The sequence below is a fragment of the Amblyomma maculatum genome, chromosome 4 (assembly GCF_055883805.1).
Source record: "Amblyomma maculatum isolate TAMU_Amacu chromosome 4, ASM5588380v1, whole genome shotgun sequence".
Classification (NCBI taxonomy): domain Eukaryota; kingdom Metazoa; phylum Arthropoda; class Arachnida; order Ixodida; family Ixodidae; genus Amblyomma; species Amblyomma maculatum.
In genome coordinates, this window is record NC_139347.1 from 69,076,564 (window position 1) to 69,364,921 (window position 288,358).

A 288,358-nucleotide genomic window follows, 5' to 3' on the forward strand; every position below is an offset into this window, starting at 1 on the left:
CACTCACACAAGAAAGAAGGCTTTTAGTTTCTTGCCCTTGTCTATGCATGCTTCAGCGTGTTCTGTGCACTGTGCTATTCATACACCAACGGCTGGACTCAAGTGGCAGCGGCGCGCACTTTCATACAGCCTGCGCATTCGCCGCAGATATAATGGCAGCTCTTCTAGGCAAGCAGTGCTCTCTTCCCCATGAAGTTAGTGCAGGATTTACCCAACCCTGGCCACTCGCTTCTGTGGCGGCGCCCGGTGTGCAACTGCGTTCGCGCCTTCAAGCGTTCAAGTGTTCAGTTTATGGACTGAGCGAAATACTTAGAGAAATTATGTAGTCTCAATTTTGTGTGCGCAAAAGCGGTGCAGTGTAGGCTCAGGCAACAGTATTATTTAGCACATTTTGATCGTAGTAATACTTACTTTGTCTTATTTCTTACAGTGCGCAACATGTGCTAATTACCATCTGAATACAACAGTGATTTGGGTTATCAGTCTGCAGTAAGGCAAGTAGCAGCATACTATTGTAAGGTCAGTCCCATTATGCTGCACGAAAGCTGATTTTTTTCTTCCTACTGTAACTTTGTTTCCTTCATGATATGAGGGGAACTGTCAAAAATGCATTGACATGGCTACAGAAGCACAGAATTTATCACATGAACATTTTTGGCCTCTCGGGCCTGTTCTGCCAGGCCTGTTAAAATTAGTGGCCGAGCAAGGAGGAGTACCTGTTTTGCCTACATGCATTGTTTCAAATGATATGCCAGTGTGACGGCATCTTTTCGCTTTTGGGCACATTTCTGTCTGCTTCTGCACATGTACCAAAAGTTCGGGCGCCTTCACGTGTCTGCAAGTCAGGCTGGTCGTTGACCTGTTTTAAGTTGTTAGTGCAAATTAAAAAAAAAAGGTAACCTGCTCTTATTGCACTTTTTGTGCACTTTGAACAGCGCATTCACTGTAACTGCTTTTCCTGTTCCGAGGCGTGCGCAACATCACCTCGAAATAACAGGAGACATTCATCACCATCCTCATATAAGGATAGTAGGAAAGCCTTCCGACCCTTGTCTTTGCCTGCCACCTATGTTGCTAAGCTCTGCAGCTAGTTTGTAACGAAGCTAACTTCATGACAATAGTTGAGCTTCTCGGCCGCAGTGTGCTTTTTGTATTTCCTTCGGTCCGGACCCATACGTATGCTTTCTGCCACGCATTTGAACTTTATTTCCTCTGAACGACGTGCCCACGCCTGCAAGTTTGAAAAACTTGCGGTGTTTCCTTTCATCAATTTCCGAGTGATGGAGAACTCTGTTCCAAGAATTTAGCTATATTTTATGCGAGTTTTTCCCTGGTTTTGGCTCTTCGGCAAGATGCTGATACACAGCCAGAGCCTGTAAGGATGGCTCACGGCCGGCACACCTATCATCTATAACTCTCAGTACAGCGGCAAAAATCACTGCAGGTCGCTCTGAACGCTCAAGTTCATGACATCTCGTTGGCAAGAATCACAACCGGGTGAAAGTGCAGGCTTGCAGCCGCAGGCTCGGCCAGCCTCCGCTTTTTTTTTTTTTTTTTCCAGCTTGTTGCACACCAAATGACGGCATCACTGAGTAGACGCGTCAATGCCACACAGTGCCACGATTTCGCAGCTGTAGCAGACAGGAAGCACCCTCCATGCATAGGTCGTAAAGAGCGCACCGTCGCCACTCGAATCCAGCCATGGTACACCATGCATAACCATGAATACAGAAAACACAGAACATCCATACATGCACGGGCTTGGTTTCCTAAAAAAGGCCAGACGCCTCGCACCTATGCTTCGGCCACCCATTGAGCTCAGCCTCTCCCAGTCCTCCTTATTGGCATTGTAGCTGGATGAGCCGAAGGTCATTGGTGGTGCTTGGGTAGCAGAAAGCAAGAAAAAAAAATCTGCGGCGGTAGCTTTTTGATGGAAGGCAAAAAGCAAGGCACCCGTGTTTGTGCAATGTCAGTGCACCTTAAAGAAAGAACTCCAGGTGGTCGGAATTGTTGGGGACCTTCACTATGGCGTCTTTCATACCTGAGTCGTTTTTGGACGTTAAACCCCACAAACCAACCAGCAAGAAAAAAAAAATAATGCCTGTAAAAGTCGGGGCCATAATGACTGCATTTGATGCGTTCTCGTAGCTGTTTTTACCCAGCACAGGGCAGCCAGTGTTTTCATTTTGTTGACCAAACCAACATGGCGGGCATAGTTTCTCAAAGCACTAAGAGATGGCGCTCCACATTTCGCGTATTTAGGGAGCCTACATGTACCAGCCCTACGCGTATTCTCTTGTGGAGGCTAGTCAACCAGGGAGGAGGGAGAGACTCTTTGGTGATGGAAGGGAAGGAGAGAAACATACCGGTTTTGATGGTTGTAGCTCTGTTATTAACGAGTCTGCTGCAAAAGTATTTTTGGCCATCGCGCATTCTGAAGGCGCTGCCTCATAGACAGCAGGTTTGAACACATTTTCGAATCTAGGGTGGTTCATAAACAAGTTCAGTTTATGGAATCGCACCTGAAAACGAAAGGAATGATTGAAGCAGGAGAAATGATAGCACCTTAAAATAGAAACAAAAGGTGGATGGGTTTTAAGATGCTTTGCAGCTGTTTTCCACTTGCCCAAAGGCAGTGCAGAGTTTTGGCCGGTGTGCAATGAGCAGTTGGGCGCATGGTTTCGCTGATGGCATGGCAGCTGCGTGCTGGTTGGTGACATTTTATACACAAGGTCTTGTAGACTTTGTGTCTAGTTTGAAAAAAAGAGGATTGTAGCAAATGAGCATTTATGCTGAAATAATTTTGTGAGTATCTTCAAAGAGCAGCCTTTTTTAAAAAATGGCTGCTTTCCATGAAAACATGGCATTAGATTTTTGCTTTTCTAGATGGGGTTTTAAATTTTGTTTTGATGGTTTCTTGCAATCTTTTGCTTGTTCTTCACGACAAATGTATTTACTTCATAGCTTGCAATAAATTGCTTCCATTGCAAATAAGCATTCCTTGTGTGTCGTGCTCTTTGGTTTCATTATTTTGAACTGTAGTAGCCATGACAATCGGAAAACATTTGGGAGAACAGCATTGCATCATGTCTACATTATATTCCTGTAGAAAAAGAGAACGGGCATTGCAGTTGATGTTGATGAGACTGAAATCGACATTTGTTTCAGCTAAACTGTTTCCTCGATTTCGAATCTGGTTTGGGCTATTGCATGTCTAAGGCCCCAGCCAAATATTGCCCACTGCCTCAATAACAGCACATGCTCAAGGACCTAAAGAAACTACAAGATGAAGGTTTATTTTTCAAACCTTTGTGATGAGAGCAACTTTACAACAGGTAGAGGTACTGACATGGCACACAGGGATCGGGAATGCCAAAACCTAATGCGGTCTATGAAAGACGGCAAGCATGGGAAAGAGCTAATTAATTTTGACTGCTTGGTGTCCTTTTTATATGCACTGACATTGTATAGCCCACAGGTGTCTTTACATCTTGCCTCTGCCAAAATGTAGCCATGTATTTAATCTTAAAACCTTAGGATTAGCAGTTGAATGCATAGCCACAAAGTCACTGCTGCACATAGGTAGGAAGGTTTCGGACGTAGGAAGGGAGTAATGTTTTTAAGCCAGGTAGTCACTCTGAATCTGAACCATGAGAAACATTTCCCCAAGAGCAACAAGAGGTGAATGTAAATTTGGAAGGTGCTGTACATATAATGTAATAAAAGGCAGCTTGCTATCATGTGATCATTTGAAAGGCTGAAAAGTGGACAATTAAGCATTAGTTTAAAATACCTAAGCAAAGGACAGTGCAGCAGGTTATAGAAAGTAAAATAATTTGGAAAACCTTCACAAACACAGATGTGGATTAAAGTACAGTTTCAAGGTAGTCATAACAAGGAAGTAGTAATCGGCTATTATTGAAATGAGCAGGCCCTATTTGCCCCGGGCAGGTGGCGTCCTTGGTCCAAAAAGGTGAGGGCATAAGGAGGTCCTCATCTGATGGTTTGTGTGGGTGGTACTTCTATGCTGCCGCAACACCATACCATATGACAGAGTGCTGGGCATCTTGCAGTAGAGTACCTGCAGTTGAGATTGCAGCACATGGTGCACATCTTTGAGTATGAAGATGCAGAAAACTGAAAAGAAGCATTAGAGTGGGACATGTAATCCAGGAAATAAGGCTTTTCAGCTAATCGATTAGGTTTCGAGGGAGTGAAACAAGCAAGGGATACCAGACACTGGGATGAAGAGATAATGTCGGCAAATGAGCCAAGGTTGGCGGCTGCAGCTAACGCATGAAGCAGCGATGATTGCAGACCATTAATTCCCTTCAGCATACCTAATGCAGGCAGTGATGATGAATCAAAACTCTGTTGCCAATTTATGAAATAACTATAGATATGTAACTGCACTGTGGGAAGCCACTTGATTTTTCTTCCAAGTTTTTTGTTATGAATGGACAGAGTGAAAATGCGCAAAGGAAATAAATGCCAGACTAGGAATAAGTGTAGTCCTTCATTGAATGGCTCTAGTGTCGCATTGCTGAACTGTGGTTTAAAAGTTACTTGTGGCGAGATAAATGAGTCATACAGCCTCTGGGAGGCTTGCAGAGAGAGCTGAACTGAGAAGAGAGAACTCGAGAGAACAGCAGAGACTTGTGCGAGCACCGTACAACCAGCCGGTTCAAATGGCGCGCCGTTGCAACGGTTGAGTGACAGCGCTGCAGGTGGCGAAAACGTCCAATACCAACAAAAATTAATTCAGTAAAAGGAAACCTTTAGATAATTAAAATTCGCACTTGTAGTTTATGGGTCACCACCTCCTTTGTTTAACTGAAACTGTATAGTTTCATTTGCAACAATTTCAGATACGATGGTGCGTGCGCCATTATCATCATCATCGCCCCTCCGCTAAATTATTTGAGTTGCGGCGCGTTACATGAAACGTTTTAAAAAAATGTTTGACGCGTTATTGACTCTGGTTATTCTCCTTCCAGTGCTTTACGGAGCCTGTGTTGCGCTTTATCTATTTGTTGCTAATGCTAACGAACCATAAAATGGCTGTGTTCTGTGTTTATACAGCACAGGCGACGCACTTCGCACGGTGAGCATCACTTTGGTAAGTCGAATAGAAAGCCAGCTGATTGCTCTTTGGAAGGAAATGAGTTAATATATTGATTTGTGGAACATTAACGTACTCGAGTGCCATGTTGGTAAGCATGGTGCCTGCGCTAGAACCGCGATTCTTCCGCGAATCGCTGTGTGAAATTAGCTGGGAACGATTTGTTTCGGGACGTTTAACTGTGAACATTGCAGCAAGGTTACTTTCTTGCTGCACTTGAGGTTGTCTGAGAGAAGTTCTGCTTGCCTGCGCAGAACTAAATAAAGCGCTCCGTTGAAAGTGTTTAGGCATAGTGACTACAGAGACATCGAAGGCTTACGTTTGTGTCAGAAGTGCTTTGAATTAATTTTTAGTGTGAATGTGAGGCATGTAGCTTTCCCCTAGCAGTCGTAAGATCACCGAGGCCAACGTCAGTTTTGCACTTGCATCGGACGCGCCTTTTCAGCACATGCTGCATGTATGCGCCTGTTATTGCTTTTATGTATGATGACTGTGGTAATAGTTTGCAGACTAGCTGAATATAGAACTGTGTTTCAAGTGAGTTGACCGCTTCTTAATAGTGTGTAATGTTGATTTACTAGAAATTAAGCTTCGCTTTTTTTTGGCAAATGATAAGGGCCCGACACGCTGTCCGTCAGTCCCGAGACGAGTGGTACGCTGTACAGCAAAGTAAATGTACTGCATTACCGAACGGGGTCACGTACTCGTTAGCTATGATTTTTATTTTTATAACTGTAGTGCACAACGTAGATGTAATGTGCGATCGCTTGGTTCTTTCCTAGTGTATTCTTGTAAAACAAATAAACTGGTCAGAACAGCATAGAGATGTGGCTTTAGGGAATGCATCGAAACAGGCTTGCCAAATGGCTTGCCTCTGTTCTCATTCTTGCTCAGATCCAAAGGCAGTACATTTCATTTATCAACTTAATTTTTTTGTAAGTTCAGTGTTTGACTTTACAGTAGTTGTCTGCATGCTAGGTAATCTGCCCAAGTATAGATGACTTGCAGCACTGTCACATTCTTGGTGGACCAGAGCCATGAACGAACCCTGTTTGCCTGCCTAGCCTGCTACTAGCTACCTGCCCCATGGAAGATACCTATACCTGATTTACTATCATGGAGTATGTGCGACAGCCACCTGATAGCTCGCAGCTGCAGCCATGTTTTTATGTTCTACACCTGTGCACTGCAGTGTAACGCTCTATCACGCATTTTAAAAAGGACAGTATTTAATGGCTACATTTTCATCTACAATAATCTGTCACGGTTCCATCCACCAAGGCTGCACAACATTCATAGGTGCCCTAGTGAGGCTCAGAGGAGTTTTGAAAATTCTTGTGCAGTATTGTTGAATTATTACTTACAAAATATTGTCCAGTGAACCAGTTTTAACTGTGAACGTATTTATTTTTTCTAAATTACTACCCACGCAATGTTGTTATTAAGGCATTGTGAATGCACAAGATTGTTAGTCTGCTAGAGTTTCCAGTTTGTACAACCCATAGCCATTTAAACAAGAATTGCAATGGTGGCGCTGAATGGCAGCACTTATCTGCGAGATGGCTGATGCATTGTGAGGGCACCAGACATTCCCCTCATCATCTGCGGCGACTGTCATCGATACTACGAAATCACAGTGGTTGCCAGTGTTCAGGTGCGAACTGCTCGGGGTCACAGTCGTCAACAATTTCAAGCCACTACAAAAAGTGTTAATTGCATTGGTTACATCTTTGCATGACAGCCGATGTAACCAGCATGAACTATGTCTTACTACAGGTACCATATGTTGTTACTTGCTGTACTGTACGACAGCACAGAGCACATGTGTGATTAGTGGGGTAAATAAAATAAATAAATACTGTCTCCACTGGGAATCAAACCTTCATCCCTTGTATTCCTCACATACTGTACTTTGTTTATGGCAATAGAACATGAGTCAGCACAGATGCATTCTTGCAGTGGAATTATCTAGGCATAGCACTGCTAATTTTTGTTCTAATGTGGCACCTTTTATGGAGTTCAGATTTTTTATTTTTTGCATCGTTCATATAATAAACACATAAAAACCCTGCAGCACTATGAAAATTTACCCGGAGCATTCAACTCGTGCTACAGTATGTGCAGTAAAGCTACCTTTGTCTTTGTGTGCAAAATGAAATTTTTTACAAAAGATTTACATTTTACATGTTGATTTGATCAGAATATATTGGTTTTGAACAAGATTGGAAGAAGCTTTTCAATACCCGAGCTGTTTCATGTGCATGGTTGTTAACTACCATGCTGAACTTTGTAGTCAAGTACAATATGTGCATAGTGCCTATATTCATACAATATATGCATAGAGGCAGGTAGAGTGATTGTTTAGGTGTACTGTAATTATCAGGCTGTGCTAGTATCGTTACAGCTATGATATAAAAATTTGCATCAGGTTTGTAGAACTTTTATTGTGAAAAGTGGTTATATGGTGTCTGTGTATTTTATTTTAGCATAGCAGTGATATTGGTGCAAGTTCTGTCAAGTTTTGTTTTGTTTTGATTTCAACTTTGCTTATTGCCACTTGTGGACAGCCTTATCACACAGCGCTATTCAGGTTCTACTAGTGTCGAAGATCATTGATTTCACTTTTCTTAATAGACACTGAGGGTTCATTGACACATACGCTACCAAATTTTTTTGTTTCAACTGCTTCAATTGTTTTCCTTCCCAGTGGTGTTGTACATTTTCACAAAAATTTGCTTTCAAAGTGAAGTTGTCGACTTTCTTCCAAGTTGTGTGATATGCTGTGAAAAATGGCATGCGTGTCATGAAACTTGTTCCAGATTTTTTTGATCGCATTCTGCATGTACGAGTTTTTTTCAACCTTCTATGAATGCTTTGTCTCAAAAATATTAAGTATTCAGGCTAACGTAGGATTAGGTTGCATTCTGGGTTCTGTTGTGCCGGGTAGCAGGTCAGCAGTCAGATTCTTTTACTGGACTTGCCTGAGAGTACGAGTTGTGTGAAGCCTGCACACAGGCCCATATCATGCCATTTGACGCAATTTTTACGCTTGACCGCCATCAGTTCAGAAAAGGACTGTATTGGGCTACTACGACAAACATTACCCCAGCTTGTTTTAGGCGGAAAAAAAAAGTTTGTGCCATGGTCGCCATCTTGCATGTTCTCATACACTTAAATTTCAAATTTGTAAAATTTGCTGTTCTCATCGTAGTTGTTCCAACAATATCCCAAGTTTTCCAGAAGTAAAGGAACCCAAGAAAATTGTTTTGGAGATTAGAGAATATAAGCCATGCCAGAATAAAATTCTTAAATTTAGAAAATTTGCTTTTTGCAGCATTTACAGCTGTAAAGTACAGAGTAAGGTGGCTCTAGTGAACGTATGACCTGTATTAAGAAAAAAGTACCACTCCGTGGCATTTATTTTGGGAAGTTAAATCACAGCACTCAGTTCCTTGCTCGCATACAGCCGCCCAAACCTTCAACTAGACTGCTCAACGGCCACTTTCAACAGTGATGCTGTTTAAGCTGGAGGTTGTTTCATCTATTCTGCGCAGCTTAATGTGTTCGCAGTAATGTCACCATGACCGGATGTGACATCATCATGACGTCACATCCAGTCATGTCTAATAACCAGAACTGAGGTCACCACATGACATCATGTCCGGTCATGACCGATGACTTCACCGTGCGATTCACGCATATATGAAGCTAACCTTGCCAGGCATCCAATCTCCCCAGTACTATTCACAGCTTGCTTAGAGGAAGTATTCAGAGACTTGGAATGGGAGCAGTGAGGGATAAGGGTAGATGGAGAATACCTCAGTAATCTGCGATTTGCTGATGACATTGCCTTGCTAAGCAACTCGGGGGATGAACTGCAAATAATGATTGATGACCTAGACAGGAAAAGTAGAAAGGTAGGCTTGAAAATCAATATGGAGAAGACTAAGGTAATGTTCAACAGCCTCAGAAAGGAACAGCAGTTTACATTAGGTAGCGAAGTACTGGAAGTAGTAGGCGAATATGTCTACTTAGGACAGGTAGTACCCGCAGATCCGGACCATGAAAAGGAAATAACAAGAACAGGATTGGGATAGAGCGCATTTGGCAAGCACTCGCAGATTATGACTAGCAGCTTACCGGTATCGCTCAAGAGGAAAGTATACAACAGTTGCTTCTTACCATTACTCGCCTATGGGGCTGAAACGTGGAGGCTAACCAAGAGAGTTCTACTTAAGTTGAGGACAACCCAGAGGGCTATGGAATGAAAAATGGTAGAGGTAACATTAAGAGACGGGAAGCGTGCACAGTGGGTCAGAGAAATAACTCAAGTTACCGACATTCTAGTGGAAATTAAGAAGAAGAGATGGACATGGGCAGGACATGTAGTGCGAAGAGAGGATAACCGATGGTCACTGAGGGTAACAAACTGGATTCCAAGGGAAGGAAAGCGTAGCAGGGGGCGGCAGAAAGTTAGATGGGCGGATTAAGAAGTTCGCAGGGGTGAAGCGGATGCAACTAGCACAGAACCGGGTTAAGTGGAGAAATATGGGAGAGGCCTTCGCCCTGCAATGGGTATAGTCAGGCTGATATGATGAATCCCACAGACTTTTGGTAGAAGCAAGGTTGGGTAACCCAAGGGCCGCCTTATACGCCAGCCTAATCATAGCGTCCACCTTGTTTTCCTCTGTCACGTCCATATTCATACAAGGCGTCGCATAAACTGTTCTACTGATCACTAATGCCTGTACCAAATGACTTGACTCCTTTTCCTGCAATCCTCTCTTTAGATTGGAGATTCTTTCAGTGAGCCTCATGGCAGCGTTTACCGTATTCTTTAGCTTTCCTAAGGCCTCCTTATTTTTCCTGTTAGTCTGCAAATACATGTCCTGTTGTAGCGTATCCTCCTCCTCCAATTGTCTGTCTCTACCCCTGGTGACACAGAGTAACATCGCACCAAGTGGTGACACACAAGCGATCTGTATCTGAAGAATGGTGGCACCTTAGATAGAGAAATGTTCGTGTCAGGCAGCACAACAAAAAACACTGAAATTGTGTGATTCAGCAACTTCAGCTACAGATTTTTTTTTATCGCACTAGCAGCAAAGAAGCCAGAAGAGTCTGTCAGAAGAAGCTCTGATTTCAGCTTTTAGCGATTCAGGCACTACAACCACCTGTAATGCCAACTAGTGGCCAAAGGTGCACATAGTTTTCGTACCCACTTGCTTTTGAGTATGTACACATGATCGCTGCATGTTCTCGTTTAGGAGGGTTTCCACAATCGTTAGCAACGATCTGCTGACACTGGCACACAAGCGTGTAGTTTTCACGTAGATAGGAACCTAGTGTATACTTGAGTGAAGGCTCTCCAGCTTATGATACAAACTATTTGTAAAAATAAAAATAAATATGATTGTACAGGGATTTTGGGGAAACCAACAGGTTGCTTGTTTTGACTGATGTTTGGAAGAAATGACTAAGTGAAATGCTTAAGTTCATAGGCCTCTTGTTTGTCCAACACGGGCATTGTGAAACTTCACTGGCTGAAGCTGCAATGGAATGAGGACATCTACAGTGGTTTGCTTCCACCAGGAACAATGCTGTGAATCTGCTTCATAGCAGTGCTGGTGCTTCTCAAAGTGGCAGTCCTGTACAATGTAGACCAGCTGCCACAAGTAATGCACCGGTACATCAATCAAGTGCGAAGCCCTCACAGCCACATTAGGCAGTATTTGCATGTAGCTTCCCGAGAAGAGTTCAATAAACAGATATTTAACCTTCGTGGCACACCAGCTCAAATTTTGTCACCCTCTGCAAAATGTGCCAACCATAAACCCCAAAAAGTTGACAAATGCACGAAATGAGTTGTGCTATGAGCAAAAGAAGACCGGGCTTAAAAATAATGTTTCTAGCAATTTGGCAAAGTTATGAGAATGGCAAGCCTTCACAATGAACCACGTAACACATTGGTTCCTGGTATTTGGCTTCACTACATTTTATTGGCGTAGTCGGGAGAATGGGAATTTCCAACTCGCAACAACCACCCCATCTTGATACATCAAGGCAACTGCTGCAGACATACAACAGATCCGAAGGCATGTCGCCTAGCACACATTACAATAGATGCTGTCAAGAGAGTGCAAGAAGTGGCCGATTCCATGCCAAGTTACTTAAGACAATGCCATGTTTCGGACACCATCACATACAGAGAACTTTTGCTCAGATAACCACAGCTGTGTTACCCCCGCAAGGGTCAAGTGTTGTTGTACATGACAAACTCTTTAATCCATGCCAGGCCTGTTCACATATCAATCTGTTGCTTTAATTCTAAAGGCTGAAAACTAGAGAGGCAAAAAATTGCAGTCACACATTTGTGCTTCTCCACCTCCCGCCAATGCAAATCATGCGTCCAAAATCACTCTGAATGCTTTCCAAATAATAACATATCAGCAAATGCAAGGGTGACAATACTCCACAACAACATTAAATACATTGCAAGCAAGATATTTTAAACTTAAATAGGAGCACGTTCTAAACCAGTAGGAGTGAGAGTGTCCATTTGGTCACACCAGTTACAGCTCACTGCACTACTGAGGTAGCGGCGGAATCCAACTGGTGGAGGAAACTCGTACGTCGGCCCAGAGTATTCCTTGCCTCTGTAAATGTAAATAAATGAGAGTAATACAGCAATTACATTTAGTTTGCATAAATTCAGCAAACTCACTCACAGTAGAATTTGATTTGAGTAAAGCAAGTGAGAGTGCCTGCCGCAGAAGGAAAAAGGCAGTAACGAGACTAGCAGTCAATGCTAGCACAAATACAAATATTTAGCACACTTGCAAAACACTGAAATAGCAAACAAAGAGACTAAGTTAAATCACGTGTGCAGTAAGTGCGGAATATGCTGCGGCTTGCATGGAATTGTAATCAAGAGTGCTTATAGCAGCAACTGCCAAGCTCTTTGACAGGATTACGAAGTACAGTCTTTGTCAAAAGTGTAGAGCCTAGGGGGTCTGCTTCTGGGCCAGTTCCTGCGGCTTGTAATGAATTTCCAGTATTCCAACTTTGTTGATGGCAAGAGGATTTTTTGTCCTACCCCCTTCAGTGGGAAAGGCCTCAACTAATTCTACATCAGTGCCACTATTCGGCTCAGAAGCGGACCCCCCGGGCTCTACACTTTTGACAAAGGCTGTACATGCAACGGTGCCTCCCTCCCCTCAACAAAACGTACCACCTCAGGTTAATTATTGCTTTGTTTTCAAATAAGCTGTCAATGGCCTTGATAGCAGCTTGAAGCCAAGCACTACCCACTATTTATGGAGGCATTGTTTCTGCTATCATTCCCAGTTTTCTCAAAGTGATGACGCTGTTGGAGCAAGCAAAAGTATTAGGGAACTCTGCGGTATCGACATGCATCTGAAGTGTTAAATCTATATAAATAAGCTCAGCGAGTTCTACCAATGCAGTTATTTTCGTAGTAAAAGGGCAGATACTCTCATGGGCAAGAACCTATGATAGCCGAAAAGTCACCCTCATTGCTGCATGCACCGATGTGAGTACTCGACAGTGGAACGTGTGAACATACAAGCACAATAAATTCGTGCGGGTATACGCCCGTATCATGTAGCAATTTTATGCTGAGCAGTAGGCTCGTTTCACTCCGGGGCTCATTTTGCACTGGGCCAGTTTACATTTATACTATCTCTCAGCTAGCCAGCAACTCCCCTTCTTTAGCACTTCGTCGACACTGTAAAGAAGCTGACCTCTTGCACTGCAGCACCACGTATGGGCCGCATAGATAAATACCTTACGACAGTTTTTTGACAGAAGCACGACCGTTTCTATGGGCCCAGCCACTATCTGCTGAAGCTGCGAGGAAGGCAATAAAACCTCCTGATCATAAACCAGCGCGTTCACGCTGACGCACCACACCAAAATGCCTGCTACTGTCCAAACAAACTAGGCCACAAACGAAGAATTTCAAAAAAAAAAAAAAAAAAAAAAGCAAATCACAAACTTCCGTGACTCTCGGCTCACAAATAGTTTCACATCATCTGTAAGTCGCCGCGTACGTCCCAATACCCCAGTGCACCCCGAAGACAACAGCAACCGGCGACCGATCGGTGCACAGCAGCAGGTATGCAACGGTTGTTTCAAGCGCGAAGAAACGGGATCGACGCCATTATGCAGTCTCCACATGCCTTCGCCCGGAGACTGTCGCGTGATTACGCCGCGTCAGTAATTGTGACTACCGCATAGCTGCACTGCCGTGTAAAAACTCGTTATAAAAAACTGCAAGACTGTAGCAGAACTCCGACAAATGCTTTACCTAGAGCTCGCGGGCATGTACGAAACACCATCATTCGCGTACGACTCACCGTAGTCGGAGGCTGCAGACAGGCCAGCGACAGGAACGAAGGCTACGCTGTTGAATTTAGGGCAACAATCCACAAACTGAATCAGATTTTCACCGAATTTGCATCTATCGGGATGATGCCCCGCAAACTACAACAAGCCGACGCATGAAAAGCGACCTAGGGCTCGCAAGGCGCGAGCACCCGTTGCCCGAAAAGCGCGCGCCAGCTTTTGCTCGGGTGCGGTGGCTAGAAACAGGGTAATTGGCATCTGGGTTTGAGGCTTATTTCCAGAAAAAAAGCAAATACTAAAAGTTGTTTGACGTCACATCCGTCGAGAGAATCAACGCATCCTCCTTTCCACTTTGGTTCTGGGCGCGCATGCGCAGTTCACGGAGCCGGCTCTCTGCAAGTTCAGGTCTGATGAAGCGAGCCTGTTAGTTAAGCCGCCATGTTTTTATCCATAGTGGCCAACAGAGTGGTAACATTCGGCTAGATGCCGATTACAAACACAACACTACCCTCCTTGGGGAAAGTTAAATGGATGTGCACACACTGTCACAACCACTGTAGAAAGGTCTCTCACTGGTAAACAGTCACAAAGTCAGGTCTCAAAGTCAGACAGATGACGTGGAGGTTTTCTGTTTCTCTGTGGATAGCGCCGCGTTGGAGAACTTTCGTAATCGACCCGGGTGCTACAGTGTCAAATGTTGGCGAAAATGACTTCAATAGCTGTCGCCTAAATGTGAATCCCACTTCTGACACCATCTTAGTGTTCCCGAAGACTGTGATGGAGTCCGATTTATTAGATTGGGCGAGACACTGATGAAGCGAGCAACGTTTATAGATATATCTATAAACGCTGGAAGCGAGCCTGTTAGTTAAGCCGCCATGTTTTTATCCATAGTGGCCAACAGAGTGGTAACATTCGGCTAGATGCCGATTACAAACACTACAGTATGAGTGCAAATAAGGCTTATGATATCGCTCACACGCGAGACCTATACCCCATTAAGTTCTTTTACGCTCTCAACAACCATGCGCGGCCATTACGAGGGTGCCTGTTGTTTGCTACTTAAGCGTCCACTGAGATACCAAGTTGCGTTTTTCGCCTCACATTCCGGAAGTCAAGAAAAGAAGTCTGCGCAAGCTCGGCGTGGTGACCCTCAATCTCTGTAGAGGATATATCCTGCGCAGCACTTTGCGCCATGCCGACTCTAATTGGGTGGCTCGATGCAGCCCGGCGGCGTGACAAATGTCAAGCCGGAGTACGTGGCGCCTCTTCCGCGCCCTAACTGACCACAGCCAAACCCGAGCAGAAAAGCAAAACCATCTACAACGAGCCATTCACAGCTTCGATGGAGACACCTCAAAATTGTCATGCAAACTTCTAGATCAACATCTCTGTACATAACAGGGCCTCCCGAGGGTACGCGTACTCGTATGCAGGTTCCGAGAACGCGGAGCTGAGCCAACTGTTTCAGATACATGATCTGAAGGCGGCCCTAGCAAAGATGAAGCGAGGAACGGCACCGGGACGGGATCAAATCACAGTCAAAGTACTTGCCATTCTGCCTGATTCAGCATACTCCACACTTCCTGTGTGGGAAAATTAATGGAGACGATGGTGCACGACAGGCTGTCTAAGTTTTTAGAGAGCAAAAATGTTTTTTCAGGCTTCATGTTTGGGTTCCGCCCCCATCGGTCTGCACAGGATGTCTTGCTTCAACTATACCGGTAAATGCTCAACCCGATCGAATATCCCATCAATGATAACGTAGTACTCGCTTTGGATTTGAAGGGCGCCTTCGACAACGTCGCCCACGAAATTATTCTGACACAGCTTTCCTAAATAGATTGCGGCCATTACCTACATTAGGCAATTTCTCACTGACCAACAATCATACATCCGGATTTAGGACACCGAACATGGCCCATACGAACTAGGCACGCGAGGAACCCCGCAAGGAGCAGTCCTTTCGCCCCTCCTATATTCAATCTAGCTGTGATAAGACTTCCCACTCAGCTGGCGAGGGTCGACGGTATCCAGCACGCGCTGTATGCTGACGACATTACCATCTGGGCTAAACACGACTCGGTAGGAGAAATGGAGGCCAACCTGCAGCAAGCGGCGGACATTGTAGACAACTAAGCCCGTCGTTCCCCTTCCAAATCAGAAAGTACTTCCCTTACAAATCGGAATTTGTGCACATACGCCCCTCATCACAGGGCACCACCAATATCGACCTCACCCTTAACAGTGGATCCATACCCGAACATGATGAGATCCGAGTACTGGGCCTCTTTATTCGCAAACATCGTAGAGCTGATACAACACTGGCCAAATTGCGTAAGGTGGGGGACCAGGTGGGCCGTATATATGGTCCGCCGGGTTTGGAACAAGCGCGGAAGGTTACGATGCAAAGACGCCTTGCGGCTGGCGCATGCATTTGTAACCAGTCGAGTCCTATGCTCGACTCCATACCTCCACCTGCGCAAATTTGACGAGAATTCTCCGTAAAATATATAAGCGTGCCTTCGACCCCCTGGTCAACACCTCAAACCAGCGCCTACTTGGCCTGATGATGGTGAACATTTTTAATGAACTGCGAGAGGCACACTTGATGAACCAATACACAAGACTGTCTAAAACGCTGTCGGGTAGCCGTTTCCTTGCCCGATTACACATCCACCACTATCCCAACAGAGTGGAGATACGCCTTGCACGTACGCCCTCTTCCAGCCAATATGATCCACGAGAGTACCATACAGTGGTAGACGTCTCGTGCGGGCAGACGTCTCGTGCGGGCCTTGGCTGGTCACTACGGACACAAGCATGGAGTCTTCTACGTGGACGCCTCCGGCCCGCACCATGGGGGTTGGTACACGGCCGCAGTCGTTCATCAAAACACTGTATTAAACGGACTCACTATCCGTGCACACAACATAACACACGCGGAAGAGGTTGCAATCGGCTAGCCGCCGCAGATCAGGACTCACGGGTCATCATGACCGACTCGAGGGTGGCCTGCCGCAATATCGAGCAGGGGTACACATCGTACTTTGCCAGCAAAGCTCTACAAAACGGCGAATATCTCGGGCACAAACCTAGTCTCCCACGGGTCCGGACTCCGAATCCAACCCCGCCTAAACTTTCAAAGAAATAATTTAATTCTATCAATCCAGCATTGCAATCTATCGCCCTGCAACACAAAGGCAGAGGAGCGCATTCTCCTTCGCCTTTACACCAAAATTTTACTGTGCCCGAATGTATTAAAATACTTTGACCCCGCTTGCACGGGGAAATTACCGCACTGTGAGGAAAAGTCCTCGGACATTTTCCACATGGTGTGGGCATGTAAAAAAAAAAAAAAACACAATTTATCCCCCCCCCCCCCCCCTCCCACACTTCCCGGGAGGACTGGGAGGCGGCCCTGCTCGACTGCCCTGACCTGACGGCGCAACGAGCCTTGGTCGAGCGGGCTCGGGCCGCGGCCGACGCCAATGAGCTCCCGTGAGGGAGCCCACCTAGTAAGTGTAAGGGGCGGCCCCTTAAGAACCGCCCCCGTACCCTCCCTGTATAAAAAAAAAATAAATGTTTTTATCATCATCACATAGAAAAAGGCCAAAATATATTAATTTCCATGGTGGTTCTTCAACAATCTGAAAGTTTGCAATTTAGACGCAGTTTTCCTTATAATGGCCACGGGCGGGGATACTATTCGTATACACCCAAATTTTTACCAATCAAAACCGCCGTTTTTTATACATGTGCCTTAAGGGAAGTTTCACAACCGGTAGTATTGAAGAGCTCTGCTGTAGCTCTGCCTTCTCCTGCCGTTGTCAGATGGGAAGGGGGATTGACACCCGGAAGTGCCGTGCCCCAGAGTCACGCATAATCATCAGCCCATCATCATCCATTCAGCACCTCCGGCAGCCCCCCCCCCCCCCCTCCCATGGCCAAGTGGGGACTGGGAGAGCTTTTTATTTCGAGGTGAGGGCCCTACCAGGACAAGGGGGTCGCCGCGCGATGCCCCCACAAGAGTGAGTAGCATCTTACGCGAAGACGACCTGCAGCGCCATCGTGGCATTGAGCCAACGAGGCGGCCCTTCATGACTACACAACGGGTGCCATTAAGGACGACCATTCCCTGCAATGAATTCATAGCGACACAGAGAATGTTTCCCCCTTAATTGAGAAAATCACAGACGGACCGCACCAAATCTTCGAGAACCTCTACTCGCCAAGAATGCGACGTTCCCGCAGAAGGTAGAACGAGACCCCCTTCCGTACCTTTGCAGTTACTTCATGGAGGCCCGGAACCCTGCTGTTGTATGCGGCCGCGCAGCGTGCCACCCATCCCAGAAAAAAAAAAATCAATGGGTCCAATTGGAAAGACCAGTCACATTGAATTGGTTCTGCCAATCCCAAATGGTTTGTCCAATGGGTACTGTCCAAACCAGCTGGTTTCTTCACTTTCAGTTGGGAAGCCCAGTTGGTTTCTTCACTCCCAATTGGGAGTCACGAAACCAACTGGGCATCCCAATTGGGAGTGAAGAAACCAACTGGGCTTCCCAACTGAGAGTGAATAAACCCATTGGGCTAATGGGAAGCCCAATGGGTTACTTCAATCCCAATTGGGATTCCTTCGCTCCCAATTGGGACGCCCATTTGAAACGAATTGGGCTTCCAACTGGGCTTCCCATTGGTTCTAATTGGTCCTAAGCAAACATTCCCGATTGGGAAAGTCGTCAGTGATATCCTTGACTGAGATGTGCACAGATATACATACCTCTATAAAGAGACAACAGTGAAAAATGTAAGTTCTTATAAAAAGTGTATGCCGCTTAATCTTATTAATTGATTATATCATGTTTACTCTAAGTGCAGGCATAATTAAATAAGTTAACTCTGAATAACAAAGATGTGTCACTGGTCCAGCACTGTTCAAAGAATGGAGTATATAAGTCTGCAACCTGGGGATATGTACATTGAATCTGTGTTAATTCCGTGCGTGTAATGCTTGCTTGTCTCTCATGATTTCTGTAAAGAAATTGTAATTTCATTCCACTTCTATAAAAATCAGCTCCCCTATAACTTCTGGAAGAAAACATTGAAATTGCATCTCCATTCTTTTTTTTTTTAGCTTTGTGAATTCAAACCATTTGGGCTCGATGGGTATGCCATTTGCGTTCAATAGGTGAACCATTTGGTCTTCGTGGGTGACCAATTATTTCCAATTGGGAGCACCCATTCGTATCAAATGGTCAGGCCCAATGGATGGCGAACACAATTGGTTTTTGAGCAACTCATTTCAATTAATTCCCAATTGGACCCATTGAATTTTTTTGACTGGGATACTTGGTACGCACACTCCACGATCAGGAGGACGAACTGGTTAACGGCTACGCCTGGCAACGGATTCAGGTATCGCTCAGTCTGGTACGGTATGACCGGAAGCTGGAAGAGATTAGCTACACGACGGAAAAGCGCTTCAGGAAGAAGATACTGCGAGAATATGTGCACAGTGTCCTCTTTACCACCACAAATCGGACAAGTTGGTCGCAAGCTGCCCGTGTAAACGCTGGAGCCTTAATGGGGAGGACTCCCCTGGAAAAGCGGTTCATAAAGGACGCTCTGCTTGCTTCCAAAAAGTCCGCTGTGATGTACTGCTAGCTTGGCCTAACATTGACAAGATATCATACTGGCGGAGGTGAGGAGGACTTAGAGTCAGAAGTCTGACCAATTTCTTAAGGGGAACCGAAACCACATCAATGTCCGCCTCCGCCTTACGGAGACACTCAAGGCTAGTAGCTGCCTGAGCATAAAAAGAGGATGGAGAGCCCGACCGTGGCACGCAATGAGAATACATGCTCTGGGCGAAAAGGCGGAGTCGAGTACTCAGAAAAAACAAAGTCAGGCTTCGAGTTAGAGGCATGTCCGAGTCCAGTGCCACTTGGGTCCACCTGACGTGCAAGGCTGCAGAGGCTACGATGCCCAGGTCGGAAATGCCGAGGCCTCCCCTGTCCTTAGGCTGCTTAGGCAGCTTTAACACAAGTATTTTGACCTTGTCCGGAGCTCCACTTGCAGCGATTGCAGCCAGTGGCACGTGGCGGAACACGCGTCGCACACCCACGGTGGTCACACCTGTGGCGAAAACCGGTCTTGGCGCACCCGCACTGCCGCTCTTTTCAGGCACCGCGAAATGCGGGCAGATGGCGGGAAGGGTATCGTAGTGTTAATTCGGCTGTATAATCTAGTTCACTATAACCTCCTTGGTTGTTGTAAATGATCGGGATTTTACTGTTATATTTTAATCTAATCAGTAAGCACACCACTCGAGCATAGCTCAAAAGAAGAATTACTGACGAATGCCAACTCGATCTATGCGAAATTCGAGCCCGAACAAGCGAACAGTTTAGACGCGGTAATTATTTCCAGCGTGCTCCAAGCAACGCAACAGTCAGAATTACTAATTATGTACGCTGAATTTTGCTTCTATTTATTTTAAGATCATTTAAAGATTTAAAGGAGCTACGAACAGCCAACCTCCGCTAACGTCTGTACTTTGTACAATCGAAACCAAAACCATTCTAATGTGCAGTTGTCGTGGCTTGCGTTGGCTTGTTGATATGACAACCACAATAACAACCACAGTTTCGCTTTCATTCTCGCCATGCTTTAGTCCAAGGTGTCCAAGGTCCATTGAGCGGCTGCGCGGCACGCGTCTCCGCGACTTGCTATTGCGCGTTGGTGATAGATATGACGGAGGCTCTGTCTTTACAGGCCGAAACCCGTTCTGTTATGCTTCGTTATATATGCACCATCGTGCGGTAATGCCTAACGCAAGGCAAGAGGAAAACTGGTGGCGACGGTGTGTCTTGTAACGGTGTTCAACAGACGTGCAGCGGGCACGGTCTACCACTGCGTTGGTTGTTCGTGTGGCCTTCACAGGTTCTGTGCGAGAGCACAAAGCGGCCCTGCGGCGAGCGGAACGGTTCCGCTTGAATCTACTATATGGAGACCGGACGTTTAGACGAAAAAGCATTGTGTCGACGACCGCACGCTTCCCATGCTTTGTATTCGTGTGTCTTCCAGGGCATATGGCGCATGTGGGCCCGCCGCTTATCTGCCGAATAACAGTATTGCCTTTTAGATTGGGTGGAAGTAACTGCTAATCAACCCGTCATGATTGCTGTGATGTTTGCAAAGCGGGCCGGCAGCTCGCTCAATTGTTTGCTGCGGGCCCATGCCTGCGGCTCTCAACTGAAGTCAGCGACGTCAGTGTTGTGTGTGGTTCCAAGTCAGTCGGGATTGACATCAACGGACCGTTTTGGTGCAAGGTGCAAGTCTTCCAGTAGAAGAGATGCGCCCCAGTATTTACGTTCGCACCAAGCTGTTGCTGTTCACCGCACGTTGCCTGAGCGACTAGTCCAGTCGGCACCGGAAAAGTTGCGACCCTACTTGCGACTCATGCGCTTGGACAAACCGATCGGTAAGCTTCCAACTTCCCAACGTACGCGACAGTACTGTAGGTTTCATACCTGTTGGCGTTACAAGGAAATGATCACACTACAGTGCAACTTGTAATCTTTATGCGCGTTTCCTTTTGCTTTTTCCTGTCTCAGGAACCTGGCTAGTAATGTTACCTGGAGCGTGGAGCATCGCCTTAGCAGCAGATTCGGGATGTTTGCCTGATCTCAAGCTTCTTGCAATGTATGCCGCTGGAGCACTTTTGATGAGAGGCGCTGGCTGCACCATAAATGACATGTGGGACCGGGATATAGACAGAAAGGTGTAGTTCGCTTTCACTGCATGGATTGCGGGAGAAATGCCTGATGATGTTGCTTAATTTTCTCACAGAGCCCATTCTTGTTTTTAGGTGGAACGAACGAAAAATCGTCCCCTTGCGTGTGGTGAACTGACAATGTTTGACGCTCTTGTTTTCACTGGTGGCCAACTTGCTCTGTCAACGCTCATACTGCTGCAACTAAACTGGTATACGTATGTAGAATTCCAGTCTGCGTTTGATTTCGTGGTGCGAGCATTGTCACTCAAATTGTTTGAGTTCGTTTTGATATGTGAACATTTTGTCATGTGAGCAAATGTGTAACATTCGTACGATGGCGGAGCTGCGCAGTTTGCTTTACGTGATAATTGTAAGAAATGGTTAATCTGTGGCATTGTCTGCCTGGTGTAAGACTAGATGGGTGCAAATGTACTAATGAATTTTCCCGTGTAAGTAGCTAAGGTACTACTGCCTCCTATTAAAGCTGTATCCAGGGTGCTCAGGCATTAAATGAACATGTTGCCACTCTTCATGCCTTGATAAAGATTTAGATAATGTTTTTCCGCAGAGCATTCAACCGCAGTTTTAGTCTTCGGTGTAGCCTGATACGTCTTTTTAAACATATAGCTGTGCCAATCTGCCTTCAATATATTGCATCATAGTTCATGTACAGATGAATGCATTGTCGCCCGTTTGTGATCATGCTTTTGGAATGCCCTTGCAGAATAGTCCTTGGAGCAAGTTCCATCACTCTGGTCACACTGTATCCGGTGATGAAGAGGTTTACGTACTGGCCGCAAGTGATGTTGGGTAAGGGCAAACAAATTTCACCAGCTGGTCCCATTGCTTTTTCTTTTTCATTTCCACAGAAAAAGCTGTGTTAACAAAATGATACTGTACCTGCAATGTTTCTTTCTTTAAGTGATTGAGTGTGCACTTCTGGCACACTCAAAAGTCACGTGCAGTTTATCTTGGATTTTTTAATTAACAGCAGTTGCTCTGCCATTAAATAACACTCTAATAGTCGGGTTTGTAGCAGTGGCTTCAATGTGGATCATTATCGTCCTAAGAAAAGTAACAACACAGAAGTTAAATAGGTCATAAGATGAAGCATAAATTATTTGTAACTATGAGTTGTACAGAAATGAAAGAAATGACAGCCGAAGGCTAACCACACATATAAGTCTTTTATACACGAACTCAGCAGAGTCAGGTTGAGTTAGCCTGTCAAGTAAAAAACCATTTGTCAGATTTATTTATACAGAATTGGGTCGCTTAAAGTAGATGCCGGAGTGAGTTTAGTTAACTCGCTTGACCCGTTTGTCTAAAAGCATGTAGCTGTCGAGTCAGGGAGTCGGGTCATGGACATCTCTCGGACCAAAATACTACTGGCACAGCTAGGAGCGTTGGCAAAATCAAATGCTTTCTAGTTCTCATCAATGATAGAAAGTAAAAAAGTGTGCGGCACATTGTACCACTAAAGTGCGATGAGGTAAAAGCATTTCTTTGAAACGCAGCTGTTTTCTGCTTTACTGCGTGTGTTTCTGTATGCTGTGTGATATGGCATTCGAGGAAGCGCCAAATGAAAGGCGCAGCATGGACGCCTGAATTGGACGCCCGACGGGGTCAGCTTCATACATGCATTAATCGCCTGATGATGTAATCGATCATGATTGGACGTGACGACATGATGACATCAGTTCTGGTTATTATACATGACTGGTTGTGACATCATGATAACGTTACATCTGGTCATGGCCGATTACGTCAGTCATGCGACTTATGTTTATTTATTTTGTTTGTTTGTACAGGAATCTCTTAGACTCTGGTGACACATATTCGGATGTGTAGTCTGTAGAGCCTTTAACCTTTAAGAGGCAGCATTTATTCAACTGACTACTTTCTTAAAATGGAAGTAATGAAATAGGCCTTAAGAGTACATGATGAGTATTAATCATAGTATATTACTTTTCGTTTGGGTGAAAGCAACTGCTTTCCAGCCTGTCATGATTGTTATAATGTTTGGAAAGCAGACCAACAGGTTTCTGAAGCTTATGTTTATAGCCCGAATGCTCTTTCTTAAGCATAAATTAAATTTTTTGGAAATGCTAATCTCTCACTTGTCTGGCATTCTAGCACAGTTCCCAAATGCACATGGAGAATAATGAAAGCTTATGTTAAGCATTGTGTGAAAGACATTTGAATAGCAGTCAGTCTAAATATAGGCTGCTGTTCAAAGTTTAGTCCACTTTAGTGATGGTGTTCTGCTTGTTCTCCAACAGGTCTGACGATAAACTGGGGTGCACTAATGGGCTGGGCTGCAGTGAAAGGCTCGTGCGATTGGTCTGCAGTCCTTCCCCTCTATGTCGCAGCTATGTCTTGGACACTCATCTACGACACAATCTACGCACATCAGGTGACCTTTGATGTCATATTTTTGCTGTCTAGTGTGCAGTGCCTTCTGACAAAAGCATTGCCTCATCTACTGTTCAGTCTCAGTGTGTGCGTCTCATCCCATGTTGGGATCCAACATTTAAGCCAGCTGTCACATTTGTCCCACAGATGACATTGCAGCTCCATGATACCTGTAAAACTTCACCTATTCCTCACTTATACATTTTCAATCAGTTCCCCATGCAATGCAATCCAAATGAATTAAGCAAGACTGTTCTTTCCTTTCCTCCCACTAATATTTAGGTCACTGACTAATATTCGAGGGCTGTCAAAAATTAAATGTAAGGTTTTAAGGGGGGACTTTACCCTGAAATTAACTTTTGAGCTGCTTGCTTGAATGAATCGAAACTTGCTAGCAGTACTAGTGATGTTTGCTTGCAATGCCGACAGTGTAGGAATTTCTGCAGCACGGGGCCGGATCTGCAACGCTATTGCGTTAAAAATGGTGAGAGAAAAAAAAAGAATGTAGTGTCCATTCTTAAAAGCTGTCCTGCAAAGTGCAGTACATGAAGCAGGTAAAAAAAGCTGAGGTTTTAATTACAGTGTAAGGATTGTGCTGTTTCACATCTCATTTCTCATCAGAGACTTTTTTTTTTTTTGCAAAGTAGGCATAATGGATCTGCAACAACATAGTATGCATCATTTCTGCAATAGAAAATATGCCCGAGTGGTTCGGCTTCGTGGTATTCTTTTTTCCACACGAGGCTTGAAGAGTACACACGAATCGAGCCATCTTCATGTTTGTAAGTTGATAATGTGTGATGCTAACAGCGCACTACCATGAGAGACAGGATTCACTGTGGGCTAGCTTCCGACATCACTTTTGAATTTCGTGCTGCGACAGTTCTTTAATTCAGGTCCATAACTTACAAGAGGGGTATCAGTGACGCAGGGTACACTTCATTAGAGGAAATCGTGTAGCATTAAAAAAAAAGAGCCCGCTATTGTTATAACTTTCCTATCCTCAAAATTAGGCCACCACTTTTTTTTTTCGTAATATTAGACATTGTTATCAAAGTTGCTGCATCATTTTGATGATGCGGTTTGAGGCAATTTTGTTGCAGCAGACTTGGCAGGCAGGAGAGGCACATTTTCACTAAGGTCTCTTGTCATGCGCCCACTCTTAAAGGGCGTCGAGTGAAAAACAGGACTATAGACACCAAATTTTGCTGGCATTTTTCTTTTTGTTAATGATGTGCAAGACATTCCTGTATATGGATTGCCACTTCCTGTTGCCTATGAGCGCTAAACAATTTTTAATTGAATTTTATTTTCTTGCTAGTTTAGGTTTTGGTTTCAGCAGCAGAGAGATGGCTGTGACATCACAATCAAGGCTAAGTCACGCGCGGCATGTAAAAGCAGAGATATTGTCGCTGACTCTTCATCTTTTGTATTTCCTGTCCTTGAGACAGGCTGGCTTTAGTGTTCTGGTGAATTAAAATGACACAGGAAAGAATATATCGCTATTTGATTCACTCCTTACGTGACCTAGACTTGACTTCGACGTCACAGCCATCGCTCGACTGTTGAAACCGAAACTGGTGAGAAAAGAAATTCGATTATAAATTATTCAGTGGCCGCAGGCGAATATCAGAGGCGATTCACGTACAGTAATGTTTTACGCATCATTACAGAAGATAAACCACGAACTGAAAAAATGAAGTGTCTATGCTCCTTTAATATGTTATTTAATCATTGTGCTTTCTTACTCGCAATTCTGCTTCTGCTCATTTTGCGGCAGGACAAAGTGGACGATGCTGTTATAGGGATGAAATCGACTGCCCTAAAGTTTGGCAACAAAACGAAGAGGTACCTGTGGGCGTTCTCCACGAGCATGGTTGGTAACCTGGTCCTTGCCGGCTCGGCTTCTGGGCAGTGCTGGCCTTTTTATTTGGCTGTGGCGGCAACAGGGGCACACCTTGCTCATCAGGTGTGTTGCTTTCAAGCTTTAGTCCTGTTTCATACGAAATTTCCGTGCAGACTTAACATATAAACTACTACAGAGCTTAGATGCACACCCTTTACACAATGCCTCTATGGCTGCGAGCCTGAAATGAAAATCTAGCACTTGCGTGTTGAAATTCTAGTTATTGCTCATTTGGCCACTCTGTTTTGCATTGATTTCATTTGGAAACTTCTCTATTGCAGCATATGAGAGATGCTTCCAAAAGCAGCAGTGCTTTTTTTTTCTATTTCTTGCAATCACAACTAATGGAAACAGTGCCACCGGCCTTTGGCATTGGCAACCAGTGTAATCGCACAGGGCACTGATCTAGCCTATGGCTGTTGTGCTACATTCCCTCCATGCTACTGCCGCTCCATTTTTCTACGTCTTTAACGCCCTTAAAAAGAGACCTTTGCACTGCTCTTCTAAGTGAAGGTGGCAATACATATGCCGTAAGCATGCCAAAATGGGTGGATTGCTATTCCTAGCAACCGCCTGGGGAAACCTCAGCCCCGTCACCCACGCATGCTTGAGGCGAGGTTGACGAAACATGATAAAAGCATCAGAGGTATCATATGCTGGCACCTCCTTTATAGCAGTCAGAAACTGGAAAAGGGTTAAGTGCCATCTGAACGTTCGTTATATGAGAAAATATAGAGGAAAATGTAAGCAGAGGTTCACACGTTGCTCAATTAGGGTAAAGAACTAATACTATGCAGTGTTGGCATTGCTTGCCTGGGTAGCATTTTTGTGCAGTAATGAAAAATTTACAATACGGTTAATGTAGCAAAGATGTGCTAAATCTGCCTGTTATTACACAGCATTGCACTTGGTGCTATGCGTGTAGTATGCTTTTCTCTATTTATTCTTTGCATGGAGTCACGGTATTCCTAGTTTTAACTTCTGGGTATTATTTCCCCCATTTTTTCTTCCGCAGATACGCACACTCAACTTGGATGACCCACGTGACTGTGCCAAAAAATTTGTCTCCAATCGACACATAGGCTTTTTGGTCTTCCTCGGTATTGTTTGCAGCAGCCTGGTCAAGTGAACTCGGTATTGTTTTAGTAATAATATATGCTAACGTTGTGTTGAGTAAAAAGAAACAAAAGCCTCGTCTCACTAGTCTTCAAATGACTGTTTCTTTAATGAATGTGCTACTGCGCTCAGTATGACTTGCAACGCGAATCTCGCTACGCAGTAAATCACTGTGGCCTTCACATTGAGCATCGAACTTGCTGCATCATTCATTGAAAGTTCTCTGTGGCACCTCTTGAAGGCAAATTTGCAGCACCGCTCAGCTCACACTTTTCACTCAGCTTGAACCAGATCTCATGCACTGCAGCTCATATTGAATGCAATAGTACAAAGCTGCTCTGTGAACAAGTTTTGAGACTGCACTGAGGACATCGTCACTTAGTATTGTCCTGAATGAAAACTGCTGCATTTTTTGGCTTGACACATTTGCACGCGAGTTTAGAAATCAGCTTTTTCTTCTGTTGCCACTCAGCTCGTACCTATGACAATGCTAATAAAGACTCCATGGTTGCCGTTTCGAATTGGCAGTATAGCCTAATAATAGCCTAATAGAAGTTTTACTGACATTGCAATTCGTTTACAAGATTGGCTGATGGTGGTGATGCTTGTATTATAATTTTTTACATTTATAAAAGCTCCACTTTCAGCAAAGATAGCCTAGATGCCAGCTTAAATTTGTTTATTCAGTGTTAATTTTACTTCGATGCTTGCAAAACTGGGAAATATCAGCCTTGTCAGTTTTCCTGTGTTAAAACCTGCTACACAGCTCAGAGATCCTTTAACGGGGCCTCATTCTAGTCGAGTATCAGATAAGTAATCACAACTGCACAACATCCTTAAAGCGACATCGATTACAAGGGATGCTGTGCTGGAATCCTCCAAAAATTTTAACCATGTGTTTTTTTTTTAACATGCACTGATATTGCACAATTTCCTCTCTCATTTAAAACCATATTCACATCTAGGTGTCTAATGCTTTTTAATAACAACTTCCTTTGATAACGAGAATGAACACCAGCCTGTGGTACGGCATTCCTCCAGTAAATGGAGCGTGTTTGTCTCCCCCTATACGTATACTTTGAATCAACTTCCCTTCCATGACTTATGTAGGAAGCTCGAGTTCTTAAAACCCACATCCCTTAATCCTAATCTTTTGTCCACGACTGTACTGCTGTTCTTACGCTCAATATAAGATAGAACGCACGCAGAGCAAACCAAATGAGGCTTCCAGAGTTTACACAAAGCACCCAACTTACACACACATCACAGAGTGCAACTCTTATCTTTATTTGGTTCAGACCGATAAGTCCACCTTCCAATTAAAAGCATCCTTGGTGGTAGCATATGACAGATTGCATGCAACCTTCTAGTTGATGCTGCAATCAATACAAAACTGCAATAAGCAAAGGTTGTTCACATTCTCATACCTTTATTAGCCATGTGTCAAATCGGCGAGTTGCGTATGCAGCCAGCAGAGTGGAGCAACAAACTAACCCTGATTCATGAATTGTGGCGCATGGTATTTTGTGCTATCCAACGCAGAAATGATCGCACTGCCGGCGTCAACATGTCTGTGCAGCAAACAGCAATAACCAGCAGGTGTGCAGGCCACGAGCTGAAGGAGGTAAAAACGACTGAAATGTCAGATGTGTACAATATTTTGCCACTGCAAAATGGGGGGGAAAAAAAAAAGGAAATAAAAAGTTGCACTGAGCTACTTCATGCAACAAGTCCTTGCGGGTGCCTAGCAGTCCGAAGCGCTTAAAACAGTGAGGAACATAAGGCAGCATGTGGGCAACAGAACCTAAACCATCAACAAGTTGTAAAAAAAAATAAAGTTTGTAACGGCCGGAATCTTGCCAGTTTAATAAATAGTTCGCAGCACTTGCTATGTTGCCAGAAAACTGCTTTATAATATTAACAATAAGCGCTCAGAACAGTTTCTTTCTTTTTCAAAACTCAACTTTGAATATATCACAATGCTAAAAATGTTTAGGAATGTAAATGGAAAGCTGAAGCGCGTAACTCGTCTATGTACACTACACCTACGTACACTGCACATCTTATACTGCCATCAATAGAAACCTGTTGTGGTCTGACGAGTATAAGCACACAGATTAGGCTGCTTATGTTCAGAGATGCTCTCGCAGAAACGGGCATGGTTACGTTCACTGCCTGACCATCACAGCTGAATGAGTAAAGTGTTGCTTGTTTGAATTCGAGCGCAAACAGCAGCACAATACGTTTTTGACTACATTGATTTTCTGTACAAAAGGAGCATAGGATAAGATGAACCACTCAGTGGGAACATACAAGTGCATCTTTCACAATTGGCACTCGGTCTGCGCCTGCATGGAATGCACGTGCAAGTTCCTCCTAAGTGCAGCCCATCCCGTACATAAATTCTTTAAAATTACTATACAGCATAGAACAAAAAATAAGTCGCCAAAAGGAAAACCCACTGTTTGCCACATCTGTCATCCACAGCCTTTGATTAAAATCTGCACATAAGATCTCAAAAATGTTAAAAGCATGTTTTATATCTTTTTCACTGCACGCATGGTGAAATGAGGGATGTAAACTCTCTGAGGAGGAGGCGAAAGGACAAGTTGTACTTATTCACTGCACACAGCCATCAATATGTCCAAATTCCCTGGCAAGGACTAATGCATTTGTGGTAGCTCTTTGGCTAAGGAGCATTCACAGTAAGGTTACAATTTGTGGTATGCTTACACAAAATGGTGATAAAAGAAACCAGGTGGCCTTTCAAATTAAACGAGACACATGCCGACGCAAGCAACGACTCACTCGTGTCACACGCACAAACACTTATATATATATTATGCTTGAAGAAAACATTTCAAAGAACGTTCTGTCATAATGTGCATACAAAGCCCCAAAGCCACGCTAAAGTTGAATGACGCAGCAGAGAGCAAAGAACTCTCTAGACCTGAAGCATCCCAAAGCATGAACTTTACTGAGATCTTGACTTTAACCGTGATTGCATCAGTCAGTACAAGAACAACCCAAAAAAAATTTAGGGGGGGAGGGGGGGAAAGAACCCTAAGAGCAGGAATATATACACAACACTAGACTCATTAATTTAGATGCACACACGCAAGTGACACCAGAAAGGTCGCTTGCCACACAACTGCTCCAATTTTGTATAAAAATAAGCTGCATTTCAGGCATTTGGATAAAGCACACCTAAACTCCAACCTATGACATTGGTGGAAAAAAAAATAGAACCAAAGCTGCTCAACGACAAATCTGAGTGCACACATGCTGTATCTAAGTGATGATGATGGTGGTGATGACATGCCATAAAAAGAAAATGCTAACTAAACACTCAAAAATGGCAAAACTCACATGCGCACGAGTTTTCGATGTTGCATCCAACGGGTACTATACTAGCTGCTTGTCCACGAGGGAGGTTTATATCAAAACATTGCACTTTCTATTCTCACACCACAGTGCGATTCATGTTAACTCCGTTGGGCACAACTAAAGTAGAGTTTGCAGCAGTATGTATAATGTTTTCTACTTCCAGTTTGCCTTTCAAGAACATATGGTTTGGTTGGTTTACGTTAATGGGGTTTAACGTCCCGAAGCTAGTCTGGCTATGAGGGATGTCATAGTGTAGGGCTCCGGAAATTTCTAACACTGTGTGCACTGACATCACACAGCACACGGACACCTTGCTTTCTAGTCGTCGTCGAACAGAGGCCACCGCGGCCGGGATTCGGTCCCACATCCTTGGGTACAGCAGTCGGGTGCCCTAACTACTGAGCCACCGCGGCGGGGCACCAATGATCACTAAATGAGCAAAGCATGCAAATGCCTCAAACATGCCAGCAACAACAATTAACACCGCCATTCCTCGTTGAACCCAGCTCTACCGAAGCGTCTTGAAACCACGATGCACTTCAAACAGCATTAAAAGAACAAACTCAAAGCTAAACTAACAGACGGCTCCTGCCTAAAAATAGTCACTCTATACAAACCTAGCAGCAGTACTGTACATAACGCAGACACACGCACATAAAGACTCCACACAAGTGCTGTACATATAATATATATGAATCTCGGCATTGGCTCATTGTGACGAAACCCCTCCCAAGCCCCGTCTGTCTGTCGCAGGATGTCATGAAGCAAGCTGATGGATGGCATGCTCTTGGCTGATGGCTGCGAGCTCTTTTAGAAATTCCTCCAGCACCACAGCCGCCAACACCGCGTTCTGAGTCTTGATGGACTCCAGCCGGGTGCCCTCCTCCGTGAACTCGCTCGGAAATGGCCTTGCTATAAACCTGGAAGCACACAAACAATTCCCTGTGAGTGAACGCTTGCACTACTGAGCAAAATGGCAACTTGTATGACTATGGTGGCATGGGATGAAAGAGCACCGAACAAGGGTAGAGTTCGCAAGCCGAGCCAACGTTTTGACAAGTGGACTTGAAAGTGAAAAATCGTCATACCTGTAACTCTTGTCAGCACCACCCGTTTCCACAAGAACAGGGTTTGTCTTTGGCGGGCCTGTTCTCCTGAAAAAGCTTCCGAGGCTCCTCCTTTTTGACTCCCCTGTAAAGCAATGCAAAATATGCAGCTTCACGCATTTGATGACAAAACCTGCATTACTGACTCTGCATCACAGAGTTCTCACCTCTCGAAAACTCTGCAGCAAAGCTTTGGCTTCGGCGCATGGCAGTCTGGTCTCCATATAACCTGTGAGGTGTGTCGGCTAGCAGCCGTTCCTCCCTCACGGCAAAGAATACCCTAGCCCTTGCAAGCAGCTCATCGAAGTTCGGCAAGGTGTAGGAAAAGCTGTCCACTTTGTGCTTCAGAGAGCCAAGAACCTATTAACAAAAAGCAGCAGATCTACAATACCATCCGGAAATGTATATACAACAACTATTGAATCCTATTAGTGCATGTCTACACGCTTTTGTTTTTCTTTAATGACTACAATTGCACCAAAATCCGTGCAATGTTACTAACCAGTTATTGTAATGAACAAGAGCAGGGAATTTAAAATACCATGTGGGAACATGTATCAGAATTATTACATTCTGTCAATGCATGCCCAAGTTTTTCTTTTTCTTTTCTTAGTGACTACAACCTGTGTCAGCCACCATTCAACCTCTTTCCTATAAATGGTGGAGGGAAGAAGCCTTTTAACTACTTGCCAGCTGTGCGGGTCGTTCTTCTGCGTACCAACTGTAGCTCACAACAGGACATACACCAACACTGGCTTTCTTGCTTGGACTATTTGTAATGCAAATATATTATTATTTAGACCACTGAGAATAGCGCCCTTTGAAGAAAGTAAACAATGCACTATAAAATTCAAAACAAACATAATTTATAACAAGTACTAATATGTTATGTACAACCCTGATCTAAAGCCTAAACTCGTGCCATAATTAAACCTGGGCATACTACCCCTGTACTTTGCTTAAGTTTCAAGGACTGCTGGCTTACTAGCATTGTGCACACAGAAGCACAGCAGGCTCACCTGAAAGAGTGAGCGGACGCTTGGCTGAAACACAAGCGAATGGCTGAGGAGGAACGATCGCAGCAAGGGCTGAGGGTACAGGGCTAGCCGCGCAATCAGAGCAGTCAGCTGCAGGTTGATGTAGACACTGTTCTGTGGCATCATCTCCAGCCGGGCCAGTAAGATGCTCAGGAATGGGCCAATGTTGGGACTGCCAAATGCCTCAAAGCCACCCTTCGCAGCAGCAGCAGCCTCCCGCGTCACGAAAACCCCCGAGTCCCCAGCAGACACTGAGCTTTCCTCGGCCAAGACCTCTTCAGCCTTGGTGTCAGAAGTGGCTGCGCCGTTGAGGTCCAACGACGCCGCCTCGTCGTATAAAGAAGACCAGTTTGAGCATGCCCGCCTGGTAAGCCGCACTCCATGCCGCGCATCCGCAAGGTACAGGTGGTAATCGGCGAGTGCCATTGATATGGGAGGTTGTGTGCCGTTGAGCACTCCAGTGTAGGACCGTGGCATGTCTCCCGATTCGTAGCTGCCCAAAACCCCAGAGAAAGAGCGACGGGGGCGGCGGCTGCGGATCTGGAGGCTTCCACCGTGCATCACTTTCTCAACGGGAAAGCCATCGCGCAGGAAAGGAAGCTGAGCTTCCTCGGCACCGACTCCAGAGCAGCAGGCGGGAATGAGGGAGAGGAACTTTTCGGCACCACAGCTGTACAGGTCTATATCACACACACGGCTTCTCTGGCTCACCATCACATGGGAACAAGGAACAAGGTACCTGGAAAGAAAAAATGAAATGGTAATGGTAAATATAGTTTTGTGTGGTTGATAGGGCTCAACAATGTCCCGCATCAATTCAGCTTCTTTAAAGTGCACGGACATCGAGAAGCGGCCACCGCAGCTGGGACTGAACTCAAGTCCTTGCGATCAGCAGTCGAGCACCCTAATCACTGAGCCACCACGGTGAGCAATGGAAAATATGGTCTGTCACCAATGACAAAGGCGCTAAGAAATGCAAACAATGTTATCTTATCTTACTTGGGCTAGCCACGTCTCAACAAAACAAAGGACTCACTTGAGCACAAGTTCCAACATAACATCTTCACAGTTGAAGTCGAGCAGAGTCCGAAAAAGTGCCATTGTAACCAGGCACAGCTGAAAAGTACAGAAAGTTGCTGCATGAGTACACAACAGCTTCCCTGAGTTGCTGAACAGCATTTACTGAAAAATGAATGCATAAATACGGCGGCAGCAGTTTAGAATGAAAGTATGGCACAAAACTATGAACATAAGGTCTACTCGATTTGGCTGCACTTTCTGCACCAGTTCTGGCAGGATCCAAGGGGGTGCCGACAGCATGCAGCCAGCTAGTTCTGGTTTAGTTCAGGTGCAGCCAGGTGCAGCGCGACACTAGCGTCCGCTGGTGCTGCACCTTTTCTGCACTCGCTGCACTTGCCAACCGGCCAGTTCAAAGATTCGGTGAACTCGCTCTGAACTAGGCCTGCACCTTTGCAAAAGAAATAGCAAGGTGCAGGGGTCAAGTGCTGCACTGGAAAAACGATTACGAAGGTGCTGCACTCAATGAACTAGCGCAGCTAGTTCAGCCAAATAGAGCAAACCTATAATATGCACAGAAAAACCACAATTTTTGCGTGCCAGGTACAACAATATGACTACTAGCCGAGTAGCATAGCTGGCTTTGAACCTAATAGATTTTCAGCATTTCAGTACAAGCCTAGTACAGTACAAGGCATACTTTTGCTGCATCTGAGCTAGCAGAAAAACTGACATCAGCACAAATGTTTGTTTGTTTGTTTGTTTGTTTTGTGGGGTTTAACGTCCCAAAGCACCTCAGGCTAGGAGAGACACCGTAGTGGAGGGCTCCGGAAATTTCGACCACCTCGGGTTCTTTAATGTAGTACACTGACATCGCACGACACATAGGCGCCTTGCTTTCTGCCGTCATTGAAAAGCAGCACCCGCGGCCAGGATTTGATCCCGCATCCTTGGGCACACCAGTTGAGCTCCCTAACAACTGCACCACCACAGCGGGGCCGTCAGCACATATGAGTAGCCGTGAAAGCCCAATTCATAGTGTTAACGGGGATCAGTAAGGTCAATGATGGCACGTGAAATGAATAATATATATGAAAAAAGAAAATGTGATTCTGAATGGAAAATAAGAACTCTGATCGCGCAATCTTCTGAAGACTACAAAAACACATGTACCCGAGAATGTCCTCCAATTCGGTTGATGAGTGTGTTGAGGATCCTGTGGGCTTCGTAGCTCTCAGTAATCAGAAACTTGAAGAATACCAATAGTAGCTGGGGCTCCGAGACTGTCCTCAAGAAGAGATCCAGGTATGCTGTTGCTGTGACAATTTCATCCAGAGTGTTCTGCGACCCGAGTGGCACAAAGAAAACAAATCAAAGTCTGTTTAGTAACAGCTGCACTTGTGTACCCACACTGATTACATTCAGATATGACGACACCATACGCTTTTGCTTGCTCATGTTCCCGACAGAGCCTCACGACATGTAAACATGGTGCGGTTGTGCATACCACTGACAACCAGATTTAAAAATTAACAGGCCTTTAACTCTTTCAGTGTTGGGTTTTCTCCAGGGTTGATACATGAGCAAGGTGGGATGCATTTAGTGTCCCAAAAAAAGTAAGAACAGCAACTTGCAAACTAAAGATGAACAAGGGAGATAGAAGAGTGATGCCACAACCTTGGCTTGCTGCTGTTACTGGTGGCGAGCCCATGGAGATGTAGCAGCACGCGCCTTATAAACTTGACGCCCCATAGCAAGGACATTTATGATACTCCTCTGACTGCAGATCTTTAGGCGTTTTTGTGATATACTGAAGTAAAGCGCAAACAATCTATAGCATGCAGCGTATTTCACAGCAGCAGCCGCCAATGGAGTGGGTAGCCCGGCGCGACAGCAGTGCACTGAAAAATGGTGCGCACAGTACGCAACACTCTGGCGCCATCTAGGAGTGGCTGGCAGTGCTCTCTTTTGCTCGGTTACACTGGCGACAGTGATGTGACTCAAAGAACGGCACGAAAGGGTGCTTAAGACTGCACTCTGAAGAACTTCTACACAGTTACTAAAGATGGCCGAATCACTTTCGCGAATGTTTGAGAAAAGAATCGCAAGCGTTGGAGCACTCGCACATAGAGAAGCCTCCACTCTTTTGGCAAGTTGAGCGTGCAGCACTAAATGTAACAGAAATGATATTACAAGCTTCTGCAAATATTCTATCAGTGGCAGTACTACCTCGAGCACTAACTTTGCATTCCTGCACAGCACAATTTAAGATTCCTGAATGCGGAGAAGAGTATGTTCGCGTATGTCAATGACACTGAAAGGGTTAAACTGCTCTTGGTATTGGCTGCTGCTGCATGTGAGGCACGGCTCAACACACATCTTACCATAAACTGAAGGGCCAGCATAACCGCTCTAGGGTCCCTATAGACCTTCATTTTGGCTACGTCGTGAAGATGCGGTGGCGCTGTTATCGGCAGTGACTTTCGCGCGGTAGGCAAAACAACATTTCAGTCGCTTTTATCTACTGTGATTGCGGGGTGGTTTGCTGCTGCGCGTCGCCGTGGAAGGGAATTTTAGTAAGCCTGCACAGATTTCTTGCCGACGAAGTTCACCAAAGCAGCGGGCCGCCGTGGTGAAGCGCGAAGGCTGGATATCGATACCAGCTCATCGAATATGCAGCAAACACTTTGTCAAAGATAAGCTGGAGCTTATTCACCTTTGCGCCAGAGCGGTCTACCTGCTCAAAGGTGTCGAATAACTCGAGTTTAGTTTTCTTTATGACACGTAATGTAATATTGGTACAGCTTTGGCGCGGGTACAGCTGCATGACGTGACATATGCATGCGAGGCAGCCAGTATATTGTTTCTTTGTAGGAGCATGTGCGTAGATGTGTTTACCTATGTCAACAATTCCTCACACACATTTTTTTCACTTCAGTAATGGCACGTATCCTTAGTGAGCTGCTGCTCGAGCGATCTGTATATAACTCCCGTGGTTACTTGGATAAACTTCGCTGTATTAATATCAAATTATTTTAATCTATTTTGTGATTAAGATTGCCACTGCACGTTGACAACCTCTGATTTGCTCGATTGAAGCCGAAATTTTTTCAATTCCGAGCGGTTTTAGTTGTATTCATAGCAGCTAAATGTGAATTCGAGTTGTGGAGCTGATTATTGCCAAGCGGCATATGTGCTCGTGATTCAGACTCTCTGACAATCCTTAAAGCAACTACGTACTGTATGGCGCTCCATTTCATTCCGAGTTTATCCTACACTGAAATGCGGCTACGGTGATGGGCCAGGACTGAAATGGGTTGCCCTAGCTACGGAACCACCGCGGCTTCTGCAGCTTGTAATTGTAGTGCAAACTAAATGCATGAATGCCCGCGCTAAAATTGCAAACGTTAACCCTAACAACTGCCCATGAACAGAGCAGATACAACAGGCGTACAGAATGGCGATTTCAGCAAATAACGCGTGGATAAGGAAATCCGTGTGGTACCAAAGCACAATGCCCTTGCTACCGTTGCCGTGCTTACCTAAAATCCTTTAAACCATGCAGCCTCTCCATGCTAGCGAGGGGCTCCGTGCTTACCAACAACGCTTATTTGCCGCTTGGTGTGAAGAATCATCCGAAGATGTTTCAAGCGAAATACTTCGTATGTGGTTTGCGCACGCTGTTTACGAGAGACTGCCTACTTACTCGACTGAAAGTAGTTGTAAGCATACAAAGCTTTGTAGTTTTCGATGCATTCCACGGTTAATTTTCTTTGCGAAAACAGCAAATAAATAATACCATTGCTCATTTCCTCTGGCGGGCAGCAACACTTAGCTTGTGTGCCTTCAACCCACTCTTCATCTGGTACACGTGCGGGATGACTCTGCACACCGTGCACGTGAGGTGTTTCCATGTATTGCTTTTGTCCGCTGAGGCTCACGAAATACTCACATAGTACATGAACTCGACAAAATGCAGGTCGAGCCGATTATTCGAGAGAAATAGCCAGTTTTGTATGGAAAACGCGTGACTGGTGTTTTGCCCTGTTCTCCCGCATTTTGCACTTTCCCTTTAAAAAAAAAACCTGACTCAACTTTTGTCGGGTTCATGTAAACCCCCTGAGCTCATTGTTATTTTGTCCGCCAAAAAGGCACTGCACATCACAGTAATACGCTCTTGGCAACCATGGCCATAGTGCCGCTCCAGTGCTTTTTGCTTACTGTGGGATTGCAGACGACTGCAGCGCCACCTCAGTTGCCTTGTTTGTTTGTAAACATGAAGGAGGTCTATATCTGGTCCTTCACTGAATTCTGTACCTTTCTCTGTTGGCACATTCATGCACAAAAACGTCTATTTTGGGCACAATTTCACAAACTGGCCATAAACTTTGTGAGCCAGGTTATACACAAGGTGCAGTGAATAAAAAAAGAAGTGTCAAAGGTGAATCGAAGTGCCAGCAAGCAAAAGCAGAAACCATGGTCAGTCATTTTTCCACACGGTTACAAAAGATGAGGCAGACTTTCACACACGCAAGACGTAAACACTGCGCCCTAAGCTACGAACTGGCTACCTCTGAATGGCATATGAACAATAACTGTTCCTGAAATCAAGTAGTACAGATAACACATCTAGGTACCACACTGAGCAGGCAGACAGCAGCAGTAAGTGTACTAAACTAAAGGCTCATTCAGCACGGCAATAAAATGAAGTACAAATTTTCTGCTCACAAATCAATCTGCACTGTTACCAGCGAGAAGCAAGGCAGATAGATAATGCTAGGCAACTGACCAGACATGCAAAAATGAAAACGACAGGACACGCATTTGAAATAAACTGAGGCAGGCAAGCACCACAGAAGCAAAAGAGCAAAATGCTTAGCAAGTAAATATTTGGTGGGTGAATGAATGACTAGCCCTTGTAACGTACTAATGGCCAGCAGCAAGGCAAGCCTAATCAGTTGTAGGGTGATGAAAATAATTTAGGGATACAGCGCAACACTCTAAGATTACAAAATGCATGCAGAGATGTGGACAATGCCAGAATAAAGATATAACACTTTGGAAACATGACTACCTGTAAATAGCCACACACCTAATCTTATAACCTGCTACAGTAAAATCTCGGTGATACAAGTCCGGCTGACACGAATTTCGGGATGATAGAAGTTAACGAAATTCCCCTACCAGAGTGCATTGTGTACAATGTGTGAAATTTCAGATGTTCCGAACACTTTACGCCACTATGGATGATACGAACCCATGAACTTTGACTGCAACCTTGAGCACTACGCACTGCCCGCACATCGTTGACTCCGCGATCGCCAGCCGCACTGTATGTACGCATCACGAGCAGTTTGCGGTGACGCGTGGTCCGCACCTCGCCAACATCGTGATAGTCTGCTGGGCTTATATGGCGAAAGCTTTCAGCGGCACGTGGCCCACAAACCGCAGACGTCACAAACGCAGCAGCAGCTGGCGGTGGCAGGCACACACGGATCGCGCATCGCTGGCTCCACAATCGTGATCCGCAAGCAGTTTTCGGCGCCGTGCAGCTCGCATGTCGCCATCTCCTGTCGTGCTGTTCGCGCCGCGAGAAGTATGTGGAGGCGGGTGGACTGCACATCGCCAGCATCGCGATCATTTTCTACGCTACAAAAAGCTTGCAGTGGCGCGCGGTTCTGAGTAGCAGTCTGTGGCGCACGGGGCACACATCGCAAACTTCGTGACCGCTAGCCGCCCTGTACGCATCGCAAGCAGTCTGCGGTACTGCGCGGACAGCAAGTCGCCATCTCTTGTCATTCTGTACACAGTGCGAGAAGTCCTGCAGAGGCGTGCAGCCCCACGCCGCCGACGTCGCGATCACCTGTCGCCCTGCGTGCACCGCGATCGCGATCTGTGACTGCGCGACCTTAATAAACCTTCTCCGACATAAACAGATCTGCGCGACTGCCTTTTCCATGCTTCTGCACACTTATTTTCTTTCTTTTTGATGATGCGAACATTCCGATGATAGGAATTTTTTTCGCGACCCTGTGAGATTCGTATAACCGAGGTTCTACTGTAGTTCGAACTATTACCATCAAAAGCTTCCGGCTTCAGATTTCATTTTATCAAGAGAATCTAAGCTTGTATATAACCAGTGACACCTCAGTCATTGAACAGAGGAGAAGAAAAAAGAAAAGACACTTTGCTTCGAACTGAACATGGAATGCAATTAGACCTCTTCTGCGATAGCCAAGACCTCCGCTCACTGAAACCTACCGCTGAACAGTTTCCAAGCTTCACAGCAACTGGACAACAATCACAAGACTAATGGATAGAAGTCGCAATGTTCTGATATGCGCACCCCGCTACTTCAATATGAATTCCCTGTCAATACACAATTAGAGCCCATGCTGCATTTAAGCCCACATTGAGGACAGCGACCTCTCCACTGCCATGGTTATGAGTGCTTTTCCTGACTATACTATCACCTAGTCTGAGCCTAGAAGCCCACAGAGACACGGCATCTCACGAGGACAGAAAAGTGCCTACCAAAAGAGAATGAGCTGCTACGGTCATGGTCCCTAGATGACAAAAGTGTCCCACTATTCAAAATTCTACTCCCTGGTTTCGCACTGCCACAAATGGCACCACATTTAAATCTGCTTCCAAGAGAACAGGCAAATTCCACAACCAAACATCACATTAAACAAACCAAACCATGCAATGCCACCTCTGCGCAAAGCCTTAGCAGAGTCCAGCAAGCTATTTAGGCGAAAACTGCATCTACACCTGCCTTCTAGCAACGACGCATCATCTGGCACAAAAGTTGGCAACAATGTTTTGATCAACACGGCAATGGATTGACGACAAATAAAAGAGCTAATGGAGAGCACAACAAGAATGTGGCGATCCTGGGGTAAATTTACATTCATTTTGCATCCTTCATTCACTTTGGCATGCAGCTTCCTGATTTGAAAAGATGATACGACAAATAAAAGAGCTAATGGAGAGCACAACAAGAATGTGGCGATTCTGGGGTAAATTTACATTCATTTTGCATCCTTCATTCACTTTGGCATGCAGCTTCCTGATTTGAAAAGATGATTATAAAAATTCAACGCTCAAGTGTTAACTACATCGAAACTTACACTTGAAATACACAGAAAGGTAAAGAAAAAAAAAGCCACTCTACTGCGCTGAAGACAGTAATTAATGTGCACCAGACCTATGAATTTCAAGTATAACCAAATGTTCCCAGTAAGCTCATTCTAAAGCAAAGCTATGGCATCATCTGCACCTGAAGTGTGCTTTCGCGACCCAAATAGGGGACGACCGAAGAGGTAGTAATGTAGTTAGTAATGTAGTACTAGTCTACCACTTCAATGAATTAAGTTGTTCGCCTCTAAATGTCATCTGCTGGCTTAGCAAAATTGATTGACAAACAGTACTTTCAGGAATTTGCGTTGCTTTGCGAGGCTCTCTCCTACCACTGCTAGCTCAGCTAGTCAAAAGTCATGCCAGAACAAAACATAAACTAAGTCAGAAAGCGCGAGAGGTCATGCAAACTTCACTTTTAAACTGTTATGCACAGTCTCCTCCAGCATGCCTGCATTGCTCTGAGGGGAGACAAATGTGCACAGAGACATACATCATGCCCAGTGGTGGGGGGTACTGACCGCAAAAATGGCGCAGCCCTCAAGAGTGTCAACATCTATATCCGCAGTATCCTGAGCATCCATGCCAATTTTTGTGCGTTGGAGGCGGGGGCAACAGACAAGGAGAAAAAAAAAGAACAAAAGTGAAGAAGAGAAGGAAGAAATGGGCAACAGACCACCAATCAGATTAGGAGAACAGTGTATGGTTAAATACTCAACAGTTTACCACCACCATGGTCAATGACCACTAATGACACCTTCAACTACTGCACACCTGTCTGCATTTGTCACCGTTTAAATAACCAAACAACAGCCTGTCCTACATCTAGCTCTTCCATCCATTACTGCACGACTTCGTTAGCTAATGAATACACACAACAAAGGTTTCTTTCAGTTAAAGCCATGACGAGGCAGAACATGTACTGGCCAAACAAAAAGGCTTCGAGCCTCTTAAAATAAGACTGTACTTGTGTGCCCTGTACTAAATAAATTATGCATTCTTTATCGCAGTTCTTTTTTGTGCACTTTCAGGCAAAGTGGTAATCTGGATCTGACTTCCTGACTGCAAGGAATGGGTTCGGGAGCTGCAATCTCTCGGCAATGCATAGCTGCAGCTAGTGTAGAATCTTGCAGAGATTGCAGGTAAATGCTTAAAACAATTTTCACCAGGCAAACTCTTCCACACAAAGCCAACACCAACCAAAGAAACGGGCAGCACAAAAACACGCAAAGAAATGCAGGTGAAGTGAGACAAACTTCGAGCAAAAATGCCACAAGCTGTGCGTCTTCAAAGTACGATGAAAATTGTTTCGTTGCGCTGTACACAAGCCATTATATGCAACCAAAAAAACAGAACCACAAACAGAAAGCACCAAACAACAACAGTTCGCTAGCACAGGCTATGTTTCACTCCCAACTGACTCCGAAATGGCATTTCACTACAAATCTTTTAAAGCAATGTTACCTTGGCTCACTTGAAATGCTTCAAAGTGCGTTTATGAGCCCATGCATGATCTAGTTAAGCAGGTACATAGTGGCACTTTGTTAATGTGAGCTTGTGAGAGTGCCATCAGCACTTCACACTGTGCCGTCCTCATGCACTTGCAAAAATGGAGCCTCTGTATCATGCAGGCACGATGAGTGTGGAGAGCGATGCTTCTGTTGCACTGCATAGGGTTGAAAGTGTTTAACTAGCTGTAAAGGAAAACCACGTGTTGTCTCTTCGATGGCCACTCGACTGACTTGCACTCTCCCTAACCAGGCAATAACCACAGAAATATACGAGTGAATTCACTCAGTAGCAAATGTACTGATCCTTAGTTCCAAGGCTGACGACAGAGTTAAAACCATATCTATTACATTTTTCATTTATGCAAGTGCCTGAAGGTGGAAGCACGGCACGAGCGCTGGCCGCAGGCTGGCGTGTACATTCAATCCCAGACTGCCTTGAGCATTTTTGCACGGTTTACAACAAAAGTACGAGCTGCTGCTGCTGCAAGAAAGAGACCTTTCTAGAAAAAAAGAAAGGAGGGCTTGCAGACTGGAATGGCGGGTGTTTCACCTTCTTAACACCATGTGGTACTTTGCACTCCGAGCCGCAAGAATCTGCATTTTGGTCAGGCAGGCATCGGTGCAAGGTCTCGGTAAAACAAGCCAAGGGTTGGGAAACAATGCACACATGCGTAATCTCGATAACAAGTTCAAGCTGCAAACAGGAAAGAGCATGCATCGACGGCAGTGCCCAAAGCCTGAACAGAGGCTAGCACGCCAAGTGAGGCCCTCCCCTTTTCTATTGTAAAAGTGTTTTCAGTGTTTGTGCAGTATTTGCCATGCGTGATGTTGCTGGGCAGCGCATTCCCAATCAGAATTGAGAGCTGCACAATAAACAAAAATTATGCAATCGCAAACTAGTTAGATTTTGTACCTCAAGCTGCTTTTCAGGTTCTTCCTCTTCACTAAGCCATTAACCTCAATCAGTACTTTGCAGGCCACACACTAATGATTACCTTGATCATGAAAGTAATATGCCTACAAATAAAAACTTCCAAGATCACTGCATAATCTGCACTGGAGAAATGCACAAGCCTGAGTGTTGCTGTGTTGTCAGCGAGATGTGTGAGCAGGATTCCGTCACAGATACTGCACCCTTTCTTTCCTGTAAACCAATTATTGAACGCTGGTGAACTCTGATGCGTTCAAAGAAACAACAAGGGGCGTTCCACTGAGACATGTGGAATCCACGTGGAAGACAAGTGACCGAAAGCTGAAAACCAAAACCAGAAGTTGGCTGGTGGCCATCTGGGTCCCCAATTACACACTTAATTGGCTCTAATTATTTAACTAATCAACCCACATCAATCATTTCGTCATTTGCACACCTTTCCCTGGCGCTCCATCCTATGGTACCATTCTTTTTCCGATATACCAGCTAGTTCCTCTTACAGGTACGACAAGGTCATGTCCAAAAAAAACCCGCCTGCATAACCATACAATGCTTACGCATTAAAAAGAAATCCTCCTTTGGACTGTAACCCATTAGCGGTTGTTTTTATTTTTGCCTGATTCCACGGACTCTGCACTAAACTTTCGCCAATCAATAATCAGTTTTATAAATGGCATCTATTTTGACCTTTTGGCCCTATTACTCGCTTGACTTTAGCCAAAAGATCTCACGAACCATGCGACGGCAGCTGAAACCAGGAAGACATGCCAAAGAAGCAAAACTAAACAGATTGAAGACTAACAGAAAGGCATGCAGACTGTACCAGGAAAGCACTTAACCAGCCTCCGTGCCTGCATGCACTTAGCTTGAATTTCCTCGCAAAATTCCATTCATGAGACAAAATACGAACCTGATGCAGTGCAGGTCCCATGACTGGTATCAGGAATCCTTGATAGATGTAGTCCAGAAGCTGTTCTTGAACCATTGCATGAGATACCTACAAAATTTGACGCAAGTAGAAATCAGCAACTGTGTTCAAGAAAATAGACACATCTGCCAAATAGACTGTGTGTTCGTTTGAGGCTGCACCCCATTAAAACAAGCCAAGTGGGTTTAGAGAAGCAGCATGGGGAAAGGGCTCACCTGAATCACTGCGTTGCAGAACTCCAACGAGTTGAGAAACATGGCCAGCTCTGGAATCTCCTGAATATCTTCGTGCGTAAGACGGTACCAGTCGTCGGCAACTATGGTCAGCTTTCGGGGCAACACTGAGTACAGGCCACTCAACCCCGTGGCCAGAACCTGCACAAAAGTGACATCGGCGACAAGGAAGGTGTAACAGCAGAAACATGAATGCACGCCAAAAAGCCACCCGTGCATAAAAAAAAACAAAAAACAAAAAACAAATGTGCGCTTACCCACAGGCACATGAAACAGATCCCTAAAAGTCATCATCACCATGAAGCACTGATGTTGTGGTTGCCACCACAACGCCAAGCGCACGCATTAACGAATTCCTCAAATCACCGCTCATCGCATTTGATAAAGAGAGGCTTTTTGTTTTTCTCTCAAGACTCGCTTAGAACAGTTCTTGCAGCCACGCAATTTTTTAAACATACTGCCCATCCTTTGCTGCTTACCCAAAGAGAGTCTTTTCTGAAGCGTGTAATTTAAGTACTGACCTACAAAACACTTTACTTAGACACATAGAGATCATATCTAGTGCTTGAGAGGTAAGCCACTGTTGTCTTCATGTGTCTGTACAATATCATCAAACAACAACACTATAATGCGCCCTCTAGCATAATAGGATATTAAAGGGTGATACTGCTGCCCTTGACAACTTTGCATAGTTTCTTTCACACCCATGGAGCTTATTTTTACCATAAGAGCAAGCTGCACATGATGCATCAGAACACATATGCCTTTCAACGAGAGGGGGGAGGGGGGGATGAGATATGGCAACATAGCTCTGACAACCTGCAACCGCAGTTAGCTACCATAACAGCCTACTCGACTGTCAGTGGACTAGAAAATGGCTCCTCTGTCAGGTTGGAGTTCCATTGCAAGTGTCATAGAAATGATGTCATCGCAGTGCATTTTCACGGGTGCTAAAGGGGAACAGGACCTTCATTTGCAATTTCCTGAGCAACACGGCCATTTTTTTTGCACGGAAAAACAGTGGTGCTAGTGTACCTGGGGAGGATGTATTCACTTCAATTAGTTTGATATCCTTTCAAGTCCCTTTAACATCTCGCAGGCTTAGGAGTACGACAAACTGTTTAAACACATATCTGAAGGGACAAAGAAATCTGCTGTTGCTTAAGAAAAGCTGCCTTTGGAGGGCTTGTAAAAAAAGATGCAAGTACAAGGAACTGTGTCAAAATAGAATGAATTGCTCCGAATAGAGAGGGTTATTGCAAAGAGGGAACACGTTACACTATGCACGAACAAAAGCAATCTCTCTCGCTCTTCCACAATGCTTTTTTTTTTTTTTCTTTTTTTCAATTCTCCTTCCACTCTGGGCCCTCCGAGATTCCTCGATAACTAGGTGCATGATACAGGCTACTCAATCACGATTTGTCCGCAACTGTCCGCCCATGTGGGCAGACAGTCGTGGGGAGGTCATGGAGTCTCGTGACGTCACACAAATGGCCAACCTGGATCATAAAAAATTCAATGATGCTGTTTATACATACGTGCTGCAACCCCTTGTTTTCCTTTTGTGTTTTTTTTTATCTACTGTTTAGTATTTTTTCTCACTCCTCTCTGTAACGGCTGACTGGCCGTGAGAGTAATAAAATGAAATGAAATAAAACTACTCAGTCCCAGAACATTTTACCTGTTATTTACCATCTGCCAGAGGCATGTTAATGATTTTTTGGTCACATTCAATGTCAGTGTTGGATTTTCTGCACAATGGGGTGGTTAAGGTAACTGCATTAAAAATACAAAAACACTGCCCTTGTCCTGCCCAGCTCCTCTCAAGGAAGCAGAAAAACTTGGAAAGCAATGCACAGATAAGTCAAAGAAAACCAAACTAGGACTGAGGGAGGGGAAGGGTGTGAGGGTGAAAAGGGAAAAAGGGGGGGTGGGGGCTTTGTCTAAAGATGGGTTGAGTACCCATATTCTACACCTCGTTCTACCCTGAATAAAGTCTGTAGAAAGCAAACAATAAAAAGTACTCCAAATGTATTCAGTCTGAAAAAGAAAAGCAGCCACAAAGAGACAACTTAAAACACTTACTGGGCAGAAGTTAGAATGCTCAGCAATGTAAAGACCGATGCTCTCATTTTTCCGTGACAAAGCCATGCACAACAGCAGCGCATCTCGGGCCTGCTGGCCGATTGCCCCTTCTCGATGGACAAAAGGAATCAGTAGAGAGAAGATGAGGAACCTGCAATGATTCCAAAAGAGCTCCGTGGAACCCTCAAAAGTACCTTTGCAAAAACAGTGAGGCACACATACACACTGGACAACAAGCCCTACTAATTCAATTCAAGTAGCAAGAATGCACTGTGCCCAATTCGTCACGTGAGGAGAGAACATAAGTGTAAAACCGCACAATTGTAAAAGAACGCACTAATGCCTTTGGTGCTGTCAGAGCAACTATGATATTCTACAACTGCATTATGTAGTTTTCTTTATATGTTATGTTAGTTATTATATAGCTATTCTATATATTATGTAGTTAATTGTTCTGTTGTGCTGCTCTAAAGTGTGCAATGGATGAACAAGGTCCGCTATAGTGCAACTGTGGCCACGGCGGAGCAACAGAACATTATGCTTGCTGCATATATTTTGAGACTCCAGCTCATGTCGCATTACAGAGCAAATGCATGCTGCTGGCTGAGAATTGCTGAAATTATACAACGAGCAAGGCGGTGAAAGAAAATAGCAAAACACCTTTTTTGGTTCTGCTTCTGAGAAGGAGCAGCTGCTTAGGTGGACGCTGCTGCTGGGGACGAGGCTATACGTGTCACATCTGTCAAAAAAGCTGCTTACTGTTTTGTAGTATCGTTATGCGTTTAGGTTCTCAACGGTGAGCATGTATTACAGAAAAATGCAAGCGAAAAAACTGTCACTGCCACGCAGTTTTCACTCAAATGCAAATAGCCCTTGGTTACTTCTTTTCATCGATTAAATTTGCTGCGATGAGATGCTTTTCTCAAGTATTGTTTAGCCATTCAGTGAATCAACCTTTGGATGATTGCGATGTTTTTTCCAGTTTTTTTAGACTCTTGACTGATGTCATCAAAACCAGTGTAATGGTAACTTTTTTCATCCACAGAACCAGTTGCAGACTGCTTGTTTAGTAAATATATCACTGCTTTCAATTCACATTTTATGTTGTACTAATGCTTTTAGCTACGTTTGCGAGAAAAATAATTCCAAAATGCTATTTGTTTGCACAGATGTCCACAAAAAAAATCATATTTAGTCTTAGATTATAATAAGGTGCACTTACGATAAATCAAACATAAACTCATGGTCACTTGAAATCTGAATTAATGAGAGTCAAATGTATTTTGGTATTCAGCCATACCCACATGTGGCGATTTTAGATGACCTCGTCAACTGGCTCTGGTGAACACTCTATCAATGCTGGCTGCGTAAACAATGCATCCGAACACACCAGCGAAATAATTTTTCTGCAGTCATCTCCTGCCATTCCACAGCAGAGACTTGCTCTACTTGGCTGGTAAAGTGGTAACCAGTCGGACAGCATGTGGTTTTTTTCTCTCTTCACCTCAACAAAATCAGCTGTTTTGGAAGAAAAGCAGCTTTCTTATTCCAGCCACAATATCAGAATAAGCAAAAGCAATACCAAGTATGCAACACACTTTATCAGTGCCAAAGGCTTCGGTTTTATGTGAACTGCTAGCAACATTGAAACACTTTTTTTTTTTTTTCCGAGAAAGACTGGTGTGTTCTGATCTCGATATTGAGATATAACTGGTAAAATCCACACAAGCAGTTATTTCTTGTAACCCATGCTCAAGAAACATTTTCCGTTCCTGCTTAGTGTGGCGAGTGAGGGCCTGAGCAATGAGTGACTTAGAGAAATGTCCACATTAACTGGGAAAGTATGTGACATTAGTGCAAAAACATGCACATTAACAAGCTTTTCTTTCCTATAACCTTGTTTTTACTGCATAAACCTGGAGCGTCTCTGTCCTGCATTGAGTGGGAATCTGGCTGATGGTAAGTAGATAGCATTCTTCAAAAGCACTCCGGTGCCCAGATACCGGGCCTATCATGGCGGCGGAATTAAGTGTGACGATGTAAGGACACTAGCTCTCATTGGTGCTTCCCGTTTTGCTGCAACGCTATAGCTCATGTGCTTGCTAGTTTTTTTCCAAATTGCAGTGCAGAGAATGGGTACACATTGCATGAATATGGATAAATCAGGTTTTAGACATGCTTGCTACCCAGCATCCATGAGAAACTGCACGAAATAAGCTTGGCTCCCCCCTTAGTTGCGTCGCTGTTCACCTTAATGTAGACAGCACGTACCCACACAAGGGGACCAACCAAGAATAGGGAGGCAGAGGTATTCAGCTGTATGTTTATGTTGATGCAAGATGGGATCGGCTGATGCAACGTGACGCTGGCGGCACCTGCTAACTCTTCCCTTCATGTCACCGCACTCAGACATCAGTGCATAACAACGACTTGGCTACTACAATTCTTTCGTAAGTATGCGCTACAAAATTTGCGACAAACAACAGAGAATACATGTAGCAGGCTTGGGAAGGCGGAGTCAAGTCAACAGCACACTGCAAAGGTTCCTCATTGTGCCATCTTTTTCTTTTTTTTTTCTCTACGACTACTGCAACATCACTTCATGCTGTTGATAAAATTGTCAAATGGGTGCATATTTATGGAAATGGACCTTCTGCTATGTTCTCAAGTTGTAACCGACCACAGAGTGTTTACTGATACAGCCTCCATTAAAAAGGGGCTAATCTTGTCCAAGAAAAGAACTTGCAACACCATTGCATGTCCACCAACCAAAACCTTATGACGTCCACTCTAATACCGCGCTACAAGAAAAGGTGCAACAACTATTAACACAAGGCAATGTCTGAAGAAAAATTTAAAAAGAGCTAATAAGTGTCACGTAAAATATAATTCAGGATGCAAACAACAGGATGTATCGAAAGCTTAGGCTAGTACAGACAATATCGAAGTAATTAAAATGTGTTACAACTTACTAATTTTACGTCCACAGATAACAAACTGAATAAAACTCCTTCGCAAACACAACACACAACCCTCTAACAAAACAGTGCCAAAGAAAAAAAAAAAAATATCAAAGAAATAAAGTGAGACAAATACAACACATTGCATGAAAGCATACAGGTACAATGGATCATGGAGCAACATCAAGAGGACATCTGGCATCCACAAACACACACGAACTGAGTACCCAACAGAATGTTGATGAGCACAGAAAACCTTAGGACTCGGCAACAATGACAGTCAATGGAGCACCTGCAGAAGTACACTGGCTCACGTCCACATGGAGCATGGCACTGCAGTAACCAATGCAGCTGGGCAACCTTACCCCCCTGAAGGAGTCCCCGTGAGCATGGGAGCAGGCAAGTTGTCAAAACATTCGCTGGCCGTGCAAAAGTGGAATCGCAGGGTTGAACTACGGTGGTGGAAACCATGAAAGAAAAGAAACCCATACAGGCAAAAAAAAAAGAAAGAAAACCTTACAGAACGGCCCAAAATTGTCTAGACAGAGATACCGGCATTGTAACATGCCATACAAAGTAGCCCAAAACAAAGCTGCATAAACGAAGTGAAAATTCCCTAGGACTTTTCTTTAAAAGCTTTAGTATAAAAAATGGTTATTACGTCTAAAAGCACACAAAGAAGAGCAGTTTGACGACACAGTTAAAAATTTTACCTTACTGTCCCTCACAGCATGTACTGCACTATTACAAAAGTGGAAGGGGAGTACAAATTAAAACAGAAAAGCAATCGAGGAATGAATACTATACACACTCACAAAAGTCATTTTTATTACATAATATAAAGCCTCCCCTCCTATAACACAGGTACCAATATTGGTACAACTTCACTGGAAATACCATTTCTTGATACGCTAACTTAAAGGGTGACTTGCAAGAAGATGCTTTTGCGATGCAACATAAATTTTAATGAGTATAATTACACACTTCTGTTATTACTATACATTTCCTTGTATAGTAGTACAAAGGCAAGATTTACAATTACAGGTTTTGCTGCCGTTACATGCACCATGCCTTGCAGCTTCAAAGCATTATCGTTGGCTTGAAGTGATCACTCTCATCATAGCCCACAGTGCATTGCTCCACATTTAAAGGACTCGGCAGCAGTACATATGCCAGCATAACAGCTCCATCACACCAACAGGCTCAAGGCTCTAACCTCTCCTAGCCATTTCAACAACCCTTTCTTCGCATCACTGCCATGCCAGCCATAGCTTGGGCACATTGGCTTCCACTTCCAGCCAGAAACTGCACCTTTTTTCCTCAAGAATACCATGCTGCAGAATTTTCAAAGCTAAAGCATTGCTACCCATATCCTTGGATTTCGCTAAATTGTGGCTGTGAAGGCTCCAAATAACTGCTAAAAAAAAAAAAAAAGGCCTTGCCAGGTGGGTTTTTAAACCAGGCCAAAAAGATAAGCTCCAGTAGCGACTGTGTTAAACCTCCATGCCATATCAGTAGCCGGTTTCGTCCTTAATTCTGCGCATCGAATGTTGTTCCCTTCATCGTCATCTTCTTTGAAAAAGTTGCACCAAGGACCTTAATTATGGGCCTCCTTCATCCCAATAAAAGTCTAAACCACTCCTTAAACACTCGGTTAAACGTGGTAAGGTGTGGCAAAGTAAAGTTTAATAAGTGCTAACTAGTATTTCCTCTACATGTATAATATCCATGCTTAGCCAAGCTAAAGCACTGCACATTCCTTTTCTTTTGATCCCAGAGCATTAGCACAACAAGGAGCATTACAATAGTGTAGGCGCACCATTACCACTGCCATCATCACATCTTGGCCAAAGATGCGCCAAAAATGGATGCAGTGGCTCAGAAAGGAATGGCTAGTCGAACTGGAACCTCGACCACCTTGTATTGAAAGTGGCTGACCGTGTACAAACAGATAACCAAATTTCTTTCTCACTTATACCAAAGCCAACAACCTTAAGGCAACCCTGCTTGATCTGCCTCCATAGGGCATGCGCTGGCCTGGCTATGCTAACCGTACACCTTCTAGACGCCATGATATACATTCTAGCAATAAAAACATTTTCGTGTCATAAGGCTGCCAAGCTTGCGATACGACATTCAGAGTGCTTTGAAAACAATGAAACAACTAAAAAAAAAACAAGAAAGACGTTAAGCAAATATAGAGATTCATCCATCTCACCCTTAACAGGATTCAATGAATCAAGTTTACCATATTTACTTGCATACCAAACCTGCTTTTTTTTTTTTTTTTTTTTTTTCAAGGAAAGTTGACATCAACTTGGGGACAGTTCACTAGATTAGTAGAAAAAGAAAATGTTCGACCAGAGGGTTTAGTTTTGGTTTGATATAAGGGTTTAACGTCCCAAAGTGACTCAGGCTATAAGAGGTAGCGGAGGACTCTGGAAATTTTGACCATCTGGGGTTCTTTAATGTGCATTGACATTGCATAGCACACGGGCGGCTAGCTTTTCGCCTCCATCGAAAAGTGACCGCCGAGGCCTGGATTCGTTCCTGCGTCCTTGGGCAAAGTAGTCGAGCGCCCTAACCACTGCGCCACCCCGGCAGGGCAGAGCGTTTAGTGGCAGTCGAAGTTTCACATCATCCATTTGTATGTACGTGCACCCATCATTAACAAAAGCATGCTGTCAGCCACAATCTTGTCACTGGTTTTCAGAATTGCACACATCAAAAGGTGTTTACTGTTATCGCCTTGCAATCCGACAGTCTTGCGGTAGAGGATGGCGCCAGCCAATTACATTGAGATACCAAAGTGCATGTGCTGAATGCCATTCTTTTTAATCCTAGTGCAACCAGGCATGCAAGCCACTGCAGCTAGTGCTCTTGTGCACAGGGTGCATAACATATCGACTCTCGGCAGAGTTTCTACTGTCAAGATCTTCATCCCACGGCATGTTAGTAGTGCAGTTGACGCCTACACCTCACTTCTTGCTCTGCTCTATGTTATGTTATGTTCTGCTTTATGTTCTTCCTTCCTTCCTTTATGTTCTGCCAAGGTTTGCACTGCGGACTGCGAAACTGGGGCAATCCCTAAGGAAGGTGATCACTTAAATAAAAAAAACTAATTCTCAATAAAAAGAGGAAGGGATGGTCATTAACAAATGGGCGCATTACTCAAGTAAACATGATAATGGTAGGCCGTCGAAAAAACGAAATTATAATATCCAACGTGGCGTGAACCCGAGTTCGTTAGTGCTCTCAATTCAGCTCATGTGAAAGGGCCATAAACTCGCTTTGCAACCGCTGCTTGTTTCTGAAAGACCGCCACCATCCTTCAAAACCCATGGACAGTGTTTCCAAGTCTGCAAATCGAATGCTACCAGAGGCCAGCTTCATGGTGCCATTTAGCGAGAACATATTCATGAGCTAGCCTTCGTACATGAGTCTCGCAATGCTACTCAACGCTAAGCATATGCACAGGCCAGAACTTCAACATACCTGAACCTTCTTCCTTCCAGCATACTAGAAATGCTGAGAGATAGAATCCCTCAAAGATAGTCAGAAGATGCAATGACAGGTGGCTCGGCCTCCCTAAGGAAATGAATACTCAGACAGTTCCTGACTAAGCTACAGCAGAACCTCGCAACAGTTTTCTCAGATACTGTATAGTGCAGTCCCACTTTATCTTTCATCGATGACAGTTTGTTATTCTTTTTCTTCTTTTAGTAAAGAAATCTTCAAAAAAAAAAAAAAAAGAAAGAAAACATTATGGTAAAGGGCATCTGGTCGTGGCAACATGCTTCCCGCCGAATGATGACATCACCGCACCCATAGTCTAAAACAGCGAGAACTACATTCAGAAACAAATTAATACCGAAGACAAAATGGCACTCCCTGAGATGACTTAACCACTGAGCTCGCGAGCTGTGGGGAGAGCACACTTTTCAAAAGAATTGGGGCAGTGTGCGAAGCGCCAGACAGTGGCAGCCAAAGTGGAGGCATGGCAACACTGCACGGGCAGTTCTGCTGTGCTCAATTTTGCAGCACTTTTCTCAGCTGCTGCCTCGTAAAACGACACTAAAGCCACGGAAACCGATGACGCATTCACGCAGAGTTTTGGTTTCCACACCGAATCAAGCTTTCATTGTATTCGTAGCACCACTGTATTCACGAGTCATAAATGGCAAACATGTGATAAAATGTGATCTTTGAAAGTAAATAATTACCACAAAAAGAAATGGTAAGGTGAGGTTGGAAGGGTACTTCTGAGTGCTTCTTTTATAAGCACTGTATGTGCTTAGTAAATCACTATGTTATCAGACTGCATCCTCACAGCCATTCCACAGCCAAACACTGATATAGCAAATACACTGATATACTAGTGAAGATTTTTGTTGGCACGGGTGACTAGTACAATGCCATGCAGCAAGTTTTTCTTTTCAGGAGCTACAAGTTTAAGACCTTGCAGTGAATAAGACATATGCACACATATATACACACACCTGGCAGGCCCCTGGTTGGAGCTGGCACTGAAGAAGACCTCCAGGAGATCTGGATGCTGGGACAGGCTGACACACAGCGTGTTGAGAAGCACGACCAGGCGTTTCTCCACTTCGAGTGGAGCACAGTCGGCACATGATGCCAGAAGGTGCAGCAGCGGCCGCAAAAAGGGCTGCTGAAGCAGCAGCTCATGGTGCGAATGGCTGACAAGAACCTGCGCATGCACGTCGCGGGTGAGCAAAGCTTTGCCCAATGATGCAGCAGAGAATATGGCACACAAACCCTTGCCCACACAAAAAACTTCAAGACTAACTAACGCTGGTCTGTATCACTAAATTACAATGCCATAATTGCAAAGGGGTTACTTTAACTAAATGTACAGCTTTTATGAGCAAGAAGAGAGAAACATTTGTAAGGCTGCCACCTTCTGTTCCACAAGAAAGCTATGATGGCGTCAAAAAAGCTTCGTTATGCATACCACAGAGTCCTTTTCATTACTATCATAATGAGTTTTGAATATACTTGTAGAAATTTCTTCACATTTGGCCACGAAATGAAAATGTTTAAAATTCACTTGTGCATAAAGAGAACATTACTCAGCCATGAAATCTGGTTTAAGGAAGCAGAAGGCTGAGGAGAACTTCCTGGGAAACTTTCAGCAAAGTGCATGGACATCAAAAAAAGATTCAGAGTTGTCCTAAGTGCCAAATCAAGAAGAGCTTGTACCTCGTATATTCGCAACTGCTCCAGCTTGAGGTTGGAAAGGAACTCGCCCGTATACAGGGACCACTGAAATAGCCGGTCTAGGACACCTTCCATGAGCATGTAGTCCAATATGGGCCCCACTGATGACGGGGACATTCCTCCATTGGGTATGGATGCTTCTGCACTTGTGGCCTCATCGATGAGGAAGTTGACCATTTGGTCTAAATGATTGAGCACACCAGTTATGTCATCGGCAGTTGGCTTTACAGTGCCACCACTGCAGGAAAAGAAACAGAAGCAAACACAAAATCAATGCATACATCCCATACTGAAGATTCTGATGCAAATCAAACACCAATGTATGTTCTATTCTAAACTTAGTTCTTGGGTAATAAACCACACTGCCATTTTGTTCAAAACGTGTGCACATTTAATGAAGAGCTGTAGCCCCGCACTTTCTGTTGCATGTTTTTAAAGATGTGATAAAACAACATCTCCATGAGAGATGGTGGGTCCCTTCAAGGCCAAATAGTTAAAAACTCCCTAGTCTGGAGTTCCTCCATTAAAGGTGCTGATTGTTATGCACCAAAATGGGCACTGAAATGTGCAGTATCTGTCACACTTCTCTGTGGACACCTGAACCTCATCATGAGAGAAGGGAGGAAGATGGGAGTGAGAGAGGTGCTGTAGTGGAGGACTACAGAATAACTTCGACCACTTCAAGGATCTTTAATGTGCGCTGGCGTTGTACAGCTCAAGGACGCCTTTTGCGTTTCGCCTCATCAAAACGCAGCTGCCATGGTCGGGTTTGAACCTTTCATTTTGCTTCACAGCATTCTGTTAGTCTAAAAGAATGGGTAAGTCGGACTCTCAACAAACACCGCGGGAACTTAGTGGTAACCCCAGTTTCTCAAAAAAAGAAATCCGAGATAGACCCGTGGAATTTTTACACCTCGGAAAAGAGCAGAATTATGCTCACTGTAGAAAAATTTGAGCAGTGAATTATTTTTAGAGCAGGGTTTTATTTTTTTTTTTTCAGAAGTTCATAGAGTGATATAGTTTCTTCTTGTCAAGCAAAAGTTTAAACTAACAAAAAAAAAAGTGTTTTTGACCAACCATATAAATAGCACAGGTATTTAGCAGAATCATGAGAATATTATTTCATTTCAGGCAATATTTTGCTTCACCCTTCACAGTCACCTGTTCTATTCTATAACCCTGAAAGAGTTAATACCATATTCTAAAATTTTCTTATTAGACTTTCTTATTTTAAATCTATGCTTTCTAATCTTTTTGTATTTTTTGCCCAAGCGTTTCCAATAAAATATTTTTTTTGTTCTTTATAGTGCTTAAGGCAAACACTATTCATATGTATGAAAGAGCGTTTAAATAGTTATAGTTTGGTTTATGTTGCACCAGGGTTGTGTGTCTCATATATATATATATATATTTATATATACACACTTTGCCTTTCTGCTTTTATCTGCTTTTGACTGTTACAGCTGACGATAGCCTGGTATACCATTCGCCAAACCATAGTGAGCAGCATCGCATAAGCAGCCTACCTGCTGGCCAGCTTAGACCCCAATCAACACATCGCCTCCACTCGTGGATACCCCCCATAGATGCTTTAGAGCAAAACCGCAAGAGTGCCGTCATACTCGGTCAAGCGACTATTCCACAAATGCCGGTCTTTGAGCCTTATGGTTTAACGACTGTCAGCATGCTCTCGGCAAGCCACAAGGCGTAATTTCCACTCTTGCTCCGGGCAACGATCTTGCAGACGGCACAGAAGTGTTGTGTGAACACACACAGTATGTGTTGATGCTACAGAATGTTTTATTTAACCCCCTAGCTTATTTACTTGTGTCTTTCTGTCTGCCCCCATCGGCTCAAACGTGTCGACGAACTAGCCAGCTTCTTGTGCATTGCATTATTTCCTAAATTAATTCTGTATTTAATGCTGTTCCTTAACCATATAATTCGTTGCTAAAATGCATAAATAGTAATGGAGTATTGTCGGAAGTCTTGCTTTTAGGCGCTCAGTATTTTTGCTGAAAGAATTCATGCGTGTTTAGAATGTGGCAGTTGTGGCAGTTCAGACACAGCAAGGATGTTCACCACATAGCACTGAACACAATATTTATAACCGAACATAGACACGTGTGTGACCCCTAACCATTGGCCTAAATAATACTTCATTTTCTGTTAAAGGGCCCCTGAAAAGCTATTTACTAAAATTATAAAAAGTGCACGATTAATATATATGCCGTCAATCCTATCTGCAGCACAAAATTTTTTTAAGCTAGCCTTATTAGCACCGAACCTATGGGCGATCGAAAATGATGCTCCAACTCTCCCCCCTCAACTCAACCCATGCCATCACGAAAGAAAACAAGTTCGCGACAAAGTCCCACCACGTCCCGCCCCGCCTGCATAACTTGGTAGCGTCCAATGAGCTGGCGCGCCCAGCAGCTCCACTGACATCAATGGGGAGGTTTGCACACGAAGATGTGTCACCCAAGTAAAACTTATTTCCCAAAGGCTGAAACACATGCTCAGTGGCATTCGGCTGTGCTCTGGCAAAAGTGAAACAGGAGGCTGCATTGGAGTTCAGCATTTGAAAATGTAGCCAGGTGGAGCATGCTACAAAAGCCTATCAAAATCCTATAATGCTAAAATTTCATCATTGTCCCTTGCATTGAGTCTAGAAAGCATATCAATTATTTAATGTATTGGATTAGTGTATGTCTAAAGTGAGCAGGGTTACAGCATGCACATATTCACTTTCACACTCTACACAATAAATTCACTATGAAAGCATCGACATTAATAGCCATGCCATGACAATTATTAATACTCCATGAAAATAAGGCTTTCGCAGAACAATGGTGCAATGTGTAACTGCGGTGGTAACTTCAAAGTTGTTCTCACATTCCCAAACCTACTGCTGACGTCGAAATAAGTTTGTGAATGAGGTATATGATACCCATTTTCGTTTTAAGGAGTTGCAAATGACTTGTCCTTTCAGAAAGGAGCATAAGCTCGCAATAAATCTCCGAGGAAGCTGCGGTTAAGCATTGTTTATTTTTCTACTAGGGCACAGACCACAAGAACTTATCCATACTTCCCAGCACATTGGTTAACCAATGAAAGTGATATCCGTACCTAAGCATTGATGTTTATGTAATTAAATAGTTGTAAACAAGCTACACAGTAATGTTCGCTCTTCACACTAATGGTGTTGCGAAGACCAGAGCGGTTTGTCTCTAAGGCTAAAATTGATAGTTGATCTAGTGACGCCACCTGTCATGAAGGATGGGAACAGTCCCCCCCTGGAATCAGTCTATATGCGTACAAATACGTAAGGTCACAGCTAATTTTGCAAATATCAACTCTTTTACATCTATTTAACCCAACGTTACTGAAACATAGATGATCTGGCAGACTCAGAGTTAAATTAGCATCGCTTGCAAGATATCTGAAATTTTGAAAATCAAATTATGCATATAATTCTCATATAACTCTCACTTTTAACTGCCGAGACACTTGTCTTTTAATTCAGTTCAATTTAGTGCATGTTTTTATTTATATAATTAAAGCAAAGATGTTACTTGCTATCAGCTGCTCCAGTTCATGATGAATGACAACCACATGACAGCAGCTTGCATTGTCATCATACATACATCGTACATCAGCCACAATACCGCATTACTTCCCATTTTTTGTAGCGCTTTGTGGATCCATTGTTGTTCTACTGGGAACAAACTGGGATAAATTGGAAATTTGTTCCTTAAGCCACATGGACAAGTTAGGATTTTCGCCTGAGTGTCAACACAAAGAAAGGAGTCAAAGTGTGGCCAGCAGCAAAAACAGAGGTCGACAACAGTGAAAATGGCACAGGGCGTGAAATCAAAGCTATTACCCGCGACGCTCTGTCGTTGGCACCGCGACACCTCAAGGGGAGCCCTATGAGGCGGAGGTAGGAGAGAGGGGGTCACTGCGACCTACCTCGACTTCTCGATGACTTCCAAGGCCCGGAGCCAATGCATCCTGAAGGCCTCGATGACAGTCTCGGGCTCCACATTGCGAAGTATCGGCGCCCTGCTTCGACGCAGGCTCGCTCTCAACCAGCTCATCACGGCGCTTCACGCAGCTGCACAACCGCAAACAAAAACGTGCATCCCGAGCCTTCAGTTTCGTGTCACCTCTGCCATCAGCAGTTCAGTCAGCGCACTCAGGAGTTTCGCACGGCAAGAATCCTGTCGGCTAATCGTCCACTATAGCAGTTCCCTTCGACCTTACGTTAGCCCAGCTGTAAAAGAACAACACATGACCATATCTTTGCAAGCAAGCAGAGAAATTGTACGCGCAAGTGCGCAGGTGTGAGAGCATTTAAAGACCGAGGTGAAAGCTACAACATTCCAAGTAATGCATGACTTGCACTACTGTTGCGTGCTCTTTCAGCACAGCAACCAGTCTAACGAGATGGACAGACAACGATTTCACGACCCATCTTCGCAAACGAAACCGAACAAACACCCGAGACTGGGACACCGATAGACTGGACCATATTTGAGAAAAATAATGGGCCAAGCTTACAAGCAGGCAGCACGGTTGAAGTGCAGTATCAGCTGAGTATCTTTACATGGTTTGTCCGTTTCTAGTGACATCCGATGAAGTATACAGGAAAAAAATAATGGCAAAAGTTGAATGAATTCAGTAACGGACACCCATCACAACTGGTACGCCATGACTGGAGCCGGAAATAATCTACCCTCGCCACCCCGCGCCCCGCGCTTCACAGACATCACATCCGCTTGTGCGTTTGTCATTCAGTTGTCTAAAAATTGCGGTATTACGGGAATCTGGCACCATTTGCTGCGCCGAGTGATTTCCTCCCGCCTTCTTTTTTCGCTGCCTGCTGGGGCTACTGCCGCTGCCGTTAGCATCCGCCTTGTTGTGGTGTGCGGGGTCGTGTGGTTGAGTCTCGATTCGGCAAGTCCATAATGTGGGCAGAGGCCTCCGGATGGTTGGGCTAGTTCCTGCCTCTGCTGCGTTATATTTTCACGTCTAGAGTACTGCAAGCTGCCGTGATATTCATTCTCCGTGCTCCATGCGACGTATTCGCGAGTGATGCCGTCTTTACATATCGTCGAAGGTGTGCTGCTGCATTGATCGCAGTATGTGAGAGGAAAAAAAAAAAAAAAATGAAGGATGGAGATAGCACCAGTGCTGCGGTCAAAGAGCACGATCATGTTTAAAGGTGAGTGGGCGCGCGCTTTACGATCCCCTTACTGCCATCAGTGCCTTGCTGTCAGAATTTTAAATGATTTCATTCCCACGTAGCAGTGCAGTGATCGGTAGAGAAATGAACTGCTGCATTCTTTTTGTTGCGTTTATTGATCGCACCTGCGGCTCCCGATAGGCCTACCTGTAGTTTGTGGCTGAAAGTTTGTGCGCGCTTCAAGCCACTAGTTGTGATCTCTGTTTATTTAACAGGGCACATGTTGTGAAATGCCATACTCCCCTTCTTTTCTCATTCATGTCACTAGCACGAATGGCTGTTGTCTGGCCGCATGCTGCTGCTAGCAAAGAATGCGACCAATTATGCAAATACGGGGCGGTACAACTTTGCTTGCTCGCTTGTGATCCGGAAGCTGTCACTTCCGACGTGACAGTGAGCAATTCGTCCTTTTGAAACATGATAGCGGGCGCATGGGATTTTTTTTACAGACACGCATGTCGGGTAGCTTATGTCGAGCTGCGCTCGCGATTTGTAATCTCGTCTATATAAAACGGTACAACAGGCCTGACTAAATAGGAGCGTCTGGTGCCTTCTTGCAAGAATGCCTTACTGGTTGTCGCGATGACTGCTGACAGGTTCTATTCGCAGGCCAGGTGTGGTGAAACGCCGGGATGGATGAAGCCTTCTTGACGGATCTTCTCGAGTGCTCTGTGTGTCTTGAGCAGCTGGACAGCACAAGCAAGGTTCTTCCTTGTCAACATACTTTCTGCAGGCGTTGCCTTGACGAAATTGTCCACTCTCATAAGGAGCTGCGCTGTCCAGAATGCCGGATACTGGTGAGAGATGCTTGGGGACCTGTTGTTATAATTTTGCATGTGCTTTTCCTGTGTCTGGTGTTTAGTGTGTGTATGCAGCACTTTTTGACATGTGCTTTCAACCTAAGCCCCAGTAATTTTTGGATTTATCTCATGTTTGTGAAAGAAAGTTAAAAAGAAATCATGACTGAGATTTCCAAAAACCTTCGCACTGGCCGAAACAGCTGACTTCTGGTTCTTTTAAATTACTGTATGGGAATAATAACATTAGCATTTGGACAATGCCTCTTGAATAGACAAGAATGACTGAAATTGCATATAGCGTCTTAATAATGCAAAGCATAACCTTATATGTGTTATTTCAATGCTTGGCTTGGGTTAAGTGCACTTCGGTCAAGAAAGACTGATAGACCACCTCTAATCTCTTACCCATTCACTCTAGCGTCTCTCCTAGCCTGAGTCGCTTTGGGACGTTAAACCCTACAAACTAAACATGTATGCATGGTCACCTGTGCCGTCATGCTCTTTTTAAATTTGTGACAGGCTTCACATTCCTATTGAAAGTACTCAAGTCAACATAAATGTAAGGGCACTGTTGATTAGGAATTATAATAATGATAATTGGTTCACACGAAGGGAAAGGCGCAGTATCTGTCACACTTGTTTCTGTAGACACCTGAACCGCACTGTAAGGGAAGGGAGGAAGGTGAGTGTGAAAGTGGAAAGAGAGAAGGAGGAGCCCTAATGGAGGGCTAGGGAGTAATTTCCACCTGGGGATCTTCAACGTGCGCTGACATCTCACAGCACACGGATGCCTCTTCGTTTCACCTCCATCGAAATGCAGCCGCCACAGTCGGGATCGAACCCGGGTACTCCGGCACGGTAGTCGGGTGTCTTACCACTGCACCACCCCGGCGGGGCATTTGATTACGAATGCAAGTGAAAATTTTCTCGTCATAAGGTGCAGCCTGAATTGGTTGTATTTGCAGCAAGACACTCTTATACCGGCAGAAAGCCTTGTGCAGTCATGTTTTTATTTACATATTTTTTATTCGTTTTCAGAAGGCTGGTGGTTTTGTTTAATGGCTTGCTGCTTTTGGTACATGTACTGCATTTGGTGACATCTTGGAGCAATAGGATATCTTTGAAGGGGGCACGCGTGCAGCCTAGGTAAAACAAATATTGAGGTTGTGGTACTACAGGGAATGCCAAGGACAAACTGAAGGTGGCCTGTTTCGATAGATTTCCACATTCTGATTACAAATGCGCTACTTTCCCTGGAAATGGAGCTTTTATGAGCCAAGAAAGTTTAAAAAATGAAATGCCATCACCGGCTATTGTAAACAAGCAAACTGCAGTGCATCAAGACAGTTTTTTTGCATGCGTATTGAGGATAGGCTAAAACATGATACACTTACAGCATACGCTCACAGAATTCTTTTCTTCAGGTGATGAGCTTGAATCGAGTGATGGGAAAATTTCTGAACCCAGTTTTTTTGGTGATAAATGCACCTTTTGGTCCCAGAAAAAAAGAGAGAGAACATCAGCATAGCTAGAAAGAGCCATGAAATCGATCTTTGCTGAGAACAAAAGTTTGATGGAGTTGTCCTCAATGGCCCTTTGTGGAAATAAGTATTAAGCATGAGCTTAGCACTTACTAACAACTTAGTACTTGATGACGGTTGCAGGTGGAGTGCTCGGTGGACGAGCTCCCGCTCAACATCCTGCTGGTGCGCCTGCTGGAGGGCATCAAAAACAACCCTCGACTCGGTGGCAGCGGTAGCGGAGGTAGCCGGTCCCCATCGGGTGCTCCTCTCCTGGGTGGCTCCTCTCTCATTGGCCATGCCAGGCCCCTGCTGGCCAGCCACACCTCATCGGTGGGGCCACGCGGGGATGCGCCCTCAGGTCGTGGGGAGGGGGTGCGCACCCTCGTTAAACAGCTGGTGCCCCAAATGCCGTGTGCCAAAGCCCTCTACTCCTACGATGCCAAGGACCCTGGGTGAGTAACATCTGAATGGAAGGCTAGAGGGAGAGGGTTATAAATTACGCATGCCTATCAGTAAAATTCATTGCTGTTGATTGCTGGAACTACTGTTGCTAAGGCACTGTTCGAGAGACACACACAGCAGGTATCAAAACATTTGCTTTTTGAACTGCCACAAACTGGTGCAGATGGCTCGTGCTTGTACCTGGTGTGTAGTTAGTACTTTATTTAATCAGCAGAGTTACAGCGCTCATTTAGTTCCTGTAGGAAAGTCACATCTGATGTCGCCTCACAAAGTGCATCGGTAGTTACTTGTCAGAGTCACCCATGAAAAGGGGTGAACGTAGAGGAGCTTCCTCAGAAAGTCCGACTATTACCCATTGCATAGTTCGTAGAAGCAACACATTCAGCAAAGTTAAGTCTGTGTATGGCCAACGAGGAGGGGCGTGCTTGCCTAGAACACGAAATCACATTAATACTCTAGGTATGCTATAGGTACCTGAGGGGGGGGGGGGGGTGCTTTGAGGGTAGAGGTGCACTTCCTTTCTCGTGTTCTCTTAAAGAACTATAGGTACCCAATTCTAGCTGTGATTTTTCTTCTTTCCTTTGATGCGATGGCTATAGAATACTTTCACAAAACCTCAATAACTCAAACTCGGTAAAGTCAATCTCAAATGATTTGAAAGATTTCTGCACTTCCATTTGTACTTTAAATTTGACCAGATAATTTGAAGGGATGGCCAGCAGTAGCTGGGTTAGTTCGAAGATTTCATGCTTTGCAAGAATTCCTGATACTGTTTTCGGCGCAGTGGGATGACATGGGGCTCCTCGGAGCCATGTGGTGCCAGCATAAGGCGATGCTGATGCTTTTCTATGCAAAGTACCCAAGCCCTATCCCTTATCACTGCCTCAATACTACAGTGAAAAATCCTTAATTCGAACCTCGATAATTTGAATTTTTGGATAATTCAAACTACACCACTTGGTCCGTCCAAGCTCCATAGAGGTCTGTATATAAAGAAGCCCGTTAATTTGAACGCGAGTAGGTTCCGCTACAAATAATTCGAACTTCACGGCGCCACATCTGGGCGGACAGGCGCCCAGCACATGCAAGGCAAAGAAACGCCTGCGATAGGCGGTATAGTTACGAGGCTGTGGAGAGAAAGATAAAACCAGGTAAAACTGTAGCAGAGTGGGTAAAGCCTAACCCATGACTGGTGTGGCGGCCGGCGGCGCCAGAGGTTAGGGGGGTTGCAGCCGTAGCAGCAGCTGCTTGCTGTCTGTTCTGCATAACCTCCGAGAATTGCAACTAAATGCTCGTTAATTCGATCCCCGTCAATTCGGAAGTATGGATAAGTATATCTGTCCGCGTGGTCCCAGTTGATGCCCATGTAAGGTTGTGGTGCCGGATGGGCGCAATGGGTCACGCACCGGTTAGGCCGCGTCCGGTTACGGTTGCAAAATCGTCAAAAGAGCACTCCTCAAACCTGAACTGCATATACGCGTGACGGCAAGCGTGACGAAACAAACGCCCTCATCCAACACCACCTTGATAATTAAGGCTAAATACGTAGTTTCAGTACTGCTTTTATGAGCTTCGCACTGTCTGCACTAGCCTGCGGCAGTGGCGGTCATTGGCCTCGCATCAGCCAACTACCCAATCGCAGTTGCGCGGCATTTCGGACAGCAGTAGTGTTTTTTTACGCGTTTCCATCATGGTTTTTTCCGCTGCTTCCAAAATGTGCGCTTGTTTAGTTTGGTATCACGTTTTTTTCCGCTGCTTTCAAAATGTGTGCCGGTTTAGTTTGGTTTGGTTTGTAGGGTTTAATATCCCAAGGCGACTCATGCTATGAGGGACGCCGTGGTGGAGGACTCCAGAAATTTTGATCACCTGGGGTTCTTTAAGTTCCGTTAAGCACGTCGAGCGGGGAAGCCTCACATCACACACGACGCAGGCTACTTGTGAAAGAGCACTGCCGCTACATCGGAGTCAACAATGAGCGCTAGCAAGAAGTCAAGACCGCTGGCACTCTGCCAAGCACTCCTTTCCTTTCCACTACCGAGCCTTTCTTCGGGTGGATCATTTTGTGGCAATCATGGCATACTTAATGTACCAAATTTATCCAATGGCTATGAGGCCCAAGAAAGTGCATGCAGAGAGCAACTCTGCAGGGTGCTATATGTAGAGCACTGGAGTAGTATTGGAGTTCAGTTTTAACCCGACGTGTTTCAAGGATCACGTCCAGTTACACTCGCCCCAGAGTATTGTGCCGGAAAAATAAGGCTTCGTGACCTTCATGTCATTTTTTTTTGCCTGCTCTGAAAGCTGCATCAAAATACTACCATGAAAATATCCATAAATCACTGGAAGCTGTTTATACACTCGTTGTGATTGTGCTCCACTAATGTGTCTTACTCGGCGAGGAATAAGTTTGTAAACGAGTGCAGCTGCGTAAAATTGAGCTTGAAGACATTGCCGTGATGGTGTAATGCATCTGCAGGGACCTGGCATTCCGTAAGGGGGACATAATTGTGCTGCGGAAACGAGTGGATCAGAACTGGTTTCATGGAGAACTGGGCAGCAAGCAAGGCTTTGTGCCGGCCAGCTACGTACAGGTGGTGGTTCCCTTGCCGTCGCACATTCCCCAGTGCAAAGCCCTCTACGATTTCCGCATGGGTGACAATGATGAAAAGGACTGCCTCACGTTTCTCAAGGTGAGCTTGTGCTCTTCTCGCAAGCCTTTGCCACGCTGTCTAGTGTATTTTCGCCAACTCTTTTACGATCCTTCTAAATCCTCCTTCTTACCTGCTGCTTTAATTAAGTCAGAATAGCTCTCTGTACTGCTCAAAATGCCTCCAACGGCCGGTTTTCTTGTATAAGTGATTGAAACATTTACAAGCATGAATTTGGAGAGAAACATAATGGATCAAGAAGCATCAAAGGTTGTTATACGGGTAGGGTGCAAAACATGGGGCTAAAAGGAGGCACCGGTTGTGTTGTCCTAGAGTTCTGTCTTTCCCCTTTACTTTGTTCGGAAAGGTGACCTGCAGGATGGGTTAATTTGGTGGTCAAACTAGTAGAGGGCGGCAACAATGTAAAACATATGCTTGCTGGTGAAAGAAATGCATTTGGGCCTTTATGCTTTTCAATCGCATTTCAGGGAGATGTGATCACGGTCATCCGGAGGGTTGATGAAAATTGGGCGGAGGGAAAGCTGGGAGAAAGAATCGGAATCTTCCCAATATCATTTGTTGAGGTGAGTTGTAGCAACGGGCTCGCCATACTGAATACTGTGTCCATGCGCTCGGATAGGTGATTGTGCAAGCTTGTAGCTAACATTTGCTCGGTGTATTGTTTCAGCCTCTTTTACGTAAGCAAACACTGCCGCAAGCAGATGCCTTCTTGTTGGGTCTCTAGATCCTTGAGTGTTGTATTTTTTTTTTTCTCCACATTACAGATTGCTGGTCTATCATGCAAGGGCAGTTTACAAAAATTTTGTACTAACCATCCAAGATTTTGTGTTGTAAAGGCATGACTAATGGTCAGTGTGCGAGCAGGTATTGTTAGAAGACAGCCGTAAATATGTGCCACGGTTCTTGCTCCCAGGAGCTGGTAGAAAAAGTGGAGAAATGAGCGAGAAAAAATTTAGTAAGTGTTTCTTAAGAGTACTGTGTATCTCAAGGCTTTCATGTTACATTTATCGGCGGGTAAAGTGACAATGTTATTCAGCTAATCTGATGAGGTATTTGACGAGGCTGACAGCAGCATTAAGATGACTGGTGGCCATGTAGGGTGCTTTACCATGTTCAGGCTACAATTTATTATTAGTCACCATTGGGTGCACTTGTTCTTGTCCGAAATTTGACACCTCTCATTGTGTGTGTGTGTGATTTTATTTGCACAGATGAATGCTGCTGGAAAGGCACTAATGAAGCTTTCTAACAAGTAAGTTGTCATTGTGCTACTGTGAATCTCTAGCAGAAAAAAAAGAAGTGAGCTCATTATTGTTCCTGACCTTGGCTTGGTTCCCACATAGTGTTCAAGTGGGACCGTCGAGAGTTGCACCCCCAACGCCAAATTCTGAAGCACCGAGCCAAACAGTCATTCCAGCCGGCAGCACTCCATCAGGCAAGTCTTTTGCTGGTCATGTTTAAGTGAAGTGATTGCAGTGTTTTGCTCTACTTTGAGAAGAAGCCGTTCAGTAGCTTAACCTGCCTCTTAACCTGCAGAAGAGAACTGGGGGTCCCTTCTGCTGGCTGGCATCTTGCGATTCAATTTGATCTTCAGCAGAAGAGGTGCAGTGCACCACTCTTGAAAAAAATTGTGCTTGAAAAAAAGAGCAATGGATGATAGAGTGTAACCTGTGCATGTAGTCATGTGGGTGCTCTTCTTTATGATGGGACTGCACTCTGTGGCAATTTTTCATGGAATTAGATGAGAAGAAAGGCACAGCGACAGAGTATTTTTCGCTCTCTCACTCGCCCAATAGTTTTGCAACAGGAAAGCCGTGGCGCACCGGGCTCTCTGCGCAGTTATTTTGTGAAGTCGCTGGCACCATCATGTGGAAGCTTTTTGTAATTGGGCTGGCATATGTAGCTACTCATGAGAAAGAAATTGTTCTTCCTCTGACTCTCAGTCATGTTATTTAGCATGCCCTGAGAGTAACAAATTTTTTAGCTGTTTAGCTTTGGCTGTATTGCATATAGTGTTGTGCATGTTGAGGAAAAAATGCAATCATGAAAGTTGAAGTGGCACCTCCTGTTCGAGTTGTTGGAGTTTGTGTATGATGGACAACTTTTTTTTTTTAGATGGGTTAGCGCATTGAACTGCATGTTACCCATGCTCTGTCGGTAACTAACAGGATGGCATTAGTTTCCATCTTGGGTTCCACAAAGCACACTGCTTTTTCGTTTGATTCTCCTACTCTGCTCGATTGCAGAAAACATTCAAAGTAGGCCCTTATAAAAGCCGAGTCATGTAGGCTACCTTTCACTACCTGACTTCCATTCTTGTGACACCATGCAGCTGGTGAGTCTCAGTCAAGTACAACGTCACCAGCATCGTCATCCCCAAGCCCTAGCACTCCACCATCTACGTCGCCTCCACTGCCAACGTGCCAGCCCCGGGAAAAGCGCCACTCACTCTCCACTCTCAATCCTCCTGCTCCAGGCAGCGGAAGCAATGTTAGTTACGCAAGCTGTTCCTTTTAAAAAGTTTTGGATTGGGTATGGGCAGATTTCCATAAGTTGTCTTACTCTGCTCAAATGTTCCTTTCTTTTTTTTTTTTTTACCTTCACCTCCAGGCTCTTTTCAAGCAGGGATTTTGCATTCTTTGAGGATGAGTCCCTCTTATTCTATAAATTTGCACGCGTTACAGCTGCTTCGCATGGACTTTAGGAATGCTTGTGTGGCAGCATTGCTTCGATGGTATGGCTGGTACGGTGCGATGGCTTAGCGCCATGTAACCACAGAGACTGGTGAAAATTTATTCTTTTTTTTTTTCTTTCTTTTTTTTTTTTTTTTAATTGTCCTATGCTAGGTCATATAAGTAAGTGTGAGGCTTTTGTTGTGGCCAGTTGATTTGCAAATTTACTGAGTCGGTCTCACTTCCAGCCTCAAGCACCTCATCGGCACTCCATGGAAGTGCTGAGCACTGGCTCTGAGGCCACGTCATCCCAGCCAAGCTCGCCACCTCATGGGCAGGCTCCTTCTCCCAGCAGGATTCCGACAGCATCATCGAAGGTGAGCCTCATCTGTATGATTAGAGCATTTTCATGCATACACTCTTGTGTGGAGAAATGAGTCGTGTAAACACTTGCCTGGGTACTTCTGGTGCCCTTTTCTTAAATATAAGCTATCGGTGCATTAGATAATGTTTCTTGGATGGGTTTGATCATCATCATTATAATCCTTTTGTAGTAAAGTGAAAATGGGGACGCATTTCGCCTTCCATATATGACAGCATATATATATATATATATATATATTTTTCTGTGGTTGCCAAAAGACGATAAACAGCAAAAAGGATGCACACATCGTCTTTTGGCTGGTTTCTATTATGAACCGATACCAACTCGCCCAGTCGACAGCCTTGCTGGACCAGTAAAGGGTGTCTAGCAGAGGCGATGTGTGTACATCCTGTGGAGTGATACTCCGCAGCATGTGCGCAGTCTGGGATCGTGGGGTCGACGGAACCCAGCAAAGCTGAACGTGATAGTAGAACTGCATATTTTAAGATGACTTAACCGCCACGCTCTTGAGCTTTGATGATAAGTCAACCTCTTGAAGGCCTTGGAGCCTGTGGGGTGACGAAAAAAATGCTACAAAGAAATTGCCACAGGCCGCTCGGAAAGTCATCATCATCATCATCAGCCTGATTATACCCACTGCAGGGCGAAGGCCTCTCCCATATTTCTCCACTTAACCCGGTTCTGTGCTAGCTGCATCCACTTGACACCTGCGAACTTCTTAATCTCATCCGCCCACCTAACTTTCTGCCGCCCCCTGCTACGCTTTCCTTCCCTTGGAATCCAGTTTGTTACCCTCAGCGACCATCGGTTATCCTCTCTTCGCACTACATGTCCTGCCCATGTCCATTTCTTCTTCTTAATTTCCACTAGAATTTCGGTAACTTGAGTTATTTCTCTGACCCACTCTGCACGCTTTCTATCTCTTAATGTTACCCCTACCATTTTTTGTTCCATAGCCCTCTGGGTTGTCCTCAACTTAAGTAGAACTCTCTTGGTTAGCCTCCAAGTTTCAGCCCCATAGGTGAGCACAGGCAAGACGCAACTGTTGTATACTTTCCTCTTGGGCTCGCTCGGAAAGTAAAGACCGTAAAAGTTTAGTAAATACAGTTGCCGACTGTTCTTTCGGACTCGTTGGGGCCCGAGAAGAGTCTGAATAATCAAACAGTCTAAAAAATGCTTGAACTTGAAAAAAAATCGCTGTTCTGCAAAAAAAAATCACCTTTACAAATCGTGAACTTGCTGTTTCCCATTTTTTATTTATATGTCAATAATTGGGAGTTATAACATAGCGCGATCTGCTACTGTGATCTGCTTCTGTGCGCCACCCATACAGATGCTCTAGCGTGATTCAATACGGTGGGCACGGCCGCCAGTACGCTTGCACTGATTGGTGCCGGCGCGGCAGGCATGTGTGCCACCGGGAAGCATGCAACTCACTCAAGACGGTCACTGCATGAGCAGTGGTGCCCCACAGAAGCAGATCGTGTTAAGGGGGGACGAGGGTCTTAAAACTAACTTTTTTAGTTATGGCTAGAATCTCACGAAACTTTGCACACAGATGTGGTTTTCTCTCCTGATTTCAAAAATGTAATTATAATTGAGCTGGTGGTATTAGATCAAAAGTTATCTAACAAAGTCCAGAGCATAATTAGTGAATTTCTTACGCAGCTTTAATGAACTTTCTCATTGCATTTTGTTGCTTTTAATTACATAGATTGATAGCCAAAGTCTTCCCATACCCGATGACATCCTTCGTTTTCCTCAAAAAGGCATGTCATTCTCACATATTATGGTGAGAGTAAAAGGCTGCATTATTTGAAACGAACTCATTAAGCTAATCTCAAATTGACATTTATCCATTGCCTAAACTAAAAAACTAAAAATGTCATCGGGTACTTCATTTCTCTCTGAAGAAAATGGTACCAAAGTTATTTGTGTGAACTAAAAAGAAGTTATCAAAACCCTGCGTAAGACTGTAGAGATTGACCAAAAATATGAAACTGAGAAAACGGCATTTGAAGTTTGACCACATATTATAACTGGAACAATCAGTAGCCTCACTGTGATATTTCTCACCAAAAATGTCATGCTCTTCCCATTTCCAAAACTGTCTTCGGATTTTAAATATGTCAACTAAAACTGAAACTATCACCATTACCCATGGCCAAGGTAGTGTATGCCATTAGGAAATCAGCAAAATTTTTTGACATGCAATATTATTTTAATCGCAATTTTGAAAAAATCTCAATAGAGTGATGTAAGTGTTGGATCACCCCCTGATCTTTTCAATATGACTGCAGTGGTGCTAAATTTGTCATTGTCACTCGGCGACAATGTATAGAAAAAGCACAGTAAGGCTGAGTGCAGTGTCCAGAAACGGCACTGAGAAAAACGTATTTGCATTTTGAGACAACCTTTAACTTTTGCTACACTGCAGCTATGGTAATATAAATGGAATCGTTGTGAGGCTTTGTTCTTTATGAGGAAGGCTATATACTAAACATATAACAGTACCCTCCCCAAATACTGGTAAAAGCTTGCCACAAAGTCTAAATATACCGCCACTAGAACCAGCGGGAGAAGCTTTATTTACAACTTCATATGCCTGTGGCAGTGCCCTTCAAGGCAAACAGATACTCAAGATTACGATAAAACGGTCTTGCAATATTAATAAACCTGCACAAAGTTTAAGGCGGAAGCACAGCGGCATACTGGAATGACCTATTAAATTGGCTAATGTTGCAGAATGAAACTTTGCTACTTTGCTGTACAGCGCATGCAGGGCCGCACGCGGAGTCCCTTGCTGGAGCTAAAGCTCGAACTTTCACACTTCTTGAGCGCAGCGACGCAATTACTTAGACAATGTGAAAGAAAAAAAAAAAAACCGAAACCGTCCGCGGAAAATGAACGCGGGCAACGGCGCGATGTCAGGCTCGCCTGTCGTCTGAAGCGACGCGATAAAAAAGCAACGAAGTGGTAGCGTCGGTGAGGACCATGAGTATCAGCTGAACAGTTAAATCTATCGATGCTATCTTTGATGCCTCTGAACCGCTCGCAAACGATTGTATGCCGCCGGACGTGCTGCAGCTAGGTCGAGAACACGCCACGCGACCCTGGCAGCGCGCCGCCGCACTCGTTCTTCGACGCGCACTCGCAAGGCGCTTCCGTTTTCAATACACTCCTGATACGGCTAAGTCTACCGAGCTACGTCTAAAGACCAGCACCGGCTGCGGGAACGACTGATAACGATCGCGAAAGCGCATCATAAACGAGCGAAGGAGCAGCCGCGACGAAGAACGTTAAAAACAAACAAACAAAAAAAATGGCGTCAGTCGCGCTGGCCAATGGGAAGCACGAGACGAGGGGCTCGCTTCGCGAGCGCGCGCTCCAGCCAATCAGCGGACCGGAAACGGCTTTCGGAAAACCCGCGACGGTGGTCGTTCTGTTTGAGCGACGTCATTTGGAGATGTCGCAAAATGCGCACAAAGAAACAAGCTTCAAAACAAGTCCAAGATGGCGGCGGCCAGCCAACTGCTTCACCCGCGGCGCGCGCGGGAAGTTCGAACAATTTTCACCCCTTTTTTGGCCATTTCGAGGCTCCCGTGGCGTTTTAAAAGTCGATTTTACCGCATTTCCCGATCGAATTCAGTGTTGATATTTTGAAGGCTAGTGCTCAAAGGTACAGACATTCCGAAAATGCATTTTTCTCAAAATCAATTTTTCGCCCATTTTTGACCAGTTTAAGACCCGCGTCCCCCCTTAAGCTGTAACCACTATAACCCTCTACTCAGAATGCTTTCGTCGTGCCACTTCATGGCGTACTATGATGCAGCTGAAGGTCATGCTCATGCCACGAATGAATGCACGCGCCATGCGAAGCAATAACCTTCATTTTCCACTGTTATGACACAGCCCCCCCTTTGTGGGACTTCCACAAGACATTAATTATATCAAAAACAGGAAGATGTCATGATGGGAGAAAATAAGTAATTATCATATAAAGGACCATAAGCATTGAGAGGAGGCATTTCTGTCTGTTTCTAAGCCAGCACTACTATTGTGTCTAGTAATAAGTGGCTATAATTACCAGATAGCATCCTCAGAGCCATTCCATCCCCCCACAACTGATACAGTGAAACCTCGTTATAACGAACAGTTAAAAAATCAGAAAATAGTTCGCTCTATCCATAATTCGTAATATAAAATTTCGTAGAAAATACATGCAAGAGCAGCAAAATTCAATCAGAGAAGGCACAGCAACTCGGAGGGTGCCTACTTGGGTCACATCCATTTATTTACGTGCAAAGAACTGCGTTATCGCGGCCTGCTTTTTTGTGTTGATCGCATTCCGTATCACGCCCTGTTCCATAGTTTGCAAACACTCAACAAGAGCAAACCCACTGCTCTCAATAGCACTGCAGTGGCGGCGCAGTAAACCCAATGCAGCAAACGCTTCTTGTGAAGTCGGAATGTTCTCGTCGTCTGCAGGGTCAGCCTGAGCTTCGTCTGGGGGATGTTCAGAAACTTTCACAGCGATTTCGGCGTCTGTCAGTACAGCCGTGGTCGCCGCGATGTCGTCGCCGCCTACAAAGTCCTCTACAGTCATTGTTGCGGGCATGTCACCAACAAAACGCGAATAATTGTTCCAGGCTCATCGAGCTCGCGGAGCTCTGCTTCTGCTTCGTCGGAATCGTCCCCATCGTCATTTGATGCTCGGGCCTCTGCTGGAACAAAACCTGCGTGCCGAAAGCAGTTGGCACTCGTTTCGCCTTTCAAGCTGTCCCATGCCGCTTTAATGCTCCCAGCAAGTCGATCAAGTCCTGCTTCACGAGAAGAGTGTCAATCAGTCTCCTCTTGTAAACTGCCTTGAAGGCCCTGATTTTATCTTGAGCTTGGTCTTTAACATCAGTGCTGCTCTTTTTTTCACGTTCACCGCCATCACAGCACTACAAACACCCGCGCACCACACTTAACACGATGGCCACGCCGCTGCTAACACTAAAACCAAAAAGGCAAAAGCAACATTTGATCGCGCCGCTGCCGCCGCTGCTGAAGCGGCGCTATAAACGATTGTGAGATGCAAACGATTTCTCATGGCCATGAGCATCTATGGCCTCCGAGATCACCTGATCTCGGAGGCCATAGATTTCTTTGGTTGTCAACTCCCAATGCCGTTGTGGCATCTGTGGCGCTGTCAGCGCCTGCGAGGTAGTCCTGGACGTTTGCTGCGCCGCACAACACACATGTAGTGCAACGAAGCCTGCCTCCTGCGTCGCGAAGTTCGTAATATCCATTTTATGCCAAACCGCGTTCGCTATGGGAAGTTAAAAATACATGTGTTTGACAAAAATATTTAGGAAGATTTCGATATATTCAATAATTCATTATATGCGTGTTCTTTATATCGAGGTTTGACTAGCAAAGACGTCGGTATAAATAGTCAAGATTTTTTCTGGTCCGAGTGATTTTACTATGAAGGGCTTCTACTGTATGTGGTCACTTTTCATGATTGGATGTCTCGTGTATCAATGTCTCTGTCTGTAATGGTTTTCTGTTGACTCTCTGTTGTCTCCACACCACTATGTAAAAATACTTGTCAGATTCTTTCGACCTTTGTGAACTCTTTTCAAAGAACATTGTTTAATTTCTCATATCTATCTCACTAGAATGCCATGTGGAATTGTAACCAAGATAGATATGCCAGGCCATGTGTTTGAGTTAACCCGCTTTATTCGCTTTGTCCAGCCTGCATCGGTGACCTCTCAGGGGCCATCTGGTGAGAGCTCATCAGCACGGGTGGTGCGCCGGCATAGTGGGCGCAAGGAGCGAGACGCATCTTCTCTCAATCCACCAGGGATTCCCCTGCCGCCGCCAGAGCAGCCAGCGACCCTATTGGCACCTTTGACTCAGCAGCAGCATCAGCAGCAGCATCAGCAGCAGCAACATCAGCAGCAGCAGCATCAGCAACATCAACAACAGCACCAGCAACAGCAGCCATTGCAGCCAGCGCCACACGCTGCCATCGCATCTTTGTAAGCCTCCTATGCTTTCTTACTGGCATGGCCTCGGTACCTATCACACAGTCTTCTTATAGTAGCAGACCAATTTTTCTGAATCCAATAATTGGGACTTCCACAGTATTTTGGATGTTTCTAAAGAACCATAAGGTGTCCCGTAAAAACATTAATAAATATTCACAATAGTATTTCAGGCCTAGTGCTTTCTGAAAGTTCATTTTTCTTTAACCCAAATAATGGCTGTGTTTTTACAGCGCTTTGTCCATACATTATGTCCACTGTCCACCTATCTAGGGCTGCCCTCTAGGATCTGCGTAAGTGCACTAGGTGTCTCAGTACAGACACGAAATTTTGGTGGCATTTTTCTTGTTAATGATGCGTAGGCCATTCCTGTATGCCTATCCGCACGCAGTTTTCGCCTACGACCACTAAATAATTTACAATTGAATTTTGTTTTCTCGCAAGTTTCGGTTTCAGCAACCGAGAGATGGCTGTGACATCATAATCAAGTCTTGACGCGCTGCATGAAAAGCAGCGATATAAACACTGATTAACTTGTAGTGATGCCTATACTTTGCTGCCTTTATCATTGTAGCATAACCAAACTGGCACAGGAATGATTACATCGCTGTTTTTTCATTCCTCACATGAATAAGACTTGACTTTGACGTCACAGCCATCGCTCGGCTGTTGAAACCGAAACAGATGAGAAAATAAATTCAATTATAAATTATTCAGCAACCGTAGGCAAACATGATGTGGTGATCCGTGTACATGTAATGTACAGACATCATTACAAAGGATAAAATGCGAACCCAAAGATTAGATGTCTATAGTCCTTTAAATGACATTCGAAAGTCCTCGTTTCTTGTTTTACATAAATGTTAGCTCGCAGTATCGTCGATTTGGCCTGTGCCCAATTGTGGAGGGTGTGAAGCTATCGCCTGTATTAACAGCGTTGCAAAGGTGTATACACACGTCATTACGGTTGGGATTAGTGTACTGAAAACAGTGGGCAGCAGCAGCCTGCCTTCCAAATCCAGTGCCCCACCATGGTGGTGCAGTGGTTAGGGCACTCTACTACAGTTCCCAAGGGTGCGGGATCGAATCCCGGCCTCGGCAGCCGCTTTGCGATGGTGGCGAGAAGCAAGGTACCCGTGTGCCGTGCGATGTCAGTGCACGCTAAAGAACACCAGGTGGTCGAAATTTCCGGAGCCCTCCACTACAGCATCTTTCATAATCTGAGTCGCTTTGGGACGTTCAACCCCACAAACCAAACCAAATCCAGCGTCGGGGATATCACAGGCTAGCAAGTAGGTCACGTGCCTGCCACACCGAGGCCAATCAGTGCATGTACACTGGAGACATGAAAGTTTGTCATTTGGCCCGTAAGATGGAAGGACCATTCTGACTCAGATCTGAAAACTTCACGTGTTAACTGTGCTGCTCTGGCCTGAGACAAATGCGTTGACATGAGTGAAACCTTTATAGACTGCGTTTGCCTTCGGAAGTGACTGGGGAGATGGTGGTTTAACTGTCAGAGGACAGACAGCATAATTGATAGTATCAGGCGAGACGGCAAAAAACACATTTTCTTAAAAAACATTGTTTCTTTATTCAACAAAGGGGGAGTAAACATGGATGTATTCCTATTCTTGCAGCGGAGTAATCATGACTTGAGGTGGCGGTAGCATGGTGGAAGCTTGAATCTGGCTTGAATACAATCTGGTATTATCGCTTGCAAGCCGAAGAATCTGGGAAACGGGGCAAAGGGGAAACGGGGCAAAGTTTGAGATTTTTGTGTCCAGCTTTTCGTAACCAAATTATTTTACGAAGTGTAGATTTTTCTGACTGCTAAGTTATTCAAGCTATTTTTTGGGTGCTGCGGAGTACAGAAAAATTGATTAGCAACTTTACAACATCCCCAATGCCAGTAGTTCTGCGGGAAAGGAAGGTGGGTTAACTGCTGTTGTTACTGAAGCTGCTACGAACTGTTTTGATGTAAGGAAACACTGGTTAAAAATAAGAAAGTTACTAACAACTGTACTATCAGAGACATGCTGGCTACTTTAATTTATTAGCATCATATACTGTCGCTATAAGTCTGCCGAATAAGGCTGAAATTTCGACTGATCTAGGCACACTGTTAAGTCACCTTTTCATTTTCTTTTTGCAGTTACGTGGCCCTCTACAGCTACAAACCTCAAAAGGAAGACGAGCTGGAGTTACGCAAAAACGAGTTGTACTCTGTGACGGAAAAATGCCAGGACGGCTGGTTCAAGGGCACCTCACTGCGGACGGGCCTCTCCGGAGTTTTTCCTGGCAACTATGTACAACCGGCCAAGTGAGCACACTGCAACTGTTCTCGGTCTGCACAACTTGTGGCTGACGCCACGTTGGACTACACATGCACTATCTAAGGGCAAAACCACAGAACCAAGAAATGGGCTCACAATTAGTGCATGTTCAGCTCTCCTATTTCGTGTCTTGCATACCTGTCTGTCACATTGCAAGTTGCTGAGCCCACAAGTGTGTTCACACCTTTGCCAGTTTGCCGCTAATTGGAACTTTACTGCGCGGAGACCACTTACAACATAACTACTTATTGTGCGGGACCGGACATAACGCAGTTTTTGCTGGCTACTGGTGCACTTCTCATAGGAAGCAAAATACTGGCTATAATATTGTTTTACTTGATGACAGCGTGGAACAACCAGTGCATTTCGCTGCACGGCATAGCACACCAAACCATGTGTTTAGGGTGCGACGCAAGTGCGCGATCCGTGCCTGCACACGCCACTCGTTTCCTCCTTTGGTACCCACGAATTGCTCCTGCCTTACACAAGATTATGCAACAGCTAGGCTTTTCCTCTGTCGTTTCGCTTTTCTCCTTTCCATGCATCTGGGTCGCACCCTGTAATCTTTCCTTCGCTCGCATTTCACACTTTTCCTAAAAGAGCGAGTGAAAACGCACGTGGTTATGTCTTCGTTCAAGTTTGACCTTGCAATGGCAGCACCCCATTTCTTGAATTTCTTACGTGGAGGTGAACGTTGAGGTTCCACTGAAACAGATGCTCGGGGCATATTGAAGTTGACCTCCATCCACTCTTCCCAAAAACTGAGCTCATATAAGCTTGATGAGACACAAAAGAGGTTAGGCAAGTTCAAGCATAGTTATACCAGTGGTTGAGTAAAAGCGGTATGATGTTTCGGTTGAACAGTGTGCTTAACAGCGTGAGCAACAACCGCGCATGCGCACGTAAATGCACGCTCGAATTCAGTGCAGAGCAGACAACGCGGTCGCCTGCACGGAAATTTTGCCAAGGCTTCCATGGAGAGAGCTAGCGCACAGAGCAGCGCAGTGCACCCTGGCTGAGGTTGTCTCCCCTATATGGCATTGCATGTCCTCTCCTCAACGACCACTGGCCTACCGTGTTGTGCTGTCAGGTGTACCATCCCAGCAAAACGGCAAAAGGCCCTGCGGCGCCAGAGGCGTTTCGAATTTCAAAGCATGCTGAAAACGGACACTTCCTTGGCGCTTGGGCCGGTCGCAGAGCACATGCTTCCTACGGATCGCACATGGGCTGTACAACGGCCACCGCCTTCCCCTGTCCTCGTTTCCCGGTAGACAGCTCCAACAAGGCGGCAGAAAACGTTGAGAATCTTTTGTGCTTCTGATTTCCAATGGGAGCGAAGCAAGTCACAAATGAACTCTTCCCCCCCTGCGCTTCACCTTGATGGAAGCATCCATTTTTGCCGCTAGGGGTGCACGCATGTGATACAGGCGACGTGGCTTTGTTCATGCTTTCGTCATACCGTGACGGCGTTCTGTGATACAGCTACAGGTCTTGCTCATGCCAAGAAAGAATACATGCACCGCACGAATAACATTCAGTTCCATGGCTAAGGGCAGGGAATACCGTGAGATGAAGCTCACTGGAAAAAAAGCAAGTGGAACGAGAGCCTGCGTGAATGTTCCCCCCCCCCCCCCCCCCCCCCCCCCGCCTTTCCCGTATTTCCCACGGGCGGCAGCGCAGCATCGGAGCTAGGCGCGGCAGACAGTGCTAATGTTCCATTTTCAGTCAGATTGTGCACTCATTGTAGGCTACCACAACGATTACGACAAGCATTCCCTTATTGCCACCGCCTCAAATGACAACAATGAACAGAGAGCCAAGGTAGTGACTACTTCGCCTAGCTTTCACGGCCGCGCAAAACCGATTGTTTGTGGCAGCGATGGCTGTGTTATGCTGCAAAAACGAGACTTTGGCGGAAAAATGATCTCCACAGTACTGCTGCCACTAAATATGGCCCGATTTGAACTTTTAGACACTATAGAGTCTGAAATATTGGTCGAGAAAATGTGCACGTTCCTATGGGATGTGTGACGGTTCCTGAATGAAGTCCGAAATATCGCACAAAATTGATCGGCTACTGTGTATTCTTGCACCAAAATCACGAAGGCATTTTTTATATCCACAAGCCTACCAGAAAGAGGTATTAAAATGAACTATCAAGTCTGCACAGGAACCGTTCTTATGTAGATCCAGTAAGAATCCAGTAAATTTTGGGGAACTTTGAGGAAATTTTGGGTTTGTGCCTGTTAGTTATCATAGAAGCCTAAACCAGGGATTGTTGCTGGCAACATGCTTTTACCAGGAAACAAAATAAATGACACCAACGATTATGATACTCAGTAATGTGGAATTTGAGTGCAGCTCTTTATGTGTTTTGAGTTTGCGCTGTATCGAGGTAAACAATTTTAAGAGTCGTGTAGATATGTTCAGTTACAGGGCATGCTTTATCTTCCGCACGTTAGCATTCTTTAAGTTAATACTCCTTTTCGGGACCTTGATTTGTGGTAAATGAAGCTATTTTGTGGTTGGAGAAATGGCAGGAGTCGCTGGAGAAAGATTTGATGTTGGGAAAAGTTGAGGGTCGCCGGAGAAGGGGGGTAGGCAGCGAACGCGATGGTTAGATGGCATCCTCGAGGCACTGCAGATAAAGTTATGTGATGTTAGGAAGATAGTGAGAGACCGGAAAGCGTGGCGTGACATGGTCCATAGGGTCATGAAGAGTCGGACACGACTGAACGACTGAACTGAACTGAACTGAACATATATGTATTCTACCCGCTGCTCCAATGGCTGGTTCCGGAAGAGGAGGTCTGTATATCTTATTTGCCGGTATACAACATGCACCCCTCATATTTAGAGGCTTCTCCCCACTCAAAATTATACTGCTGTGATGGGCAGTTTGCTTGGGGGTTGTTGTGCTCGGGCACTGCGCGTAGCACATGGAAGAAGGGGAGCACACACGTGCGTTAGCCACCAATCAGTTTCCAGTTGGCAAAGTAAGTCGGCTCGTACTGGCTTACCTTGCCATTGGGAGTGGGCAAGGAGCATGGATGTAGCCATCTTTCTGGCATTTCAAGTTAGTATATTGCTAATGTTTGGGGCTAGTGAAATGACCATAGGTTTCTATATAGCAGAAGTCCTCACCTACGCTGTTTTATGATGAAGTTCATGTAGGAAAGTTGTGCAAAAAGAAAAAGTAACTCGTATAAGATGCACCATTTTATAGGCCACACTAGCAAAACTTTTGTAAAAAGAAAATGCATCTTATCCACCAGAAAATATGGTAAGCGTTTTGTAAGGTCATCATTGCAGTGGGAGGAGTTAGATGGAGAGGAACGAGATATTTTTTCGCGTGCAAATGGTATGAGGTTTTGTTCGTCTTTATACCTAGATTGAAGTCTCCCATTGCTGACATTGATGTGGATCTATGTGCGATTAATGTTATGGCACAGGAAGGTTACAATGTCTTTGGTAAGCACAGCGGGTGAGAAGTAGAGAGCAGCCACCAGCAACCCTACAGCTGCACACTGATTATGCCGACGGCAGTGTTGCTCAAGAAAAACAAATTGGGCTCTTGCTGCATGCCGAGGCAGAACAGTTGTGTTTGCAGAGCCCAATAAATAAAGAGTGCAATGCTGTCACTGCAGGTCTCCTGGTGGTGGGTTTGCCTCGGGTCTGCTACCCCTGCAGCAGCAGCAGCAGCAACAGCAGCCACCAATGGGCACACGGATTCCTGCTGCCCCCAGCTCACCGCGTCCAAGGCTGTGTGGCCCACCACAGCCAGTCATTCCAACGGGACCGCCTCCCTTTCTCGCGGGCCAAGGCTCCAGCCCCCTGCTTGCAGAGTGGGCCCTGGCTGCTCCCCCACCACAGAGGGCGCCACTCACTACAACCCCGAGTCCCATGGGCCACAAACCACCGGTATCCTCCCTTGGGCATATTTCTTAGTGGTTTTCATTCCAGTAGTTTTATTTAATGTGAAAGCATCTTGTGTCACGAGCATCGGCACTAGAGTATGTTGGCAGAGTGTGTGGTCGGGACATGTCATCAGAGCATGCTTGCGCAGCCAGAAACTGTCCCGAGTTAGGGTACCAAAGAAGGTCATGGGTTCAAGTATGGTCAAGGATTTGAGTTCCAGTGGAGGCCGTGAGTTTGATTTGCAGGCAATGTTGTGGGTTTGAGTCCCTCGCTTTCTTCACAGCAATTGTGGCACTACTGTGCTTGCACAGTTGCCATGGCGACCGTGATGCCAGCTGTTGTAGAGCAATCAAAGTGGCGCTGCACGAGCGAGCTTCCACCATCATACGCATAGGCTGTCCTAAGTGTCTCAGAATTTTTTTGCTATTAGAATGATATTTTAAGGTAAAGTGGCAATGGGGCTGTTTGCTGCTGAGGATTACAGAAGTGCTTTGGCAACTCGTGCTTAGGCATGTTGGCGTTGGAAAGCATTCATGAAGGACTAGATGTGGCATCTGGGACCCTTGATCGAATTTAGTGGTTGTCGCATTGTATTTGTTAGGACCGTCGTGACTTATGGGGAGACTGAAAATGCCTGGACGGGTGTGTGTGCTTGTAGGTGAGCCACAGCACGGTGTCCCTGCAAGTGCAGCAGCTGGGTGTGGCCAAGGCAGTGACCGTCACGGGGGGGAACCCAGCCTCCCAGGCATCATCTGTGGGTACGGGCCACTGGCTGCTTGCGTGGCCACCTGCCGCAGGCCCGTATGGGGGTGGCTCGCCCAACACCTGGGTGCCTGCGTGCGCCACGCCCACCCGCAGCCCTGCTATTACCACCACCTCTGCTGGCACTGCCAGCAGTAGCACTACCCAGGCCGGTGGAGCGCCAAACACCCCTGGCTGCTCCACCTCATCTGCCTCTTCGTCCAATACCCTGGCTCCATCTGCTTCAGCGTTGCGCTTGGAGAAGGTGAGCAGACTCGCATGTTGCCAGGGTAGGGGCATATGTTGCGGTTGGTCCAGCCGCACTGGTCTGCAGACAAAAAGAGTGTCATACGAACTTGTATTTCATTTTTTTTGGGGTCTTTCCTAGCCTCTCTAACATTTGTTGTTTGTTTGTTTGTTCCCCCCCCCCCCCCCCAATAATAAAGTTACATCTCACTTGTGGAAGTGCAATAATAATTGACATAGCCTGACATAGATTTGCCCGGGCGTTCCTTTGATGATGCTGAAGGTGCGCATCGTCTTGTCTTCTTTCAGCAGAAGGAGCGCAAGGAAAAGGAGAAGATAAGCCTGATGAAGCGGCTCACGGCCAAGCGACGGTCGCGCTCACCCCCTCCACCCAATTTTTCCTGTGACAACCCGAGTTTCGTGGACAGCTCAGCAGCGTCAGGCCAGCAGCCTCTGCAGCAGCCCAGTGCGGTGCCTGTCGTGCACATCAGGTGAGAGCTCTTAATACGCACTTCCATTACCACTTCAGCGTTGTGTAATATTTAACCCCACACTTGCACATCTCAGTTTCCTGGCTTTGAGCCAGTAGTTGGTACAATCCGCCTTTTGCGCGAGGATGTGGCGCCTTCATGCGGGAGCGGGCGGGAAGCACATTGAGCGGCAGTGTAGCAGACGACGCGAAAGCACACCATACGAAAAGGCCATGCCAATGCAGGTAGAAAGCGAAAGCTTCCCCCCTTTTATGGCCTCGGAGCGGAAAGTAGTGACAGTGATTGCAGCATATCATGTTCACGCAGTATGGGGGAAGGTAGAGCGTTTTCACAATCCACTCATAACGCACGTATGCATATACTATCTTCGTATTGTAAGAGCGTGTAGCGCGGGCCGTGTTCGACGTGACAGAATGAGACGCTCTCAGCGTGCAGGTTTTCGGCAGACAGGAGAGCGTGGGGGCAGAGAGAGAGAGAGAGGGATCTCAAAGGGCAAAGCAGCCAGGGGTTTGTTGATGCTGCAGAGCTAGGTGGAATCGTCTCCTGTGACTTTGAGCGGCGCATATGCGTGGGGTGTCTTGAGTTACCGAGCACAATGCGGTCACCGTGGCGCCGGCATGGTGCAATGGGCGTCGCTTCCTCCTCACGTCATCTACAACCGTGCAGCTATAGGATTTCATCCACGAAGATCGGCAGAGAGTCACATACAGTGAAATCTCGTTGATACGATTCGGCTAAATACGCTTTTCGGCATAATACGTTTTTTTTTTTCGTTCCCGGCCGATGCCCTATAGAGGTAATGCATTTTTGTACGGCTAATACGATCGTATTTCCACGTCGGTTTGGATAATACGATTGTGGAAACGTCTTCCGTAAATTTCGCGCAGTTTCGATTTTCGCGCCAGGAGGCAGCAAAAGTGTCCTAGCGGGATCTGACAGTAGCTGCAGTGGTCGTAACTCCCCTAGCGCTCGTGGCCGATTTTCGATGTTGGACATGACTTTTGCTAGATGCGTGTAGGAATCACATCTCTCCAACTATGATGATGACATCAGAGCCAGTCCTTTGCAGAGGGTGGGCAGAGCTACTGAAATTATCGCATCGAGCGATATGCAGGCACGGCGGACTGAACACGCGACGACATGCGCTTCGTATGCTCGAGGCTTGGCCTGGCTCGGCTCGGCTCGAGTCCGGCCGTGCCTCAGCACAGCGTCTGCAGCAGTGTGGCGGCCTCTGGGAGCCATTTTCCCAAGCTCGCACAACAAAAGCGCCGAAGCGCACCGAAGGTTTTTAGCGCCATCTATCCTAAGACATAGTAATCACGGTAAAATCACGTGACCAAGAAGCAGTGATTGGCGCATGCATTGACGATGCTGTAGGCTTTGTTGGCTTTGTGTTTGCCATTTCTCGTTGCCATTTTGGTTTTCCGAGCGTTCAGCTTGCACTTCGCACTTATCGTTTTTGTTTTGGTGCCGCGTTTCACCCGTGCGCTTCACCATGTCTAGGAAGCGTAAAGCGTTATCGCTGAAAGAAAAACTTGATATTTTCGTAAAAGTTGACGACAATCCGCAGAAGAAACGTGTCGACCTGGCTTGCGAACTTTGTTTGCCTGTCTCCACGCTGAACACGATCGTCGGCAAGCGAGAAGAAATTCGGAAAAACATTCAAGTCTTCGGCGCCAGCGTGAAGCAAACAAGGGGCGCCCAGCATGGCAAGATGGAAGAGGTTCTACTGGCGTGGTTCAGGGAAGTAAGGGCGGCGGGCGTGAACGTGGACGGGACAGTTGTTCGCGAGAAAGCTGATGAGATTGCACTCTCGTTGGGCATTGAAGATTTTAAAGCTTCGGGCGGGTGGCTCCATCGTTTTAAAACACGACATGGCCTGTCGTATAAAACCGTTTCCGACGAAGGGAAGTCTGCCGACCAAGATCAGGTCTCCAACTGGCTTTCGACTCTGCCGGCGGTGATTGCTCAATACCAGCCAAGGGACGTGTTCAACGCAGATGAAGCTGGGTTGTTCATCAACCTCCAGCCCGAGAAAAGTCTCAGTATGAAAGGTGAGACGTGTCAAGGTGGAAAAAAAAGCAAAGAAAGAGTCACCGTATTGTTGTGCTGCAATGCTGATGGAACCGAGAAGCTCAAGTCTACCGTCATTGGCAAGTTCTGGAAGCCACGCTGCTTCTCGCGTAACCCACGCCTTCCTGTCGTTTACAAAGCGAATAGGAAGGCATGGATGACCGGAGCCCTTTTCACAGAGTTCCTCACCCATCTGGATGCCCGAATGCGTGCCGAGAACCGTAGAATTCTTCTATTTCTCGACAATTGTGCCGCACACCCTGTCGATACTTCGTGGCTGCAAAACGTCAGAGTAATTTTCCTGCCGCCCAACTGCACCAGCCACTTGCAGCCCCTAGATGCAGGAATCATTAGAAACTTGAAATTTCACTTTAGGAGCTTGTTGGTCAGACGCTTTTTGGCCAAGATTGACCGGAAAGATGCCAGCTTGAAGGTGGATCTTCTTGATGCCATTCATTTTCTAGCGATGTCATGGGATCGCGTCAAACCCGACACCATCGCCAACTGCTTCAAGAAGTGTGGCTTTTTTTGTGCATCTGGCGATACGGAGGAACATGGAGCTGACAGCGCAGAGATTGACATCCCGGACTGGGGTGACCTCGATGTCGGCGTGTCTCCGGAAGAGTTTGTATCGGCGGACGACCAACTGGCGACATGCGAATTGCGCACCGTCCAAGACATCATTGCAGATGTTACCGCTGAAGAGGAGAGCGACGACGATGACAACCAAGACGCCGGAGATTGCAGCGGCGATCGTCGGCCATTAAATACTGACGGTGCACTCCAAGCTTTGGACGGGCTTCGTGGCTTTGTCGCGTCTGCGGAGCTGAGTGAGGAAACTGCTACTCGTTTCTACGAGTTCCAAAAAAGCTTTCTTCAGGACCTCGAAAAGCAAAAAGTGCAACGCAAAGTGACGGATTATTTTAACGTGCTTTAATAAAAGCAAGTTCTGTGCCGAGTATGTATTATTCGCGATCTTTTGGAGTCCGTTTTGGATAATACGATTTTCGGATAATACGCTTTTATTGTCGGAGCCCGTGGGAATCGTATCAACGAGATTCTACTGTATACACATCCCGTGAAAAGGGCAATGTCCCGGCCAGAATGCACACCTGCAGGAAACGCGCTGCATTTTTCTGGCAATGGATGATTCAGAGCTGTAGCCGGTTTCTGGCCTCAGGAGTCAGAACGGATGTGGTCGCAGTGGTGAAAAGGTTCTCGGTGCGCAGAGAATGGTCATTCTGTTGTGAAAGGATCTCCAACGTTCATTTCTGCCTCCGCCGCGATTTCTGCGGAATCAACAACTTGATGTCACATGTGAATCTCCTACATATCGGATGCGCATCTCGGTCAGGAACCAACCCTGTTCTACGTCCAGAGCGATCCACTCTGCAAGTGAACGAGCATGAACCCTCCAGGAGAATCATTTATTGTGCCGGGCGGTTTCCTTGCCGTTGCAAACGGTTGGACGAAGACGACTATTATCAAGCTCCCTAACGAAGTGCATCTGATTGCGTACATTAAAGGAACAAAGTCCGGATGCTTTGGCGTGCACGAAGGCGAGCCTTTAATTAGAAAAAAAAATATACTGTGCGTCGCGTGCAAGTGTCAAGTGCGTCATATGCTCCGAGCGGCAAAAACACAGATACTACAGGTATGTATGCATCTAAGCGAAATAGGCATGATGAAAAGTACCTACTGGAGTTTTCACCCAGGCTGTAGTGCACCAGTGATAGCTGCAATGAGGATTTCTTCGGTGCGTGATTGCTTCAGTTGTACCGGGGCCTGAAGGCGATGTATTTTGTCCCTTCTTATCTTTATGTGCGAAAGGGCTAGGTAGCTTAGATATCACAGGCGGCTGTGTGCGCTAGGCCGTAATATTTAGCATGTTTTATCGTGACTGCCACCTCACTAATAAGAAAAAAAATACGGCGTTTTAATGCACTGCCGTTCGCGAGCCTCATGACCAGCTCAACCACTCGGCTCGCTAACGGCGGTGCATCACAACAAACACACTTTTCTTTCTTCTTTTTAGTCAGGCCGCAGTCGGGATAAAACATGCTAAATATTACGGTCTAGCGCACACAGCCACCTGTGATATCTGCGCTACCCGTCCCCTTCGCACATAAATAAAACAGACAAAATACATCGCCATCAGACATCCCGAACAAATGCTCATTGTGGCTATCACTGGTGGGTTACAGGCTTGGTGCAAACTCCGGTAGATACTTTTCATCATGCACATTTCCTTTAGATGCATACATGCCTGTAACGAAGTGTTTTTCGCACAGTCGAGAGCATGCAGTCGGCTGCCAAGGTCGCCCATTCACGTCTTGACGCTTGGTTGCCCTAATCCAAGCTTCACGCCGTTGCAGGTCGCGGCTTGCCGAAGGAAAGCTAACAAAACGCGTCTTGCATCCCGGCACGCCTCGCGTGTGGCAGCCGTAAGCGGCACAGGTGGTTGGCATCGTTTTACCGAGGCTGTGAACTTGACCGCGCCTCCAGCCCCCGTGCGTTGGCTATGAGTGCGGCGACGAGAAGCGCCGTCGACGCCGCTCAGTGTGTTTTCATCAGTCGCCGCTGGGGCTTCGCGCATGCGCAGAAAACTCGCGCAAAAGGCGGATTGTACAGATTTTCTGAAGCAGGCTCATGAGATTGTTCGGCCTGCCAGTGTTTCGTCAGGCTTCAAGGGAATCGGATATTAGCGGAATTGTGAAAATGTTCAAGCATTTTAAGGGCTAAAACAATAATAATAATAATAATAATAATTGGTTCACAGGAAGGGAAGGTCGCAGTATCTGCCACACTTGTTTCTGTGGACACTTGAACCGCACCTTAAGGGAGGGGAGGAAGATGCGAGAGAAAGAGGAGCCGCAGTGGACTGCTATGGAGTAATTTTGACCATCTTGGGGACCTTTAATGTGCACTGACATCGCACAGCACAGGGACGCCTCTTTGTTTCGCCTCCATCGAAATGCAGCAAAGCAGATATTAGTAGGTATTTGGAAACTGCAAATATTCCAACGGTAGTTTGAAGTTAGAAAAAATAAGTGGCTAGAAGATGGTTGGTTTGTGGGGTTTAACGTCCCAAAGCGACTCGGGCTATGAAAGACGCCGTAGTGAAGGACTCCGGAAATTTCGACCACCTGGGGTTCTTTAACGTGCACTGACATCGCACAGCACACGGGCGCCTTGCTTTTCGCCTCCATCGAAAAGTGGCCGCCGCGGCCGGGATTCGATCTCGCGTCCTTGGGAACAGTAGTCGAGCGCCGTAACCACTACGCCACCCCGGCGGGGCTAAGTTGCTAGAAGAAGGAGTCTATAGTCTTATGATGTACGCTGTGACACTTCCAGGCGCTTACGCTGCTTGAGATGTCAGCATGTGTTGTGCACAAAATGCAGCTTCTGCATCTGAAAGAACCCTAGGCAGTCGAAGTTTCCGGAGCCCTCCACTGCGGCGTCTCGCATAGCCTGAGCCACTTTGGGATGTTAAATCCCATAAACCAAACCAAATCAAACCAAAACTCGTTCATTTGAAAACTGGTTCAAAGAGCAGCACCACTTCATTGTGCTCGCAATCTTGGTGTAAGAACGTACATCGATATTGGCCCCATGACTCCCCGTGTGTTTGGACGAAAACTTGCATCAGAAGAGTTCCATTTACATCTGCTTTGTGCCTCTCAGTGTGCACTTGATGCTTTCGCTGGTGTTTTTTGACTTCCGCGTTATGGGCTGCTCGGGCCACTTTCACATGATGCGTGTGGCACGAATTAGCTCAGAGAAATTGCAGCATCAGATGCGACATCCGAGATTTCAGTAACGGCTGTATACACTGAATGAATATTGTCGGATGTGTGACACTATATGTTCTGTGTAAGTCTGAAGTACGAATTTTCCAATATTTCGGTGTCCGTAATATAAGTTTAGTCCTTTTATTCCTAAAGTCAACAGGATGTGAAAAATTGCATAGTAAAGGCACTTTGATTTGCTGTTGTTTGAACATTAGTGAACACAAGTTTGAAGCTTTCATATTTAATTTGTTTCAATTTATAGTGTTCTTAGTGAATTCCCATCTCCTGACATATGCCATTAGGCTCTAATGAAATGCCTTTTTTCATCACTACTACGTTCACATTGGTTAACCACCCTGGCATGCCAGTCATGCCCGAGTGATGCCATGTGCACATGCACTTTCTTTCTTTGCTTATTCACCAATGTGGTTATACATTGCTGACAGGGAAAGCATATGGCCATGGCGACTTTGGCGTTCACATAGTACATCTGCAATCTGATGTACCGTATTCACTGTAACCAGGTTCTGTGTCCAGAGATGCTGATTAAATACAATAGCCTTGTTATGCATTGTGACGGTCACGTCACTCTCTTTTGTACATAGAGTGGGTGTTATCGGTAACTGAAGCAGAGTCGGTGCCGTCGCATCCCCTCGTTGAGAGCATTGCCCGATCTTTGGGGTGCAGGTCGGGCTCGTGCCCAAGCGAGGTGCTAGGCAGCCAGCAAGCACTGCACAAGAAGACCAGCTCTCTGGATGGAAACGACAGCCTCAAGGCGAGGCCCAAGCAGCCTGCTCCTCTTGTCAGGGAAAGGTACGTGCATGCATTGTGAACCTCCCTCTGTGAAGTTTCTTTTTTTAACTCTCCTGGTTCAGGCTGTCAACATGTGCTGCAGCATCTACAGTGCACTCAAAGCTTGGCCAGTCGTACGTTGTTATGCTATAATTTCTTTGCCTTATTCTTTATCTTTAACAGCAATAGTTATAGAGGGACTTTTTCCAAGAGTGCTCATGTTGGTGTAATTAAAAGCTGTGCCCACTGTCATTCAGCTTTACGGAGTGACTTCGAAAAAAAAAAAAAAAAAGAAATTTTAAAAAGAACGAAATTTAGCAGGAGACAGCAGAGTATGATGTGGGGAAATAGTTAAAGAATTTCTGGTGGTGGCTGAGGCTGTTGTACGTAACTGGGCTGACAGTGTGAACATTGCACTTGAATCGGCGTATTTCAGTGTGCAGGAGATCTCACAGACTGCTCTCGATGCAGGTTTCGCTGCATCGTGCCTTACCCTCCAAACAGCGAGTATGAGCTGGAGCTCAAGCAGGGAGATGTAGTGTACGTGCACAAGAAGCGGGAGGATGGCTGGTTCAAAGGCACCTTGCAGAGGACGGGAAAGACTGGACTCTTTCCTGGCAGCTTTGTTGAGAGCTTTTGAGAGACTTGTTTAATTTATTTCCACCCAACTTCATTTACATAACATACGCTACTCAAAAGGTATTGATGTTTAGGGGAAAACAGGAAGGCTGGTGTTGTTGAATGTTGTTGTGGCTGTTTTCGGTCTTGCCTTCCGTTTCCATTTTTGTTGCTTGTTGAAGCGAAATATGGTAGACAAGCTCTCTTTCCGTAAATCGTTTTTTAAAGTCATATCTGTGACATTCTTGGTTTGTTTGTGCTTGAGTTATGTTCCTAGCCTAATGCTGCTAATTGGGTACGTTTACATGCGGCTGGCACTGCTGCTCTGTAAGTTGATTTGCAGATTAGGTAATGCTGGTTTAAATGCTGGAGAGTTTATACTGTTGTGAAGAGAAGTTGGACATGGCTCCACTGATGTGTTTCAAGCAGGTGTTAATTACTTAATTAGTTTTAATTTGTTGTGCACCACACAATGTGTGGCTTGGTTAGTAACCTCTTCAAAGCCTTTCTTTAGAGGATGATTGGAAGTTATCGGATGGAAAAGTGCAGAATTTGGCTCGTTCGTGTTGCCAGTCAGTTCTTCACATTTGTAATCAGAAATGTGACTGCATTTATCAGCATCGTGGTCTTTAAATTGTACCTCCAACCCTCTTGTTTGAGTTAGGCACATGTGCCATAACTATTCTGTGTTACCCAGGCAACACCACGACTACCAGCTTCCCATATCAATTGCTGTCAAGATCTTAATGAATCCCCGTGCATACTAGAACACTGATATTTTCATGGGGCATGCTCATAAGCTCAAGCTACTTGAAATCTGGAATTAAGAGCTCATAGTAATATTACGCAATGCTTGCATTGCATTGCTACTATGGATGTTGCCACTCCTTTTGTATGTATGGACAAAGCCACCTGTACTGTTCATATATATAGCAACATAGTCGACAGCTCACACACCACCAACTCTTTTTTATTTTTCAGTGATGTGAATTTTCACAATGATGTGTATCCTGAGCGGGAGCAGATTGTGTCACGAATGAGCGGGTAGTGCCGCCAACATTCTTTCTTTTCTTCATTTCTGTCTCTCACGCGTGAGGCCACATTGCATTTAATGCAGACTCTAAGCACAGTGCGTGCTCTCTGTTCTATTCTTCCATGTGGAAATGTGAAGAGAGCAATAAGGAGCTTGAAAAGCAGAGTCCTTGTTTTTGTGTAGAATAAGGACTTCAGGGTTATATTGAAAAACCAAGTCTGTGTAACATAGAGCCCTCCTTGTACATAGTGGTCACAATCTTGACGAATCTTAAGGCATTTTAAATGCACCCCCCTCCAGATGATGCACCTGCCATTGCCCCCCTTTACCCACACACACAGACCAAACACTGGTGCTTGTAAATGCGTACTTTGTAAATAACCTTTCAGAATCTTGATGTTCAAGTGATCTGATAGTGCACCAGACAGAGGAATGTTTGCTCTCATTTGCACTATTTATTGTTTCTCTGCTTTGTGCATGAATTTTGTTTTTTTACTCTGTTTTTATTGTTGGGTTACTGTTGCTCTGTCCCAGGATGTCAATTGTTCACGGTGATGTTTACAGTGGAGTTTGAATCTAATAGATGCCACATGCTCACATTCGTTTAGAAGCTTATTTACTTTTCACTGGAATTCAGTGCCTTGTTTTATTCACTTTTTATTGTTATTGTTTTTTTTTTTTTGTTTTGTTTTGTTTTTTTTTTCAATGCTACATTTGTGCCGAGATTGAGCTAAAGAAACCTTTTAGTGTCCTATAAACTTCTTTTTTTCTGGCATTGGGTGTAGGTACATACAGAAGTGCAGAAGGGATACCCAGGATAGCTTTAGCTTCACATTTTTTTCTTTTGGCCTCATCCACACTGCCCTTTTTTTTTTTCTTTTTTAAGGGCAATCTGTGCATATTGCGTATAATTGCTGTGTGAAGTGGAGGCTTGCAATGTTTGAGGTGGCTTTTGGCAGTGAATTTATATACTATATTCCCAGACAACTTTTCCTGGCTATGCAGCCAAGGCTATCAGGGCGTAGCTTCCGTCACGGTGTTACTGCACCATGTAGTTCTGGCATATCTGGCCTCAGTTAAGGTTTTGGTTTCAGTTCAACCTTTGCTTGAAATTATAGTTTTCAAGCCGCCAACGACGCAGAAATGATTTTCTTTAGAATACTTAACGCCTAAGGGAACATAAATTTGCGGTTCATGAATATCACGCGCTGCTTACGTTGCCGAAACAAGCACATTGTGAACGTACAGAAACCGGTGAGTAGGCCAAACAGAAGCAACTGGCGTACTCTTCAGGCAATTCCCGACAGATGGCGCAGCCATCCCTTTTGCTCGGCGTACTGAACTGATTTCAAAATGCACTACACTAACATTGTACTGGCTTGTGTTGTAGTAGTTGTAGTACAATAATGATGTGAATATTTCTGTAATGGTATAATATTCTAGAGCAAAGCCCACGAAATTTATGAAGGGACTATATTTTGCTGCGCAGTGAGTTGATGCTGCGCAGCCAGAAAAAGTTGTCTAGGAGTATACATACATACTACTACCATGTAGTAAGTGGCCAAACTAAAAGTCTACTGTGTATATGAAGAAGGGCATAGCAGTTGTCTTACTGGAAAGACAAATGAAGCACATGCACATTTCTTGTTTTGGCATGACTGTATCATTTCGGACGGCAGCCACATTTCGATGGAGGCAGAACACAAGGCGCTCGTGTACCATGTGATGCCAGTACATTTTAAAGAACCCCAGGTAGTTGCAACTAGCTGACGTCCTCCATGGTCATCCTTTATTGCACCAAGCCTATTAAGACGTTACAGCCTGTGAAGCTGTAGCAAAAATGATTGGACATTGTCATCAAAATAGGAGATGCATGAGCAGTAAAAATATACAGTGGTCAATAAAATTATAGATCTTACTTCATGCAAAATGGAATAGCAGCTGCAATTCTTGACGAAGTGCAAAGGTGTTTCACAGTCGCTAGAAGTTTTCTACTTTTTACCCCATCCCCCCCCCCCCCCTCCCTCCTCCCTCACACACACTTTTTTTTTTTTTTGCATAACTGAACCATGCTGGAGGCGTTCAGTTTTGTGGCGTTTACAATAATTTGCCGACAAAAATTGTGAGGTGTTGTATGGTTTTAGACATGAAACCCAAATATCAGATCACCAGTTCTTAAAAATTAGAATCAAAAGTCACTGACTCGTTTCAAGTGAAAGTGAAACAAGCCATGCCAGTGTCCAGGACAGAAAGCAGTTCATGATTTTGGCCGAGATAGTTTAAATGCTTTACAAGGTATGACTTGGCACCTAGCCTGGTGGTGGTTCTCGGAATCTATGCAGAAATGGGTTGTGAAAATGGAATTTCACGGTATCGAAACCCAAAGAAGATCACACAGTTCTCTAAAAACTTGAGCTTCTTAGCCAAGAACAACACATGTATTTCCACTACTCTTCCGAAAACATTTCATCACATCAAGGTTAGTGAAACATGCTTTGTATTTAATTGAGCAGGGACTGAAGAGACAGCTTTTTGACAAGGTAGGGACAAGCTATGCTCATGGCAGTGAATGCGGCAACATTTCTTTTCCTTTTTTCTTTTTCTTTTTTTAGGTGTATATAACGATGTGCAATGTCTGTGTTGCATGTTGGCTTCAGTGGCCTTTGATGAATCATGTTGCTTTCTATTTGTTAAACATTTTTTGCATTACTATTGTCTGCGAAGTAATTTATTACTCATATCCTGTTGGCTTCTCAGTTTGTATGTTTGTTTCCTTATATTTTGTGCATTCTTGCCTTTACATCACTAAGCTTACACGTCTACTAGGTAGTTGTAATATATCTGTTGGCTGTTTGCAAGGAAAGCTAATATAACATCCTCATTTTGGTTTATGTAGGCATTTGGCAAGTTAGTAATGTACAGTCCGTACAGCACTGAGGTTGGCAAAAGCTCAGTTCAAGAGGTAGCTGATGCACTAAGGTGCCAAATTGAAACATCGCATCAGCACATTTAACATGTCACAATTTTGCATTCCATTATTATTGTCAGTTCTTTTCTGTGTGGCAACTAGGGCTCAAAAGTTCTTCCCAGCCTTTCATCTTTTTGCATTGTGTTGAGCTCTGTTAAGCTGTAGACCCCATTCTTGCACTCAGATACACAAACCTCATCAAAAGTTTGAGTTGAGTGCGTGTTGTTTACGAGTCACAGGTACGGTTGTGATCATGCTGGCTATGCCACGTCGTGCACTCATCTTGGCAGATGTTCATTCGACAGCTGCCGGTATGTTTTACATTCACAATGTTGAAATAAAATTGTTACCATGTACAGCATCATCTGTGTGTCGATGTCTTGTTTCTTTTTTGAGACCGTAGTGCACATTGGGTGCTGCAACTCATGCTCTCACATAGAATGGGAGCATCCAGAAATTTGCTCGCAGACAATTACGATTTCTGTAGTTTTACTGCACTTTTTTTTTTCTCTTATTAAGAAGCATGTGTTTTTTAGTTTTATTAATGATGCAGGTCACACGGTTTGTGGGCTTTATATTGACTTTTGTGTCTCATTTTGTGGGTGCCTGTAAATGTCATGATTCTGAGCAAGCAAGCACATGTGATTTGACCTCCCTGCCTTTATTTGTCCTCTCTCATAAATATGTTTTTGTGCCACCCTATTTTGCAGTGAAGAATCGAATTGGTGTAATTTGGTACATTGTCAAACGCACATGGCGTGCTGCAAAGCAGTTATGCAGCCCTGCGTGAAGCAAAATACATTTGGTGCATGGCTCAAGTTTCATAAAGCATTCACCAACCACTGGCTATTTAGCACATTTTTTCTTCTGGAAGCTTGGGCGTGTTGGTGACTGTTCACTTGCCACATAGTGCTAAACAGACACTAAGAGCGCCCGTCCTGTATGTCTCTGTTTAGCGCTATGTGGCAAGTATAAAGAGGGGTTGAACTTTTTTTACTTATTTCTTATTTGGCTGAATTTTGTTTAAATCTTGGACTCTGTTGTCGTCATTAGAAATATTAATTGGTTCATAGGAAAGCCCCAGTATCTCACACATATTTTAACCAATCCTTAACGTGCACTGACAACGCACAGCACACGGATGCCACTTCGTTTCGCGTCCATCGAAAAGCAATGGAGTAAATGATGTAGCCATCGGCAAAAACAAAAAGAAAAAAAAAATACTGAAGTGGCAGTTAACAAGGCAAGGAACACACTGCAGGTTACCATTCAATGCTCTAATTTGGGGTTGAGAGAGATGAGAGGGCAGCGTGTGTGCGTGCTGAGGGTAGTGATAGATATATTAGCCGACCTCTCCACCATTATTTTCACTAATAACTCTCTTGACTGTCAGTTATAATGATGAACAAACACGAAAAGCGAAACGGAAGATTATGAGCTTCTTCATCCGCTGTCTAAATGAAAAGTTCTACACTCTCTTCAGAAGCATAATGCGCTTACGCTTTGCAAATACTTTTTTTTTTCTTTTAATTCAAAGGCATGCTAATAATCGCATGTTCATTTAGCTAGTAGTCTCATTGCAAGATTCTATGGGGATGGAAGGGCAGTAATTATAGTGCAGTGCATCAAACTGAATGAGCGCACTTCAGATTGCCCGTCACGTTTCAATCACAAGAATGCGGAATGAAAGTACAACTAATCGCTCTGGTGTCCTTGCGTGTAGTTCATTGGGTAGTTGTGCAACGTATGAATCAGTGCATTGAGTTGGCAGCAGTTGGCAGCCGCTCGCGGCTCCTACCGGTTGGTTGGTTGGTATGACGATGGGCCTTGGGTGCCTTGAGTTAGTGTTCTAGTACTAGGGTATGCTTTCATTTTTGCTTCTTTCAGATCGGCGAGCCGGTTCCCTTGCTGTGGCTTGCCTCGTCTTCTCTATATGCTCATAGTGCTCATAGCATGTGGAGAAAGCAGCGTCAGTGCAAATGACACAAATGACATAAGCGTGGTCGGCGGAAAACGTCATGGAGGGGCTTTAGCGTGAACATAAGGGTGAAAGGCGGACACGTGCCCGCTGTCCTCCCATCGGGCTTTTTCTTTCTCCGCGTAGACCACCGTGCTTGTCACTATCACCATCATCACTGGGTATCAAGTTTTGCGTCAAGTTTTCACGCTTTCCTCTATCCCTCTTCCTCTTCCCCTGGCCCGTGAAGCCTAGTGGGCCGGCCAGCCATGGCTGCTAAACGGTGGTCAACTTAACAAGTTACTCTTAACGCTGGCCGCAGCGTTTGGTCGCCGAAACCGTCTTTTGTAAGTACACGCTCTCACCAGCGCTTGATTTGTGTTGTGCTATCCGTACGGTACTTTTAATGAAAAGCCTTGTTAACTTCGGCGTTACTCAAGGGTAACGCCCATCTAACACACCTTAGCCGCGTTTCAGGGTGCAGGTTTATTCATCCGCCTCCCGAGTCGTAGTAAATTGTTGATCTGCTATGGTTTTATATCCTGCTGCGACGATAAGTGTGTATGTATACAATGCACCGCAGTCCGTTACCGCCGTTTGCATAACAGGGAAGTCTCTACTATCCGCGTTCTGTTTGCGCTGCAGATTAATATCATCCCAAAAAAAGATTACTGTCGCAAGCCCACAACTCTCGGCTACTTAGGGCGAAGATGCTTCGCACAGGCCACTCTGAAGAGAAGAGAGCGGTTTCCTTTATCTGCGCGTAAACAAGTCTGTCTGAGAGGATAGTGCCGAAATCAAGGTTACACCTCCGATGGCTGGCGTTTCGATACGTTGTCTTGCTTCCGGTACTGCCTGTTGTTACAAAAATGACACCCATCGCAGGTCGCAGCCGACGGGTGGCAGTCCGATTGCCGAAGATGCAGCTGAGTAGCCGTGCCAAGCACTTGCTGCACTGTTGCCTCTGCGTGGGTCTGATTTTGGCATTCGAGGTGTTCACGGGAGGCATCCACCTTTGGAAATTCAGCTACGATGACTTGGACCCTGTGGAGCAGTATGGCTGGCCCTTGACAATCGTGCTGTACCTGATGCGACTACTGACGGTGTTAGCGCTGCCCCAGTGCATTTGCAACTGCCTAGGCCTGCTGTTGTACAACGCTTTTCCCGAGAAGGTGCGTCTCAAGGGCTCGCCTCTGCTGGCGCCTTTCATTTGTATACGCGTTGTCACGCGTGGCGACTACCCCGACCTCGTGCGTGCCAACGTCGCGCGGAACATTGAAACCTGTGCCGAGGTTGGTCTGGAAAACTTCATTGTCGAAATCGTCACAGACAAGCCTCTGAACCTGCCCAAGCACCCTCGCATCCGTGAAGTGGTGGTGCCATCCACCTACAGACCCAAGAGTGGCGCCTTATTCAAGGCAAGGGCTCTGCAGTACTGCCTCGAGGACGACGTCAGCATCCTGGGCGACGATGACTGGATCGTGCACCTGGATGAGGAGACCCTGATGACAGAGGACTCTGTTCGAGGCATCCTCAATTTTGCCCTGGATGGCAAGCATGCCTTTGGCCAGGGGCTCATCACATACGCCAACGAGCGTGTTGTCAACTGGGTCACTACCCTGGCTGATAGCTTTCGTGTGGCTGATGACATGGGTAAGCTGCGCTTCCAGTTCTGGGCCTTCCACCGACCACTGTTCAGCTGGAAGGGCTCGTACGTGGTGACACGGGCTGGCGCTGAGCGCAAGGTGTCCTTCGACCATGGTCCGGATGGCTCCATTGCCGAGGACTGCTTCTTCAGCATGGTGGCGTACCGGGAAGGCTACACTTTCGATTTCATTCCGGGTGAAATGTGGGAGAAGAGTCCCTTCTCCTTCTGGGACTTCTTACAACAGCGAAAGCGCTGGCTTCAAGGCATCTTCCTTGTGGTGCACAGCAGCGCAATCCCATTGCGCCACAAGCTGTTCCTGGCCCTCGCTCTCTACTCTTGGGCAACGATTCCGTTGAGCACATCCAATCTCATCCTGGCTGCCTTTTGGCCGATCCCCTGCCCTTCGCTGCTCAACTTTCTATGTGCCTTCGTTGGGGCCATGAATCTGTACATGTACATCTTTGGCGTCATCAAGTCCTTCAGCTTGTACCGGCTGGGACCGGTGCGCTTTTTCCTCTGCCTCCTGGGAGCCCTCTCAACCATCCCGTTCAACGTGGCCATCGAAAACGTGGCTGTCCTCTGGGGCTGCTTTGGCAAGAAGCACCGCTTCTATGTAGTCTCTAAGCAGCTGGAACGCCCCATTAATGTATGAGCTTTCCACCAGACACCCTGGCCTGGTCAATTGTGCTCGTTCATGTGTTGTGAAGCCTCCTCCTTGCTTTTTCTTTTACTAATCTAAGAATGATTGTTTTTGTGCACTAAGTTATTTGTTATGCTGCTTTTAGTGTCACCACTTTCAACTAGGATTGTGTATAAATGCCATGCTACACTGGCATCCACGGTACTGAAAGTAGGCGCCAAAGATACTGGGCTGGCTGGCCAGCCCATGCATGGCTTCATTTAAAAAGGAAAAAAAAAAAATGAAAAAAAAGCAAAGAGGACATTAGTGTCCAGTCCAAAGAAGCATGCTTGATGTGAACAAAACCATTGCCAGTCACTACGTTCACTGCACGTGTGAACACTGCACTCTAGGATGTTCCGGATGCACAAGGGTGTTGTAGCCAGTTGAGTAGCTCCTCAACACGGCAAGATTGTACGGCAGGTTAAAGGTTGAATAGCATGCACTGAGAAACTTCTGAAGTTTGTACCTGTGGCCAATTCCTGGGCATTCACATTCACAGCAATTGCACCACAGCTGGCACGCACTGCACCGCTGGTTGGCCCTTTGTGGGTCATAGAGTTTTTGTTTTGCTCAAGTACTCAAGGTGCATCACGGAGCAGAGTTCTCATGTTTTCTTTTAGTCATTGTGTGCTTGCTAGCCTGGTTGCTACATTAGATGACTGGGTGTTCCACGTGTACCAAAACTTCTTTGAGGTTTTGTAAATAAATGCCTGGAGCACACTGTTGGTAATGTTTCCTTCTTTTTGTAACAGTCCATTTGCATGCTGTCGGCATTTAATCTTCAGGGCATTTCCTTCTCTCTACAACGAGCCCTTGCATTTTTGGTAGAATCTTCTTCCACAATGACAATGATGCGTTACTTTATGGTAAATGTGAGGGAACCACCGAATGTGAACATAAAATTTGGAGAGTGCAAGTGCTATTTGCAGTGAAGCAAACAAAGCAAAATCTGACCACTGCTACAGTTTTGTTTTTAGGAAGTGTTTGTCCTGCATAGGCATGCAGAAAACCTTGAATGCAACAGATGCAGAGCTGCCTCTCAAATTTTGCTGTTGTAATTTCACAGTGTGCCACTTGCAAATGCTTACTTTGTCTATAAATTTAGTGCACTGAATACTTCATAGCTACCTCCTAGCTACTTCCTAGTGCACTGAATACTTCCTAACCCAGGTAGAGCATTACCTGCAAAAGAATTATGCAGATAAGAGATAATGGAGGAACTGCAATTGTGCTATTCTTTTTTTTAATCTATTTTGATGCCACACAATGTCCAAAGATACCGTAATGGTGCTTCTTTGATGAAAACTGCAGTGAAACAACTTTGCAACTTTAAGTTCCTGCCATTATTGCCTTCAAACATAGCATAGGCATTTATGATTGCAACCACAACACTGTCAAATCTCTGGAAGCTGAAATGCCCACAAATGTGCATACAATTAAAATTTTGTTTCAGCCTGAAAAATCTTGCATAGAACCATTACAAGCCAGCCAGAAGATTTATAGAAAATGTGGCCACCTCAACATTCTACAGTAGATCTCTCGCAGTTCCACTTGGCATTTGTGTATTTACTTGTTTTGCAAGCATAGACACTTCAAAGGAACATAGACTCCTATTTTTAGTTTGTGTTCCATTCTGTGTTCAAGACATAACATGTGGATCAACATTGTGTTTGGCTCTGACTGCTAAGCAACTTATTTAATTCTCCCATAATGTTGAAGCTTAAGTTTAGTCCACCAAATGACAGCTATGACGTTACAGCAAATGCAGTTTTAGGACACTAGTCATCATTAAAATCTGCAACATGATCACTGGTATGCTGTTTTGATGTCATTGTGGCTCTTAAAGCAAGCTGGCCTGAACATTAGTCGAGTAAAGCTGTGTATTGATGACTATATTGCAGTCCATCCCTCATGTGATAGACCACACCTTCCACATCACAAGCAGTGTTTGGTTGTTGAAGCTGAAGTAACGCTGAGAAGAAAGTAGGTAAGAAGTTATTTAACGGTGACGCGAGATTATTCTAGGGTGATCCATGTTCGCAATTGTCTCTAATGCATCATTTTAATGAAAATATAGACATATGCTGCACATGGGCTTTTTTTTAAGGGGCAAGGACAAATTGGAATTGGTTGGTCATTGCTTTGCAATGGCAAAGACTTTACTTTCATCAAAAATGGAATGCAAATGTTGCTGTGCCCCGTATATTTCATGACTGAATAGTATATGTCGCCGCAATGTTTTGGCTTCGAGCCCAGGGGTTAGGCTACACCATTATTCACGTTGACACCGTGATGACAAGAGTCCATTTCTGTGTAAATGGTTGAAAATTTAAAGGCAGGAAAATATATTAATGCAATTTTCTCCGCACTAAGTGCACTTTTTTGCCGCTTGAAAAACATAACATCCTCGTAAAAAGAGCCGTAGGACAAATTTTTACCAGTAATCAAAGTTGGATTTTGTCCTGTGCAGTGTCCTCCCTTTGATGCATGTAAAATGCACCCATTTGTTTATATAACCTGTTACAGCAGGAGTGAGTCAAAAGAAGTGCAGTTGAGAGCCTGAGAGCATTGACTAACTATGCAACATATCAGGGTTTGATAACTTACTAAACAGTTATCTCGAAGGGCAGCTCTTATCATGGGCATGCAAAAACATGGAAATTTAAACTACCTAAATGTCGTGCTTTTTCATTGGTTGTGCATGATTGGCATACTTCTGACAGTTTAAAATTTTTACTTTGGACTTGCCTCGCGAAATACTTTTGAGCAGACACATTAACAAAATACAAAAAAAAATTGGCACCAACTATTTGAGCTACCAATATTTATAAACATGCACTGTTAGCGGACATTAACAAGGACAAGACACCACAGCCGAGTGCGTGCTTATAATTATTAGCGTGTACTTTCGATCAATCCATATTCTGTATATAAGCAATAAAGTTGGACTAGCTGCCACGTATTCTTTTAGAACACGAGGTAGATGGTGTAGTTAATGATTTAGCCATTTCATGATTGCATACAAAAATAGAAAAGGAAATCATGTTACTCCTGCTAAAGTACTTCAGCTTTGTAAATTGTTCATTTATGCACTGTAAAGTTAACATACTGAAATGCTGCTCTTTTTGCAGCAATGACCCACTTAGCTGCCAGCTGCACATGCAAAAAGGCAAACAACTGCCATGTGGCCAAGAGTGGCATATAGCTGTTCTGTATTCCTTCATTTGTAAAAGAAAAAAACTAGCGGGACAGTTACGAGCATGTAACATGAATGTTTGAGCATTAGCTATGGCATGACAGCAAGGAATCTTTTCACCGATGTGAACCAGACAAGCAGTGATACTATGTACAAGCAGTACTTATGTTTCAAACTCATTGGTTGGTGTGTACAAACTTGAATCTCCATGTGAACACCACAACACGAACGGTTTTTGCCGGCTGAGATGTTCGGAACTGTGTGCCTTATGGGACAGAGAGGAGAGGAAATAAACATTACATCCAGAAGGAGGTGATTGGAGTAAATTGAGTGGGTCCCCTGGTACAAGTCCCAATGGTGTGGCTTGATTCGTTTGCATTAGTAATGAGCACCTCCTTGGTCTCCACGGTGGCGCTGGTCAGATGTACTGTCCACTGCTACAAGGCCGTATTGGGCAGCGCAGAATGCGAACAAATTTATAAGGTCATGTCTAAATAATAATTAGTGTTAAATTAGGCATGTTTCCACACTAGGGCATGTGTAAGAATATTTGATAGAATGGATTTGGTGCAAATAATGAAGATATGAAAATGTTAGTGTCTGTATGCGATAGAAGTCACAGGCTGTCGCAGAAAGTAGGCGTGCGAAAGGTGTGGTATTTTGGGCCGAGAAGGGTTTTCAGATCTACTTGCAAGTGCACACTCCTAACAAATCTGGGCACCAGGCTGGCAGATGCTTGTACTAATCTTTGATCACGGGTTTTGAATCAACTTTTCCTCCTTTTCCGTAAGAGTGGGATTTTGCCATCTGCCAGCAGGTGTAAACTACAGATGCCAAAGATGCAAAACTAAGGAATGAGCTAAGAAGGGTGGACACACTAGAAATGCAGCAAAGGCACATTCAAATAGAGCAACTACGTTATGCAGCTTCTCTTTATTGCTTTACAAGATATGATTTTCTGAACACATACAATGCTGAAATGCCTTGGTTAAGCACAGAAGTGGACTTTCTGCAGCCGTGTAGGCACAGTGACAAGGTTGGTGCAAGCAACGTTCTGTACAGCAAACCATGGAATGCCAGAATGTGAAAAAATTAATTAGCCTAGCGTATTAGCATGCAACTGCCCTACAGTTGGGTTAGCAGAGCTTCATCAAGACAGAAGAGGCCATAAATGAGAAAGAAGGAAGACTGCCACAATCTGAGCCTGTATTGTTTAGCACCTCAATCGGAGAACATGGGGGTGATATACAAGGGAAAAAAGGGGTGGGGGGCAGGCATTACATGTGCACAAGAGTATGGTAAAAATGCCACTGAGAGGTCTGCACTCCTGCAAAGGAGTGGGGAAAAAAATACAGAAAAAGCAACTGGAATGTAAATGCACAACATCCACCAAGACTGGGATGGCACACCCATGCAGCACAAGTAACCCTGGGGAAGAGAATCCACATTCTGCCACTGCCATTGACAGGATGTGATTTAGCGAGCCTTGTTTTTGATGCACCAGTCATAAGCGTTGGCAAAAAGCTTGGCCCAAGGTGAAGTGCGGAATCCTCCTGTTTTCCACTCTTCGGGCACGTATGCCCATTGCCAGGGCAAAGAGCAACGTTCAGGGTGTGGCATGATGGCTAGGTGTCGGCCATCCGTTGAGCACAGAGCAGCAATGCCACGGGGGCTGCCATTGGGGTTCAGCGGATATTCCTCAGTTGCCTTGGCTGCGTCGTCTACGTAGCGCATTCCCACCAATTGCTTTGCCTCTAGTTGCTCCAACACATCATCTTGCCGGAACTCAAATCGGCCTGCAAAAGAGTATCGAGTCAAGCGACCACTCATATACACTTTTATTGCTGATGCAGAATGGCAGCTGGAAAGATGCTACCAAGTGATGAGACACATTATTATCATCACCAGCCAGACTAACTCGCTGCACGGCAAGGACCTCTCCCATATTCCTCCAATTATCTGGCCCTGTGCTAGCTGCGTCTGCTTGACCCTTTGCGAACTTCTTTATCTCATCTGCCCAGCTGACTTTCTGCCGCCCCTTGCTACACTTTCCTTCCCTTGGAATTTGTTGCCCTTTTCGGCCATCGGTTATCCTCTATTCGCACTACTTGCCCTGCCCATGCCCATCTCTTCTTGATTTCCACTAGAATGTCATTAATTCAAGCTATTTCTCTGACCCACCCTGCACACTTCCTATCTCTTAACATCATACCTACCATTTTTCGTTCCATAGCTCTCTGTGTTGTCCTGAACTTAAAGGGCCACTGTCCAGGGAAGGACCTTTTAAGCGAAGGAGCCCAGTGTTTCGATCAGGTACCAGAGATAGTCTGTGCAAAAGTCTGTGCAAAATGCTACAGTGACATGCGCACCGCAAAGAAAATACAAATCAAAGCTCTCTCATGCTGTCCTTCGGCAAACCAGCTTTCCCGTTCCCTGCGCTGGCCCATCAAGCCGCAGCTATGGCGTATTTGTCGAGAACGACGTCCATTGGTCCGTCTCGCTGTCTGAGGGTGAAGGATGGGTGTCTACCGCTTGCTGCGTGCTTTTCCTTCGCAATGGCCAGACTGAATCCAGCAGCGCGTGCTTCCTCGCCCGTTTTTCTTTTTTCTTTTTTTTCTCGCGCACACGGAGTGCCACCGGAGGAGGAAGGGGACCTTGTCTTGCGGAGGCTAGACGACCGGGCAGGAGAGTGAAAAACCTTTGCGAGGAAATGGAAGGAGAAAGGCACGACAGAATCTGGTGATTGCGTCAAAAACATTTTGTGGCCTTGCGTTCTGGGGGCGAAGTCTCACAGTCACCGGGGAAGAAAATATTTTCGACCGGACGGTGGACAGTGGGCCTTTAAGTACATAGAACTCTTTCTGTTAGCCTCCACGTCTGAGCCCCATAGGAGAGTACAGGTAGGATGCAACTATGTTCTTCTTGAGCGATACCAGTGAGCTGCTAACCATAACCTGCAAGTACTTGCCAATGCGCTCCATCCCAATCTTGTTCTTCTAGTTATTTCCCTTTCTTGGTCCGGATCTGCAGTTACTACCTGTCCTAAGTAGAAATATTTGCCTACCACTTCCAGTGCTTCGCTACCTATCGTAACTGTAAAAAGGATAATGCAATGAGGTATAATGAATACAACAAGAATGTAGCAAAGCAAGCTGTTTAGCCCAAGTGTAAAGCATAAATGTGTGCCACGCTCTGCAAAGATAGTATTAGTACATATGCAGGGTTCGACATCCTGAAGCAACACATGGGCTACAAGAAGCACAATGGCGGAAGGCCTCCAGATTCATTTTCGACAGCCACGTGGGCATTTATGCATTTCACCTGCAAAATTCAAGTGTTTGCACCATATGTTGAAGAAGATCCAAGTTGTTAACTGTTATTAACAAGCTTGCAAAATTTGCACATAATAGCTGAATTTAGATGAAAATTCTTTAAATTTGGAACGATGCTTGCACCTTATATTTAAGTTGCTGTTATATACCCACCTAGCATGCATAAAAACTGCAAAATTTGCACACAATAGCTGCATTTAGATGAAAATTCTTTGAATTTGGAACAATGCTTGCACCTTATATTTAAGTTGCTGTTATATACCCACCTAGCATGCATAAAAACTAAGAAAACAATAAGAAAAAGAAACTACATGGCATTTACTTAACAAAGAGATCTGAATCCTTCTGTACAGTATGTAATATATACATACAAGCTGCATACCAACTATCAGAAACAAACAGGATGCAAACAAGACAGTTGAAACACAAACAGCACAGTGAGATCACAGCAAGGGAAAGTGTAACGCCAGAAAAAGTTAATTTCACTTTCAAGGCACGATAACTGTTTTTTAGGTGTTAATCAACCTCGCTTGTATCTAAATTCCCTTGTTCACGAGTTTTATTTGTGGTATACTTTTACCTTCTCCGTGTGCAACCCAGACGCCAAGCACAGAATTGTCCATTCCCTTGAGCATGACAGCAGGGGATGGCTCTATCTTCACGGTGCTGAAGCGGCACTCAAAACGTCCAGACTTGTTGTGCAGTAGCTGGCAACCCGGTTCAATGGCTCCAGATGCTGGAAAAACAAAATCATGCACAGGAACAAAAAAAAAATAAAATAAAATGTACTAGCACATGGTTTTACAGTATGGCAATCAACAGTCAATTAAAGCTCAACAAAAGATACATACACTTGAAAATATACTTGTGCACTACATCAGATATTATTCCCAAGCCCCAACATGTACTCCAGTTCTCCTACTCATATAAAATTAGGTAAAAAAATGTTAGGGCGACACTTCAGCTCTGTCATTAAGGGTTAGACGCAATAGCATTTCACACTCACTAAAGTAGTTTACTCAGCTTTTATCTGTATTTTTATATATTTTTCTCTTATGGCCTGCCGAGCATCAGCAGTAAGCTTGAACGCTGCTTAAAACTTGATGCGTCCCAGTGCATGTTCAGCGGAACATACTGTTTGTGTTTGATGCAATGATGGGAGGACTCCATGATTAATAAAGCAATAGCCTTTCACACATACGTAGGATGTTTTTCACTTTTTTCTTTCATTCTAGTGGATTTTCGCATTAAAATGGACAACAACGCCGACACCAGCTTTTCTACGACATGGGGCCCTTACGCTCTCGCGTAATATTAGATGGCTTAATATTACACTCATGGTAAATGAGAGCCAAAAAGATGAACACAACAGAGAAGACAACAAAACACAAGCACTCGCTGTCGTCTTCTCTGCAGTGTTCGTCTTCCCTTTACCATGAATAGCTATCAATTAGCCCATTTCTCATGTTAACTTAATGTTATAGTATGTAATACGTTATATTTATTGTTGGAAAAATAAAAATTCCTGTTTGATAAAATGAGAGCAAATGTCTGCTTTTCAGACATTTGCTCAAAGTTCCTTTTTGCCCTAAATCAAAGTTCTGCTTTTTGGCATAGTGACACTAAACAGAAAAATTGGCATCAGAGAGAAAAAATGCTGGCAGCTGGTCTGGTCATAACTTAGCCACTATGACATCCAATTTGTTTTCTTATATTTTATGAAGTAGGGGTAATCAAATATTTATTGCAAAAGAAAAAGAAAGAACAGTACTGGAGAGACAGCCACAAGGCTTTGGTGAGAAAACAAGAGGACAGGTGGAATTTATAGCTAACCACATGGGCTAGCACTGCAGAAGCATTTAAGCGGGGGGCTGTAGCAGTATCGACCGATAACTCACCACATGAATGTAAAAAAAATATGAATGAGAGTAAGAAAATAGACAAGTGTACATTTCCAACTAACACTTATTATTCACACTTCCCCCTAGTCCAGATATATATGTTACTAGTTATAGGGTACAACAGGTAGATGTTGGCGCCCATGAGAACCGTTAGCTGAACCTGAGCATACACTTGTCGTAATGTGGATTGTATTTCCTTGGCCTCAATATATCCAACACCCCTCATCAATCCTTCCAACGTTCCCACTACTCAAGCTGCTCGACGCCGCTAACTATGGAGAGCCCCTGCAATCTGGCAAAATTGCTGTGTCAGCCCTGTTATCTTTGTGCTTGTACTTTCTTGTTGTTTTCTGGGACACACTCCTTTTAGAGTGACAGATCTACTCATTGCAAAAGCAAGGCTTCCTGTCATGCCAGGCATTTCAGCTACATCCAACCTCAAGGTGCAGTCTTTAAAGTAAAACCATAGTAATATTAGTGTTGACCCATGACACTGACCTATGACCTTCAGTGCCAGAGCCATCTGCCCGGTGATAGCTGGCAGTTGACATGGCCAAGCAGTGATTAGTCAATCCCAGTCAAAAAAGCAATTAACTCCAATTGGGAAAATTACAATTGGTACCAAATGGAAGATCTCCAGTTGTAAATTAGTACACAACTGGACTGGTTGGACCAATTGAAACTTGCCCCTTTTCCAGCCATAAGGTTTCATGAAGGTAATAGCACCTAGTAGACATTCACAAGATGTACATTAAGGTGTGCAAAATGCTCAATACGACCAATATTAAGGTGCAAACCAACATTTTTACGAAGAAGTGAAAATCATAACTATTTGCTTTCACATAAATCAAGACAAGCAAACAATCAAGTGTCACACTCAAGGACCATTTATACTACACACATGCTAACATAACCCAAACACATATTCATAGCACACATTTGCTCCCACTTATATATCCCATATATTTGACTCTCATGCTGGGACTAGTTATGCCTGATAGTTCAGTGCACTTTTTCATTTAATTTAAACTGCAGAAAAGCACAAATGATGTATACAAATCTGCAGATCAAGGTCCTGAAAGCTCTTAATCTAAAATTATAAATATTCTGCCGTGTTTGTGACATATGCAAATGTTCCAATGGATCTTTTTGGCACAGTTAAGTAGACCAATTAGACCTATTGGCAAAACCAACTGTTTTCCCCAGATGGTTTCAATTTAAGTCCAGTCGTACTCAATTGGAATCAATCATGACTCAATCATAACCAATTGGACTAAGTAATTTCCCAACTGGTACAGTTCATTCCCATTGGCAAGTACAATTGGAATCAATTGGTTTCTCCTCTCACTCAATCGTAACCAATTGGAAAAAGATTTTTCCAATTGATTCCATTTCATTCCCATTGGTAATGCCAATTGGAGTCAATTGTTTTTTGTTTTTTTTACTGGGATGAGTTGGTGATGTAACAATATCACATGCTATCTCAAAGTTGGGAGGAGCTGCCAACTTTGCTAATTTGAGGTGGGATACGAATCAACCTTCCAGTGCTCTTGGATATCGAGTCAAGCACACTACTCCTAGGCTTATGACCAGCAGTTGGATAATGTAGTAGCTGAGGACTACCGCCACACGATCGCATAATAACTGTGTATAAATCAGGAGCCGAACACATCGAATCGTGTGGCTCCCAATGCTGCCTAACATCAGTGTTGCCAACTAATGATGAAATCAGATCGCTCACCTGATGTAGCTCATCAAGAAACAAATGGGCAAAGAAATGACAGAAAAGGCAAGCCAATAGAGACAGGGAAACTCCATAACAGTAAGAAGCATGACTCGCAGCTAACTGGAAATGGACACATGAATTAAGACGTGCAAAGCGCACAGCAGAAGCTGTTACTCAAGACAGCGCACAAACATCTGATGTCGCCAATAAACAGAAAACCTATACCGCAATTACAAAGAGCTATTGCTCGATCCTTCGGTTTAACAGAGTTGAACCACTGCTATTTTTTTCTTGGTGAAGGGGACATTCTCTATTAACCTACCAGGTTGAAAGGGGTTGGGCATCAAATGATACAGTGCCAGTTATGTCAGCTTTAAGATGTTATGAAGCCTCATTAATACTTGCGTCTCACTTCCTCCTACTTTCATAACCTGGACACTGGTTTACACAGTACAACCATTAAGAGCTCTTTTGTACCATTGGAAAAGAGGCACAATAGTTTTGAAATGACGATCTTGAAACAAGCTGCTAAGAAAGGAAGCTCGTACCTTTGATAAATAGCAGAGATAGTGATTGCACCCTTTAGGAGAACCATGTGTTTCCAATGGGTTCGGAACTTCAATCTCAAGCCTTCTCACACAGGCAATAAGACAGCTGGGACACATAACATTGTTGAATCAAATTCCTGCAGCTTACATTGAGTTGTTAGTAATGTGCATCACTGAAAGTTCTAGTTCACTCCGCGGCCATTGGCTAAAAATAAAATCTGAAAGACTGCAGGCATTACATCGAGAGAACCATCTGATGCCTGAGCACACTCATTAAGTGGGCAAGATCATACCTCTATATGTGTGTGACAAGCACAAAAGTAATGCAAGAATTACGTGCACAGAAATGTAAGAAACTGGGAATCTAGAAAAGTACAAAAGTCAACTTACTAGTTGTATACGGTGCAACCCAGCCCAGCAAAGCCATTAGTTGGCAGCCATTGCAGATTCCAAGGCTGAAGGTGAGAGGATTGTCCTTGAAAGCCACTAACTGTGCAGCCAACTTCTCGTGAAACATGAGACTTGCAGCCCAGCCTGTGCCAGAAAGCACAGCATGAGCATGAAATATTCGGCTGCAAAGGATTCTTTAAAACCATATGACGGCCAACTAAGCCCTGAAAGTGAATGCAAATCAGACCGTGCATTCTGCAATGTTGTTTTGCATGGAACTTCATAAAAAAAAAAAAAATGGACACACTATTTACAGGTTACAATATTTTGTAACTTAGAAATGAAAGGAAGAAGTTCCAATCTTGATCAAAAATGTCGATTAAAATCAGGTCAAATGCCATTTACACATTTGCAATTTATAGCTGCATATTCTAAGAAAACCAGGCGTATTGTACACTTTTTCAGTTTTATGGGCTTAATGATTCATTGTAACTTTTAAAATGTGCTTACTTTTTTTGTGGTAGCTAAATAATATCCTCGAGACTTCGAGCACAAAACTTTGGGGCAAAAAGTCTTGTTTTTGTGAAATGACTAAAGATGTGCTGAAGCAATAAACTACTTTGTGACAAAAAAGTGACCATTACAATACGGATTACAAAGCTTCTATTACGAGATCCCTCTACCGCATAAGCTGTGCCAAAACAACACTTTTGGAGTGATTCCATGCATTAATCAAATCAGATATGCTGAGTGAATATGTACGCTAGCACATGACTGATTGTAAGCAAGAGCACTGCATACTAGTAAATGTGTTAAGAAGTTACAGTAACTTTAAAATAAGTTTAGTACTTTAAGCCCTTTGTCAGGATGAAGAAATGACAGTGATAGCCTTAATGTTCCATGAGAGTTCTACATGGCTTGAATACACACAGGCGATATTCTCATTGGCCATCAGCCGAATCTAGGCTACAATGTTAATGATGGCAAGGAGTCCCACAAACAGTGGAAAGAGCCTTCAGGCAGCTCCTACATTAAACTATAATAGTAATTATTATTGTTATTACGACTACCCTGAAGCAAAGATAAATGCGCCACGCCCACCAGCCATTAATTTTTGTCCTAGAGAGTGTCAGAAATGTAATTAGTATATATCTACCTAAACCACACGTGCATATAACCAGCTAGACGAAGTCAATGCATTGAGAGAGAAAAAAAATGAAAACCAGGATCACTCACCTCTAGCAGAGCCCAGCACATCAGCATAGCTGAAACCACCCGGGAAAACGAGGCCCCTGAAACCATCCAGTTTGACAGCTCCCTCCAGAAGGTCAGTCATGGTGATGTCCCAGGCTTCAAAACCCGCCATGTAGAACGAGGCAGCCATTTCTCTATCGCTGTTCACACCTTCCTCACGAAGTATGGCAACACGCATCTGTGGGTCTAAGAAGCAAGGTGAAAATATGTGAGTTTTTGTCCTGGCTAACTTTCAGTGGGGATGCCCATTTGAAGCATGCCTTGTTCGAGTGTCGTATTTTTAAACACGGTTTAAATATTTTGGTTTAGACAGGCAATGAGCTAATGTACCACACTGTTTTACAAGAGACTTCTGCTGAGTTAGAGGTTACAAGAGCAATTTTGCACGATGTACGAAGACAATTCCTGCACACTGGTGTTCAAAGCCCAGCTCATGTTCAGCAATCCCACAGTGATAAATGGCCTTCAAGGCTCTCTTTCAATTTATAGGGGTGCAGTACTTCTGAGGCAGATGGCAAGTTATAAATTGGTTTGTAGGAAAGGGCGCAATATCCATCACACTTCTTGGCGGATACCTGAACCACACCATAAGGGAAGAGAGGGAGGTGGGATAGAAAGGAGGGAGAGATAGATGCTGCAGTGGAGAGTTTTGGAATAATTTTGATCACCTGGGGATGACGTCGTACAGCACATGGACGGCTTTGCGTTTCACCTCCATCGAAACACAGCTGCCACGGTCGGGTTGCAACCTAGTTACTCTGGATCATTAGCCAAGCGTCTTAACCACTGAGCCGCCACGGTGGGTATGGCAACATTGCTAATTTGGTTTATGGGTTTTTACTTCCCAAAGTGACAGGCTATGAGAGACGCCATAGTGGAGGGCTCCTGAAATTTTGACCACCTGGGGTTTCGCCTCCACTGAAAAGCGCCCACTAAGGCCGGGATTCGGTCCCACATCCTTGAACACAGTAGTCAAGCGCCCTAGCCCCTGCACCATTGGTGGGCGAGGCGCTGAATATGGAAGGTGCAGTGCGCATGTTAGTGCCTGATGCTCTTGCCTGCGACCACATTTTTTCTTTCACTAGCTTTTACACCTGCTCTTCTCCCAGCCCACAGTGGCCAACCAAAATGCCATTCTGAGTGATCTCTCTTTTTATTGCGAAAGCAACACTACACTAGGTAGAACCATTCTTCATGTTAGCCCAAGGCCCGTCGCGGTATGCGCCACTTGACCTTGAACCACCGCCACGCTTAACAGATGGCACGTCGTCGTCATGGCAATGCAGTTGCCGTAGCAACGCAATGAGGTTCGCTCGCTCTCTCCTCTCTTGCCCTTGAGCTCACTCTGCGGCGGTACCGTGGGGGGGGGGCAGAGAGGAGGTGACGCTTCCTGAATATAACCACGCTTTGCCTCAGTGGAATCAGCTTGCCATGACATTTGAATTCACGTTACCTTTATGCCACGGGCAGGAGCTGCCAACTCTGGTCGCTCCTTTGATATGGGAGGGTGATATCGGAATCAGCCTGCCAGAACAGTCTGCATTCTCATTACCCCTACGAAACGCAGGCACGTCCATACGGCTTTGTTGAAGCATGACTTTATATGTTGGCTGATAGCTTACGCTCTCGTCTCATACTCTTAAAGGATGAGCTTAAGTCCCCAATAATGTAGCACTTTACACTGATAGGGGAATAATGTAGCAGGCAAAAGAAGCTTCCGCCGTTGCTTTCGCATTTCAACTAGAATTAACCAGAGCTAAGCCACAACTAATTTTTTTCTCTCTCTCTTAGTTAAAACAAAGGAAGTCGAACTAGCCAGAATTCTCACACAGACGTCCAGTACAATTCACTATTAGGACAATCAAAATCAGCACACGAAATTAACAAGCATGCATTAAACTTGAAGAAAATTAAGTCTTCACTTACTTTAAATATTTCATTACCGCATTCACTAATTTCTAAATTAGTATGTGCAAGGCCAATTTTCTTCCATATATGTCTTACAGTGCAGGGATTTGACGGCAGTATTTTTTTGTGGACAAAGGACTCCTTTGCAGGTCGAAGCATAACTATGTATCTCAATATAGTAGAAGCTAGCAGCATTCCTGGATACCTCCAGGGTCACAACTCATGTTTGTGGCTCAAGCACGCAGAACTGTGTAAGCTGCACAAAATGGCAACTAATCAGTCGCTGAATTCATAGAACAGCTTTCCAAGCAAGTTAAGTCAAGCATTGACAAATGATACAGCAAGCAAAGAAACAGCCAACCACAAATCATTGTTACGAGCGAGCGAATTTCTTAATTCAGCAGCTGTCCAGTTGGCACAAACTAATTATGCCTTCCAGATTATCTACACAATTTTATTTTAGTGAGACGGAGTATATAAACAAAAAATGCTGGAGGGCACTTTGGACCACTAAAGTGCGATGAGGCGAAAGCCATTATAGCTTGGTAGATCATAACCCTCCGCTATGGCACCTCTATCTCCCTCTCTTCTTTCACTCCCACTTTCTTCCCTTGCTTTGTTTGCGGAGAATTGTGACAGATACTGCACCTTTTCTATCCTGTAAATTCATTTGAAATGCCGCTGATGCCTGCTGTACTAACGCCTCCTAGATATCTGGGCCTGCTTCTGTTTGCTGTGTGGTGCAGTGTTTGGGGAAGCGCCAAATGAAAGGCGCCGCACGGATGCTTGGATCGGATGCCCAGCGAGGTCAGCTTCATCTATGCATGAATCCCCTGGTGACGTCATGACCAGTCATGATGGTACATGGCGCGCCCCTTGTCGAACACAACCAGCATTCCACTGAGCACATCCAAGTTCACAGGTGTTCTTATAATTCGTTCACAGGAAATTAAAGGTGCAGTATCTGTCACTAGCGGAATCCCGCTATCATCGCAGTAGACAAAGAGAATTATGATGAACGTTTCACAATCTGGGGCATGGCGCAGTTTGTAGGAATCAACTGCGGATCAACTTGATACGGTTATGCTAATAGGCCTGCACAGTCTATGGCGGTCCAGAATGGCGGGTTATTTATTTATTTATTTAGTACATACTGCAGGCCGTGAGGCCCAAGCAGGAGTGGATTACAAACAGTTATTACGAGTGAGCAATAATACCAAGATGCGAACAAAACAAAGCACAAACAGCGGTAAATGAAAAAGATAATGGCACAGCATAACCAGAGCTAAACATGGTCATAAATCAGGTCAAGAGACTGTAGGCAGGTAGCTGGCAAGTTATTCCAATCACTGATGGTCTGCGGAAAGAAAGAGTGTTGAAACAACCTAGTCTTAGCAAAGTACGGGGTAAGAGAAAGGGGGTGAGAGTGTCGGGTTTGTCTGGTGTTCGATACTAGCAGGTACGGTGAAGAATCTATTCCAAGTTTATGGTTAAACAATAAGTATAAAAATTTCAGTCGAAGGAATTTTCGCCGGGATTGAAGGGTAGGTATTGAATTCGATTGCATCAGTGTAGAGACAGAGATTGTTCGACAGTACTGCGAAAACATGAAACGGACGGCTTTCCTTTGGATCCGCTCTAGAGCGTTTATGTTGGTGACAGTATACGGGTCCCATACAATACAGGCATACTCTAATTTAGTCCTTATAAAAGTTTCGTATGCTAATCTTTTAACTTTGAGAGGGGCATCCTTTAGCTTATGGCGCAACAAGCAAAGTTTTCGAAATGCAGACGAGCAAGTGTTAGAGATATGAGTATTCCAGTTTAAGTTGCTTGTTAATGTCACACCAAGATATTTAAATTCGTTAACTTCAGCTATTAGACCTGAATCTAAAGAAAAAGAGTATTTTAACGGATTATGTTTTCTTGTAACACGTAGTAACACCGTCTTTTCCGAGTTTAGTTTCATTCCCCATTTACAACACCATGTGAATATGTTGTTAAGGGTCATGTTTAGTGCTACCTGGTCGTCAACTGACCGGATCTCATTAAAAATAATGCAGTCATCAGCATACATGCGGATCTGCACAGGCTCATTAACTATATTGACAATATCATTGCAATATATCAAAAACAGCAGCGGCCCAAGAACACTGCCCTGAGGGACACCAGATGTAACCGGAAGAGCACAAGAACTTTCTCCGTTAATTGTAACATACTGTTTGCGTTGCAATAAATACATAGAAACCCAGGCAACTAGGAAATCGGGCAATCCTATCATTTGAAGTTTCTCTATTAGTTTGTTATGCGGTACTAGGTCGAACGCCTTGCTGTAATCCAAAAAAATTAAGTCTACCTGGCCGGTCCTATCCACGACGGAAGCAAGAAAGTGAAATAAAGTGACTAACTGTGTGACCGTAGAAAACCCTTTCCTGAAGCCATGCTGGTGTTCCGACAAAATGTTATCACTGTAACCCTCAGGGTTACAGTGATAACCCTCAGGGTTATCACTGTAACCCTGACGCCTGCCCTGCAAGGCTCTACTTTCGCGAGAGTATACACGCATTGGTTGAAATGCACAAATTGAAGACCACTGTGCCAGACTGGATTTCAAGAGTCGAACCACTATGCGAGCTGAAGGAATTTTAACTTGACAAAGGCAACTCGTATGAGCCTGCCGGCTTCTGTATTAAGTGTCATGCTTGTGGTAACCGCTCTGCTGTGAGCATTCTGTTTGTAGCGCGTTTTTGTTGGTTTTGTTTTGTGTTGGTGATGACCGGCAATTAAAAAAAAAAAAAAAAAGGGGGGCATGGCGCAGTTGGTAAAGCACTTGGCTGGGGATCCAAGGGATGGAGGTTCGATTCCCGGTAGAGACAAGGTTTATTTATTTATTTTTAACTATCTCCCTCGAAAGTGTGACACTCTCTGCCGGCAGCCTCTGCTCAACAGATCCCGCTGACAACGATGAGGCATTAAAGGCTTTCGCCTTAATAATATTCCTGCTTGCCCCCAGGGACGGTAAGTGCAAGCCTAGAATTCATAGCATTCAGTGGCTTAGATCCCATCCTGCTTTGTCCTAGTGAAACTGAGTATTAACCTATTCTTGATGCTCCTGTTACAACTCCTACAACTGTACTAAGTATTCTTTGACTCAACCACTTTCCAAATAAATGTTTTGCCCAACAAGCCAATCGTTCCATGCAGTCACGTGAAATCAATATTTAGCACGACCTTGGGATTAGGAAAAGTCAAGGTTTCGAGCTTTGCTCGGAAGTTTGCTTCTGTTTTGGTAAAAGCGCACACCTTTAAACTTGAAGAGTGCATCATTTCAGCATTTGACGCTTAATATGGGGACTAGGGTAAAAGGCTTCCCAATACTTGCCTGGGGTGCGCCGTGGAATGTCTAAGCTGAAAGACAGCTTGTATGGTGGTGCTGTGCGTTTCAAAAGTCCCTGTCGTTCTTGGGCAGCGCACTTGGGGTCACACTGATGGAGCTCCAGTTGGTAGCTAGTCTCCTCCCAGGCATCGCGCAGCTCACCCACAGTTCCACAAATGACTTGAGTGCCATTGACCTTCACGGATACCTGTGATTATAGAGGTGATAATACCTTTAGGTGAGGTAAGTAGCACTTCCTTCAAACTGTGTTTTGGTCTCAGCGACTGAACACAATTTTCACTCTGGTTTCGGTGGATGGCAGGTGGATGTCTACATAAGCACCTTTGAGCCAGTGAAGCAGTGACGTAGCCAGAAATATTGTTCAGGGGGTGCTATACACCGCCGGTTGAAAAAAAGAAAAGACTGAAAAGAGAAGGTGCGAGGGTTGTACACAGCACTCGGAAAAATTCGGGGAGTGTTCTCACACTGAAACATCTCTTGGCTACGCCCTTATTTGCAGTGAAGGCATTCTCCCAATCCCCGTTTTTCACTAAAGGCTGTTAACTGTAACATCTGTAATTATAATTTATAATTATATATAGTTATATGCGTATCCAGTGAGGTTTAGCACGAAAATCAAAGCAAACCTTGTACACATTTCATACACACGCCTTGTACACATTTCATGCACACGTTTCATGAACGAGTGTCTAGTCCTGAAGTATAACACCACCACAGGGTGACAAATTGATGAGATATATGTGACTAAAAGACCTGTTTATTGGGCCCCCGTTTTAATCGTGCACTAAAAATCAGATATACTTTGAGCCTAAATTTACAGTTGAATAAATAATCGTTTTTCACTGCTGTTTCACTTCTTCCTGCAAGTAAAAGCCTGTTTTTTTTCTGCTGTCGCCACTGCTCAGCCTATACTACAGTACACATAGCATAGGCCGCCTGCTACTGACACACACATTCTGCAAAGTTATAAACACAGCATTTTAGCCTGGAAACTGCCTGGATTGCTTGACCTGGTTACAATGACTTCCAATTTCAAACATGCAACATCACACCACAACTCAAGAAAAAAGTGACAAATGCCTTTCGAAGGAGGTCCTTCAGCCAATGCCATCGACCAATTTTCGTGACGCCGCATTATGTAGGATTAAGCCACGGTGAATCCTTTTATTTCTGTTGTGGCCTGTGTTATCATACTCTGCTATGCATTGTCTAAGGGTGTCATCCATGACGTCACTAGAAACGGTCGACGTCGTCAGCTGCAAGGGAGTCCTTTGAAAAGCAAAAACCACATTTTCCTTGAGCTTTACCCATACGATTTAGAAAACATAGATAAATAAAAAAAGCAAAATAAAAATTAAAGGTGCCATTCAGTGGCATATGAAGGCAGTAGGAAATTGCGTTTCTTGTATGCGAATGATAAGTTTGCAGCTGACAATCTTAGATGCATCTATGAATAACTTTATTTATATTCTTAGAAAGATAACAATGTTAGCCACAGAGTGACATGTGCGGTGCCTCGAGTAATGTCAGTGTTAAATAAAACAAGTGATAAAACCGAAATGCACACACAAGGCATAAAAATATTACTGGTTGCAAAAGAAATACAAAGATTGGGTTCAGAAATACTTTTGCAATTCTGCCCAAACTAATACCTCATTTTTATGTTCACTTATCATTTGATGCTGATAGTGCAAGACTATACATAAGCAGTTTTCTGCAGCTAAGCTGAAACCTATAGCATGGTGGACTGATTTGTTAACACATTTTTTTCTCACCTTTATTATCTCCTGTTTGCTTGCTCCCAGAGTCACCTTCATTCTGGAGTACCCCAGCCTCATGAGCAGGCTGGCCTCGTTAGCTCACATCAATGGTTTATGGTGTTTAACATCCTAAAGCAACTTAGGCTATGCGAGACATCATAGCGGGGCATCTGAATAGCTGGCAATGCACGTCAAAATTTTGGCATCATTCAGCATGCTACCAGACTACATAACAAGCAAGAATAAAAAAAAAATAATCATTTTGGTGTGCTGAAATCCTTGTAGTCTTTTACCTTGGACTGAGGACCAAACACCTTGCTGTGACCAATGGGAACGCAGTGCACTCCAGCCTTCTGGTAGGCTTCGAGAATACGCTTTTCATCGGCAGGACTGGCCTCGAGCAGCCAGCCAATCTCTTCGTGGAAGAGAGCTTCAAGGACTGTGCCAGCACATCCCGTGGGCACATTCACGTCCAATCCGCAATTGCCCGCAAACGCCATTTCCAGCAGGCATGTTATAAGGCCGCCATCACTGATGTCATGACCTGCCTTCAGGATACCACCTGGAAGAAAAAAAAACACAAGTTTCAGAGATCTATGAGATGCTTTCAATAGCGCAGTATGTACACGGTCGTCCACTCTTAGTTTGAACATGTGAGCGCGTGGCATGCACCCTTCGAAATGTCACTGCATCCGTCGCCACCGCGCATCAAGGTAAAGTGACTTGAGTGGAACCAAGAGCTGCTGCTTCACGTCGTCTGCCTCTTTGTTACAGTGCGCGGCTGTGACAAACGCAATGGCATTTCAAAGAGCACATACCACGCACTCTCATGTTGGAAATAAGAGTGGACAACCGTGTACATAGGATCAGGCGGCAAACTGTAATTATCATTTTTATGATGGAAACGCAATGAAATAACTATGAGTTGATTATCATTTAGCCCTTTATTCTTACATTGCATACAGCATTGTAATGACATTCCTAGAAGAACAGCATTTTGAACAAGACCCTATATCATGCCGCAGGCATAACACTTTTGTATATTATATAGGACACAGTAACTAGTTTTAATTCATTGCTCAATTAAAATAGCTTTGAGTACATAATCCATGCAATTATATGTGTGGAAAACAGAATACTGTAGATCTTTGAAGTTTTTGAAAGTTTCACCCGACTTGGAGTTTGTTGTTAAAAATAAAAGCAAAATAATATGATGACAAATGAACTCAAGCAAAATTTGATTTCATTATTACAGATGAGCGAGAAGCAATATTTTCATTTAAGCTAATGCAAGATTATAGAACTGTTTCCTTTTTGCATAAAAGATCACTTGAGAATAGCACACACCATACCACATTATGTACTGACATCAGACAAAGGGCCGGCTTCAAAAATGTGAGCATCAAACAGTCAATGCAAGCATAGTAGTAGTACAAAATGAAATCTTTTTATAACATGCAACTTTAAATTGTAAAAAATGATGGCAAATGACGTCGTAATACACTCCAAAGCAAAAAAATATGCAGATAAAAAATATGCTCATGACAATGCCTAGTAGGCCACCTCGCATTCCTTATTGTGCAGCTACATTTTTATGTCAACTTGTTAGGATCACATATCAAACTAAGGCTATTTCGTGACCTTTTTATTTGCGCAGACGTTTCATTCTCTTTAGGCACTGCATTTTGTCTTTTTTGGCAAAATCATTTCAAAGCCCTTCAAAGGGCCCTGACGCTCTGAACTTTACCACGTGCATTGCGTATGCTACGTTGCTGAGAACATTCCTCAGTTATGCCCCTATACAAGAAGCACTCACGAATGTAGTGCAAAAGCAAGGTTCAAAGCCCAAATTAAGGGATTAGCAACTAAGTGAGTAATACATGTAAGCGAGTAAGTGCATTTAAGAAAACGAGGATCCACAAAGGGGGGGCATGAGAGCTTAAAGGCAAAGCTCAAGTGTCCTCTAAATTTTTTGAAAGATGATGTCACTGCTAGCACCACTTCTTGAAATAAGAAAAGTGCTTAGAGCAGTGGAGCAAGCAATCGTCTAACGAAGCAGCGCAAAGCTCTCAAAGGTGCAACATTAAGAGAAAGAAGAGCACAAAATTCAACCCGACGAAAGAACACCAAAATCTAAATATTGTACATTTTTCCGTTCTGCTACCATTGCTAATTTAGTAAAAAAATTGTGGGGGTTTAGGCATAGCTTGAACCTAGTGATAGAGAGAAATCTGTGAACGTTGCAGCTAATTTTTCTGCGGAAACCTAGATTTAATGTGCCGCCGTCACAACGTTCAAACGAACCTTCTATCCCAGCAACTTGCTGTTGTCGTTTGCCTCAACCAACTATCGAGTTATCGGTCTTCTTCTTTTACTTCTTCTTCTTCTACTTCTTTTTTTACTTCTTTTATTTCTTCTTTTACTTCTTCTTTCACCACGGTGCCACACCGACAGCTTGAAAACCTAGCGTAGTGTAGCTTTCGCTACAAAAATGCTTTTGAATGATATCACATCTAACGAGCTCTATGGACTGCAAGGAATTTCGTTATGGTCAGCAAGGGGCCGGTTCAGTGTCCCTTCGTGATCAACAGCTATACTTTATAAATATAAAGCTGTGCTAGTGGTCACTGCAAGTCAAAACTTACAAACCACCACCTTGCTTGAACACCAGCTGAAAGTAACTAGGAGTGAATGTATGCTCAACGAGTCATGCACACCTCCCATAAGCATGCCATACATGTTTGTACTCCATATTTAAAACAGCCAGCTCATTTCTAAATGAACTTTGATGATAACCACATACTTTGCAGCAGCTCCTGTGTGGCAGCAAAAGCTCTCCGAAGCTTGACAGGTTCCTCCAAGTCAGGGACGTCATCTCCGAGTTGCTTGAAGCATTGAGCAAGAGCTGTACCTCCGAGACGGTGCTTTCCAGCATTCAAGGTGACATAGAGGAGTAGCCCTAGAAAGCAGAATAAGGGTGGCTATGCAGTGATCTTTTTTTCACTGTCCATGGCAGGAACCTCCTGCATGAATTATTGCATCAAAATGCTGTGCACTCTTTTTAATTCCTATTAAAGTGCTGTCAAAACAACTTTTACATTATTTATACGAAATCTGCTCTAAAATCAATAGGTTCAGTTTTGTTTAAAGTGTTTAACGTCCCAAGGTGACTCTGGATATGTGGGACACCGCAGAGGAGGGCTCGAACTCCGAAAATTCTGATCATCTGGGGCTCTTAACGTGCACTGAGGTTGCACGGAACACAGGCCCCTTGCTTTTTGCCTGCATCGAAAAATTGTTGCTGCAGCCGGGATATGAACCCGCACCCTAAGGTTCAACAATCGAAGGCCCTAACCTCTGAGCAACCGCGGTGGGGCGACAGTAATAGTTATAATTAATCAGTGTTATACTATGCTCAGGAAGTTCCGCCTTGCCAGGGCTTCTCTTCTGAATTCATAAACATATTTTATTTATGATTGCATTCAAATGTATTCACAGATGCTAATATACATTCAATTACAAATTGATTCTGTGGCACTATGTAGCCTATGAGGGTCTATCACGCTTGTCGCAGCCTTCTTCAAAAGCACCCAGCGTACCACATCGCTAAGACTGAAGCATGTGTCAGCGAGCCATCTATTTTGCTGACTACGAAAGAACTTGCATTTTTAGATAATAACGACTTACCATCTTCTTTTTTTTGTCTTGTATTTTCGTGAACCCTATATTCTGAGCGTGGAATAAAACACTTTTGTTGCTAGTAAACACTTGTCCTGTGTGGTATTTTCCTTCAGTGTGCTTGCCTTTTTTGCGCTTTAGTTTCCATTATAAATATTTACCAACATGCCAATTTGCGCTCCTTCAAAAAGAGGAAATATATAAAATAAAAGCACTGGCAGCACTTGATGCAATAATATGGAGAAGAAGTAAAATGGAAGCACTTCAAAATACTATGCCACAATGCGAAATAAAGTGTACAAGCCCATGAATGCCTCACCTTTCACTTAAGAAAAGCAAAATTTTGTTCACTACAAAAGAATGGAGGGCAGCAGCCCAAATTTCCACATGCTCCGTCAAAGAATGGAAAAGGCGAATGCATCTGACATACACATCCTCTAGCTCTTTTCAAGCATGCAAAGAACTTAACCAATGCAATAATCATAAATTACACTGTTCACTAATGAACCTGCATACCGAAGTTACTGTGCTCTGTCCCATAAACATTTTTCAAAAACCTCAGTCACCTTCTTTTCCAATGCTAGGCAGCTTCAAGTCAGGGGTCACTGTTGCTGTGACGTCGGGGCACGGTGCATAAGTAGAGACAACAATGGCACCTGCAAAAAAAAAGACGGAATTGAAAACGAAGTCAGTTTAATGCAAATCTGCCACCTTAGGGAAAGACTAGGTAAAATAAACTCTATATGACAAAAAAAGAAAGAGCCCAGCCAATGTAGTTAAAACAAAAAATAATGTGTTTTAGTAGTACATACAAAAATGATGCTCAGTACATAATGTAAAACATTTTATTTCTGAAATATATTTAGTTTGCTATTAACAGACACGGGGACAATTTTTTTCTTGTGGTCAAATTTTCTTTGGTACACTAAATGTGGTGCCATTACACCCAAAAACAAGAAGGCATGTTCACAAAACCGAAATTGAAATAATTTGTTCACGATTTAAGTGCTTCAAAGCTACACAGTTTGCCAACAGCTGATTATACTAATTACAATAACAGCAGACTACTGCTCATTCAAGCTCACAAATTCAAACTGATGCTTTGACCATAGCAACATGAAGTGTAACAAGAAAAAAAACCATTCTTAGTTTGAACAAGTTCTGTTTTTTTCCAGTTCAAATTAGTGAAGATCAGCTATATTATGACTAAATAATTTCTTGGACAAGACCATTTTTCCCAACACACTAGAGTGATGAAGTCATGTAAGATAATTGTTACCCCCTGCCATGCTGCCATGCATACATACTTCCATGTATCCATAGCTTTGGCTAGATCGCAAGAAACTCAGATATAATCCTCAAAGTAAACTTAATTTTACTGAACCTTGTGGGACCTCTGCTAAAATCGCCGGACTGAAAGGCATTAAGAAGGATATAACCAAACATCTAGTTTTACTTACAGGCCTCAAACTTCTGACAACTATCACTGAACCACCTAAATGCCGAGGTGGGACAAAAAGCACTGAACATTACACAGTAAAGACTTAAAAAAAAAAAGAAGAGGCTGGCCCTAACGGCTGGTTTTTGAGCCAACCTAAATAAGAACTGGTATGCTACCATCTTGTGATGGTGAAACTGCTTTAGACTGAAACGGAACTAAAATGAACTCATTGTTGGGCTAACTTGCGCCCATTATGAAATGAGAAAGAACTCTGCAACGGCAGACGCAAAAGGCTCGCTGTGTGATCACTGAACAAAATGCCTGTGGCTCCCAGGCATGCTCGATTTAAAGCTGATGCTGAATTTTTGAGATAAGGAGATGTCTACCACTACGTTGAACAACACAGAACCAATTGCACACAGTTGCAAACATTCCAGATAAACATGCTGCATCTCGAAACTGTCAGAAATTAAGCCATGAGCTGGCGGCTTTCCCATGAACAAATAAACATTATAAATATTTGTGGTTGTCATTCCAGGAAGGTCCAAGGATTTTCGGAAACTGCCTCAAAACCTACAGCTTCAATTATTTCTTTGTAGAGAAACAGAAAATCATAAAGCAACAAACATTCTAAGCAGGTGGTGGGCCTGGAAACACCAGGCAAAATTCGGCATTTGTTCTTTTTCAACAAATATTATGGCCTGAAGTTGTGTTGGCATCCCACTTTCTCTCTCTCTCTCTTTGCTTTGCCCTATCACGTAATACTAGTTTACACAATATTTTTTTGCCATATCTGCTAACCTGCGTAGAAATACACAATGTATTGGTTGTCATTCGACCCCATTAGCAGTGAGAGGAAAATGTCGGCACCAATGTCAACAAACAGCAAAACCAAATAGGCCATCTGCATGCACCCCGCCACGGTGGTGACAACTGTGCCGAAGTATCAGTGTTCGATCCTGACCGCCACTGGCTGCATTCCGATGGAGCAAAACAGAGAGGCGTTCGTGTACTATACGATGCCAGTGCACGTTGAAGTTCCCCAGGTGGTCGAAATTACTTTGGAGCCCTCAACTACTACTGCTCCTTCTCCCTTTCCGCCTTCATTGCCACCCTCCTCCTTTCCCTTACGGTGCAGTTCAGGTGTCCACATTATTATTATTATTATTATTATTATTATTATTATTATTATTATTATTATTATTATTATTATTATTATTATTATTATTAATTATCACATGCAAGAGGTGCCCTCACCGGGAGCCTTTACAGTGTCTTTGCCCACACGTGCAGCCATGCTGAGTGAGTCCTTGCCACCGTCCACAGCAATGCCCAGGACAGCCATGGAGCTGCACATGGCCTGGCAGGCCTCGTGCAGTGCAGCACCTTCCCCAGGAAGCTTGGCTGCCCACATCCAGTTGCCGCTGCATTTGACGTCCTGAACAGGGGGTTCAAACAGCATTGCACAGCGCCGCAAACACAAATGCGCCATTAGTGCTGGATCGGCACCTCACTTATCCAGTGTGTCCATCAGACTAAAAAAGTTTGCAAAAAGGAGCACTACAGGAGCAAAGCTTGCACTCCCTAGCGAAAATTGTAATAGTACAAAAATTTGCGCTAGTCTAATACATTTTATTGTACAGGTTTTATATTAGCCTCGTGTAGGTTCGCAGTAGTTAGATATATTCCTTTGTTCGATATATAATATAATGTTGCGTCTCGGTCAAGGTGGCCGTTAAGAAGGAAAGACTGGGCTCAAGCATCAGCCGTCCATGTTGAGAAGCCCGTTTATTGGCAAGATGCATGATATATATAGAACATAATCTAAATCACAGATGACAATCCAATTCACAGACGAAGACATAAGTACAGTCATAATCCAAATGAAAAGGGACAAAACCGAAACTAGAACAGAATAGATAGAAAGACACAATATAACAATATACATGCCTGATTAGTATGACACAAGTTTGCATCAGTATAAGAGGAAGCAACTTAAGCATAAGCAATTTGAAATAAGAACAGCACCAACTGCTTATGCATCTGCAGATGTCACAGTCTGAACAGAATGTTGGTGAAAAATCTGCTCAGTTTTATGCAATAAAGAGCGAATATCTAGTTATAATAATAATTAAGGTAGCTTTGCTGATCAACAACTCAACATCAGAGAACTTTTCTGTGCTGTTCAGAGGGAATATGACAACCAGAGAAGGCTGTCTATTTAAACAGCATTTGTAGGGAACGCCTACTCCGCTAGTCCTCATACTGTCGCAGTGTAAATTTTTTAGAGGTCTTTTTTGTACACATCTCAAAATGGAGATCTATGTTTCATGGCAATAGGCCTGGAAAAGCTACCTCCCAATTCCAGTGAACCTGATAACCTATCGGATTGAAATCCTAATATGCTATTTGTTTATCAACAACTACTATTGGCTATAGTAATCTAATAATAATTGTGGCAAACAGATTTATTTAATGCATTCCCTATCAGGCTGACCACCTATCAGTTGTAAATAAAAAAACAGGCTATTATTAGAAATTTTGCTAGGGCTGGGACCTCTTAGTAATAAATGAAAAATATGAGCACAATTAAGCAGCATAAGCATAAGTAATTATCAACATAGGATAAATAATTGCAATATAAATGATTTCAGGCAAATACCTCAACACAAAGCACAAACATGCAGCTCACAACAACAGAAAATATGAATGATACCCAAGTCTATATGGAGCATGCATTAAAATAATAAGACAACATAAAACATGGAGCAAAAGCCATAGAGAATAAGAGTTGTTTTCAAACTTATCTACAATAATTATTTTAATTAACCAGCAGAATGATTTCATAGTAATTGCAGAAGATCTAATTGAAAAAAGCTCGATGAGACACATGAAGCTGTGATGAACCTCCTGGTGAAAATGAGTGAATCTTATAGTCCTCTGTACAGCATGTCAAAATAAAGAACACGCAACGCGTACGCCAGGTTTGTTGTACAATAGCTTCCACTGTAGCCTAAATTTCCACAAAAGTAAGTGTCTCCATATAAATGCTGAAAACGTGGTATTAGCGCAAACAACATGGATGAAAAACGAAAAAAAGACATCAGAAATGCCAGTTTGTGGTGCCTTTTCCTCATTCTACTAGTGTAGCACCAAGAACTTGCACTTGCGGTGTCTTTTCCAGTTCTTTGTTCGTGTCATTCGTGTCAGTAACATGTTTTCAATATTCAGACACCAACAATCCCAGCTTTCTACGTTAAATTCATTACATGCACAGGTCGACAGCACTTAACCCAAGCTGAATGCAGAATTAACTAACTAGCTTGCAGGCTCTCTTCATCCAGACTATAACAGTGACCTTAAAAAACTCGAGCTAGTATGCTTTCCATTGTCTTTTGCACCATGTATTTTCTTCACAATAATATGGCACCCAGCAACACAGTGCTCTCATTTAGGCAAACAAAAAACTAGCACCTCGTTAACTATAAAATAATAACCACTTGCTGACCTGTGCTGAGTTCACTAATGGAGGGTTGATGCTAAATGAGAAATACAAGTCACAGCAGTCTTTGCTGTCACTCGCCATGGCGGCTCAGTGACTTTGGCTTTAGACTGCTGCATCTGAAGCTGCGAGAGCCACAGAGGCATGCACTTCAAGGGCGGCAAAATGTGAAAAGACCCACGTGCTGCGCGTTGTCAGTGCACTTTAAAAAACTCCAGATGGTCGAGACCGATCCAGAGTTTTGCATTCGGCATCTTTCACTGCCCGTGCGAAGCATTAGGTGTTAACAGGTCGCTTACCTGCAGCGAGGTGATCTGTGCAAACATGAGGTTGGTCACCGCCTCAGCCACAGACATCCTGGCTCCTGCAGCTGGACTCAGGAGACCCTTTATTGGCTGCTCACCAATGGCAGTTGCAGATCCAACCTGTCACATGACACAGTGTTTGAGAGTGATGAATAACAATCGCATGACATGCAGTTTGGCACTGACGGAAGCTCGTCATCAACAATGTGTAAACCAAGAAATGTGCTCACCGTGTCAAAGTATGAAAGAGACACCACAGCGACGTCAGCGAGAGGTGTGTGCAGAGGCCCGACGCACTGCTGCTGAGCTACCAGCCCTGTGACGCAACGGTCAACCTGAGAGTTGCACAGAAAAAAACAGACTTCATTACACCAGCCGGTCAACTCAAAAGGCCTATTACAATACTAGGAGGAATTGCCATTTACAGTGTTGAAGAAATAACTTGAACGACCCAATATTGAAATGAAAGTGCATGCTGCAATACGGGCTCGTGGTACTGCTGAATCTTACAATTTGTCATCAGCCTGAGCTTTATATATAAAGAGAGCTTTCTTAAAAGGTAATGTGCCATCATCAACGAAAACTCATCCATAACCTTCTTTAATTTCACAAGGCAATCACTTAACTCTAACCAAAGAGTTCTGCAAAGTCAAAGCAGTATATACCTCTAATTTCTGGGTACGTGTTTTGAAGTAAAATAATTATGGCTGAATTAGAAAAATTCAATGCCTTAGGTGAAAACCACATGGTGATCCACATACAGTAACATTTATTGCATCATTAAAAATAAAAAAAAATGCGACCGAAAATTGGTGTCTATACTCCTGTAAAGCAGAGAAGTATGTCAAGAGCGTCAATATTAAGTATGTCAATATTAATAAATATGTATACAAAACAATGTATAAAAAAAATGGCCCAGTATAGCCAGACTATGTACTTGCCATCAACTAATTCAAGCTCACGGTATATGTAAATGAGCTTAATTCTGTTAGAATGTATGTGAAAACAAACACAACAATTCATAACTGCCTCAGTGTTGAGAAGGCACGCATTTCGCAAGTCTACATGTAAACACCAAAAGCAAGATCATGGGCTTGCCTTGTTAGTGAGAAAACGCTTGCTAGCCACAGATGGTAGACGCAAAACTCGCTGTAAGGCTTCGGTGACCTGAAGGCTGGTAGGCAAACTGAGCGGCTTCAAAAGTGGTGCTTTGGTATCCAACTTGAACACCTGTGATAGTGAAACGCATAAAAAAAGTTGATAGCACTACATTTTTTAATAATAAGAAAAAATATTACGCATTTGAAAAGAACCTCATACTAAAGAACAAAATTTATTGTACCTTTCTACTATTTACTGGGAGGGGAAAACATTTTGCAACACCTTGTGCAGTATTTTCAAACAGATGAAAAACATACATTCCTGTATCATAACATCCTCATATATGACACCTCATTTGAAATATGTCCATAACATTACACAGTGGAACGATGACAGCTTATTGTGATTTACTGCCTCCTTATTGTGGCAAGATGGTACAGTTTGTTTTCACGCACCTGGCTGCTCTTGAGTTACTAGCATTGAATTATGTGCACAAGCTAATCAGAAAAAATTTCTAATCACAGTGCGAATGGGTTCACTGTAGGCATATGAAAAATTCACAACAGCCTTTTTGCTTGCAGAAGGTTCCAGACCATATGTATACAAAGTTTTTCAAACAAGAAATGATAAGCAATGAAAATACTGGGGTCTGTCAGTTTCTAAAGAAGCACAGTTCCAAACCTCCTAAGGGCTGGAAAAAGTGCGTAACAGGAAGTGAATTTAAACCTCTAGCAACAAATAATGAACATTATATGTTTGCAACCACAAAATAGTTCAGTCATATTAACTCCTGATCCAAATGCAGCACCACTCACAAAACATGCCAATTAAATGCAAGCAGATTTTAATTGGTCTTAAATGCAAATGAGCTGGTTTTCTTTTGCAGGCAGCGGCAACCACCTAAGCCCTAGCCCACAGCGCATATTCCACTGTGCCGATCTGTGTGTTCAGTGTAACTACCACAAAAACTTTCCAATGACGCAAAGCTGTGCACCTTGCGTGGCATGTCTCCAAGCACAGACTCCAAGTCGAGGTCAACGGGGTCCCTCTTGCCAGAAGCGCCGTCTTCCTTGAGGATAACACGGCCGTCTCCCGTCACTTCACCCACAATGGAAACTGGACAGCGTTCCCGTGCAGCGATACGCAGCAGTGCATCCTTGTCTTCCGGTCTCACCAAAATAGCATCACTCTCCTGGTACTCGGCACCCCACAGCTCCATTGTGGTAATGGTTGGGTCACCCAGCTGAAAGTTCTTGGTCCAGATCACAGCTCCAGCTGGCTCGACTATCTCCTTCAGCACATTGCCTATGGGCACGCAAAAATTGCATCATCACCCACTAACTGGTAACAAGTTAATTGGTAACAAGAAACGTGCAATGTCAGTGCACGTTAAAGAACCCCAGGTGGTCGAAATTTCCACAGCCCTCCACTGTGGCGTCTCTCATAATCTTAGTTGCTTTGGGACATTAAACCCAGCCAAACCAACCAAATCACTAATTGGTATCGAGTGGGGAACTGAATGATTCAACAGGTTCAATTCTCTTTCTAATGTGTATCCCTTGCGTGAAAGTGTCTTTACTTGGTAGAAATGACCATATCAGTTCATTACAAAAAGATTTACCAGCAGTGATGAGAACTTCCCACTTGTTATAGAGAACGACATGACAGCTAAACTACCATGATAAATTTGATTAACTATAAGTGCACAAAAGAAGTTTCCAGAAATGCCAAGGGCATTTTAGTATCCCGTAGTCAGCCAAGAAAAACAAATGAGCATGAACATAATAAAATTTTCATAAGTATAATGGTGCTACAAGGTGAAGCTCGGAGAAAGGGAAAGAAAAGTTGGGAGAAAGGAAAATGTACTATTCGCTATAACCTACAAGAGGTGGACTTGTAAATTTAACATGGTATAACTCTACAAGAATAAGTATCAGAAACAAACAAGAAGCATCTAGGATAACTTCTTTTTAATTTTCATTGACTAGTCAACAGACTGCTGATAACGTGGTGCATTACTTTTCATTGAAGCAACCAAACAATAAAAAAAAGAAGACATGTAATGAAGTTATAGCTGTTCACAAACTACCACATCAAATTAACAACTGTCCTACAGTTGTTGATTTCATGTGTTAATTTGATGTGACACTTTAGTACGCATGAATATAGAATAACCATGTGTGCTAAAATGTCACATGCTTGTAAGTAACAGTTGACATTACTGTGTATAAGCAGCTGGAAAGTGCACACTACATGGTTGGGCAAGATCAAAAGGAGACAAACATAGAGCATGAAACACTGACCGTTGCCTCCAGCGCCCTGGTCATGAATGCTGCGGATGGGATTCTTGCGCGCGCCACGCTCGACACAGGCCCGGACCAGGCGGTGCAATTTCTGCTCCATCTCGGCATCTCCACGCTGCACAGCTCCAAAGTCCAGTTCAGCCTCTTGGTCTCCCTGCACAGTCACCGAGGACGCTGCACCGCCGCCTACTCCAATGCGGTATACAGGGCCACCAATCTTTACCACCAGCATGCCTGAAAGGGTGCAGAGCAAAAGGTTTCATGGGAAATATTATTCAGACATTGACGTTTACCTCGTTCACCTTTGGACGCTCCTAGCATAAAGCTTAGCTGTTTTTTTTTTATTTAACAATAGCATGCAGCACAATAAGATAATCACTATAAAACAAATCCCGAGATGCTGTCTGCACCCTGCTGTCAAACACTTGGAGAGTAAATCTAGTCATGTGTTAAGACCACTAGGCCCGCTCCTCAGGTAATTATGGAAGAGTGGTGGTGGTGGTGGTGAAAGAATTTATATTTATGGAAGAGTGCCTCCTTCTAGTCAATGTGTCACCGTACAAATGATAAATTATGGTTATGTCCTGTATTACTCGTGAGACAGATGAAAATATGGTAACAATTTATGTGTAAAGCTACCAATGCTTCAAAACATAAAGCAAACAAATTTAGAATGCTAAAATTTTTATTATAAATGATGTCATGGTTGTAATTACGTATGCTTCTATGCATACATACAGCTGTTGTTCATCTCATCATGAATTTGATACCCATACAACAGTCCAAAAGAGTGATCTTATTGATCAGTGACTGTATCTGCTTCATTTCAAACCTCACAGCAGAGCAGCTCTCTTTCAACGAAAAAGAAGATGGAAACTGATTGACTGTACTGGCTCTCGTGCAGGCGCTTGTGAACTCTGGCTGATCGCAAGTCGTTTGGATAAAAAATCGCAAACGCTGCGCCACAGCTACACAATCTTGACTCGATAACCTTTACTACAAGTAAACATCGTTTACATACGGTTTACATTTAAAAATCTACTCTTACGCCATCACAATCCAAGATCTAGACTGACTCTTTAATGCTTCAGGATGAAAGCTGCAGTAGGATGCCGCCTGGCGAAGGGCGACTAGAAAGAATGTCAATGACTTTATTCTTTATGCAACTTCAGTTTCCAGAGAAGCTTGAATTTTCAATGCTGTCTTGCCTTGACAGAAGATCACAAAAAAGAAAAAGCCTGCTTCAATCATCAAAGCAAGTCAGATTATATTCGTACCTTTTTCAGGCTTGTCCTTGGTGATTTGGTCGCCATCAATGCTGCCAATTCCACCAGAAAACATGATTGGTTTGATCCACTCCCTCCGCTCTCCATTGGGGAGAACCATTCCAAAGGAGCGTGAGAAGCCAGAGAGTACAGGTTCGCCAAACTTGTTGCCGTAGTCAGATGCTCCGTTGCTGGCCTCAACAGCAATTTCCAAAGGTGGAGCAAAGTTGATGGGGTACTCCTGATGTTCTTCCCAGGGTAGTTCATATCCTGTGCAAACAAGATAAAGGGGTTTGAGCTGCACTCAATCTTAACGAATACAAACCTTGTCAAGCTTATCGATGCTACGAGGGTTTTAAGAAGCATTATACAAGTATGTAAGGCTGCATAACGTTGCGATAATAACTAGTATATATCAGCATTTCAGCAAGATAATGGCAGCAGATAAAAGCAAAATATGTTGCAAATAATGTCTGCAACTTGTAGTACAGCATGTTCACAAAAAGCGTATGCTACTATGCTGCTACACATGCACAAGGTTAGAAGCAGATAAAAATTTTTTTGAGAAATGCAAAAATGACAGTGGTAACAATTCATTTGACCCAAGGCAAAATATAAGCTGGTTAAAAATAAACTTTTTTACTTCATTTTTAAGATAAACAGACAAACCATTTGGCTCCAAACTTCTCTGCAAAAATTGTAATTTAGATTAGAAACTCATAAAAGCACATTGCATTCGTTAACAGTTTGACTACACTGAAATGCAATGTCATATCTTTCACGAGAAATCTTTCAGAAGGCAGCTTAGCATAATACAATGTACTAGTCAAATTCCCCTTCGAGTCATTCAGGGAGGACAACTCCGTGCAACTATGTTCATGGCAAAAATTGATTCTATGGCTCTTTCTAGGTATGCAATAGGTTTTTCTGGGAAAGTTGCATTTCAAAATTTCCCCATCGCTCGATGAAAAACTGATGACACCACTGGAGTGACCTCAGTTATCACTATTTGAAGTCAATGGCAGTATAATCTAACCTTCAAGACCTGTGCACAAAAAAAAAATGAAGAGTGTAAAATTGGTGCACCTTGTTTTCGAGGCCAGCCAACGAGGCAAAAAGTATATATATTAGGGCCTTTTCAAGTTTGTAATGAGGCTCCATTTTCAACTGAAATTGTTGCTGTTGTCATTAGAATGAAGTACTTTATTGATACAGTCCAACTTCATTATGTCCTCATTGTGTCTTTAAAATTTTTCTGGTGTTAACAACTGGCACATATATTTATACCGTAAATAGAATAGCATAGGAAGTAAAAAAAAACAGCAAGGTTCTTTTGTGACTGGCAGATATTGATAAAAATATGCCTATGCAATCCTTTCTAAATTATTCTGCCATCGAAAATTCGCTACTAACCAGGTATGTGAAGGTTGCCAAAGCAATAACCAGCAGTTCCAGCAATCTCATGAGCTCCTCGACCAGCAGCATGAACATCACGGATTCGTCCACCAGTTCCTGTAGTTGCTCCGCTAAATGGTGCAACCCCTGCACAAACACAAAAAATAAATACACCATCTTGCAAGCAAAGAATGTTGCTTCAGAAAAGGAATCATATTTAAATTGGTGATCATACTTTTGTATGAAAAAAAAACTTGAGGTCAAGGACTGCAGACAAATTATGACAATATGGTGCCCTTCAATACGCACAAATATCACAAACACAACAAGTGCATGCATTTAGTCTTCTTGAAACACAGTTGCAGTAGTTAAGAATTAAACTCCTGCAATTTGCTCTGTAATTGTATGACATTGCAAAAGAGCCTGTACTTACGGTCATTGTCATGTTTATGGAACAAATGTTATGCAATATACAATTCGTTCTGCTGAAAAGTTGCCACTGTAGGTGGGGGTGAGAAAAAATAGGGTGGACACTTATGCTTCGCTTTTAAGTGTACTGTAGAACAGCATTAATGACTCCCGTTTGCAAAAATGGCTTCTCTTACAATTTCTTCCTTGTTAGCAAACATGCACTTTCCTGTGAAATAGGGTGCCCACTTAGCAACCCTTAGAGTCTACTTTTACGGCAAAGATTAAGCCTCCTTTTAATTTTTTTTGTTGATCCCATTGCTATATAGATCTAGAAACTATTAAAAGGAGAGGTTAGGTAGCAAGCAATTACCTGTGGGGAAGTTGTGCGTCTCGGCAGTGAAGATGATGTGACGTTGGATGTCACAAACTGTAAATGCACTGCCAGCCGTTGTGTCCTTAGGCTGAAGTGCTTTAATTTTATAGCCCCGAATGGCGCTACAAAGAGAGAACAGAACATGACTTAACAATCAATTTCCATTCAAAAACAGGACAATTCCAGCAATACAGCTGGAGCAGGCAAACTTTTGCAATATTTTCCAGAATACGGAACATGAAAACAGCTTGTAGATATAATAAAACAAAAGTACGTAAAATGTGGTGAAAACAAACTAATCATAGCAACATTCAGGTATATGAAAAAGATTTACACTTCTGAAGATAAGCACGTGAAGAAAAAACAGTCTACCCCAATGGCTGTAAACAGGTGAACAAAAATTGTAATCATTTTATTATAAGAAAACTTGTCCTACCTTTAGTGCATGTCCAAAATTCTTAGACAAACCAAGAAGCTCAGATTAATGCCTTTATTACACGGAAGCAAAAAGATTAGTAGACAGTCAGGTTCATCGAACAAGTTGCAGATATTTACATGTATCCCTCCTTTGCCAAAATAACGAGGCAATAGGTTTGTGCAGTGAAACACTTACCGCATCTCTTAAGCTCTAGATAAGTATAAACAATGCCATCCAGTACATGCCAATTACTCTAGTGAAAATGTGCTTAAGCACTCACCTGCTATTGTCTGAAAACTTGATCACATTGTTGTTATTGCTGGTGTCCTGGGTGGCCGTGATCAAGGAGAAGAGAGAGTGTGGAACTTCCTTGCCATCCACCACCAGTCGACCCTTGAAAAACCAATGCCGACTGTGCTCACTGCAAATGATGAAAACGTAGGGAAATTTATAGGGCTTTTGAAAGCACCTCATATAAAACAACTAGAGCATGACTACCATTTGCTTCACGATATGTAAATACCTAGTTATACGTGTGAAATTACAACCGCCTTACCAAATGAAGAAACTAGCCATAGCTGCAGTATTTTAACACACATGGAAACCAAAGGTCTTTAGACATGTTGAAAATAAACGGGCCTTTAATGCCGACTGAGTGCATGATCTCTGTGGCACTGAATGAATTAAACTGCTGCAAGTGAACATCCTTCCCTCTACTTCTGTAGGTATATGCAGCATCTTATTCAGTCATTATATCATCCTGCACTTTCGCTTGCTACCAAGTAGCAATGTATTAACAAAATCAATGTGAAGTGGGTTAGCAGCCAAATGGTTTGTGGCAGCACAAAATATTAGTTTAAAATGTTAAAGTTTAGCTAACTGGCAGGATATGTCATGTGACAAAGCTGGCATAACAAACATATTAACACAATTTATTTCATCATGTTTACTGTATATGTTAACGACTGTTCTTTTTTTTCTGGCGAAGTTAAGTATACAAGACAAATGAGCAGATGCATGTGGCTACCTCCATCTTCGAATAATACAGATGCATTAATGCAGCTTGGTTGCAGATGTCCCGTAATGGAGGTTTTAACAGGGCCGACGTAATGAAACAAGAAATCTGGCGTGCAACTTTATATAGACAAATTTTGACGCCAGGCTAAACTTCACATCAAAAGATTCCATGCATGCTTGATGGCCGTAATATAAATCACACTTTCAGTTCTGAAGAAGATTTCAGATGCTGAACATAATATCAGAAGAATTTATGTTGATTAGCCATGGTAAAAACAAAGGACGTGAGCAAAATCCCAATAATATACAATGTCTAAAAAATGTGGGTCCAAGACAGTACAGGCATGGACATGCATCAAGAGTCGAATTGTGTTCATCCTGTCCAAATCTACTGTAAATAAACAATCTCTAAACTATACTTGAAATCTATTGCAGTTTATGGCTTACCTTTCTTTAGTTAAATGACAAGAATTCTTTCAGTTGAAAATCAATTAAAATAGGTCAATAAACTTAATTTGTGGTCTCTACCTATTAGACTGAGCCAGGTCAAAGCACTCCACAGTGGTTGGGTTCCTCTTAAGCTTGTTCTTGAATAAGTCCGTGTAAAAGTCCAAGTCCCAGTTATCGAATGAGAGCCCTAGAAATTAAAATTTATATTCACCATTACATGTGTGTCATGAGCACTCGATTTCCAATACCCAAATGAAATGCGTACAGAATTTGATAACAAAGTTGAGCAGTTTCATTAAAAACATTCCGATGACCTCAAGAATACAGCGCTACAGTTGAATAAAGACTGCTCTGTATTAGGAATCAGAACTAAAGGCAGAGTAAAGTTATCATTCTATAACGGTCGATCAGCCTACATTTCAGTCCAGATTAGTGTAATGCAAGAGTAATTGATGTATCGAAGCAGAGAGAGACTATTAATGCATTTTAAAGAAACATTTCCAGTGAAACGATAATCAAACAGCACTACACTGCAATAGAAATGAAAATTTTCACATCCAGCCATTGACGAAGACCAATGTACACACAAAAATGAGTCAAATTTTAATGACAGCAAAACAATGCATGAACGGCTACATTAGGCCAGGCAATATTTCGAAGCTCGTAAGACACCAGAAGCCCATAAACACACAAAAAATGGTGTGTTTACCCAGTTCACCGCTGACCCGTTCCAAGGCTGCTCTTCCGTGCTGAAGTACATCCACTTCTTCCCAAGAGTGGGTGCTGGCAGGCAGTTCGAAAGTGGTCACCGGAGTCAAGTAGCGAGTCTCTGTCATTCGATCGTGAAGCACATCCACCACCTGGCCAGAGAAGGTGATGCATATAGTATGCTGACAGTTAGCCGCGTTATTCAATTATTCTGTACACAAAACAGCACATATAAAAACCAGCTTTTTTTTTTTTTGCGTATTTCATGTGAATCAAAAGAGTTAGCAAAGCACAGCACATGACCAGCCACCTTTTTAAATATCTTGAAATAAGCAGTGGAGAAGAGGTCACCTTGGCACTCCAGTGGGTAGTACAATTAAGAGAAAGGTGAACAATGTAGTATGGGATGGGAGAACAGACAAATAACACAATCTTCAGAACTGCTCACAGCTACATAAATAATGCTTTCAAAAATAAAAAGATGCTTGAACAGCTGCACTCGAGGAAGTGGGAAGATTGAGGCTCATGAGCAGTCCTATGTGAATTAGCCTAACAAGATATTTTCATTGTGATGCCCCATGTCTGTCTCTACTAACTGTTAATGACACAAGTATACACATATGGTGAACATTTACAGTAATTTCTTTTCTCTACCTCATTAGGCATGCGAATATGTACTAATTAATGAACCAGCACATCAGCACAGCAATAATAAACAAGATACCAAGGAAAGAATGGTTTTTGAACACTGATATGCAACACTGCACACAGGTGATCATAATTTATGTGAAATTACTGATAGAGTAAAACATTCTCCCATGGTATAGCATGACCTTCCTGCTGCAATATTTTGTATGAAAGTGATGTACGTAGCAACTACTCTTCAACCCAAACCAAAGGCTCAAAATTGGAAAAGTTGAGAAACACATATACCTTATTCTCAGCCTTTTCAGACAGCACATAGTCTTTCTTAAACTTTATCAGATAGCGTGTTGAGCGTTCAATGCGATCAATGCAGTCAAGTCCAATAGTTTGGCAGATGGCAACGGATTGTGTCGAAGAAGGTGTTGAGAAGTTAAGTCTGAAAGAGAAATAATACTGCAGTTACTCGCTATTGCAAAAATTGATGTCAGATAAATACATTTACAACTAACCCGACAAAAAGTGGTCGTGTCTAAATGTCTTATATTGATTATGGGGAACAGTACCAGGAAACACTGCCATTTCCCAGCAGCCTCAATTTTTTTACCGAAGTTCTACCGCCTTTTTAATGCAACACTCACAAGATAAGAATTAGAATGCAAAATGTAAAAGCTGAAACTTCCAAATGGACAAGTATGAAGAGGGGCAGGCAGTCAGCCTAAGAAAAGCATCTCTACATTGTCTCTAACGATGTTAAAAATGCAGCTGAGCAGGGTATTGAATCATTTCCCCGAAAGTAAATGCCAAAGGCAAATGAAAACTGCCATGAAAGAGAATTGCCTCCACAAATTGCAACATCTAAGCCACACTGAAAAATTGAATTTCATGCAACCCGTCAGCTATTCAGTAAAAATATAGCTACTGAAAAGCTTGTGCACTCTTGAGATTGGGTCCCCAACCCAGCAGAGACAAAGGATCACTACGTCTCGAGACCCTTCGTCGTAATGTTAAGGCTGGCATGGAAGGATGCTAGGGTCCCAACTGCAAATATGCTTTTTGACTTCACATTCAAAGCATGGTCATCTCACCTTGGACCGATTTCAACAAGAAAGCCTGCTGCCATCTTCTGTTGCTCTTGAAGGTTTGTGCGCTGGCTTAGGTGGACCTTGAAGCCAGGGGTGAGAAGCCAAGTCAAGCGCTTCTGCTGTTCTTGATCGAGTGCCTGCTGACCTTGGAGTTGCACGTAGTAGCAGTACTCAGTCAGCAAACCTTCAGCAGCTGCTTGGCCCAATGATCCATTGATGGCAGCCAATTTGCCCTTCAGAGCACTTTCCGAAAGGGCAGGAGATTGGTAGAAGCGCAAGATAGCCATGGCTTCTCTGTCAGAGAAGTATAAAGGCCAACTAATTCACATCAAGTTTTCATTCCGCAAGTCCCTGCATGATGTATTCTCACAATGGTGCTTGTTTAAACAAAATTTTCTGCTGTACATCAGCTCTTGATAATTTGCAAGCCAAATTATCATACTTTTATGTTGTGGCCAACCTCTGTAGCATCAGTGAAGAAAATTAGGTAGTTTTACATAAACCTGCCATTATTCCAAACCTTCTAAACATTGCACCTTAGATGGATGAAAATCTCATAACACCTTCTGCATGGCATACAATTGTCCAATTCTTATGTGCAACTATTTGCTTTAAAAAGCTGGTTCCTGCAGTAATAGCATGTTTTTACTAGGTCCACATGAAGATGCACCCAAACATTGGCACGTGGTTCAAAGCAATGCTAAACTTGTCAGTGATAAACCCAAGATACACGCAGAGGAAGAAATTGACTAGTCAAGTAAAACCATAGAACAAACTAACAAATGCGTTCCGAAGCTCAAAAGGGTAGTGTGCACCTTATACAGACTGGAGCGTAAGTGAGGAAATTGATCCCAATGTCACAATAATAGTTTGGCACCATTGGTTGGAGAGCTTTCTTTGACTCTTATTTTCCCCCCTTGTGCTTGAGTTATCGAACTGTAGTAATCTGTAACAGAAATGTGCTGTTGACACTGCTTCCAAGCTCTTAGCAGACAGTTTGCAAACAGCAGAAACACAGAACTAGAACTACAACTGTAACAAGAGGATTTATTTGCTAACAAGGCACCAAAGAGCATTTTATTTGTAAAAAATGGTCAGTGGCATATATTATAAAGAGTGTGTGTGCGTATATATATATATATATTTCTCTTTGCCAACAGTAAGCACAATGAGTACAAAATTTACAAATGCTCGTACAAAAGGTCAACCATGATTTTAGCAACATGAATTTTGCTGGCACGAACAGTCAGGCGGAACATGCGAGCTTCCACGTTAGGCTCCAACCGCATGAGGCACCCAATCTGCTGGCTACGTGTGCATACAATGCCGGCACAGACGTAGTTGTTGGGATTTGGGTCGATGCCCTCAAGCAGTTGCATGCCAAAGCCTTCCAACTTAGACCGAATCGCAGCAGCTTCCATCGGAAACCGTGCCCTAAATACTTTTTGTTCCTCCTGCTGTGGCCCTGAAAGGTTTTTCCAGCGGGCAAAAAAGTTTTCGGCATTCATGACAGTTGGCTCGAAAAATTTGTTCATAAAGACTGGAAGTTTAAGAGCGACAGATTGAGCACTGCCGACGTAAAGGAAGTGAACCAAAAGTTCTGGAGGCTCTTGGAATTCTTGGAGGCACTCAACACTGACAATCTGTTGAACTTGGGAGCCAGCGTCGATCACTTTTTCCACTGGCTTGGCCTGCACACAAAGCTTGGAAGCCTGGTCCCCACGGCAGGAAACGGTAGATGCCACACCCTGAAGCTGAAATGTGCTCTTGTTGCCATAGAAGAGGCTCAGCCTACCAAGGTTCTGCTTGAACTCTGCCCTGACGCCAACTTGAAGAATGTCGTTCTCAAAGAGGACACCAGCATTTCGTATCACCATCTTCCTAAGTCCATCTTCAACACTGGTAGGGGCAGCAGTCACAGGCAGAGGTGCCTCTTCTGGAGCTTGCATGTTAAGCCCCAAAAGGTCTGCCTCCAGACCTCCTCCATTCGTGACCGGCAGCTTCATACTACTGTCAGTAGACCGTGGTGGGGTGGGTGGTGGAGCAGCCTCGTTTGTTACTTCTTTTAGGCCAGGTTTTCGGCGTTTGAGCATCGCGAGTATGGAGGATTCTCTCTCGGGGAACGGAGGCATCTCTTCGAGCACAGTGGCCAGCACATCAGGTGTAGTGATACGACTCAGGCTAAGGTACTCGATGGAACGCTGCTGCAGTTCTGCATCGGCACAACGAAGATTGTTGTCACTCTGCAGTACCCGTTGTATTTCAGCTTTTATCTCAGGGAAAAGATTGACAAACTTAATGTAAGTAGTGAGCAAAAGGGCTCGTGTTGGAGCACTGCAGAGATGGTACTTGGAATGAAGCAGGCGAAATTGAACTGCTGGTGCAGAGCGCTGATCTCCCGCAACTAAATTGCCAAACTCTCCGAGAATGTAGCCAGCCACCTTGACCATATTCTCATGGCAGGCAGGTGCCTGAAGTGCCTGGAAGCAAACTTTAGCCGCATATCCTTGAACGTCTTCTCGGTTGGCTACAATCTGAACGACGCGGTACCAGACTTCCTCACTGACATGATCACCGGCCACGCGAATAAGGTTGAGAACTACGTCGACATACCACGCATAGTCTGATGCATACTTCTCAGCTAAGATAGCTACCTTAAGCACCATCTCCTCTCGAATGGCGTAATCCGCTGTCTCGAGATAAGTCAACATTTCCCCTACAATCAGCTGTGCGTTAGTGCGGTCGCACATTGCATAAAGCAAATCCACCGCCTTTTGCCGAACACTGACATCACGCTCCATTTTCAGGGCGGCCACTACAGTATCCTGGTGTTTCTTGACGGCCTCGTGCGATGAGTCAGAGGTGGCTAGGAGGCAGAGTCCCTCCAGAGCCATGTAGCGCAGGTTAGTCTCCCTGTGCTGGAGAAACTGGCCGAGCTGGCTGCAGGCGCGGATAAGCAGGTGCGGCTCTGGCAGCGCTCCCAGCCGGTCCATGTGCAGGATGAGTGAGATGGCTTCAAACAGCACGGCGTGGCGCGCATTGGAGTGCTGCACCTTCTTGGACTTGGCTGGCTCCTGGGCCCTGTTAAGCAAAGACTCGAGGCATTCGTTGAGCCTGCCGCGCACGCTGGGCTCATCGGGCGGCGGGTAGTTCTGCAGCAGTCTCAGCAGCTTCATGCACAGCCAGGGCGCCGGCACGAAGTAGTAGGTGTAGTCCTGTAGGTCTGTGTACGAAGCGTTCACGATTCGGCTCAGTCGCGACACGGCAAGAGGAACGCAGCCCTTGTACTCGTCCGGGTTCTTCTTGACGAGCGCGTCGATGAGGCTGACCGAAGCCGTGACGACGCCCAGATGCTGGTCGTTGAGCAGGTGGATGATACGCGATGTCCACTCGCCCCCCGGCACCACGTCGGGCAGCGTACGCAAGAGGCGCAACAGGCACAGCGCCGCACTCTGCTTGACCTGGTCCATGGTGTCGGGTGACACCAACAATTTCGGAATGTCGCGGCCAAACGCTTCTGCCATCTCCATGTTGCCCATGTTGGCGACGCACTGAAGAGCGAGGTTGGCGTGCACGGGGTTACGAGATGCCAGGTCATTCTTGATGGACTGCACGATAAGACGCATGAGTTCGTCTTTGGCATTCATGAGCACCAGGATGAAGAGGTAGCCGATCTGCTTCTCAGAGTATTTGTTGGAGCTGAGCAGGTTTACTGCCTCCATGTGACCAAAGTCGATATCGTGACCCAGAAGGAAAATGAACAGCAACTTGCATATATATTTCTTCTTTTGATAACCGTCCAGGGTTTTGTCTCCCTTGAACTTGGACCTAATGTTGGCCAGCTCCTTGTTGATTCGCTTCGTTTCGGCTTCCTTGCTCTTGCAGTTGCGGATGTCGGAAATAAATACGGCCAAGCCCCGCATCCCATCCCCCTTTGCCGGCGGCATCGTGACTTTTACCGGTTGCTTTTCGACGCCGAACAAACTGTGGACGCAGCTGCTCCCAAGGAGCCCTCCCGTCAGGTTAGCACGACTTCACGGCACCGAAATACAACTCGCCGCAAACCATTCCGCAAGAGCACTGCTGGAACTGCTGCATGAAGCAGCGAGCAATTGCACACCCCTCAAACCGCCCCTCGTCTGCCATCCTTGGGAGGAATGCAGTCACGTGTCTGACGCGACTATGGCGGCCCAATGGGGTCGCTGCCATTTCGGCATTAAATGATTAAACGCACGCGGGGCAATTTGTTGGTCACGGCTGTATGAAACAATAAGCGTGGCCAGTTTTTCTTGTTTTTCGGTCCCAGTATACTTCCGATGAAACTTCTTTCTATGCGAAATCCTGAGCGCAGTTTTGGTAACTTTTTTAACGGGAACTATTTGATTACGCGACAGATAAGCAACTGCAAATAAAGATATCGCATTCCGGACGTCTTGTTACAACAGCTGCGAGCCCTCATCAAGCGCGTTCCGCCAGGTGGTTAAAAACGTGCCAAAAACCTTTAGGGACATGCTTTGAGCGATTTGTCCATTGACCAACAGCACCGCTAGCCATAATGCCTACACGCTGCTGCTTACATAAGCGAGAGCTCACCTTTCCTCCAGTCGTATTCCTTGCAGTACCCGGCTCGACTGGCTAAGCTTCTTCGTCGGATGAGACGGAAGGTTATGCCCGGCCTTGATTTGACCGCCGCCGGCAGCGCAGATAGCGCCTGCGTCTGGTCGACCGAACCTCCTCACCACTTGAACGATAACGTCTTCGGGCGCTTCTCGGACTAGCCTTGCACTTCTACGGCCACACACACACGATTACCGGCCTGGCTGCGAAATCACGCCATGTCTGACCTTATCAGACAACAGCTTTGACGCAAGATTCAGCGCGTCTGAGTGGACATACAGAAAACTGAAAGTAACTTCTCGTACGCAGCTGAACGGCTTGCGCTCAGCTGGTGCGCGTAACGGCGAACGTTTAGATGCACCCTTCCGCATAACCGTCGCTTATGCGAATTCATGTCTGAGTGAAGTTTCGAGGGGTCTGAAAGAGCACTAAAATTAGGCTTTCTTACAAACCGTCTTAACAAATGGGGCTGCCACAAATCCAAATGTTGGAGAGGGCGCGCACTGCTTTAGATTTTATATATACTAAGTGACTGAGGCAATCACAAACCACGCACCTCAAATGGAACGTGAAAAAAAGCCCACAGTGCACACGTGTACCGGTGAAACAATTAGTTTACTTTGTCTTCAATCAACAACTATAAAACAAACCTGTAGAAGACAGCAGAGAATATACAGCAATGTACAACTCAAGGGAAAAGATGCATTAGTTGGCAGAACAAACAAAATGTACAGCGAATGCATGGCAGTAAAAATCATGGCGCCCAGCGCCAAATGCTCTTAAGTTAGTCCACCCAACACAAACTGCGGAAACCCTAAAACTAAGTCCACTGGCAAAACAAGCCACCAACCTGACATCTTAAAATTTCACCAGACTTAAAGAGGAGTGCAGAACAGACACTACTGTACAACACGCCCAGAAACGAAAAAAACTATGTCGCAGCGATACTTTATTCCTGAAGCTCCTGTGGAACATCTCCCTCAACTTCCTCGACCACAAAAAAAAAAGGAAAAAGAAAGTGCTTTCTAACAAACGGCACAATAATTGTTCTAGTGTGCTGAGGCCACAGCTGTCAAAAAGGACGGCACCTTGCCCCAATCAAATAAATATAGGAGGTGTTCCCCATATGGCCAAGAGGAAAAATAAAATGCAACTTGGGAACTCGGTGCTTTGCCATAAGGCAGGGCCTCTCTTCAGTAGCCAAGCCATACGAAATGTTCTGCTGCACTCTATGGCAGCCTCAACACAAAGCTTGAGCAGTAATGGCACAAAATACTCGCTGCCAACCGGGATCTATGAGACATACACTGTTCAAGTCCACACCCTCTGCACCAGAAGAAAAAAAAAACAAACTCTATCACGTTCACTGTTCCAACCGGCAAGAGCGCAATGCAATTGGCCTGTCTGCTGCACAGCTGCACCACATTGTCCATCAGGTGTCGCACGCAGTCCTCCAGAGAGAAATTGCCCCAGGAAAGGCAGTGGAGCATTACCACCAAGCTTCCCAGCACTGCATGCTGCCATCAAGAACATTCCTCCAAAAAATGATGCCGAGGACTCGACCACCACACTCCGAGGAAGGGAGCCTACAACTGGCACACGGGCGAAGCTGTTCTTTGGCACTTGGCTGGGATGAGAGGAGGAATGTGCTGCTGCTGCTGTTGTGGCAGATGGCACACAGCCAGCTTCATCACTTGGGCTCATCGAAGTCCAGCACGAGTAGCTTGGTCTCCTCGGTACCGTTCCGCGAACCTACAGCGCACACCAGCTTCGTCGATGAAGCCCGCAGTCGCCACACCACACCTCCCGAGCCACCGGACTCTAGCGCCACCAGGTTCCGAAGAAATTCACCCGTGCGCAGGTCCCACAATTTCACAGTGCCATCGTCCGACGAGGTGACCACAAATTTGGAGTTGAACTGCAGGCAGGTGACGGCGCTCTGATGCTTGTGGGCACCTGAAATGAAGAAACGTGACAGAACCATTAAATAAAGTAGCATGGACAGTGCGGCGTCACAAAGGATGCAGTGCCAAACTCTGCTTAGCATAAGGTCAGCTTCACCCCCATTCTTGTCTAGCTCCTGATGCAACACCACAGAAAGCTGGCAAAATAGCAGTTCATACGCACAGGATAAAATTCAAACTTTTTCAGACTTAAGGCCCTGACATTTCAAGGCCTTCAGACAGTGTTGCGTAAGTACCTTCAAACAAGATAGCTCATTTTTACTGAGAAAAAGAAATAGAGCATACATGGCCTCAAAATATACTAGTAATTCATACATCAAATATTGCCACTCCTTTGCACTTTCTCCACACTGTTCAGCATCGCATTATAGGCAATTACATTAGCTGCTACTTGCTAGTACTGTACTAACTGCAGATTCAACTGCAGGCTGCTAGAGAAAAACATTAAGAAAGCTCCTAAACTTTTCCACCATTATAGACAGCTGCGGGAAAAAAGCTAAAACAAAAAGCAACGAGATTAAAAGCATTTACACAATGCGACCGACCAGGGATATACTTTGCAGAGAATTTTATTGGCTCCATGACGTTAATTTTGGGTTGTATTAGCCCATGGCTCCATAGAGAACGAGTTGATGAGTAAGCACAAAGGACTTCGTGTGGCACTTCGGTGAAGTAGACACTCCAAAATCTGATGCACACTTTTCTTCAGAACAGTGTGCAAGACAACAGTGTGCATGAATTATATCATGGAATTCACCTACACCAGCTTTCAGTTTCGGTTTCAGTTTCAGCCACTTAATGATGGCTGTGATGCCATGACATGCTTTGCTCATGTGGCATATGAAAATGTGCGATGTAATCGCTGCTTATTCATTTCTTTTGTGTGTGCGTGTATCTGTAGTTTTAACTTTTTAGAGAGGCTTGCATAAGAGCTGCAGTGAATCAAAGCAGCTCCAGAGACAACTGGTTTGGTTTACACAGTTTAATAACCCAAAAATAACTGCAGCAGACACCACTGCCTCTGCTGTATCATACTCGTTCCTGTATGCAGCAGTGAAGTCTGCCCAGCGGACATCATCCTGGGAAATGAACTCTTGTAGCATCACGGAGATGACAGGCATTGGAAGTATGTAGGTATAACCATGCGTGAGAATGCAGTGCACCAATGGTTGGTCCATTGAAAATGGCGCAATGGCTACGGCGCTCGACTACTGTTTCCAAAGATGCGGGATCGAATTCCGGCCTCAGCGGCTGTTTTTCAATGAAGGCGAAAAGCTAGGCGCCCATGTGCTGTGCGATGTCAGTGCACGTTGAACCTCAGGTGGTCGAAATTTCCGGAGTCCTCTACTACGGCGTCGCTCATAGCCTGAGTGGCTTTGGGACGTTAAACCCCACAAACCAAACCATTTCTTCTCTCTGGTTTTGTTGCAACATCGGCATCTCAGGACTCGATATGTGATATTGAATTGACTTACACGTGGCCTGCAGCCTAACTAGCCGAACGGGAAAGTCATGTTGAACATTAGAGCCTATTGCGACATATCGCAACCACATCTTGCGAAAACGAGATTTTCCCCATGAGCCTAGAAAGGCTTTTGCTATAAAAACAAGGGGAGGCTGGTGGCGGCAAACAGCTCACATGTGAACCGTGTTCTGTGTTGCATGGTGCCACTGACAACGGCATAGAGGAAGCGCCCGCTTCGTGCTTTTTTAATAAATTTGGTGTGTCACAATGCTTCTTGCCGCTTTGCTGGGACGATCCATTAGATAGCGCAATGAAGGAGGCTGGCTTTCTCTGGGGACGCACACAGTACACAAGCCGTGCAAAGCACATCCTCCTTGTCATGCAAGACAGCATTGCTAGAGACTTTGTTAAAAAATTAAAGCAAGTTTTCCCTGATATGAACATGAATCCCCCCGAGTTTTCACAGAGGTTTTCCAGATTACCCAAATTCCCCGAAGAATTCCCCATTTTTCCAGTTCGAAGACGCCCCGTTTTCCAGATTACCCAAATTCCCCGAAGAATTCCCTATTTTCCCAGTTCGAAGACGCCCCGAGCCAGCCATGTTCCAGGCATCTCCCAACAATTCGAATTTTTGGACAATTCACACACTTTCACTTACTGTGAGCAGTGCTCTAATGCTGATAGAGCAGAAGCCACACTCACCAGCCAGAGTTTGCAGGCATTGGCCGGTGAGGATGTCCCAGACCTTGACTGTTGAGTCGGCATTGCCAGAGACCAGGATGTTGTTGCGCAGTTCCATGCCAGACGTGAGCGACTGATGACCCATGAGCTGGTGCCGGCAGGCACCCGTTTCAACGTCCCACACTCGGATTGACGTGTCCAGGGAGCCACTCACTACGTGCACCCCATCAAACTGAAGAGAGTACACTCGGTTCGTGTGACCCTGCAGAAACACAGAAGGCAAGCAGAGTACCTGGTGAATATTTGAATGTCACATGAAGGACTCAACATAAAAGGCCTGTCAGAATCCACTACAGAATTTTAACAAATTTCCAGTTGTTTAAATTTCTAAATGTGTGGGTCATTTAAACTGTACGAAAGAGGTAACATGCACAAAGTGCCAGAAGCACACATAAACAAGCAGTGTTTATACCAGCCCAGCTGATATGTCACTTATATACTCAAGTACAGACTTGGTCAAAAGTCCTGAAGCCAAAGTACTTTAGTCTCAGCTGCAAAATGGAGCCGTGACGGCATCATTAAAGGCCAAAGGGCCTTTAAAATGCTGGGTAATGGTTTCTTGTCCCAGCAAGCAACTACCTATATCACATAGCATTTCACGGCCCTTTGGTCTCAACGGCTTCCTTTTGTGGCTGAGATGAAAATCCTTTGGCTTTGGGACGTTTGACCAAAACAGCACATGTAAGAATGCCTAATAATGACACTAACTTCAACACTTGAATCTTTCTCATATGGTGTGCAAGTTTCATGGAGTTGTGCCAATGTGCACCTGTGACAATTTGTCAGCACATGTATGCGAAGGAGCTCCCAATTTCACTATGCAAATAGAGCCTGCAGAAGTATTTTCCTTAATAAAGTCGCCAACTGATTTCTCAGAGTTGGTGGTGCCCAGGAAATGGTTCGAATAGTTAAACAGGCCAAAAAATCTTGAACTTAAAAAAAAGTTTTTTTTTTTCCCCTGAAAAATCTGCTTTAAATATTGCAAACTTCACCATTCCCTACGTTTCGCTTTTAAGCTGATAATACAGTTATAGCACAGGTGCCATCCACGGCTGCAAAGAACCGGTTGGTTGTGGCAGCAATGCCACATCGAAAAGACCATCTTTCGGCTGAAAAACGATCTCCACAGCATTGGTGACGGACTCCACCAACTCCAAATATCGATCGTGAATATGTACACATGTACATGTGTACATGGGGTTCATATAGGGTGGGCGACGGTCGGCAAACAAAGTTATCCCACAGGTCTGAATTATTGGAGTCCGAAAAATTGGTCGGCTACTCTAGCACAGCTGCAACTGAACTCTGCAGAAATAAGAAACACGATACGAGCAGGCAAAATACACGAATACGTTTTGAAACAAATGCCCTGCCACATTCAACTCTGCTGCGGCAGCATAAAACGAGTGCATCATTCGCGCACAGGAAGTATGAAAAAAGCCGAAGCCTTTCCAAGAAAAGCAAGAAATGCACACAAATACCCGACATACTCACAGCTGGCCTAGACAATACAGAACACTGACAGCACAGAGCAAGTGCCAGTACTACATTCAATTAATTGTGACACACTGTGGTGACCCAATCACTTCTATCTGGAGCACGCAAGCATTGCGGAGCAATTGAGTGGCCCCCACCAGCAGCTGCTGGACATCAAATAGAGCTCATGCACGCCTTCAGGTACGATGACGCGCAAATCAAACCAATATGACATCTGAACTAAGCAGCTACCATCCTTTTATCACACCCTGTGGCCCTCACTGCTCCACACAACCCTCTGGCATGACGCATATGCGGCCTGCAACCATGGTGAGGCCATTATGCAATTTGTCACCAACGTCCTATCCAGCTTTATGTGCAGATGAGTCACCCAGCGCTGTTGCTGTAATGAGATTTCAGAGGTCGCAGGCAAGCGCTCTCCTTTCGTTCTCAAACAGAGCGAACAGCTTGTCTGTGAAAACTGTCTGGTTCATCGTAAGCCTGGCTTATGGTGAGCCTCATGATAAGTCATGAGCCCTTCTTGGCCCGTGATGACCATTCCACTACACAAATTAACATTGTGGAGCGCAAGAGCGACGATGTGACAGGCTCGAGTGATACCGAAGGTTACAACTTGCTACTCGCTGCCCACACCTCCCAAATTCACCTTCAAAGGGTTGCCTGGGGTTATTTACCACCAGCTCTTGGCCAGAACCATTGGAAATCGTTAGTGCAACGAATATCTCGTGACTCTCACGCTGTTTTGGAAGCTCTTTTGTGTGCTTAACCTTGAAAGAGTCGCCTTTCCATATAACACAAATAAAGATTGCTAGACGGTGTTTTCTATGCCTTAGATCAAATTACCATTTCCTCAAGTAAAAAAAAAAAAAAAAAAAAAAAAACAATTTTTGATACCTACCAATTTTTGAGAGAAAAAAAAAAAAGAATAGAAAAAAGGTTCCTTTAGGCGGTTGAACAAGAAACACTAACCCCCGGGGACTTTCAGCAGACAAAAAGTGGTTCTCACCTGCAAGGTGTGGAGGCACTCTTCCCTCCTCGGGTCCCACACCTTGACCATGTAGTCGTACGCCCCACTGACCACAAGGCGCCCATTGTACTGAACACACCGCACAGCTGCCACGTGGCCCACAAGCACGTGCAGGCACTCTCCTGTTTCCAAGTCCCACACTCGCAGGGTGGCATCTCTGGATCCACTCACCACTCTGAAGAGACAGAAAAAGGAAACAAAACTCTACATTGCCAAGCATAATCAACCCTAAAAGTACATCTGGTGAAAAGCACCTAAATGAAGACTCTTTGCACAGGGAACTCCACGTCGCTTTCAGGTAAATTCAAAAGAACAAATTTTGTTTGCGTTTTCTTGGTGACGCTAAATATTTCCGGTTTCAGACAGAAAAATCGCTTCAAAAAGGTACTGCCGACAAGTTTAGTACAAGACTGCATACGCACAATGCACAGAGTGCTTAGAGCTGCCACAAGGCAGCTCACCATATCGCAACTCCGTTATGCTTTGGCAGGAGCATTCTGTCATCGCAAAAATGATCACCCCTCGCAAACTGTTCGGTGCACGTCACAGGAAGCTAGCCGAGCGTCTGTTCCAGCAGCACCCCGACGTTTCAGGGTTTGCTGCCATGCAAGAAATGCGATGCTGCCATCGCGCAATCAAACTTCAATGAACAATGAACATGAGCATTTCCGCTCACTTATTTACGAAAAGAGTGATGCGCGAGTGAAGGAAAGCACTGCAGGGGTCACGGCGAGGAAATGTGGTGCGAATGGTGCGATCCAGATGCATAGAAAGAACAAAAACGAAAGAACGACAAAGGGAATAGGTGTAGTTATTGACAATCTCGCGCAAGATGGGAGCTACACGAGGGCGCAACCTAATAATAAGTGGTACAACTTTACACCGAGTCCTATGGGAGGCAGACCACTGGCCCGTAAAAACTGCACTATATAACCGGTCCTGACTAGAAACAATCAATACTCACTTGTTTCCATACAGGTGCATGCAGCGCACAGTGGATGTGTGCCCATAGAGGGTGTGCAGGCACATCCCTGTGTCCGCATTCCAGACGCGCAGCGTGCGGTCTGTGGAGCCGCTCACCACCACGGAGCCGGCCATTTGCGAGGACCATACTCCACCTGTGTGACCGATGAGCGTGCGCAGACAGCGTCCCGACGTTGCCGACCACACCTTGAGCGTGTTGTCGTCCGAGCCACTGACAATGCGGTTGCCCGAGAACTGCAGGCACGTGATCACGTGGTCCTCATGACCACGCAAAACCTGCGCAGCAGAAAACGAAGGTTACCAACACCTCACAAGCGGACAGCAAGGTGGGGTTTCCGCAAGATTACAAATTTGCAAGGCAAGGATGTGGTAAAAATGAAGATGGTTTATGGGGATTAATGTTGAAAACAGACTCTGGCTATGACGGATGCCATACTGGAGGGCTTTAGAAATGTCAAATGCATGTCAGTGTATGCATATGAGTGCATGCATGGTTCTTTTGCACATCAATAATACCTTCTGAACTTTCACTGCTACACAACGCATTGCATCAGATAAAGTTTTTCTATCTTCAGTAGATAATCTAAGTGTTTAAATTGCTGAAGTTTGCAATATGCAAATGCATTTGGCATTGCCATCATAAGAGTGCAGTAGTATTTTAGAACGGTGGACAAGGAGGATTTGATGATGAACAGCACAGATATGTATGAATTGGGTGTAACAGCTGCAACAGGTACAATAGCCAAAACAGGAACTCTGCTCCAAGACATGCTTTGGTGGATGTGGTGCAGAGAGATTCAGAAAGGACATACAAGCACAAGTATGTGTTAATTTAGCGTAATCCCAACTTCCAGTGCTGTGCACGCACCTTTGGTTCACGTATTGGCTTGCAGCGCCAGTTCATTTCGACATAGTGGTGTCTCATGAAGGCCAGCTTCCAAGGGATGGGAGTAGCAGAGTTGGGGGAAGGTGGCGATGATGAAGTGCAGGTGGCCACCCGCCGACCCAGCACCTCCTGGACATCTTCAAGGCCAGCCTCGCGGCACTTCTCTCGCCACAATAGGTTGTCCTCGGCCAGTATACGCCAGTAGTGGCATGTCTGCGCTGCACGCAGCAAGTCTCGAGGCTCCAGAAACGTCAGCACGTACAGCGCTAGCTGCAAAGCAAAGAGAGAAGATGCCAGTTCTCAGGTGAAGTCGCAAAGCCGGCTTGATGGAAAAAAATCTTTTCAGAGAGATCTTTGAGGATTTTTGCAGATATTTGCATCAGTGTTATATACTTTTTAGCAGCTCCTAGAGTGTCATGACTTGGCACTTTTGAGTGCCATGGCTAGACACCATGACTAGCTATTAGTCATGGTCATAACTGACTTACAAAAGTCATGAACACCATCCTCCAACACTGAATCCTCGATCTGACTTACGACTACCTCAAACGCCACACTACACAGCATACAGATTCCGTGTAAACTATAACGACTCACATGAGGTTACAATTATATACAGTGCAGTCCACTTATAGCGATACCAGATATAGCAATATATCACTTATAACGATCAAAATTTGAGATTTATCATTTTTTCCATTGCCCCTATGTAAAAATAAACCAGATATAATGATCGCGGCACATCGGATACGATAGGTTTATCGCCGCCCGGTAGGTGTTTACCACGAAAATTTGATTGAATCTTGAATAAAAGAAATTTTAAGAAGGCAATGACGTAAAAACTCGACATATGTGGCAAAAACGGAAGGAAATAAGCACAATCATCATCGCAATTGCAGCCGCGCAAAGGGTGCTACTGCGTGTCCGCATCATCATTGCCATCGCCAATTCTGCATCCGTGGAAGATGGCAGCGACCACATTAATGGACGGCGCGATAGCTCACGAGATGAAACGGCAGGTTCATCGGGATTTTTGGCAAGGTTTCAAGGTTGGAAGCCTTGTGAAAAAATACGGACATTTGCACTCTACGATTTTAACGATCATCAAGGCTGAGGATGTCGTTCAGGTCACCCAGTCTAACGGTTTCGTGCATGCAAAAAGGGCTGCCGCAAGCGTACATGCAACTGAAAGCGATGCTCACAGCGATTGTCAAGCTTCAGCTGCTGCTCAAGCGAGCACGAATATCAGACTTGTTTAAGTATGCTTAAGTTATTTTATGGCTATTGATGTATACTGTAATTAGGTGTTTAGTGCTCTTTACGATGATTAGCGTTGTTCAACCCAATTTACTCATCATAACTGGGCAAGCCTACATGCATGGGAAAATACGTGGGTGTGCTTTTTTTTTTTTTTTGCCAGTCCAGATGTAACGATAATCGGTTATAACGATCGGATTTCCAGGTTTTCTGAATATCGTTATAAGTGGACTGCACTGTACCACTTGTCATTGCATATACATTCATGGCAGACCAACACTGGGAACTAGCAAGAAGCAACAAGTGTCTACATGGTCTGTCAAGCAGAGGCAGGGATTACTGCCGTTGCAAGCTTTTACATGGCTCTACTATATACTCTACAGCCAGGTATCCGACACAAGAAAAAAACTTGTTAAGAAAGTCAGTAATGCGTCCCTTCAAAAAATACATACGAGACTCATGCATGATGTTCCGGTCCTGGAAGCCCACCTACAGCACCTGCCCCAGACACACAGGTCATCAAACAGAATTCAACTATGCCTATATATACAGTTTACAAACCTCCATGTAACAAATTATTGGATACTAGAATGTTTTTCACTTCCCTAATGCCATCCTGATTGATACAAATGAAAATGTTGAGGCAGGGCCACCACTGATATAATGATGTAGCTATGGTGACTATCTAGTACCGTACATTGTTTAGAGCTGCTGCAGCTGAGGCTCAAAGGAAGCACCTTTGCAAGACAAACATGAACCACCTTTGCAGGCTGCGAGGTTCGAAACTGTTTGGGCCCACCGTGGAGGCGGGGCGCAGCGGGGTTTACGGAGCTTCTCCCAGAAGCGCACGCCCCTGGAAAAGCAGAGCGCCAGGCTGGGAGATGCTCGTACCCATTTTTACCGATGGATGTCCGGCGGTGGGTTTCGAACCACCTCCCGCTGCCCAGACGGGCACTCTAACCACTAGGCCACGGCTGCACTCAATGGGCTACAATACCCCCGATTCCTCACCCAACACTATTATAGCCATCCCCCCGCATCTGCAAAGCCTCTTCAAGCTCAAACCCCTCCCACGAAATATGGATCCCGAACATCACAAAGGCCGTCACGCAGCCTGTGCCTCATATTTTTCCAAACAGTACTCTACACGCCAGGACATCATCTACACGAATGCACACATCAGTCAGTTGCAGACTCGGCACACCACGATATGCACAGACTCCCAAACAGCACACAGATATTTCTTGCGAGGAACCCTCCCCACACTCATCCGCTAAAATATTATCTACTCTACCTACCCCTCCCGATCCCATCACCATCACATGGGTACCTGGGCACGAGGACATCCTCAGTTAGCACCTACTAGCGACAACTCCAGACACATTCGTTCCCATCTCCTCAATTTGCCTGTCTTTCACCTCATGAACTTCTCACCATACTGCACCACATGCAATGCCACCCCACCCACACTCTACCATTACTTATGGAAATGCCCACATCCCATCCGCATTCCTCCTGTCAAACACTCCTCATCCTGGGAGGCTGCCCTTCTAGCCATGCAGCCCGCAGATCAGTTGCGGCAGGTCGAGCGAGCTAATCTATAAGGAACATCCAGAGGGCTCCTGGACTAAGGGGTCCTCCTGGGAGTGTTTAGATTTTTTTTTTAATTTAAATAAAGTTTTTCTTCCTCCTACTCCTATCTAGTATGATCATAACGAGCGACTGCAGTCGACATGACATTCTGTGTTTATGTTGCAACGTGAAACCGTTATAGCTAATCAGGAGAAAAAAAAAAAACCTTAAGACATGGGGAAAGCAGTGTGCAACTATTACTGCCGCACAGTTGGCTTCCGTTCTGCATTGTCTATGAAGTGAAAAATGCATATAATGAGAACCTGGACGTGAGGAAAAATGGTGGACTTTTTATGATATCATTATAATGTCTTTTTCATTTAACTGTCTTTTTCTCGTGCAGTTTCAGTTTCGATCGCCGAACAATAGCGGCAAACTAGTTTAGGTCACGTCACGCAAGTCATGAAAAAAAAAAAAGACACACAATTTGTTCATTTCTGAGATTCCAGCTCTTGAAGAGACTTGTGCAAATGGATATAAACAAATCAGCAAACACACTGCAGCTTCTGTATGCTTCCTGTGACCAAAAGTCATAGCCTTCATTCAGCAGTTGAGACCTGAACCGAAACTGCACAAGGGAAAAAGAAACGTGCTTTGCTCTTCGATGCAGAAACGCACAAGTCAAGTACATTTTTGTGCTTCGCGATGAGATGTGCATCATTCGAAAAACAGAACCCTGTTTTTTTTTTTTTTTTTTTTTTTTTGGTCCAGACTCACGATTAGTTATGAATGAGGTTTAGATAGTAACTAGAACCATCCAATATCACCATACTGCCCAAAATTGTCTACACACGTGCACACTGTTTGCCGCGGCAACATGCTTGGTATTCGGTTTGCGTACCTCTTTGGGAAGGAGAGAGATGAAGTCCCGTTGGAACTGTGGTTCAATGACGTTCATCATGTGGCGCACCTGGCCCGGCTCACAGCCCTCAATCAGCTGGTCAAGGGCATAGAGCTGCTCTGAATGGCTCCAAGACTGCAAGAACCAGCAGAAACAGTGTGAGCCTACACACAAAACCCCAGCTTTTAATTTCATCAATCCGTTCTATTGTCTCCCTCTCTCTCTATCATCAGCGTCAGGGTCGTCCGTAAGGTGTTTCTGCGACCCACACCAAGTGAACAGTCCATTAAGGGGGCCAGGGCTCTGGGAACATTTTTCTTTATTTTTAGGCTCTGTGCAAATGAAAATATGCTGATTTCAAATATCTAATAACTTCTTTATATGTGAGTTAAAATATTCCTCTTTTTCACTCCTTTGTTTATTGAAACAACTGAGATAAAACCACTCATCCAAAAACTATTAACATATGGCGAGCTATAGTATACAGCATAAGGAACACAATGTAGAAACTACTTTTTTGATCAAGACTATATTTGTCATTTTACAACTGGAGTTCGATGAGGAGAAAAGTGGTTGATGAACCATTTTATTTAGGGCGCACAAAATGAACTAATTCCCAGAACATCTGTTCCCAACATTAGTCACGTGGCGCATGCTGCAATAAAAATTATTCCTTTATCTGTTCTAGACGTGAAGATATCCATCTTGTAAATGAATAAACCGCAAAAAAAATTTGTGTTTTGAGAAAATGAGAAATAATGCAGAGATGGGATTTATTCAGCTTGTTTGCACTTTACAAAGTGGAATCAATGACCCAGGAAGTGAATAAATTGCTAGGTATGCAGAAGAATATGGGCTGTAGACTTCCAAACCGTCATTTTCAAAAAGTTGATTTTTTTCCCCACCTTTTGGCCCTCAAGAGGCCTATCTCCTCTCAAAACATGTAGGCCACTGCAGCAAGTATCAGTGCGGTCACAGTCCTATCATTTCAAGACCATAATCAGCCCCTATGGCCCATCGACGGCCATGTGCTGACACTGCAATGATGCCACTGCGCAATGCAGCACAGCTCGCTCCTGCCCGTGACGCATCAGCTTTACGCAGCTGCTAATGTTGGAGGTGACAAGAGGCAACTCTCGAGATTACTCGCCGCAATTTTATTAACATCTACTAAAACCTCAAGCCCCAAATATTTGCCCTTGACCACAAATGCATCATAAAAGAAAGAATAGAGGCGCAATTAAGCTTTTTCAAGAGAAATTATATTCCAAGGCAGCTGCCAAAGACGAGCCCACCTGAAAGATGTCCAGCCAGGCATCCAGTTTTGGGGGTTGAACTAGCGTGGAGGGGTGCCTTGTGCGACGGGGTGCAGGTGCTGCATTTGGCCGATCTTCCGTCACTGTAGGAGTGGCACTTCCTTCGCTCGAAGAGCTGTAGCTTGTCTCCCAGCCACATGGCTTCTTGCCTCCAAGCCGCTGAGCCACTTCGCGCTTGCGTTTCAGCTGAACCTGTGGTACAGAAATACACTAGGCTACATTACGACCTATCACCGCCCATCTCTCTTGCTGCGACGTTCGTGCATAATGCTCCTTAACACATAACCACTCGGTATTCCTGTGACTGAAGTAGGAACAAACCAAGCTGCCATACATAAAGTATAAGGGGTTATACTTGGAATGAATTTTTTTATTTTATTTTAATATGAACCTTCTCGTAAAACAAAAGATGCATATTTTACCCGTGACGTGTAAGGTGAAGAATGAAGCATAAATAATGTGATGCAAGGATAATACACGCAGAGCATGGAGCCACACTTACCATACAGAAAAAGCAACCGATGTTTATGACTGGACACACAATAAGAATCTCTCAACGAACGCCCTCTGAACAGCAGCATTCACCCACTGTCACATCACTGTCAAATGCCGTGTCTGCCCTCCTTTTCTCAACTGGCTAACAGCAAGTGCAAGGCCACTCACCGACTGCTACGTCATGAAAACAGGGCAATGCCATTGGCTGAAGGTACTTCGTCAAAGGGAGTTGTATCCAACTTTAAGAAGACTGAACTGGTACTGCAAAATATGATATTAACTGCTCTGAAAAGGATTTTTTGTTGAGTACCTCTTCTTTTCCTAAATACCCATGCACAAGAGCTAATCACCACATTTTGCCCTTCGTGCATCATAGTCAACCTTTCTGTTGAAAATATGAACACAACTAGCTTTGCCTCATGCTGCAATCTTTTAAATGGCTGCTCAGCTTTGTGACCCTAATAAAATGGCTACTGCATAATAAAAAAAAGGTGGGAGGGGAGAACAGATAGAGAGAGAGAGAGAGAGAGAGAGAGAGAGAATGGGGGGGGGGGGGGGGGGGGGGGGCTTGCAATATCAAAATGTTGACAAAGCAATACTTGGTATCTAATAATCAAAGACCACATTATGATTCAGTTCCAATCAAGGTCATAACCAATGCTATACAATGCTTCCATTTAAGCTGTTAGAGTGCTGTTTAGTGAAAAAGAAAAAGTTAAGGGGGTGGGAAGGGGAGGGCATAAGATGTTTAGTGTTCGAACTATTCGACAAGACACAACAGGTAGAAAATAACTTACGCCTGCTGTTGCAGCTGCTGTAGGGTCATCCTCGCCCTCAGCCATGCCCTCAGTGGAAGAGCAGCTGCCTTCTTCATCGTCGCTGGAAGGGAGCCCCTCAGACTGGAGTAACCGGTTCACTGATGATGCAAGGGACGTAGCCTCAGCCTCCGAGGAGGCCGCCGAGGCAGCCAGCTCCTCCCGGCTGCCACAGCTGCTGCTGCTCGCACTACCCCACCTGGACATGGAGCCAACACTGTCAGGCACCACTCGGGATGACCCATTTCAACAGCTAGTTGCAACAACAACAACAAACTATAATCAGTCTTTCAGGAATGTCGTCCTTGCCATAATGCATATATGCAATAAAGTCTGACAATAAAGCTCTATGATTACGAAGTGCACAATGTCGACTAGGCACTCATGTGTGGATGCATGTGTGGGCTCGTATTGCTGCTGTATAACCTGCGGTTTTACATAGCACTGACTCTCTCTACTTTGTTTAGGTTTTTCAGAATGTTGTTGAAGCTTCTGATTTTATGAGAGCTGCTCTGCTTAGACTGACAAGGACACAGCAAGAGAAACACAAATAGTCCGAACAGAAGAAAGATCACAAATGCTGTCAACTGACCTGGTTCCCTGAGTGTCATCAGAGAAGTTCTCCCTTGGACTGCAATGAAGACAGCACGCAAGCTCCTGCAGCAAAGCTGCATCTATTCCAGGCACCGTCACCAGGTCCCCGACACGGGAAAAGCCTCCCTGCAGCTGTAGAAGGAAGGCGGCTGTGGATCTCATGCTCAATATTCTTTCAATACTTTGCACAAGAAACCATGGTTTAGTTGGTTTGGCTTGTGGGGTTTAACGTCCCAACATGGTTTTTACATAACTACTCACAAATGGAATTTCTTACAAAGGGAAGAAGAACATGGGCAAATTTAAATTGAGACGCAGCACGTGTAAACAAATTATTTTCTGAAATTCATGTGAAAAAAATTGACTAACACGTCTGAGCAAGCGCACAGAATGTCACTCTTCAAGACAAACACTCCATCTAATTTTTGTTTTTGGTTGAAACTGGATGTGTGTCTCTCTCTAGCTACTATATGGATGCTTTTCTCCCTCAAACACGTAGGATGCACTCCCACGCATCAGTAATCATCCTTTCAAAGGGAGTGGCTGCGTAGCCTTGCTTGTGGCTTGTGTATATAAGTGTCGCACATGTGCACACATGGGGGGGGGGGGGGGGGGGGAACACGCCTTGAAGCACTATTGTTTGCCCGTGGAATCTGCAGGTGGCGGCGACACATGAATTTCATTTTTGGCCTTGTTCCAGCTTGTAAGACCGGAATAGTGTCCCTTCTCATATCTTGCAAGTTAATGCAGTACAGCCCTCTCTACTGCTACATTCTGGTATACTGTGACCTTGTGTCCTGTGCTGAGCCTTGCCCTGTTTCTTTTAGGGTGGAGATTTGTTTCTAATGCTTGCTTTTGTTGGCCTTGTGTTGTTTGCTTTGTTTTTTGGTTTGTTGGCAGTGATTTGCATGCTTATTTAAAGTTTCTTCTTGAAGGCATCTATGCTAACTGCCTAATGAAGGGGAAAATAAATTGCTGCTTATTATGATTTTTGTTCTTGCCTGCTGGGGTACGGAATAGTACTACTCACAGCCTCTACTAGGGAAACTGCATGGCTAAACCAGTTTATTGCTTCTGTTGGTGCAATCTTGCTGGTTGGGCATTTTTCTTGCACCACATTTGCCGCAGCTATGTTTTACGCAGTGTTAACCATTCCAGCCATTGAACATATAGCGTAATCAGTAGTTTTCAAACTTTAGCTGACAACTGTTGGGACTAGTAGAGAAATGGTCTCCACCCTTGCTTTGCACATGGATTGCTGAGATTTAGAATCCGTTTCACCAAGCGTCTGCTAGATCATATACAGTAGGCTGCCAAGGGGCCAGATGATAACGAGCAAGAGCTAAAAATGATGTTTGTAGTTTCACATTTGTGCCTGGAAGGGTTGAGACTGACTTCATTAATTGGTCATTGTTAGGACTGTTAGTGCCTGGGGGTTAGGTCACCAGATTACTTTCAGCACATTCACTGCGTTGCTGGTCGCAGGTGGGTCACATCATTTATTCACGCTATGCAGCCAGAAAACTTCGGTTTCATTCCATGCAATAGAACATTCTATGCTTAGCCAGAAAAGGTACCAGAACTTACCCTGCGAGCTGCGACAATCGCTTCAGCTGCCGCTCTTCCCAGTCCGACGACCTTTGCCAGGTCATCGACTGAGGAAGTGTTGATGTCCACCACGGCATCGTTCACCTCGGCTGAACCTTCCTCAGCAGACATGGGCCTGCCCACGTCCGCAGCTTCAGAAGAGCATCTGTGGCACACATGTGCAAAAGCAGTTAGCAGCAGCAAGGCAGAGAGAACATGGAATAACAAGCAACAATATGCATCACTACATTACTCTTCAAACTGCATTAGAAGCGCATTTTCAACATCAATGCCCTTTAACATACCAAGCTACATAGAACATTTCTGCATTTCACTCACAATGGAACCCAATAAGAATCAAAACCACAGAACTGTGTCCAACAGAAAATGCCGCACTTGTTAAACCAAAGTGACGGGTGCATCTTTGTCAACACTGCTGCACAGCAAGCATCTTCACTAATCCCTGCCGTTGCATGCTAGTTTTTGTGGTCTTATGAAGTGCAACGTTCCAAAGTGATTCTAGCAAGAGCATAAAGGAGGACTCAAGACTAATGTTGGCTAACTGGAGTTCTACCAGAGAGAACTTGGGCTGCTACATATGTGCACCGCTCGCCAATGCAAAGCATACTCATTTTGGCTTTTTAACTCACTCCCTGCCACTCCCAAAACTACACGTAAAAACAATGATTCAGCAAGCATGTGCTGCCATCTATGAAGAGGCCACATAAGTTGACAGAACTTGTATCATAAATTTTAAACAGTTGGAGTGCATGTATCTATATCCCCAGCAGCATAGCAGCCATGGCGAGCAGCGTGTCACATGCGTCCGCGCTTTGACTGATGAAAACAGCTGTGATGCGAATCTGGCTATCTGTGTTCTAGCTGCCAGGTGCCACTTTGTGTGGTCACACAAAGAAAGTTTTCTAAGCAACTGCCAACTGAACATTCTAATTAGCACATAATTACTTTCTTAATTAGTTATTGTCAATTTCTTAGCATTGAGTACAACTTATTTCTACAGAATAATCCTGAATAAATATTTTTACATATCCTGCAGAGCTTTAATGTGCCTTATTAGCATAAAGTTTCCACAAAATTAAAATACAAAAAAAAAAAAAAACGGCAGGGAGCATGCAGCGGTGCGAAAAACAACCGGAAGTGAAAGGGTTAAGGGCAGGGCTAAAATCACAATTTTTACCAAAAAGACTTACTTTTAAATGTTTGTTGTTCTGGACTGTGCATATACTAAAGAAACTTTGCATGAAGTTTGGTCATCAACAGCGCAGCGAGACTTTTTGTGAGATGGGGTGCACTCACCACTGAAAGCACCAATGAATGCAGATTTCAAGATGTAGGTGCATAGCGGGCAAGAAACTGAATGCAGAGCGTCTCTCTCAGAATGCTTGTTTTTCAACCCTCGACCCAAAAGCAGCCTGTTATCGAGAGTACCACAGACAGCTAAAAAATAAAAGGTGAATTTTGGGCCATGGCAATAGCTTGATTGGCAGGTAAACCAAAACAGGAGCTTGGATTGACTAAAACGCAACATGTAAACCCTTCAAATGCTGTTTTCTCTCTACTGGGAGCCTCGCTAATCAAAGTGCTTGCCAAGCTGGAGAGCGAATATGAAGCGTAGACGAAGAGGCATGCCCATCAAGCAACGAAGGAAAGTATCTAACTAGCGCAGACAAGGGCGCTGGACAGCTGTAAAGATGAAAAAAAAAAAAAAAAAGCAAGGAGGCAACTTGAAGCAGTCACCACAGGGCAATGCCGTGTTAAAAAGGTCGGCAAAACATATTCAATAAGCCACTCTAATTTATTAATTTAGGCCATAAATTTGAATAGCATGTTCTGAAATCTTTGAACTCATTTTTCTTAGTTCATATTTTTACAGGTGCACAACCTAAAGGGAAACTACCATTTCGAAACTCTTATGTCAAAGGCTGCTTTCTAGGTGATTTCTGGTCAATAAGTTTATTATTTTGACTGCTAATTATTCTCTAAGAAATAGAAAAGTATCAAATATGTGACACATAATCCCAACAGAAAAAAATGAAGTTCGTTTTTAAACTTATTAGATTTTTATGAAAATATCATAAAGAACCCGTAGTTGGCCTTATCCTGCACAACAGACTAATCTAAGCATGAATGATTGGTATACTATCATGATTTTTTAAATGATAGTTTTCCTAAACTGAAACATTTAACTACTCATTATGACATCAACATTTTTTCTACTTGTGCCAAGTTGATGAAACTTAAAATATGCTCTAATTGAAGGAAGATAAAACTGTCCCTGAAAATGTTATCGAAATTGATGAAACAGTTCAAAAGTTGACCCTTTAGCCTCGAATCCCCCTCTTAATTTGCACTCTCGCATTTTGCCTTTGTCCAAAACGCAACCTCTACCAGCCTGGATAAAACCCGTGTACTCTCGCTTAACAGTTGAGCCCCTTAGTCATCGTGGTGGGACACCGACAGGTTTTTAAATTTGGCGGCGAACATATACATATAAAGGGCGAGCTATTTGTAGCGGGAACGGGTTTTGAAAACATCGCTCAAAGTGAACAAGGAATAAATAAATAAAAAAAGCAGAATTTTACTATGAGAAGGCACAGTAATGTCCATTTTTTAGTACTGTGTTGAGTTACACCAGTAGTTTGCCACAAAACGGAAGGAGGGAAATGCAGACCACTTTCTCAGTGAATATAGAGGCATGTGGGCATTTGACAGTTTCAACAGCATAGAGAGCACAAGTGAAATAAGCATGTACTAACTAACATGGAATCAAGAAAATAATTTGCAATTGCAGCAACTCTTGCTCTCAATGGTCCATTCATTTCAGCACACAATTTCCTGCCATAGCATGAATTATAATGTGCCATGCATTCATGGTCAACTACTTTACCCATTATGACAGTTTTCAGCACATGCTGTGCCTAAAGACCCGCTCCATCTCTAGTGGTTCAAGCACAGGTGGAAAGGGAAATATAGAGGGAGGGAAAGCGGCTGGTAATCTGCCCAGCACATCGCCTTATACAAATTCTCCTGTGGTTATAGAAAATATGCTAAATTGCCGGAACAACAGAGCCAATGTTCAACAACCACTGACAAGAAAACATGATGGCAGCCTTCATCCTATTCATGCAGTCGCACCCCCCCCCCCCCCCCCCCCCCCGACTTCAAAGGACTTTACAAATCACCTCTACAAATGTAGTTTTACAAAGCCCGGCGTTTCAGGTCCACGGTATCTAGTTCGGATCCAAGACAAGAGCATGCAAAAAAACAAAAGAAAACATCTTAATTTCCACCATGTAGGCTACACGCAGTAGCCTAGAAAGCCGACAAAACAAATTTTTATACTTGCTCCAATGAACAGAAAAACTGAACCTGGTCTCGAAACTGGTTCAGAATAATTGAGCAAAACTAATTTTCACTAAAAACATTGCTTTGAAGAACCACCAAAGTGTAGCTGTGCCTATGCGTTCTGCTACAGCGTGGGGAACACGTGTTGGAGAAACGCGCACAAGCGGGCACGCGACCTGCAAGTATACTTAAGACATCGCCGAAAGTGGCGTAAAAGTCACCGCACAATGCGCCAACACTTCAGGTCGCCATGCAGAAGGCACACACAAGCACACCCAGTACGCGCATGACTGCCCACACCTGGCAGCGTGCACTGGCCCGCTTGCATCGGCAGAACAATCTGTTATCTCCTTCATTATGCTGGCAAAACCTACTCAGAGATACAAAAACTAAACAAATAAGCATAAAAGAGTTTCAGTCTTGCAGACGTCACCAATTAAAACGCTGAATAAACTATTTCTGCAAGCGGGCTGCTGCTAAAGTGGTAACTCGCAACGCTGCCGGACCGACGGGGACAGTAATTCTCACCAAACTGTTCACTGCAGCCACTAGAACAGTATAATACGGTTTAGTAGGGGCGTACGCGAGCAAATGCGCATGTGGAACACTGCCTTCGCTAACACCGTGAGAAAAGCATAGCTGTCTATTGTGCACAACACAATGCCTCGTGTGCACTGATTATTCTCGAAAGGCAACACAAATGCAGAGTAACCGGTACGCAAGAACGAAGCACGACATAAAATTAAGAGGGGCGGGAAAAAAGGCACACAAAAATTACTTTTAAGTTAGCTGAACGACGAGTTTGGACTCCAGACGACTGCTGCACGGGTGTTTGGCTACTCAGCTCAGCCCAAGGCCTAACCTAGCCGTCACCACGGTCATTTGACACACGTATTTCAGGACACCACCATCACGGGTCGGGGAAACCGATGCTTCATGAAGCACGGACTCTCACGACTCAACACCGTAGGTCACAGCACTGCCTACTTCAGCACGCAGAAGGACGGAACATGACCAAATTAAGCGAGACAGTTATCAAAACACATCACGCACAGGCGGCCACTGCCATGTTGTTAGTGACGTCGAAACTGAAAATAATGCATATATATATATATATATATAAAAATATGCGTAGATCTTTTTCTGCGCCATTTACTTAGAAATAGTCCGAAGCTATAAAGCAATACAAAATTTTATATTTTATTTTTAATTAATGCAATCATTGGTATACTGGGTATACGTTCAATGGTCATGTGACAAGCCGATCTTAAATGTTAGGTGGCGCAAGGTCGCAGGGTTGTTTTGCGTTGCGTACGATCCGTACGATTGATTGTATGGTGGCCTGCTTCCGCGACTGAACTGCGTGCTAAGCGGCATTAAATATGTATCCTCGCTTACTAAAACAGAAATGTCTACGGTTTACAAGCACCAGTTTATTCCAAGTCGTTTTTGTTTTAAGTATTGTCAACTTAGTGGCCAGCGATGAGGACGTTGTACCAGAGAAACATGTGATCGAAGGAAAAGTGGTTCCTCCAGAAATCGCAACCTCCGAGTGGCTAACGTCCACTCGGATTCTGGTGAACGGCGGCGAGCAGCTTGGGTTTCTAAGGTGAGCAACACAGCTAAAGGTGCTCCGCAGTATCTCCTTGCAATTACAGGGTGTGACTAATTTCGTCTTGCTCCACAGGAGTGACGGAAGCTTTTCGGTACACAACTTGTCCCCTGGATCGTACGTCGTCGAAGTTGCGAATCCCGACCATATGTACGAACCCGTTCGCGTAGATATCAACTCGAAAGGTAAATTTCGAGCTCGTCGAGTCAACTACATCCAGTCAAACCTCATCCAGACACTGGCGTACCCGTTGAAGATGAAGAGTCGCGGACCCATCCAGTACTTTCAAGTTCGGGAGACATGGAGGATCACAGACTTTCTCATGAATCCCATGGTAAGTAACAGGGCAGTACAATAATTTATGGGTCTTTGAGAACTTGTTCAAGGTAGGGTAGACAAGTTAACAAAATGACATGCGAGGTTTTTACACTACATTTTCTTGTTGATGCGACTGTCAGCCAGGCTGCCAGGGGTTATGTTTACTTCTATGAAGAATTCAGATCTCCAGGGTATAAATGAGATGGGCAAATTATTAGTGCCATGGGAAACGATCTGATGCCTCATCATGAAGGCACCTTTCCCGACCAGCATTTATTTAGTTCCTCTGTTACATTGCTGCTACACCGGTGCTCTCTTTTTACCAGGTCCTCATGATGGTTGTTCCCCTGCTTCTTATTATGGTCTTGCCAAAGCTGATGAATGCAGCTGACCCAGAGACTCAACGGGTAAGCTTCAAATTGACAGGACTTGCAGGCTGTTCGTGGCTTGACAGTGGCAAAAAGCTCTTGTCTTTGTATTATGTTGGCATAGCGTCCTGAACGCATATTTTGCAACCATGTAGTTCTTATTGGTATGGGCATAAGCAGATAGCCAGCTGAAACTTAGGTGCTTATTTGACCGCAAGCTCAATCATGACTGTAACCTCGAGGGGGTTGAAGAGTTCAGCGTATAATGGATATCTCCTCGCAAGGTCTGCTAGCCAGCAGGCAGTTTGTACTCTTCACCAAGGCCTACCGAACTGCAGATATGCACAGAAGTTGCATGTGCAAAAGCACTCGCTCTGTTGGTGTGCCATGATCATCATCATCTAGTAATATATTGCACTTGCAATGTAAGCACATTTCATGACATTCCATGTACAAGGTTGCTCAAACGCATTTATGCACGGGCATTCAACTGTACCTTTGCTTGTGATTAACAGTAAATAAACGTTGCAAACAGCTAATTTTATGTATTAGACCAAGGGCGGCATGTACAGTGATAAATATCAGGCCGAGTCAACATTGAAATCTGTTGAGAAAAAAAAAAGAAAGAGAGGCTTAGTTTGTCATGCCCATCCCGTGTCTCCTTAAAGTTTTCACTTTTACATGCCTAGAGATTCTGCTCTTTTGTCTACATGACTTGAACATTTTAAAGCATCATATTATCTTTTTTTGTGCAAGAACAGTGTCTTTTCTGCCGACATCCACTGTGAAATTCAAAGCAAATCATTGCCATGAGTATATTCATGCGAGCCACTAGCGGAGTAACGGTGCCAGCACCCAGAGGTCAGTCAATGTCTCAGCTAATAACTTATTTGTTTGCGCAGAAGCTGTAAACAAAAATGAAACGAAAACAAGGAGTGGCTATTGTCATCTGTCAATGAGTGTTTTATGTTCTCCTCCATTGTTTTATGTTAGGATGGGGAAGAAGTGTTTCTTAGCCTTTTGCTGGGTTTTGCTGAGCCCAAATTTCATACTTTCGCAGGAGATGCATCAGATGCAAATGCCTAAGTATGACATGCCCGAGCTGTCGGAAATGATGACCTCGCTGTTCAAGGGTGGCAACAAGAGGCAGCCACAGCAGGCTAAGACTACTCGGGTGGCAAAGAAGCGGCAATAGCAGGTGGATGAAGTCATCACCTGCACTACTGTGCTGTGATATAAAAGTTCAGTATCTCTCACGCGAGGAACTAATCCAAATGCGCATTTTGTCTTTTCCTGTTTCCTGCACCCACTGCTGTGTGCTTCTTTGTGAAATATAATTTCCAGATGTGGTTGTATGAAAAATACTGCAAAACTGCACTTATCAGTGCATCATGGTACCATATTTCACGGGGCACAACAGCCTTGTTGTTTTTAGTTTTGCTGTAGCACAGTTCCACACTTCTGGTCAATTTAGTTGACAACAGTAGATGTGGAGCTTTATCCTTCACTGCTGTGATGCAACCGGCACTAGGACCAACAAATATATTTGCAAATTTGGAGCTTAATGAGCAGGACTTGCTCTGTGTGATTAATACTGAGTGCTGCTAATGTAGACTGGTGTACCACTGCCCTTAACAAGGTATGTCAAAAACAGTGGAGGGTCCGTATAGTGCATGCACCATAGCAATTCTATTGGCATCTGTTGTTTAGTAGAACCTAAATTTGGTTCAGTACGAAGCATATTGGTAGCAGTATTAAGTTCTGATAAGTTTTGTTGTGCATAGATGGTAGTGTTCACTTTTTGGGCAGACAGACACGGCCTCATGACAGATAGCATGTACTGAAAAATCTTTGTAATATATCCTGCTGTGTTTTGATGAGCTTGGGGAACATCTGTGCACCTGTGCAAGTTAGCATAGTTGTTTTATATCACACTACCATAGCAACGCTTCTTTCTTGCAGTGATGAACATATTTAAGGCTCATTGTGAACCTAGTCCTTGACTTCTTGGCAGTTATGCAGAGCTAATAGTTTAGGTTGTAAGGCCCAGCTCAAGTGCCAGCTGTTTTTATGTACAGTAGCTGGCAGTATATATTTGTGTTCAAGTTTGTTGAGAGAATTGGGATAATAATGACAGTAACGTTTTTTTGCATATGTGTACATTTAGGCAGTTAATGTGCACTAGTTATTATTTTTCATACTTTGATGGTGCTTGCATATATTTTTTTTTATTGTCTTTGCATCCCCCATGACTGCATGAAACTCCTGAGAGGCAACCATATCTGTGTGCTCATTGAATATTTAAATTGGCATTGATGATTCATAAAATTGTGAGTTTTCAGATAAGGATATATATACACAGAAGTGAATGTTGCCTGCAACTTTCTCACTGTTTGAATCTGTCTACACATGTGTAGTTGTATCATCACCATTATGGCTTACAAATGGCTGACGATTCTTTTTGATGTCCCTGTGGTCTTGCCTGCAAAGCATGTGTTAGGACAGCAGTATTGTGTCGCACATGTGAAAGCCTTGATCCATGTACAAAAAAGAAAAGACGTTATGGTGACTAATAAATTTACGGGAACGCAATGTACCCGGTTTGTCAAGTATATGAGATCATTGTTGAATAAGTGTGCAATAAAATGAGGGAGTTTCTTTTACTGCTCTTAAAGAGCGTTTCTGAAGCCTAGATCTACAGCATGGTGGAAAACATTTCAGATAAGTTCTCTCTTGTGCTGCAACTTATGTGTTCATATTTATTTATCTGTCTTTAAAATACTGCTGCCTGGTGGCACGATGTTCACATGTTGGAAATTTTCACATAAGTCGCTGACCGAATTTTTGAACTCGACGGAGCTCTGCAAATGGTTCGAAAAAATCTAAACTTGAAAAAGTAAATACCCTTTCATTGAAAAATCAGCTCTAAAAATTACGACCTTCACCCCTCCCCGTGATTTATTTATATTTCTGTAATGTGATCTTGGCCTTGAGATCGAGCAGAGTCACCACCTTGCAGCATAGCGGCGAAACCAACCCAGTGTGGATGCGTGTTCGCGTCACATGCCAGCCCGCAGTGATTTACGTGCGCGCGTGTGGCATGTACAAGAGTGCTTTTTGTTTGTTTTGCGGTTCCTGCGCGCTTTTGCTTACCATCTGCCTATTGCAAAAGAAATATGAACAGGCTATTACCGCACGCTCCATTAAAAAATATATATATATTTGTCCATATCGAGTATGTCACGCTGAGAAGGACATCATCTGTCGCAGTCTTTGGCGTTTGAGAATCTTTGACAAGCGATGTCTCAAACTAAGTGCAGCTGTCATTAGGCGCCATGTCAAAGCAAAACAGGTTGCTGTCGCCAATACAACTTAAGGCAAATGCTCGAAAATCGTATGTTCTCTTTTCTAGTTTGGAATACCTCAACTACTGAAACATGCGACTGCATACTAATGCACAGCAAAATCCAGCTTGAACAAGCCACTCTGTGCTTTCTGCATCCACGATAGAGTTGTCGGAGCATTTTTTTCTGTTAAACCTCTGTCGCGGTGCCTTAGTGGTAGGACACTCGACTGCTGATTTCGAGAATGGAGGGTTCGATCCTGGCCGTTTTGAAAGGCGCTCTTCGGCTGTGGGATTTCGCATGGCTCGTTAAACCCATATATGCATTTCATTTCTTCATTTTTTTTTTCTGTTGAAGGACTCTGCACATCCGTAACAGTGGTAATGAGCGCCTTTCACTTTAGAGAAATGCTCCAACATTTGAGAAACAATCTTTGCAGTACCTTTCACACTAAATATTATATGATACACATAGATCAATGTACACTGGTAGCCCATTAGAATCATTAAAACCCCTTCTTGTCGTGCTGTCTTTCGAGCAAGCTGGTTGTTTCTGATAAAGGGAGTAAAATAGCTTCATATGGGCTTAACCATCTATGTTTAGTACGGGAATAAATACATATTTATAGTCACGTGGTAAGATGAACTCCATGTCTTTTAGGATAGTTTTATATCCGGCACCTGTTTTGGAAGTAAACGACAGAACCGCCCCAAGTCACTGCTCAACAATAGTTACAATGATAAAGAAGTCTTCAGCCTTCAGAATTCCTTGCCAGAACATGACAGCAAGCAAGCGCGGTTTTGCGATGTCTTCACAGCTACTGATTCGTAACTTGCAATTTAACGTTACTGAAAATTAATGGCTGATAGTTCTAAATTTTGTCGAGTGTGTAAAAGTTCTGTCACATGTGAAAAAAAAATTTCATTACTAATTTACCGTTTATAAACATCACGCACATCAGAAATTCCTTATACGCAAAAAACTTGCAAAGCGATGCCAGTAAATCTAAAAGACGGGTGGTTGCGTGCCTTGGTTTTCTAAAATCCGCGCACCTTTTTTTTTTTTTTCTTTTTGCTGCTGCATTGGCGAAATTAACGGACTTTTTTGTGCAATATTGGAACACACTAAACAGTAAATCGCTAATGCATTGCATAAGGCACGTTTTCATCGCGAGCAAACCCGCCGTAAACTCGGAAGCAAACATACGCCGCGTGCGCTTCTGCGAGCGCCGCCGGCTGTCGATCCCCATTATCGGAGCGACGGTGGCGCCACCTCTAAATCGATCTCGCGGCAAATAGCAGCGGCGCGGCCGCCAATGCGCTCGTCTGCCGACGTGGCAGGTAGGGTAGCCACCTTACGGCAGGCATGCGCGCCACCGGGAAGCATATGCAACTATCTCAAGGCGGTCTCCGCAGATAAAGGGTGCCCCGTTGAAGTGGATTGTGTTAAGCTATATGAGTGTAACTCTTCAGTTAGATTAACTCAGCCCGTCATACTTTCGTCACGCCCATGCCATTCATGACTGCGACGCAGCTGCAGTTCATCTGCTCATGCCGCGAACGAATGCACACGCCGCGCGAAACAATAAAATTCAGTTTCCATGGTTAACAACGGTAGCAAAAACCGCGAGGTGGGACTCACTGAAAAAAAAAAAAAGCAAAAAAAAAAAAAAAACAAATGCACAGACCCCCCCCCCCCCCCCCCCCTTCTGTTTCCCCAAGAGTTGCGACGTCGAAGCCCGGGGACAGACTGTGCTCACGTTCCAGTTTCAGTCCAATTGCTGCCTCTTTGTAGGTCGCCACGATGACAACGAAGAGCGTGCCATTATTGCCAGCGCCTCAAATGGCAATGATGAACACAGAGCCAAGCCAGTCCCTACTACTAAAATCCAAGATGGCGCCTTTCGCGGCCGCGCAAAGCCAGGTGCACATTTGCGACAACGGTGTCCGCTCGCATCTATGCCATGCCGAAAGAACGAGCCTTCGGCCAGAAAATGATCTCCACTGGTGCCAATTTCAGCCTGAAAAATCGAACTTTTGCACACCAAAGACTCCGAAATATCGGTTGTCAAACTGTACTCCTTCCAATGAGGCGCGTGATGGTTCATGATTGAAGCCTGAAATATTGCGCAAGTCCGAATTTTCAGAGTCCTAAAAATCCGTCGGATACTAGATATAGGTGGTGCTATACAGTCTAGTTAAGATGGCAACCTTAAGATGCACCTGTGATCAGCCTATGTGAGGTGGGCAATTATGTTCTCTTTTTTTGCTCACTTGTGACATTAGGAACTTCCCTGCATTGCGGGATTGAATTCAAGTGTTCTATTTAAGGGGATCATCTGATACTTGCTATACACTTTCTATTAGTCTCTGTAAAGCAAAACAGAAGAATGGAGATCGTCGGCCTGCATCGACAAACGTCCGCCGTGCGAGCGAAACTGCACTCGTTCGTTCGCCTCCAGTTCCCTCTTAGCAATCTAAAGATCTCCAGCACGCCAAGTCGGGAACATAGAAAAATGCCAGCATGTGTTCGGTTTAATAACTAATCATTGCATGGAGTTGAAAGCTAAACTGGTTCGCGTAGGTTGTGTTTCAAACCATCGTTTCTTCAAACTGCAGTCTGCTTAGTTTTAAATTCGAAATTCGAACACCAGTCCTATTCATGTGTAGTCATCGCTTTAGATGAGCAAGCAACGTCCTGTAGATAAATCCGTGAGTAGATTTGGTTTGAACACTGGAGCAATGTGTTGCGGAACAAATCCTTGCGAAGATCGCTGAATTAGCATGTCTGCCAAATACTGTGAGTCTTCCCCGCTGCTAGGGGTTGGCTCTCGGGGAGTTCTCAGAGACGGTGCCATCTATTCCTCGTCACGCCCACACGTAAGAGGTGCGCAAGTGACTTTGCTGCATTGAACTCCGCTTTCAAACAACTATATTTAGACGTTCTCTTGCGATATAGGGGCAGAGCTCGTTCATCTTAGCCGCCCCGCGTATTCAACGTTCGATGCCTTAACCTTGCATAGCTTTTGGCCAGAGCCCAACCAGCACTTCGCATTATCGAATTTTTCGAGAGAAAAAAAAAAACAATAACATAGCCATACTGTGAACGACTCGTGTGGTACTATCGACATGATTAGCATACAACCCTTCACATACAGGTAGCAGATGCTCTCACTGTGTTACTGCGTAACACAAGTTTTGCTGACAAAGTACAGATGTTGCACAACACTTGAAAATTGTCTAGTTTGAAAGAGAGAGAGGGAGCTTGAAAAATTAAATACAACCAGTGGTGTAAACTGACCTGCTGCAAGGGAAGTCATCGTCGATTCCCTCCTTTTGACGGCATATCAAACGGTAAGTGAGCAAGCATGCGTCTACCCCGGGCACTGTCGCCAGGTCCTCCACACAGGAAAAGTTTCCCTTTAGCTGTGGGAAAAAAGCTTGCTGTAGATCTCATACACAGTGTTCATTCGCATTAGCAGGCACCGACCACCTTCTAGCTGCAAGCGTGGGTTGAAGAGCAAAAACTGGATTTTTGAGCTAAAGATAATAAAAGCCCAGGCAGTGCAGGTCGGGAACCTGCAGTTGCAGTGTAATTGTATGCAAGAATTTACGTAACAGTATAGTAGACACTGAATTGCTGGAATTATGATTCCCCACACCATCAGTGTAAGCGTGCAATATTATGGTAAAAAACGTAATCCGCATAAAACAACCCTGCCTGCTCCCAAGACCAAGTGATAAAAGCAGCTAAATGACCCAACTCAAAAGACGCCAGGGTCATTTGGAAAGCCAATCCAGGCACTCACATTTCGTGTTGCAACAATCGCCTCTGCAGCCACTCTTCCCAGTCCAGTGGCCTCTGCCAGGTCATCGACTGATGCGATGTTGATATCCACCAAATCCTTGTCCCAAGCATGCGTGGGCTTGCCCGCGTCCTCATCTTCAGCAATATCTTCAGAAGTATCCTCAGAAATCCATCTGCGGTACATGCACGCAAGGGTCGTTTATAGCAATAAGATAAAGAAAACGTGTTGCGGAATAAATCCTTGCGAAGATCGCTGAATTAGCGTGTGTGGCAAATACTGCGAGTCTTCCCCGTTGCTAGGGGGTTGGCGCTTGGAGAGTTCTCAGAGATGGTGTGATCTATTCCTCGTCACGCCCATACGTAAGAGTTGCGCAAGGACTTTGTTGCATTGAACTCCGCTTTCAAACAGTTCTATTTAGACGATCTCTTACAGCATTAGTTGCACCTGGATATGGATGCCCAATGGAACTCGTTCACATTAACCGCTACGCGTATTGAATGTTGAATGCCTTAACCTTACGTAGCTTTTGGCCCGAGCCCAACTAGCACTGCACATTAGCATGGTTCTCCTCATCTGGGCCTTCAGCAGACGTGGACCCGCCCGCGTCCCTATCTTCAGGAATCCATCTGCAGTACACGTACGCAAGCCCCGTTTAAAGCTTAAGACGAAGAAAACGCGGAGCAACAAACAACACCGCGCATACCTAGGATAACTGCCTTTATGACATTTATTATTATTATTATTTTTAATGTCAGCGCAAGCGGTGCAAGGAGAACCGCACACGACAGTGGCCCGCTTCCAGGGGTTTTAGCTAAAACCTCTCAATGAACTAAATGTAGCGCCATTTCCTCTCTCCTCCTACGTCCGGCTCCTTCTTTCGCGTTTCAACAGTGGCTCTACCTACGCAGTGCTCGGCAAGCGGACGCTCTCCAGAGCAGAAGGCGCTGTCGCCGGGTCTCACCCGAGCTTGTATTTTGTCGCAATGTGTTCACGTTAAAATATTACTGGTTGCCGAAACATCAGTACAGAATACTGAAAGGGATTTCGCGCTAAAACAGTTCCGATGTCAGCTGTCAGTGTGTGAGAACTAGAAATGTGCACGGGCCGAAATATTGAGCCCGGCCCGGGCCCGACGCAACAAACCCGAGCCTGGCCTGGTCCAACTCTGAAAGGGCCTGATCCCGGCACGGCCCGGCACTCAGATTTAAGGTCCGGGCTCAGCCCGGACGGTCATTCCTTATTAATTACAGGATGATAATTTTGATCCAAGATATTGAAATGCTGAGTTCTGACGTTTGAAATGAGAAATTTGCTGAGTACATAGAGAGACAGCACATACGTACAATTAACTTACTGTGCAACAACAAGTTATGCATTGAATTGAGGCATTTGCGGCGCTCCTGGACCACTATGCTTGGTAATTGTCTGCTACCAAAGATACGTTCTCGGCAAGGAGGATAGGCGGGTCGACGGCGCGACAGAACTCGGAAGCTCGCGCGTGGTGAGTACGCGGGAAAATCTGTGCATACTGCTTATCGCACTATGGCCGTATTCGCGCTTTCGCAAAAGTTGCATGTGTCCGGCCCGGCGCGCCCGAGACAAATATACCTTGGTCCGGGCCCGGTCAGAGACTGAGGAAGAAGGCTTGCGGGCGGCCTGTCGCCTTCACCTGCGTGCGTTCATCGTTCGTGAGCAGTTGGTCAAAGTGCGCAACATGCTTGAAAAAGCAAAACAAAAATATAACTAGGTGGCGGAGAACAATTTAGCAACTATTTGTGTATGGTTTGTTTGGAGTTCTGACTGACTTGTGAGCTACTGATACACTTAAGAAGAGTGGGAGCAGTTGTCTTGCACGTGTTGTTGACTTTTGCTGCAGATCTATCAGCGCTTGCATGCGTGACATGTGATGTCTAGAACTAGCACACCAAACGAAAGCAAATATGAAAGATGTTGCTCTACCCGGCCGCTGACCGAGCCCCTCACAGATGAAGTAAGCTTAAAATCAAGGACCTTATTGCGATGCGAACACCGGTAATGTAGCGGTAGGCGCCATGAAATATTAGCTTTGGAATGCAATGAATTCAAGCACAACCTGCCCTATGCCTCGTAGGTCTGCTCAGTGCAAAAGTCAGAGCGACACAATTGTGCTGCACCTTCCCCAGCGTAGCATCTCGATTCGTCAATGGTATTCTAAACAACCGCTTGCCTCATGCTCACGTGTGCTGCACCCGAAAGCGCAGCAACACGGCATTTCGAACAGAGGACTTTTAAAAAAAAAAACAGCGCGAAAAAGGCGCGAGCCAGATCAAAACACGACAATATGTGCAAAGCGCGCGTTATTTGGCGCCGCAAGAAAAGAGGCAGCAACACAACAAATAGAAAAGAGAGCGCGTAAACACGCAGGCGCTCGGCCAATGCAGGGGACGAACGCCGAAAGAAAGCGCCGGAGAGGAGGCGGGCGGCAATTTTCACGCGTTGGCGCTACATTTAGTTTATTGAGGGGCTTTTGATTTAGCGATATCAAAATCGCCAGCGCTGAGTGTACTTGCATGGAGGGATGTAAGAAAATGCAAGTATTTTTCCGGTTTAATCATAGTACGGCAAGCGAAACTTTGCATGGCATTGAATGCAAAATTGGTTCTCTCATGTTGCGCTTTCAACAGATGCGCGAGCTACTGCGTTGCATTGACCTCTGCCCTTTCGAACAATTTTATTTAGATGACCTCTTACCGGCAGTTGTACCTGCATATGGCGGCCCAATGGCACTCGTTCATATTAGCCGCCGCGAGTCCCGTAACACCATAGCTATTGAATGTTTGATGTCTTAACCCTGCAAAGCTTTTGGCCACATCCCAACCAGCACTTCTCATTATCGTGTTATTAGAGAAAAAACAAACGTGGCTATACTGTAAACTACTCGTGTGGTACTATAGACATGACTAGCACACAACCCTTCACATACAGGTAGCAGATGCTCTGACTGTGTTACTGCAACACAAGTTTTGCTGACATTACTAATGTCAGCCGACAAAGTACAAATGTTACACAACACTTGAAAATTCTCTTTTTTAAAAGAGAGAGAGGGAGTTGGAAAAATTAAATACAACCAATGGTGTAAACTGACCTGCTGCAAGAGAAGTCATCGTCGATGCCCTCCTTGTGACGGCATATCAGACGGTAAGTGAGCAAGCGTGCGTCTACCTCGGGCACCGTCAACAGGTCCTCCACACAGGAAAAGTTTCCCTTTAGCTGTGGAAAAAAAAATCTTGCTGTAGATCTCATACACAGTGTTCATTCGCAGTAGCAGGCACCGACCACCTTCTAGCTGCAAGCATGTGGTATAGGACAGCAAAAATTGGTTCTTTGAGTAAAAGACATAGCCAAACAAGTGCAGGTCGGGCACCTGCAGTTGCAGTGTCATTGTATGCAAGAACTTGCGTAGCAGTAACTCTGCTCAGAATTGCTGGAATTATGACTCCCCACAGAATCGGTGTAACTGTGCAACAATTATGGTACAAAAAAAAATAATCCGAATAAAACAGCCCTGCCCACTAGTATAAGACGCTGATCCGATAACCTCCCGGCACTGACTTCCCAAAACAAATTGATAAGATCAGCGAATTAATGATCCGACCCAAAAGACGCCAGGGTTATATGGAAAGGCAATCCCGGCACTCACATTTCGTGTTGCAACAATCGCCTCTGCGGCCACTCTTCCCAGTCCGGCGGCCTCTGCCAGGTCATCGACTGATGCGATGTTGATATCCACCAAATCCTTGTCCCAAGCATACGTGGGATCGCCCGCGTCCTCATCTTCAGCAACATCTTCAAAAGTATCCTCAGAATGCCATCTGCGGTACACGCACGCAAGGGCCGTTTGTAGCAGCAAGATGGAGAAAACGAGGAGCAGCAAGCAATACCACGCAGACATACTTTATAACAGCTCTTCCGGTGCTTTGTTTTTAATGTCAGTGCAAGCGGTGCATGCAAGCATACCAGAACTGAATCGTGGCGGGCGTTTTTATCGACATCTATATCGCTAGCAGTGACTGTACCTGTACGGCGGGTTGGAAAAAAAATACAAGCATTTTCCTGGTTTCATGAATGTTACAGGTAAGCAAGGCTTTGCGAAACCATCGCACGACGTTTAAAACTAGATCGTTTTGGTTGGTTTCACTTTCAACTGCAGTGCACTTGCCTTTGAATTAGGGCATGTCAACACCAGTGCCATTTTAAATTTGTGTGCATCACTTTAGTTGTGCAATCAGGCCTGCCGAAGCTACTGGCCGACATCCCCCACCTGCATCACAGCATTTATGCTGACGACCTCACACTTTGGATCACGCGCGGCAGTGACGGCCAGATTGAAGAGACTTTACAGACAGCGATCGAACGGATTGGAGATTATCTAAGTACAGTTGGCCTCACTTGCTCGGCGACAAAGTCCGAGTATATCATCATCCCATCCCCGGGACGACGCCCTTCAAATATACTTCCTGACATCAACCTCTAGGTGCAAGGAAACCCGATTCCTAGAACAGACAACATCATGATCTTGGGCTTGCATCTACAGGCCAACGGCAGCAACAACATCACGATCCAACGCATCGACCAGTCGGTTGTGGACGCCTCCTTAAGCGAATCTCCAACAAACATCATGGCATGCGAGAGTCCAACCTCCTGCGCCTCGTTCAAGCTTTCATCTGCTCCCGCATCACCTACTCTGGACCCTACTTACGTCTCACTCGTGCCGAAAGCGAACGGCTAGAGGCATCACTTCGAAAAGCATACAAGACGGCCCTAGGTCTTCCCATGTCCACAGCTACCCATAAGCTCATGGCTCTCGGAATCTCCAATACCGTGAGCGAACTGATCGAGGCAACCCTCACCGCCCAGTATGAGCGGCTCTCACTCACACACGCTGGCCGAGCACTACTGCAGCAAGTTGGGATCTCCCCGCCGAGATCGGCCCCAAGTTACGCTGAACTTACACCGGAATATCGCCTAAATCTCCGCATTCCTCCCATTCCCAAACGGATGCACCCGGAACACCACGCCGAGAGACGGGCCGATCGGGCTCGTCAATTCGAGAAACGCTTCAGTGGACGTCCGGACGTCACGTATACGGACGCCTCTTACCATCCATCGAGGCCAGCGATGGTGGCGGTAGCTCTCGCCCCTCACCGCAGCTGGTACACAGCCTGCAGCATTCGCAACGCAGAAACAGTCACCGCAGCTGAGGAGGTTGCCATTGCGCTAGCGCTAGCCGACCCTAATACCAAAGTCGTCATCAGTGACTCTCAACAGGCTATTCGCAATTACGATGCTGGCCGTATCTCTTGCCAGGCGTTACACATTCTACGTTCTACAGCACCCTCTTCCACATCTCGCTTACTTCTTTGGGCTCCAGCCCACGAGTCGCTCAGCGGAAACGCCCAGGCAAACACTCTCGCTCGAGATCTCAGCTGCCGAGCCGAAAGTATGATCAGCCACCCTGCTTCCGCTGACACTAATATATCACGCGCTTCTCTACTCACCACTTACACGGACATACTCCAGCACTACCGACTCCAAAGGTGCACATATCCTCCCGCACACCGCGATCTAACAAGACGCGAGGCCGTCCAATGGCGCAAATTACAAACTGGCAGCTTTCCACACCCCCTCTTATACAGTAGGATCTTTCCGGATCAGACAGCCCCCATGTGTAAACACTGCTCAACTCCGGCCACACTCATACACATGGTGTGGACTTGTACACATTACAACACAGACAACACAAACACCCCAGAGACGTGGGAGTCTCTCCTGTGTACTTCTTGCAGGTTGTGTCATCGGTTCACCGCCACGCCCGCTGCTGGCCGCACGTCAAAGTTGCGCGAGGAACTGCGTTGCATTGAACTGCGTTGCATTGAACTGCGTAATTCTATTTAGATGTCCTCTTGTGGCGGCAATCTTATTTGGACATGGCGAACCAAGGCCGACCTCCATGGAGGGAAAAAGCCTCGAATAACTCGAGAAGTTCGTCCTGCGACGACTCCGCGTAAAAGTGATTTTCGCGCAAGATCCAGCATAGTAAGGTACTTTCGCCCGGCGGCCGCCGCTTCGCCGCGTATGATGGACATAAGCCAATCAAAGCACAGAACTTATTCTCGTAGTCGCTTACTATAGCTTCTCCAAGTCGGAAACATCAGAGAAATAACAGCATGTCTTGTGTTTAATAACGAATCATTGCGTGGCATTGAAAGCTTAACTGGTTCGCGTAGGTTGCGTTATAAACTACAGTCTGCTTGGTTTTGAATTGGCAATTCGAACACCAATCCTATTTACCTGTGGTCATCGCTTTAGATATGCGAGCAACATCCTGTTCATGAATCCGTGAGGAGATTTGGTTAGAGCACTGGAGCGATGTGTTGCGGAACAAATCCTTGCGAAGATCGCTGAATTAGCGTGTCTGGCAAACACTGCGAGTCTTCCCCGCTGCTAGGGGTTGGCGCTCGGGGAGTTCTCAGAGATGGTGCCATCTATTCCTCGTCACGCCCACACGTAAGAGTTGCGCAAGGGACTTTGCTGCATTGAACTCCACTTACAAACAATTCTATTTAGACGATCTCTTGCAGCATTAGTTGCACTTTGATATGGAGGCCCAATGGAGCTCGTTCATGCTAACCGCTGCGCGTATTGAACGTTCGATGCCTTCACCTTGCATAGCTTTTGGTCAGAGCTTAACCACCACTTCGCATTACAGACTTTTCGAAAGAAAAAAAAAATAACGTAGCCATACTGTAAACGACTCGTGTGGTACTATCGACATGATTAGCACACAACCCTTCACATACAGGTAGCAGATGCTCTCACTGTGTTACTGCAACACAAGTTTCGGTGACATTGCATATGGCAGCTGACAAAGTACAAATCATTGCACAACACTAGAGAATTTCTTCCTTGAAGAGAGAGAGCTAGAGTTTGAAAAATAAAATACAACCAACGGTGTAAACTGACCTGCTCCAAGGAAAGTCATCGTCCTCCTTTCGGATGCATGTCAGACAGGATGTGAGCAAGGATTCATCTATTCCGGGCACCGACAGCAGGTCCTCCACACAGTTGAAGTCTCCCTTGAGCTGTGGAATAAAGGTTGCTGTAGATATAATACACACTAGTAATTATCAATACCACCGACCACCTTCTGGCAGCAAGCGTGTGGTAGGGGAAAACAAAGGCATGATTCCACGTTCTGCTGTAAAGAGTATCCCGACACTCACCCTGCGGTCTTCAACAATCGCCTCTGCAGCCACTCTTCCCAGTCCGGCGACCACTGCCAGGTCTTCGACTGATGCGGTGTTGATATCCACCAGAGCATGGCTCTTCTGTGCTGGGCCTTCAGCAGACGTGGACCCGCCCGCGTCCCTATCTCCAGGAATCCATCTGCAGCACACATACGCAAGGGCCGTTTTAAGCAGCATGGCGAAGAAAACGCGGAGCAACAAACAACACCGCGCATACCTATAGAAAGCTTATAACTGCCTTTATGACATTTATTTTTTTTTTTAATGTCAGCGCAAGCGGTGCAAGGAGAACCGCACACGACAGTGGCCCGCTTATAGGGGGTTTTAGCTAAAACCTCTCAATGAACTAAATGTAGCACCATCTCCTCTCTCCTCCTCCCTCCGGCTCCTTCCTTCGCGTTTCGACCGCGGCTCCACCTACGCAGTGCACGGCTAGCGGGCGCTCTCCAGATCACAAGGCGCTGGCGCCCCGGGTCTCACCCGAGCATATCAGCTTGTATTTTGTCTCAATGTGTTCACGTTAAAATATTACTGGTTGCCGTAACATCAGTACAGAATACGGAAAGGGATTTCGCGTTAAAATGGTTCCGATGTCAGCAGTGAGTGTGTGAGGACATATGTACACGATTTTGCGTCGGTTCACCTGAGCTTCACCTTCATGCGTTAATCGTTCGTAAACAGTTGGTCAAAACGCGCTATTCACTTGAAAAAAGAAAAAAAAAGTAACTAGGCGGTGAAGAACAATTAAGCAACTGCTTGTGTATGGTTTGTTTTCAGTTCTGACTGACTTGTGAGTCACTGGCAAACTTGAGAAGAGTGGAAACAGTTGTCTTGCATGTGTTGTTGACTTTTGCTGCAGATCTATCATTGCTTGCATACGTGGCTTGAGATATCTAGAACTAGCATACCGAATGAAAGCACATTATGAAAGATGTCGCTTTACCCGGCCACTGAGCGAGCCCCTCACAGATAAATTAAGCCTAAAATAAAGGACCTTGCAATGCGAACACCGGTAATGTGGTAATCGCTATAAAATATTAGTTTTGGAATACAATGAATTCAAGCACAACACACAACCCGCCTCATGCCTCGCAGATGTGCTCAGTGCAAAAGTCAGAGCAACACAAGTGTTGCACCTTCGTCGGCGTAGCATCTCGATTCGTCGATGGTATTCAACAACCGCTTGCCTCATGCTCACGTGTGCTGCACCCGAAAGTAGTAGTAGTAGTAGTAGTAGTAGTAGTAGTAGTAGTAGTAGTAGTAGTAGTAGTAGTAGTAGTAAGTGGTTCTTTATTATAATAGAATAAAAATAAAATAATATCAAAGAAAGGAAAAGATTTTTGCCTGCCCCGGTATCTGCTATCGAAATAAGCTGAAGCACCTGAACTGGGGCAGCCCGAAAGCGCAGCAACACGGCATTTCGAACATATATATGGACATATATTATGTTGAGGCTAGCAAAGGAAAGAAAAATAAAGAGCCTCTGCCCGTGCAACTTAGTATAACGGGCTTAATCCAATTAGAATAAAATGAATAGGGATTATTCCAATAAATAATTTTGCATTGAAGAAAGAGAAAAAAAAAAAAGTTAAAAAAAGATGTAAAAAAAAAAAAGAAAAAGAAAAAGTCTACTGTCCAGCCCAACCGCCGCCAGAGGACTTTTCAAAAAACAGTGCGAAACAGGCGCGAGTCAGAGTAAAACACGACGATATGTGCAAAGCGCGCGTTATTTGGCGCCGCGGGAAAGGAGGCAGCAATACAACAAACAAGAAAAGAGCGCGCGAAAACACACGCAGGCGCTCGGCTAATGCGGCGGAAGAAAGCCGAAGAAAAGTGCCGGAGAGGAGGCGGGCGACAATCTTCACGCGTTGGCGCTACATTTAGTTTATTGGGTGGTTTTCGATTTAGTGATATCAAAGTCGCCTGCGTTGAGTGTACTTGCATGGCGGGATGTAAGAAAAATTTTCCGGTTTAATCATAGTTACGGCAAGTGACACTTTGCATGGCGTTGAAAGCAAAACTAGTTCTCGAATGTTGCACTTTCAATAGATGCGCGAGCTACTGCGATGCATTGACCTCTGCCCTTTCGAACAATTCTATTTAGATAACCTCTTTTTCAGCGGCAGTTGTACCTGCATATGGCGGCCTAATGGCGCACGTTCATATTAGCCCCTGCGATTCCCGTAACACCATAGCTATTGAATGTTCGATGCCTTAACTTTGCGTAGCTTTTGGCCGGAGCCCAATCAGCACTTCGCATTATTGAGTTTTTCGAGAGAGAGAGAAAAAAAAAAACGTGGCCATACTGTAAACGACTCGTGTGGTACTATCGACATGATTAGCACACAACCCTTCACATACAGATAGCAGATGCTCTCACTGTGTTACTGAAACACAGGGTTTGCTGACATTGCAAATGTCAGCCGACAAAGTACAAATGTTACACAACACTTGAAAATTCTCTCCTTTAAAAGAGAGAGAGGGAGTTCGAAAAATTAAATACAACCAATGGTGTAAACTGACCTGCTCCAAGGGAAGTCATCGTTGATGCCCTCCTTGTGACGGCATGTCAGACGGTAAGTGAGCAAGCGTGCGTCTACCTCGGGCACCGTCAACAGGTCTTCCACACAGGAAAAGTTTCCCTTTAGCTGCGGAAAAAAAGTTTGCTGTAGATCTCACACACAGTGTTCATTCACAGTAGCAGGCACCGACCACCTTCTAGCTGCAAGCATGTGGTAGAACAGCAAAAATTGACCACCTGAGTAAAAGATAACATATTCCAGGCAGTACAGGCAGTACAAACAGCCCTGCCCACTAGTATAAGACGCTGATCCGATAACCTCCCGGCACTGACTTCCCAAAACAAATTGATAAGATCAGCGAATTAATGACCCAACTCAAAAGACGCCAGGGTTATATGGAAAGGCAATCCCGGCACTCACCATTCGTGTTGCAACAATCGCCTCTGCAGCCATTCTTCCCAATCCGGCGGCCTCTGCCAGGTCATCGACTGATGCGATGTTGATATCCACCAAATCCTCGTCCCAAGCATACGTGGGATCGCCCACGTCCTCATATTCAGCAACATCTTCATAAGTATCCTCAGAATGCCATCTGCGGTACACGCACGCCAGGGGCGTTTGTAGCAGCAAGATAGAGAAAACGAGGAGCAGCAAGCAATACCACGCAGACATACTTCATAACAGCTCTTCCGGTACTTTGTTTTCAATGTCAGTGCAAACGGTGTATGCTAGCATAACCGCACTGAATCGTGGCGGGCGTTTTTATTGACATCTATATCGCTAGCACTGACTGTACCTGTACGGCGGGTTGAACGAAAATACAAGCATTTCCCTGGTTTCATGAATTTTACAGGTAAGCAAGGCTTTGCGAAACCATCGCACAACGTTTAAAGGTAGATCGTTTTGGTTGATTTCGCTTTCAACTGCAGTCCGCTTGCTATTGAATTAAGGGATGTCAACACCAGTGCCATTTTAAATTTGTGGGCATCACTTTAGTTGTGCATAAGCACCATATGGTGTATGTACATCTTCACATCCGTGATCAGATTTGCATAGAACGTTAGAACGGTGTGTTCCGGAACAAATCCTATCAGATCTCAGCTTAATATGTGTAGCTGATAATCCCAGAATGAACCGGCGCGGCTACTGGTTGGTGAAACACCGAAACCGAATCTATAGCGGTCTGGCAAATCTTGGAGGTTGTGTCGTTGGTTTTCCGCAATGCCCGCTGCTGGCCGCATGTCAAGAGTTGCACGAGCAACTTGTTGCATTGCACTACGTAATGCTATTTAGGTGTCTTCTTGTAGCGGCAACCTTATTTGGACATGGCGAACCAAGGCCGACCTTCTAGGAGCGAAAAACCCTGATCCAACACGGTCAGGTACTTTCGCCCGGCGGCCGCCGCTTCGCCGAGTATGGTGGACATAAGTAAATCAAAGCACAGAACTTGTTCTCGTAGCCGCTTATTATAGCTTCTCCAAGTAGTAAACATGAGAGAAATACAAACATGTCTTGTTTTTAATAACGAATCATTGCATGCCGTTGGAAGCGAAATTGGGTCGCGTAGGTTGCGCTTTAAACTGCAGTCTGCTTGGTTTTGAATTGGCAATTCCAACGTTCGTCCTATTTATGTGTGGTCATCGCTTTAGATGTGCAAGCAACGTCCGGTACATAAATCCGTGAGGAGATTTGGTTAGAGCACTGGAGCGATGTGTTGCGGAGCAAATCCTTGCGAAGATCGCTAAATCAGCCTGTGTGGCAAATACTGCGAGTCTTCCCCGCTGCTAAGGAATGGCGCTCGAGGAGTTCTCATAGATGGTGCCATATATTCCTCGTCACGCCCAAACGTAACAGTTGCGTAAGTTACTTTGTTGCATTGAACTCCGCATTCAAACGATTCTATTTAGACGATCTCTCGCAGCACTAGTTGCACCTTGATATGGGGGCCCAATGGAGCTCTTTCATGTTAACCGCTGCGCGTATTGAACGTTCGATGCCTTACCCTTGCATAGCTTTTGGCCAGAGCCCAACTAGCACTTCACACTATCGAGTTTTTCGAGAGAAAAAAACAACAATGTGGCTATACTGCAACTACTCGTGTGGTACTCTCGACATGACTAGCACACCACCCTTCACATTCAGGAAGTAGCTGCTCTCAGTCTGCTACTGAGACACAAGTTTCGCTGACATTGCATATGGCAGCTGACAAAGTACAAACGTTGCACAACACTTGAGAAGGTTAGAGATTGAAAAATTAGATACAACCAATGGTGTAAACTGACCTGTTCCAAGGAAAGTGATCGTCCTCCTTTCGGATGCATGTCAGACAGGATGTGAGCAAGGATTCATCTATTCCGGGAACCGACAGCAGGTCCTCCACACAGTTGAAGTCTCCCTTGAGCTGTGGAATAAAGGTTGCTGTAGATATAATACACACTAGTAATTATCAATACCACCGACCACCTTCTGGCAGCAAGCGTGTGGTAGGGGAAAACAAAGGCATGATTCCACGTTCTGCTGTAAAGAGTATTCCGACACTCACCCTGCGGTCTTCAAGAATCGCTTCTGCAGCCAGACTTCCCAGTCCGGCGACCACTGCCAGGTCTTCGACTGATGCGGTGTTGATATCCACCAGAGCATGGCTCTTCTGTGCTGGGCCTTCAGCAGACGTGGACCCGCCCGCGTCCGCATCTTCAGTAACCCAACTGCAGCACACATACGCAAGGGCCGTTTAAAGCAGCAAGACGAAGAAAACGCGGAGCAACAAACAACACCGTGCTTACCGAAAGCTTAAAACTGCCTTTATGACGTTTATTATTATTTTTTCTTTATGTCAGCGCAAGCGGTGCAAGCAGAACCGCACACGACAATGGCCCGCTTCCAGGGGGTTTTAGCGAAAACCTCTCAATGAACTAAACGTAGCGCCATCTCTCTCCTCTTCCGTCCGGCTCCTCCTCCTTTCTTGTTTCGACCGAGGCTCCACCTACGCAGTGCACGGCTATCGGACGCTCTCCAGAGCAGGAGGCGCTGGCGCAGGGTCTGACCCGTGCGTGTGAGCTTGTATTTTGTCTCAATGTGTTCACGTTAAAATATTACTGGTTGCCGAAACATCAGTACAGAATACGGAAAGAGATTTCGCGTTAAAATGGTTTCGATGTCAGCAGTGAGTGTGTGAGGACATATGTACACGATTTTGCGTCGGTTCACCTGAGCTTCACCTCCATGCGTTCATCGTTCGTGAGCAGTTGGTCAAAGTGCGCAACATGTTTTAAAAAGACATATATCTATGCGGCGGATAACAATTTAGCAACAGTTTGTGTATGGTTTGTTTGCAGTTCTGACTGACTTGTGAGTCACTGGCAAACTTGAGAAGAGTGGAAGCAATTTTCTTGCATTTGTTGTTCACTTTTGCTGCAGATCTATCATTGCTTGCATATGTGGCGTGTGATATCTAGAACTCATACTGAATGAAAGCAAAGTATGAAAGATGTCGCTTTACGCGGCCACTGAGCGAGCCCCTCACAGATAAAGTAAGCCTAAAATCAAGGACCTTGCAATGCGAACATCGGTAATGTAGCGGTAAGCGCCATGAAATATTAGTTTTGGAATGCAATAAATTCAAGCACAACACACAACCCGCCTCATGCCTCGCAGGTGTACTCAGTGCAAAACGCCAAAACGCAGAGCAACACAAGTGTTGCACCTTCGTCGGTGCAACACTTGTGTTGCACCGACGATAATAATAATAATAATAATAATAATAATAATAATAATAATAATAATAATAATAATAATAATAATAATAATAATAATAATAATAATAATAATAATTGGTTCACAGGAAGGGAAAGGCGCAGTATCTGTCACACTTGTGTCTGTGGACACCTGAACCGCGCCGTAAGGGAAGGGAGGAAGGTGGGAGTTAAAGTGGAAGCATCTCGATTCGTCGATGGTATTCAACAATCGCTTGCCTCATGCTCACGTGTGCTGCACGCGAAAGTGCAGCAACACGGCATTTCGAACAGAGGACTTTTCAAAAAAACAGTGCGAAAAAGGCGCGAGCCATAGCAAAGCACAACGATATGCTCAAAGCGGGCGTTGTTTGGCACCGTGGGAAAGGACGCAGCAACACAACAAACAAGAAAGGAGCGCTCGAAAACACAGGCAGGCGCTCGGCCAACGCGGGGGTCGAACGCCGGACGGAAGTGCTGAATAGAAGGCGGGCGATAATCTTCACATGTTGGCGCTACATTTAGTTTATTGAGGGGCTTTTGATTTAGCGATATCAAAGTCGCCAGCGTTGCATGGCGGGACGTAAGAAACATGCAAGCATTTTCCCGATTTATTCATAGTTACGGCAAGCGAAGCTTTGCATGGCGTTGAAAGCAGAACTGGTTCTCGCATATTGCACCTTCAACAGATGCACGAGCTACTGCGTTGCACTGACCTCTGCCCTTTCGAACAATTCTATTTAGATGACCCGTTGCAGCGGCAGTTGTACCTGGATATGGCGGCCCAATGGCGCACGTTCATATTAGCCTCTGCGAGTCCCGTAACACCCTAGCTATTGAATGTTTAATGCCTTAACCTTGGATAGCTTTTGGCCGGAGCCCAACCAGCACATCGATATATTGAGTTTTTCGAGAGAAAAAAAAAAAAATCGTCACCATACTGTAAACGACTCGTGGGGTACTATAGACATGACTAGCACACAACTTTTAACATGCAGGTAGCAGATGCTCTCAGTGTAATACTGCGACACAAGTTTTGCTGACATTACGAATGTTAACCGACAAAGTACAAATGTTACACAACACTTGAAAATTCTCTAGTTTGAAACAGAGAGATAGAGAGCTCGAAAAATGAAATCCACCCAATGGGGTAAACTGACCTGCTCCAAGAGAATTCATCGTCGATGCCCTCCTTTTGACGGCATATCAAACGGTAAGTGAGCAAGCATGCGTCTACCCCGGGCACTGTCGCCAGGTCCTCCACACAGGAAAAGTTTCCCTTTAGCTGTGGAAAAAACGCTTGTTGTAGATCTCATACACAGTGTTCATTCGCAATAGCAGGCACCGACCACCTTCTAGCTGGAAGCGTGTGGTATATAGGACAGCAAAAATTGGACCCTTGAGCAAAAGATAATAACATAGCCCAAGAAGTCCAGGTCGGGCACCTGCAGCTGCAGTGTCACTGTATACAAGAATGTACGCAGCAGTAGACTCTGGTCAGCGAAACTGGAATTATGACTCCCCACAGAATCGGTGTAAGTGTGCAACAATTATGGTAAAAAAAAAAAAAAATAAATCCGAATAAAACAGCCCTGCCCACTAGTATAAGACGCTGATCCGATAACCTCCCGGCACTGACTTCCCAAAACAAATTGATAAGATCAGCGAATTAATGATCCGACCCAAAAGAAGCCAGGGTTATATGGAAAGGCAATCCCGGCACTCACCATTCGTGTTGCAACAATCGCCTCTGCAGCCACTCTTCCCAGTCCGGTGGCCTCTGCCAGGTCATCGACTGATGCGATGTTTATATCCACTAAATCCTTGTCCGAAGCATACATGGGCTGGAACGCGTACCCATCTTCAGAAATATCTTCAGAAGTATCGTCAGAAATCCATCTGCGGTACACGCACGCAAGGGTCGTTTGTAGCAGCAGGATAGGGGAAACGAGGAGCAGCAAGCAATACCATGAAAGCAGAATAATCCAACGCTTATAAAAGCATCGCCGACGCTTTTTTTTTTTTAATGTGAGTGCAAGCGGTGCATGTACGCAGAACCGCACTCTTTATCGACATCTATATCGCCAGCACTGACTGTACCTGTACGGCGGGTTGGAAGAAAATACAAGCATTTTCCTGGTTTTATGACTTTTACAGGTAAGCAAGGCTTTGCGAAACCATCGCACAACGTTTAAAGGTAGATCGTTTTGGTTGGTTTCGCTTTCAACTGCAGTCCGCTTGCTATTGAATTAAGGGATGTCAACACCAGTGCCATTTTAAATTTGTGGGCATCACTTTAGTTGTGCAAGCACCATGCTGCATGGGCATCTTCACATCCGTGATCAGGTTTGCATAGAACGTTAGAGCAGTGTGTTCCAGAACAAATCCTATCAGATCTCAGCTGAATGCGTAGCTGTTAGTCCCAGAATGAGCCGGCGCCGCTAGGGGTTGATGAAACACGAAACCGAAACTATAGCGGTCTGGCAAATCTTGGAGGTTGTGTCGTCGGTTCACTGCCACGCCTGCTGCTGGCCGCATTTCAGAGTTGCGCGAGCGACTGCGCTGCATTGAATTACGTAATTCTATTTCGATGTCCTCTAGCAGCAGCAATCTTATTTGGACATATCGAATCAAAGGCGACCTACATGGAGCGAAAAACCCTCGAATAAATCGCGAAGTTCGCCCTGTGACGCTTCCGCTTAAAAGTACTGTTCGCGCAAGATCTGGCATGGTGAGATACTTTCGCCCGGGTTTTTGTGGACATAAGCCAATCAACGCACAGAACTCGTAGCCGCGCTAGCCGCGCCCTCTACAATGGTCGCCGCCGCCACCGGCCGGCTAGTCGGCTTCGTAGCTTTGTTCTCTTGCGATCACATGTTTGCTAATATAGTCAAAAGAAGCGTTTCATATGGCATGAATTGTCACGTTTCTGATTAAGCATAATCAATCACTGATCGAAGCTAGCACATGTCCTGCCGACGCAGAGCGCTGGCTTCTCAGGTGAAGTGAATGCAAGTGTTTCCTTCCTGGAATAATTAAAGATTCAGCTGCTCTCTCGTTGCAATGCAAATGGCGTATCGAAATCTTAGAATCGTTGCTCTGGCGTCGGTTGTGATGCGGGAGCATTGACGTTGTAATGCGAGGAAATATGCATCGACGATCTATATTGCAATGGCTGGTCGCCGGTTTTCGTCTCCCGTCGTTGTCGCATTAGTGTGCACGAACAATATTAAAACAACGCCAGGTGACAGCTCCACTGAATGTATTGTAAGGCTAAAGGGAAGGTGAGGCTTACGGCGAAAGTAAAAACGAACTTTTGTGACAACAGCGCAGTGGCTGGCGAAGCAGCGCACTCGCCCGACTGTTACTCAAACTTGCAAGGTACGATGCCGTAGCCTGCCCCTTTCTTTTTCTCTTGTTTATGCTTTTTGTCACTTTGTGAATGTGCTATCCCGTAGTATGGTGTAGCCGCTTGTTTTACGTCCGGCAACCAGGTTGCGTCGTGGCTTCATTGTGTGAGCCGTGGGATAGCGCGACGGCTACACGCAGCGCTTCGGCCGACGGGGGCTCTCACAAGCGGCGTTCGCTCTTTGGAGGACCGTGCAAAGATTTCACAGCAGCGCGCCGCTCTTGGCATTGCTTCGGGAGAATTTCGCAGCGACAGTTTGCCCCCTAAATAGTGAGTGTTAGATGCCTTAGCCTTGTATGTGTAGCACTGTTCTACATAACGAGCGGCTCGCGTAGCAATTGTGGAGGTTGGCTAGTACACGAGTTTTGACATACAGGTAGCAGATGCTCTCACTGTATTACTGCAGCAAGAGCTTCGTTGACATTACAAAAATGTTAGCTGACAAAGTACAAATGATACACAATACTTGAAAATTATCTCCTTTAAAGGAAACACTTAATTTTTGGTTTGGTGTTCTATCAATTGTAATGTTGCCTAGGACATTACTGTACACGGATCACCACGTCAAATTCGCCTAGGACTACTGAATAATTTATAATCTAATTTCTTTTCTTACCTGTTCCGGTTTCAACAGCCGAGCGATGGCTGTGACGCCACAGTCAAGTCTAGATCGCGCGATGGATGAAAATACAGCAATATAATAATTTGAATTCACTACAGTGACAAATCCAGCCTGTCTCAAGAACAGGAATCACTGCAAGCCAAGAATGAGCGATTATATTGCTGTATTTTCATGCCGCGCATCAAGACATTATTGTGACGTCACAGCCTTCTCTCGGACGTCGAAATCAAAACTGGTGAGAAAAGAAAATTTAATTATAAATTATTTAGCAGTCGTACGCGAAAACTGCGTGCGGATCGATATACAGGAACGACTTACACGTCATTAACAAGAAGAAAAATGCCACCAAAATTTGGTGTCTATAGTCCTTTCAGACAGAGAGAGGGAGCGCAGAAAACGTAGACAACCAATGTTACTAACTGACCTGTCCCAATCTGTCTCTTCGTTGAAGTCCTCAATCGGACTGCATGACAGATATAATTGTATCTCCTTCAGCAAGGCTGCGTCTATTCCGGGCACCGTCAGCAGGTCCTTCACACAGCAAAAGCCTCCTCGCAGCTGTGGAATACAGGTCGTTGTGAATCTCACATCCAGTATTCATTCTCAATACGGCCTACCACCTTCTGGCAGCAAGCATGCAGTTGAACTGCACAAACTGGCATTTTGTACAAGGAATAACATAGCCGAGGCAGTGCGGGTTGGACGCAATCGCAATATCACACTGTATACTTGAACTTAGCAGTACAGTGCAGTACACACGGAAGCACGTGAAACGTATTTCATGTCTGTATACCGTCCGTTCATAGTGCTCGAAATATTATAGCACTTCTATTATGTTATGAACAGTATTGCTGATACTGAAGCATACTTCACTGGTCAAAAATTTTATTGTATTGAATTTGTTTGCAAACATTGGCGCATTTTTGTTTCGATGCATGGAACCCTACTCCCTTCCATAATGCTTTAATGCTTCAGCGATTCAAGGTATGAAAAATAAATAAAGTATGGTGCAAAAAATACTCTGAATAACACAGTCTCGCCTATTAGTGTAAAACACTGCTGACACCCTATCAGCACTTTCTTCCCAATACCAGTTGATAAGACCAACTAATTATCCGATGCAAAAGAGACCATGCCGAAAAGGGAATCCCCGCACTCACCCAGCGAGCTGCAACAATCATGTCAGCAGCCGCTCTTTCCAGTCCGGCGATCTCGGCCAGTTCACTGACTGATGCGGTGTTGATATCTACCAAAGCATCGTTCTCCTCTGCTGGAACCGTGGAGCCGTGGGAACACGTGGGAAGATGCGAACACGTGGAACCGACTGCGTTCCCATCTTCAGGAATCCATCTGCAGCACAAGCACGCAAGGACTGTTTGAAGCAGCAAGACAGAGAAAACGCGGAACAGCACGGAACACAACGCATACTTGTACAAACAGAACCGCGCACGGTCATAGCCCTTTCCCAGGGCGTTTTAATAGACACTAATTTTGCCAGTGCTGACTGTACCTGCCCAGCGGAGAAAAGGCGAGCATTTTTTACGGTTCAATGATTGAGGTAAGCAAGGCTTTGCGAAACCATAGCATGGCGTTGAAAACTGAACTGATTCTTACTAGTTGCGCTTTCATCTGCAGTCTGCTTGGTTTTTAATTCAGAGATCTCAGCACCAATAACATTTTCGTGCGGTCATCGCTTCAGTTGTGTGCACGCAATGTCATGTACGTATACATCCGTGAGAAGATTTGTCTAGAACACTGGGGCGGTCGGTTGCGGAACGAATCCTGTCGGAGCTCATCTGAATTAGCGTATGTGGCAGATACTTCCTGATAGAGTCGTCGCAGCCACTAGAGACTGGCGAAATGCGAAACCGCAACTATAGCAGTCGGGCAGTTTTCGGAGATAGTGTCGTTTGTTCGTTGTCACGCCCGCATGTCAGAGATGCGCGAGCAGCTGCGCTGCATGAAACTCTGCTTCTAGTTAAGCGATATCTTGGAGCGACAGTTGCACCTAGATATGGTGGCTCAATGGAGCTCGCTCATATTAGCCGATGTGAGTCCAGCAGCGCTCTAGCTATTAAACGTTCGATACCTTTACCTTGCATAGGTTTTGGCCAGAGCCAGGTCGCAGGTCAGGGTCTTTCTACCACCGGGCGACCTCTCCGCCTTCCCCTCCATTAAATACATCTCACCCTCTGGCCGGACGTAAACCGGCACTTCGCATTATCGATTTTTTTTTCTTCAAAATAACGAGACTTTACTGCACACGACTCTTCTGGCAATATCGGCATGGCTAGCACAGTCTTTCATTTACTGGTTACAGACGATCTCATTATAGTATTGCAGCAGAAGTTTCGCTTACAATACAAATGTCAGCTGACAAAGTACAAAGTACGCCTTCCGATCACTGCGCCTCTTTTGCCGAGTTGCAAAATAAACATCGTTCAATGTTTGAAGGCCGTAACGCGGCTAGTGGCTCAAGACGGCTTTTGGTTGTGCGAACATTAGTGGCCCAGGCGACATGATGCTTCATAGTTTCTCAGAAAATAAACTTTCAGCGCTGTGGGTCTCTGAATGGAAAAGGAAAAAAAAAATTCTTGCCTTTGAAATCGGCTGCATTTTGTACTGATGATTTTCTTGCCGATGACGATCATCGAAGCTTGGCAGTGACTGCGGCCACTTTGGATGCCAATTAAATCAACACAACTGAAGTCCGGTGCCACTCTGTCATTGTTCTTGCACCTAATTAGATTAATACCCTTGCTGCGCGGCTTAACATAAACTTAACTTAAAACGCCAGTCGCGATTCCCTGTTGTTGCTCAGCTCGCCGCCATTCTCGGCTACGGCAGCAATTACCAGTTAGGTACAGTAAACGAAATGTATGATGCGGGGATCGGCAGAACGAAGATTTAGCTTACCGTGATCCGCGATCCACCGCCGTGGCCTTCTATAGAGCGTGGGCGGGGCGCACAAGCTGATCGGTCTCAACGCGGCAGGTCTATGTACTGTCATCTAGTATGCGGCGCCATCTACCGGCGGCAAGGGGGTCTGGGCATGCGCAGTGGAACGCGCGGTGGCGGATTACGGTAGCGGATCACGGGTAAGTTAAGCCTCTCTATTCATAACACAGCACGATGTATAAGAAGTATCGTGTAACGCAGCTCGCGCGGCTCGCGCAGCAAGAGCGCGCAAGCATCGTGCGAAGGCAGAACTGCCACCACAAGCGCCGACCGCTCCTTCCGCCAGCTGTCTGTGGATCCCTTGCGCTCTTCACAAAAGCGCGCTAAGATATACTGCTATCTTAAATAATAAACCGAGGAATAAATGACTGCCAAAAATTAACTATTATTGTGGATCGCTGACCCGCACCGAGAGGCTGGTAGGAGTGATAACTGCGATACAAGCAAGTTTCTCTTCACAGCTGTGTAGCAGCAGCCGTCTGAGCGTCGCGGCTTATCCGATTTCCTTGCATACATTAGCTCCCTAGCAAAAGCGGCGCCGTAATTAGTCATATCTTAATTTCATTGGGAAACAAGGGGATTGACAGTAAGGCTGTTTTATGAGTAGGCCGTTTACTACATCGTTGTTCAAATCCAAAGTGTCGTCTGTCATGGCCTAGCCAAGACCGGCCAGAGCGCCCGTCCGCCGCGCTCGCGGCCGGCATCGTTGCAGTGAGCTCGCAGCATCCGGCGCTTCAGAATTCGCGAACTTATCTTACGCTAACTTGATAGATTTCATGCTGCGGCTAGAAACGGACCATCTTCGGCCTTGCATTGAACAACACACAGACAAAAGTAAGCGCGCTCGCTGCTGAGCCGCTAGGCGATACTCGAAGGCGATACTGTATAAACGCGATGTAGACTAGGAGTGCACCGTACACAATGCCTATTTCATTTGGTGCTATTGAAGCGTGATTTAGTGTGTAAGGGGCAGTTGTTAAAGCGGGGACAGCCCGTACGCTTTTAGCACTCGGGTGCCAAATTGCGACGGGCGCAAATGTGATGCTTCGCTTTTGCTGTCGAGATAGTCGACAGCGTCGCTCGTAGCGCCGTTTTTGGAACCGCGGGTTGCTCGAACACGTACGGTAAGTGTCCAAGCAGTTTTACGTTGATCGAATAGTAGAGTAACGTTTTAAATCGAGCTGTCAAATAACCAGTAGCAACGCGCATGCAGCAACACCGCCGGCGCCGGCAGGGGATATGCCGAGGATATGACGTCACGATAGGCCCAGCCAATCACGGGCAACAGCGGCGTTTGCTTGGAGGGCGGACGCGCTGGTTTTTCGTCTTTTTTAGAAAAAACTGCTTTTTTTTTTGCGTTCATTTCAGCCATTTTTGAGCATGCTAGTCGCGTTCAGCGGACAAAAAAGTATAAAACTCCACGCAGAACTGTTTTTTTTTTTTGTTTTGCGAAAAGTATTTCAGCTTCTGTTTAAGGGAAATAATGAAAAAGTAAAGACAAGCAGTGGTATAAACTGACCTGCTCCATGATGAGTCATCCTCGAAGTATTCCTTTAGACTGCGTACGAAGGAGGGCTTCGCGTGCACATTGGGGTTCGGGTCCACACCAAGCAACTCCAGCAGGTCCTCTCGAGAAAAGCCTCCCAGCCGCTGTTGAATAAAGGTTGCTCTGAATCCCATACCCAGTATCATTCGCAATACCGCCGGCCACATTCTGATCGGCAAGCATGTGACAGAAATGCACAAGCTGGCCTTTAGCGCAATAAAATAATAACGTAGCTGAGACGGTACAGGGTCGGACACCTCCAGCTGCAATATCACTGTATATCTGAGCGTACAAGAGCAGTAATCAAAACTACTGGCATTATGTCCCCCAGCAGCATCAATGCAAGTGCGTGCAACAATTATGGTCCAAAAATGCTCAGAAAAAAAAAAAAAAACTGTCCTGCACCTAGTATAAAGCACCCATCTGACACGCTTCCAACATCTCCCTCTTAATACCCGTTAATAAGACCAATCAAACGAATCGATCCAGAAGATACATGTCTTAGATGAAGACGGAATCCTGCTACTTACCGTGCGTGCTTCAACGATCAATTCGGCATCCGCTCTTGGCAGTAAGGCGACCTCTACCAGGTCATCGACCGATGCGGTGTTCAAGTTCAGCGAAGCATTCTTCCGCGCAGTCTCGGACGCGGAGTGAATCCATCTGTAGCACAAGCACACAAGGACGTTTGAACCAGCAAGCAACAGCACGCATCCATATAGAACGCGTTTAACAGCTTTGCCGAGGTTTATTTTGGTCCATGTTAATGCAAGTGGTGAAAGCAGGGCCGCACACGATCGTGGCCCTCTTCCAGGTCGTCTTTATCGACATCAATATCGCAGTCTGTACTTGCACAGCGGAATGGAAGAAATGCGATCATTTTTTTCCGGTTTTTTTATTGTTACAAGTAAGCAATGCTTTGCGAAATCATTGCATGACGTTGAAATGTTAATTGGTTACTAGTGGTTTCGCTTTCAACTCCAGTCTGCTTGGTTTTGAATTAAGGAATCTCAACACCAGTGCCATTCACTTGTGGTCATCACTTTAGTTGCGCAAAGAACGTCCTGTAGATACATCCTTACATCCGTGATCGTATTTGTCCTGAACGCTGAAGTAGTGCATTGCGCAACAAATCCTTGCAGAGCTCAGCAGAATTACTGTGTGTGTGGCTGATAGTGTCTTACTAGCCGTCACCGCGAGAGGTTGGGGACATGCGATACCGAAACTATAGCGGTCGATCAGTTCCCGGAGATGCTTTTAAACTTTGCTTTCGAATAATTCTATTTGGACGACCTCTTGCAGCGACGGTCTTATTTGGACATGGCGATCAAGTGTACTTCTTCATATTAGAGGGTGCGAGTCCCGTAACTTCCAAAATAGAGAGTGTTCACTGTCTTTTCATTGCATATGTTCCGGCCTCAACCGAACCTGCGCTACACATCATCGCGACTTTTCTTTATATAGCGAGCTTTTACAGTGTCTATGCAAACGATCCCATGTGGCAATGTGGACATGGCTAGCATACACCACTCGCTTACAGATACCGGATGCTTTCAACATATTACTGCAAAACAGGTTTCGCGGACATTACAAGCGCAGTATGAAAGCATGGAGTACAAATATTACACAGGAGTTGAAAATTCCGCGCTTTAAGAAAGGGGAAAAAAGTAAGACAACCAATGCTGGCAACTGACCTGCTCCTAGTGGTGACGCCGTTCTCCTTTCGGTTGCAGGATAGACCGAAACAGATCTGCTGCAGCAAAGCTGCGTCTACCCCGGGCACCATCAGCAAGTCCTCCACGCAGGAAAAGTCTCTCATCAGCTGGGGAATAAAGGTTGACGTGGATCTCATATCCAGTATTCATTCGCAATGCCGCCGAAAACCTTATGGCAGCAAATGTATGTTAAAACAGCTGTGTGTTAAATAAATGTGTGTTAAATAACAAAGCTGAAGCAGTGCGGGTCGGGCGCTTGAAGCTGCAATATCACTGTATACCTGAACTTAACAAAACAGTGGTCAAAACGACTTAAATTATGTCCCTCAGCAGCATCAATGTAAGTATGTGCAACAATTATGATCCAAAATATCCTCCGAATAAAACAGTCCTGCACCTAGTATAAAGCACCTGTCTGACAATCTTCGATACCTCCTCTCTATACCGATTTATAAGACCAGCCAAACAATTCGACGGAGAATAGACCAGGCTTAGCTGAAAACGGAATCTTGACACTCACCATTCGCTCTGTAACAATTGCTTCGGCAGTCGCTCTTTCCAGTCCGGCGACCTCTACCAGGTCATCGATTGATGCGCTATTGATGTCCCACAAAAATTCATCACTCCACTGAGCTGGACGTTCCTCATCAGGCGTGGACTCCCTGGCGCATCCATCATCTGGAATCCATCTGAAATACAAGGACACATGGACTCTTTGAAGCGCCAAGAAAGAGCAGCAAACAGCACCATCCATATTTATACAACGCATATAACAGCATTTGAGACGTTTTTTTATTTTTGTTTTCAGTGCAAGGTGTCAACAGAGCCGCACACGATCGTTGCCCTCTGCCAGGACGTTTTTATCGACATCAATATCGCTGACTGTATTTCCACAGCGGGATGGAAGAAAACGCATTTTTTTTATTGGTCTCGTGATTGTTACAGGCAAGCAGGGCTTTGCGATACCAATGCACGGCATTGAGAGCTTAATTGTTTCGCGTTGGTTTCGCTTTCACCTGCAGTCTACTTGCTTCCGAATGGAAGAATCTGAACGCTAGTACCATGCACTTGTGGTCATTGCTTTAGTTGTGCAGGCAGTGTCCTGCGGGTACAGTCTTCGTCAAAAGTGTAGAGCCCAGGGGATCTGCTTCTGAACTACTTCGTGTGGTTTGTAATGAGTTTCCAGTGTTCTGAATCTGTTCATGGTAAAATTTCTTATTCTACTCTCTACAATAGGAAGGAACTCCTCTAATGCTAAATCAGCGTCACTACATAGCTCAGTAGCAGACATGGGCTCTGTACTTTTGACAAAGGGTGTGCATTATCACATCCGTGATCAGATTTGCCCAGAACGCTGGAGCGGTGTATTGCGGAACAAAAGCTTGAGGAGCTCAGCTTAATTAATGTGTGTAGCTTATAGCGGCTGATTAAGCCGTCGCCGCTAGAGGTTGACGAAAACGAAACTATAGTAGTCTGGAAGTTCCCGGGGACGGTGCCGTCTGTTCGCCGTCACACCCCCTGCCACCCGAAAATCAGAGTTGCGTGAGCGACTTCATTGCATTCAGGTCTGCTTTCGAAAAATTCTATTGAGATCATCTCTTTCAGCGACGGTCTTATTTGGACATGGCGACCAAGTGTGCTCCTTCATATTAGACGGCGCGAGTCCCGTAGCTTCCAAAATAGGGAGTGTTCAGCGCCCTACTCCTTGCATATGGTTCGGCTACAACCGAACTGGCACTACACGCATCATCGTGTTCTTTTTTTCTTTTTTTACATAACGAGCACTTGAAGTTCCTATGCAAGCGATCCGTGTGGCAATGTGGACATGACTGGCACACAACCCTTTGCCAACAGATACCGGACGCTTTCAATATATTACAGCAAAACAAATTTCGCGGACATTACAAGCACATTATGAAAGCATAGAGTAGAAATATTGCGCAAGCGTTAAAAACTCTGCGCCTTAAAGAAAAAGGGAAAAACGTAAAGACAACCAATGCTGGCAACTGACCTGTTCCAATTGGTGTCGTCGTCCTCCTGTCGGCAGGATTTCAGAGAGAAACAGATCTGGTGCAGCAAAGTTTCGTCTACGCCGGGCACCGTCAGCAGGTCCTCCACACAGCAAAAGTCTTTCTTCAGCTGGGGAATAAAGGTTGATGTGCATCTCACATCCTCTAATCGTTCGCAATACCTCCGACCACCATCTAGCAGTAAACGTGTATTAGAAGAGCAAATATTGCGACTTTGAGCAAAACGTAATGCATATAGCCTAGTCAGTGCAGGGCGGGCGCCTGAAACTGCAGTATACCTGAACGTAGCAGAAGAGTGGTCAAAACGACTTTCATTATGTCCCCTAGCAGCATCAATGTAACCATATGTGCAACAATTATGGTCCAAAAAAATCCTCAGAATAAAACAGTCCTGGGCCTAGTATTAAGCACCCATCTGACAACTTTCCCCCCTTTCTAATAAGACCAACCAAACGATTCGACCGAGAATGGACCATTCTCAGCTGAAAACGGAACTCCGCCACTCACCATGCGCGCTGTAACAATCGCCTCGGCAGTCGCTCTTTCCAGTCCGGCGATCTCTACCAGGTCATCTATTGATGCGGTATTGATGTCCCACAAAACGTCATCGTTCCACTGAGCTAGACGTATCTCGTCAGGCGCGGACTCAATGGCGCTTCCATCTTCTGGAGTCCATCTGAAATACACACACGCAAGGACTCTTTGTAGCACCAAGACCGAGCAGCAAACAGCAACACGCATATTTATACAACGCATATGACTGCATTTGAGATGTTTTTTTTTTTTTTTATTTTCAGTACAAGTGGTGCCAGCTGCAGAGCCGCACACGATCGTGGCCCTCTTCCGGGTCGCTTTTATCGACATCAGTATCACTAACTGTACCGGTAAGGACAAAAGTAAACGGAGCATGCTATTTAGTTTGTAAAGTTTTTTACGCGTTGAGTATTGGAAATTGGCAGCAGTAGTATGTGCAAACTGATAATAGGCGCCCATGCGGTTTCACTTGGGACAATTATTGTTTTCTTATCTCCAGTGCAGAAGACGCGATTTTAAATTGCACTCAAAAGTGTGCTCCGCTTACTTATATCCGCACCTGAGATACCATTGCACGGCTTTGAGGGTTAAATTGTTTCGCGTTAGCTTCGCTTTCAACTGCAGTCTGCTTGCTTTTTAATTAAGGAATCTCAACAACAGCACCATTCATTTGTGGTCATGACTTTAGTGGTGCAAGCAACGTCCGACAGGTAAATCATAAATCCGTGATCAGATTTGCCCAGAACGCTGGAGTGGTGTTTTGCGGAACAAAAAGCACAAAACCCTTCGTCAACAGATACCGCATGTTTTCGCTATATTACTATATTATATTACTGCAAAACAAGTTTCGCTGAGATTGCAAGCACAGTAAGAAAGCATTACGCAGCAGTTAAACATTTAGCGATTTAAGAGAGGGGAAAAATATAAAGACAACCAAGTCTACTAACTGACCTGCTCCAAGTGGAGTCATTGCCGAAGTCCTCCTTTCGACTGCAGGACATACAGAATCGCATCTCCTGCAGCAAGGCTGCGTCTACCCCGGGCACCGCGAACAGGTCCTTCACACAGGAAAAGCCTCCCTGCAGCTGTGGAATAAAGTTTGCTGCGGATCTCATACCCGGTATTCAGTCGCAATACCAGCAGCCACCTTCTGGCAGCAAGCGTGTGGTAGAACAACACAAATTGGCACTTTGCGCCACACGAAATACTAACATGGCCGAGACATTCCAGAGGTATGCGCAGCTACAATGGGATTGCTATAGTACCTGAGCGTATAGCGAGAGCGGTCAGAGAACTACTGGAATTATGACCCCCAATAGCTTTAATGTGAACGTGTGCAACAAAACGTCCCGCCTACTACGCAGTATAAAACATCCAGCTGATGCCCTCGCCTTTCTAAAATGAATAATTCCAGCCAAATCATCCGACCCAGATTATTGCAGGCTGAGCTGAAAATGGGATCCCGGCACTCACCTCGCGAGCTGCAACGATCGCCTCTGCAGCCGCTCTTCCCAGTCCGACGACATTTGCCAGCTCATCGACTGATGCTGTGTTGATATCCACCAGAGCACCGTTTCCTTGAGCGGGGTCTTTCTCAGAAGACCTGGGGTTGCCCGCGTCTCCATACTTAGAACAGCACCTGCAGCACGCGCAATACCATGTATACTTATACCACCTTTATAACTGCGCATCCGAAGAGGGACTGTTAATGTCATTGCATGCAATGCAAGCAGAACAGCTCACGATCGTGATTATATCTTCCAGGGCAATTTTAGCGATAACAATATCACCAGCCCCGAGCATCCCTGGACGGCGGGATGTTAAGAGAAGGCAAATAATTTCCCAGCCTTATGTGGCATTGTTACAGGTATACAATGCATTGTTGAAACCTCGTAGTTACTGAAAGTTAAAACAGTTTGCGCCGGGTTTGCTTTGCAACGTCTTTTGATACAATTTCATCTCAACATTTACGTCTAGAGGGCTTGAGCGGTGTTCTGCGGAACGAAGTGTAGCACTAAGCTGCTGTAGGGGTCCGAGAAAGGGCATCCATAAAGACGTCATAAGATGAATTTTGCAGAGGAAATGAAACGGAGAAAAATATTGATAACATTGGCATGGGCAAGATATAACGAAACGGGAAAGACAAAATTGACCTGACCAAATCAGCATAACGTGCACATGATTTCACGTGATTCAGATAAGCTCGTTAAAGACGCGACATCCGCTTTAGTGGTGTTGCGGTGACTACGGCGCTCAATTTGAACAGCACGCAGTACGTATCAGGGCACAACCTTGTACCCTAATACTGCGGATTAGCGGTGATGTGTTGGTTTTCTATCGTGATGGCCATCAGCTTTGAGTGCATGACTAAATATCAAACTGGCTCATTTCTGCCGTCTCCATGTTCTGCATTGGCACAAGCTTCGCTTTGATCATTTAGTATGATGTTCGAAAGTTAAGTATAGGTTTTGGAAATTAAAGTATCTTTCGGCTAACACACACCCACACACACATACAGATAAAAAAACACAGCGTCCGTTTGGAGCCCTTGAACGGGTCGAGGGACTTCCGCAAGGAGGGCGCTCGACACCACGCTCGCGCGGGCGGCACAAATTTAACGAGCTGAGGAACGTCGCGTCCGGTCTCAGAGTGTGTCCGGCGGTTCTTGCGAAGTCAACACACGCGAAGCGGGAGTACACCCATGATGTGCGCGCCGACGTCTACGACGGCAGTGGCATCGGCCGCGGTCCTGTTGTACGTGCTTTCTTTGGCAAGTGGCTCTGGCGGCTCGTTCTCGTGTCCAAGCCTGGAGCTGTGCAGTTGCGTGGAAGATCGCGTGGACTGCGCCTGTCCGTCGGGAGACGAAGTGCTCGACCTGTTTGCGCTCTTCGAGCCGGACGTGGAGCACATCAGCGTGAGGCACTGCGGGGCCGTGCACGTTCCGCCATACCTGGTGGCCAGCCTGTCTCTCGAAGAGGTTCGTTCACAGTACCTTTCGAGTCACTCTCGCGCAGCCATGTCAGTGGGTTTGCAAGAACACGCAACGAGCGTGTGTACGCTCGCTTGTAAACTGGCTACACAGTGACAGGGTGAAAATTTGGGCTGGTTGGTGCATGATCTGTGGCTAAAAACAGCGCTAACACAAGACGAACCAGAGAAAGGGGACACGACGCCGCTCCCGTCGTGTCCCCATTCTCTGGTTCGTCTTGTGTTAGCGCCGTTTTTAACCACAGATCATTGCTGCACAGAATGTCTCAAGTGAATGTAACCGAGATTAAAAAGGAGTGTACTAGTCCAGATAAACCGATCGAGGGTTGTGGCCCAATGTAGTAAATGTTATTTGTAACTAAACTGTCGGGTCAAAAGGTGTTGGTAGTCGTCAGAAGCAGCTAGCTACAATGTTTTGAGTCAATTTGCCGTTTACGTAGCTTTATTTATAGACCTTAAAGAGAGTTCTCACGTGAACACAGCTACTAGACGGATCTCTTCTCGCGTAGTCCTTCTAGCCAGTTGTACACGCAAGACTTCATTGGGGACAGCGCTAAGCCAGTAGTTAAATAGTTAGCTAATTAGTATTCACTAACCAATGGACTTGAAAAACGGCAAAAAAAAAACTGTGGGGCACACTTAAGCTGCACTATTATGGGCATGAGGCAACTTCTTTAATAGGTGTATAGCATACCGGAGTCCTAATAGCGTAGACGTATATCAGTTAATTACTGGACGCCTCCTGCGCACACGCAGTGGTAGGGGAGGATAAAGCGCGTGTGTAGGACGAGTCTGGCAAACCAGCACCCGTCTACGCCATTGCGACTCCGGTGTGCTAAGTCCCTCTATTGGCTACTATGGCTACCGTCAGCGTACCCTCGTTTGCGTACTCTATCACCGACGTGCGCGGGCAGCTGGCCTGACTCGGGGCATATGGATACAAAGTTCGGTTCCTTACCAATCACCCCAATTTTCTGTTTAGTGCAGTTTGAAATTCCGCCGCTATATGAATGTGACGTCAAACCTTTCCGACCAATCAGGATGCAGCGCTGGTGGACTCTCCGTGAAACGGGAGCCTTAATTCTGTCGCGTGAATGCTGCAGACTAGCCACGTGAATTTCAATTGGCCTCTAAATATTTCACTGCATTATACTACTGTATTCGTTTTAAAAGTTTTTTTTTTTTTTTTTGCTAGAAGTGCTAGAATATCAACCTCCGTTCGTTGGGTCGATATATACTGGCAATCTGCACAAAACGAGCCTTTGCAGGGAATCTGAGTGCTTTCGAAAAGAACGCCTGTCACTCTGTTACAAGGCCTTCCCTTGACGCGTGCAGTTCGCGCTGACTGACATCGACACCGTGGTGGTCCGATCGCTGGCCTTCGAGAAGGTATCCGGGTTGCGGACACTGCGGCTCCACCATGTTCGCAACCTCACCGTCGAGCAACTGGCACTGCACGGACTGCGAGGTACGGAGCTAATGGAGTTAGACAACGTCACTGTGCCCGAGCTACTGCCAGCCACCCTCGCGGGCTTTTCCGACGTCCAGAACATCACCGTCCGCAACGCACGCCTCGGACAGGTTGGTCTGCATTCCGCACGTGTAGGTTACGTCCCAATTACCAGGAACTATATGGATGCTACCGGGATGTACAGTAGCGGGAGATCGAGTTAGTGTTTGGTACCCTTAATGTAACAGAGTTCGAGAGAATGTTTAGAATGATATCAATATGCGTGTCTGATAGGATTGCCTGTGACTGTAGGGTAATCTTTTATATTGAGTTTTGCAAACGCATATCTGTTTGCACCTTACTTTTGAAGTTGTATGCACAATTATTTCTTTCCTAAAATGATATAAGATGAATGACGTATACACTCATTACTGCACCACGCAGGTCCATGCAAAGGCACTTTTGTTCGCCAAGGGCAAGTCGTTCCGGCTCGTCAACACAACAGTGGACCAGGCGCAGAATGCTTCGCTAGTGTTCGATTCAGTGAGCACTGTCGAAGTGGTCAACTGCTCCTTCGGAAACATCAGCGGAGCGCCGCTGTCGGCGACCAATTCGAGCGTGGTCGTCATAAGAGGCTCCACGTTCGCCGACTTGAGAGATCGCGAGAGCCTCCTTCTGTTGGAAGGTGCCAATGCGACCAGGGTCGTATTCGAAGACAACCAAATAGGCTTCGTCGGAAGCGGAGCGTTGGCGCATCTGTCGGTGGGAAAGAACGTCTCGTTTGCCAGGAACTTCATTCGAACCATGGGGGAAGATGCGCTACCTCTGGGACATGGCGTGAAGTTCGCCAACAACTCACTGCCGTGCTTCTGCAATGCTTCCTGGCTTTGGAGGCAGAAGGGAAAAGGAAGCGAACACCAAGGAGCCATCGTCATCAATTCAAGTTTCTGTTCGAATCCTTTGCCATTGGCTGGGCTGAGGCTGAGCGAAGTTGAGCTTGTGTCAAGCAACGGGGTTTGTCGGCAGGTCAGTGCGCGGCACTCTGCCCGTGAGAAGGTACTAGCACGCCTCAGTGGTCTCCCCAGTGGATCCCAGCAGTTACGGGTAGACGGCGGACTTAGTCTTTGCATTCTTCTCCTGGCTGTTGTGAGAATGCACTGACTTGACCTTTCGGAAAAGGAAGAAGCAGTACGTGTCTTGACAGACAGTATAATATGATGGTGGCTCGAACTGACATAATTGTTTTTTTTTTTTTAATGTGTTTTATGCTACAATGCGCAGAATTTTATGTACCTTATCTGAGAGAGCTCATATGTCGCACCTCTGTCTCATACCACATCATATTTCACAAAAACTTGCTCTCGCAATGAGAAGGACGGTATGAATAAACCTATTGAACCTTCGTTTGTATCTTGTGAGCCGTGTCGCTACCATGTATACGTGGGCGAAGAAAGGAGCCAAAGCGTACAACGTTCACCCGAGGGAGAGGTGAAAGTTTGTCTGGAAACCCCCCGGGCTGCCCTATTTTGGACATCAAGTTGGGCGTATTCTCGCCCACGATCGTGTGCCCACGGATATCAGGTGACCATGCCTTGTGCGTAGCCTGCCTCGCATATCATCAAACTTTCTTTCCCATCGGCTGAGACAATAAAATTTCGTAATATTACCTAGAGAAAAAGCGCGGGGAAACCTCTTATGCTGGTTTCTTAGCACTTAACTCACCATGGACGCCATGCCGCGAAGACGAGCCACCGACTGTGGAACGGTAAAGCAAACTTTGTTTTAGAACCATGGACGCCTTAAAATTTTATAAGCTGTCTGTAATACTATCATCATGCAATGCCCTATACCCGGAGCCTATGAGATTTAGTAAATAAGTAATAAACAACAGAAAAGCGACCGAGTGTAAACGAGCGGAAAATGTGGCAAATTAATAAGTGGCGTTCGCTCCTGTTTGTCAAATGTAGCACACCATCAAAGCAATTTTTTTTTTCGTTCGTGTTTGAGCAGCCACAGTAGAAAATATTACCCGGAGTTTGACCTGGTTAAACCGAGAATACCGTGCGAAAGCTGATTTTCTCGAGCGAGGACACGTGGGTTGTGACGCCACGATCTACCGGGTCAATCACAGCACAGATCCGTGATTGTTGCTCGGCTCTGGCGTCCATATGTGGGGTTTCAAGCTAAAACCATAATGAAATGTTATTGCTTTAACTTGTGAAAACATCTTTCATAGTGTTAACTGGTAGTGCGTTTGTAGGCCTCGTGCGCATGCGTATACGCGTGCGCGTGCGTATTTAGTTTCGGGCGATATCCCAGTCTCTCTACATATAATATACTGTGCACCATTTGTGCGCCGTAGCAACCGCAGATCAAATTTTCTTGCTGCGGGTCTCTCCCGCAATGTCAACAAAGGACCGTGCGCACGTGAAGGGAAAGGCTTCGCTTCCTGCGGACGCTGGCCGGTAGCGATACGATAAGGCGACTAAGCCGCGTCTAATTGGAGCGGTTGCCCCATCTTTCTCTGGAGGCCGGAACCCTTTTCCGTGTTGCAAGTACTGCCAATTATACATCGCCCTTACCGACACCGCGGCTTTGTGCTTACCGCCTCTAAACATACGCCACGCGCCCTACAAAGTGGTCCAGTAGAAGCCCCACTAGGATTTGCCTATCCTCAGCTTGTTCCTGCATGGGGCATGCAGTGAAGATATCTCGGAAGTGAGGAACGAATACACGCGTCGTCACAGCTGGCGTTGCGTAGTGAGTTTGCGAGGGGGAAAAAAGTACACTTTTGCTCAAGCAGAACACCCTCATTAAAGGAAGTGGAGCCTGTGAATGTTAGAATATACCTGAAAGATTTTGAATTTATCAACGCAGAAAAAAAACAGCAGTGGTTAATTTGCTTCAAAGCAAGTATCATGGATAGCATCGAGATTAATTCGATATCGAGAATTCTGCCACAACAGTACCAAAGATTAGAGATGTCAGTAACAAACACTGCGAATAAGAAGGGTGCGTATAGTTCAGCCGAATATGCATCAGACGTGCGGAGAGGGAATGCTCTACCAGGCTGAGATAAGAGAGGACTGGATGCAGAAAGACAAAACACATCTACTAGCAACGAGGATAGAACTTATTGAACATATACGACCAAATTTTGGTTGCAAAACCAATAAACGAGGAAAAATAAACGAAGTGAAGAAATGAATATTGTATGCGAACACGGCAAGGATGGGCCACACAATTTCAGAAATTGGTCTGAACCGTAAAGTATTGAAACCGCAAGCATGCACGTTTATCACCACAAAAATAGGTCGGAGCTTGTAGACAGTACAGCCAGATGCCTTCTGTGGCTGATATATGTTATATTGATATATGATATATTTTTGACGCACCGGACCGAATCTGTGCTCCCCTTTATGCACGATGGGCTTGATATAAGGTCACCAACTCGTACAAGAAACGTACTAAACATTCAGATGCTTAAAAGTTGTAACCTGAACGATTAACTCCTGACGGTTCGTAAAAAAAAAAAAAAAAAAAAAAAAAAAGACACAAACTGACTGAGCGAAAATACTCGAGTGAAACATTTACTAACATTGAATGTAAAAGAAAACGAATCAATCCAGGATTCAAGTTCGGCAAGGTTGTCCGCAAAGTAAGAATAAAGAATTGGTTTCGATTAACAATGAAAACATAGTATCGTTTGCACAGAAGAAGAGATTAATGTCGTCATACAGAGGAGCGGAAAAGAGAAAGAAATGAATAAAAGCCTAGATAGCACCGAACCATGGATGAAGAACACCCTTATAGATGGCGTACAACTGTGAGAGGAATGTCCGTCTTGACCGCACTAGAATGATATCCGAAAAAGAAATTCCTGTATCCAAAAAAATATGTAGAATATGGCGACTTAATAAACTAGAGGTCAGAAGATTGCGGTGGACACTGTCATATGCGTTAGCAATGTCTAAAGTTAGTAGGGTGGAAATTTGACCTGTCCGTTAAACCAAACGAAACGTATACGCTCCCGAACAATGCGCGCAGACCGTGATAGAGCACTCAGGACGGAAGGCAATCTGCGGCGGATCAAGGATCTCGCTATGCGAAATAGACTGGGACAAACGCGCATGAATTAGGCGGTAACAGTACAGCATAATCAATCAGTACAGAATAATCAATAGCGTGAAACCGTAGACTGGGACAAGAAGTGGCACAGACGACGAAAAACAGGCCCTTGTCTTTCATCGTATGTGTCACTTCTTGTCCTAGCCTTAGGCTTTGCGCTAACTTCATCTACAATATGCAGTGCCAACTAGAGACACAACGTGCACTTTTGAGCATTATCAAGCCTCGAGGAGCCAGGAATTCAGAAATACATCAGGGAGCTAGCTGCGAATTATGTTCCGTAGCATCATTTGTAACACGCGAAAAGTAATAGTCTACAACATTGCCAACAGGGCCAGGGGCTAAAGTGTCGATTATTACGCAGGCTACAGCTGCCAGCTCTGGCATAGTCACCTCGAAGAAATCAGCCATTGCACTTGGAACGAGGTGTTAGGTATAGACCGAGATCAAGAATAAAAAAACAAAAAACAAGCGCCCCGCTGGGGTTCAGCAACTCAGACAACGATCACATTGTCAGCTGTAGAGATTTAGCATGGCGCAGGAATCGGAAAAGAGCATGCTAGTGATTAGTATCCGATAAAAAGGAATGCAGTAAGCTTTTTTCCTTTGCAAAGTTTTTGCATTGTTGAATTGCCACGCCGCGTTTGAAATAGGCAGCGAAAACTTCAATTGTAACCAATTACAGCGCAGTTCAGGTGTCCACAGAGCAAGTGTGACAGATACTGCGCCTTTCCCTTCCTGTGAACCAATTATTATTATTATTATTATTATTATTATTATTATTATTATTATTATTATTATTATTATTATTTTTACTAACCAATTACAGGAGGACTGATTATGGCGCTAGCAGTTCCACGCAGCCCTCCGACACCGATAAGTCTGAGAGCATTCGGTACATCAACATGAAGAACAAAAAAATAAAAATAAATCAACATTAGCAGGTTGAATGGCATCCACGAACTGTCAGCCTCTCTTCTCACCTCTCCGGCTCTTGCTGTTTTGTTTGCATCGGACAGTCTCGCACATAACCCGGTATCTTGCGACTATGTGAGTATGTGCTCTGGATGCTGTCGTCTTCATCCACTTGAGGTTCTTAGAAAAGCCATGTTGCAAGCATTCAGCCAGTCACATGGAGGGAGATATCTAATGCTGTTGCATTGGCTATAGTCTCTCGGGCTTCGAAAAGTATTGAAGCAACAGGCAGTTTCATACAGTGCCGTGGATGTTCTCCTCGACAAAATGACATGGTTGGAGATGTCGAAGCGTCGACGAACTGAACTTGCTGAGCTTTTTTTATAAGGACCAACAGTTTCAAAGGGAAAGTCACATATCCAAATCCAAAATGTTTCTTGCTGTTGGCCTCTAGAAGCATGGCAAATAATCAGCAGGGGGGGGGGGGGGGGGGGGGGGGGGGGGGGATTGGCCAGTGGCGTATACGAGGAAATTTTCGAAAATTGCGAAAAAATATTCAAGCAAAGTGGAAATTTTGAGAAATGTAGCAATAAAAAACTACAAAGACAGCTTAGAGTAATATATCAAACATAACATTTTGTAGAAAAAGGTAGATCTGGAGGAATTTTTATAAACCTACTATGTTTAAACCTACTATGTTTGCGCTGACATCGTTGTTGGTGTTGCCCTTTCTTTCGATAATAAAGTACTACTTCCATCCTTCCTTCATAGAAATGGCGCGTGCTTTGCCATATCAGCGCGCGTTAAAGAACCCCAGGTGGTAGAAATCTCTGGAGCCCTCCTGAGTTGCTTTGGGACGTTAAACCCCATAAACGCAAGCCAACCAAAAATGGCGCGTAGCCACATCTCGTCATCTCAACAGTAAATGTGCGTGCCATGCCATGCCTATAAGCACACATAGCATATCAACCCTTGTGCAAATACTGCCTAGCGAGAAAGAAGAAAGGTCATGAGCCCACCCGCCAGCGCGCGCTGTTTCACCCGTGGCCATCAACCCGCCTCGAATTCGGTCAACGTTGGCAGCGATTTCTTTTCAAGCAAAACAAGCGGTCCCCTGATCACCCGCGGTCTCAATGACAGCTTCCCGTCAGAAGCTCGTTCTCCCGACTGCCGTGGTTTTGTGCGGGCTTCTGCGTCTGGTCGCCGGCCAGTTCGAAGCCATGGAGTAAGTACGCACCTCTCTGGCTGGTTTGTGCCAAAGCGGCCAAGGCAAGGGACGAACATGTTTTTGGTCTTACGCGTTCTTTGCAAACCTTAGAGTAAGACCTATAGTACTCTTCGACGCACTTTTCAATGCCCCGCCTCATGGCAAGACTAGATAAGTAATATAGATATAAAAAAAAGCGCAGCGTGAATTTCGTCGAACAGCACTAAGCGAGAAGCTTGGATGTGTGTTCCTGTTACCAACGCGGTAGCTTCAAAGGCATCGCTCTCCCGAAAATTAGGTGTTGTCGGCGCAGCGAACGAAAAATCACGGAGGATTGGTCGGAGGGCTCTGTGATTTCACGAGACTGCATGCCATGGTCTAGTTTGGTAAGAGATGCCAACAACTCCGGTGGCTTCTTTTGAGAGGGGGGCGTAAGATAGGAATTGAACTCATCGGGGCCTTCGGATCTCTCCCCCCCCCCCCTCCTCCTCCTCCCTTCCCGTGTCAGATATCCGACCCCGAGCCCCCCCCCCCCCCCCCCCCCCCCTCCCCTTCCCGGCCCGTTCCAGGGTCTATATTAAAACGGACTTTTGTGCTTATATTGAGCCGTATTTGCAGATACCCCGGTAACTTTCGACAGTATGCCGAGATTTCGTGAGATAATATAGGCATATATTAAAGGATTCGTGATGGAGCGAGTAGCAAAATGCACGTACGCAAACGGTGATCCTTGAAGGGAACTTCAGAGGAAAGCTATTGACGTTGTCGCGTCGAGTGCTCCCAATTTTTTTGTAGACTCTAAACGTGCTTGTTTTTGCGTGTTTGTAGCACCGATGATCCGTTCAAGTTGATCCAAGATGATGCCCATGGCCTCCACAGCGATGTCGTCACCTCTAGTAAAGGCTCTGAACCAGGTATGGAGGTAGCTGAACTCCGGAAACCGTATTACGAAACGTGTTCTTCCTTTTAGAGCGTTTATTACTACACATCCTATACGTACACTGTCGCTTGGCGTTATTTCAAGAAGCGCCTGATGAGCGTAGTATTTCAGGCGATAATGACGGCAAATTTTGTGAAAGGCAAGTATCTCGAAAGAGCGCGGCTAGATGAGGAAGAAAGGCAGAACTGGGTACTTTGAGATCAGGTGGGGAACGTGCTATACACGCAACTGTATTGCTAACGATGGCATTGCATATAGTTATGCAATCTGAAATTCGGCCGAACACTTAGTGACTGCTTTCTTGTTTTTATGTATCCGTATAGGTTCTACGGCGGTTTCTACTACGAAGGACATCAACACGGACTCCAGTGCGGGGGCAATAACGCTTCTTGGCTTCGGCTCTCAATGCGTGCATGATAACCAGTGCAACGCACTTCTTGGTCTGGCGTGCATCAGGTGAGTTCACTGCGTCCTTACAGGTGCTAGTCGTAGGTTTCTGTCTCCGGGATGATGCACAGCACATGACATGAACAGCAATCTGGATTGCGTGGAAAGCTGTAAATAGCTGATCATTGAAAATTTATTTCATGAAGTTTGGTCCCTATTTGAACCGCCCAGTCTGTGACTACACATTTCGGTTTCTGGCTACACAAGACGCGTGAAAACCGCAGTACTTCGTATGGTTTTTTCTTTTTTATTCGCACCAACTCTTGCGCAAACTTGCTCGAGAGTTGGCCTCACTAAAATGAATAAGCAGTGGTTATATCCAAATTTTTCATCTCATGTTTGTGACTTCACAGCCGCCATTCAGCTTCGAAGCTGAAACTTCTCGAGAAAAAAAAGTCTAAATTATTAAGCTGGCGTATAGGCAAATCCCACATCGCGGACTTGGGTACACTACCTCTTCGCGCACTGTATAAACTTGCAACCAAAATGTTGTGTCAATTTCTGTTGCTGTCAATTTTCTGTTGCTGTCAAAGCTGTTGCTCCTACCGTGGACATGGTCTGTTCGGTGTTTTACTGGACCGTGATAAATGACGCCGAACATTCATTGTTTGCCACAGCGCGTTATTGTAACAGAGGTGGTGTCGGATTACGGCGTCAGCGGCTTCATTTTTAACGGAGGGGAAATGCAGAGGAGCCCTTACAATGTATACGTAACCAAGGTGGGGAAATTAATCAGGAGACCTCCATATCCGATATATACAGCTTTGTAACGTTAAACACTACATCCCACCCGTAGGTAGCATTCCATACTCCAAAGCCCGATGTGTTCACGAAGCATTTCGAATAAAGCCTAGCCTCGAATAAACGGCTTCAGTCACAGAAATACTTCATTGTATGCAAATGTCAAAATGGCTGTAGATGGCGCTAGTTATGAGGATGAGATAAGAGGAGCCAATTATAACGTTAAGGATTAAGCCAGATGCAAAATTTATGGTAAGGGAAGAGGGAGCCAGCCGCCTGGAGGAGCATTGGTGGATAACTTTTTTTTTTACACATAGGCTAGCACAATGAAGTTGCGTAAAAAAAAAAATGTCGTCAGAACTCGCTATCACAAATGCAGGCAGGCTTGAATTAGCTGGAAACTTAATCTCTCCTGTTGCCACCTGCCGGAACGAAGCCGAAGGCTCGGTATGCCAACTTTATCGCTGTTGAGGTTAGTGCGATGCTCCCGTAATCTGATGCACTGGTTCCCTCGTCGAGGTCAAACTGGGCGCGGCACTGCTAAGCATATGCTTTCTATCGTGTGCGTGTGTGCTTGCCATACCTTCCTTAGGTCGGACGCATAACGAGTCCGAGCGAGGTCATTTGATCATTCTTTCCAGAAACGAGAACCAAGTGCTTTTCTGCGCATGCGCCCCATCAACCCCCGTGCACGTCATTGAGGGCGGCACCCAGAAGTGTGTTCGAGGTAAGATCCTCGTCATGAACACTTCTAAGGTATACCGTGCTGGCAACGTGATCTCGATGTTTTTAACGCGATAGTATATGCTCTCTTCTAGTAATTTCAGGGCTGCTTATAATGAATCAAACACTTGCATTAGTGCGAATTTCTTAGACTTTACATTTTTTGTACATCTAAAAAGACGTGGGACCAACCACGTAGGAATGGGACAGATGAGGGTAGCAAAATGAATGGCTCGTTACGACATAACGTACGAAGTAAGCCGCCTGTCAATAAAACCGAGGAAAGCACAAGGAAACGATTTGAGTGAAGCACAAGGGGTTCCCGTTGTCAAGAGAGTTCAGCGTCGGTTTTGTCAGCGAAAAGTGACCGGGCATGCCAATATGGCAGATGACAAGGCTATCAACTGACTGGTCGTCAACTGGCTAAGCTACGCAGGGACATTTTTACTGCTTGCAGGGCAGTATTTCCTACGCTGTACACTTGCAGGGAAAAGGTTGTCCAATATTCCACTCTTGAGTGTGTTCATAATGTAGTCGACTCTCGGCGCTGCATCGTGCCCGAAAAAGAATTAGGTGTCAAAGCAACTGCGCTCTCTCGCAGCCAAGAACCTCTACGAGGCGTGCGTCTCCACCCAGGAGTGCAGCTTCGCCAATCCCAACGTGCAGTGCATTAACTTCCTTTGCAACTGCTCGCACCCCTTTGAGCTCACACCGACGCGCCACTGTCTGCTGCGTGAGTATACTTACCGTTCTCGCGAGTCCAGCATTAGCTGCGAGGCAGTGCGGGATGCTCTGTGTGCCGTTGCCATACTTTCTTCTATAAGTGTACTTTATCAAGGAATGCCAATTCCCCACCTCACTCTCCAAAGCTGGATGGCTGCACACCCACCCTAATATTACCTTCCCATCTCACCTTCACAACCCCATCCTCTCATCTGCGTCAAGCAAAAAAAAAAAAAAAAATTGTCGCATGTTCGAAGCAACGTTTAGACTGGGAACATTCATTGGAGTAAAACATTGCAAGTGATCACTGTAGTCGTTAGCACTAGTTGCCTACAGCACGCTACATGACGTCACTACAGAGATCTTGACAAAGCCGGCGTACTCCAGCAGCCGTCACAACTACGGATGGACGATAAAAGGTCAGCAAATAAAGATGCGAGTGCAGATCTGAGTCGAGTCAGGTGGCTTCCCCTCTTGAGAGTCTGCGCTCGTCAAACGTCTTATGTGCTCTTCTTTGTCCTTTGTGTTTTTTTTTTTGCGCTAAATTTTTTACTTAATGGATCACCAACTAGTCCCCTCGCCAGATCTGCACTCATTTGCTGATTCTTTATCGTCCATCCGGTAATCGTGACGTTCCTTGGTGGGAAAGGTGATGCACCAGCCTTGTTGATTTCTCGGTGGTGACGATCGTGACCACCGAGTAGGCACCCTAACGCCGCGTGCGGCCTTTGCCTCCTCTCCCCCCCCCCCCCCCCCCTCCTTCCCTTACCTGGCCGTCGCGCCATCCTTTTCTTTAAACATACTCTACTGAAGTACCCCTAAAACTATTTCGATTATGGGGCAAAACTTTTTGATAAATAACGCTTGTCTTCCGGTAATGCCTGTAAGCAATCAATCTAACGATCGTGAATTATTTGTACTCTCTCCATACCTCTCTCCAGCCTTTTGAGGAAAGTATCTGTTTTGTTCAATTGAGCTTAACCTGATGAAATAAAAAATGAAAAAGAAAAAAGACTGTATAACAACAGAGACAAACACGAGTGCGGATTGCAGCTGTGCGGCTAGTATATTCATAACACCTTTTTAAACACGCACCAGCGATACAAAACTTTTCAAAAATCTGGGAATGGCGATGTAGGCTCATAGTTAGGTGAGAAATGTGCGTTTTGGAGACCTGCTCCAGATATTCACTTTGGCACAGATAAGCCCGGAAAATGGCAGTTTTGCCTACACCTTTGTTCTGCCTTGCAGCGACAGGGCAAGGAGGCAGCATTGTCACTGTCGCTCTGACCGTGATGCTGGCCCTGGCGCTGCTGCTTCTTGCTGGAGGCTACGCTTACCAAAAGTAGGTCTTGCATGCTTGGATCTCCATTTTGCAAGTACGCACACGCACACTCAAAGCTGTGTGTCGTGTTTTATAAATAAAAATTTTATATGAGGTGACCAAATGTCTTGAGAAAAAAGAATGAACCTTATTTTTGCAAGGTGTGCAGTGGCTTGCTCGAAAAAAAAATAATATATCACTAGAAGTGGAAAACGCCGGCTTTCCTATTTCAAAACGACGGTTAGTCTTTTTCATGCCCGTTTACTATGAATAAGATATATCCTCTTGCATCGCACTCTAACACTGAGCTAGGATTGCGATGTCTGCTACCAAATTAAATAAATAAAGAAAGAAAGTAGTCAATCTACATGGAACAGTGGAAAAGCAGGACTACTGTTAAAATTTTAATCGCTTCTGACGTCCTTTTATTGTCAAGCGCTATCTATAAAATATCTTCGCTAATCCGTCTGTTTTTTTTTTTTTGTATTAAAACGCGATTCAATAGTTCTCTAGGGCTGCAACTTGAATATATCATGTCTCTTCGTCAGCATCACGTCATGAATCATGTATCGCAACAGTGTCACATGGAACATAAAAAAAAGAGGCGAGGGGGGGGGGGGGGGAGTAATATGCGTACAAATGAATGGATGTAGCAGCACGCGCGCAGCTTTCACTCTTGCAGAAATCATCCTACTATTCCGATCGAATCGGACGCTTACCTTAAACAAGCCACGGGGAAACTGACTAAAATGCGCGACACATTAGAGACGGACACATAGACACGTGTGTCGTGCTTTTTAGCATATTTTCCCACTGTTCCTGCTGACGACCACAACTCTTTCATACACTACACAAATTTGGCGTAACAAAATACTTCTGACAAAATTCCATTTATGCGCCAAATTTGATCTCTAAGGAATAAGCCGTTTGGCTGGGAGAATCGTTCAACGGGATGCGTATAGTTGTGCAACGCGCTGCAAGTTGATTTGGTCCAGCAAGCGCTTGCTGCAACGGTGGTCACGTCGCATGTCATACCAGCACACTCATAGACGGGAAGCAATATACCGCTTTTAGAAAAATAGTAGACTTCGATCATCCGACTGGCTCTCGTGCGCCACTGAGGACAGAAAAGGAGCCGTGCTAGCCACGTGCGTCCGTCTAGTACCGGTACCACGCAGACTTAAGTATCCTAACGATAATTTGCACGAGAGCTTGTCGGGCTTCTGTAGCCGTACCCAAGAACTGAGACATGGCGTAAAAATAGTCATATTTTGACACAAACTTTTCTTTTTTTTTTTTTTGCGCCGTTCAGGGTGAAGTGATACTAATTGGAAGCTAGTTTGCGGTAGGTATTCCAGCCAATGACATCACGTACCTTCATTTAATTGTAGGCTGTTAATTATAAGGGTAGGTGTCCACCGAGAAGTAAGAGAGATACTGTTCTTTCCTTGCCTCTACAACCAATGTTAAGAAAATAATTAAAAAATCGCGTAGTGAATCTGGTGCTCTGGTTGCACTTGAAGCTCATCCAATTCTCATCTTTAGTGATGGTTGGTGAATTGCAACTTGTGCAAGCAAGTTACCTCTTGAAAGACTGCATTCGCTGCTCAAAAAGCTAACAAGCTCCCTAGCTGAGTCAGTTCTCTATACGCCGTATTTTCCAAAAGCAAGCGTACTTTGGAGACAACGTTTTGTGTCTGCAGAAAGGGGAAAGGGAGAGCCTTTTGTCCCCCTCCCAGTAGGAAATAGGCCATCTCGGCCCTATAGCGACCCCGAACCTTATCTCTAACTCCCCGGCCCCTTCACCAAAGTTTATGCCGAACAATTTCCTTCGCGACACAGTGACAAAGGTCCAAAGCTGTCCGCGTGGTATCACCATAGTGCAAGCATACAGCGCTTCGTCATGCTGCAGAAACTTCGACACGTGATTCTTTTGGGTTCCTTTGTCATTGCTAGCACATTCAACCTCACAAAAGAAAAAGTCATCTTCGAAAGCAGGTCGCGGCATCCCACTACGCTTCTTATCGCGAGGAAATCACACATATTCCAGGAACCGGTCACATTACCGTTGACCCCACTGCAACCTTTTTTACGACCGAACGAGTGCAGAACTGGCTCTGGACGAGTGGCAATTATGGCGGACCTCGCCTCGAGGAACTAGCAGGCGGGGTCCCGTTTTTTTTCTTTTTTTTTTTTCCCCGCGCACCTTTAGCGTTTTCCGTGCTGTTCTCTCCCACTGTGTCCCGCCTCAAACCACCCCATGCACGGGAGTTGAGTGGACCCGAACTGTCGTCTTCTCGACCCGACGGAGTTTACATTAACCCGGAATCGGTTTTCGACCCGATAACTCAACTCAGCCCGCTCCTGTCGGGTCCATGTAAACGCCGCTCCTATATTCCACGAACGCGCACGACAGGGGTGACGCCAATCGCGGCCACTGTGACTACACGGAAGTTATGACTCACTCACTCTTCTGGCCCGTCACTTCTAACATACTAGGATAGGCGCCATTACGGTCGGATACAGCTCAAGAAAAAAACGACAGCTGCCTCTGAAAGGATGCCCTTCAGCAAATGAAGAAAATTAGGGCAAATTACACTCTCGTGTAATACTGACGACTCAGCGACACTGTTATCTGTGATTCTACTATCACACCTTTGTTTTCGAACTCTTCTCGCTCATGAGGGTAAAGAGGGGAGCTGAGTCTCCACCAACAACTCGGCGCGGTACGTCACACAACGCGCCAGTCAACGATCCCTCGTCGTCACGCCCCGCGAACTATAATAATGGCAATAAATCGCCCTTTGCTGCGGCAACTAGTTTGCAGCGTACTATATCTGATAACTCCACACCCGCTCTCCGTCGACAACTGTGTGTAGCGCGCACAAAATACACGAGGTCTACATTTACTTCCCGACACGACGAGACAGGAGACGCATGGGTGAGCTACAAGGCGTTGATTCTTCGCGCCACAGGACAGCAATCATTACTAATAAGAGCCGCATACGAGCTGATCAGTTTCCTAAAAATAAAATGCTTTAGCGGGATACAATGGAGAAAGAAGCTGCACATGCCGCTCGATGTAATCCTTTGACGTCGACCGATTTACATGGCGACGTGGAGAGTCCCTTCTCATTAGTCACCTTCAGCAATATCACGCTAGCAGGATGTCCAACGGGATCCTCGATCACATCATAACTGGCCGACGTAAAAACTTCGCCTGAGGAACATTTACAGCTCCATTCTAGAATGTATACGATCGCAGCCACAAAGCCAACCCGTCGCTGAACGGGTCCGTTTCGGCGTCGCGGATCGCTTTCACCTTTGTTAGTTCGAAAAAATTGCGAGAACATCTGACGTTTATCTTGCGATCCCTTTCGCCGCAAGCAACCGTAAAAGAAATATAGACATATACTTGCTTATACGAATAAATGTTATAAATACCTAACAATGCAGCAAATGCGTACGGTCTTGCCCGTAGTACGCACACCAAATTTACCTGTTATGGCCAACTCTGCCCCATATTCACAAAGTCATATCCTGATGTTTGCCTGCTCCTGAAATCAGCTCCTTAAACACAGTTAAGAAAGATAAAGATGGTCAGAAACTGCAAAATGTTTTCCCTACAACTAGACGGCCTATAAGGTCTCCAGGCGATGAAATTCAAAGGTGATAATCGGCGTCCACATTTTTGTTTGTTTTCTTGTGGTCCATGACACGAGAAACGAATGGGTTAGGAGGAAACATCTTCCATCGCTAATTATGTCCACTCTCTGTTTGTTGTCATGTCATTTGGCGAATGCTGAAGTCAGACAAAAGCAAGAAAATAACTTACGGGCTCATCGGGAGCTGGTCCGGAGGGCGCATCGTTCCACACGGAGATTTGAGCCTCCTCAGCAGGGATGTCGTACACCAGACGAAAGGTCGCTGAAATGTCGCCTTTAGCCTCGGAGAGCTTTACGGAGAGCAACGAAGTCGAACTCTGTAGAAAATTCACCACCAGCTCAAACCTCGCAAAACAGCAACTTGTGTATCACCATTTGCTTTTATAGTGGCCGCACCGATGGGAGGGGCGAGTACGTACGTGACTCGAGCATGGCAGTCAGCAAGCCAATCAGCGACGAGTATGCTTGAACACGTGTTAGACACCCTCCCTTATGGGCGGACCCCGGCCGAGACATCAAACATGCGTGGTGACGTGGCCCTTTCGGCAAAATTTCTCCCTCTGCACAGATTTTAGACACATCGAACAAAAGAAAACACCCCTTCCATTTTCCTTTTCTTCTCGCACCTGCTAAGGTTTCTTGATATCTAACTACCAGAAGTCAGGAAACGCCATGTACGTGCCTCCCCGCATGGGAATGCAGTGCCATTTTGGGAGGGTCTTTAATTGGATAGTACATGCACTCAGCCTTTACATCTGGGTAATGGAAGTAGGGCGATAAGAAACGCTTATACTTCCTTTCACAAGATACCTGCAACACTGTGAAAGGCAGAGGAGTCCTTGCAATTATGTTCCTACTGTCACTCCCGGAAATTCGGGGAGCGAGAGGCGCTTGGTAGCACAACTGATTATTGTAGTGCGCGTGATCCTGACTGTACAGCGGCGCCTCTGCCTTTTCCAGTGCTGGAAACATTTTGTGAGACATTTTTATAGTCAGTGGTGTATTGTATTGTTCCTGGCTTGTATCTGTGCCACTTCAGTGTCAGAGAAGGAAAAACGGACAATGACAATCTTCTCCAACTGTCATTTCTTTGGCTTCTCTGTACCCCCCCCATTCCTGTCCCCATTCCAGAAGAAAAGGACAATAAAGAAGTCAGGATGAAGCTTCTGGAATGAGGGCGAGAGATCAATGCCTATGACGGCCACCGGCTGCTTCCACGCTGAGCATGTCACGTAGCTATGTTCACAGACCAGCAGGATGCTTTTCACGGGTGCAAACGTGCTCTATGAAGCATGCACTCAAACCAGAGAGAGCGCTTTCTGTCCACTCCGTGTCCCTTTACTTTCCGGCGGCAGCAGCTCTGGTGTTTTAGATGTCAAATGCAGCAGCCGACAACCTTATTTTTCTTTTTTTTTTTGTATATTTTCTATAAACCACCATCACTGCCTTTTAAAGTCCATGGCGCACTACAAAAGGAAAAAGGCACGCGTATCTCTCCCACTGCTAAAGGGAACCCAAGCTCATGTTTCGGCTCGCAACGCCAGTGCCGCGCCTTCCCTGGCGGCGAGCCGTCGAGTCTACTGGGCATACATGGCAAAATTATTTTTGACAAGGAAATATATTACAGCACTAAAACTTTGTTGAAAAACGCAGAAAAGTAATCAAATTACATTACTCATTACTGTTCCTAAATAGTAATTAAATTATATTACAATTACTTCGACTGAGTAATTCAATTACTTTTAAATTACTTTCTAGTTTTCATTCATGCAAAAATTAAGTAAAGCTGGTTGACAACAACAAAACAAACCAACAACTTGTTCTCCAGACATGAAGCACGCACATCCTTCCCGCCAAATTCTGTCTCAGGGAACTATTCCTTCCCTCTTTCCTACAGCACTTGACGTTGAAAAAATAAGACAACCGCAAAAAAAAAATAACAACAAAAGCAGAAGCATGGTTGAACGGTCGTGAAATGAGCGGCGAACCCAGCGTCTTGCTGGCCCGGAGCTGTCTCCGCCATTTGAAGGTCCCGAAGAAGATAGGCTATTTATTGCTTCCGTAGTCCCAAGAATCGTCCTCGGCACCTTGCGCTCAGTAATGCTCACGCCATGGCGGCTCACGACATAGACCCTTCTGCCGGTCTACCCCGCCCCAACCCTCCCTCGCTTCGTGGCGACGAGTGTAACCAAGCACCACTGTGCCCTAGCCGACGCAACACGCCGCGCTTCCAACTAGTTTTCAACTCAGGCCTTCTTGCACCATCTGTCCCTTTGGCATTCCCTTGACGCCTTGTTTCCTGCTTCTTGGAGAAAGGCTGCCATGGGATAGCTGCACTGTGAACTGCTACACAGGAGATCTCAGGCGCACTGTTTTGCTCAATTTTGTATCGTTTTGCCGATCCGTTACGCTGGCTTCGGCCTGTGGCACGTCGTTCCTGCTTTCGCTGCACTGTACTTTATTGTCTATTGAGGAGTAGTGGTGCATTTAAGTAAAAGTAATTTCGAAAGGAATTAATTATTCTAGCTGCGAAATTACTACCAAAAAGTAATTCATTACATTACTAAATTACCAACCCGAAAACGTAATTCATTACATTACAAATTACTAGAAAAAGTAATTAAATTATAGTAATTTCATTACTTTAATTCAATTACTGCCATGTATGCTACTGGGGAGAAGCGCGGCGGGAGTGCCGGCCCTCAGACCGGCGGTTAGGGTGTCAAACTGAAATTCCGTTCTGGTTCGAACCGATTCGGCTGTACCTGAACCGGTTCAAACCGATTCAGAAAAATAATTGTGTGTTTTTTTACTACACTTTTCCAATGCTGAGAGTTCTCTCCTGTTCCAGTATGTAATAAAATCTGAAAATTCATTTTCTAATACTATATATATTTCAAGCGCAACAACGCCGGCGCACAGATATGGAGATGGCAGGACATGCGCTACTTGCAACAATTTATTGAAGCAGACAAACAGCTCATTTTATAGCCATTAGAGGTCGGAGAGAAAAGAAAAGGGAACAAAATGTGATGGACACGCGCGCGCGCGCAAAGAAGGCACAAGAAGAGACATGGCTGATACAACAGTATCTAAAACATATCTAAAAAGTTAAGATAAATCCTGATTATATGTAAAAAAAGAATGAAAATTTTTAGATATGTTTTAGGTACTGTTGTCACCCATGTCCCTTCTTTTTTTAAGGGACGGTGACAGCTTTTTAAAGTTTTATTACATTATTTCACATGTCACGTCGCCACGTTCACTGACTAGGACAGTTACGTACATCGCTCTAGTTATTTACGCGTTGCGTGCATTGGTGTGGCACTACGGGCACTGAACTCTGCTTTGCGCAGCCAGTTGTGCGCGCAGCCAGTTGTGCGCGCAGCCAGTTGTGCGCCTGTAAAAGCTCACATTCTCACAAAAATCGAAGTCCGAACGTGGCGGGAGAACCGATATACGTGACTAGATTCTTCAGAGCTAACTTCGAGCATATAGCCTAGCTTTTCAGAGATTGAGTACCGCTGCCTCACGAACAATTTAGTGGGCGATACTTCAATGAATGGAGAACACGTGTCTCTTAACTTCCATGCCTATTAGCAAAACTCCGTAAGTCGGCTTTTCTGCATAGCAAAAACCCCTTTACCATGACGGCGCGGCCCGTCATTGAGCAGAAGCTGGGTACAGCGCAGAATACTTCTATATCAAGCTTCATGTCATGCGAGAACATGGTGAACAGCATTTCTTTGCGTTGAAAAGCGGGAGGGAAGGAAGGAGTTAGGAAGGTATATTTGCAAGGCAGGGTGGATCTCAATCCGTTAATCACGGCAGCAACAAAGGCAGAGGGTCGCAGGAAATCGACGGGGTAATTATTGTCACAAGATACGTCTCTTGCAATCAGTCCTATTTCTGCCCCCAAAATATGGTTTGGCCGCCATCGTGGAGGAGTTTTCGCCATGCAGAGAAGCTGACTTTGCAAAGTTCATAGATACGACTGCCATATTTTTTTTTTCTCGCACGCCATTAACTTTCATCCTTGACATATAAAACCAAATAAAGCGTGCTCTTTATGAACAGTCTGCACACCGATCAGCAAACCTTGGCTTTCCATTCTGAGCAGTTTGAGAGCTGTGAACATATTTTTCGCTATTTCTATGATTTCGAAGAAATAGCCAGTTACTAACAATTTTCTTGACATAATATCATCAAGCATTGGTTTTCATTCTGAGCATTTTGACACCTTTAAAACCTCTTTTTATATTTCTTTTTTTCGTTTCTCATTTCTTTTTCATCAGCTAATCACATTGAGTTCATTAACTCGTCACCTCCTATTACGCAAAAATCCTCAATCTTAAGAAGACTTGTTAATGGATTAGTTAAGTTACTAGAACCACAGATTACAATGTTGAGAATTTTTTACACAGCCCCGATTTCTTTCGATACATGGTGCCGACTGCTACTATTAGGCCGGCGGCTATTCGACCGAATGAGCTATGTCGGATAGTTTAATATGACCGATACTAATACAAACTATTACACTAGCATATAGTAAGACCAGCTCAAAACACAGGGAAAAAGGAACAGAAAAACCGAAAACGACAGGACAGTGCCCGTCCTGTCGTTTTCGGTTTTTCTGGTCCTTTGTCCCTGTGTTTTGCGCTGGTCTTATTATATGTTAATATGAACCAACTGGCCCAAAGAGCTATCTTATTACTTTAATACTATTAATACAAACTAACTAATACAAATACAAATTAATACAAATGAGATGGCGCATTCGATGTGATCGCTGACTTTCGAAGCGCACTTCACGTCCAGTTGTATACTTTAATTGTCGACCGTCTGTCTGCTTAATTGAGTGCACATTATCAACGAACTTTTGAACCTTATTCAAGTTCCGTTTACTGACAATAAAAGTCAAGCAAGTATATTTTTCTGAAGCCGTATCGCTGACGGTACACTGCGAAGCGCCACAGATGCAGCATGAGAGCTTTGCACGTGCATGAAAGGGAGCGGGAATGCGTCAGTGCAAGGACAACGCGCTGCCGGCACCGCGTCACGCTTTCATTGTCTACTGGCAACAGACTTTTAGCCCAATTATGTTCTCCCCCTCCCCTTTCTTGCCTGCCTCTCCAACAAACTAGTTTCATTTCTAGGGATGGCCACTTGTACACCAACACTGGATGAGCAGGCGCAAGGCCACACTTTGCCAAACCGATAAGGCAGCCGATTCAATAGAACGTGTTGCAGGGTTGGTTGGTGACACATTCTTAGAATAAGAAGGTAGCACGGTACGAACCGCAACAGAGGGAAGATACGCACTTTTCGTTCTTATCGCGCTACCGTTTTATTCTAAGAAGGCAGCTGATAAACTAGTACATCTACATGTCTGGGGGACATGTATTTGTCACCCTGTGTGGCCTGTATTGTTCGGAGTAGGGGTGAAGGGGAAAGTTAAGTTTGAAACGGCTCATTTTTAATGGGACGTGGACAAAAGCCCGTTGCTTATCATTTACTGCCTATACTTCGTCTCACAAGATAGCGAAAGGCAGAGGAGCCCTTGCAATTGTGCTCGGAAGTGCCTCTCGCCCCTGCGCACTCTAATAAAGAATTGTGCTCCTACTGTCACCCCCACCAATTTGGGGGGGGGGGGGGGGGAGGGGGGGGGAATCGGGGTGCCTCTGCCTTTCGCAGTGCTGGGGACATCATGTAAAAGGAAGTATAGCTTCACTCCAGCTGCTTTTCGATGAAGGCGGAAAGCAAGACACCTGTGTGCTGTGAGATGTCGGTGCACGTTAAAGAACCCCAGGTGATCAAAATTTTCGGAGCCCTCCGCTACGCGTCTCTGATAGCCTGAGAGTCGTTGAGGACTAACGGTAACCATACAGAGCCACAAAAATTTGTCCGAAAGTAAAGTATGTTTTCTCCGCTACGCTAAACCATTCTAATGGTGTAATTCTCTCTCTCTCTCTCTTTCTTTTTTTAACGAGAGCACCAGCTTCTTCTCACGCATGTGCTACCATTTAATAACCTTTCGTTCAGGACAAAAAAATGTCGACTTATTCTGTTTAACGCTTGAATCGTGCTTTATTTCTGATGGGATTTTCAAGCAGGAGGAGCAATGCGTTGTTGAAACGTGTTGCATATTTTTGGTTTCCACAAAGGACGCGTAGGGTCTGGGGACAATGACTTTCAGTTTATATCAGTTGAAAAACGAGACTCGTGATGCTGGTACGTACTTCCGCAACAAAACCTGGAAGTTTTGAGCCGCTTTTTTTTTACTCAGCACCAGTAAGAACGTCCCCGAAAAAAAAAAAAAAGATCTCCTGAGTAAATGTCTCCGAAAAAAAAAAATGGATCCGGAAGAAAAGCCCCTGGATGAAAGGTCCTCATTTACGAAGCAGGAAAAAATGTTCCCAAATATCGTTGCATTCAAACGCACTACAAAGTGAAGCTTTCGCCATGCCTGATTCCCGGTTCATCAAAATGTGCGAATTAAATACATTTTTACCCTTTTTATCTTACGTCGTTTTCTGTTTTAGCTTGAACCTTATTTGTACTTTTGAACCCCGCAGTATTTTCGCACGTTCTGCTCCGGGTACTAAGACGGCGACTTTCCCTGGCAAGCCGCAATTATGTCACAGCGCTTCTACCCACAGGCTTGGAAGTTAGAAAACATGGAACTGGTGTTGTGCGCTCTTATATATATATATATATATATATATATATATATATATATATATATATATATATATATATATATATATATATATATATATATATATATATAAAGCAAAGAATGCTTGCCTAAAAATTGTGCAGAAATTAATTCACAATAGTTGGGTGGGCTTATTTTCCAAGCAGTAGTTGAGTTCAGGACTGGTCTCTCCTAGGCTGTGCAGAGACCGCGTGAGTCATCTGTGCACACATCTTACACACTCTACTCCCCCCCCCCCCCCCCCCCCTCCTTTCAACCCATGAACCTGGCCCGGTCCTCTGTCTTGAAGTGAGCTAGGGAAAAGGTGTTGGCTAGGGGAGGCGGGAACAATACAGTGCCTGCATTCTGAAAGCCCTGAAGATGCTAGCAAGCGAGGGACGTCGTTTTGTGGAAAAACACTTGAAGCGAACTACATCCTAGGGAAAATGCCGACCTAGGAGGCACAATTTAACCGTGGTGTGAAAAATACAAGGAATTGTTTATTTTGTTCGCTGCACCAGTGCTTAGAAGTATTCATTTGAGAACAAGTTTTACAGCTTCCCGAACCGACTATGGGAGCAGAAACGGCCCTTACGTTGGATTCAACTCTTTCGCCGCCACAGTCGTCGTTAAATATACTGGGCAGTAGACATAGAAGTTCTCGTTTTTTTTTTCTTGTATGATTAAGTTTGCGAAAAACCAAACAGCTCACTTTTGCGAACGTCCTTTAATCATTTTTTTTTTTGCAAGGCTAGTTTTCATCAGCCACTTTTTTGATAGTTTGATTAGTTTGGCAGTTGTTAATTAGACCCTTGCATTCACGTTACCTCTAGGCCACGCAGGCACCTTCATACGTATTGAAAAGCGGGTGTTACAGAAGATACCGCGGCCACATTCACAGCTTTCGCTCTATCACTAGGTTCAAGCTATGTTTAAACCCCCACAATTTTTTTCAACTACAACGTCTCACTTTCAGACAAATTCTGAAAACGAAAAAAAGCCAGGTGCCCTCTTAACTAGCGTTTGCACGAATTTTGAAAACGAAAAAAAAAAAAGGGGCAGTGCAGAAGCCAGGCACCAGGGCACTGCAGGGACCGAGACACCTTTCAAACCACCCCTGACCACGGCCGGTCTCTAGGGAGAGCGCACTCTCTCCCTCGAGACCGGCCGTGCCCTGACATCCTTTCATGTTGTACTGTGCATTCTTTCATATGGACGTTGGGATGAATCATTGCACCTTTTCCGCAGTTTTATTTGACAAGCTTTTCGGCAACCTTCTCGACTTCTGGTTCTGGAAAAAAAAGAAAACCTGCGTCTTGTGGGAACGATGTCTTTCGCGGAGAACTCGACTTGTGAATTTCCGGAAATGGTTCATTGTTAGAAAAGAAGTTTGAGGGTGACTAGTTTCAAACAGCGTGTCTTCCAGCTAAAAAAAAAAAAAGAAAGAAAGAAGAAACTGCAACAGCGAAATGCCTCATTTTCTTACAACGCCTGCCTCGTAGCTGCAAATACCTGGTCGGTGACAACTGTTAAAAAAAAATCAACTCTTAAAATATCAAAATACATCTAAATGGAACAAACGAACATTTATTACAATATTGATTGATTTCGATAGCGCCGAGCGGCATGCTTGCGCAACGCACTGGATCGACACTTCTCTCTCGCCTTCTGTCGAAAGTTCATTAATATGACCAAACTGGCCGGATTCAAACAGCTTTATGCGTATGGCCAAGTTCCTGCTTTGGAAGATAAAGGGAAAAAAAAGCTTGTCTGATTACGTGCCCACTACCATTACAGTAACTCCTCTGTGTGAAGCGAAATATCTCCACTAAGATGTTTTTCTTTTATACATACAGCCCATATGGAGATGCCATTAACTCAAATTTCAGCAAGGATGAGCAGGAACTTAGATGCTTAGATGTGATATATACCACGCAGGATGGTGCGCGAGCGTGAAAGCAGCAGCAGTAGTAGCAGCAGCAGAAGCACGAAGCGTCGCCGCCGGAGGCGCACCACGGAGACTTCGTCCACGTCCTCGACGGTGCGTATATTGGACAAGGAGAGGCCGGAAGACGAAGACGAGGAAGCGTATTCGGGTGCAGGCGAGGAAGGTGGCGACGCCGGTGAACCACTGTACTCACACGGAATGTGCCGGGATCCCTCGCCCCCGCGCCATCCGCCGCGTTTCATCAACCAGAAGGCCGCAATGAACCGCAAGGTGCGTGGTTGTGCACATCGAATAGTCAGTTCAATGCATTTTGAAGAGTTTCGACCACAACTTGTGGTAGACTTCGATCAAAAGAACGGGCATATTCGTTAACACCCACCCGAGTACTGCAGCCATACAAATGCAAAGCAGAGATGCACAACGTTTCAGGTATTCGCATTATTAGGATAACAATTACAGCGTCCATGGCGAATCTTTGTTCAAACGTACAGTATTTCGAAATGCTGGATAGTTTTCCGTTGCAGCGGTAAGACATGTGTGGATATTGATAGTATGCAGTATTTACATTTATTAGAGAGATGTAGCATGCCGGAGACGTATACTTTACGTATACCGGTTTACCGGGCACCTCCCACGCAGGCGCAGTGGCGCACCTGCCCCTGTCAATGCGCATGCGCAGGAGGGGTCTGGCAAACCGGTATACGTCTACGCTATAGAACGTCTCCTGGAAGCTAAATCTCTGTACTTCCAACAAGCAGCAGAGCTTTCAAGACGAGAGAAGGTTACAAAATATATGTTGACAAATAGTGCTCAAACGTGTTAACATCTGCACATTCAGCGATCAAAGCAGGGGAACGACTCCACAGTTCGAGTGCGTAATGAAAACAAAAATTGCAATTGCTTCGTTATGGCATAATATTGCCGTATCGGTTTTGTATGGCTCAATCTTGACGATCATTTTGCTCATGAAAGCAAGCATGACTCACTGTTGCAAACTGAACTGCTTCGACAGATTATAGTTACACATGAACGCTTGCGATAATCTGATGACAAAAATCTGGCAGCATGTCGTTGAATGCGCTCTACCTTCTCGATAATTTTGGCATGATATGGAGACTACAGCACAAAGTGCGATATTCTTCGAGTTTAACACTAGACGGGGACTTTCTTAATCGCTTGGACATGCGTAGAATAATTCCCACAGTTATTCCGTGCATATGTCGTTAAGATAAGTATCCAATTTAAGAACGGCAGTAATCGCTAGACCTGGGTATTTATTGAACGTGACTGAATTCATACAGTGATCATCAAATGACGTTTATTTTTTGTGATGGTCGCTAGCGCAGTTTTTTTGACGATTTTCGTCGCCTTTTGTTCTCACTAGTCCGCGAGCTCGATAGATTGGCATAGAGTTATTGCTGGTGGGAAATATTCTTAGTAACAGGCTAAACGTCACTTTCGTTAGCAAACAATTTCCCTGTGACAACTTCACCAACATGTTGAGCAATATTATCGATATATATCAGACCAGCACAAACGATCCTTACGCCGGGAAGAACCTGCTAGCAATTAATTCTTTCCCGCTCTGCGAACTGCGAACGAGAAAGCTTGTCTGGCATTCCAGTTCTTTCAATCTTTCAATAAGCAAGGTTGAGGCACACAATCTCTTTGATAAGTCCAGGAAAGCGGTTATCAGTGGCCAGAAAAAGTAATAAATTACGGATAATGAATGTGTTGTTGTGTTACATTTTTGGGCAAAAACCGTGCTGAATTTTCACGAACTAGTGGACGGCGGGCTAAAATATTTTCAAGCAACTTGCACATGTACTGATAAGTGAGACAGATCGGTAGTTTGCAGCATTCGCTATTCACCGGTGACTAACCAATTATTAAGCAGGCAATTAAGTAAGCGTTGAAAATGACGTAAAGGTACTAAGAAACTATTTAAGAGTACCGATGAAGGGAAGTGTCAGAAATACCATCCTTTACGTCTTGCTTTACCAACCGACAGTGTATCTCCTCGCGGTTTATAACCAGATTCGGCATGCTAATACAAGACGGAAACAAATCAGCTTTGGAGCGATAAGCGAAGGAAGGTTTGTGTGCATGCACTTTGAAAATTGATACGGCATTCATTGACAATGTCTTTAGTATTTCATTTAACCTCATAATTTATACGCAGCTTATCGATAGCTTGTCTACTATCTGAGAGAAAGCACCGAAAATTCCAGGTGAATCTTTTAAGGTAGCACGGGTAACTTCTGTAAGTTTTTTTTTTATTTTGTAGTTAAAAAAAAAAACAGTTTGTTTTTAAGAGCACACGGCTCACTACTGTTGACTTTAGTTTTCGCCGTTTTAAGTGGATGTTATATCCCGGTTGATGCATATACTGTGATGCCTTGCAATCCTACGCCGTACGTGAACAAATTTATGCATGCATTCTATGACGATGATTTTGAACCTATTCAAAGGTACGATCAGTATTCGAACTAAAGTATTTACACGCTTGTTTGAAAAACGCTGTTCGGAAACACGCTGGTTTTTAACGCAATCGTCGCCACCTTCAAGTTATGATATACGGCTTCACTCTTTCAGCAGTCTTTGTTAGCTGACCATACCAGTCCCACTTTGTTGTCCGTGACCGGGATTTATTGCACCAGCCACCATTTCAGAGCCCGGGTTTCAAAATATAGCATTCGTTTTATAGCCTGTGGCTATTCCATTTATTTATGTTTATCTGAGCATACGATTCTCCCCCTGCTCTGTCCACTGTCCAGCCGTGTTCCCATTTAAGCCAGTTGTGTGTGAGCTCTCTTCCTGTTCGTCTCCTGTTCACATCATCCCCATATATGACCAACGTGCTGGGTGGCTTGGGGGTAGTATTTTCGAACACCAACGGAATGAACACGCTAGCTTGTCGGTTAAGCCACTTCATTCACATGAACACTGTGCTCAGCCCGAGTCGTTATCTGCAATCGTAGACACCGCCTTTTTTAACAACAATAATAATCTTCAGCTATAGATATATCTCTACTGGAAGCGAAAAGCCATTGACATTGATGATCTAGCTCGTAGATTTTTATGAGGCATCATCTTTGAAGCTGCTAAATGGACGGAATAATACAGTGTCTGTTTGGTGTTGTAACTTTACTGGAATGGTCAGAAAGAAATAGTGGCATCCATGAACTTTTACACAAAGACGAATAAATTGTTCGCCTCTAGTACATGCTTTCATGCAGCGATTAATCTTTTCGCATCTTTCGCGCATGTTTCACCGTTAACTCATTAAGGTCGTCTGTGTCAATACTTATTCCATTGTCTACGAATCGCCACGCTCATTTGTTCAAATGATGACGTAATGTGCATGTGCTTGTCCTCGACGGTTGCAGGTCACGGGTCTGTCGACGGTTCAGGAGTGCTGCTCTCGCGCGGAGCGCTCTTCGTCTGACAGCGAGCACACCGAAGAGTCTGGCGGGAGCTGCGACTCTGGCGTGCGGAGAGTTGACACCGCGCCGCCACGTCGGACACGAAGGGGGCGACACCTCCCCGACATTGGAGAAAGAGAAACCAGTAAGCTGTCGCAGCTCTGTTGCGTAAAACGCCCGCGATATAGGTGTCATGCATATTTTGGTCCGGCAACACCAGCGCTGCCGGGCCACTATCTCCGTGCACTTTTGAAACAAAAAGAGGAGGGGGGGAGGAGACTTGGCTGAATGAGCATCGCTATTGGAGGTAAAAAGAAGATGAACTATACTATGGGGCATCAAATTATAAGTTCCTATTCTATGGAGACTGATCCGGCGAGCTCGGCTCCAGTGCTGACGAGCCTGTAAGCAGTGGTCTCGTAATTGATGTTATGTGCTAGTCTAAAAAGATGATCTCTGAGCTATTTTGGTATGACAATTCGCTCAGCGCGAACACAGCTCATGTATAAACTCAATGACAGTATAATGTTATATTTCTAGTTTTCTCTAGTTCTGTATAATTTGCTGTGCCTTTTTTTCACTGATAATTTTAATAATCTGTAACTAAGTGTTCCGAAAAGTTGATGACTGCCAATCGCTTGCCTGGTGCTGTTAGATGACACTATGGAAAGCTTGCAAGAGGCCTGCATTGAAGAAATGAGCCCTTTTCCCAACAGCTTATAATGCGCAGCTCATGGTGGGATATATCAGATGCTCCTTGTAGGCGTGTAAATTTTTATTACGCAAGTGTGCCCTTTCGCTCAAGGGAGTTAGATGAACAAACGCCAAATATTGAGCAAGCTTGCGTAACGGCCACAGACGTCAGCGCAGTATACCCCTCGTAAAGCACATGTGCAGTTCACCTGAAGAATATTAACGCCCTATGTAGACAAAAAAAAAAGTGCTCATAAGAAAATGGAATACTTTCTTGCGAGTGCTTTTATTCCCATATGCTGATGAAAATTTTTCTCTTCATTTAGGAGCTGAGCTGGAATACAATACAGAACTAAGCGGCTCATCCCCGATGCACCTCCTCCGACCTAAGGACGAAAAGATGCAAAGAATTCTGGACAAGCAGCAGATCGTGGTGACCATCGAAACGCACAAGGGAAGAAGGCAGGTCATCTCCACTTTATTTTCTGTCAAGTGCATGATCGAGTCAGAGTTGAATTTATTTCAAAATAACAACACGCTGCTGATGAGATCCTAGTTGTTTTTCTTTTTTTTTAACTTCCTAATCAATTATTTCACCCTTTCAAATATTACACATTTCTCATGAACAACATAAATTACAAAAAAAAGCAATTTCGCTTCATGCCTTTGTTTTGATGCTTGCGGCAGTTCCGTCATTGCCATCAACGCGTACCACATGAAATACTGCCCTTGTTTGTGGTCAGTGCAGCACGAACATAAAAACAAAGCTTTTACAACTAAACTTCCATCTACATTTTTGTTCTTATGGTCACCTATGTTGATGTTTACTATTATAACTGCATATAGACCTCTTCATGCGAGCTAAGGTATATAGTTTTATTACGACCATTCGTGTATTAATCAATGTTGCATAAACCGCTCGTTAAAAAGATTAGAGCTTTGGGCATAGCTAAGAGCAACATTTTGGGCTTGGCAGGAGACTTGACTTAACTAAGCCTAGCCCGCTCAGTTAGGCTTAGTAAGGCTCAGTTATGGCCATGTGTGGTCGGGCACGTTCAGACCATTTTCTTACCTGTACTTGGTTCGACATAAACAGAAGTAATTAGGCTTGATTATCTTTGGCCTTGGTCATGGTCATAGTCATAGTAGTCATGGGCACTCATAGCAAGTCATAGTATAACCATGTATAGCTAAGCTAGGCTAAGCGGAAACCGAAATTCGACGAAATCCATCGTTCTAGTATGTAGAATATAGTTCTCTCGCATTTAAATAAACTCAGGAAATGTTATGAGCTACATAGCTCCCATTTGGGCGCATATGGGCTTTATGCTTCCGAGGAAAAATCCGAGAAGACATACATAGAAAATAATGTTCTTCAAATAAGACAAAACTGTCTTCTGTAATATAGTTCCTACAGTCGGCTCCTGTCACAACGTGAGAGAAGCCGCCAATGCTGGAAGATGGGCGAATGAGAAAGGAAGAAAGAAAATAAATAAATTTCCAGCACACTTGCGACCAAAGTGATAAAAGGCGAAAGCCTGAGTGCTACATCCTACTACTTGACTGTTGCGCAAGTAGCGATGAATGCTGTTACGAGCAAAGCGAGCGACTAATTCACATTCTGCGAGTGCATTTATTCTGCATTTATTCTGAGTGAATTCTGCTTGGCAGCGACGAGATCGCGCTCCTTGTATCTTCGCAGTTGCTCTACGTTTACTGTTGTGTGGTTGGTTTTACCATTTACGCGATATTAATTATCAATTAATTACGCAACTGTCACTAGTTAGGGAAAATTATTGTTTAGACATTGATTAGCAATTTACTGAGTAATTAGTAACTCATCGGTGATTACTAATAAATTAATCAGTCATTAATTAACGATCGATCATTGGTTGGCATAGGGCTATATAAGGCAAGCATTCGCGCATACTGTGGTGGTGCTCTGTGATTGGTCGAGACCCCCTTGAAGTCATCCCATCTCGACCAATCAGAGCCGCCGCAAAAGCGTGACACTTTTGCTGACGACAACGATGAAGCAATAAAGGCTTTCGTCTTAAAAGTACATGTCGACTATATATTGCGTTGCACCGCGGCCGTCGCAGGTCCAGCCTCGGAACGGCTCCGAGCCCTCCGCCTGTCATTTCGCTGCGTAGGCGCGAGGCGCCACCGTCAGAGTCCACAGATGACTCATTCATGAAGGACCTGAAGCGTAGGCGCAGCCTCAAGGGCCGCCTCAAGGACGACCTCGACGTGACCACGTCGACGAGGCAGTCGGCTTCCGTGGAGCCGCTGAGGGTCTCGGCCGCTGCTGTGCAGTGCGCTCTGCCGTCGCCAGCTGGGCCTCTGACACCGGCAGTGGCGAGTGAGGCACAAAAGGCCGCCGAACCACCGGGTGCAGGTACGCATTCTCCCTTCCCTTAATATTCACTGAGAGAAACATTCACGACGGCGCGGGTTGTGAATAGGTATGAAGTTAACAATACTATACTATATGTCGCCAGCTGTGAGACATTGTGCAGACAAAAAACATGCCCGTGTTGTTTTTTAGTCATATTGCCATAATGCTAACACAAAGAGAAGAAAACTGTACGATGGAAGTCGGGAAAATACCCAGAATAGAGTGACTCTATATGCGCGCTAACCCAGAAGAGTAGCCGGTTAGCTACTTTGCGCTGGAGCAGAAGGATGGAAAATAGAAATAGATAAAGGGTGATGTCTATAATTAGGATATTCCTGCTAGATTACACACGAGCCTTGAAGAATGCAGCAGCGCATGTATTAGACTAGGACGCAAGCGTCGTGTCGTGATAGGCGAGCCCAAAGAACCCGGCGAAGACCTTATTGTGTAATGACTAAACTCTCTCATGTATAAAACATGGGGGCGGTTGATCTATAGGTTGTGGTAAAAAAGCCCTCTTGATAGGCTTCTAGAGATATCATCAGCATCATCATCATCATTATCATCAGCCTGACTGTTCCCTCTGCAGTGCAACAGACACCATATTCTCCACAAATGTTTCCTCTTGTCCGGCCTCCTCCTTTTTTTCTTTTTTTTTTTTTTTGCACTCGCCTTCTGTTGCCCTCAGCGACGACCGGTTACCTTACCTTCGCATTATACGTCCTGCCGATGCCCATTTCTTTTTCTTGATTTCGCCTATAATGCTATTAACGCCCCTTTTTCTCTCTGACCCACTCTGTTCACTCATTGTCTCTCCATGTTATATCTATTATCGTCGTTTCCAAAGTTCGCTGCTCAATTTGAGTTGAACTTAAATTTAAAGCTCAATTTAGGTTACACTATTTTCGTTAGCCTCCACGTTTTTGTTGTTTGCTTTCTTCCAGAGAGGTACTGGTTAACTTCGATTCACGATTTGAGAATGCTTGCCAAATGCGATCCGTTAAGACTTATTTTCTGTAGTCATTTCCCCTTAGTACATGGACGGCGTCAGCAATCACTACCTGCACTGAGCAGATGCAGACGCTTACCGCTTAAGGCTCCTCACTACCAGTACTAAGCTGCTGTTACCTTCCAAGATTAGTGAACATTACTTTCTGCATAATTCTGAGATCCACCTCTCTGATTTGCTATACACATTTAGAAAATGGCTTTTTTTTTTTTTTTTTGCGTGCGAGAGTGGAAAGAGGAATCCTACTATACTTTTGGCCCTGGCGGGTTTCAAATTCGGCGGGTTTCCGACGACGAAGCACCTTCATCTTAGTATCATCACGAAGGGTGGAGATTATAGCTACCGCTGGTTACACTGCTGAATTTTTATGACACAAAGTAAAAGCGTGTGATGCGATAAATGAGGCAAGCGTGGGAATAAAAATTACGGCTGATTTTCTCAGCTTGCACTTTTTCTGGGGCTGCTATTCAATTCAATATTTGTTATATTGTAGATAGCATTCATTACGCACATACATGTAGGAGGATGAGAAGAGAGAAGGTATTGTAACACCTTCGACACTGCATAACAATGATAGAAGAATGATTGACGTTTTTGCGTGACTGCTGACCCAGGTGACACGGGATATATCAAAAAGAACCACGTATTGGCGTAAAAAAAAAAAAAAAAAAAAACGCGAAAAATAAGTTCTCCATAATCAATCAGCGCTCCAAGCATGATTTGACACAGATATTTATAATTACTGAGCACATATAACAACTAGCTTCAATTAAAATGCAGTTCTTAAATCAGCATAGCTACATGTCGCTCAGCGGAAGGCAAAATAACCCAGAGGACGTCCTTTTCATGGCGCTTTTCTTTAATATGGCTCCAAGCTATCGAACCAGACCTTAATATAACAGCACATGTTGTCTTGGCTTCAAGTTGCAGCTAATGGGTCAATTTAACGCGCCGTCTTCGTTTTAGGAAACTGCCATTGGGATCTCTCCTGCAAAGCTGTCGTGAATACGTGTGGAGGAAACTTTTTCTACGTGTAGTCTACTTTCTCGCCTTGTCTAAATGCTTCTGCGATGACTAATCCCCTAATTAATCGACTATTTCAGTGTTCATAATGGTGAACTGACTATAACGGTGGCTAATTATGCATTCAACTTTGTGTGCAATGACACTTGCTGCACAGACGAATTTCAGCCACCTAAACGCGAAAGGCGCCGAAACGTTCGAAATATGCAGATCTCGAATTAAGTGGTGCATAACACGGCTTGATTTAATAAACTCATTGTGGACGTCTCGTATGCTAAATCGAATTGGATTGCATATGACGTTAGGCGGGCCGCATTTCATTCGCTTCTGAATATTACTATGACGTTTGTCGTTTCTTTACTCAGGCGTGATGCTCGACATCAAAGTTCCGGTTCACGGATTCTCCGCGTCAACTAAGCCGGTGAAGAAGCCTAACGCGGACGTTGAGAAACCGGAGGGAGTCTCTTTACAGAACGCAGAGAAAGCTGTGACAAAGGACGAAATGTCGCAAGCAAGCGTAGAAGCTGGCAGTGTCATAGCCGGCCCTCCTTTGCAGTCAAAAATAAACAGTGAGCGGCCCAGCGTAGATCATGACAAAAGCCCGTCGACGGCCGCGGCACCATCCACGAAGAGGCGGCGTGCATCTTCTCCTGCAGTTTTGAATACAACCTCCGACGATAAAGAGGAAAAGATGGTGAAACCTACCGATCTCTCACCGCTACCCAAAGCTCAAGCCAAAGGGACTGAGATTAAAATGGTTCAGCAAAGCAAGACCCCTGCCGAATCGATCGTGAATGGCAAAGTTTTTCAGCAAAATACAAAGGAGCTGCCAGTTTCACCGGCTACACCATTGCAGCCAGACGTTGCTAAGCAACACCCGGATAATTACAAACGCAGCGACAGCTCTGCCCCAGCTAAAGTCTTCAAGGATGCCATGGTTGGAGCGAGCTCGAGTGTAGTTACTGGCTTTAAACCCGCGAATCCTGAATCGCAGCTAAATGCCGAGCGCGTTCAAGCTGATGAGGCGAAAGTGCACCACAAGCCAAAGGACCAGCTCGGAATGGAAGAAGTTGGCGAATTAGCTCGTCTGCTTTCCGGACTCATCAAAGAGCACGGAAAGTTGGCGTATAGCAAGACGGGTGCAGACAAGACTACCAGCAAGGGTCGGCGACTACGAAAGCAGAAGCGAAGCGTCAAAAACGTTTGCAACGACGACGTTGTGACGAGTAAAGTTTCTGGATTGCCACAAAAACAGCGCAATGAAGAGACCTCAGAGCAACCCTCCTCGACATCGCCCACTAACACTGAACTAGTGTCTGTGGCGAAGAAGCCTATTGCTTGCCCTGTCGAGGTTGAAAGCAGCTTGGCAGATCCCTGCGAACAGCAAATTCCCACTGAAACTGCCATAAAGCAAACGACTACGGGGTTGGAGGGTGCTTTGAATGCGACTGCCACACCGAAGCCACTTCCTCCTGTGTCTGTCAAAGAACAACCGAGGAAGGAGCAAAATACCCAACAAGATGCTTTTTGGACTTCTCGGAACCAGACCGCGGATGGCACGCTCAGCATGGTGAAGTCGCAGGAGAAGGTCATCCTGAGGAAACACTCCTCAATGCTATTGACGGCCATCGAGAACAGAGCCGACGATGAGATGTATGGCCGCGACAGGATAGGCGGTGAGGTTCCGCAGCCGATTCCCGTCAGTGTTCCGCAAGACTATCGGGGTTGGGTTTCTATCAGAGCCGCTTACGCGGCGCAGAGGATGCCCGAGGGGCAGGCAATTGGAACACTATTGCCAATCGGAAATACCAGTGATGCCAAGGACACTTCGCTGACTTTCTCAGATGTCGGAGGAGTCCAAAGCATGCTTCGTAGACAGCCCTCGGTGTCGTCCGTGGTGTCGGAGACTACGCCGTCAAATACGGCGCAAAAACCCTACCAGGAATACATGTCAAAGCAGCTTCAGCCTCCAGTGCACTTCGCCGAGAGGCCGTTCGCAGATATCCTTGCCAGCCTGGAGAGCGACATGACGAGCATTCTCAAAGACGATGAGAAAGGTGGGTTCAACTGGACTTATTTTGCTATCCATATCTGCTCCAACATTGTGAGTTCCGATGCACGGTATTTTAACGTGATAACAATTTAGAAGCTTCATCGAAGGCAAAAAATGGGAGGGACACTTAAGCTCCGCTTTAAAATTTTACAAGGCAGCTTTAACGGCTTAATCTAATCTCTTAATTTAGGCCTATATTATTTCAGAAATGAATGGTACTCTTTAGCATACAGTACTAAGCTACTAAATTATGTGGAAGACCACGCGACATTAGTACTTAACACCGCACAACCAAGCTGCATATGAACGTGCCTGCGTGGCATACGTCTGATTTGGAAGGCAAGGGTCATGAAAAGGTCGATTCCCCTCAACCTCCCGTCTGATTTAAAAACCGGCGGTGTCACGAGGTCAAGTGACGTCACACAAGCCTACAACCAATCCATTCCCGATCATAGCTATCACCGGCTACAACTATGCCCGTAAAGTATTTCCCTCGCAACACCAACGCAGCAAACGCCAAAAATACCGACGTCGGATTTTTGGATCGCAATCGTCGGCCGATCTCAAATCGACATCGATAAAGAACGTCCTTTGTCAATGTCGATTTGAGATCGGCTGACGATTGTGATACTCAGCAATACAAAATTTGAGGTATTTCAGTCTTGCACTGTGTTGAGGTAGATAATTATAGAAAGAAGTTTCTATATGCGTGCAATTTGTGCCTATACACGTTACCAGTCCTTGATTGTTATAAAGGAGGCGCCGACACGACACCTGGCAATGCCGCGCCGCCGTGCCTCCTCGACCTTGCCGCGAGCGGCGCGTGGGTAACGTGGGCGCGCTCGTGTCCTTCGAAAACTTATTTCACCGCGCAAACATTTTGGCAATGTTCACCTGCATGCACTTTGCTTTCTTAACCACTATGCCGTGGCCGTGTGCCTCGGTCATAAAATTTCATTTGCCAGGAGGGAATTTACGTCATCGGACCGGAAGTGACGTGTTTCCAGACTGTAAGTGTCTGTGACTACAATTTTCGGTGTATCTTCATTGCGTCCGTGTTGACATCTCCGGACGCCATAGGAAAAGCATCTAACTACCAACTAGATGGCCCGAAGACGTGTCTGGTTGTGTACAAACAGGAGTGTAGGACTCCGCAAACATCCAAGAAAGAATGACTCAGAGCTCGACGTAAAGGAATCAAAAACTTGCAGGGCGATCACATTGCGAGCAAATATTATGATTGGGAGTACCTGCGAAAGTTTTCTAAGTGTTTTTGCCGCAATGTTATTCATGACACACTCTATAAACTCCGCATGAATTTTCATTTCCTTTTCAGGTGGCGTCCAGTGCGGAAAGGAGGTCATTAGATCACCTTTAGACAGCGGCGCACAGAGCTCGACACAGTCGGGTATTAATGATGAGAACATTGACGAAGCAGCCATCAACAGTTCCTCAAAAGAGCGGAGTGACTCCGGGGCTGCTGCTTTGAGCTCAGATAATGCTGAGACTTCGAGCAGCGGGAAATCTACTGCATCGGCGTCGCGTTCCAGGATCCCGGTTTACTCCAAGAGAACGATAACGACGACCTCTATCAATAGCAACGAGGTCTCCAGGGAAGTTCCGAGAGCACTGCTCACGTCCTGCGACTCTGACGAAGGGTCTGTGCAGCCGTCGGAGTCCATGTCGCTTTCATTCCTCTCCTCAAACTCCAGCTGCAACGTACTGCACCGCCTGACCGACATAGTCGACCTCCCAAGGCTGGAACGGACTGCGGTGGCAGCGACACATGAAACGGGAGACGGTGCCCTTCTGAGCATTCCACCTCAGGCAACGCCATCTTCGGCGGTGCAGACGGAGAACTCGTGGCAGCCCATGTTTTCAAGAAGCGAACGCGGCGCTCAGGCGCACTTGCTGCCGCAGCTGGCGCCACCTGGTCGAGCTGGCTTGCTCAGGCAAACTCGGAGGCGCGACACTAGCGTCCTCGTGACTACCGATCGCCCGTGGACAGAGGACGTCAAGAAAGTGGTCATGCTGGGCAACAAGCACTACCTGCGGCAGCACGCGGCGCGCTATCCTGGGGCTAAGTCGGCAACCACCTTTGACGAGACGCAATATCTGTTGTTGCAAATCGACGGCCAGGCGTGCCAGGAGCAGGCGCAACAGGTAGAGGCAGAAGTGTCTCGGACACTCCTGGAAGGTCCCTGCAGCATGAGCCTATCCGGGGATCTGGCTCGGGAAAGCTGCGAGTCCATACTAGAATCGCTGCTACTGCGAAACACAGCTTCGTCGATAAAGGACATAGGCACGCCAATGTCCGACGACAACAACTTCGAGCCGCTCAAGCTGAGCGAGCTAGTTTTGCTGCAGCACCCGGCCGTAGGCCTTAGCAACTTGACTGCGGTCGACTTTGCCATTGCGTCCGGCTTGCCTCCGCTGAGAGCTCTTCCCTCGGATGCGGCTCCTCCTGCCATGGGAGCCACGGAGCACTTTGGCGGAGAGCTGGGACTTCAGCCTTGGAGCAAGGAAGCTTCCGATTTGAAAGCCGGACAGAAAGCCGGCGCTGATACGGATGAGATGGTGCTCGGGAAGAAACGGCAGAAGGCAACTGGCAGGCTGCGTCCTCAGTCGTTCTCGATAACGCCGGCTACCCACGACCAGACGGAATTGAAACTCTCAGAGTTTCACAAGAGGCCTCAGCGTCCAAGCCTCAGCAAGCCTAAGATGAAGCTCGGCGGCCCGGAATACCGGCCGGAACGAGAACGTGCAGTTTCGAAGGCGGCTATGGGAGCAGCGGAGCCGACAGTTCATTTTGCCGGATCGCCGTCTTCGCAAGCAGTCGTTTTTTCCGACCACGGCGTGGCCATACGCCTTCCGGGGGGTGCCATCCGGAACGTTTTGCCCGCGCAGCCTTGCGGCACCCCAATGCCTGGGGGAGGTGTAGCGACCAAAGCCATCCCCAAAAGTCGGCAGCTTCTGCTGGCCAGAACCTTGGAGGAGCCCAGCTTCGAGTCCATCTACAACGCAATCCTGCAGCCGCTGTCGCAAGCTATCGTTCTGGACCCGAGCACTCCAGGAGACGCACCGTGCTCTTCAGCGCGGGCCACCTCGTCGTCCCGAGCCGTCTCGTTCGACGAATCTCTGACCGTGGTGCCCCTGGAGCCGCCGCCAGAGCCGTTCGCCAAATACGACATCTCGGAAACGGCTGACATGGAGTCTCCGGCGCCTTCGCCCCTACCTTGGCGCCAATTGAGGGCGCGCCGCCGGTCGAGCCTCTGCCACTCCTTGTCGGGCTCCCGCCTGCACGCCGCGGAGAGTGCAGAGACCTGTGCAGCCCGTAAGATGAAGCGCGGACCTTCCCGCCGACTGCCCTCGGTGCCAAACGCGGCAGCGGGCACGAGCCCGGTCCCACAAGGCAGCGGCGCGTCGCGGCGGGATACGCTCTCCCCGCTGATGTCGCCTTTCTATTCGTTCGAGGACACTGGCTCCGAGCTGTCCTTCCCGCCAGACTCGAACAATTTTGGCTGGTGTGGCTCGGGCCCGAATTCGCAGCGCAGCGACGATGAGCGTCGCGGCCAAGCCCAGGGCCAAACTCCGGGCCAGAGGCCTGCGGTGCAGTAGCCCTGGCCTGGCGCTTTGGCTGCTTTTGATTACGCGTAGTTGTCAATAAATGCTCTGAGAAAAGCGAGTGCAAGCAGAATAGAGCAACCGTCTCGCGCGGGTCGTCTGTGGCGCGAGCGTATATATTACGCGTGGTTTACTTTCGTCGTCTGGAAGGCATGTGTATCGTGAATTCGTGGCAGATGATACGCCGTACCTGCATGGGTCCCCAAAAACATGTTTCCACTTCAAGGCCTGCCGAACAGAACAGTGGTGCATTGTCAGCAGAAACTTAATGGAACATCGCCCTATGGAATATGCCAGAAGCAGCTTCTTTTTCTTTTTCTGGCTAGTTACGTTAAACGCAATTTGCGTTGTCTGCAAGTCTAGCTGGAGTGGAGCGCACTGCGGTGCGTCTAAAGAGGTTATAACCTCCATGGGGTCGCCACCGCAGTTATGGGCCCAAGTTACTACTGCATATCCAAATGATATCAACTGTATTGCATTTTTCTCGAGGCCCATAAGAGTGCACGTGATGACTTTTTTTTTGCGAATGTGCTCAAGCAGCGCGAATTGCAATGAACGTATTTACTACTTGGAATGTTTCCCAGCGCGCATGACGCGACTTTTCTTTCCTTCCGCGGTAATGAGTCGAAATGTTTTTTTTTTATTTACTACTCTGTGTCACCTCCGAAATGGCCGTATGGGCATATCAGTATAGCAAATTGAGAACACTTGAAATTTTAGTATATCATTGCTGTGGCGCGCACCTATTAGAAGCCCGCGGACTGTATGACCACTCCCTCTGTATACAATTTGAAATCGCGTTTTTTTTTTTTTTTTTTTTTTTTGTAGCAATAAACGTTCCTTCCTGCTATATTCCATTGGTGCAGTGATGTTTTGTTACATAGTGCACTTCGTGAGCTCTTCAGTCTGACAGTATTCGAAGACATCGCAAGGAGGAATTTGGTAATTAGGCATTTTAAGGGGAGACGAAGAGCACTAAATTACTTAGCCCATTACCCTCTGAAATTCATACAAGTAGCTCGCATAAATGAATGTATAAACGAAAGATATCCTGCAGTGACTTGGCAATGAGATATATGTCTGAAATGACAGGATGAGGCAAAAAGTAGCAAGCAATTGATCAACCGAGGAATTCAAGAGAGCGAAGGGCGAATGTTCTCGATCGCGACATATATCCCTGTGGTCGGATGAATATTACACCATAGTCAAGTACAACTTTATTCTGGAAAGAAAAACCTCCACTAAGGCGTCTTTCATAGCCCGAGTCGCTTTGGGACGTTAAACTCAACAAACCAAAGCAAACCAAAGGCGGTGAGGATGCGCGTCCGGACCATGAAGATTCTGGCCGACCACAGGCGCACGCCACCACTCGGGATTGGGTGTCCGTGTCGTCACTGGCCTTTGCTTCATTCCACGTGTCAAGTCAGAAATCAGGCATGAGCTCACTGGGAGGTATAAGGGCCCAACAACACCAAACTATATATTTGATTTAATTCCGCTGTTTTGCCGCAGAAGTAACAGGTCTGAGTAATTTCTGAGTCACCTGGAAATGAGGCACAAGTATGAAAAGTATCGAAGCTTCCTTCACACCACCTGTTCCTCTCTACATAGTAAGCTGCGCTGTTTTGTGCTTTTCTCCCGAGTCTGCAGTGCGTGGAGTAGTCGTTACATGAAGGGCCCTAGGTTCAAGGCGACGTCCACAGCTCGGCCGGCTTCTATCCGAGTGTATGTGTGGGCTGCCTCGTTGCTTGCGTTTCCTACGTGTGCTGTCACCCATGTACTATAGAATCTCTTAATTGTTCAACCCCAAAGATAAGTGGACTGTGCAGCTGAAACGTCGAAGAGGAACACTCAAACCACTTGTGGTTTTGTCCGCCACTGAAGCCGAGAATTCGGCACGTGGCAGCAATGGGTTTCTCGTCGAACAACCTGTCCTCATTTATTGCTCGGACGCAGGGGGGCACATCATCGATTCCTCCTGGTCATCATCGCATCGGCCAACCATAAATTTCCGGAGTACTCCACTACGGCGTCTCTCATAGCCTGAGTCGCTTTGGGACGTTAAACTCCACAAACAAAACCAAACCAAACCATTCTTCACTCATTAACAAAACCCTTCTTTTTTTTCCTTTAACAACTTCTTTCATGCCGTGGCAATAAAAATGTAAAAAAAAAAAAAAAAAACTACGGCACACCCGCTTTCTCTTTCCGGCCGCCTCTTCACAGCTCGCTCGCCAGTAATCTACTTTCATTATAGATAAGCGCCAATCAATTATCTTCCCTTTGGCCTGTGCATTCACCCTATACTCAAGCGCTTTGACCATCCCAGCTGTAAGGTACGTAGCACGTTTAATCCGAATTATGGATAGCATGACCTGGACTGCCGCCAGCGCCCCAAAGCATTGACCGCTAGGACCGATATAATTTCCTTGGTATGTCTGCGGCGGCTGACGATACGGCTGAATCGCAGATCGATATGACTTATGGCTGTTGGCGTGAGAGCGCGGTCGTGATGGACTAGTGTCGCTGCGTTCGTCTCGCGGCTGAGGTCGAACAGAGTAGAAGAGCACAGAGAACAGGTTGCAGTTTGCTAAGCTTATCTCGGCAACCCGACATGGCGTGCAACTACTCGCGCCTTTCAACCTTCGCTTCAGTAAGCTGACAAACTCTAATCGGCATATTTATTTGCCATCCAACATTACACACACCACGAACCCTCGTTTGGTCACACTTTCCCACTTTTCCTTTCAAGCGGCAGCTTTGAGGCAAAACTTGAAAGGCGTGCGAGCGCTGTCTCATACCATGTCAGTTTGTCGAGAGAAGGCAACTACAACCTGTTTTCTATGCTAAACGCGGCGACGCGAGCCCATCAAGACAGCATATACTATCAGCGACAATATTATCAAGCTAATTTACCGCATGCGGTTGCATATCAGACTGTAAACAAAACTGCGCGAATCGCTACAAGCCTTTTGGGGGTGTCCGGATTCACAACGTATATTATTCTGGAACTTTTAAAAGTAGACTGCGTCCGCAAACGCAGCATACGTTGTCACACACTTCTTCAAAGCGCTGGCCAACGTTTAACGACCGGCCATCACTTCTGGTGCTCTGCAAGTTACGCTTACACTTGCTTCTATGGGTCACCCTCCCAACTCGCATCCCCATATGTTTCGCGGTGTTTTAAAAATACTTCTCCTTGGTAATCGATTTCATACTTTCGCGATCTGTTCTAGGATGTTCGGTTACTCCGGACCGAATAACGACTTCATAGGTGCCCCGTGAAATGAGAAAACTGCTTTGAAATCTTTCAGTTACGCTTTACCCCAAGTCGGCTGCGGCGCCGCGAGCGCCCCCTTTGTTTGTAACAACAGTGTTGGTCTATCAGGTCAAATTATCCATGTTCTTTACGTGGTCGCTTCAGTTTGGTTTCGAACGTGGCGCTCATTTACGGTTATGGCAGCACATCCTTTACGTAACGAAACTTCATTTTGACTACACCGTAGGATGTATGTACGTTTATGTATGACGTATTTACCGCTACACAACGTCAGTCAATTAGATTTCAGGAAGCGCCCCTTGACCGTGAGCAGTTAATTTCACCCTATTCATAATACAGACACAAGTGCTTTTTTCTCTACCATCTATATCTTCTTTTTCCCTCCACAATTATATTTACAGTCCATGCAGCTCTGCTAAAAATAGGCGTTTATGGTCACGTCATTTTTACATTACCGCAAAAAGCCATTTCGGCGGCTCGCAATTTCGGGCTGCAAATTTGAAACACGTGACCATTCTGAGAGCCAATCAGTTGGTTCGTTGGTTGGTTCTGGGGTTTAATATCCCAAATCGACTCAGACTATGAGAGACGCCGTAGTGGAGGGCTCCAGAAAACTCGACCACCTGGGGTTCTTTAACGTGTGCACAGTGCTTTTAGCCTCTACCGAAAAGTGGTAGACAAGGCCAGGATTCGATCCCGCATCCTTAGGCACAGCAGTCGAGCGCCGTAACCACTGCGCCGTCCCGGCGGGGCGAGAGCCGATTAGAGAAACAATATGGCGCCGAACGGCGGTCATAAGTATCGAGAATAAGGCCCAAGTTGGACGAACCATGCCTTCATCCCCAATGATGAAGCCCACACGCCTTGATCTCTCGTTCCTCTCATCAACCGAGATAGTTCGATGTAGTCATCAGTAGCGGTGCTTCGCTGTTTCGCATAAAAATTTATATTTTACGAATATTCGTACAAGTTGCGAATAGCCGCACAAAATTCATTTCATTCGTATTCGATTCTATTTAGTTCGTACTCTTTTCTTAGCTGGTTCGTATTCGGTTCGGCTTTTGACTTCACAATTCGGATTCGGTTTGGCTTGAAAAAAGTGCTGTTCATACACCCCTAAATAAAGCGTGCACAAACCTAGTGGCAATCTGAAAAAAGGAAAGAGGGCTAGAGCACTGTGTAGCAATTGAGCTGGCATTAAAGCTCAGAGCCAGCTTTGAAGGTCTTTATGTCCACAGTCATGAAGAGGTTCCTTTTTGCAGCAACATGATGCTGCCGCTTCAGGTTGCACTGGAAGCACGGTCTCGGACGTCCCTGGACCTCTTTCGTCGTTTTGCGGAACCGCATCAACCAAAAACGCTTGCCACGATCCCGGGCGCGCCTCATAACCTTCAGCGGTCACCACAGAACTGCTTCCCACTAAATTGTGTTGTTTCGCGTTGTTGCTGTTGTTGTTGTTGTTCTCCTCTAATTTGATGGCACATTATTGCCGCCAGCGTATACACACCGGTCGTCTTCATCATCGTCGTCTTGATTGCGCGGTGCTTCGGTGCACGCGCCATGGCATGGGAGCACTGAGGGGGCGGCCGGCATCGCGAGCGCCGCTTCGGAACTACTGCGAGTCTCGCTGAGCCCGTATGGCCTGACCGAGGAGCCAGACAAGCTGCCAGGCACACGCTGAGTACACAGATCGACGTCGTCATGTCCACCTTCACCTCGGAACGGCGCAACACGACCACCACCGCCACCGCCGCCACCGCCACCACCACCACACCCCATGTCTCGGCGACGGCCAGACCGCCGCCTCGGACATGGTGAGCGAGCACCACAGCGATAGGTGCAGAGCTTCTGCCTATAGTCGTAGACAGAGAACTGACTCGTTGGGATCGCGGGTAGACCGACGCGGCTACTCCTCAACAGGCCTGCCTGCATGCTTGCAGTGAGGGATTGGCGTGGCAAAGCTGTAAGGACGTCACCGCGCCATCATGAGCCTATTCGAGGCCACAGAGGAGGAGGAATGTGCCTCACCAGTAGGCTTGTTTCACGCGTGCTTGGCTTCACTTGCATTTATACTCGTCTCCCGGTGCTGCTCACGCTGCCCACGCCGTTATAACAGCTGTTATAGCAGCGTTATGAGTTATAACAGCTGCAAATAAAGTTGGTAAGAGCATGAATTGCTGTGAAAAATAGTGCTTATATATTGAAAATAAAAAAGCGTCGAGTTTTATTTTGATCTCATGTGTAAAAAACTGCAGCAGCCCAGTTAGGAAGCTGTCTCGTTTCACTCTATTTTTCCTTACCTAATAGCTTTTCATTGCTCATTGTCTTCTTTTATTGGTCGTGTATCTAAAGCGGCAGTTGTCGAAAGGTAAACATTGTCATGCGGCTCACTTGTCTGCGACCGCAGGCTGGACATGATCGAGGAGAGCCCCAACCGACGCAAAATCGAGGTCGGACTCATCACCAGCATTTGCCTGGTGCTGCTCATCGTCTTGTCCCTCACTCTCTTCGTGGTGCTCACGCTGCAGACCAACCGTGAGTTGGGAGCATGCAGGGCACAGCCCGCACGTGACTAGCTAGGCCGTGGTGGGCAGGCTTGGATGTAGTCTTCATTAGCAGAGTAAATGAGTAGAACTAAGTAGTTGGGCTAAGTAGCTAAAATAGGAAGGTTGCTTAATAATGCAAAGTGGTAAACTTAGTTTCATGTAAATGCTACACTAATGTAATATGTGGCGGCTATTAGCGGTCGTATATAAAGCCGCCAAACTATTGCCTTGAATGCACGCACCTCGGTAATTTAAACGGGACGAGCTCGGTTCGCAACCAAAAGGGCAGAGGTTCTATTATGCTTGAACACCCTTCTTTTAACATGCAGAGTTTTCTTCCTTCAAAGCGTCTTTTTTCTGAGACACTTTGAAAGACTGAGGTTGCGACCCTGTGGACAATGTCACAACCGCTGAGAACTCCCTGCCGAAGCATCCTACTGACTCGGCCAGGTCACGTGGTTTTGCAATGTCACACACACCGCTAATCAATAAGATCGCTAGGCCATGTCACGTACCACCTGCCACGGCAACTACCACTCAGCTGCAAAATTTCCTGATTGGTCGAGAGATAGGCGATGTTACAAGGTCATTTGACCTTGAGGGCGATGAATGAATGGCGGGGTGCTTGACATGGCGAGACCAGTACTTTCGTAGCAGACACAGGACGTTACCCACTAGTCAGGTATTTTCATTTTCAAGTACCCCAGTGCCATCACATCAATATAAGAGCGCTTTTAAACAATACCGGAGGCGGGACGACTCAGGTCTTATTCTCGAGACACCATGCACGAAGTGCGCCACTTGTCACGTCAGTCATCAGTGAACATTCTGGAGTCAGCGCTGCGTCAAATTATTGGCAACCTTTGGTTTCAACACGCATTTGTTACTCCATGCACTGTGAGCCATGGGTGTAAAATGCTAATTGTAGGTCAAACCGGTTAACAAGCCTCCATTGCACGGTCCTGTACACGGTGCGAATACCTTTTTTATCCCAGCCGCCATTCATTCAAAGTCAGGCCTTCTATCCTTCCCTCTCTTCTTTTTCAGCCGTGAACAAGGCACCGCTAAATCTCCAGAATGCAGTCTTTTGCGAGAACGCAACGTGCTTCGAGCAAGGTATGGTTGGCAATGAGTCGCTTGCTCCTCCTCATTTTGTGTACAGCGCTGAACAGCACGCGCCGATGGCCGGCGTGTATGATGACAACGTTCGCAGCTCGTCGCGTCATGGGCTACGTGGAGTGGAGCCGCGAGCCCTGCGACGACTTCTACACGTACGCGTGCAAGGGTTACCACGTGAGCGTGGCCAACTCGGCATCCAAGTACCCCATCACACAGGGTGCCCAGGAGCAGCTCAGGGCGGCCGTCGAAGAGGTGCTCGCCAATTGTGAGTCACTGGCTCTCTTTCTTTACCCACCACAAAGACTGATTCGCCTAATGGCGTTTTCAAACACTTTGTTTCCAGGCAGGAATAAAAATAAACTTTGGGTGAAAGCCAGGCGCAGGTTGCACTGGATATATTGTGGGAGTGATGAAACATCGGGCAGACTGTGAGAGGTAGGGGCTCGTGAATGCTAAACATTGCGAACGCAAAATGTTGATCTCAAGATCATCGAGGGCCTTTCACAAAAGCGAGCATAATCTTCTTCAAAGTAACTGTCGAATAGCGCTTATGTAGGTACCAGACTCAGCAGAATTTGTGCGCATTTTTGCCTAAATAATTAGGAAATATTTTTAACTCCGCCGCTTTCGTCGAAACGGACGAATACATGACTTGCGGCCGCATATTGCTTCTAATTATTGATGTACGTCTCCGATATATGCGAGGAAACTCGTCCCTAGAGAAATAAATAAATTGGGAGACAGCTGTGCTCCGCTTTCAAGAGTATGATGCGACATCGTTAATTTCTATCGTCAGCGCGCCTCATCATTAATGGCTATCTTCAGCTGCTACATTCGCCTCTCACCGATATGCGCTTTACTATTAGCTTGATGAAAATATTAATTAGTTCCTCTCTAATGCCACACATACCCATTAGCATACAGCATACGTCGTTAGCTGCGGCGTTATGTGAAAGACTGCCCGACGTAGGCATTCAGTAATTGGACAACACCGACCCACGCTGCTATCCCTATAGGAGTTTGCGCGTGAGGCAGTCATTGACACCGAAATTTGACCTTCCCGTCCCTACTACCTCACTCCCTTGAATAGGCCTTCGTGCCAGCTTCATTGATTATTAAAGACCACTCACTCACTCACTCACTCCACTCACTCCACTCACTCTACTCACTCCACTCACTCACTCACTCACTCACTCACTCACTCACTCACTCACTCACTCACTCACTCGTTCACAGTGCCCATTGAAGGTTATCGTGAGCAGACTTGCTGCCATGTGTAGTCAACCCCACGTACTCATCGACCGATCATCGCCTGCCTCGTGTTACAGGGCATGCCAACATGAAGCCCACGGACAACTTCTACCTGCGCTATGGGGTGAACCTGTTTCAGGAGTGCATGCAGGGTGTGACCGATGCCAAGGAGCAGCTGCAGAGCGTGTTCGCCGACATGACGTACAACCACAAGCCTTTCTTCCTCCCCAAGAGCTTCGACCTGGAGCCGCACACGCTGGCATCCCGCGTGGGCCGCAACTTCTGGTTCTTCCCTCTTATCACGGTGCGCAAGGACGTCGACCTCGAGAACCGCCAGCGCATGATCGTGCACCTGGACGAGCCGGAGCTGTCGGCGCCCCGGGCGCTCTTTGAGGACGCCGAATTCCAGCGCGAATACCTGCAGGTGGGTATCTCTAGGTTGCGCACGTCTTCGCGGCCACCACTCTGTGGAACAGCCGTAAAGTTCCAGTCGTTCAGCACTGTTAACCGTGCCTCATCACCGCTTTGAGTTGAGCAAAACTATCTTAATGAAATGTGATTGAAAACAGTGGCAGTTTAGGTTACCAGTCCTACCTCAAATCTCAATTCTTGAGTGACGTATGGGAATTAGACTGCTTTAAAGCGACGCTTTTGAAGGCAGTGCAGTCCTGATAGTTAAACATGCCTGAAACGATCATGCTCTTCAAGCAAAACAACAAGAAAATCTGTGGTTACTCGAGCCTTTATGTGTATATATATATATATATATATATATATATATATATATATATATATATATATATATTTACATAGCCTCATACATCATACATAGCCTCGCCGGGGTGGCGCAGACCACTGTGCCCAAGGACGCGGGATCGAATAGAATCCCGGCCCTCGGCGGCCGCTTTTCGATGGAGGCGAAAATCAAGGCGTCCGTGTGCTGTGCGATGTCAGTGCACGTTAAAGAACCCCAGGTGGTCGAAATTTCCGGAGTCCTCCACTGCGGCGCATCTCATAGCCTGAGTCGCTTTGGGACGTTAAACCCCAGACACCCAACCAACCATATATATATATATATATATATATATATATATATATATATATATATATATATATATATATATATATATATATATATATATATTGAGATGTTGGATTTAATAGTTCGTTTGAACGTCTAGCGCTGCCAGTAATTCGGGCAGAGCAGGGTCGAATTGCCAGCCGCAGGGCACAGCTTCAGCACGAGAGATGGGCGCCAGAGCCAAGCGATGGTGATGGCGATGCCGCAGCATTTTCCGTTCTTTGTCTTCTTTACATTTCCCCCACGTGAAGAAGTCGCCATCCTGGCGACTCAGGGAGAAGAGACGACCAGAGGGTTGTAATATGGCTTGAGGCGGCTAACGTGGACAATCTCGCGGCCGCGACGGCGGTGGTCGGAAGAAGGGGTGACTGGCTCGATGACGTAGTTCACAGGGGATGTGCGTTCCAAGACGCGATAAGGTCCGTGGTATTTGGTGTCTAGTTTGTTGGTGGCAGGAACGCATAGCCAAACGAAGCTGTCGGCCTGGAACGTGGGAGCAGGAGTATCGGTATCATGCTGATCTTTGCGATAGCCTTGAGTGTTGGAGGTAAACGTGCGAGCTAGCTGACGGCATTCCTCGGCCTTCTGTACAATGTCTGACAAAGCACTGTACTCAGAGGCATCTGGATGGTATGGCAAAATTGTGTCCAGAGTACATGATGGTTCACGGCCGTATAAGAGGAAGAAGGGCGAAAAACCAGTTGTTGCTTGGGTGGCAGTGTTGTACGCGAACGTTACGAATGGCAGTACTTGGTCCCAGTTCGAGCTTCCAGATTCAGATGTAACATACATTGCGAGCATGTCCCCAAGCGTACGGTTGAAGCGCTCCGTGAGGCCATTTGTTTGCGGGTGGTACGCAGTTGTAGCTCGATGTATCGATTTACAAGACGACAGGAGCTCTTGGACTACTTCGGAAAGAAAGACATGACCTCTATCACTCAGTAGCTCGCGGGGGGCGCCGTGTCGAAGAATGAAGTGGTGCAGAAGAAAATGGGCTACCTCTCGAGCCGTCGCCGCGGGAAGTGCAGCAGTCTCGGCGTAACGGGTCAGGTGGTCGACGGCGACGATGACCCATCGATTACCAGCGGCACTGCATGGTAGCGGACCATAGAGGTCGATTCCCACGCGATCAAACGGGCGAGCTGGACACGGTAAAGGCTGAAGAGGGCCAGCAGGGTGGCGAGAAATCTTGCGTTGTTGACAGGCGGTACAAGAGCGAATGTAGCGACGTACGAAATTGTACATTCCCCGCCAGTAGTACCTTTGACGAATTCGATCATATGTTTTGAGGACGCCGGCATGAGCGCTTTGCGGGTCACTATGATGGTGGGCACAAACCTTTGAGCGGAGGTGGCGCGGAATGACAAGAAGCCACGTTCTGCCGTCTGAGTTGTAGTTCCTTCGGTAGAGAAGGCCTTCCCGAATGGCGAAATGGGAGGCCTGTCGGCGGAGTGCCCGAGGATGCGTAGCCGCGGAAGTAGTGCCAAGGATATCTAGCAGGTTAGAAACCCAAGGATCTTGTCGTTGCTCGAAAGGCATATCCTCAATGGTGAGTGCTGACAAGAGTGTTTGAGGAGGGGACGATGAGTTAGGCGAGCACACCGGTGACCGAGACAGAGCGTCGGCGTCAGAGTGCTTGCGGCCAGAGCGGTACACTACACGGATGTCGTATTCCTGAAGCCTGAGAGCCCAGCGCCCGAGACGGCCAGACGGATCCTTGAGAGACGCGAGCCAGCAGAGAGCGTGATGATCTGTAACTACCTCGAAGGAGTGGCCGTATAAGTAAGGGCGGAACTTCGTTACAGCCCACACGATTGCTAAGCACTCCTTTTCGGTAACGGAGTAGTTGGACTCGGCTTTGGTGAGAGCACGGCTGGCGTAGGCGACAACGTATTCGGAGAAGCCAGGCTTGCGCTGGGCGAGGACGGCGCCGAGGCCGACACCACTGGCATCGGTGTGAAGTTCTGTAGGTGCAGTAGGGTCGTAATGGCGAAGGATTGGCGGTGACGTTAGAACATTGCGCAGTGTCGCGAATGCATCATCGCAGGCTGGCGACCAAGAGGAGAGGTTAGGGGTGCCTTTCAAGAGCTGTGTAAGGGGGGCTATAATGGTTGCGAAATTCCGAACAAAACGACGAAAGTACGAGCAGAGGCCCACGAAGCTTCGCAGTTGTTTCAAAGTGGTCGGTTTCGGAAAGTCAGCGACGGCGCGCAGCTTCTCAGGATCAGGCAGAACTCCATCTTTACACACAACATGTCCGAGTATTGTGAGCTGGCGGGCACCAAAGCGGCACTTTTTGAGGTTCAGTTGAAGACCGGCGCGGGTTAGGCAGGTGAAGACCTGGCGAAGTCGAGTCAGGTGGGTCGGGAAGTCGGTTGAAAAGACGACGATATCATCAAGGTAGCATAAACAGATGTTCCATTTCAGGCCGCGCAGTACAGTGTCCATCATTCTTTCAAATGTGGCTGGGGCGTTACAGAGTCCGAATGGCATAACATTAAATTCGTATAGTCCGTCTGGAGTAATAAAGGCGGTCTTAGGACGATCCGCCTCTGCCATGGGCACCTGCCAATACCCGGAGCGTAAATCGAGTGAGGAAAAGAATTCTGCGCCTTGCAAGCAGTCTAGGGCATCGTCGATTCGTGGGAGGGGGTACACATCACGACGAGTGATTTTGTTGAGACGGCGATAATCAACACAAAATCGTATGGAGCCATCCTTCTTTTTAACTAGGACCACAGGAGACGACCATGGGCTACAGGATTCTCTAATTATTCCGCGTTGGAGCATGTCATCGACTTGTTGGGCAATAACACGGCGCTCAGTCGGCGACACACGATACGGCCGCTGATGGAGAGGTGGATGAGCGCCAGTGTCGATGAGGTGGGAAATGGTCGTCGTGCGGCCCAAGGAAGATTGCGGGATGTCGAAGGAGGAGCGGAATTGGTGTAGAAGGTCAAGAAGTTGCTCGCGGTGGCGCGGCTCTAGAGCGCTGTCCACAGAATGGTCAAAAAGGTCCCGCTGTAGCGGATCGGAAGCCACACGAGTTGGGGTCAAGGCGTCAACTTGGCAAACAGGGAATGACACATCATCAAAGGCGAACAGAAGGTCCACGGGCTCGATGCGGCCAAGGCACTCCCCTTCGATCAACATAGCGGGAGACGCAAGAGGATTGGCTACCAGAAGTGTGCTAGCGCCGTTGTTCATGTCAAGGACGGCAAACGGCAGCGGTAAGTGGCGGCGGCGGCAGACAACGTTAGAGGGCACAAAGAGGACTGTCGCGGCGGTGGTAAAAGAGGCAGTGAGGGGAACCAGAACAGCGCTTCCGGGTGGGATGGTTGTGTCATGAGCTACGAGGAGTTTGGTCGCAAAACGAGGACACGGCTCGTGGAACAGGGCATCAGACGGTGCATCACTCGATTCAATGAGCTCTACTTGAGGACTGGCGCAGTCAATGATAGCATGATGCTGGGACAGGAAATCCCAGCCGAGAATGACGTCATGAGAACATGTGGGGAGAACGACGAATTCGATGATGTACAAGGCTGCAGCAATGACGACGCGAGCAGTGCAGATAGCTGTCGGCTGTACACTGTGAGCGGATGCGGTACGAAGCGATAGTCCCTCGAGAGGCGTAGTCACTTTTCGGAGGGAGCGGCAGAGTTTTTGGCTGATAACTGATACAGCGGCACCGGTGTCGACGAGCGCAAGAGTATGAACACCTTCAACGATGACAGCAGTAACATTCGCGGGATTAAGACGAGGACTTTGAAATTCTGTCGAATACGCAGTTCGTGCCTCGCGAACTGCGGCGGTTAGTTTTCCGGCTGAGTAGCGGGTCGTCGGCGCATTGGCGAAATGGAGCGGCGACGTGGTGATGGCGAACGTCGAGGCAGGAAGTCCGGAGGGTCAGGGGATGCTGTTGGAGGACCCGATGGGACGGGGAATTGGGGGGCCAAATAAGGTGGCGCAGGCCGCGCAGCAAAGGCCATATTTATTCGGCGCCGGCAGTAGCGTGTAGTGTGCCCAGGGATGCCGCAGTGGTAGCAAATAGGCCTGTTGTCTGCAGTGCGCCATGGAGATGGTGTCTGACGCAAGGGGGGAGCAAACGCTGTTGGTGCCGAACGCATAGGGGGCGAAGCATAGGCATATGCTGGCTCAGGAGGTGGACTTGAAGTAACTTCGGCATATGAGCGACGCAATACCTGGGGAGGAGCCGGCGCGAATGCTGGAGCATAGCTCAGTGGCGCAACGCCGGACGATGAAATTGTGGGCGTGGGGAACGGCATTGAGGGTGCGACCGGAGGTGATTGAGGAACAGAATTAGGGAGGACTTCAGATACATGCTGTTGGATTGCACGGCGAAGCTCCGGAACAAGGCCAGTTGGTGACGACTCCTTAACATATGGCTGCAGGGACAGTTGTCGTGCGACCTCCTGACGTACAAAAGCCTTGATGTTTTCAGAGAGGCTAGATGACTCCCTCTCCGCGGCTAGTCCAGCAAGTGATGCTTGAGGCTGGCGAATCAAAACACGCTCCTTGCGGAGTTCGTCGTAGCTTTGACATAGGTCGTAGATTTCCTTGACCGTCGTGGGGCCTTTGGCGACGAGCATGTTGAAAGCGCCGTCATCAATTCCTATGAGGACATGACGTATCTTAACGGCCTCGGTCATGGTCGGGTCAACGCGACGACACATATCAACAATGTCCTCAATGTAACTGGTGAACGTTTCACCGGGTAGCTGCAGTCGCGACCGAAGACGCTGTTCCGCGCGGAGTTTTCGGACGGCGGGGCGGCCAAAGACATCAGAAAATTTCGTCTTGAAACTCGCCCAGGTAGTAAAGTCCGACTCGTGGTTTCTAAACCACAGATTAGCGACGTCGCTCAAGTAAAAGATGACATTGGTGAGCTTACGGTTGTCGTCCCAGTTATTGTGACGGCTGACCCGTTCGTAAGTGGTCAGCCAATCGTCGACGTCGTCATCGCTGCTTCCACTGAAGGTAGCGGGGTCCCGTTGACGAATCGCACCTGTGCAGGTGACGGGCGGAGGTAGGTGCAATGAAGTCGGCTCCGTCATTGGTGTAGTCAACGTTCTGCTGCGAAGTTCCAGGGCGAGATGGGTACAGGGAACCTCAGATTGACCTCCACCAAGTGAGATGTGGATTTAATAGTTCGTTTGAACGTCTAGCGCTGCCAGTAATTCGGGCAGAGCAGGGTCGAATTGCCAGCCGCAGGGCACAGCTTCAGCACGAGAGATGGGCGCCAGAGCCAAGCGATGGTGATGGCGATGCCGCAGCATTTTCCGTTCTTTGTCTTCTTTACAATATATATATATATATATATATATATATATATATATATATATATATATATATATATATATATATATATATATATATATAAAGAACCAAAGTGGGCGTGTCGCCGTTTTAGGGGGAGGGGGGAGGGGCAAGACCGGAGAGGAAAGTGCACAGCAAAGCGAGAGTCAGCTAAGTAAGAAAGACCTCGCCGGGATATTTCCGAGTGTAGCGGAAGCGCCGCAATGAGAGGCCGCAATCGGGAAAACAGCAACATGTGATTGCAATAAATTCTGCTGAACATGAAGAGAGACACCGCCAAAAGCGTAAGAAAAAAATGACAGGAAGAAAGACAAGCGCCTCAAGTTGCGGCGGGAACTGAAGTTTTTCTTTCCCAAAGCACAATGTGTGTTCCATGAAGCTGTTGACGCTTTTTGGTCAGAGCTAAGACAAACTCGCGAGGTACAGTGACAAAAGAAAGGCGACGAGCACGCAACCGGGACCGGGCGACCCGTCCTGGACGCGCTTCCCTCTCATTTTCCAGGTTTTCTTCACTGTTGCGCTGCCGAAGTGCCACATTTTGCACCCCAGGCGGTCCGCATGGCGGCTTCGCTTTGAGTTAGCAATGCGGTCTTGACAAGGTCTGCGCTCTTCGCAGTCAGATAGCCGTAGTTCTAAACTGTACTTCAGCTTGCAGTGTTTGTTTCATAGGAACACATACAAATGGTGTCAGGAAGGGGCTGTTCGATAGCCCTCTGCATTGCAGCCTGCCAAATTGTCTGCCTTGCTTCCTTACAGAAACAGTACCAAGCAAAAAAGAGAGAATCATAAGAACGGAAAGGCAGGGAGTGCATGCAAAAAGAGTGCAAAGAATCCGGAGCCTGTAACCCTCAACTTTAGTCTGGCTTTTGGCACGGCGGGAGTTAAAAGCAAAAGAACGGAGCTGAACGTAGGCGCGAAGCGCGAAATCGGTGAATACAAGCGGCAAAAGCGATCTCAGTTAATCCAAGCCGTGAGGGACTGGGCCCAAGTTAAACTAGGCCTCAGCCTCGCCAGGTCAGCGGTAGCATCGATACTACACAAAACTCTGATAAATGGCTCAATGTCGGCATCGCAGCGTCAGCCACAGTCCGACAACACCCAGCACAGTTCGAAGAAATGGAGCCCGCCTTGTTAATGTGGTTCGGGAATGTGGGCACGAATGGTACTGTCGTGAGCGACGAAATGCTTCAAGAGAAGGCTCGCTGCCTCGGCAGCATTATGGGTGCGGTACCGTTCCTTCTCCTCCGTCTTGATAGTTTTAGCTGCGGTGACTTACGAAATGTTTTGTTCACCAAAACAGTGTGATGTTTACTAAGAAAAAATATTCTACGCTCTGTATAGGCGTTAGCCGCGTGACTGACTTCAGCTACTCAAGAGGATGGCTGACAAGGTTTAAGAACAGACATGGCATTTCGAGTAGACGGATTCATAGAGAAGAGGATAGCATCGACGCTCGGCTGTTTCCTCGTCTCAGGAGAATCTCAAGCAGCTACGTAGCGGCTATCAAATTTTGTTCTGTCAAATTTTGAGTCCAGTGCACACCGCTATGTACAAAAGCAGTCATTAATTACAATTTCTTTCTCAATACAATCTTTTTCGTTCTTTTTTCATGACTCGTTATTATGAATAACTCGCTTTATGGATAGGTTTGGTCAGAAACCAAAGTGTCCACAATAACGAGGCACGACATATAATAAGCCGTTTCGTAGTTGTAGGCATACATATAGTTTCATCAAGCGTGGTTTCCTCGTGAGGTCACAAAAGCAAGAAGCATATTCGTGCTGGTTATTACGATGATCGGTAAGCTCACCCATTTGCGACGCTAAATTTACACAGTAGCTATAGGCATTCAAGCGTTGCTTACGCGATGTTCTGCAGGCGATCCATGACTTGGCTATCACGCTCGGGTTCGACAACGTCAACGAGACGGCGCGCATATTCAAGCTGGAGCAGATGCTCTCCAAGGGCACCACCAGCCCCCGCGCTAGAGCACCCTACTACAAGAAGGTCAAACTCGGCTCGCTTTTCCTTGACAAGGTAACTGCTAACATATGTGGCACATGGATGTAGTTTAGGAGTTTAGGAGCCAGCGATAGCGTCGAACCGTGAAGAACAGACACCTATAAAAAAAATGTTAAATAAATGATACGCAAAGAAAGGTTGAATACTATACCGCATGAAAATTTCTTTGGTAAAGCAATGTTGTACGCTATCTGTGTTCTGTTCTTTTTTTTTTTTCTTTTTTTTTTTTGACGCGGCAAAGTATTATACGCAATTTTACCGTGTATTTTTGTGCCTGTTTTGTTCTCAAGTGCCTAGAGCTGCATTTGACTTCACACACTAAAAAATTTCAAATAACGCTATGCTTCTAGGATCCCGACTGATCTTGCAGTAGAAGGAAACATAAAAACGAAGCAAGCAGATAAATAAATGTTTGGATGAATGAGGTATCAAATGTCACCGTTGCACAACACTGCCACTATATTAAACCTCACTGAGCTCTGCGTCTTCTATTTTAAGGCTCATTTCTATTTTAAGGCTTCTATGTTTAGGCTTTTTGATGGCTCATACTGTGGACCGTTCGCAGAACGGTGTCACATTTTCGTACGCAGTCCAAACACGGGCATACGCAGCCTTAATGATACCGAACAGAAAATGAAAGGCGCAGTATCTGTCACACTTGTTCCGTGGACACCTGAACCGTGTCGTAGAGAGAGGAAGGAAGGTGCGAGTGAAAGTGGAAAGAGAGAAAGAAGAGCCGTATGAACAAATGTGACAGATACTGTGTCTTTAACACACAATGTCATCGTAGGACTGTTGCTATGTGGTTCAGGTTTCCACAGGAAACATTAGGCAAAGGCGCAAGGAGCGATGCGACCACAGCCAATGCCATCTAGAATCCCCGCCACAGCAAAAATGCGAATTTGCGGCTAGTGTAGTTGGGCGGAAGAAGGAGGTGGTGAAGGGTGGCAGTTCCTGACCCTACGGGGCTGGGATGGTAGGTCAACGCCGCTTGCGGTGGGGGCTTGCCAGCCACCGAATTTTATCTGTTGTAGGCCGTCATTGCACCCGCTACCGCTTCGGTGGTGGTGGACGACAGCCGTTGTTGCGGCGCACGTCTTTCTCTATCTCTTCTTTTTTTTTCTTCTCTATTTTATCTTTAGTCTGTACGAGGCAGCGGAGGTGGCTCAGCTACAGAGCCATTAGCAGGCCCGTACATTTTCTTTTCCTTCTTCCTACAGCCACAACAACAGTGTAGTTCTCGCTACAAAATAATTGGTTCACACGAAATAAAGGTGCAGTATCCCTTGCACTTGTTCTGTGAACACCTGAACACTGTCATTGAGGAAGAGATGAAGGTGGGAGTGAAATTGGAAAGATTTGTGCGAGAGATGTGTTATATTCCGTGAGATTCCGCGAGGTGTGCTTGCCTAGCGTTCCTGCCATCTGCAATCCCAAATTTGAACGCGCACCAAGGAGCGCCACGCGCAGGCGGGATAGTGTACCGTCCAAACACACCGGAGAAAGTATGACAGATACTGCGCCTTTCCTTTAATGTAAACCAATTAGAATTATATATAACACTGCAAAGAACACCTATAATAGACAAACGATGAGAGGCAAGTCATGTGAGAGGAAGGGTAGGCTTTCGCCTTAAGAGACATCTAAGAGACCCTCTAACTTGTTTTTCTCCGGTGTCACAGTGGAACATCTACATGTACCTGAGCAACGTGCTTGGCGAGAACATGTCTCCCGAGGACGAAGTGGCGCTTCGCTCCGAGAAATACTTCTCACGCTTCCTGAAGTCACTGAAAACCACTGAATGGTGAGTTCACACGCCTAGAACAGCTATTATTCAGCAGACGTTCGTCAGTACAGCGATAAATTCAACTTAACACTAAACTTGAACCATTTTCGCGGCATCTTAGAATCCGATTGACGGGTGTCAACGCTATTTTTACAGTTTTGAGCTATGCATCCGTGACGAGCCTAAAACCGTCTACACAGAGACAAGTAGTTACGTATATGTTCTCGCAAAAAAAAAAAAAAAAAAGTGTGGCCCTTCGGGATGAGGCTTGTCAGTGAGGCGATTGCGACGGTGTGGACCGTCCTCTTTACTGAAACTGCTTCCCTACAAGCCCCACAACAGTGGCGCAGTGGTTAAGATGCCTGACTACTGTGGCTGAGTATCCGAATTCGAACCCAATCACCGGCAGCTGCGTTTCGATAGAGACGAAACGGAGAGGCGTCCGTGTGCTATGCGATGTCAGTGCATGTTAAAGATCCTCAGGTGGTCGAATTTACTCCGAAGTCCTTCCACTACGGCACCCGTTTTTCTTTCTGCTTTAACTTCCATCATTCTTCCTTCCGTTACGACGTGGTTTGGGTATTCACACTGAGAGAGAGAAAGAGAATGACAGGTACTGCTTCTTTCCTTTCCTTTAAATCAATTTTATCACCTGCGAGGCCTGGAAACAATGTTTCACCGCAGGCGCAAAAGCATAAGGTGAAGCCCGCTTGCCGTCTGTGATTGTGTTAGCATCGCAGAGCACTTTGTACTGCCCAGTCATGGCTGAGGCTAGCGCTGCGCCCTGTTAAGTCCTCTTGTTCATACTTCATGTTTTCTCAATGTCTCAGCTATTTATAAGCACCAACATGTTACCTCTAATTCACTCCGAAGCCCTGCACTACAGCACCCGCGTTAACTTCGGGTTAGGAAGGGCAAGAGGGGGTGAAGAGTGGCTGTTCCTGGCCCTACGGGGCTGGGACGGTAGGTCAACGCCGCTTGCGACGGGGGCTAGCCAGCCACCGAACTTTTATCTGTTGTAGGCCGTCATTGCACCCGCTACCACTTAGGTGGTGGACGACGGCTACTGCGGCATGCGTCTTTCTCTCCCTCTTCTTTTTCTTTCTTCTCTACTTTCTCTCTCTGTCCGCACGAGGCAGCGGAGGTGGCTCAGCTACAGAGCCAGTAGCAGGCCCGTGAAATTTTTTTGTCTTCTTCCCACAGCCACAACAACGGCTTTAACTTCCACCATTCTTCCTTCCCTTACTGCGTGGTTTAGGTGTCCACACACAGAGAGAGAGAGTGACAGGTAGTGCGTCTTTCCTTTCCAGTAAACCAATTTTATCACCTGCGAGACCTGGAATTATGTTTCACCACAGGCGCAGAAGCAAAAGGTGAAGCCCGCTTGCCGTCTGTGAATGAGTGTTAGCGTCGCAGAGCACTTTGTACTGCCCAGTCATGGTTGAGGCTAGCGCTGCGCCCTGTTAAGTCCCCTTGTTTATACGTCATGTTTTCTCAATGTCTCAGCCATTTAGAAGCACCAACAAGTCATTTCGAATTTACTCCGAAGCCCTTCACTACGGCGCCCGTTTCTCTTTCCGCGTTAACTTCCACCATTCTTCCTTCCGTTACTAAGTGGTTTAGGTATTTACACTGAGAGAGAGAAAGAGAGTGACAGGTACTGTTTCTTTTCTTTCCTGTAAACCAATTTTATCACCTGCGAGACCTGGAATTATTGTTTCACCCCAGGCGCAGAAGCATAAGGTGAAGCCCGCTTGCCGTCTGTGATAGTGTTAGCATCGCTGAGCACTTTGTGCTGCCCAGTCATGGATGAGGCTAGCGCTGCGCCCTGTTAAGCCCTCTTGTTCATACTTCATATTTTCTCAATGTCTCAGCCATTTACAAACACCAACTAGGTGCCTATATAACAGATCGTAACACTAAGGAACCAAAAGCAATCATGACCACTGGCCTACAAGCCGGCACCTTTCACTGTAGCCCGATCTGAATGTGCAGAGCATCACCCTTGAACTGATAAACAGCGAAAGAGCTCAGGCCTCTACTGGAGCCATGTTACTATAAGTGGCGTGTGCTATGTTGCTTGCTTTTATTGACATTATTTTCATCTCATATCTAAAACATCGTAACGGCTATCTCTGGGATCTCGCACTGCATAATATGTACTACATAGCGTAAACGTTTGTCAATAGCTTTTCGAAGCATCGTGAGAAAGCAAAGAAGGTGTGCACGAATGCACGGACCTATCGCGCAAGCGGTTTAGCTCGTGCCGTACTGTGCACAGAAGCTTAAGCGTATGGGGACTGTACTTTATTATTTAGCTCTATCGCACGCTACGAAGGCTCTTTGCGCCACATTTTTTAAAGCTCTGTAGTACGCTGACGTCGGTACAGTAGACCCTCCGACGCGTAGTTTTTCCTGCTTGTACCACATTCTTTCACAGCACTGCGTTGTAATAGCAGGCATGCCACCTTCTCAAGGGGTGTTATTGCGCGAGTATATTGACGGCTTTTGCATGTCCTCGGCTCCCTGCGCAGGGGAACGGTGAACAACTACATCGTATTCCGGCTGGTGCAGTTCCTAAGCCCACTGCTGATGCCCAAGGAGTCCAAGATCCTGCAGTTCATGTACAAGTACGGTCATGCTCTGCGACCTCCGCCTTCCAAGCGCACCCGGTGTCTGGACATCATGGAGCCGTATTTCAAGCCGCTGCTGCTCACGGCAGCCAAGATTACCTTCAAGGACACCGAAGCCAAGCGCTCAGAGGTGAGTCGGGGCAGCAAGCATGCATTCACAACGATGAACTTAATTCTCTCAAATCCGGGCACATACATACATACATACATACATACATACATACATACATACATACATACATACATACATACATACATACATACATACATACATACATACATACATACATACATACATACATACATACATACATACATACATACATACATACATACATACATACATACATACATACATACATACATACATACATACATACATACATACATACATACATACATACATACATACATACATACATACATACATACATACATACATACATACATACATACATACATACATACATACATACATACATACATACATACATACATACATACATACATACACACACACACACACACACACACACACACACACACACACATACATACATACATACATACATACATACATACATACATACATACATACATACATACATACATACATACATACATACACACACACACACACACACACACACACACACACACACACACACACACACATACATACATACATACATACATACATACATACATACATACATACATACATACATACATACATACATACATACATACATACATACATACATACATACATACATACATACATACATACATACATGCATGCATGCATGCATGCATGCATGCATGCATGTATGTATGTATGTATGTATGTATGTATGTATGTATGTATGTATGTATGTATGTATGTATGTATGTATGTATGTATGTGTGCCCGGATTTGAGAGAATTGATAAAACGTCCCATAGTGAACGCGTGGAGTAGACGATGTTAATAATGCATAGAAAGATCAATAATATCTGACCACTTAGGAGAAGTAGTGCAGCGCTATTCTAATACTTCTCGTGGTGCTGCGGTGTTTATCCGCTGATTTCATCATGAACTAAAATTCTCGAGGAAGAAGTTATTCTGCAGTAAGGTTACCAACGTAAGAAGCCATTATATCCAATTGTCTTCCCCTTGTCATCAGCGAGAGCATTTATGCTGCTGTTATTAGCGCATGCAACAGCGCGAAGCAACAAGATAATAATGCGAGACAAAGCCACGGTATTTTCGCCCGCTACACGCAGGCCAGCCGCGCCATCGCCAACCTGAAGGAGTCGTTCAAGCGCATGTCCATCAATTCCTTCTACCCGCACACGGAGCAGAGCACACTCAACAACAAGCTGCGGCGAATGCGCATCTACTACTTTTACCCATACGAGACCAAGGAGTACCAGTACATGAAGCAGTGGTACCGCTCATGGGTAAGCTTCCTCGCACTGCAGCCTGTCCAAAAAGGTTACTTTCTTACACACCATGTGGTAACCACCAACCACCAGAATTACATTTTTACGAAATCAATCAATTAATTAATCGAGTGAGTGATCAATCAATAGATAGTCAAGTGGGCACAATCAATTCATCGAGCGAGCAATCTACTCATATTTATGTCTAAGGCATGGTTTAAGAATATTAAGTGTTGACACTCACCATCCGCCATGGTGGAGAGCGCGCACAGGTGATGCTCGCTCTGTAGTGTTTCCGCCGACCACAGCAATGCTACTGTGCGATGCAAAGGCAAAGAAGACGAGGTTGCGAAGCCATTCAAGACACAAAACGTCGTGTACAGCTTGCGTTTCAGGTTGCGCTTAGCTGTGTTTTGTGCTGCCTACGTGCAATACAGAACATTAGGTGGGCGCCGTGTACGACCAAGTTTTGCTCAGACCTAGGTGTTTTTTTTTTTTTGTTTTTTTTTTTTGTAACGGTTTGGTTCCACTCACGATGATCGTCGCCAATTGACGGCTGTTGCCGCTCATGCGCGTGGTGGCTATTATATGTTGTTTACAACGCACCTGCAACGTCCAGACAGGCCCAAAGCCCGAATAAATGGGATAATGATATAGAAGTATTTCTTTATACAACTACAATTCGGCCAATCAGACATGCGTGGATCGAGTGCCCTTTTCTAAATCCCCGTCGGAGTGTACTCATCTGGAACTGTGGCGCCAGGCAATCGTCAAAGCAGATAGGACATTGCAACCGAGTAACCATGCCTTTTGTGCAAAAAACAGCCCGTCTACACCCTCCAATATTTGACCTGAACTCGCGAGCGTCGACGATGGATGAATGGATGGAATATAGGAGCGTCCCCTTTGAAACGGGGTGGTAGCAGTAGCTATCATGCTCATTTTTCTCCCTATATCTTAATTATTGTTTTAGATTGGTTAACTATACCATCACTCTATTTATTAAATTTTAGTTTCTAGATTACTAACATTATGTCATAACCTGCGCGAAAATACGTGCGTGCGGTGCGCACTATGAGCAGTCTGCTGCAGCCTCTGCCTGGCTGTTCAGGGAGCCGGACCCCACACACGCTTCCTTTGAGCACCATTGTCATCTTCATCACTTTTATTTTTTTAATGTTGTCATCAAGTTATAAATAAAGGGTCAAGTGGTAGCACTTGAACTGGATGGAATGCGATATACATCCACTGATTATACTGTGTGCGTATCAGAACTTTTTTCTTTTTCCTATAGTTCACACATCACTTCCCTGCCGAAAAAAAAAAAGAATATAGTTATCTCTCAGTGCAAGTTCTGCTGATTATTAAAGAGACGCCTTACTAATGTCTTACCAGAAATATTTTTTTATTTTCTCGAGAGCAAAGGCAAACGAAAATTAAAGCCTCAATAAGGATTTCTTTCATAGGTAAGAAAGCAGATAAAAGGTGTTGTACAACATGAAGTGCAATAGCAACGACGTCTGATCAAATTATTTCGCTTATCAGTTCACACCTTTCATTCGTACAGGAAAGAAGGCGGCACCACATTCCCCTTGCTAATCTTTTCTCAAGGGCGTGCAGAAAGCGGAAGAAAAATGATAAAGGGCCAAAAAAAAAAAAAACAGGGTTGGGTTCGGTTCCCGTAACAGCCTGGCCGAGGAAATCTGCACCAGGCTTTTCACCGCATTGCCGCTGTGCTCCGTCATACGGCGCTTATTGACTCGGCGGTCGACGCTCACGCGTTCAAGTAAAGAAAAAAAAAGGAGGGGGGGGGGGGGGGGTGCAAACCAAAGCACCGAATGTTCCCATATTATCTGCAGTATGGCGGTCACAGCTCCACGGCTTCACGAGACCCCGTGTGGGGTTGGCACCTGCCTGCGATTAAAATATGCTTGAACACATATCTAGCTGTGCCGTCAGGCGGAGTGTTTACAGCCAAATGGTTCTTGCATCGTGGCCTGAACTTAGCGTAAAAGTACGCGTGACTGCCCTCGTAGTCGAGCGTGGAGCTATGCAGGAACATAGACACAAACCTGGCAGCGGATAAAAGCCCGAATAGAATCTAAAGAAGGTTTCAAATTCAAGTCATAATAAGGCTCATGGACATTGAACGTTCTACAATACACATTTATTAACTAATTTTCGCTCATTGTTTCGCTTAGAAGACCAGGTGTGTCTTGCGCGTGAGATGTAAAAGTTTGATGGTGAAAACTCTTTCTAAAGTCATTTAACCGTCGTGCCGTTTTACGAACGTATTTTCCATTGGCCATTCCAAAACGCAGAAAAAGCTACAGTACAAGTATGGACAAATTGTCAAGAGCTTCCGAAACGCTGGATTTGAATTCGCCAAGTCACAAGCGCACAAGACCATCCAGGATTTCGAGTAAGGATTCGCCAATGGGGCGATTGAACTACAAAGACCCTCGAACGAAGTTCTGAATTTTCTCTGCTTGCTTACGCAGATGGAAGGGTTCCGTATTCCAGCAGGACCCGTTCTACGACGCGGACAACAACGCACTTTGTGAGTCGTTTTGCATTTGATAGTTTCGATACCTTATTTGAATTTCTTTCTTGGCGGGAGCATAGGCCCCAAAAGGAACTAGTTTTTATTTATAATTGCGGGCAGCGTTATAAACTGGGCGACGATTATTCTGGGTTCATACCAAAACATTTGCATTTCATTAAAGTTATACATACTATTTGTGTGCGCCAGAACAATCGTTTAGGTGCATCACAAGAGGAGATCTTGCCTTTTCTATTTCAACCGTAACAATTGTGTCAAAAATCAATCCTATTTCAGGTACATAGCTGATGTTGTTTATGGAAGATTTTGATTGACTACGTGTTTGTTTCCTAGTTCAATGCTTGAAATGTTTTATGCTTTGTTGCATGTTCTGCTAAGAATGAAATATTTTAACCTGCGAAAAAGTAGCCACGAGTGTCGGTCTATGTTGATGGTCGCTGCACTTGACTCTACAGCTGCCTTTTTTCCCTTTGGAGTAAATAACTTTTTTTTTTTTTAGGTTGAGAATTTTTGTAGTTTCCTGAATGTACGTACATCATTTTTATTTCTTTTTTTAGATATTCCTGCAAGCTTGTTTGAGCCACCACTGTATTATGGGGACTCATTCTTGTAAGTTGACGCTATATTGTTATACCCTGTTATGTCTTGGGACGCTATATTGTTATGACAATATTAACCATGTCAAGGATACTACGAGCAGCGTTCTCACTTATTTTCATTGGTCCACCGCTTAAGTGTAAAAAAAGCGCATTGAAATTTTATCTAAATTCTGTAGCTTATTGGGCTGATTATGGCCGTATATCTCTCCTTCTTTTGCTTCTTTCCTTTCCTTCCAGTTTCTCCTCTTCCCTATTTATCCTTCATTTTTTCCTCTCCTAACAGTTTTTGACAACAGTTCGTATTAAGCATTACTAGCCTCATGAGGCTGAATTCTGTCGACGACCGTTGTTGTGGCCGAGAGATGGTCCCAAAAAGATGTCATCGTGACATCTTTGAACGAGGCGCATGCGCTGCGTCGATATATGGTGCATGCATATAGGGTGACGTCATGATGCCGACACGGCACACGTGAAAGCACTATACTGTGGGGGATGCAGGCATGGAAGGAGAAAAAAAGCGGTGCGTGCTTATTGACGTCATCTGACAAATACCCATTAGTGTAAGGTTTGGTTTGGTTTGTGGGGTTTAACGTGCCAAAGCGAGACGCCGTAGTGGAGGCCTCCAGAAATTTCGACCACCTGGGGTTATTTAAAGCGCACTGACATTGCACAGTACACGGGCGCCTTGCTTTTCGCCTCTCTTAGTGTAAAGAGAGCCGCGACAGCGACGCTTAAAGGCGAAGCGCTCTGCAGTGCGCTACATATAGATGAGAGGCCGGGGCGAGAGCAGCCACCCAGCCAATGAGAACACGAGCAAAGTTGGGATAAAATAGAGAACAAATTGCTGCCACACTGCAACTAGTAGTCTCCAGTCTTCGCTGTGCAACTCGAAGTTATGAATGCATACCGGTGTTCGTGGACATCAAACCACGCACACGCACCATCTCGCAGGATGAAGAAACCCGGCCGCGCAAAAAGTAATGCTTTCACATTCACGTACGTAAGCAGTCTGAAGTGTCTCTGCCGAATTAGGTGAAATTGGCTGATTTCTACCCGCTTTAGAATAGTGGTGCGGCAAGGCCTCTTATTTACCTCAAACTATAATACGATCTGACCAACATCTCGGCATTTTCACACAGGCCTTTCTCGATACCCATGTACGGCTGGAGAATCGGTGTGAAGATGTTCCAGGCCATCGACTACCGGGGTAAGATGATGCGTTCTATCGGCATTGTTATTGATGTCTGACTCCCTGTCAGTCGTATAGTGCGTACGTTGAATGGTGAATACAGTGTGACAGGCGATGGAGAACTTGGGTGACACGGTAAGATTTGTAGAAAAATAGCTTGCTGCATTCCGGAATGACTGGAGACAAGGAAACTTAATTTAGAAATAATGACTGTTAATGCTCTTAACTGGGCTAGTTAATGCTAGCACCATGCCTTAATTTATAACTTGAGATTAACAGCACCGGAGGGATATGTTCAGTCAGAGCCGAAACTGACTTTCGATCAATTCAATTCGGGAACTTCATTAGCTTGGTTATGAAGTCTCACCACCAAGCTACCTTTTGACAAGGCTCCTAAATTAAAGACGGAAGAAGATACCTTGGCACTACGAAAGCAGATGTAGGGTCCCCGATAAAGCCTCAGATCACCAATTAAGATTGCTCTTGTTTATTACAAGCCGGACGTGATCAGCGCACAAGCCATAATGTATATAAGCTTGATAACATCACCTTGCGTATTCCGCCTGTGGTTTGGTTTGGTTTGGTTTTGGGGTTTAACGTCCCCAAGCAACTCAGGCTATGAGAGACGCCGTAGTGGAGGACTCCGGAAATTTTGTCCACCTGGGGTTCTTTAACGTGCACTGACATCGCACAGCACACGGGCGCCTAGCTTTTCGCCTCCGTCGAAAAGCGGCCGCCGATGCCGGGATTCGACCCCGCGTCCTTGGGCACAGTAGTCGAACGCCCTAACAACACCGTGGCCCTAACCATTGCGCCACCCCGGCGGGGTTATTCCGCTTGTATCCTGCAAGGATAAATGGAACGTCTCGAGGTTAAGATGTCTTCTTTCGCGTTCGTTATTAGGATCAAGGTGTCGCAACTCTCCGCAGGTCGCACCATCACGGACAGCGCCCAGTACCGCAACTGGTGGGGCGAGACACTGATGGCGCGCTACAGCGAGGTGGAAAAGTGTTTCCGCGTCGCACACGGCTCGCTCAAGCTGGCCGATGACTCGGAGTTGTACGACCACATCGCCGACAGTGCTGTGGTCATCGTGCTCTTCCGCGAGTACAAGCGCGTCGTCCAGTCCCGCGTCGGACCCGAAAAGGACATTCGATTGCGGGACATCAAACAGTTCTCCGGAGACAACCTCTTCTTTCTCTCGTTGGCCCACGTGAGTTCGCGAAATGCTTAAAGTGAAGCCTTGGATATACGTCAGCAAGGAAGGTAGTGAGGCCCTATATAAAATATGCGAACCAAAGAGAATTCAGTGCGAGATCTGTATACTAAAGCATGAGACGTCTTGTTTGAGCTAACCTGGTATGCTGTTGTCGCGTTACTATGCTAGGAGAAGCTATAGTAGTTAAAGAAGGCAACAATACAGCGCCGCTGCTGAAGATGGGAAAAGAGAGGGACAAACACATGCGCTGACTAGCAACTAAGCAGTGGCTAACTAAGCAACTAAGCAGACTAAAATCAAGCAACGTCACTGATTAAGTTAAGCATGTTCCTTAGGGAATAAAGTTATCGACGGGCTGCTGATGCAGGTGTCTCGTAACCTTTGTATATTGGAAGCCTCAGGAATGCGCCTCGAGGTCTCATTTTTATATCAGGTGATTGTAGTGGTCCGATTGAGTTGTGGTTCGCAATGTTTACACTTTGTGCAATGCATTACAAGATGATTTCTGCGTAACCTGTTCCCTATATTTTTATGTTCACGTAGTCGATCATTGGTGCAGCGTCCCGTCTCAGCGAAGCAAAAATGGCCACGTGACGTCGGGATCTTGTAAAAATGTGCATGTGTTTGTCCCCCTCTTGTCCCGTCTTCAGTGGCGCTGTTTTATTCCCTTCCCTTCATCAACATGAGTCAACCAGCCCGTATTCGCCCTGTTCTAGAACAGGTAATTGATATGCAGCTGCACAGTAAAACTGCGCAGCTTCATGAAAGCTTCGCAGTGTAGAAGCAATTGGTCCAAACCCAAAGATCGACACGTGGACTGCTGCATAACCAAGGTAATCAATCCTATGGGCATGATCATGCACCAATATAAACAGTGACCCCACGTAGCGCACAGCACAGATCTAAACTACAATGCGCCCCACTAGTGCACCCTGCTAGTTCAAGCTCTTTAAAAAAGTCTATTCTTTCTTCTTCTCTTTCTCGCGGCACCACAGTGCACTTTTCATGTTCTATTTGGACAGACGCACACGGCTGCAGACTTCCCCATCTTGTCTTCTTTTGGCTTTTACAAACAGCGTTGCATAGACGCAGTTTCACAATAGAATGTAAAAGCACAGTGTATTTAACTACTTTGGCACCTTTTCTTACTTCTTGTGCGATCACCATGGGTTCCAGTACCCGCAGAAAGCTATACTCACGTCGTGAGTGGGTTATTTCACAACTTGCGTGATTTGCAGTCCACATTAAATTCCGCCAGAATTTCGGTTCACTCATTCGCCTCAATGAAGTTTTTGACAGTCCAAGACTGATTCCAATCTGATAAATTTGAATGATAGAACAAACGCCCACTTAGATAATTCAGCGGCTAGGAGTTTGGCTGCCTGTTCCAAAACGTTGCAAATTCGATTCCGATCCTTTTAATTGAAACGGAAGCCAAAACTGCCATGAACCGAGATTTTAGTGTTCCCTCCACTATGTTTCGTTGTCCACTCTTTGCCCACTGTGTAGCTTCTGCACATAGAAACTGCTATCGGCCGAATAAGTCAACTGCAGGACATTTGACTATATGTCCAATCGACCCAGCCCTACGCCAGCTGCGGCGAAGTTATCCACTTCCGAACCTCTGCTGTCAACCTGAATATCCACTGCCCGCTACTGTGCTTCTTTAGAATCTTTCCTAAGCGACAACCGGTCAAACAAGCTCGTTTGTCCTTCTTGGCCTCAGCCAAGATTTATTGATACTTGACCCACTCTGTTCTGGTGATAATTTAATTTCTAGCCCATTAGCTAGCTCTCAGTTTTCTTCCTCACGGGGTATTAATTAAAAGAGTCATTAATCGAGACAAAAGGTCTGGTGTTTCTGTTTTAATATTTCAGGGCGTGTGCACACGGATTTTCAACGATGCGTCGCAAGTGCAGAAGAAAGGTGGAAAGCGCACTGCTCAGGAGAGGTGAGGCTGCTGTCGAATTTTTACCCACTTACGTAGCATATTCTTAATGCGGCGCTGAAGTTCACAATAGAAAGCTTTAGCACTGAGCCCTAGACGCACAACACAATCTGGGAGTCACTGCTTATGTGAATAATGATAGACTGTGCTAAAATTCGAATGTTTGAAGAAAAGCATACGACGTGCACGAGTCTCAAATGATTCCGCGCATTTGAAATGCTAAGCCGCTTGCAAAAACCGCACCGAGTGGCACGCAAAGAATTGGCTATTTTCGCGAATGCAATGAATCTCAAAGCCCCCAGAAACATGAATCAAATTGTTCATCACCTACTCCTTTGCTACAAACAGGAGAGAGGGTGTCTTCTCTCTACTCTCTTTCTGTTGACTGTTGCATTTCAAGTGGAATATTCACACGAGGCAGCTCTGCCAGTAGGGATGAGCATGATGTCGTCGGCCGGCAGAACTACTTTCGCAACGCTACATTGGAACAGTCGCCAGCCAGGAGGTACTACAGCGATGTCCAAATTTATGGAGCATAGCACAAGCTGAGAGCCAGTCAGACACACAAACACGCACACACAAAAGGTCCCTAATCCCCGCCTAGGAGGGTGGGAAGAGGCTATTGTTTGTTTCAGCTTAGCGAGTGGCCCCTCTCCGCAAACTCAATATACATCACCACTCTGCCCCTCCGAGAGGTGACGTCAGTCACGTGATGCGCACTGGCTCTCGCTTGGTTACAGCTAGGTGGCCTGTGTGAATACCGCTTTAGACATGCTGCACTTCGTTCCATATAGAGCCTTCGCGATAAATTTCGCCATTGTTCCAAAGTAAGCCTTTGGTGAAACCAGATATGAAACGGATATCGATCCGTTGCTATACCTGGCCTCTTCCAGGTCTCAATATGTTCCTATTTTCCTCCTCTACTGGTTCTTGTCAATGTAGAAATGAACTGAAAAAAAAAATGAAATAAAAAACGTTTGCTAAAAGTAAAATACAATGTTGTCTGTACCAGTGAAGCTGTCTGCCCAAAATCCTGACAAAAAGATGTAGTAAGCTGAAATTTGTAGTAATGGGATAAGCATTATAAAACAATGCAACGGAGAATATGTCTGATTTGTCCTCCGTGTCTGCTGAGCTACTGCTTCCTCAACAAAGCAAGTTCAAGATGTTATTTTACTGCTTGCACAAACCGAGTTAACGAAAATGGCTGCTCATTGGAGTGGGACTGCCACAGTTCGAGCAGCGAACACACCGTTTCCCGCTCTTTGTTCATTCCCGTACTTTTGCTGTCTCACTTTCCGCTATTGTATATAATTCTTTGCTACGCTCTTGGCTGCTCAGACTTTGAGAGAAGTATTTTGCTCACCCTTCCCAAATTAATTCTGTGCCTTACGAACTTCGTCCACGATCTGTACAAAAAGAAATGAATATACAGCCTTATTAAAAGATATTCAAGCCACAGAGTTTGCTGTCGAGTTGTGCATACTCTGTCGCATTGTAGAAGGTACCGCGCGAAGACAAACAACAGGACGAAAAGGAAGAAGACCTCGCAGACGAGCGCTAGTCTCTATGGTATCTTGTTTTCTTCTTTTGCTTGTCGATAAAGAAGTATTCTTCCTTAATAATTCACAATTTTGTCATAAGTTCAATGCGGGGGAGGGATCATTTTCGGTAAGGTTTCTTCGTGTAGTTGTGGCTTGTTTCTTTACAGCCATTGCAATGTGTTTTGCGCAAGTGCTCGTGTCTCGTTTGTAGCACATGAATGAGTTGTAAAAAAAGTCTGTGTGTTCGTAATACAAAAAAAAAAGTATTTACGAAAGAAAGAAAACACAGCGCTTGTCTGCGTGGTCTTCTTCCTTTTCGTCCTTTTGTTTTCGCGCCGTGCCTTCCACAATGAACCAGTACCAACTTGCTCAACTGTCCATCCTTCTTCATACTTGGCGTTTACGGCATACCAGAAGTTGGGAACCTCTGGGTGGGAAGCAAGAGTTCATATAGCACTCGGCTGCACAACTCAAAAACAAGGCGATATTATGGCCTTAATACTTCTGACAAAGGCTTTGCTAGCTGTAATGCAAGGCCATGACGCTAGCCAAGGACTCGAGCGGTAAAGTCGTCACCATGAACAACCAGCTAGTCCAATCCCAAGAACAAAGTTAACTTTTCGCTTTCGCCGCGTTCGAAACATTAAGCGTCATGTTTACGTCTCCGCGCCTGCCGCGCAGGTTGAACATGGCGCTGACTCACTGGCCCAAGTTCAAGAGCCTCTACGAATGTCCATCGAGCGCCCACATGGTCCCACAACGAAGATGCATGTTCTGGTAGACGGGCCACAGCGGGTCCTAAAGTCACCCTTGGTCACCACTGCAGCGAATACAACTTGTTCCCCTTTCAATGAGCACCACGAATTGTTTGCCCTCAAACGCAAACAGGTTTACCGTAGAGAGCCACACTGATAATGGTGGCGAACTTCTTGATTGAATGTTTGACCTGGTTTGACCAATGTTGCTTTTCTCATAGCCATAACTTAATCATAATTACATCTAAACCATAAAAGGAAGCCAACCGCCATTGACACGAGGAAAGCAGAAGAGATTTTTTTTTTTTTTTCATCCGTGTTGATTACTATCAGGTATAATATAATCGTCGAGCTAATTGGTTAGAAGGTAGAAGAAAAACAACCTCATGCTGCCGGCGGGATGCGAACTCACGACCTTTCTTTACTCGTCCAGTGCTCTACCGACCTAGCTACGTTGACGACTGTTCGAACATTTTACTTCCTTGGGTATTTATCTCCTATCCTTGAGAATGTTCGCCAGCGCTACCCTCTTACATAGCGACGGACATGGGTCGCCTTGTGAAACCGCAATGTCACGTGGGACGTGATCTAACGGTAAGGCTGAGAGTTTTGCGATAACCCTCTTACGGTACCTATCACATCAAGGCCGTAGATAATATGAGGCGCTTTTTTGTGAGTACGTAAGAAGGGAAGTCAACAGCCAATCGCACAAAGGAAAGCGTATAGGGAGTTTTTAATGCGCGTTTATCGATAGGTTAAGCCGCTGGCGGTTACCTCCGAGCCAGCAGCAATGCAAAGCTCTGTTGCGGGTATCGTAGAAGGCACAACTCTAGCAGCGGTTTACGCAGACGTGCGTGTGAGCGCTGTAATCTGGGCGTATTCGGGCGCATCGAAGTTTTAAAAAAGTACCACGTGATAGCGCGCTCGATCGAGCGCACTATCACGTGGTTTTTTAAAAATATTTGTCCATCTTCGCTTCCACATTTGTTTTTCTTTTGCCGAGCTGCAGCCTCAACCCACAGACTTGAGGCAGCTGTATGAAGTTGTGTCACTCAAAAAGGTTTACCCGATTTGTCTGCACTGCGGAATATAGACTATTTTACGACCTTCAGAGAAACCGGTTTGGCGGGACAGCCCAGAGCCCCAACATGTCAGCGCCTTTCACCTTTCTGTGGTACTTCACCACCCTATCCCAATTATGACTCCGTAAACATGAAAAAATAGGGGGCGCTCAGGTTGCACCTTAAGAGGACGAGATAGATAGCGCCTTATATACTATTGTCGCCTTTTAATCCGTTCTTGCATCATGAGTGGTGTGATCACAGCTTACCCCATAAATCTTTAAAAACAAGGGGAAAAAAAAGGGGGGGGGGGGTGATCCACGAATGGCTTCCGCATGCTCAGTGAGGCTGCATATCGGCACGTGACGTCACGAGTCGGCGCAGCGGCGGAGATCGGCTCAGCGCCACGGTGCAACACCTATGGAACGGCGCAGCTGGTTTCCATAGTTACGACGCATGCGCAGTTTTTGAATCGGACCTACACGGCGAAACACCTACTAGACTAGTGTAGCGCTACAAAAAAAAAAAAGACTCCTCTAGTGCGTCAACAGCAGTAGCAAAACTCGGGCTTCTGTAAAGATCCCCAGGTGGTCGAAATTACTCCGGAGCCCTCCACTTCGGCCCCCCTTTCTCACTTCACGCTTTCACTCCCACCTTCATCCCTTCCCTTACGGTGCGGCCCAGGTGTCTACAAAACAAGTGCGACAGATATTGCACATTTCCTTTCCTATGAACCAATTATTATTATTATTATTATTAATAATAATAATAACCAATAACTAATAATAATATGAACCAATTATTATTATTATTATTATTATAATAATTGGTTCATAGGAAAGGAAATGTGCAATATCTGTCGCACTTGTTTTGTAGACACCTGGGCCGCACCGTAAGGGAAGGGATGAAGGTGGGAGTTAACGTGAAGTGAGACGTGAACTGCTGTTGACGCACTAGATGCGTCTTTTATTATTATTATTATTATTATTATTATTATTATTATTATTATTAATTATTATTTTCGCCAGTGCAGGTTCTTGTTATCGCTACTGTAGGAAGAAGGAAAATAAAAAAATTAGGTCTCTTATATATGTCTCATAAGAGGTGAATGGCGAAAGCGCAACCCTTCATATCCTATAATTTGCCTCCCATCGTTAGCCTCTTGGCGGCATTCTTTGCAGTGCTACATATAATTGGTTTACAGGAAAGGAAAGGCACAGTATCTATCGCACTTTCTCCGATAAGTGTGCTTTTCGACGGTACACCATCGCTCCTGTCGCGTGGCGTTCCTTGGCGCGCGTTTAAGTGTGGCGTTGCAGACGGCAGGGACGCATCCCGTCTCGACCATTCAGGACGTCGCAAAAGCAGGGCACACTTTGTCCACGACAGCTTGAACCAAGGGCTTTCGCCTTTAGACACGGACCCGCTACTGACTCTGTAGCTGAGCCACCTCCACTGCCTCGTGCGGACAAAAGAGAAAATAGAGAAGAAAGAAAAAGGATAAGAGGAAGAGGGAGACAGAAAGACGCGTGTCGCAATAACCACCGTCCGCCACCGATGATGCGGCGGGTGGGATGACGGCCTACAAAAGGTTACAACCGCCGGTGGCAGGCGAGGCCCCCCTCGTTTTCCACTCCATTCTATTCCCAGCCCCGTAGGGCCAAGAGCAGCCACATCCTCAACCCCCGTATGGTGGCTAGAAGCCACCATACCCCCAGCGCAGGTTATGCAGTGTTCCCAAGTTTTCTTTCCGCCATTCTTTATGTATTACTGTGAAAGCAATAATATATGAACGGTCATGAACGGCATTTCGCGTAGCGGCGGCCGGTAGCCACGTTTGACCTTTAGAATGACCTCTGACGTCATATCATGGTGAGAGACGTGTACTACAGTGAACTAGAATATTCTTGTTCACTATACGGGCTACCAAGTCGAGTCGTCGCCTAGCGGCGGCCGGTAGTCACGGCGGGCCGCGCTCCTCCCGCTAGATGCGCTGCGCGCTAGACCTCTGACGTCATACCAAGAGCGAAAGACTGGCAGAGGGGCTTTAAGACGGGCTACCAAACAACGCAACCTAGAGGAAGCCAGTCAGTGGCGTTGTACCAAGTCGAGTCATCGCGTAGCGGCGGCCGGTAGCCATGCGGTGGCCATGCGTGAAGACGCGGCGCATTTCTTCTGTTGGAGACGATGCGCTCGCTTTGACGTCACGATGGAAAGGTAGGTGGCGGTGCCGGGGATAATACTCGCGTTCATCGTCTGCCATTGCTGTCGCAACTTCCCGGCCTTCATAGAATAATGAGAAGCACAAGATGGTGCTACCGGTGTTAGCGTTGAGGCAGTGTTTTCTTTTGCTTCGCCACCGACGCATACGATAAGAACATTTAGTTTTCTCTTATTGAATCAGGCAAGTACTTCAAACAAATTTGGTATTAAAACAACAAAAATGCCATTCCCGTGCGAAATTTGAGCTGCGAGGATTCCGTGGTTTAATTGGGAGAAGCATTCTACAGCGCGCCGGTAATTCTGCTACATGCTGTACTCCTGTCTAGCGTTCCTGCCATCTGCAATCCCACACTTGAACGCGCATCAAGGAACTCCACGCGACAGGAGGAATGGTGTACCGTCCAAACACATTTGCCGGAGAAAGTGTGACAGATACTGCGTCTTTCCTTTACTGTAAACCAATTATATATAGCACTGCAACAAACACTGAAAAGAGGCAGACGATGAGAGGCAAATGATGAGAGAGGAAGGGTAGGCTTTCGCCATTCTCCTCTTAAGACACATCTAAGATACCCTTAAAATTTTTATGTTGGTTTTTGGGGAAGGAAGACAGTATCTGTGTCACTTCTCGGTGCACACTAAGGTTTGTTTGGTCTATGGGGTTTAACGCCACAAAGCGACTCGGGCTACGAGAGACACCGTAGCGAGGGTTCCCGGAAATTTCTACCACCCCGAGTCTTTTAACGTGTAGTACTGACATCGCACAGCACACGGGCGCTTGCTTTTCACCTGCATCGAAAAGCGGTTGCCACGGCTGGGATTCTATCCCGCATAGTTGGGTGAACAATTACAACGAACGGCTGTGGTTTGTGTGGTTTAACGTCCCAAAGCAATGTCGTAGTGGAGGACTCCGGAAATTTCGACCACCTGGGGTTCTTTAACGTGCACTGACATCGCACAGCACATGGCATACAGTCGAATGTACATATGTAATCGTTTCGGAACCCTATCGCAAACTAGCCGCCAACTTGACTATCAGATGAACGCTAAATGAAAAGCTAAATAGTACTACACCACCCTGAACGCTGCTAAGAACGGCTGCACCACAATTTTGATAAGGAACGACGCGTAACTGTTTTGAAGTTACAACTACAACAACGCCGACGGCGAGAACCATTACGCTATCGCGTAAAATTTTACACCATAGTAATGAAATTCACAACGGTGTAGTCGGTGTTCACCCCTTTGCAAAACTGCAGCCGCTATTTTTTTTCTAAAGGCGCACTGAAAGGATGCCGACTATCCACAGAGTGTAAGAAAGCCAATGACCCTGATAGGTATTCATGCTGCTAAAAAGTTTGATATAGCTTATAGCACCACAGATAATCAGCGATTAAAAGAGCCTCCGCGTGTCATTTGAACTCGTAGTACATTGAGCCGAGAGGTCAAAACAGGAAAAGAACAGATCAACTCTGAATGCTCACCCATTCCCTGAAGGCCCGTGATCCCTCACCGTGCCTATCCAGCTCATCTGTGCACTTTTTTAAGCGGGTTTCACTATGCCATGTAAAGCCAAGGTAGCCGTGCATGGCACCAGCCGCTACAGCATTTGCGCCGTAACCATGGCAACCAGCTGCACCGCGCTGCGCGTGCGCGCTCCACTGCGGAGTACCGAGTGGAGCTGGCAAATGTCTGCCGGCATCGCATGCACAGGGCATTAAAGTGGATTCTGCCTAGAACGCCGATGAACTTCGATGCGTTCAATGGAACGCTAGTTGTGTTCGATACAATGCTCGGTTTCCCGCTGCCCAAGCTTTCATGAATCAATTTAGAAATTACAAGCAAAAAATATGAAAACATGACCTTGACCAGATTAGGTGTAGGTGTCCATCAATCCGTGGTGTCTACCCTTTTCCTAAAACTTTAACTTAAAGAAAAAAAATGGCTGAAGCTTAGCTTGGTTAAGCCTGGTCAGATGCAAAGCATATTCATTGCTAAACTCGGCTTTCCATGGTTACACTTGGCTAAACTTTTCTTTCCTTGGTTACACGTGCTTTTACACGGTTTAAACTTGGAATGCACAATGTTTTCCCATCGCATAAAACTAGGTAATAGCATGACTCATTCATCTCTAATCTAACTGTGTTACCGACACGCACAACGAACATGTCGTCCCCCAGGCCAACGATACTCGATTGCCACTACGCGAATATGTACGCAAAGCAAAAGCTATTAGAACACCGACGTGCTAAAGGAATCAACGATTTTGATTTCTTTGGCAACAACACGGTCGCATGGGAAAGCCTCCCCGTAAACTACCCGTGTCCAGCCGGCTTGACGTGCACCAACGGCCGTTACGTTGTTGTTGTTGTTGTTGTTGTTGTTGTTGTTGTTGTTGGGAACTTTGGGATATTCACGGGGGTGGGGGACCGGACACGGGTTATGCCGGCCTAATTTAGTGGCGGCACTCTTGGTGTCCGGGGGATGGGGAAGTGGGACGTGGGGAGGGGTGGGGGGAGATCGCCTGGGCCCGCATCAAGCAAACAGCCCGGTGAACGTCGGCAGGTCGGTAGTCCGGTGCGCAACCTCCGATGCAGCAGCGCTTACGGGTGTCCAGGCGAAGCCTGGTACTGCGCCTCTGCGAAGCACAGGAAGGACTGCTGGTGACAGCAGGACGCCACGGCGATTGGGGCAACCGCCGCAGCAGGAGGGGACCGCGATAGACTGCTGCCAAGGCAGCAGCGCGGCGGGTGGCGCTGAAGAGACCGTCCGTAGACAGCGCGCCGAGGCCCGCGAGCAGGGAGCCCACGGGGAGCTGTCCCGGAGTATCCGGGTAGCAGCAGGAGGGGGTGCCAGGATTCACGGAAACACGTGGTCCATGGCGGCGAGGTGGAGCCGCCTCGGTGCACACCACTGGTGCTGCGAGGACGGCGGGTGGCTTCCACGTGGCAAGCGTGCTGGCTTGGCAAGAAGCACGAGCGCAGCGAGGACTGCGGCATCAAAAAGATGTCAGCAGGGAGTCACCGCGACGACGAGGTCGAACGGCAACTGGGGAGGCCGCCGGGAACTGCTGCAGCAGCAGCAGCGCGGCGGGTGGGTCGCCAGGATCCACAGCAACACGTGGTCCGTGACGATGGGGGAGGCAGGGTTCTCGCGTCACCAGGGTGCAGCGAGAGTTGGCCAGGGTGTGTCCCAGGTCCGAGGAGCTGCAGGAAGCCGCGGGAGGTTCTGCAGGCTGCTTGCTGTCCATGAAATAGAGGGGGGCCGCCGCCGCCGCAGCAAACGACGGCGGCCCCGAGGAAATCCTTTTTCGAGGAGTAGGGCGCCGCGGCCGCCTAAGCGGCCCGCCGAGCTAGGCCTCTAGGAGAGGAAGCGGGTGGCCGCTGACGCGGCCGACTGCTGGTAAGAACTCCTAGTAGAAGGAACTCGCCGGCGCTGGGGAGCGCGCGACGAGCGAGGACGTACGCCTGCCGCTACGGACGGTAGCGGGCGCAGGCGAAGGTGCTCGGCGGCAGCGAAGCTGGCGCGACGGAGCGAGGCGTGACGATATCGCGGGAGGCGGGCAGGGACACATCCGCACACCTCGAAGGCCTGAACGAGAATGCGCAATTTCGTTACTTCACCAAGCATGGCTGTGAGGCGCGAGCTGGACCCCCGTCTCTCCTCTGTCGTGACGTCAGCGTATCACGTGGTGTGGCGTCACCATACCACGTGGTCCGCACGGCGTGCAACCGCAGCCGACGGCGCGAGCCGGTCCCCCGTCTTTCCTCTGTCGTGACGTCAGCGTATCACGTGGTGTGACGTCACCATACCACGTGGTCCGCACGGCGTGCAACCGCAGCCGACGGCGCGAGCTGACCCAACACCTCCTAGAAGCTATCTAGGAGGTGTTGGCTGACCTCCGTCTCTCCTCTGTCGTGACGTTAGCGTATCACGTGGTGTGACGTAGCATTGCACATTCTTTGTACGGCGTGTAACCGTCACGAAGGGCTGTGGTTTACCTCTAGCAATATGCTTCGCATAAAAATTCAGTTTCAGCCGTTTCGATGGAGGCGAAACGAAGAGGCGTCCGTGTGCTTTGCGATGTCAGCGCACGTTAAAGATCCCCAGGTGGTCGAAATTACTCCGTAGTCCTCCACTACGGCTCCTCTTTCTCTCTTTCCACTTTCACTCCCACCTTCCTTCCTTACCTTACGGCGCGGTTGAGGTGTCCACAGAAAACAAGTGAAACAGTTGCCGCGCCTTTCCCTTCCTATAAATCAATCAATCAATCAGTCGGAGAAAGTGTGACAGATACTGCGCCTTTCCTACAGAAATCTCATCTTCGCTAGCATTCCTGCCATCTGCAATCCCACATTTCTACGCGCGCCAAGGAACGCCACGCGACAGCCGCCGCAAAATTCGGTGGTAGGCTAACCCCCGCCGCAAAAACAACAGACTGAAATATCCGGAGCCCCACTATACACTTAGCAAATCACAATAAACACTACTTAGAAAACTTCAAACAAATACGTGCTTTAATCCGTATAAGCTAGCACAATGGTATCCAGGCGAATACAGCCCCTCATGTTCATTTTGCGGTGACCAGAGGGCAGATCTCGAACACATCATGTTTAAATGTGAAAGCGTACATCCGCCGGAGGGCCTGCAGTTTACCAATTCGGAACAGTGGGAGGCCGCATTGCTTAGCTCAGATCCAAGCCGGCAACACGCCATCACGGCTTGGGCCAAGGAGGTCGTCGAGCGCCATCGAGCGATGACCACCCCTGGGGCGGCTTGAGGAGAAGCGAACTCCCACGAAGAAAGAACTTTCCCAATTCTCCTCAATAAAGTTTCCTCCTCCTCCTCCTCCAAGCGGCGTTGACCTAACAGTCCCAGCCCCATAGGGCCAGGAACAGCCACCTTTCACAGATGACAGATTTATTAATAGGAAAGGAAAGGCGCACTAACTGTCTCACTTGTTTTCTGTGGACACCGCAACCACGCCGTAAGGGAAGGGAGGGAGGTGGGAGCGCGTGTTCAAGTGTGGCATTGTACATGGCAGGGACGCATCCCGCCTCGGCCAACCAGAACGCCACAAAAGCGAGACACACTTTATCCACGACAGCATGAGCCATTAAAGGCTATCTATCGCCTTAATATTACAAGTAGAGAAGCCTGGGATACCCTGCTGCGAAGCGCGGTCCCCGGGGTCCCTGCGGCTAGCCTGCCACAGAAGTTTTATCTGTTGTAGGCCGTCATTGCACCCGCCACCGTTTCGATGGTAGACAACGGCTGTTGCGGCGCGCGTCTGTCTCTCCCTCTTCCTTTTTTTCTTCTCTCAAAAATCAATACACGCGTCTGTCGCAGACGCAGTCGGGCCGCCGCCTTCTTGCCCGGCTGCACATTCAACATACCACACTTATGGACGAACGGGCATGCATTCCAGCACCGTGGAGATGCGCCCTCAGCGTACGCCCTCTTCCCGCCAAAATGGCACGCGAAGTCCATGATGGCAGACGCTTGGTGCGGGAGGAAGCCCTGGCACGCCATTATGGTTCCAAACCCGGCGTTTTTTATGTGGACGCCTCCGGCCCGCACATGGTACACGGCCGCAGTCGTCCACGAGGACGAAGACAGTCAACGGTCTTAGCTTGAGGGTCCGCAACATAACTCATGCGGATGAGGTCGCCATAGCATTGGCTGCTTCCCGCTCCGACTCGAAATATATAATTTCCGACTCACAAGGGGCCTGTCGGAACGTCGAACAGGGCTGGACCCCTTATCTAGCCTATCGAATACTTCAAAATAGCTCCTACATTGGGGACCCCGCTCACCGATATATTATTTGGGCTCCTGCTCATCAGGGGCTGGCTGGAAACGAAGCTGCCGACGCCGCCGCACGCGCGCTCTCTCTCCGGGAAGTTTCCTCCTCCTCCCCCTCCGACCAGGACGCTGATCCTAATCTGGCTTATACATTCGAAGACATCGTAAATTACTAGCAATCTAGCCACATCATTTACCCCCGCCCATGTAAATGCCTTTCAAAGGCGGATACACACTGCTGTGCCCGGCAGCTCTAAGACACTTCGACCCTGCTTTCTCTGGCAGCTGCCCGCACTGTTGGGCGGTGTCTTCGGACATCTACCACATGGTGTGGCCTGCCCCTCTAATCCGGCTATCTCCCCTCACCCCACCCCAACCCGGGAGGACTGGGAGGCGACCCTGCTCGGCTGCTCCGACCTGCAGGCCCAACGGGCCTTAGTCGGGCGAGCCGGAGCGGCGGCAGACGCCACTGGGGTCCCGAACTAGGAACCTCCACCTAGTGTTTGTGAGGGTTGGCCTCCTCAGCGTCGGATCATGCGTAACCTCCTGTATTTGCATCGGATATAAATGTTTTCCACCACCACCACCGCAGGCCGCGTCCGCAGATCGCGTCCGCTTGCCGCGTCCGCAAAATCGTATCCGCAGCTGTAGTAGAGGTTAAATGAGTGGTGGCAATAATCAATAGAGGGTGCTGGCGCACAAAACACGGCAAAGAGCACGCACTGCCTGGAAACCCTTCCCCTTAATTGTCCTGCCATGCGCCCAGCAGCAGTTCCTCCGACAAAGGCCTCTTGTCCAAATGCTTCAAGGAAGCAGCTAGCACACTTCTTTCGCACGCATACGCTGGGCGCACCAATAATATATGGTCCACAGTATCTGGGATGCCACAAGTTGAAAATTTCGGCGAGTCCACCTGTCCAATTAATTGTAAGTACTTGAGCGTGAAAGCCACATTTAAACGATGTCTATGCAGCAAGCATGCCTGATGGCGCGGAATATCACGCGGAACATAAAATTTCAATGTTCGATCGAGCCTTAGACGAATGTATCGGGCGTCTGACTGGGCCCAGTAAACTGCTGTAGCATTCTTCATACAACTCGTAAGAAGGCACGTCGTATCCGCTCTTGAAAAAGGCACGTCTGTTTGGAGGCCATTGATGAGTGCGCTTTTCGCTTCATCATAGGCCTGTTCATTCCCATGGAGCCCGTAGTGGGCAGGGATCCATAGAAACATTATCGTGTGGCCTTGCAGCTGGGCAGATGTGAGGAGCTCCATAATGTTTAGTGCCACGGACTGGTAGGCCGTGTGGCGTAAGAAGTTTTCCAAAATTTGCAATGCTGTCTTTGAGTCCGTGAATATACACCATTTTTGAGGTGCTTCCCCAGATATTTAGCGAATAGATTCCCGAATGGCTACAAGTTCAGCAGCGGTTGATGTAGAAGTATGTCCCAAAAGGAAATGTAGAGTCGTTTTCTGAGTTGGTGTGACCACAACTGCAACGGATGTCTGTGCTGACGCAGATCCATCGGTGTATACGTGAATTAGGATATTCTGAGCAGATGTGCGCCAGAGTGAGTTGTTTGAGTCCACTAATTGGCAACATTGATTTCTTTAGTATTCCGGGAACACGAAGGTGCACCAAAGGTTTATCCATCGTCCATGGTGGTACGGCGGGACGATATGAGAGGGCATATCCTGTCGGTATACTTGCAACTGATGGCAGCGGAGTGCACTCGTAAAACTGCAGTCCGGCTGCTCATTCACAATCTTGCTGAGTTGGTGAAAGTGGTTCGTGCGACAAGTATATGGATATTGGGCGAGCATGTGCCTCTTCAATTGTGCCTTTGTTAGAGGTGCATCTGGGCAGTCCAAGGCATACAGTGCCTGCGCTTGCACGCTCTCTAAAGTCCGCAAACAGGAAATGTTCATACTAGAGAGTATTGGGAGACTGTACCGGATGTAGCCAACAAACAGAGTCTCGTAAAGTCGTATTAAGGAGCGCTCACTTGGACACCATTTGATGCCGGCTATGAAACGAAGTACATGGCAAAAATTAATTAGCTTTTTCTTCACCATAGTAATATGTTTCGACCAAAATAGTCGGTGGTCAATAATTACTCCCAAGAATATGTGCCTGGAGACGTATGGTATTGCGACTCCATGAAGAGTAATCGGGTAGCGGCTGACAAATTTTCCCGTAAATGCGATCACTGCACACTTTTCTACAGCTAAAAATAAACCTTGAAGCCGTAAGTACACCGATGTCGATGACACAGCTCGTTGCAATCTCGCGCGTAGTTGTGGGCGCGTCGAACCAGAGGCTGTTGTGCCGGTGGGGTTATCACACAGTAGCCCACCGTCAACAGGGTTGTGCCAGTGGATCCCGCAACTGCCACCAATGTTGTGCCGGTGGGGTTATCACACAGTAGCCCACCGTCAACAGGGTTGTGCCAAGGAGTTGGTAACGCAGCGCTCGTCACCCGTTTCGTGAACGAGGGCTGTCAGCTCCCTGGGCGGTAGCGATGAATCCGAGTCGGCGTTGGTGAGATGAAGAAAAGGCTTTATACACTATTTGCATGCATTTACACAACAAGATCGGCTCTGGGGCCGAAAGCTAACATAGCCATACGCGACTGTTCTCGCGCAGCGACGGCCGGGGAGATTCCGCCGCGTCCGCACTGTCAGGGGGCGAACTGCTCCCGATGGACGCTCGTGACGAACAAACACTCGGAGTCTCGAACGGAAGCACTTGAGACTCCGTTGCCGAGAACCGTTGACGCTCAAAATGGTCCAATCCGACGGCAGCACTTTCGCAGGGCCAATGGGAGGGCTTGCTGCGCTCTCGCTTCAAATATGCCGCGGGGCGAGAAGGGGTTCACCGTCAGGGCCACGGCGCGCCGTGCTGTCTGGACGTTCAGCTCATGTTGAAACACGTCGCTTCTCTCCCTTTGGTACGGCTCGCCTCCAGTGCACTGGTGCTTTGCAGAGAAGTATCCAGAGTTTGTGAAGGAGGCGTTCGCCGAAGAAGTTTGGCGTCCGGCTGAATTTCTAGGCGGCTTTGGCCAGGCACAACAAGGCCCAGATGCAGATGTCGTCAGCATATGCACTTATGTGGATGTTAGTTAGCAGTTCACTCACCATGTCAATTAGCGCTACGTTAAATAAAGTTGGGCTGAGGACTCCTTCCTGTGGAACTCCACGACCGACCTGAAAGCGGGTAGTATCTCCTTCAGGCGTATGGTCATGTAAACAGAGCGGCCATTGAGATAGCTCACAATCCACAAGTACAGCCGGCCACCAACTCCAACGTCGTCAAGTCCATCAAAAATAGCATTATGGAGGACGTTGTCGTAAGCTCCCTTTATATCTAAAAAGACAGCAGCTACTAGTCGACGGTGACGCTTTTCGTGCTCTACGGTCGCCACAAGGCCGATGACGCTGTCAATGGAAGAGCGTCCCCGGCGGAATCCAGCCATCATATTCGGATAAAGATCATTACTCTCTAGAAACCACCCAAGCCTTGCCAGCACCATTCGCTCCATAACTTTTCCAACACAGCTTGCTAGGGCAACTGGCCGGTATGCGGTAAGTTCGAGAGGGGGCTTTCCAGACTTCAAAAGAGCAACCAGGCGGCTAATCTTCCAGTGTTCAGGAACAGTACTAGAAGCCCATATATTATTGAAATAACTCAGTAGTGCAGTTCTACCATCCTTGCCTAGGTTTGATAAGGTTGAATAAGTAATCCCGTCAGGATCAGGCGCAGATGAATGCCGACAAAGAAGCAAGAGCGGCATCTAATTCAGCTATTGTAAAGGGCACATCGTATTGATCATTCGGTGAAGGTGGCGCATAAACCTCTGAAATTGGTAACTGTGCCTGGTTTGTGCCCACAACCATTTTACAAAAATCTTCAGCTACGTCAACTTCATTGCAGCGCTGATAGAGGGCCAGGACACGAAAAGGGTGCCTTTCTTGCGGAGGTGTGCGCAAGCTTCTCGCAACATGTCCGCAGCGCAAAATTATGTCCGCAGCAGTTGTAATTGAGAAGTGATAGAGGTTATTGAGTGGTGGCAATCCATAAATGGTGACGTAATTTTGTGCCCGAAAAAATAATTAGGCCAGTAAGTTAATAAGGTAATTGATTAGACAAAAAATCTAAAAGTAAAGGCGAAAATGGTCTCAGTAGTCAATGGTTTGGCGTCACATTTGAATGCATCAAATACTAAAATAGTTATATAAATCAGTGAATTCAGGTGACATCACGCAACCTGATGTCGAGCAAAAAAAGGACATAGGAAGGGATTGGCCGGCAGAAGCTTTCTGCTTCACTCGGGCAGCTCTCCGAGGCGGCGCGTGCGCAATGCGGAAACTACTCTTTCTTCCTCTCCGCGGCAGCGCTCGCATCTGCTGGGATGCCGCTACCCTCTCCCACTCTCTAGCGAGCGCAGCGGTGGAAAATCTGTGGAACGGCGCAACAGGTTGCCGTGGTAACAGCGCATGCGGAGAAGTGGCCTCTGCCCGGCTCCGCGAAATGCTGTTCTACTAGCTAGTGTTCACTACAAAATTATGAAGAAGAAAAAAAACGCCGCTTGAAAAGGCGATGGCAGGGTTATCACGGCAACATTCACAGCTTTCGCTCTATCACTAGGTTCACGCCATGCCTAAACCCCCGCAATTTCTGTAGCGAATGCTATAATACGTATAGTCACCAGAGCGTATTTCAAGCGGTCTGCGCTAGTCACTTCTGCGCACGCGCCGTAACCACGGCAGCCAGCTGCGCCTAGGAGGAGGATTGGTTTGGTTTGGTTTATGGGGTTTAACGTCCCAAAGCGACTCAGGCTATGAGAGACGCCGTAGTGGAGGACTCCGGAAATTCCGACCGCCTGGGGTTCTTTAACGTGCACTGACATCGCACAGCACTCGGGCGTCTTGCTTTTCGCCTCCATCGAAAAGCGGCCGCCGAGGCCGGGATTCGATCCCGCGCCCCTGGGACAAGTAGTCGAGCGCCGTAACCACTGCGCCACCCCGGCGGGGCGCCTATAGGAGGAGGACAAAACATCTTTATTTATTTAGTCCGCGAGGGGGGACCCTCAGTCCAGGGTTCCGTTGGCCGTGGCTGCAGTAACAGCGCGGCGAGCTGCAGCCATTGCTGGCGCTCCTTGCAGGGGTCCTGCAGGGCGGCCTCCCAATCTTCCATGCAGGGGTGGGGGAGATCGGGCTTAAAGAAGGGGTAACTTGGCACGAGGGGGAGGTAATGTACGGCAAGACAGTCTGTAGTGTTCAAGGAGTTCTGTGTATGTAAGAATCGGGGAGACATACGTGTGATCCGGGAGAGGGGAGGCTCGGGGAATTAAGGAGCGCGCGAGCGTGTCGATGGGCAGCTTGCCAGCTTCACTGCCTTCTCCAACCCTGCGGTTTACTCACACATATTTCCGGACAGCATAAGCTCATCGTGCACTAAGTGCGGAGAGAAAGCTGACCTTAATCATATCCTATGGGATTGCTCAGAGGACCCGCCTCCCAAGGCTCTCATAGAAGCTCCCTCACTTGAATCCTGGGAGGAAGTGCTGCGTAACGCGAGCCCCGATATACAATTGGGCGCCGTAAACCGCGCTGAAGAAGCCGCCGCAAGCCACCAGCTAACGGCCACTTGGCTCTTCCACTAAGACTACTCCCGACAATAAAGTTTTCTCTCTCTCTCTCTTGCCGGGCATCGACTGGTATCCCGTAATCCAGATTACACTGATCCTCTTCGGAGGGTTAGCGACGAGGATTCGGCGGCTAGCGGCACCGATGCGTCCGCGAAGATAGTTACGGCAGGCCGTGCGGGAATCTGACATGATGGTAGCTTGTGCATTAGTGGCGGCGGCCAGAGCGATGGCTGCTTCTTCGGCAATACTCGGTTCAGTGGTGCGAAGAGAGGCATAGTTGAGGAGAGTGTCCGCTGGAGATGTTGCGGTAATGGCCATGTGTCCGTTAACAGGGCCAGCAGCGTCTAGGTACAGAGTATTCGGTTGGCTATCCCATATTCAAGAGAGGTGAGCGGCTCTTGCCTGTCGGCGGTCTTGGTGATATTCTGCATGCATGTGCTTGGGAAGAGGTTTTATGGTAATGGCTCGGCGGAGTTTCAGGTGTTCGCACAGATTCGCCGCGCGCCGCCTCACTGGCCTCCGCGCAGCGCTTCGCATGACGTCATCAGTTAGCTATGCATCTCATTGCGCATGTGCGGTGCTCCTAGCCGCGCGCCGTCACCTCGCCGGTCTCCGCGCAGTGCCGCGTGTGACGTCATCACCTAGCTATGCGCCTCACTGCGCATGCACTAGGCAACAGCACTAGGCCGCTTGTCCTGGGAGAAGACGCAATGGAATAAGTGGGATCTGCTTACGCAGACTGCAAGCAGATCCGTGTGTGAATGTGTGCATAGATGGTGACTGTGTAGTGGAATATGTACAGCCTTTATAAAAAGTTTACAGCCCAGGGGGTCTACTTCTGAGCGATACTATGTGGCTAGTAATGCATTCCCCGGTTTCCATACTTGCTGAAGGCAAGAATATTTTTCGTCCTACCCTCTAAAATGGCTACAACTTCGACGATTATTACAGAAGTCATATTATACGGCTTAAGAGCAAACCTTCTGGGCTGTAAACTTGATAAAGGCTGTACTATTATAAGTGACTGTGCGCATAGTGGGGCAGATTTCATAGATATTGTTACGTAGTGACAAGCAAAGAGACGGCACAACATGGTGACAGGATGAACGATGATTTTATGTCTGGCCTAGCGCGAGGGCTCCTTTCGCGCCACTGCCGATCTTCTTCTTCCCAACACTTCCCGGGGCCACCGAGCGATCGTCCCGATCGTTTCGTTAAGTCGCTGGTGACGTGATGGTGTAGATGTTCAAGAAAAGATTGAAGATAATGATGCGCTTGCCACCACCATGACTATGAACACGATGATGCTTGGGCCTCCCCATGGAGCTGTTCAACCATCCGCCACCAGAGTCCATGGGACAGATGGCTCGAGGTCGCGACGAGCGGCTGGGCGGGGGTTGCATGTACATGTCCGGTTCCAATTTGGGTCTTTC

General features: G+C 45.7%; 10 protein-coding genes and 1 pseudogene across 15 annotated transcripts; 7 read left to right on the top strand and 4 right to left on the bottom strand.

Moving 5' to 3' along the window:
* The first annotated feature begins 20,145 nt into the window (after positions 1-20,145).
* Positions 20,146-26,787, top strand: Coq2 (ubiquinone biosynthesis protein COQ2, mitochondrial). The gene is made up of 7 exons (XM_084601874.1): positions 20,146-20,972; positions 21,106-21,272; positions 21,360-21,481; positions 21,991-22,076; positions 23,549-23,682; positions 25,462-25,650; positions 26,603-26,787. Exons 1-7 carry the CDS (start codon positions 20,666-20,668, stop codon positions 26,714-26,716), a joined length of 1,119 nt encoding a protein of 372 aa, XP_084458000.1. The 5' UTR covers positions 20,146-20,665; the 3' UTR covers positions 26,717-26,787.
* A 1,246-nt stretch (positions 26,788-28,033) lies between these two features.
* LOC146191324 (FHF complex subunit HOOK-interacting protein 1B) lies at positions 28,034-59,246 on the bottom strand. Of its 4 annotated transcripts, none has more exons than XM_084601869.1 (15): positions 59,116-59,246; positions 58,252-58,396; positions 54,262-54,517; positions 53,538-53,749; positions 49,404-49,490; positions 46,079-46,229; positions 43,976-44,134; positions 43,743-43,829; positions 40,912-40,962; positions 34,424-34,591; positions 33,270-33,349; positions 32,216-32,972; positions 31,364-31,556; positions 31,179-31,281; positions 28,034-31,010 (listed from the first exon to the last, which is right to left on the bottom strand). In XM_084601869.1, exons 2-15 carry the CDS (start codon positions 58,377-58,379, stop codon positions 30,848-30,850), a joined length of 2,595 nt encoding a protein of 864 aa, XP_084457995.1. In that variant the 5' UTR covers positions 58,380-58,396; positions 59,116-59,246; the 3' UTR covers positions 28,034-30,847. The 4 variants fall into 4 exon arrangements, with proteins under 4 accessions (XP_084457995.1, XP_084457994.1, XP_084457997.1 ...); XM_084601868.1 differs by lacking the exon at positions 59,116-59,246 and adding an exon at positions 58,843-59,024; XM_084601871.1 differs by lacking the exons at positions 49,404-49,490; positions 59,116-59,246 and adding an exon at positions 58,843-59,024.
* Positions 59,247-59,375: 129 nt separating this feature from the next.
* POSH (SH3 domain containing ring finger posh) lies at positions 59,376-93,441 on the top strand. 3 transcript variants are annotated; one of them, XM_084601867.1, is made up of 17 exons: positions 59,376-59,506; positions 60,137-60,324; positions 61,992-62,302; positions 64,789-65,002; positions 65,449-65,544; positions 66,193-66,233; positions 66,325-66,416; positions 67,314-67,471; positions 67,902-68,030; positions 73,784-73,814; positions 73,893-74,070; positions 76,232-76,399; positions 80,060-80,333; positions 80,989-81,336; positions 81,627-81,808; positions 88,360-88,485; positions 88,936-93,441. In XM_084601867.1, the coding sequence occupies exons 2-17, from the start codon at positions 60,160-60,162 to the stop codon at positions 89,102-89,104; spliced, it is 2,682 nt and encodes an 893-aa protein (XP_084457993.1). In that variant the 5' UTR covers positions 59,376-59,506; positions 60,137-60,159; the 3' UTR covers positions 89,105-93,441. The 3 variants fall into 3 exon arrangements, with proteins under 3 accessions (XP_084457993.1, XP_084457991.1, XP_084457992.1); XM_084601865.1 differs by having other exon boundaries at positions 73,784-74,070; XM_084601866.1 differs by having other exon boundaries at positions 73,784-74,070; positions 81,630-81,808.
* A 1,790-nt stretch (positions 93,442-95,231) lies between these two features.
* On the top strand, positions 95,232-99,176 carry egh (beta-1,4-mannosyltransferase egh). Its single transcript, XM_084601873.1, has 2 exons — positions 95,232-95,387; positions 95,926-99,176. The coding sequence occupies exon 2, from the start codon at positions 95,961-95,963 to the stop codon at positions 97,338-97,340; it is 1,380 nt and encodes a 459-aa protein (XP_084457999.1). The 5' UTR covers positions 95,232-95,387; positions 95,926-95,960; the 3' UTR covers positions 97,341-99,176.
* A 2,304-nt stretch (positions 99,177-101,480) lies between these two features.
* On the bottom strand, positions 101,481-141,703 carry Pfas (phosphoribosylformylglycinamidine synthase). Its single transcript, XM_084601864.1, has 23 exons — positions 141,470-141,703; positions 136,880-137,170; positions 136,083-136,230; positions 135,151-135,301; positions 134,520-134,628; positions 133,255-133,395; positions 132,554-132,678; positions 131,791-131,919; positions 130,390-130,647; positions 129,113-129,346; positions 127,804-128,114; positions 126,807-126,938; positions 125,939-126,043; positions 125,703-125,828; positions 123,159-123,339; positions 121,027-121,116; positions 119,586-119,741; positions 117,076-117,344; positions 115,008-115,209; positions 109,700-109,903; positions 108,464-108,607; positions 104,479-104,634; positions 101,481-102,362 (listed from the first exon to the last, which is right to left on the bottom strand). Exons 2-23 carry the CDS (start codon positions 137,161-137,163, stop codon positions 102,043-102,045), a joined length of 3,975 nt encoding a protein of 1,324 aa, XP_084457990.1. The 5' UTR covers positions 137,164-137,170; positions 141,470-141,703; the 3' UTR covers positions 101,481-102,042.
* On the bottom strand, positions 137,904-141,414 carry LOC146191328 (AP-2 complex subunit alpha pseudogene; annotated as a pseudogene).
* A 386-nt stretch (positions 141,704-142,089) lies between the features above and the next one.
* On the bottom strand, positions 142,090-163,037 carry ago (F-box and WD-40 domain protein 7). Its single transcript, XM_084601872.1, has 11 exons — positions 162,739-163,037; positions 158,595-158,760; positions 157,006-157,139; positions 156,396-156,612; positions 155,083-155,295; positions 153,788-153,922; positions 150,040-150,327; positions 149,152-149,447; positions 148,167-148,362; positions 145,625-145,865; positions 142,090-143,449 (listed from the first exon to the last, which is right to left on the bottom strand). Exons 2-11 carry the CDS (start codon positions 158,724-158,726, stop codon positions 143,184-143,186), a joined length of 2,118 nt encoding a protein of 705 aa, XP_084457998.1. The 5' UTR covers positions 158,727-158,760; positions 162,739-163,037; the 3' UTR covers positions 142,090-143,183.
* A 198-nt stretch (positions 163,038-163,235) lies between these two features.
* On the top strand, positions 163,236-166,854 carry EMC7 (ER membrane protein complex subunit 7). Its single transcript, XM_084601875.1, has 4 exons — positions 163,236-163,569; positions 163,648-163,906; positions 164,217-164,297; positions 165,319-166,854. The coding sequence occupies exons 1-4, from the start codon at positions 163,343-163,345 to the stop codon at positions 165,451-165,453; spliced, it is 702 nt and encodes a 233-aa protein (XP_084458001.1). The 5' UTR covers positions 163,236-163,342; the 3' UTR covers positions 165,454-166,854.
* Positions 166,855-200,388: 33,534 nt separating this feature from the next.
* Positions 200,389-203,611, top strand: LOC146191331 (uncharacterized). Its single transcript, XM_084599912.1, has 3 exons — positions 200,389-200,740; positions 202,087-202,332; positions 202,646-203,611. The coding sequence occupies exons 1-3, from the start codon at positions 200,465-200,467 to the stop codon at positions 203,360-203,362; spliced, it is 1,239 nt and encodes a 412-aa protein (XP_084456038.1). The 5' UTR covers positions 200,389-200,464; the 3' UTR covers positions 203,363-203,611.
* A 4,766-nt stretch (positions 203,612-208,377) lies between these two features.
* On the top strand, positions 208,378-239,939 carry LOC146191332 (uncharacterized). Its single transcript, XM_084600308.1, has 12 exons — positions 208,378-208,469; positions 209,280-209,365; positions 209,715-209,847; positions 211,221-211,306; positions 211,904-212,035; positions 213,277-213,370; positions 225,650-225,929; positions 229,049-229,229; positions 230,104-230,239; positions 231,886-232,175; positions 234,573-236,264; positions 237,597-239,939. Exons 1-12 carry the CDS (start codon positions 208,378-208,380, stop codon positions 239,876-239,878), a joined length of 5,484 nt encoding a protein of 1,827 aa, XP_084456434.1. The 3' UTR covers positions 239,879-239,939.
* Positions 239,940-244,865: 4,926 nt separating this feature from the next.
* On the top strand, positions 244,866-272,210 carry LOC146191333 (neprilysin-1-like). Its single transcript, XM_084599913.1, has 16 exons — positions 244,866-244,978; positions 245,572-245,699; positions 246,758-246,826; positions 246,924-247,094; positions 248,158-248,504; positions 256,380-256,538; positions 258,206-258,327; positions 260,844-261,072; positions 262,208-262,384; positions 264,688-264,788; positions 264,868-264,926; positions 265,487-265,538; positions 266,668-266,735; positions 267,647-267,930; positions 269,815-269,888; positions 272,111-272,210. The coding sequence occupies exons 1-16, from the start codon at positions 244,866-244,868 to the stop codon at positions 272,208-272,210; spliced, it is 2,253 nt and encodes a 750-aa protein (XP_084456039.1).
* Positions 272,211-288,358: the final 16,148 nt, after the last annotated feature.

Excerpts from the sequence above, each read along its gene's own strand:
- Pfas (XM_084601864.1), bottom strand. The coding sequence starts at position 137,163 with ATGGCTATCTTGCGCTTCTACCAATCTCCTGCCCTTTCGGAAAGTGCT. Across the intron at positions 135,302-136,082 it reads CTGAAAAGGCTGAGAATAAG|GTGGTGGATGTGCTTCACGA; the intron begins GTATATGTGTTT and ends TTCTCTGGCCAG. Across the intron at positions 134,629-135,150 it reads ACGGGTCAGCGGTGAACTGG|GGCTCTCATTCGATAACTGG; the intron begins GTAAACACACCA and ends TTTAATTTCTAG.
- LOC146191333 (XM_084599913.1), top strand. The coding sequence starts at position 244,866 with ATGTCCACCTTCACCTCGGAACGGCGCAACACGACCACCACCGCCACC. Across the intron at positions 258,328-260,843 it reads TCACTGAAAACCACTGAATG|GGGAACGGTGAACAACTACA; the intron begins GTGAGTTCACAC and ends CTCCCTGCGCAG. Across the intron at positions 262,385-264,687 it reads AGCAGTGGTACCGCTCATGG|AAAAAGCTACAGTACAAGTA; the intron begins GTAAGCTTCCTC and ends TCCAAAACGCAG.
- LOC146191331 (XM_084599912.1), top strand. The coding sequence starts at position 200,465 with ATGATGTGCGCGCCGACGTCTACGACGGCAGTGGCATCGGCCGCGGTC. Across the intron at positions 200,741-202,086 it reads CCAGCCTGTCTCTCGAAGAG|TTCGCGCTGACTGACATCGA; the intron begins GTTCGTTCACAG and ends TGACGCGTGCAG. Across the intron at positions 202,333-202,645 it reads GCAACGCACGCCTCGGACAG|GTCCATGCAAAGGCACTTTT; the intron begins GTTGGTCTGCAT and ends TGCACCACGCAG.
- LOC146191332 (XM_084600308.1), top strand. The coding sequence starts at position 208,378 with ATGACAGCTTCCCGTCAGAAGCTCGTTCTCCCGACTGCCGTGGTTTTG. Across the intron at positions 232,176-234,572 it reads CGCCGAACCACCGGGTGCAG|GCGTGATGCTCGACATCAAA; the intron begins GTACGCATTCTC and ends TTCTTTACTCAG. Across the intron at positions 236,265-237,596 it reads TCTCAAAGACGATGAGAAAG|GTGGCGTCCAGTGCGGAAAG; the intron begins GTGGGTTCAACT and ends TTTCCTTTTCAG.
- LOC146191324 (XM_084601869.1), bottom strand. The coding sequence starts at position 58,379 with ATGAGCTGGTTGAGAGCGAGCCTGCGTCGAAGCAGGGCGCCGATACTT. Across the intron at positions 49,491-53,537 it reads TCCAACCAGGGGCCTGCCAG|TTCAACCCTGCGATTCCACT; the intron begins GTGTGTGTATAT and ends CCACCACCGTAG. Across the intron at positions 40,963-43,742 it reads TGGGACCTGCACTGCATCAG|GATACTGCGGATATAGATGT; the intron begins GTTCGTATTTTG and ends ATGGATGCTCAG.
- EMC7 (XM_084601875.1), top strand. The coding sequence starts at position 163,343 with ATGTATCCTCGCTTACTAAAACAGAAATGTCTACGGTTTACAAGCACC. Across the intron at positions 163,907-164,216 it reads ACTTTCTCATGAATCCCATG|GTCCTCATGATGGTTGTTCC; the intron begins GTAAGTAACAGG and ends TCTTTTTACCAG. Across the intron at positions 164,298-165,318 it reads CTGACCCAGAGACTCAACGG|GAGATGCATCAGATGCAAAT; the intron begins GTAAGCTTCAAA and ends ATACTTTCGCAG.
- ago (XM_084601872.1), bottom strand. The coding sequence starts at position 158,726 with ATGTCTGCTGAGGAAGGTTCAGCCGAGGTGAACGATGCCGTGGTGGAC. Across the intron at positions 156,613-157,005 it reads GATGACACTCAGGGAACCAG|GTGGGGTAGTGCGAGCAGCA; the intron begins GTCAGTTGACAG and ends CTCCATGTCCAG. Across the intron at positions 153,923-155,082 it reads CCTGGCTGGACATCTTTCAG|TCTTGGAGCCATTCAGAGCA; the intron begins GTGGGCTCGTCT and ends TGGTTCTTGCAG.
- POSH (XM_084601865.1), top strand. The coding sequence starts at position 60,160 with ATGGATGAAGCCTTCTTGACGGATCTTCTCGAGTGCTCTGTGTGTCTT. Across the intron at positions 60,325-61,991 it reads GTCCAGAATGCCGGATACTG|GTGGAGTGCTCGGTGGACGA; the intron begins GTGAGAGATGCT and ends TGACGGTTGCAG. Across the intron at positions 66,234-66,324 it reads CTAATGAAGCTTTCTAACAA|TGTTCAAGTGGGACCGTCGA; the intron begins GTAAGTTGTCAT and ends GTTCCCACATAG.
- egh (XM_084601873.1), top strand. The coding sequence starts at position 95,961 with ATGCAGCTGAGTAGCCGTGCCAAGCACTTGCTGCACTGTTGCCTCTGC.
- Coq2 (XM_084601874.1), top strand. The coding sequence starts at position 20,666 with ATGATTGCTGTGATGTTTGCAAAGCGGGCCGGCAGCTCGCTCAATTGT. Across the intron at positions 21,482-21,990 it reads CTGCAACTAAACTGGTATAC|AATAGTCCTTGGAGCAAGTT; the intron begins GTATGTAGAATT and ends ATGCCCTTGCAG. Across the intron at positions 23,683-25,461 it reads ACACAATCTACGCACATCAG|GACAAAGTGGACGATGCTGT; the intron begins GTGACCTTTGAT and ends ATTTTGCGGCAG.